The following is a 215,357-nucleotide window of genomic DNA, read 5'->3' on the forward strand; positions in this document are numbered from 1 at the left end:
CCCACTTCATATTTGACCCCCACAAGGTAAACTGTTAAGCTTCAGGGATAGCACTCATAGTTATGATTAGGCATGTTATGTTTAAGTTTAGTCTGGAGGAACTGAAGCGTCAGTGCATTAACCTCCTAAGTGACAAAACTGCTCTGCTTGTGTGACTGTACTACTTTAAGAGAGAGAGGTGAGGTAAAGTACTTTAATCGCACAAGAAAATAGAACCGCACACTCTTAAAAACATTCAGTTTTCCAGAATAGTTTGGGCTTTCAGTTTGAAAGTAGCTGTAGGACACAGTGTCTGTTGAGCTGACGGCGGTGTGGACTTCAGACTTCTACAAACAAACAAAAATGTGTTGATGCAGCAGGTTTTCCATATACAAAATCATACCTGCGGTAACACGCCAAGCCGGACGTCAAACCGCACCTTTTAATGAGACACTAAATGTGCAGAGTCGAGCGGAGTGTAACTTTAATGATGTGCATTATTCAGAGTTTTCCCGTATCTGCCTTCCATCAGCAGCCTGGACTCAGGACACTCTGCTCACTTGTTGTACTGTACCCTTTATTTTGTACTCTTTGCACAAGTGTCATCTTTTCACTACCTAGAAATAGACTGGCATTCAATTGTGTTATCAATGTTTTTTTTAAAGAATTGGAATTCACACGTAATGTAAACGCATGCTGTACATTGTCAGAAGAATAAACTCCTTTGAACAGTATGGATTAGTGGGCAGAATGGGGAAAGGAACATAATGATTTTGGCCGTCTAATTTGATAAAATAAAGTGTCTGGTCTCCTGCAGTATAGCACCCTTTAAAACGCCCTGATCATGGTCCTCATTTGTGTCATGCACCTGATATTGTCGCATAACTAGCTACCGCCACGGTTTTTTAGATTTTGTAGCGCCGTGTGGTATTTAATGGCTCTTATTATGACCCTGCAGGATTCATTAAAATTAAGATGCATCTCTGATTATGTTTAACATCTGCTTCATATTAAAAGATGCGCTCCCAGGTCACAAACCCCTGGGGGTATTCTCTCCCTTGATGCGAAGAAGACATATGACCATTAGAAATGGATTAATTAAGGTCCTTGCTCCAAAACATTCAGGCTTAAGTAAAACCTAATTTTCATAATTGAAGATTTTAATATCCTGTCTACAGGTTAGTGCTGACAGGTGATACATGCTTGCTCAGATTCAGGGTCTCTAGACTCCCCTAGACTCACCCCCTAGAGTTGTCCTTTATCTCCTCTGTGATTTCCCTTACACCTGGAGCCCATTACCAAAGCAATATGTATTTGTGGCCACCAGCCAATCACCATTTATGTTACATCCCATTCTGCTGATGGCATCTTGATTTTCATCCCTAAAAACATATTGTGTAATTTCCACCAGGAGATATACCGCGAATAGTGTCATTGTTCAGAAGATCGCACATTAATCTACTCAGTATGCTTTGACACAGGTATGAGGGGGCTGATTGACAGAACCAGCCATTTAGTATTTTATCTGAGATCTTCTGAGGAGAATTTCCCTCCCCAATAGGTTCCCTCTTGTGGTGGATGTCTCAGCTTGGCCATTAATCAAGTCATATCAGCGAAATGTCTCAAAAGTTTGCTGAAGCTAAATGCAACTCATCCATCACATTACTGAAAGGCTTCATATGTAAGCGATGTAGACATTTTTCTTCTCTATCCCTTGTCAACCAGGGATATGATCTATATGCAAAGTCAGGTTCTCCCCACACTTGATTAGTTTGTGAGGTCCTCCAGAAAAAGAGCAGGGAGTGAAAGACAGAGGGAAGAGAAACAGTACAAGGTACACGTGGAATAAAGAGGGGTGGGGGTAGGGGGAAACAGAGAAAGGGAAAGGTGGAGAGGGGGGGGACATAGAAGGAAAGACAGATGGAGGGGTAAGAGGGAGATTGGGTTACTTGCAGATAACATCGCTGTGTGATAGATTCTTGTGGAGACTAAATTGGGCTCGTGGGCTGAGAGAGAATCAGTCTAAGGCCTGAGTGACAGGCAAGGAGAGTGCTTATCAATGACCAGTGAGGGGAAATTGGACACCTCCTGAATGGCCTCATGATAAAACTGCTCATTTGTGTGTGTGTTTCTTGAATGTTACACAGTGAGGTAATCGATACTTCTTTGACATCATTTCAAAACGCACCATTTCATTCTTTGTCTAATCTGTTGTTAGCCTGACATAGATATTAGTCTGACCATTATGGCTGCACTTAAAAAAATGAAAAGCAGCCCCCTTCAGGCACGTGGAGCCTCAAAGTACAATACCTTCATCTTGTGTGGGGTTGAGTACAAGATATTTAGTCCAACATCTGTAACGGAGACTTACCAAACCTTGACAACACCAAAGGCAAAGTGGTCAAGATAAAGGAATAGTTCAACATTTTGCGAATTAAACTTATTGGGAATTGCTCTAATTAGATTGAAAGAAGATCGAAACCACTCTTGTGTGCACAGTGAGCTGCTGCTGGAGGCTGGTTATCTTAGCCTAACATTGGCAAAAAGAGTTAAAAAAAACACCACTTTGTGGTTTTATAGGGGATTATGAGCCAGACTATTTCTTACATGGACACAATAATATCTTGTTATCACAATGAGGTTGCCAAGCAACCAGAGGAGCCTCCAGGAGATTATTGCATTAATCAGCTGAGATATAACGGGTTCATTTTATGACCTTTATAAGCACTAGTAGGCAAATTTTGCTAGGCTAGCAGTTCCCCTGGCGTTCAGTCTTTGTGCTAAGCGAACTAACTTCTGGCTCTGGCCATATACTATATTTCCCGTCATGAGACTGATATTGATTTCCCGGTAACGCTTTAGATTACAGCCCACAACATACAGCTTAATTACTCCAGAGTTACAGTATAATCTTTTGCTAAAGTAGGCTACGGTACATACCAATACATATAATGTATATAGGTACTAGCGAACAAGATGTGAAGTCATGGAATAAAGGGATTATAATTCAGGATCTTTGAAAGAATTTATACTGCACTTATTTTTTCACAAGCTACCTATTCTGTTATTACAGGGTGTGTATGACAACTGAGCAATAATTCACTTGAACTTCTACTGCATACTGTTATCACATATGAACATAAAACATTTAGGGGAAATGGAGTGATGACTTCTGCATCACTTAATAAATCTGACATGATTTTATTTCAAAATTACCATCTAATGTACCAACAAACAGGCAAACTGAGGGGCACCAGGAGCAATTGTGACATCTTAAATTTCACCAATCAGAAATCAGACAGATCCATTAAACTCATTATGCACATGGTCTGTCATCATCCATCTCTGCCTACAAAGAACAAACTCAGACTAGTCAAAGTTTTTCTGCTAAGACAAATCTTTGAGGTATGAAAGTATTTTTTTATCTACAGTATTTTCCTCATACTGCCTTAACCTTTAATGTCTATGGAATTAAATCTGTCTCCTTTTTTTTTTTTTTACAACTATCCTGCTGTATAACATCTGATATCTTTGTCAAATGTTAGCTCCATTGTTTCTAGCCACAGGGTCTGTTCACATGATGGGTGGTATGGTTGGCAGCAGTGCTCTGTAACAATTGATCCCAACACCATCAAAATGGTGGCTAGCTGAGAAAGGACATCAAAATAGATGATTATTTTTCTCATAATTAAAAAAGTGTTTAATATTCAATTAAATGTGCATGTGTACTCTATATATCATATAGTGTAGTGGCATATGGCATAGTCTAGTGGTAAGGTTTTTACATCTCAATCTGGCGTTCAATTCCAGCTGAAGTCAATTTCTCCATAAACAGAGAACTAACAGTGCTTTAGGTTACAGCCCACACACCCCATAGTTACCCTGTTACTGAATGTAACGAGGGGGGAACTACCACCTACTGTGCATTTACATTACTCTGTAGGCTATGACACAGAACAATGAGAACAGTTTGTTTCGATTTTACTTATCTCAAAACAGGAAGGAACAAACAAAGTTAACTGTGCAGTTTGCTGTCATCAGAGTATCTTCACAATATATATGCATCATCATCCATACCCTGTGTTTTATCTTGCTGTATTTGTGTTTCCTTCCTGGGATGAAAGGAGGTCGTCCACAGAGCTGAGAAAAGGCTGGCTTGCCCATTGAGGAGCTGTAATGTTGGTCTATCACGACTGCCAGGGAAGAGCCACTCTGCCAGAAACGAGCATTCAGAAAAGTGGTGAATGACAGCTGAGACAGCTGTCAGAGACAGACAGTATCCATGGAGTGGACCTCTGGTTCAAAAGAAACGCACAGATATATCCTGTAGTCATCTCAAGTACCTCAAAATGAAACACTGAAACAGTGTAGTTTGTTTATGATAAAATCATTTTGAGGTAAAATCAGATTTATTTAGTGATACAGAAATCATCACTCTATTTTCTCTGAAATGTCCAGATTTGTGTGGTTTCATATATAGATATATATCCATCCATCCATCCATCCATCCATTGTCTATACCGCTTATCCGTCAGGGTCGCGGGGAATAGAATAGAGATCCAGTAGTTGAATAATATCTACAGTAGAAGTTCCTTGTTAGCTACCAAATTGTTACCTCCTTATTCCATAACTTCTTGGTACAACCTGTAGTCTACACCTTTAACACAAAAGATTACTCCAGTAATTACACAGAATTATTATATTTTGGACAGTAATCTAAAGTGTTAGCTATTTTCTCACCTAATTCTGTGTAGGAAAGTGAGTAAGAGCATTTCCCTAAATACAGAACTACCCCTTCAATAAGGTGTGCTGATGATAATGACAAGGTGACCAGAAAGTCAGTATGGTTCGTCTTTGTCTCCGTTGAGTTAATGCACTTGTCCCCATTTTCACCTTGCTCCCCCTCTCTGTCTCTTTCTGTCTGTGCTCACTGTCCCACTAAACTGGCTTTTAAAGCTGTGACCAGATGGTTCAAGAAAATGAGTGGCTGTGCCTGTGCATGTGAACGTGTGTGTATATGTGTGCGTGTGTGAGCGCGTGCGCAGTGACACATTCAGGGTTAAGAGGGACATTAGTGAAAAGTGATTTTGACAACCCATCAGGGAAAGAAATTTCTTAGTCCTTCACCTCGTTCATTCATCTCCATTTCTGTATCTCTCCTCCACTTATTCAATCTTGCCTTCGCGCTCTAGATTTTTGCATGAACATCTATTTAGTTCTCAAACAGGGTTATTTTAAAGTGCTGTCTGGCACGTCTTAGCGCTGTGAAGTAAAATCAGTGCTGGGAAGAACATAAAGGGCCTAAACACCTTCTTTTATGGACTGAAAGGAGGAAAAATATACCACTTTCATTTGGAGTGAATAAGGGTTGTGTGAAGTCTTTATTTCTGTTAACTGAAAAAAACTGACACTGAAAACATTTTTAATTTACAATTTACTTTCTTTTAAGGTCATAGTTTTACAAATGCTGCGCACATGTTTCAAAAGGTAACATCAGTTTTGTAAAATGGATTCTGCTTCAACTCCATGTGATGTGAAGCACACACGTCAGGCAGACAGGTTACTGTGTCTTTCTATTTAATCATTTCCTAAAGATGACGGGGAAAAAAAGCAAAGAAGTTGTTATTACATAGATCCGTTCTCTCTGTAAATCATCAGAATCTGCTCATCATCGTCATTCTCCATTCGAGTGATAGGTCAAAGATGCGTTTCAGCCAATTCTCCAAAGGAACTTAGATATTGTTTTGACTGGGGGGAAAACATGCAAATTGAAATTGTTTAATCTCATTGAGTTTCCTCTGCAAATGTTGGTTAACAGAGGAGGCGACACATCTCCTATCAAACTGATTTTGAGTCACACTTGCAACCACCTTTGGTAATTGCGCATTGAAACTTTAATGATTATATGCGTGTTGCTATACCTGTTTGTGGAAAGCCATGCATAGTATACAAAGTAGAGCTTGGTGTGACTGGAAATATAATGGAAATTGATTTATCATGCTAGACAAATATACTGCATAGATAAATGATAAGAAGGATTCATAGTGCATATTTTTCCCGAGGGAATTCACTTCTCTTCTATGTCACGGACATATTAATCACCTCCGGGAGGGAGAGTGACAGCATGATAGTTTCATGAATTAATAAAGCTCTTGCTATACAACAAAGCCTTCCGGTTAATCCAAATAAGGTCATAACTCAGTTGCATTTGTTTGGTCACACATGTACTACATGCTACACACACAAAGTCACACACACACACACACACACACACACACACACACACATACACAGACACACAGAAATCTGATACCACTGCTCTATTGCAGCATTTTTCATTGAGAAGATAGCACAGTGTTAATACTTATTATTCAGAAACAGTGGGGAGATGTCGAGCTCAGCAGTCTGCCCATTTTTTAATAAACAGCACACTGCTGAGCTAAATCATATCATAGCAACTGTGTGTGTCTATCAATGCGTGTGTTTGCATGAAAGAAGTGCACAAAGGAAAACTGAGCAAAGTGAGAACAAAAGAATTTTTGTTTTTTTCTTACTATTTAAAGTGAAACAATTAATATGCATAATTGCATTCACATCCTATCTTAGTGGATTAAAACATATGAATGTATCTTTAATTTTAGATTGTGAATGCTGTGAACTTTGAGAGCCGAGTTTCTGGCGAGTGCTGGGAGGGAACAGCAAGAGCAAAATGATGAAACACTTCATTTGCAGTTGTTCCCACAGACACAGAGGCATTGAGCAGCATGAAATCGTGAACCAATTCAGCCCAGACTAGAAAGTGTACTTTTAAAGAACAGGTAGAATTTGGTGAACTATGATGAATTGACTAATGGTAAGTCAGTGCACTGGATTTGTGAGCATTGTAATAGTCAACTCAGTCATCATTCATAATCAAATAAGTGGCTAATTAAACAATTCCAGCACTAACGGCACATTTTGGTGTATTTTTATTTTACTTTATTTGTTTCATCATAGGTTTCCCGATATGTTGCATTACATACATACATCAGATCAAGTTATTTTTTCAAATTTTGAATTCATGTTTGAGTCAATCACAAATCGTACAAGCCGCTTTGATACAGTACATGTCTGCATTAGAAACAAACAAACCGCACAAAGCCAAGTTTATAGTCGCTTCCTATGCAGTGTTATAAAATGATTAATTCAGTCAGAGGAGACAGACGCGTCTTGTTTATTTAAGCCTCCATCATTGTCAAGCAGATAAGAAAACCTGCACATCTGGACCAAAACTGTGTGAGGATCTCTGGGAATTCAGGGCACATGATCCCATTGTGAAAGGCATTCTGAAGTCACTAACAAACTGTAGGGTCTTAAGTCACGGATTAAAAGTTGAAATGTTATGAGATGTTTATAGTTTTTCTCTGCTTTTCCATCTCTTCGTCAGATCTGCTTCCACACAGGCCAAACATGCTGTTCTGTCTCTTACTTCGGCAGTAAGAGACAAACATTTATGTTGCCAAACCATTGTGCTTTTGGTAAGCATACTTAATAATTGCTTTAAAAAAAAAAAAAGAAATCAATATCTTTCTGGCTGCTAAATAATCTTGTTTAGGATTTCGTCTTTTCTGGATTGCAACGGGAAGTTAGTGATGAGCTAAATTGTATGCATGTCATCTACATTCAATATCTGAAGTACTAATGTGAATTAATTCATTTAATAGTCTCTGAACTGTACGGGGAATATGTATTGTTCAGCATTAAATGTGTGCAGCACGCCATTTAAGTGGCATACTGCTGTGCTGTTTTACTGGAAACACTCAGCATCAATTTAATTAGTCGCCATTGCCCCTATTTCATCAAGATTACAGTGATCAGAAAGACATTTCAAAAATCTTATCTGGCAGAAAATTGCAGTCATGGAGATCTCCAAATAGATCCATAAATTATATTTATGAAAGGGATGAATCTGAATGGGATTCAGCTCTAACTACACTTTGTTATTACTGTACGTTCATAGCTATAACTTGTTTTTCTAAGCGTCATATTTAATGTTTTTGAGTTAAAAAGAAAATCAATGGTAATCACAGAGGAATATTAGAGGTCCCATATTCTGCTCATTTTCAAGTTCATACTTGTATGTGGAGGTCCCATTTGAACAGGTTTACTTGGTTTAATGGTGGCTGCTGCAGTTGCTTTCAGCATCTGTCTGGCTGCTCTGTTTCTGTTCTCGCCTTTGACATCTTGATGTTATCAGGAGCTGGTTTGGGTGAGAAAAACAATGGCAGACAGTGAAGTGACTTCAGGAGTTTTTCCAGTGGTCTGGGACAGTCGGCCCGCTGAAGGGCTGGAGGAGGTCACATGATCACTAGTTCCCTTTATGACGTCATAAAGGGAGCCAAATCTAAACCGTGCATTTTCATGGTTTCATTTTACGGTCTGTAGGCACACTCAGGACATACATTTATGCTGAAAAGACATTAAAGAGTGCCATTGCATAATATGGGTCCTTTTGCTAAGAACAAATTGGTTAGCAGCGGCATGACAGCAGTGTCGGTCCTTTCAGGGTTGGACAGAGCTTTCTCACAATATGTAACATTAGCAATGATTTATTATTTCTCAGCAACACCATGGCAACGGCAAAAAAAGCTGGACTCCTGCTATCTCACTCACAAGCAGGGGGTCTCTTGACAAAAACAGCAGCATTTAGTCAGCTCAAAGAGGATGTGACATGCTAATCCCTCCTGGTCTGCAGCATCTGCTTAATACTGACCCATGTCACGATGCATTGGCAGCAGCCTCTGCCATAACATCTGTTTAAAGGTGACCCCGACCCCTGTGTGGTACCTTGGTGTAACTTCGTACCTTTCTCCCGACATAGATCATTACCTCTGGCCAAACCACAGGGGGCAGCGTACGTGAATTGAGAAGCATGTGGAGTCAGAGCTCAGTGAAAAACATCTGGTTCATCGTGACCCTTTTACCCCCGACCTCCAATGGAGCTTGCAGCTTCTTCAACCCTTTTTCATTCTTACAGTTGGGTGCGGTCTGTCTGCTAGGTCTCCATGCAAGGTGACATTACTATCATAATATAATTCTTCTTCTTTGTACTTCTGGCGTCAGAATTTTAAAATCTTTTTAGATGAGGTCACATATCTGTATGTCCATGACACCAAAATGGGCTCCCTATAGCTCCAGTTGTATCAGCACTGTGTAAACTTTTCCTTTGTTTCAATTAAGGACAGAAATCTTATCACAATACAACCCAACACACAGCCAGTGTTAAACATATGATAGAAAAGTAGGTAAAGTCATGATGAACTGTTTTTTATTTACTTATCGTATTTTTTTTTCCTGTTGTACAATGATGTTTCAAGGTAAGAATGTGGGCATCTGTGTGAAACATGGTTTTGATCAGACCACAGTGATATGGTCTTGTCTCTAATGGGGTGATTGATAAAAACAAATCATTCATTGTAAAGCAGCAACACCCTTTTTAGAAGAATCTATTGTGAAATAAAATTCAAAATACAAGGTTCAGTGAGATTGGCTTTTGTTTGTCCATCTTACACAAAGAAGAAGAAAGGAAAGGGACAGCGAGAGGGAATGATTACTCCTGCCAAACCAAATAGACACAATACTATTTAGTTTGTACATGCAGCATTTACTCAACATAAGCTGTCAGCTCTGATAGGAAGTGGTGTGTGTGTGTCTTTGTGTGTTTTCTGTCTTGTAAATGTGTGCATTAAACAAATACAAACATGCGAAGACAGTGTTATCGGCTCTCAAGAACTCTCAGAACTCTTCAGCTATTTAATGAGGCGCCACTATTCAGACCACCCGAGCACACGCACACCCTGACTGCCACAAAACTCTCATTTAAAACTGTGCATTCTCATCATTTGGAGCTGTGCCCTAAAATGCTCAGTCTGGAATGGACAACCGTCGGGCCTTTTATATCCTCCATTAGCTGTGCAGCAGATATAAATTAGCAGTATCACTGCAGCCGCGGCAGCTTCCAGCCAAAGGCCCACTAATGCTTTGCAATCGGCCATAAAGCTCACATAGTACCATGATATACTCGGGTGTCTCACATAAAATGAGCTTCGTAGGCATTTGGACAGTGATGTTTTGCCTCTATGCTGTCATTACTTTAGATGTGAAACAGCACAGCTGCTATTAGTTTCATGTCCAGACTGTCAGCTTTAATGGATATATTCTCCCACATGAAATGAGCAGTTCAAACTTCTGCCACATTTTTCAACTTCACCCAGTGCGAGAGCACCAAAAGCTGTGCAGATTATTATGATGAAATGATCACATGATGAAATAATGACAAGAATGTTAGCCCTTTTTTAGATGCAACTTGTTAGCAGCAAATTATTCATGATATGACTGTATACAGTAGAGGAAGACAGGAAACACAAAGAGACAGAGAGAGGGTGATGACATGCAACAAAACTTTGGCTGTCGGACTGGGAACATCACAGGAATGTCATCAAAGAACGTTCTGGTTGCTAGCTGTTGTCGTGAACAACTAACAACCAGATCGTCCTTTTAACTGAGATCTTTTTTATTGATATGTGAAACAAAAAAAAAAAAATATAAAAATTGAACTGGCACTGTCTTTGGGCAGTCATAGGGCTTCTCTTTGAGCAGATGAAAATTAGCCTCAGGCTAACAATGCTAAACTAACATTTATATTTGATATTGTACATGATCCCTTACTGACTAACTAACTAACTGAATAAATAAATAAATAATGTGCAGACACATCGTTGTTCATTGCAGTAGGATTTTATCTCATGAAAATCTCAGTTTTTTGTTCTAAGATTTGCAAGACTCATATGTTACACTGAGTCACACTCAGACTGTTACTCACATCCAGTCAACAAGCTGCCCTTAACTACTACAATTTTATCTATTGGCCACTAAGAAACCCAGAAAGTACTCACTGACATACAGTACAGTGCAAACGTTTTAGGCAGATGTGAAGAAATGCTGTAGAGTAAAAATGCTTTCAATGATATAAAATGGAATTGTTTATGTTTATTGTTAAGTGAACGAACAGAAGAAAAATCAAAACCAAAATCAATGTTTGGTGTGACCACCCTTTGCCTTCAAAACAGCATAAATCAATCAATCAATCAATCTTTATTTATATAGCGCCAATTCATAACAGCGTTATCTCAAGACACTTTACATAAAGAGCAGGTCTAGACCAAACTCTTTAATAAGAGAGAGACCCAATGATTCAGGAATTCAAATTTAAGGATTCAAGAATCCCCACATGAGCCACTGTGGTCAGGTCTTCTAGATACACTTGCACACAGCTTTTGAAGGAACTCAGCAGGAAGGTTGTTCCAGTCATCTTGGAGAACTAGCCACAGATCTTCTGTGGATGTCAGCTGCCTCAGATCCTTCTGTCTCTTCATGTGATACCAGACAGACTCGATGATGTTGAGATCAGGACTCTGTGGGGGGGCCACACCATCACTTCCAGGACTCCTTGTTCTTCTTTACGCTAAAGATAGTTTCTAATGACATTGGCTGTATGTTTGGGGTCGTTGTCCTGCTGCAGAATAAATTTGGGGCCAATCAGACGCCTCCCTGATGGTGTTGCATGACAGACTAGTATCTGTTTTTCTCAGCATTGAGGACACCATTAATCCAGATCAAATTCCCAACTCCATTTGCAGAAATGCAGCCCAAAACTTGCAAGGAACCTTCACCAGCTTCACTGTTGCCTGCAGACACTCATTGTACCGCTCTGCAGCCCTTCAGAGAACAAACTACCTTCTGCTACAGACAAATATTTTTTGACTCATCAGTCCAGAGCACCTGCTGCCAATTTTCTGCGCCCTAGTTCCTCTATTTTTGTGAATAGTTGAGTCACTTGGCCATGTTTCCACGTCACAGGTTTACTTCCATGAAGATCACTTCTGGACATTGACAGTTCTGATTTCGGGAAGGGAAGTAAGCATATTGTGTCGTCTCCTTGGCCGATCTCTGTGTCTACGGTCCTCAACATCGCCCGTTTCTTTGTGCTTCTTCAAACGAGCTTGAACAGCACATCTTGAAACCCCAGTCTGCTTCTAAATCTTTATCTGGGAGAGACCTCGCTGATGCAGTATAACCAGCTTGTGTCTTGTTGCTGTGCTCAGTCTTGCTGATGACCTGAGACATGAAACTGTCTTCCACAGCCTCACCTTGGTAGCAGAGTTTGGCTATTCATCACCCAGTTTTAAGCCTCCTACAGCTGTTTCTGTTTCAGTTAATGACTGTTTCAACCTACATATGAAACTGATGATCATCAGCACCTGCTTGGTATAATTGGTTAATCATACACCTATGTGTATGAGTATGAGTATGAACCTACAAAATCCCTGAATTGTGCAAGTGTACCTAGAAGAATTGACGGTGTTTCGAAGACAAAGGGTGGTCACACCAAATATTGATTTGATTTAATTGATTTCGTTCTGTTTGCTCACTTTGCATTTTGTAAATCGATAAAAAAAAACAATTAAATTCTACATTTTTGAAAGCATTCTTACTTTACAGCATTTCTTTACACCTGCCTAAAACTTTTGCACAGTACTGAACATTAACATTAACAGGTAATATCACAAACTCTGCAAAGTTCAACCAGTTTTGTAATGGCTTCGGTAATGCACTTCAGCCTTTACCTCATTGTTCAGTCTGCATAACTACTTATATTCAGAAGGTCATAACCCAAATTGTTCAAAGTGTACACCACACACTGTCCATTGTGTTGTGTCCAGGCTTAATGTTCTGACTCTCTGACAAGTTAAATGCCCCAAAATTGTACATATTCCCTAAAGCCAAACCACTTGAGGCACAAAGACAGGTGTCATCACACCTGCTCACACTGCTGAGACTCTTAACCTTTAAACTACTGGATCTGTGGATTTTGTTCTATTTTGTTTTCACAGCATATGAAAGATGTCTGTATTCTCTGCTTGTCTCCCTGACATGGCGTGACTGGGCCTGTAAAACATCTTAAGTGGAGGTCACCTGCCTGGTCACCTTTGGTCTTTGGCCTGAACTTCAGAAAAGTCAAATAGGTGTTGCTTGAGAATCTCAGCGTGTTCATGGGTTCATGTGGGGAAAATTCCCTCAAAGTAAAGCTTGTAGACATCAAAGACTTCTTCTGAACAAATTCTCTCTGATGGCATCTTGAAGCACAACAAACACGCCATAGTGTGTGTGTGTGTGTGTGTGTGTCGGGACTGTGGTTGTGGCTACATGTGGTCAGCAGCACAATTACTGAACATCAAAGGCTACTAACATCTCTGCTGTCATCCCTGGTCGATCCCTCCAAAGTGAGTCATCCTGCAAACTAAATGGAGATCTGGCTACACAGGACACTGCAGAAGAGGAAGGAGAGGAGAGATGAAGAGGGAAATGAAGAGGAGTTATGGGCCTGTGTTGAGGGCAGGTGATATAATGGAAGAAGTCGATTAGGGGGAAGATGAAGAGTGATAGAGGGATGGAACGAAGTGGCTCTGACTGAAGGACTGAAAGAAGGCGACCAGAGATGTGGGCAAGTGAATCCACATCATAAAGAGGAGGAATGTATTTGCATATGGAGTGGCTGATACCTTCCAGACAGCTCCAGCTCTCACAGCTGGCAGACTGACAGCAATGGGCAGGTGTGAGGCTCGGCACGGTGGCACATTCAGAAAGTGACACTTAACGAGACTTGTGTGTGTGTGTGTGTGTGTGTCCAAGTGTGTGGAGGGGGTGCCATTCATCTTAAACAGCCCTTTGTGCAGCAGCCTTCAAAAATAGCAACACACTGTATCAGTTTTTTCTCTTTTCCCCGGCACATCCATCTGTGTCCTTCTTTCTAATTGCCGATCCCTTCTCTACAATTTTCTCCTCTTCCCCTCCCAAAGTTGAACCAAGGGGCAGAAAGGTGCTTTATGGACTGAACAACATTCACATTATCATTTTATTAAAAAAACGCGAGGTTTGCGTCTGTACTGATGTACTGATTTTAGAACCTATCTCATTATCTTTGGATCTCGGCTTGTATCAAAATGTCCTACATAAACATGTTTAACTTGTCATGTTGCTGCTTGGCCAAGAGGTGGGCTATTCTTCATTCTGAGGCAGTCTTGCACTGACAAACCTAAATGAATACATCAATCAATATTCCCCCTTGCTTCCCATTCTGCTTTATTCCCTTGTCATTTCACTTGTGGCGACAAAGCAAGAAATTTAAAACAGGCAGCACAAATTTGCAAGTTAAGGGCCTTACATTGTGTCATCTCTCTTCAATTTAATAAAACATTTCTGTACCCGATTTTGCTCCGGAGCGTTTGGAACGAGGGTCAGATTTGAGGTATCAGTGAATCACTTCGTGACTAGACAAATTCGAGGTCATTCATTCATCATTTGAATGTTGAGCCAAAATCACCTGCTGTTTCCTTTCGTGAAAAGAATACAGAATAATGGCTTTTACAAACTCAGGCTTTCACTGAAACCACGTTGTCATTTTTTCACTGAGAAACTTATTGAGAAATCCAATATTTATCACAGACAGTGAAATAAGTGAGAACAAGTCAGAGTAGAGCAGAGGCACTCTAAATTTTAGCTGTAAGGCTTTTGGGGTTCTCAATCATGAGTTTGTTGTGTTCATCATGTGTTTAAATAAATAATGTTCTTTTATGCGATATAACTGTAACACTCACTTTAACATTACATTTAGGGTGTGATTGACCATGAAGCGTGATGTTGACAAGCTGTTGAATGTAAGCATACAAAACTACAGTGTTGGGTTGGGTTTTTTTTTGACAGCTCAGTGGACTATGTTGCATGCTATTCATTCATTGCATGGCTTCAAATCCACTGTTGCCTGTCATCCCACCTGTCTACTCCATCTGTCCTGGTATTCTTCCACGCCATCTAACAAACACTAGAAACAAAAAAAAAACTTTCAGCAAATTTGGTAAAGTTTGAATATATTTTTACCTGCAGGCAGCAAACACAAAATCTGCTCGCAGAGAAGGAAGGATGACAAAAAAAAAACACATTCATGCAAAACAACGTTTCCCATGAAAAGCAATTTCTGTCTGGTCCTCCTCGACCTTCCCCGTCCCAGTTCACGCAACTGCTCTGATTGATTGAGTGGTAATTGAGTTTTTCACTGACCCCTCACTTTTCATCAGGAGAAGAATCACACCTCAGCTGCAGAAATGCAACCCTCTAAAGGCAGTATTTATTCCTGACAGGTTTCTTCAGTCTAACATGACGTGTTATTGCCGTTTCTTAATTCCCCCTTCAGTCATCTTGTGACTCACTTTAGAAGGTGGATGCCCATCCCTCCTGTCTATTAGGCTCAGTTGCATCCACAACTTTTCTCCCTTTTTATATTCTTAAATTATTAACACATACATTACTTTATATGCGCTTCATCTTTCCTTACATTTATGCACATTCCTCACTCTCCTGAGGCTGCTGGGACAGAGCTTAACCACCATCAGACACATCCATATCCAGATAATACCCTGAATCTGAATCTAAAGGCTTTTACAGTTAAATATGTATAGATTTTATTATTACACTATAATACAATGCATGCTCAAGTGTTTCGGTTTTAGGTATTTACTATGGGAAGGAAAGAGTGATACTTATTATAGCACTATATTATTGTGGAGTACATTTTCCTACACGTTCTCATCGGAACTGATTTGAGTCGATCATTGTGGTTATGAATGAGGATTCAATCATGAAGTAACCTTGACAGCAACTTTAAGAAGTTGTCTCCTCCAAGTTTCGTATCCCCTCTTACGTGTTTTAATATCGAAGTAAATCACAGTTTTCGTCATTTTTTCAATTTCCTCATAGAGCAGTTTTTGCTGGAACATTACAACTTTGTATAGACCGTTGATTAATATGGAAAAATACCGCTCAGACAGCTGAAAGACTCCACATGACAAATTGAATGGCATCACAACACACACATAGGGGAGCTGAAACGCAGCATGCACTCTTCTTCTTAATAAAAATTCATGAACATGTGTCTGTGCATGTGTTTTCTTGTGCTTCGGTGAGTGTATGAGTGTATGAGTGTGTGTGTGTGTGTGTGCATGGATCCTTGTGAGACCAAATTCAGATGTTTCCAAAGCAGCAGTATTTATAGTGTATTATCAGTGCTTATCTCTCAGTTCAGAAATACTGAGGCTTCCAGAAGGAAAATGATGATTACAAAAAATAGAATCAGGCTTATACAGATGTTTTGGCAACTATTTATTCAACAATTTTATTTCATACATGAGAACGAACCTCTAAATTAAATATAATAAATCCCACAGACAATGGGAGAAAAACACCTCCATTATGGTGCTATATATCGAATCAAGCCCTCTCAGTACAGCTTGATATGAAACCCCTTATTTCACCAAGGTACATCAGAAGCTGAACTAACGTGTCTAGCTCTAATTCTGATCTTTACTGAGCTTTACTGTGGATATTTTGTGGGTGATGTGTGTGTTGCTACAATGAAAACAATATGATAGAGGACAAAAGCATTGAACTGCTTACACACCATGAACTAAAATTAGACACTGGGTATAAACACAACTTCTATCATTCTTAAAACTCATGATTATTTGCAGCATATTTCTAAATATCAGTATTTCAAGTCAGCGATCATATCAAAAACTGCTTCTTAAGTCTGTAATAACAGCAAGATGACAGAATTACTGAAGAATCACTGAATAATTTTATTAACATTGTGATAATCTTAAACTCAACAAAATACATGGTGTCAGCATTTGGGGACTAGTAAAGTGAGAGGTGCTCACAAGTCCCCATTTTAAGACAGAAAACCAACAAACCAACAAAATCTCTAAATGAAATATTTTCCTGAGATGCAAAACAAAAGAAACAGATATAATCAAAAGAAAAAAAAAGAAAGAAAAAACATCACTACGTGCGATTGTGTCACATGTCGCTATCATCATTGTGACAATATGGAGATTGGGCTGATTGATTCTAGTGTCAATATTGCAGAGGAACAGAGAAGTGCACTGAAGCCAAACTGTACAGCAAAGACGTATGAAGGGTCAGAGGAGAAGAGAGAAGAGATGGGACTGGGCTATGTCGTGTTGTCATCATCAACAGCTGTAGAGAACAGAACCATTAAAACCACGAGTTAAAACAAAATGTGAAGCCATACAGTTTAATAAAGTGGCCCTTACTTTCTTATTCACCCCCTTTTTTTAATCAGAGATTTTAAGCTTTTAGTTTAAATGGGCCTCTAATTTCCAAAAAATGGGGACAATAGGTGGCACAAACTTGGGGCCAAATAAACGTGCGTGTGCTCGACTGAGTGTAACATTGCATAAACTGAAATCTTGTGATATGGTTTTACTTTATAAGATGCTGACAGTATCAGTAGCCACGTGTAGTAGAATACAATGTTTTTCTATTATTACTGTCCCAATAGAGGTAAAACACACACGTATGATTCCTGTTGCTGATGGCTGCAGGTTTTATCAACTGAAAGGGAATGACCCTAAAATCTAGAAGCAGCTGAAGATGACAGATCTGCCAAAAATCCCATATTGATTGAACCCATTACAAACAACTTTAATCATATGAAAAGATGTATTTTATGTGCATTCACGTCTGTGCTAGATAAAAAAAACAGGGTATTTTACAGTGAAAGATGCCAAACTCCTTCATACATGAACATTTTTCTTTTGATTTTGTAAAGGTCTGTATGTGCTGCAGCCAACATGAAAATTGCTCCTAAAATTGTGCCCAATTACATTCCAAAATGACTGCCAGTGTTGCACCGCCTGATCTGCATGAACACATAACCTCAGCTGCACCACTCACACCTTCAGCCAGAGAAAGTGGGCTCGTTTGGACCCAACAGAGATTACAAGGACGGTCGAAAAATAGACTTGTATCCAATGAAAATGGCACAGTGTCTACACTTGCACTACGACTGTCGTGCAACCAGGATGAAATTAGAGGCCCATCATGTGGTGGATATTAACCGAACCGATAAATGTTGGAGTGCAAGGAGGCAACAAGTTTAAAGCTTAGTTTCAATCAACAACAAAATAGAAATACGACTAACAACTGACCCCAAGCTGTAACAGAGCTACAGTCTAACCTATCATGATAAAATAGTGCATGATGGGTATGTGCCAGGCTGTTAGAAGAACAAATTAAAAAAAAAGATTCGGGTTTGGTCTAACTATCATAAAAAGCCATTTGCAACAAATTAGCTCATTGCTGTCATGGCAAAACAAATATTTACATGTGATTTTCAGAAAGAAAAACAAAACACATTTCACCATTTACTAAGAAATATCCATCAAATTAGTCAGAGTGCATAATTCAGTAAATGGCACCTCTTTCATTTCTAACGCAAACAACTCATAACTGCAGACCTGATTACTTGTGAGTGTCAGTAAAATAGTCTTACTACTATAGTTTAGTAGTAATACAGAACAGCCTGTTTCTCTGAATTTAGAATTAACAAATCGATTCGACCACTCATTTCGACGTGGATAAATGGACGTAAAGCAACAGAAAATGTGATTGACATCGTCATTGTTTTCAGACGCAAAGAAAAGAACTTGATAGAAAAGTTCAAACAAAGACAGAAGAAGACATTACATGATTGTGACAAATGCATCTACACACACACACGTGACATAGGTTTCTAAAAACCACAGCGAGTTTTGAAAGCTTTAGTCTGGGTCTACTGAAGGTTCATGGTGAGGCTGGAGTTAAACCTGCAAATAGTGGTCCACTGATTGAAGTGCTCTAGCACGGTAAAATATGGAAACTGTGGCAAAGCTTCTGCATTTTTAAAGCAAATAATCGGTATATCTAAAATGTAATATGCACCCTAAAGTCTACATCAAAGGCGACAGAGAAAAACAAAGGTGATCAATCTAATGGTTCCCAACTTATGATTCACCCCAGCAGTGCTTGAGTTATAACACACAGAGAAAGACCTTACTTGTTGACCTTATTTGCATAATGTTGTAAATTGGCCACCGAATTGGAGACAGCTGGGCCCACTATTTTATTGCCCTTGGTAATAATTTTGTCCCTCTTAGTAGATTAGTGCCTTGCCTTTAAGTCTTTAGTTCCAGAGGCCACAGTGTTTATCGCTCTTTCACAGGAGAGTAAATCAGCCGAATTCCTGCAAACTGATGAAAGACAAACAGCAGCGAGATATGAAAAGAAGAACAGAAGTTGTTTGCTAGGATATGTTACGTTTGTCTTAGTGTGTGTGAAACTTTCACTGCATCCAACATGAAGGTAATGCTTCTTTTAATGCATTTCAATTCCAATTTGTATTTTAAGGATTTGGTGAAGACAGATGCACATTTTCTTCTATTTCTGTGGACAAAAGGCCACTTTACAGGGCACAATGTTTTCCCCCAGATTTGTTTCACTGGGTTTCTGTAAGCACGCCACAAATACAAGAAACCACTGTTCTCCAAAATGAAGCAACAAACATACTTTCATTGTGTATCTCTCCGAGATTACTTCGGTTCAAATAAATTAACATGAAAAAGAACCAAACAAAAACATGCTAATGTGTATTACCAAAGTTTAGTTTTCACACATTATATACATGCCTTGTGCCAAAACAAAATACATTTGTTTCAAAGTTTTCTAATAAGGATTATGCAATGAAAAAATTAAAAAAGTAAATAGGTAATGTGGCTCATATACAAATTTGAAAGAATATGGGAATCCAGAATTTAACAGCAATTTTCACAATCAACCACATTTTAGCAGACACAATATACAGCAGGGAGCTTCGAACCATTTAAAACAAAAATATTAGAAACATTTTTTATATAAAAAACATGATTTTGCTTACATTTTCAAAAAGATGCAGTGTATTTTTTTTTTTCCAGAATTGAATCAAAGACAGCCTCATCATTTTCCACTACCCATTTGAATAGAAGAACCATTCCCAAGGCAATCTAGTTGTTGGCAAAGGAACACAGTTACTCATTCAGACATTTTTGTGCTTCTCTATTTGTCTTCAGCTTTTAGTTTTGGAAAGGAGGCCCCTGCGGATCTATAACCCAGCGCTCACACACTATTTTCCACTATTACATTTTTTTTCTTTTTTTCTTTTTTTTTTTGCTTGAAGACCCCATGAAATGGAAATCAAAGTTCAGTTCATGGAGAGTATGCCTGACAAAACGGAAATAAGAAGAGCAGCTATGCAGTTTGACAGTGTACAACATTTTGGTGATATCTACCGTTTAGCTAAACTGTTAGAAGCTGACTGAATAGACATTTGGAGGCAGCAAAACTAATATTTGATTGGATGCCTATGAGCATGTAAATTAAGATACATGTGTATACAAACCACTGTGGGAAAACTGCCTGGGCGTCAAGCTTAGGAGATGCATCAATGAAACTTTTCAAAGAGTGAGAATTAATCTATCACTACATTTCCTGTACATATTGGAACTTTGTACTTGTTTTTGTCCCATATTAACTTCTAATGGCTAATTTTGCATTTCACAGGGTCCTTAAGCCTTAAAACGATCCCAATGTGACGCATGATCAAAATAATTCAAAGTGAAAAGCTAGACTCATTTCAGTACAATTTATACAACTTTTAGAGAGAGGAGATCGACACTTTCTGTACACCTGAACCCTTTATGTGAACCACAAACTACTGTAAGCTGTCAAGAGGACACTGAATGTGTTGGTGTTTTGCTAAACTGCAGCCTGGACAGTGCAGGAATATACAGACAAAAGTACATAGGGACAGCAGATTTAGCAAATGGTTTTATATACTTGACTGAGTTTATTGGATGGAATGCTTCATCTAGCATCTCTGTGTATTCTCTGCTCTAAACAATACCACACTACCCTTTATTACCCCTACCCTAATAATGAAAATCATATTATACACTTATCTGACAAACCTTGCTACAGTGTTACACAAAACCTTCTTCTTATCTTACAAGGGTCAACGGTCTAATTACAAGTCTATTTAGAGGGGACGGGGTTGGGAGGGTGGATCGTCTAAAAGTACCATATTCAGTGTGATAGACATGTATAAGGCGTAAACAGCAAAGATCTTCATTCAAATAAAAAAAAAAGACGCAATGCATAATTAAAAGCTGTGAGCTAAGCAATGAAAGGATGGTCCAGTTAACCATCTACGAAGCATTTACATTGCTACTGACAGACGATACATGAAGGCATTGACAGAAGTTCAATGGCGTCTGTATTTTTAGGCACCGTGTTGATGTGAGATATGATATGTGTTTGTGGATGTGTGTGAACAAAGGGGATATTGTATGTGTCTGGGTGTCTGCTTGGAGCGAAACAGGAGAGGGGATGAACAAGGGCTCATGTAAGAAGCAGTCATGGTAGATAGACAGACTTCCAGGCATTCATGTCAACGATGAGGAAAACGTATGAGAAAGGGGACAACTTCAAGCTGCCTGTGAAAACTGGCTGCCAAAAAGAAAAAAGAAAGAAAAGAAATAAAGGACAAGATGTAAATGATAGAAACAGGCTCAACAGAAGGCAATTATAGGAAAAAACACTTGGGGAACCTCTCTGTCTGTGGACTGCCTGCAGGTTCCTCATCGACGCGATGGGGCAGTGGTCAGAGGTGGAGAAGAAACGGGGGACACAGAGACAGAGAGCAAAAAGAGATATAGAGATCGAAAGGGGAGGGAGAGAGCTGCACAGCTCCCTCTGCAGTCTAAATGAAGTATTCTTTCTTTTCCTCTGCGTGTGCATGGTTGCCCTCAGCATTGATGATAGCTGTGTCGGCGTCGGGCGCATCGTCTGCTCCTTTGGCCTCGTTTGTCAAGTATGTTCCTGAGGAAACGAAAAAACAAACCTATATCAAGGAAAACAAATACCGAGCAGCCCGGCATGGTGTTTTTACTGCCTGAGGCGAAACACACACTCACAACAACACTAACATCTGAAGACAACATCAGTAATGCTACATAATTCATACACAGAAGGATGAGAAGCTAGGATAGCACAGGATATGCAAAATACAGCAGAGAGTAGATGTGTGAAACCCTGCATCACCAAACACCTTTATTGTTCTCAATGGTGGCAGTCAAAGCTTAAAGTTGCACGTCCAAACAATGTTATCCCGCTCTCTAGCTTTAAATAAGAACTCCATTTTTTAGTGTCACTGTTGGAAACTGAACATTAGATTCGAACCCTAGGCTTTTTTTTTTTAAAAACTGTTTTTTCTCTCTCTACTACTGTTTGGTGGGCTTTGTGTTTTGGAACTACAGTTCCCATTATGCTTTGGGGGATGTAAACATGATGCGTCATGGATTAAGTGAGACACGCTGTGGGCTCCAACTTGCCAACTGTTTTTTTGGCCTTGATATGCCTTGATTACTTTTTTTGCAAAGCAGCACCTTTAAAAGTATGCTGAACTAGCTATTAGCAGTTTGTGTTCTGCCTCTCAACATGGACAACATGGATTACATTGATAAAAATGTGATGATTGTCTGGCAAGAACTGGAGCTATAAGGAGCAAGATTTTTAAGAGGACTTAGGGATATCTATTTGTGATGGTCATCGGATATAATAGTGTTCTGTAAGTCACGCTGAATCTAAAAACAAGTTTCTCATGAGCGCTATCATACTGCGTGTGGGAAGATTTGAACCTCCATCCTTTTTTCTCCCCTGCAGGAATGTCGTACACTTGTAGCTTGGGAACTGGGGAAGGACTCTGAGGTCTAATGGGACGAGTAGGACATGCTCCACTAGCTCCAAGAGCCGTGAGAGACTCAGGTCTGGTCCACTGTGGTTTTACCTTTATGCCTGGCCAGGTATCTTCCTAGGACGATGATTAAACACAAGGTGACGAAGACCACTACAGCCACCACTCCTCCGATCAAGGCATGGTCAGTGCCGTGCTGCCCCAAAGCGTTGGGATCTGAGGAGAGACAAAGGGAAACAAAGAGAGCAGATGAAGGCGTCGGTTGGTGAGGTGAGGGAGTGAGGGCGGAGGAACAGCAAAAGACCGACAATACAAAACAGAGCGAGGAGGAAAAAGAAGATTATTTCCAGCTTGTTCCTGGTCTAATGAGCTGCTGTCATTCCTCTCTCCCTTCACATCATGCAGTCAGTGCAGAGCTGCGAATCTCTCTGAGAATAATAAAATAGAGGAAGAGAGATGGACAACACATTGACACAAAGAGCAGCTACAGGCAGACAAACATTCACCCTGCAAAATGAAGGAAAAAGAGAATGAAAGAGGGACTCAGAAAAAAGAACTGAATAATTCAGGATCAACCCCACGGTGCCGCAGGAGTCCCCAACATGCAAACCAGGGCAGCAGTGGAAGAGCAGTACACAGTAAATAAATCATCACATCGAAAATAAAAAGGAAGGATCAATCTTTTTCAGTTTCTTGGCGAGGAAGGATTGTTGTTAGGAAAATGAATTGGGTGTTCTAGAGTTGCTCTGGGTTCCCAGCTGTTGGTAAAGCAGTAGAAATGTAGAGTAGTGGAGTCGTGACAGAGTGAGGAATTTGCATGATGAGGCTGTTCATGCCTCATGCAAAGACCCATCTAAGGTTTCCCTTGAAGTTAACAATAGCTTATTTCCCGTATTCACCTCAACTTCCCTTTTTTTTCACAAAGCCTGACTTGCAGGCTATTCAAGGTAAGAGTAAGGATGTGACACTAATGATGTCCACTGTAGGTGAATCAAGAAAAAAGCTGACAGTGACAGTGGTGCTGGAGATGGGTAATGGAATAGCCTGTATTATTCATAACAGTCCGTGACACCTGAGAAATTAGCACTCATCTCATTATCCTTCAGGGCATGCTATATACAACCCTGTCACTTTGTGTGTGTGTGTGTGTGTATGTGGGCTCATGCTAGCCAAAATAAGGCAATCACAGAGCAGGGTAAGCAATGACAGAAGGGAGTTTTAGACATACAGCACACGTCGTATATTGACGCTGTTTCCCTTCAGTATTCTCCTTTTCTTTTTGTGTCCGCCCATGTGGCCAAATTGAACAGCTGGCTTGCTCTCGCTCCATAACTCTCCATGGTCTGAGTGACCAGGCCGTCACACTTCACTGCCTCCCAGTGGACAAACACACACTCATACCGACACACATGCTCACACACACACACACACGGCCGCGTGTAGTGCGGTTTCACTGTGCGGCAGTTCTGCTTGGTCAGTGGAGCAGAGAGTAGAGGAATGTTCCCCTGGCACGGCCCAGCAGGGCGAGGACTCAGGCGTTTAGTTACACACATGGCTGTGTCTCTTCACCTCTATCTGTCAGGACAGTGAATTTTCTTTTTACCATCATACACAGTCACCGTCCTACTGCTGCGCTTTAATTCAGCTTTTACAACCCAGTGCAGGCACAAGCAAGCCATGACCATACAGTTGTACTGTCTGTCTGTGCAATACTACACACTTACACATATGCCGGTGTCATGTCCAAGAGGTTGGGCTGTAAGTAAAACCCTGTGACACTTCCAGAACATGTTGTCTGATCCTGCTGCTACTGTGTCACTTCCTGAAAGGAAAACTCCCCCGCAAAATGCGCCTGAGTAGAATTGAAAGGTTGCTCTGAAAACACTGTAGTGTGGAGGACAGCCGCTCAAACCAGTTTGTATAGATATATAAAATGGTGAACTCAAGCCATGGCAAAACATGTGTCAAAGGTATTATTACACCCTGTAGGATAATCCATTTCTTTTACGCAGTTTATTTATAGATTCAGTGCAAATACACCCACACTCTCTCCACAAGTTTGTTAAATACACTACTTACGACATGCTATTGCGCCATCTGGGAGATACAAAGTTCCACCATAAGTAGTTTATTTAGTGATTTACTGCAAAAGTGGCAACTCTCACATACTGAGCATACTGACGAATGGCTGGGAAGCTGATTATGCTGCAGTAGTTGTTTTTTGTAGTTACTGTGAATCCAGGTGGTCCACAGCAGCCATCTTGGGAAGCGCTAGCTATGCAGTTTAAAGGGAAATGGCACCAATTTTACTCATCTAAGTGTGTCTGGGGAGTGCTATATGTGAAATAAAAGAAGTGGCTCAGAGAGAGAGAGAGAGAGATGCATGAAGTCTGATAGATTGCCTCTAGTGATGTCACTCATTTGGGCAGTTAATTGGGGCTAAGGATTAAACATGTAAAAAATGAAAAAAAGAGGAAAAGAAGTGAGTTCATCAGACCTCTGTAGCCCGCTCCTCGTCTTTACTTGAGACTAGTGGCTCAAGGCTACATTAGCATACCAACGACCAATCTCTGACTGAACTATTTGCGGTTGAGCTGCATTGTGGGTGATGTAGGCGTGATGCAGCAGATGTACTGCAGCAATTTTGATCTTGTTTTTAAAACTTTCTTTTGTGAGTCCAGCAATGTTACAGGAGTGCAATGCTAAATTGGTCAAGTTCCCTTTTAAGGCATCCTTCAAGTCAACATGTGGTGAACATGTGACATAAATTCATCATGACTTGTTGAGTGTGTGTTGTATAATGTTCTGATTTGTACGTTCTGCACTAATTCTTTATATAATTGCACAAACACCTGTTGATGGGAATTTGGGAATGATTGTATTTTTACAATCATAACTTGTTGTTACTATTATGTAAAGCACATTGTGCTGCGATGTGTATGAAATGTGCTATACAAAAAAAACTTGACTTGACTTGAGTGCCCTCCAGACATGGTTCATCTATTGTGTTCTTATTTACTCTGCAGTAGCCAACTGCTACTCTCAGAGAAAAGAAAAATACAGCAAAGGCATATGAAGACGCAGAGAAAGGAAATGAAAAAATAGAGATTCATGGACAGGAAAAGGCTGAAATTTCAGTTGGAGCAAGAAGAAAAGTAAAGGCGACAAGGAGAAGAGGGATCTGGAGAAGAGGGTTATACATTTTTATGGGTCCAAAACACATTATCTTTTAATAAGGGCACATACATTCTTCTCTGTGTGATTTAATTTGAGAGCATGGCAGAGCAAACTCCTCTTTTAATATTTATAACACTCTCCTTGTCGCCTGGCCTTGTGAGTTGGGCCTGTTTAATAAATTAAAGGGGTTCAGGGCTTCCGTGAGGCACTGCTTGGCTGGACTGAAAAAGTATTACTGTTAAACTGTCCCACTAACTTCTCATCTGATCCGTCTCCATGACGCTGGCTCCATACGGGGTCTGTAAAAGGATATGTGATTGTGATACTGTGGGTTTTCAAGAGGGTGCGTAACAAGAAAGGCCTTTCATATCAGAGAGTCGTATTGTCTGGTCAGATGAAATGGCATTAATCATATAATAACATTTCTGGATGGAATTTGAATCATATCAAAATAAAAGCATGTATGATGACTACTTTATGCTTTAGGCCAAACTTCCACTGTTCGCTGTTCATGCCTGAAATGAGACAAAATAATTGCTCCTTAATTGGTTCCAAAATGATGGTATACAGATTTGAAAAAGTGCAAAGAAACATTATCAGTTCAAAGCACAAATATTCAATCAAGGGCTCAACTGGACAGAAATCATGAACCTAAAAGAAAAGTCAGACCGTGAGCGCTAGTTTTTTTTATTCTTGCATAAAAATGTGAACTGTATTAAACACATGAGAAAGGAAAATCTGGAAGAGCAAAGAGGTTCTTCTTCTAGGATGGAATTGAATATCTGCTGTAAATCCACAGGACACAGTGATGACTTGATAACCATAATACTGACATTAGCCTGAATATGTGTCCTTACAATTTACACCACATGCGTTAGATTATCTGATGCTGTAATAAGAATATATCAGTAAAGTTGTCTATATTTTTCTTCCTTCGCAAGATATAAACAGTTTACGTGGTCAGAATTGCAAGACTGTAAACTGACAGCATGAAACATATATATTACAGATTTAAGGTTGAGTAGAGAATACAGAACCATAACTTTACACTCAGTGCACTCAGCTGGCGACCATGTACCTAATTTTAACAGCTAACCAACAGGCAAAAGCTTTTTATATTAGCAGCCTGTGGTGCAGCAGTTTTTCAAAGAACGTTTGTTAGATGGTCAACTTACTTTGAAGAATGAGATAAGGGCACGCATTACATAAACACTATTTCGCTTTGAATGTCTTCAGAAGTTCACAGGAGGTGTTTGCCATTCTGTAAGTTTTATTACAGCATCTCTTGGGACTGACTCTGTAGCATCCTCTGCACTGCCTTTCATCTAATGTCATATTCAAAATTAACAATTGCAAATGAACCCATCATATCAATATGCAACTCAAAAGGTCTCTATATACTGTTGCTTAACATACATCTCCCTGCGTCTTTCTCCCTTGGTATTAAATTCATTAATATTAAAATTCATCCCCTACAGGCGTCTTTTTCTTCTTTTGGATTATTCTTTTTCCTGTCTCTATCTTAGATATAGCTCTTTGACGCAATGGTTTCAGTTGCTCAGATCAATAAAGTAGCGGCAAGCTTAAGCATGGGCTTATAGAGCTGCAGTGTCCTTGTGTGTGTGGTGTGGGTCAGGGAATCTTTAAGTGTGTGTGTGTTTGAGAGAGAGAGAGAGAGCACATTATTGTACTAAAATAACACAATAGATTGTGTTAACAGGAGCTCAGACTCATGTAAGTCCTGAGAGGTAAGGTGGGACTTTTAGTTTTTGTTGTTGTTAATATAACATTTCTTACTTGTATATGAGAGAAAGCCTGAAATAAACCGTGAACAAAAGGAATGGAAACCAAATGTATAAAACTTTTATGCCTCTAATGGTTTCCATAATATCTGAAAGCATCCCACATAACATCATTAAATGTGTAACATAAAGAGACACATATAGCTCTGCATTAATTCCGCTGCAGTGAAAGTTAGAGACACAAAAGACAGAGCGCCTGCAAACAGAGAGAAAGTAAAGAAGGGAAAGTGGTGAAAAGTGCCTGCAGACTTCACTTGTTCAATGAGTCAATTATGGCCAACTTTTTGGCTGAGACTGAAAATTCACCATCCATCCATGCATTTTCTATACCGCTTATCTGTCAGGGTCACGGGGGGAGCTGGAGCCTATCCCAGCTGACTTCGGGCGAGAGGCGGGGTACACCCTGGACTGGTCGCCAGCCAATCGCAGGGCCACATACAGAGACAGACAACCTTTCACTCTCACACTCACACCTATGGGCAATTTAGAGTTACCAATTAACCTAATATGCATGTCTTTGGATTGTGGGAGGAAGCCGGAGTACCCGGAGAGAACCCACGCTAGCATGGGGAGAACATGCAAACTCCACACAGAAACACCCCGGGTTCAAACCGGGATTCGAACCCGGGACCTTCTTGCTGTGAGGCAACAGTGCTAACCACAGCATTACCATGCTGCCCGAAAATTCACCAATCTGCATCAAATGCCGGCTCTACTGCCAAGATGAAAGAGTCCCTGGAGGAGGTAGCATAGGGCCAAAAGACACATGTACATACACTTTTAAATGCATGCACCCATGCATGTGAGAGAGTTGGAGAGAGAGGAAAGGGGAGACGTTGCAGAGACGCCCATGTGTGTTTGTGTGTGTCCTTGCACATTATTGCTTGCCGGGTCAGAGTGGATTAATTAGATTCTCAAAACAAATTACTTCTGCTAATCATTCAATAAAGCCCACACGTGGATTTGGACACTATCTTGAATATTCAACAACTTCCTTCTCTCTTCTCAGAATGAAAAGAAATTGTGGTCAGCAGGGTAACAGCATGAAGTTATAAGTAATGCAAGATAATTAATCATATGAATTCGTTAAGTCACATGCAGGAATCAATCTATCAAAGCAGCGCGGTGTTAAGCAAAATCCATAACTTCTTCAAAACAGCAATAATAATACTATAATAATACTATCAAAGAAGGGCCAGAGAGATAGCATCAATGTTGCACATCTGGTAACTTAATCACGACTGTATTGCTGCTGCTTCTCTGTCGTAAACTGCATTATGCTGCTGGTTAGTTTGGAAGAATTGCATTGTGTGAGCCAACTGCAGAACAAGAGCAGAAGCAGAGATGAATGATCTTGGAGGAAGTAAGTTGACATTACATGCCCAATAATCCATGGAGGAAGACAAGTACCGAAAAATTAATAAAGGACCAAATAAGATTTAATATCAACAAATGGAAAATTAGACCGGCTCAGCTGTTTGTGTGTACATGTATGTGTGTACATGTGAGTGCGTCTTCAAGATTGCTGAAAGTGTCCCCTGCCATTGAGATTTAATGAATAGAAGGGCTATTACATGTAATTCATAACAGTAGCCCCAGGATCTAATGATTTCTCTTTTCCTGTTCTACACTTATTCCAAATTGTTGCTATAATTCTTCTCCAAAGCGAGTTAATGTGACAGGTCATCAATAATAATTGCCCAGCAATATGTGGAAAGACCTTTGCATTATGTTTTAATTCCTCCTGTGATCCTCAGCTTTATGGTGGAGAGTGGAAGAGAAAATGGAGGGAAGATGGTCGGTGCTGTTCAATATTTAACCCAACCTCCCCTCCCCCCCGAGGGTATGATGCAACCTGAACCTATCCTTTCTGGTTTAAACACAGAAACCAACCAGTTGCCCTACGCGTTTGCCCTCAAGAAAATATGTCTTTTGCTCATCAAATGGCCTAACCTGTGCCGTCCATTTAAAACAAGATCAATAGCAATGGAATAAAGCTGTTACGCATCTCTCCAAGGAATGAAAAATGTCCCTTCCCTTATTGAGTTTTCACAAAAGGTTTGTCCTCAGTCTAAAGCAGCTTTAATAGGTGAGCATGGGGTTAAAGACATGCAATATTACCTGTGCGGTGCAACCTGTCCTGCTAATTCCTAAATAATTTGTTAACAGCGATAAAACAGGAGTCATTGAAATGTCAACACCCTACTACATATGAAAAGCATATTATTAAGGAGTTTGAGTAAACTGTCTAGTTTTAACATCAACTTTAGCTCATTTATTCTTTGCAGCAAGTTTTCTTATTAATTCCAGCTTTTTTCCCAGCTTTTCCACTGTTCTCTAAGACATGAAGGATGTGCAATTTGGTGAAGGCAGATTTTGAAATTCAAAGCCAGGGTATTAGATGTTTTATCCTATAGTGTAATCCCACACCTTGTTGATTCTTAATGAGGGGGTTTATCACAGGTATATAACAATCTAGTATTTTAGATCACAAAGACTGAACACCGGATGAAATACACGTTCATCCACCTGGATGGCAGCATTTAGACAGCACCTCTGACTGCGACAAATGAACAGCTTAAGGCTATATTCACTTTGCTAATGGATGTGCTGCCGTGTACCTGTTGTGATCGTACAGTAACAAGATCACATAACACAAAGGATGTGCGTTCCCCTACTACTACTTTCAACTCTCAGACATCTTGTGTGTTGCTGTTTATGGCAGAAGTTTTTCTGACCCTGAGAAGACAAACTCAGCTAGTTTAAGATTAGTGGGTTGACGTTTGTGAGGCTGGTTAGCAGTCTCAGCATAGACCAGCTGGTTCAAACCTCAGGAAGCTGCACGGGGTAAGAGTGATCCTGTTTTAATGTCAAATTTTTCATTTGCAAGTTTTTGGCCGGCACTCACTTGAAACGGTAGAAAGCTCAGACTAATCCCAACTTTTGAACCCTGACCAATACCTTCCATCCGCTCTTGAATTCTCCTCGAGTGTAGTCACTGCTTTCAACTTCAAGAGGAGAGGAAAGATCCTTTGTGTCTTACTTTAGAGTGCTAACCATAAAAACCATGACGATATGGATTACCATGGTAACCTCTTCTGATCCCCACTCTAAAACCTCAGGTAGCAACCAGCCCTCTGGTATCAATTCAAGACAATTCACGGATATCTTCTTCGTCATTATATACACTTTGATTAAGAGTCTCAGGATTGTTGGTGCATTTCCTGACTTACATCCACGGTTCCTCTGGCTAATAGACAAAAAAAAGAGAACTTTAACTCTGCGAGGCAGTAGATGGGTATTATTTTAGTTTTCTGTCTTCTCCACAGGCAGAGACACTAGACATGAATAATTGCTGTCTTCTCGGCAGTGGGCCCTTTTTCTGCGGCAATATCAGGCTACAGGGGCTGGGGATGGCCACACGAATGCTGATTATGGGAAGTGAATAGTAAATATTTTAAACACCAAAGAAACCCTTGTGCATGATTCAACCTTTCAGCTTCGCAAGGTCAAAGCTAATTTGCAAGCCATGGAAAAGCATTTGGCAAATTTTTAGAGAGCTCAGTGGTGGTGGGGGGAGAAAATAAGTGAATGTGTGTGTGTGTGTGTGTGTGTGTTCGTGGAAGGGGGGTCTGATGACATTGCATGGACCTCTGATACTTAGCGAAAGAGTTATTATAGCCATTAAGGCTGGCTGGGCAACTGAAGCAGCGTGTGTGTATTGGGCATACCTGCCAGCACTTCATTAATAAAGTGAATCACAGACTGCAGTTATGCATCAGTCTGGACATTGTACAGTATGGATGGAAAACAGAGGAATCTTGTGCATACCTGTACACTAGCTACACTCCAAAGGACATCAACAGTTAGAATGAAAGGTATTTCCCATTAGAACAACTGCACCATATTATGAAATATCTATCCATTAATATTCCTGCAAAGATGAATAAATGCTTCCATTAAACGGTAGATTATTGTATGGACCACTAATACTTACTGTCACAACTATCAGTGTAAAACCATACTGTAAAACATGTCACATTTCATATCTCACAAAGAGAAGATCATTGCTGTGTACAGAGAGAAAAAGTGCAGGCAGTTGTTTGCAGCACTGTGGCCAATTTACGCTTGTCATGCAAATATTGTTTGTCTCTCAGTGTCGGATTGTGCTGTATGATATCTTGTTGGAGAATATTTTCAGCACATCTGAAAGTAAGTGAAAAGCACAAACAAACCACATTTACTACATATGGAACTCAGTATTCTCTGAAATCATCCAGGTTTCTTTCTGTCACAAAACTAGTAACATGTTAGTATTACATGTTAAGTAATTAAGTAATATTATATGAAACTGTCATATATCATGTGGTATTAAAAAAAAAAAATTGAATTAATTCCAATTCATATCAAGGTTATATTGAAATGAATAAATACAACATCTAGCTTGTTGAAATTCGCCTCCAAGTCTAACTAGTTGTTCAGCCTTATATTTCATTTTATATTTTGTATTTCTATTGTAGAGAGAGCAATATGCAGTCCAGCAGGATCACCTGCGGTTGTCATGGTAGCCAAAAGGGCCTCACTTTTGACTTTGAAAGTGCGCTAATATCTCACTGAGAATGCATGAAATCTCTGTCAAAGCAATCTGACAGACCTAGCGCAGTTACTGCACTTAATGTTTTTTTTTATCAAAACACTCTTTGGATTGTTTCAGCAGGTGAAACTAGCACAACTGAAATGATACATGATTTACTATATTTCTGGTTTAACATGACTGATTTTGTGTAATGAAAATAATTATTATTGAAATTCACTGTGATTTCTTCATTATTCTAATACATCAAATGAAGCTTCCAGTTACAACATGCTTAAGCTATAGTGGTGGAGAGCAATTAGTGAGGCGGCTACTTCCACACAGAAATATATGTACACGCGTATTGCGAATTCATTACTCCACTAGAATAATTCATTTTACTTTGTTTATACATATTTATACGTGACATAGTGTATTTGTCAATTCTAATCAGCCATTGGGCTGCCATAAGCCTTTTGATTGCTATGGACACTCAAAGCAACACTTATGATGTGACTTTTGCTAAATTTTACAGATCCTCTATTTATAGTTCATCAGGTCTATAATATGCTGCTATTTTGCATAAAGGCGCCGATGCTGAACCTACAATGTGTATTTCCTCTGCACAGGAGGACAACTTTATTAAAAAGACAAAACGTTGTGGGGCTGCTACAGCTCCACACTTGTTTGCTTTCATCCAGAGCCTGTGAAAAGACCCTGGTAATAAATCAAGTAGACACATGAAAGCAGATAGTGTAGTATCCTATGACTGGGGACGCAGTGAAGGAGTCTGATATTTAGATTCCCTGAAGATACACTGAGAGGCTCAGCTCCTCTTGTGTCTCTGCACTACACAAACAGACATCAGAGAAGAATTGAGACACGCTGATGAGGAATATCCAACAACGTGTGGAAGCCTGTTATCTAATGGGGTCTTCAGAGAGATGTGAGGGTAGAAGAGAAGGAGCGGGTGAGGGAAAATTGAAACAAAAGCTTTGATAGAAAGCAAAGCAGCAGAGGAAAGGTAGAGAGTGAGTCAAGACTGCTGAAGGACTTTAAAGATGGTAATTTAGAGAAAGCAGCGGTGATGAGAGGAAATTATTCTGAGTGAATGGGACTGTGGAGCACCATGAAGTTGAGAGGAATGACGAGTGGGAGCAAAACAGCAGACAAGGCAAAAGGTAAACTTTGCTACATCTATATGGCAAGAGAATGGACACATAAATGAAGATAAATGGAGCCCCAGAGAAATGCAGAGGATTTATCTTGAGTATTTGAAGCTAAATTGAATGCTCATGTTTTGCACTACATTTTGTGAGAAAATATAGCGTTAAACATGCTATCAAATGGACAAAAAAAATCATTTCATGTGCCATTATATAATTGACAGTTTACACAATCAACTTTAAAAAGTTGTCACATACTTATAACAACTTTAGGAAACTATGATCGAGATGATGTATGAGCGAGCAAGCTCCTTTGCATACAGGCTATCACAGCACGTTAGTTTTAAATTGACATGTCACTCAAAACCTTTGATTGACATATCACTCAACTGTGGCAGACATGGCGCCATGTCAGCATTATTGTTGTATTGCCGCAGCATGCAAAGAGACAGAATCACTAGACAAACTGCAAAGCAACCTAATAATGGTTTCAATTCTATAGTATGATTTAGCCCAACTGTATGAGCCTGAGTGTGATTAAGTGTGCCACTTAGTCACGCAACGTAACTGGGATATTTCACTTCGCAAAAGCGCAAAATCTCAAAAATGCAGTAAGAAAGTTTTATGGTTTACATAATAGAAAAGGGCTATGACAAACCTATTTGCATGGACCAATAAATAATTAATTACAGTATTTATTTTCCATATCTATCTTCTAATCAATATGCTGCTATATGTCCTTTCATAAATATGTTAATTATACTGGCATGGCGATAAGTCTCAAACATGAGTAAGCAGCGCATTTTCTTCCCTGCTTATCTGCCTGTGAACATCTCTTAATACTGCCTGCGCAGAAGATTTGAATTTGAATGAAAAGTATCATAAATATGTGATGGTACGTATCTCTCCTCAGGGCTGACCTGTTATGTGGCTTTGAAAACAAATATGGCAACTGTATAAATGGCTAAACATCTTACTGTAAATGTTGTTCTTACTAAGTTTGGAATGCTTTGATGATCTTCATGGAGTATATACAAAAAAATGTGTAAGATGAGTAGAAATAAAGAAATGCAGTTAGTATATAAATTATATAGTATGTAGAAGTTAGTTTTGAGATGGGACTTTACCTTGGCCTTACCTACTATTTAAATTTTCCTCAGCACACACTTCTAAGCACTTCTAGCTGACGATCAAGTTGTAAGCCATTAAATACCTTTAATTTAGAAGATGACATTATAGTTATGTGACATTTATAGTCCTATTTTGATACATGGATCTATTAAAGCACTCGACTGCCGTCATTCCTGTTAGGACATGGCTAAAGTCGAGACAGTGTCTTGTTGGAGAAATAAAAAAAAAAACCCTGTGTGCATTATTTCTGTGTTGTAATCAAAGGGCCACTCTGGCAAGCATACAAACTTTCCACCTTATGGTTCGTTGACAGAACACATGGCTCTGTTAAAGCTTATATTATACCTTCCACCTCCACCATAATATTTATGACTCCACTGACAAACGTTGTGAACATGTATATGTATGTTTTATGTATGGACTGTATTTGCCCCACTGAGTCTCTGCATACACAGACGTGTTTACACATATATGTTGGTGCGTATGGTCCTTTTGTGCGGGTATGCAATGTCATAGGGACCCTTGATGCTATGCAGTTGCGGAAAGTATACATTGGGAATGTGGTGTGTCTAGATTCATTAAATGTAATGACTTACTGTATTGTGATACATGAAATAAATTATATACACAGTCATTAAAAAATCAAAAGTAACTTCATGGTTGTCCTCCCCCAGCGTGCAATTTATTATACTGCTTACCATTTGTGGCATTTAAATGCTTTCACATTTCTTCCTCATGATGTTGTTGTGGCCTTGGCTACAACCAGGAGAAAGCACTTCATGAGCTATTGATATTAACCCTTGGATGCATCCGTGACTGGCTCCACATCTGGATTTTTCCTGTACCCCCATGAAGGTCAGTCAAGAACATACTAGAAATCACTCTTGCTCAGGCGAAGCATAGCTATCGGCGCCTGAGAGGTTTATTCTCTCATGTTTTTCACGAGATTAGGTCTGCTTTTTAATAGGAGAGCAAATGAAACACCCCCTAGGTGCATGTAATAATAATAATGTAATATTTTATTGATCCACTTAGGGAAATTTTCTTTTGCCTCCGGTCATATGGTCTCTCTGGCCAAAAACGACCTGTCTTTTTTGTTCCTCATCAGACGCTGCCTAAGTTCCTAAAAGTGGGAGTGGAAAGAGATCTGTCACTGCTCTGCTTTTTTTTTTTTTTTAAAGCATTATTACTTAATGCCAAAAGACAAATGGCAGTGGAGAAGCGGAAGAGTTATCTGTTTTCCCTCACACCGAGCCCCTTTATCCTCCACCTCCTCTGGCGTTACTGGGAATTACTTATCCTTCCTGGTGATATTCCTGACAACGCAGCACTAAATTCTGCCTCCCTCACACATTTCCCTCCTGGTGTGCGCGCATGTGTGTGTGTATTTGCATGTATGTGTGTGTGTGTGTGTGTTTGTGTGGTGGATCTGGGGTGCAGGTTTATTTAAGGAAAGGCGTTGGTGGTATTTGTGTCACCTGAGGCCCTTATTCTCCCTGTGAGAGATGGTACCACTAATCACTCTTAGCACTGATACAGTATGCAGATCAGGAAGTATTATAATCCTGGTTTTTGCTATGGAGTTTGGTGCTTGTGTCTGTGAGGTTTATACTTGCCACTATTTCTATGTAGCATTAATGTAGCCCAATGCATCCTCTTGCAGCCTTTCAATAATAATAAAGATAATAATTATGCATTTTATTTATAGAGCACTTTTCTATGAACTCACTTTACAGACACTTTACACTTCCCCTTTCGCTGTATGTGGTGTCACATGAGTGACCGGTAAGGATTTCTCTCTGTTCCTTTACCTTTGGACGTGATCAAAAGAAACATGATTACCCACATAGCAGCCTTTCCTCTGAACTCACCATAGACGTAGAGTACATATTCAGCACTGCTGGTCCCTAGGTGGTTGCTGGCTTCGCAGCGGTAGGTGCCATTGTCTGTCTTGTTGAGTGAAGTAAAGGTGAGCTCCCTCCCCTCTACAATCATCCTGTCCAGGTCAGGAAGATCACCCCCGTCCTTTGTCCACATAACAGGATCTGGCCTGGTAGGTTAGAAAATATGAAAGACAAAACAAGCATGCTTCATGTATCTGTCTGAAGCATTATATAAAAGGCTGACATCAACTGATACAGAATTTGAGTGACTTACGAAGGGTTTCCTTTGGACACACACTCCAGCTTTAAGTACTGACCCTCCTGAGGGACCGCAAGGGAGTGGATGATCTCCACACGAGGAGCATCTGGGACAGGCAGAGACGGCTCCAAGTCAGAGTTGTCGATATGGAATACATTTACACTAAACTGTCCAATGATTATCTTGATATTGTCTTACGATGTAACAATTTACTAAAGTATAAAGCACAAAGGCACTAGAAAATCATCCTATTGAGTTTTCCTAGAATAAAATCCTATCATTCTTAAAATATAATTGAAATATAATTATCAAAGATATCACCATGTGACAGATTTTGATGAAATATAACATAAAAAAACTTAAACTTAAAAATATTATCATGATTCAAACAGATGTAAACACGTAAATAATGGAAACACACGTGAAAAATGTTTAACTGAAATAATGGAATCATAAACATCACTTCAAATGTGGGTTTTATAATGCTGCATACCAGCCAACAGGATTCTGAAGCTGTAAAAGATGAGTTAGTTACGTCCACATTATTCTTGTCCACATGCACACTCCATGTGCATGTCTGAGCGTGTGCATGTCTTTCTGTATACTCACAGTGGACCTCCAGCACTTCGGTGGCCTGCTGTGGTGTCTGTGTGAGTGCCACATGGTCCACTTTGCAGGTGTAGGCCACTCCATCATCATTTCTGTCCACATGCAGCTGCAGAGAGCTCCGTACTGTAAATGTCTTCCCACTTGCATTCACCTCTTTGGCACCTTTGGAGAGAGTTGCATACTGTCACAGATGCAGCACATTTATCTTGCAAGGTGTGATGGCCACACACCAATGTGACTACACCACAGTCTTCATACCAGGGTATCCATAGAGACAAGGGCCTATCATACAATGCAACGAGCAACTAAATGGAAATTATATTTGGATTCATGATGGTTATATCTTCATCATAGTTTTTGGGCATTTTGGGGGAATCATGCACACATCATCCTGAGGACAGTTGTGCACTAAAAAAGGCTTTACACAAAAGAATCAACAATCAAACCACACATAATCACATGAGCAAAAGAGTTTAGCTCACATTACATGTCTCCCTGGATGCTACTTTGGCATGATTAGGGCTCTATCAAAACCCACCTGCTTCACCTCTAGGTTGGGACTCTTTGAAAGCAATGTGTATATTAACACAACAGGCCGCTGTTGGCCTCACCTACCATCTCTGCCTGTGCTGGGCTTCACATGCTCCCACACAATGTCCAACTCTCACTTTCATGCTGTTTGCAGTTGTACTTCTACCTCTCCCTCCACTCCCCCTGCATGAAAACCATTTCCAGCCTCAATGGGACAAAAACATTACCAGGGCCAATCAGACGTTTGGCAATAACTTCGATCAACCTTGTTGCAAAGTATCATTATGCACGGCCCTCACCATCTGTACAACCTGCTCTCCGAGCTATCCCTGCAACACCTGCCTTGTAATCCCAACCAAACAGCTGATCCACCTCTCTATGCCCATCAATACCCCAATCTGTGCCAAGGCATCCTTCCACCCAGCTCCCTCAAAATAACTACATGATGTCCTGAAATTTGGCTTGCTCCTTGATCACATTATTCCACTTTTTGCTTCATTTGCCTCCCCAGTGATATAGGCCTTAGATAAGCCAAATGCGTTTGATTAAACTTTCACGATCGGCCCTCATGACACCAATCTTTGACCACTGCATTAGTGCCCTTGAAATCTTATTGCCTCGTAATAAATCATCATCCCCGAAAGCAGCAACGCCTAGTAGGTAGAGAGGCCATTCTAACTACAAGGTCACAAAGTTGACTCCCACACTAGTGATTTCCTCCGCCCCTGTCAAACTGTCCTTGAGCTCGACACTCTGTGCGTGGTCGCGGTGCCCTGCGTACTGTCCAGGTCGCCAGAGTTTCAACTCAATACGGAATGACAGAATGAGTCCGAGACTGAGATCCTGTCTCCTCCATAGTGATCCTGCACAAATTCACACCTAAACAGTTAAAGAACTGTGGTTGTGTTCAGGTTTTGACGAAGCCTCAGCTTAAACATCTGACTGTGAATGCTGTCCTACATTTGGAAAGCATGTGTTCTGCACTACAAATGACCACACACTCAAACCAACAATCAAAACTAACCGCTGCTACATTTGCTTTTACCTATAAGCTGCGTCCAATCTTAATTGCTTATACATATCCGCCTCCAAGCAGGTATTTTTAACATAGTCTTCTTTCACATCACATCTGTTCAACCAGTCTTTGGGGGTGGTTGGTCTGCTATCACATCACAGCAGTATTTTAAATCATATCAAACCTGTTCATCCACACTCCTACAAGGTTTTTTTTTTTTTTGAAAAGAGGAGCAAAAAAAAAAACACTATTATACTGTATTCAGCTGTCCAGGCTTATCTCTGCATTCAGGTGTTGCCCTGCTTTGCAAAATCGTGTCCCTTTTTCTTTCCTCATCATAGCAACTGCAAGAAAGCATTAGTGTATGTACAGTCTCTCTCTCATGCTGGCCGCCTTTGTTTGTATCTCCTAAAGGGACTGTTTACGCTCCATATCCTTCTCTCTTCTGCGCTCATCTGCTCCACTTTCTAAGTATTCCACCCCACTGTCTCCTCTCCCTCTCGATTCTGCCAATCAACTATTCCGCTCAGTCACTTCCCCCAAGTGAGGCAATGAGCCCGCCTCCCCTAGAGATGAATGACTGACAGGTCTGCAGTGTTGGCAACATCCATCCACACAACAAGAGAGAGAGAAAACGCTTGGATTTTTCTTAACAAAGAAGAAATTGCAGGAGACAAAGGAGAGTGAAAAGAGGATGGAGGGCTGGAGAGAAAGAACAATGAATATCTAATGTCATGGTGCGCTTTAGCAGTTGCAAACATTCTTACTATTTCTATTAGTTATTCCACGTCCTCATAGACTGCTTCTCCCTGTCTCTTTGTCTCCTCTTGTCTGCAGCTGTAGAAGGTTCCTTCCACAGATATATTGTTTTTAAAATCACTCGATCCTTCTTTTTGTCAGTTTCCTCTATATCCCTTTTAAAATTTGTATGTTGAGTTTAGTATTGGACCTAATCATTGCTTTAATCAAACACTAATGATTCAATTCAGCTGACACAATGAAATTAGCTGAGACATGTCACAGTAGGTTTAATGACGTGCCCTTAACAGCTAATGGCAAAATTAGTCTGGTTGCTAAATTTTACTAAATTGCACCAAAGAATAGTTCAATTATAAACGGACTTATCTGGAAAATACAATCATTCCATTTCCAACGTTTTGGTGTTACATGATTTACCTGACATAATTTTACTGTATTCTTGTCTTAGTGCACATTTCAGGATTATAACAGGAACTTTACAATGCTTTCATCTATTTTTTAACATGCCAATTTAAACAATTTTAATGGCTTTTTCCTCAATTAACTGAATGATTCATCAAGCACTTAAATCATTGTGATATGCAGTGATACCCCAGTAGCAAGAAATACGTATGCTCTGTTTGGACTTAAACTGCTTTAATTACTAGTTAAGGTTGGAAACCACAAGATTTCTTCTCAAAGTGAGTTAAAAATATTTCTATCTGATTGTAAAGATTGGATGGCGAATGGACTCTGACTGTAACTCTGATTGCCTCATACAGAGGCAATCAGAGGTAAGTTTTTCAGTTCTTAAATACCATTATTTGATCCAAAGGCTTCTAAGATCCACTTTGAGAACATAATAACAGTTGTCTAACAGCAAGTAATACCTGGTCCTTGAAGTGTGTCAATCTGCATCCACTCTGCTGGCTTCTACACTGTTGTGTGTGTGTGTGTGTGTGTGTGTGTGTGTGTGTGTGCGTGTATGTGTGTGCAAAAAGTGTGTGTGCATGTGTGTGGGTGAGAGTAGGTATAATTGCTCTATAAATATCTTATCACATTTTAAGCACAGCTGAAAGGAGCAGCCGACATCGAGCTGCCATTAAAGCTCAGGCTTGTCAATCAAAAAACTAATCTGGCTAGTCTCATACCACGCATGCTATTTTTTGGGGTTATTGTTGGAACCAATTAAGAATGTTGGATAAACAATATGTTAGGCTATAAATTCTCTTTATGATAGTTTCATTTTAACTGGCAAGTAAACTAAAAATGCATCTACTTTAAGATCTTGGAGCTATCATATATATAAGCTAAGATCCTGTGGGACATCCAGATTCAGGCTGACAAGCTAGTGATGGCTAACCAACCTGACACCGTGCTGATTGACAAACAACAGAAGAAGGCAGTGGTGATAGATGTAGTAATCCGGAGTGAGAGCAACATGAAGAAGAAGGGACACGAGAAGCTCAAAAAATACCGAGAGCTGAAAGAGGAGCTGGAAAAGATGTGGGGAGTAAAGACGACAGTGGTGCCAGTGGTGATCGGAGCACTCGGGGCTGAGACCCACAAACTGGGAGAGTGGCTACAGCAGATTACAGGTACGACATCTGAGGTCTCTGTCCAGCTAAGATACTGCACAGAGCCCTCCCAGACAATATATATACACATATATGTATATATATATATGTTTTTCATGATTTGGATTTGGTTGGAAACCTAGCTACTGTATCAAATGAATGAGCATAGTCATTGATTTTCTGTGTTGCACGTGTGAGTCGGATGTTAGCACAGACAGGGAAGGACAAATAGAAACTTTTGCTAGATAATAGTTAAATATCTTATTTAAGACTGTCAGACATCTATAAACTGAAACCTGTACAGATTTACAAAGGTATGAATCTGCACATGTATACACAAGCTATAATAATTTGGTTAAAAATTGTAAGGCAATTCGACATGCACAAAAAACAGCCTGTCACCGTCTGCATTTGAAGCTGTGTATGCTTTTTTAAATAGGAAAAATGAACACTATCCTATCGTATTTACCTGCGGTACCTCTCCATAACAAAAAGCCTGGCAGTATTTGGCAGTGACTGCGGCACACTGTTCTGTGGGTGTGCATCATTGGTGTGAGCCAAGACAGAGCCTTGGAGGATTAGAAATGGAAATGACAAGCGTAAAAATGTAAGAATCTGACCCTTTTTATGCCATTTCACAGGAGAGAGGGACAATACAAAAAAAGGAAGATGAAGGGACAGACAAGAAAGGCAGGGGAGGACGGCTGGGGTGGGGGAGGAATCATCAAGAACAACGACAGAGCTGATTAATCCTGGCAGCAGGGGTCCGAGGGCTGACTCAACATACCCTGAACTGCATCCCATTTGAGATTTAAAACAATTTGCTTCAGCAAGAACAATGTAAAATAGTCTGTGGGTGAGGGTGAGGATAATTTATCTCATTTAAATACAATAAATTTCACAATGCAAACAAAAAACAATATGTTGCCAGGTAAGTACCTGATCCTCATGCTTTCCTTGGCCTGGCTGCACAGAAGAGGTATGACTAAACTTTAAAATAGGGGCACTAATACACAGCAGGCCCCAGCTCCAGTGAGGTGTGGAGATGATATATTGTGCCCTCCGCCATCTTCTCACTTATTCTGGCTACTGTGCAGTGTTCAGGGAGCTGGGCCTGTTGGCAGCCTGTAAGCACCCCCCCCCCCCCCTCCCCTCCCCCGTCTGACCTGTACTACCTGCTCGACTCTGCGCTTAACTGACGGGTGACTACGACCAGGGTGCACTGTTAAATGTTAGGAGAGTTTCTATCAGTGCCTGCCAGACCCGTATCATGACGTCCTTTCTGACATGAAACTCCCTGAGCATTTACAGCTAAGGAGTGCCTACTGTGGATCCGTTTTTTTCACTGGCCCTCAAAAGGAGAGGTCTGGCTGGTCTCTGTGCCTTGGCATTTAAAACTGGACAGGTGCTCCACCTCCAGGATGTTGCTCTTAATGGGCACAGACAGAGGGTGTAGCAATCTGATCTCCTCTTCTTTTGCCACAGTGCTCAAGTCTGTTAACCTGATCTCACACTCTTATGATGCCAGAGAAAGAGGAGAAGTGAGATAATCCTCCACATGGGCATATACTACATATACTGCAAGTACTTTTGTGCTTTGTGCCTGTACATGAATATAAGATAAAGAGGGTGAATGTAAGTTTTTGTGTGTGTGACTTTGGCATCTTTTATTCATGCCGCTGTGACTCGCAGGAGCCATCTTGAAATTACATCTTTAATGGTCATTGATCCACTCCACCCCAGGGAGCTGGATAGTATAAATGTAGTCCCAACACAGCCTTTTTAAGTAGTGTGCAAGGTTGTCGAACACTGGCGAAATGACTGAAATTGTATTTTCTTGCAACGAGAAAACTTCTTTTAATTCCTGAACTTAATGCTTATGATATCGTTCACAATGTCACTAGCAGTCTCATCAGGTCCAATATCATCCTCTTTGACATAAGCCTGAGGAATATTGCCTATTCACTTTCTTCAATAGCTCTTTCCAGAACAAACCTTAGAATAATGATGGCCACCTTATTCAGTTCTCACTCACAGTATTCAAGGACAATTACCTATAAATGAAGAAATAGCCAGTACTTTCTGAAAAGGTTGCTCAGTTGCTGTTCAGCTCTTCAGCAAATGGACAGATTTAAGAGGCAGCATATGAAAAGTCAGCAGACAGTGACCTAAAATAGTAAAAGGTATCTCTGCAGTAATAGTTCCATGTCCTTGACTAACAAGTTTGACAACAGAATAGGGATGTGACCGCAAACGAATTTGAATCAAATCTTTGTGTTTTTTTCCTTAAGCCCCCTTGGAATAGAGTTATCGCGTAACATGATGAAGCAATAACCTCTACAGTTTAGGTCAGAGAGTATGATAATACGAGTCCGATAGCGAACATCCCCACCCTTATTTGAAATAAATATTCATTTCATCCCTGCCTTGCTTGGTCTCCCCACAGCTCCCTCTGATTCAGTGGTGTGTAAACAAGTGCTACATGTGGTGATATTGGCAGAGGTCTCTCTGGGTTACGGTGTGTAACTGAGATAGAAATATATCATTACTGGGTGGGGACTGAGGGGATCTGAGGGACAAAGAGACTGAGAAATAAGAATATTGGATTCCGTTCCACACACACAAGCTTATGTCCTTACATGCAGGCTGTCTGCTCCATCTGTCTGTTTTGCTCACGCAGACACACACACATAAGCAGACACACACACACACGCACTTAGCATAGGGTGTCCGTTAACTGCATACGAATGGGTGATGGACTGCTCCAGTGGCTCTGCCGGTAATATAATCTTCTCCATTCCCCCAGATCCCACACCAATATGTCACAATTGTCATTTATTCCCAGCATGGTCACCCACAATCAGATGGCTTTTCGCACTGAACACACCCTGATCCTGTCAGGATGATGAACACTTCAAGTGCACTCACACACACCTACGCATGCATACATACATTGTGTATTAACATGTGTCGCCCTTTGTGTTTGCTTGTGTTCATGTTTATTTATCTTGTCAGTTTTAAATGTGGAAAGAATGTCAGACTGCACGAGAGGGGGTTGCTGGGTTAGTTTCATTTTTTCCCTTACGCAACACACAAGTGCGCCTACATTTACACACAAATAAACTGTTGGTGTGATATGTAACAAGTCAGACCGACCGTGTTCAGATAATAATTCACAACTTCTTATTACTACAGGAAAGTGGACCAATTAGTGGCAGGAATGCATTTACAGCGTGGCATGAGAGAAGGTAAACGTGTGAATGTGTACGTGTCATTCAAAATCACTGAAACAGACTTTTCTCCTGAACTAAACATGTCCTGAATACGTCTGGCTAAATGTGTCACACTGCGCCATGAACTGCTAATTAAAAACAGACACCTATTTGTCAGGGAAGACAGTAAAGGGATGATTCCTTCACCTTTGAAACCAACAAGCGCCTCAGCATTTATACACACCTTTCTAAGTTTATACTGTATATTATTTCTATGGGGATAATAAAACAACTGATCTCATGGACTGTGTATAAATATCACAGCTTTGTAAGGACATTTCATGTGCATGCTTTTGGTGTCCTCATTCTGCGGTCAAGTTATCAGTAATAAATATGCAACGTCCGGCTACACTTTAGCAAAGTGAGACGTGAAACATAATGTCCTAACACTTTTAATGCTTGCCGATAAACATTTCAGTTGACACTTGCACCGAAAGTAACGTTACATGGTTTGATTTAGGGCACAGAAATAGACACATAGGTAAATATGCACCTTAGGTACATAATTCAAGTTTTGCACTCAGTATCCTGTGTGAAAGTCCTGTGTTCGATCCATCATCTTCAGCCTCCTCCATCCCACATTGGACCTACGCGCACTTTGTATGTATTGTTTACTCTATGATGTATGTGTGTGACAAATAGTCTTAGTAGTGACTAAACAGCGTATATATGACATGCAAAAAGCAAAAATGAGTACACATGAGATGCAAATGTCCTTAAAAAGCCACGCTGGTCATATGCAATTTTTATACGAGCCCAGTAACAGATACTGGTTATAAGGGTAGCCACTGAGGGGAAATGTATATAAAAGTACATGGACTTTGATTTGATGAAGGATTACTTTCTGTGGTGTTAAAAATCAGATCGGAAACGTGTCCTCACTCTGTCCTGGGTCAGTTTGTGAGGTTAACATGTGTTTTTGCGTGTAGAGGATGTACCGAGGAAGTGGAAATAAGCCTAATGACAAAGATTCAATATCATCTCCCAACAAGAGTTAATTAAATGAAGAGATACCATGATATCTGCTTAAAACTGTGTGGAAAACTAGCATTGATTTGGGCTTATCTTCTTGCTTATCTGGACCCTGGGAAACCCTAATACGAGATAGCAGGTCGAGCTGTCTGGGCTTAAGCTTGGGCAGAAAGGGTGTAATGACAGACACTGAGAGAGCTTTTCAGTGAATTCAGTGAGGTCCGAAAACATCACCTCCGATCGAAATTCTTGACGAGTCGAAAAGCAAATCTGACAAGAGTCTTCTAATCTGACATTTGTATAAAGTCTCAAGGTTCTGCTTTCTCTTTTGGAACAATGTTACCAAGATTTCTCTTACAAAGAGAAAACTGAATACAACATGATGCTGTTACATGAATCACTTTATAGTATAAAAACTGACTCTAATAGTTTGAGTTTCAACAATTTTAAGTGCTGTCAGGCAAATGCAGAATATATTTACATAGAAGGCCGAACCTGACGACACTTATGATGTCCTTTCTGGATAAAGAACCACAACCTTGCCACAGTGAATAATACACTGATATAAAATTGCACAAGGCCTAAATAAAAGATCGTCGTGTGCCAAGTTGAGGAGAGAATTATAGATCTGACCTTAATGAGAAGGCAAATCCTCTTGAGGCTACCTTCACTTTAAACCACTAAGGATATCTCTGACTACCTTTTAACTTTCTGTGGTAAATTAAAAGAACATTATGTCCTGGCTATGTTTCCATTTGCCTTACAGGGCGCTCTACTCTCAGTAGTGGACCACTGGGAGAAGCAATAACCACCCGCAGAGAAACAATAAGCCTGTAAGGAAAAATACTCACTCTGCTAATTAGTGTATCTATAAGAATCACATTCCTCAGAGGGGCAACAAGAGGAAATATGAAGTGGAGTGACAAAATACTATAATACGTTAAAAAAAAACATGATGCGAAGCGTGATTAAAACAAGTGTAAAAAAAAAAAAGCAATATGCAACTTGTGGCTCCACTTATAAACAAAGCATTTAATAAGTGTAAGACTGATAAGATTAATGTTTAAAGGACATAACAGTGTGATAGAAGAAAGAGCAACTATTCTGTTCCATACTAATTAATCATGCACAAGCAAAAAAGCGGTCACTGTCAATGATCATAAGGACAGGAGAGCTATTAGCAGTTAGGATGCTGGTTCAGTGCTGTGTCCCTGGTGATTGTTTAAGGTGTGTTCATTGTAGCAGAAACAGGCATTGCTAAAGTTTTTCTTAAATATTGTGCATGAAAGATATTGTAAAACACACGGTACATTAATTTATGAACAGGAATAAATGTGCTCCACATAGAGGAGAGACCTAGTCAGCGTTGTCACCGTAGAAGCCAAAAGAACTGATAGCGGAAAAGAGAGAGAGCATTAATATGCAAAGTTAATGAGCAAAAATCATGCATGCTTTGGCAAAAATGATTCTTGTGGTTTATTAATGCTTTGTGTAAGCAGGGAAATGATCTCTGTGAAGTGTCGGTGTGTTTCGCATTCCAAATACAATTTTACTTTCATTTTTGCTACATTTAATAGAGCATTTAGGATGTGCAACACCTGGCTGATTGTTATTCTCAGTGATCTGTAGGGTTACACAAAGATCTTGAAAGTTTCTATCCAAACCTGCATTGTATTTTTGGTTTTCAAAAAAGAAAAACATGCAATCTTCAAACCTATCTCTTTGTTTAGACTTGCAGTTATTTGAATAAGAAAAGGTTGATTTATATTTACCTTTAATCTGCTTTGTGAAACAGTAAGGAAACCTTCGTAAGAGTTGTGCGACTGTGCTGTTGATCTGTGACAGTCTGTCCCACTGGGTTCTGCATTTTATTTGATACAGAAACACATCTGTTTCTCTCTTTCTCAAAAGCCCCATTGCGTCATTTCATGTCCCTGACTCTTTTTTCTTTATATATTTTCTGTCTCAGTCTCTCTCTCGCTCTCCCATTCAAACAATTACAAAGCGGATGGTTCATCAAGTAGAACCGAGCGGGAACAGGGTGGAAATGAGGTGTGTAGTCCAGTCAGTGTGATTTAGAACAGCCCTCTGATAACAAGGGAGGTTAATGTATCGGTCTCAGGCCAGAGGACACATGCTGAATCTGCTCTATTAGAAACAACTTGTTCGGAACAAAAATACACTGATGAGACATCCACTGCAGCAGTTTCATGGTTCCCATTTTATAGAAATTCTGCCCATTTCCAAAGTATTTTAAAAAACAAATTTGTGTTTTCTGGCACATTTCTGGCCCTGTTTTTTTACAAAGCACAGTTTGACTCTAACTCTACTGAAATATGATCAATTTTTTTTTTTCTGACACCACACCGGAGATGGAGATGGCTTTAAAAAGAGAACATTTAAAACGGTGGGCCTAACCGAGTAGTCTATTCCAAAGGGGAACTTCGATTTAGAAATATCAGTAGATAATTATTACTATTACAACATAACTAAAAGCACAGACTACATTACAATTTAAAACAAAAATGACAATCAGTATGTGTCTTGTAAATGAAAAAGCAAGCATTTCCATGCCTGTTTTAGTAAAGGATATCCAATCTTATTGTAATTTACCCTAAAAAATGTGTCATCCACCAACTCTCATTCTGTATTCATTGATATACTGTCTATATGACTCAGTTTCCTGAGTTTCACAGTCTGTTGCAGCAAACAAAAGCAGTGTAGTAGTGTAGTAAACACATGTTACATACCTTTGATCTCCTTTTCATTCCTGAACCAGCGCAGGTCGGCAGCGGGCTTGCTGCCCTGAGTGATGCAGGTCAGAGTGATGTGGTCTCCCTCCATGGCAGGCTTCGTCAGGCCATCGATCTCTGGCTTCTCTGGCACACCTGAAGGATGGAGCGGAAACCACAGCGATGGAACCAATTCTCACACAGCTGTATATCATTATGCAACAATGCCATTATAAATGCCTTATTGGAAATTCTCCTCTGGCTCACCCTCCTACAGGGAGATTAGAGCGACATCCCTGCGCACTGTCCTGCTCGAGTACACATCAGGGAGGACTCTTGCTGACACATTGGTGGATAGTCTCTCTAACCACTGAGCCATTCCCTTCTTTGAGGGTCAGTTCAACCAAATTACAAAGAAACTTTTTTTTTTTCTCAGAAATTTAGTGGTGTCTAGCCATGCAGACAGTTTGGATTTTCTTTGCCCACGCTGTGAGATAGTTGTCTCCTCCTCAACTCAAATACAATAAAGGTTAATAGAGTTTTGTGCATGATGCTCACAGAAAAAATGACATTTAAAAAATTTAATTGCCATGTGTCTTCCCAGAACCAATGTCTAGGTTTTTTCTGGGTGTGCTACAGAACTCAATGTGCACAGTTTTTACTATTTCTGCTAAAGAAATACCATCTACGATGACAAAAAACTGAAAATATCTTCATGGCTACCTAACACACAGTGCAACTATGCTTTTATTTGTGTGTGTGTGTGTGTGTGTGTGTGTGTGTACATGTGAGTATGTAAAGGCGTGTGACCACAAAGGAGGCCATGAGGTTGAGCAGAAAATGTTCATTACTGGCCTTTCCTTTAATGAATGTTTTAAGTAGGAAGCGTCTGGCCTTCTAATGTCAATGGACAATAAGTCTGTCTCAGGCTGAGTGACTGAAAGGTCTGTCAGTCAATGCCATTGACTGGCTCAGGACTTGTCTGTCTCACCGCCTCCTGTAAGGTTTATTAACAGACTTAAAGGTCCTTTTCCATTTACCATACGTTTTCATACACAACCCTAACACTTGCTGCTGCTTGGTAGACACAGTGTGCAGTCAGATTTATCCCTCCTCATCTAACCACATACTATACATGTAATGTTCGATGTGTGTGTTTTTCTATGCAAATTGATTCAATGCATGATTTTCAAGTGGGTACAAGTGTCACTATGTCTAACTAAGTACTGTGGTGCGTGTATAAGTATGTGAATGAGCAAGTGTGGATAGACTCAGAAAAGTGTTAGATGGTTTTTCTCCCAGACTGAACGAGAGCAGATCAAATACAATGTTCGTCTTATACAGTCACGTTCCCCTTGGGTGGCTAGAGGCTGCAAAGCTTTAATCTCTCCCTCTGTTTGTGTGTGTGTGTGTGTGTGTGTGTGTGTGTGAGAGAGTGGAGCATTGTGGGTGCGTGCGTTTCTCTTCTCATTTGTGCATCATGGATTTGTATGCGCTGTGGTGTATTTGTGTGTGCGCATGACAGTTTAAACATTACCAACAGCACTTTCAAGACATGAAAAAGAAATGAGGGCCTGGTTTCTGGTGTGTGGTGTAAAAGAGAAAGAAAACTGGATTTCAAAGACAATTCATGTGGCCATTGTGATCACACTGACCAATCGCTAACCTACACATTTTACAAGTACAAAGTCACTTGAAATGAACTTTTTTTCACATGTCTGGATTGAATGCTGTCACGTTGCGCACTTTTAACTAAGCTAGTGGCACGGCTCTCTCAGTCTGTTGGTCGATTCTGATGATTGTGGCGATGCTCTGACTTTTCCTGTAGCACCGCAAATTTGCTCAATACTTTGTGAACAAAACCCTGCAAAACTAACTACATTCCCATCAGCCTCGAATGTACTTTGTGTTTAGTGTTAATTAGCAAATGCTGGAATGCTAACATGCTAATCTAAGATATATATATCTGCTAAACATCACCATGTTAGCATAGTCACTGTGAGCATGTCAGCATCCTGATGTTAGCCTTTAACTCAAAGCACTGCTGTGGCAGCGTACATTTTAGCAATTATTTATAATTGTATTCATGATTTTTTAAACAGTGCGTTTGTGGTAATAGATAAGCACATGGACGGACGTATTTATCAACATATTTTAAGAGGAATTGAATGCAAAGGTCATTTCATTGCACATTTATTTAACAGTTTAGTATTTCGTCCAAATTATTTTCAGTGTGTGCTTGTGTTTGTTGCCTGCACTTACGGTCCTGAAACAATGGCAGATAAACCAGGTCATTCCAAGACCATTTTGTATGTTTATTAAATCTCCCTCTTTCTTTCCTGGCTTGCACCATTAACTATTGTTCAGTATTGCAAAATAATTTTCTCCATATCCTTATTGAGCCGTAGCCTTTAATGTCTCTAATTCTCAGAATGCTTGTTAACACAGAGAGCCAGCTAATGGTCCTGGAGTGCACTAGCACATCTATTAACATTAGCGAAAACTAATTGGCGAGATAATAAGCCAGTGGCAGGAAATGAGACAATGTTTGTGTGGGACAATGATCATAACACAAACATTATTAGAGGGCCTAACAGTATGTTTTTATTTGTCTGCAGATGCACGTATAACCAACAGTATGTTTATAACTTCACTCCACAAAAAACAAAAAAAAAAAGGCAGAAATGCTCGCACTATTGGCAAACCCTTGAAATATTGTGGGATCTGGACAGTAAGTGACTCACTTTTTCTATACTATACTACACTACACTACACTACACTACACTACACTGCACTGCACTGCACATCTAAAACTTTCATATTAAATAGGTTTTAATATTAGGAAGCTCCTGTGAATCAAATAACAGGAGCTTCTCTCTGGAAAATTCTGTATGTTCAACAATCCTTTGGGAAGAAATTAGTATAGACGATGCAGTGGAACATTATTTTCCACAAACACCAGCCTACGTAGACCATAAGGCACTGCTGCCACAAGAAATGTCTGAGTGAGGGATGAAGCCTTTTCTTTGCTCTCCTCTTCCCTCTAACTTCCCACTTTTGGTTGCTCTACAAACATGTGCTCAATGGCTAAAAGCAATGACGTTTTTTTTTAAACAACCAGACGGGTTGAAGAAAGGTGTGTACACAAATTGTGTTATTGTATATCCAGCGTATCCGCAAATAAAAATTTTCTTTAAGAGGGAATAACATGTTTGTTTGGAACCTGTACTCACCTAGAACAGTTAGGTAGGCTTTGGCTGTTCTGACAGGCATAGTGAAGAGGGAACAGGTGTACATGCCTTCATCAGACAGCGTGACATCACTGATACTGATGGTCAGCTCAGACCACGATGCACGGACCAACTCGATCCTGTTGTCCCTTAAAGCTGGTCAGAGAGACACACGGAGACAGGCAGGAGAGTTAGTATTAACAAACAATGGTTTATCCAACAATTTAGCATTGCAATAATAATGCATTACAGTAAAGCAGAGGCTATGTAGAGCTTGATGTCCATTTTTCACATTTTATGACAACCTGGGTGTACTAAGCACAAAGTCAAAGAGACCAAGAGAAAAAAGGGAGACTGAGTAGAACACACACACACTGAGAGGCATTAATGAATGTGACTTGGCAGCAGCAGGAAAAATAGGAAAGAGAGATCAGTGGTATGTTAATATTTTGCTGTGCCTGAATGTGTTGATCATGTGCATATTATATAGCACATATCTTAACCACACACACACACATGAATCTTACCATGTCACACAGTACACAGCCCCCCCCCCCCAAAAAAAAAAACAAAAAAAAACAAACAAACCCAGACAATTCAGCTTTTGGCATTAATTACAAATGCGCTAACTGTTCTATAACTATAGCTGGATATGTAATTTTGCCCATTCATTTGCATTGTTTACTACTTTGAAATAATATCACTTGTGCAAGCCACACCAACCTGTGTAATCTAAGTAAAGTCTGCATGAATAGATTTAAATGCATAAACACTTGAAAACTAACTTTCTGCGGATTGAATGAATGCATCACTACATCACTACAGTAAACCACACTCATGTGCTCATGCAGTCTTCTGTGCGGGAAACCCCTTGCAGACATTTTACTTATATGAAAATGTAATCTTCCAAAAGACATAACGGGAATGGAAATCAATACTGCAATAAAAGGCAGAGAAAAAGGCCTAATGAGAATTTGGCAAGATGTGAGAGTTGAAATGGATCTGCTGAAATTGAATGGCTTGTAGAAAGCTACTCCATGGTCTTCAATGTAGACTTTGTACTTCATATCTGTGGTACGGTGGGAGCATGCGCAACGAGGATGACACCTTGAAAGTGACGTGATTCATGCCTGTTGTGTCCCGGGGATGCATTGTGATTTGCTAAACAGAACAACACAAAGACTAGCGCGTCAAGAAAAGGCCAGTGTTGAGTCTGCAAAAATCTCATTTGGCTACGGTGGCCTTAGCTGTTCGAGAGATTCATTCAAACCTTCCTTTTGCAGGTACATTTTAAAAAAAAAAAAAACCTCATTTAATATGAGCAGCCAAGGCTACTTTGCTTCACTCTCCATCAAAGTGACTTAGAGCACACCTTGCTCAAGTGCAGGGTGTGCTCGCGTGTGTTCGTGTGTGACTGTGCATGTTTGGGTTCAGCATAAAAGAGTCATGATTATTGTGTACAGGTGTTTATATTTTCTTTCATGTGAGGCCACATGAAAGAATATTCTTATCTTATGGTAATTTGTGAGAAATCATATAAAAAGTAGAGCACTCTGGTTTTGGAACCTCTCTAAAAAAGATCTGAAGAGTAAAGGCCATTAGACAGTCTGTTTGTAGAGCACTTTAAAGAGTGGCTGGCTGAACGGTGAGAAACGATACCTAACCTGAGGTATCTAAAGTACTGACACTGTGTTTCAACATCCGAAAGCTTTAAGCCAGCATTAGAAAAGTCATTTTTCTTTCCCAAACACCTTAACCTTCCCTAAGCCACACAAATCATGGAACTTCTCCTCAAACTACAATCCAAACATTAATCAGTTTATAAGGCACATCAGACACTCCATCAATTGCAAACCCATCAAAAGTATGACATTAATATAAAATCTGTTACTCATTAAGTACAGTGACAGTCAACTAACTTTTTGTTAGGACAGACATTGTCAAAACGTGTGGTAATTAGTCATTTGATTGATTGAATCAGTGCTAGCCGCTACTATCAGCTGTGTTTGACTCACCATTTATCTAGCTCTCCAAGTGTCTCTAAAGAGAGGTGTTGGACACATGAGCTGCATTCTTTTGAAAGTTTCTGTGTATTCATTGCTGCACTGATGACAGAACTGTCACATGTAGAGAAATGTCAGCGAGCACACTATCTCATATCATTTCGTCTGCCGAGGGACGGATAGCTTTGCTTTGCCGGTTCCAGGCCAAACACCTACAGTAAATGGCAGTAGAGTTGTAATCAGTTTGGCTAAACGACAGCTGCTCCCTCTCATTTATTACTGCATTTGTTCTGTACCTTCCCTTCCCTCACAACAGCAGTTATCTCTACACGCTGTGTACTGAGCCTGAGCAGGCATGACACGTTGATATGAGCACATGACATATCTCCAGGCTTGGCACTGGTGACAGTATATTCCTGTTTCTATGTGTGTGTGTGTGCACATGGCCAGCAATGCAAGACCACCGAATTAGATTTAGTCGAACGCACTGCCAGTTCAGTTAATGGTGAGACTTGTCCTGAAAAGATAGTTGTTATTGCTCATGCAGCATTTATACACACAAATGTATACACCTTGTCTCATCAAAGAATAAACTAAAGCAATGAATAGATTATTTGGACTGATTCTAGACAAAAAAAATACTCTCTCTTTTCCTCTGTATATCTTAGTGTCAGCCTTTCACTTTCTCCCCTCTCCTCCTACCCCCACAGACCTCATTCTGTCGACTCAGGCAACTCCACTAACCTGTGAATGTGTACAAGTTAAACAATGCTTCCTTTCAAGTGTTGTCTTATTTGCTTTGGGCAAGGAAGTATGAGCTGGCAAATGTCAGAAAATACATTAACTGTTGCTTGCTTGCTAGCTGTCGCAGTGCTTTCTTCCTCCCCTCTCCTCTCCGTTCTGGGGGAGTTGTTTATGTGAGATTGAGGGAAATAGACAGATGCATTATTCTTCGAAAGGTGTGTGGAATATCCTGAATTGTTGGTCGATTTAAGTGAGGTAATGACAACAGTGACTTGAAAGAGTGTGTTGACATAATATACACGTTTATCATGACAGATCCTATTTGTGGCGTACCGGTAATCAAAACTTCCTGTCAATCCTTATTGACAAGAGGAAATAAGAAATAAAACACATATTAATATAGGATTTAAATACTCCATTTATTGAATCGGAGGATTCTGAGCATTCAGATTAGAATCTGGATTTAATAGTCCAATCAGGTTTAAAATGTCAATTCTGCATTTTGTCAGTAGTTAAAGGCGTAGATTGGGATAGTTTAGATGCCAGAAAGCAGGATCATCCTGATCCTGCTGGAAGGATGGATTCAGGCTGGATTTACAAACATGAAAGGTGTTGTATATAACAGTGAAATCACAATATAACTGGTAAGGATATTATAATACAGTCCAAAAAAATGTAAAAAGTAGGAAATGAACAAAACATTAAAAGTCCCACATCAATAGCCCGACCAGTTGGATGGCAAATAACAAGTTATCCTGTTGCCAAAAATTTCGTCTTTGATCATTTTCTCCAGACTCTTTTGACTTTTGTCTTTAATGCTGTTAGTTTTAACAGCCTATTTGTCTCATTTCCATATAAACACATAGATTTAAATACAGCAGATCAGTTTTTAAGATGAATACCATGATTTTGCCATGTACAGCATTAAGAAAGAAGTGAACACACACACACACACACAAAATATGACAACTCCAAATTTTTCTATTAAATGTAACACCAAATCTTTTTTTTTTTACTTCTTACTTGTCCTCCCTTTAGCCATGTAACCTGTGGTCTCTCACTCTATGCCTAGTGAAAGGTTGGACATCAGCAGAGAGAGTAGAGGAGAGGAATGTATGCTTTGCAAAGGTGCTGCAGCTGCCTGCCATCCATTAGTGACCATTAGTGCTGACAGTCCTGAATGTGTTCGTCTAGGATTGCAGCATTGATGACAACATCAAAGAGTGTCAGAGTTTTATTCCACAATAACTATTTCCTGAATGTACAACCATATTTTTCCCGATTTATCTTTACTCCGTGCCTCTCTGTGTATATAGGAGGAGAGACAGGAAGCAAAGCTGCACTTGTCAGCGTCAAATTTTGATTTGTTTCTGCAACAAATGGTCAATACAGCTCTCTCTATCTTGCTGCTTGTGAAGTGCAGCTAGCGTTGGGTTTATGTGTGTGAGAGAGGGAGAAAGAGATTGTATTTTATTCATCTGATTGCCTTAATATCAGCAGAACTAACACAGAATACCTTGAGACGTGACAGTTACAGTATGTTTTGCCAAAGCAGATGCACTTTGATACTCAGAAACCCAGTGGGGGCGGAAAGACTTCTCATTTTATTACAAGTACTGATGACCGTTGGCTCAGAGGAGCCGTCCGTGTTGAGGTTCCCCTGAATGCAGCCATGACTGATCAGATAACAAAGAGTAAACAGCCATAACTCCAAAGCCACAAGGCTCTCCGTTCCCAAACAGTATATTCAGAGAGAGAAGAGTGGGGAAGTGTCAGCTCTCTCATTTTAAAGAAATCTGTAGAGGATGAGAAGAAAGGCACATTGTTGTAAAGGAAAACTGAGCCAGAGAGAAGCCACACAGACAGAAGGTCAAAGATGTCTTGTTTCTTTGAAATTAAAAGTGACATTTTTATTCCTAGGGAAGACGTTCTGGTGAAACAGTCTGAAAGTGACTATAAATGGGCACAAACACATTTTATATGGTGTTATATTCAGTCAAGATCTGTGAGTCATTCAACAGGTTAAGTGTGTGTTTAAAACTAAGCGTGTAGGGAAGTTTCCAACTCCTTTGATTTTTCGGCCAACATTTCACCTTTCCCGGTGGCCATTTTAAGACAGCACATACTGTGATGTATCATGTGACTTGAAGGTTATCTGACAACCCCTGAATGCACCACAAGCACAGTAACAATGACATAGCACAACAACCTTTTGTCCCAACATAATTACTAGTCATGAGACTTTTGATTGACTATGACACAGTCAGATGTTGTGGAAAACACTGTTCACGCCTTTGTTACATTTTGATCATTATTACATCACAGGATGCATCTGAGCAATAAATGATTAACCTTCATTTGTAAACACGAACCCAACAACTACTTAAATCATTTCCCTTTGTCCTCCCCTTTGTTTCAGACCAAGTCAACCAAAGTACAGGTGTGAAAGCTTTTTTCTAGCTCAACATGAGAAAACCTAAGTCTATTATCACACACAGCTGACGGTTTAATGATTCATCAGTATGTTGCCAGAGCCTCGCTAGAAATTGCAAGACGTCACTGTGCAGATGGCCGCGGCACACCGTGTGTTTGTATGCAATACATGTACAATACAATTCATGGCTACATATCTAGTAATTTTCCGCAGCTACTCTCCCTCCATCATTAAAAGCAGAGGGTGAGAAAACATTGTGTGTGTGTGGGCATGAAAAGTAATCACATTTGTACAGTAAGGATGCCTTTATTGTATTGGCATACAGAGTGCACGCATAAGCAAATGGTCCTGGCTCTAAAGTCGCTCACTTTAAGCCTATCATGTTTGCACATTTCACTTCATCCCTTTATTTCCCTTTCCTCTCTCCCCCCCTGCCCTTTCCTCTCCCCTCCTTTCCATTGGCCTCCCCTCTTCCCCCACCCTGCCCCTTCATCTATCCACAGACAGTATGTATTAGTATAGAACCTTGGCAGGTGTTTGCTCATTCAAGTGACACAGTTTTATAATGAGAAAAGTGCAAATTTCAGAATATACATTCAGCTGCCTGTGCCTGGATGTGACTGTTCTCTTTTCCTTGTCAACAACCCATCTGGGGACTTGAGTCTGTGTGTGTGTGTGTGTGTGAGTGTGAGGGAGCGAGAGAGAGAGAGAGAGAGAGAGAGAGAGAGAGAAGCAACAGAATGTGCAATGTTTATTGAATTGCTTAATGTATATTCTGTATCTCAGCCATTCCTCAACCTCCATTACGTGTTATACCTTTTCCAGGCATACCGGCTTTTAAAATGTAAAATGTGCCATACTCCATACAGTAATTGGCTTGTGGAGATTTTTCCTGTGACAGAAATGATTTTCTTTCATCAGTTCCTACCTGCCATGCTGAGTTCAGTGGGACACCTCCACCAGCCCTACTTCATTAAGTCTTTGTGAGAGGCGGGTCAGTGAGGAGACAGCTCTTGCCTGTAGACCCTATTGTATTTTGCATAAGGATACAGCTTCCCCCTCCAGCTCAAGAATAGAAGAACAGGTACTGTGGTCTACACGGAGTTTCATATTTTTTCTAGGGTACCTGCCAAAAATATCCTTTAAAGTGACTTTGAAAAGCTTCTAAAGGAAAGTGGACAACGTGTTTAGAATCAGATCTTCATAGCGCTCATTTCTTGATGATGCTAAAAAAAAAAAAAAAATCTTTGCAAACAATCCTTGATTTTCAACTCTATTATAACATTTCTTAAAAAGTTTCTTTTCTTATAACTCTGTGCTCCAGAACTTTCTCCCGGAAGACAGAAAGAATAAGCCTGCCACTAAGTGTGTGCTAATTATTCCCATTTGCCTCAGGTATTTTTCTCTACACTCCATATGATAAGTGGTTCTACTAATAATGGCAGCAATAAGTGGATCTATTGCTTCATTTGACAACGGAGTCTCTCTCCCAGCCTAACCTGCTTTACATCTGTACAGCAGAAGAAACAAAGCAGACATTTGCCTGACATCACCTTCTCTGATCCACAGGCAACACACACAGACAATGACAACTATACATATCTCAGCTTTTAATTATGATACCTCTCTGCGCCTCTAAATATAATGAAAACACAAGTAGAGAAAGCTTTTTTTTTTTTAATCAAAAGCTGAATGTCAGACACAGAGATAGACGTGTGCAAAGAGAGGTGACAAAGGAAAAAACGACGCAGAATGCTCAAGGTCAGAGAAAAGTTTCCTTGTGTCTTTCAGAGGTGATAACTACATCTGAAAGCTCTCATAAAATGCCTCCTTAATTCCTCTCCTTTATCCCACCAAGGCCTACATTCCGTCTCCTTTTTCCTCTTTTTCTTCTTCTCATGTTTTATGGTCCTTGTCTTGGAGAGAGGGGACTTGTTAGGGATCTTTGGAGATTTACAGTCAAGGTTTTTTCTATCAGACAGAACACCGTAGCAATCTTCAGGCCGATATGAAAGGATGTTTCATAGAGGCGCTCTTCCAGGAAATAAAAAAAAAAGAAGACAGCTGTCTCAAAAGTTTAACTTTCCTGCTAGGATTAAGTTTTGAGAGAAAGTTCTGCTATCTGTTAAATAAAAAGTCTGTCAGGCATTTCTTATTTTGTTATTTACTTTGGAAAACTTTTAAAAGCCTATCCCCTAAATTGCTCAGGCACAGATACTCTGAATGCATCAAAGCTTTCATGGTTGCATACTGGGGAGGTGGGATGCTTGACATTCCACATGCACACACGTATATTACTTATATACACACACACTCACACAACCACAAACAGCCTGCAAATTGATTCAGACAGTTGAATATTTGACATCTGAGGACCCAAATAGCTTCATGTTCAGCAGCTCAGGGGCCTAAAAATGAGCAATTGGCCCTTAGTTGTTCACCCATAACGCTAATATTAATGTTTAAACAGATTCGATCAATCTACAGATGGCACGATGGCAGAGATGTCCACCACAGGTACAGTGGACTCTTTGGTAATTCTGCTAATAACATTAACAGATCACTCAAGAAGCTGCAGATACTGTTATTATATACATGTAGAAATACTGTATTGCATTAATGCAACAATCAACGTTTCATGGAGAGTGTGTCTTTTCCAAACTTAATAATGTGGCAACAACTTTTGCATGTATCTGGCAACATTTTAAGCATTAATACATTTTTTTATTTTCTTAGAATGATGCCAAACGCTGTATAACTTACATCACTATTCATTATGTTTAGATTTAATCTTCACTTTCAATAGATTCAATCGCCAAATTGCTATATTAGATAAACAAATACTCACTCAGTATAATAGCCTGCATGGAAGAATATTGGTGTAAATGACCTGAATAATGCTCAGGGTTCCTGTAGTAGTTAAGCAGAAGAAATTATAATTAAATAAAATCATATTTTTTGATGGCCACTCCTCCAAATCATTTAACATTTTGATTCCTTCATAAAAGAGACGTTTAGATCCAGTTAGAAAAGACAACAAGACAAAAGAAGAAATCCCATTGGAACAAAGAGAGGAGTTACCATTATGTGTGCTTGCTGGATGAAAGAAAGCTAGTCAGCTCTGAATAAAAATGTAATTAATTGCAAAATAAACCCAAGACTTTTGGAAAAACAACCTTAAAAAAAACAACTAGCCCACTATTATGAAGCAAGCAATATCTGTTTTATCCAGCAGAGCACCCAGCTACTCTCTACTGTGACAAAATGAGCCGCGAACCAAAAACCGACACACTACGTTAGAAACATGTACACCATCTTTTGTGCCTGCTGCCACTACCGTCAGATTTTGGACAAAGCTATGATGCACTCAGGTCTACCAAATGTGTGCTGTAGTATATTTCATATTGCTCATAAGAAAAGGTAAACCAAGATCGTGCCAGACTCCAGAGGCAGGGGTGGACAGACAATCAAAAAGAAGAGAGAGGGATCAAGGAAATTCTGTAGGGTGAAAAAAAAGAACATACAGATGTGGGTGTTGGAAAAGAAATCAAATGAAAAAGGGTTAGCAAATTACAGTAACCGTATTGAATAAATGATTTAAATGTCATACCTTAGCCATTGCTCATCCACGATGAGTCCACTAAATCTGCCTGCAAATTTAGCCTGGAAAGTAATTACACATAGGTTCTTTCTAGTAGGGGAATAACGAATAAATTGTAATTATGCCTCATTGCAAAATTTCTCCATCCAGGAAATAAAGCTATTATCAAGTCTTGAATTACATGAAACCAAAAGAGCAATTTGTAAAAAGATATTAGCCTCTTTTGAATCTCATAAAAGAGAGAATCCCTCTTGCCCAGCGCTCATCTCTCTCTCTCGTTGTCGAAGCACAGCTTAACTCCCTCCGTGATAAGTGATGGAAAGGACAAAATTGGCTGCTTTCGGGACAATGACTTATTCGTAATTCAAACAACTCTTCATATCCATCGGAGCACCTTTGAGGGAACGCGACACAAGAGGAGTCTCTTTCATCCGACTAAACGTCTTAGAGGTGTGCCTCAGCCCTGACATTAAACAACAACAGCCGCGAAACCGGCACCACTCAAAGGACTGTAATGGAGGCAGTTGCTGCATTTGTCTTTGAAAAACCAATATGTTTATGCTAATGCTCTGTGGCCGACTCTAATAGAGGATGTAAGTGACACTGTTTGAGATGTGACACATACACATGCAGGTGCATTTGCACAGACAATAATCTGTTGAGCAAACATTACAGATTCAGCAATATTCATCCCGTAATGTTAATCGATTCTGTATGATATAAGTGGAAAATTTACAGTGTTTATGTTGCATCCTTTAAAATTAGACTTCGATGAAAAAGTCACATAGGCGAGAAGTAATTAGAAAACAAGGAGAGTCCATATCTTGATTATGGCTCATTTTCCAGTGAAATTTCTGCACTGGCTTCCCAACAAAATTTATAGAGGAAAAACATTTACTTTTTAATGAGTTACGAACTCATGTTGTGTTTGCAATTATTCATGCAGAATCATTGCAGAAAATAATTTCTACTATGTTGGCAAGAACAAAAATTTTTCGACTAGACGTACCAGAGCAAAGTATGCAAAAAGTTGGCGAGTTGGGGTTGTATTTTTTAGCAACTGTGTGCTCGCCTTAATCCCTATCTTCTTCTTCCCAACAGGCAGCAAGGAAAATTAATCTGAAACCTACTGTGCTCAAAGGTGTTTGCAGCTGAGACATCTTTCCTTTCTCGTGCTGCCAGTGGCACTTTGGAAACACTCACCATCTCAGCGCTCCCATCAGCATGTGCATCTGAATTTGCCACGTTCAGCAAGACAACTCCCAAAGCAAACACACAAACATACACACACACACACACACACACACACCAACCCAAAACGACAACACAATTCTGAGGCCTCAGTAGTATCCCTTTGCTTTTCTGATAATAGGCAAGTCCTTGGCTGCTTTTTCATTTCCAATCGCAGAGCTCTGCACTGGAAATGTCATGAAACGGATCCCCAAGCCTGACCCCTGGTGTGATATGGAATAACCTGCAGAGAACATCTACTGTTGAATTCAATGTTGCTCAATGCAGCTTTTTTACTGCTGCTCCGTCTGAAAGAAGGAAGGTCAGAGGAACTATGAATGGGTGAAAATTGGCATGGTTTACATATGCATCGGCTCGTTTACTATATGCAAAAATAAATACAAATACAGACACACACACACACACACACACACACACACACTCTCACAGTGCATGAAGACTCAAATGCACAACGCAGCCCAGTGGGCAGAAGGATAATGGAGGAAGACTGTGTAAATCCCATATGCGCTTAATCCAGACACTTACAAGAGAATGTGATTCATACTCTATTACACTTGACTAATACAGCTGAGGGACGCACGGGGCACAATCATTTCAGCAGGCATGAACCAACAAAATAACACCCATGAATCCTCTTTATGGGGACTTTACTGAAGAGGATGTGAAAGGTCAGGAATAAACACTTTGTACTTATTAGCCATTAAAACATTGGTGGCATTGGCGTGTGTGTGTATTTGTTCGTGTGTGTCTCTGTGTGTGCATTACAGTGCCTGTAAATGTGTGAAGCGATAACAAGGGTTTGCATCTGTTTAAAGGGGGAAAAAAAAAAACTCTCTGCGGGACCGAGCAGGTGTCCTGTATATAAATTGTTTATAATACAGAGCTTGGAGTCTTTTCTCAGGCTGTTTTCTCTCAGGAGGTGAGGCTTTTCTTTCTTCATATATTTGTATATTAATCAATTTAATATAGAGCATAATGAAATTACAGTAATTTGAACATTACACAATTTATATGTTTGAACTATTTGTTTGAGTAAACTCATTTCCTTTTCACTGGGCTGGTTTACAGTATTGAACTGGAAAATCTACGCTTCTATCTACGTGTTTTGTATAATTTTGAGCGCAGTCTATATTGTTAGCCTTCCACTATTGTGGCTATTGTTCTAAAAAAAGAATTACCCTTCATAATTGATATTTTTCCACTGCACTGCAGTTGTGCTGAAATATTATGTTGTTTTCATTTTGGTCTGTCATCCACTTACATTTTTTTTTAATACCCTGAAAAAAACACACCAGCAAATAGCTGACTGGGTGCAAAGCAAGGTGCAGTCCATCGCCAGTACTGTTTCATGTTGTTTCACTAAATGTGACAGTTAGTCTTAGACTATTTGTAGCGAGTTTCATGCTTTCACTCCATCAGTTCTTACACAAGGTCATAATGCTGTGTCATCTAAGGCTCAGGTGATTGGGTTTATTCTTTGAGCTGAAATTTAAATTCATACAGTACAGTATGTGCTGGAGGCAGTGCCAGCTAAGTACAACAGGATTACAATGAAGGTCACTTGCACAGCAGGGCGAATGGCAGACTTTGAGAGTGTGTGGGCTGTTTCTGATGCTCTAACTTAATTTGAACAACAATATCGAAATATTTTGAGTAGAAAATAACTGATTTGATCCACCGCTTCCTTTCCATGGGATGAAGGCAACCTGCTCCACAGTTTGCACTGATAATGTTGAGATGAATATGAATCAGTGACAGCCATCACCAAAGCTACAGCAGCTGTCTAGAGCATCCTGCTCCTTGTACCTTGGCTGTTATCGAATCCATTTTTACTTTCCGACTATCAAGTACACACAGTAAATAAGTCTGACACTGAAGTAGAAGGACTGCACATACACCATCACACAGACAAAAGGAAAACGTAAAGCCCCCAAATTGATCCATGGTAGGTGATGCTCACCACTGACTATCCTGTTCCAGGCAAACCAACTCAGAAAGAGAGCTGGACATATTTATTCTCACCACAAGTGCTCTTCTCAGCAGAAGGGTTTGTGTGTGTGTGTGTGTGTGTGTGTGTTTGTGTGTCTGTTTGTCTGTGAGTGTGTTTGTGTGTAAGGTTCAGCGGGGAAAAAAAGTAGGGAAGGTAGAAAGAAAACAATAATAGCCGCATACTATACATTCCCAGAGGAAAGGTTTTAAAGTATCTTTTTTAAATGTACTGCGAATGCACTTGCTGTGAAAACAGAGCAGCAACAGGAAAACACAGACACACGGAATGTGGGACAGATGCTATGACACAACAAAGACAGCAGCTTATTCAAGTGACAAACACACAGGAATACAGAGGGGGTTTTCAGGTTGCTCTCCAACCTAAACAAAAAAAAAAAAAAAAAAATGTTTTTGCGCATTTCTCAACTACCACAAAGCTAACACAGGGATTACTTTGTAAGACTGCATCTGTCCTGTGGCTGCTGCTGTCTGTCAATCTTTAACTCACCTTTCTTGTCCCCGAAAAAGAGGGTCTGCTGTGCTGGGTTTGACCACTGGAGGGAGGTGTTGTCATTATACTCCACACGGCAGGTCAGGTTTGCCGTCCCACCCTCTGTCACCGTCATATTCTGAACCAGAGGGTACTGACCGCTGACGCCTGCAGCATGACACGAGAGAGAAACATGTAAGAAGAGATGAGGATGCATCAGGAGAGACACAGAGGTAGGCAGAGTGAGACAGGTGGTACGTTCATTGCTTGATTTTTAATGTTGCTTTGTTAAACAAGTTTCATTTAAGCTTAATACGCTTAAATTCACAAAAAGGATGATGATATAAAATTCAAACTGTGAACGAAGACTGTGCCGTGATGTCATTTTTATTCCGTTGGCTCATAAAGGATGTACATTAAACAATGTCACTAAGGGGAGCAAATCAGCTCCTCACCACTCGACAGGACAAAGAGAGGAAATCTGGTTTACGTCTGAGAAAAGCTCAACATGCTAATTAAAAAGCAAATGTTCAGGCAGGATGGCCAGTCACTACTGTGTGCTAAATTGGACCCAACCATAGAACACACGCGGGGCATTTAGCCTGCGGTATCAACCCTGAAACCCCCGCTACACAGGGAGGACCAATTAAAAACCGTTCTCCGTGGACTTGTGTGCATGTGTGGATGTAGGTGTGTGTGTGTGTGTGTAATGCCTGCATCCGGAGAGAGACACAGAAAGATAAACAGAGTTATATAATTCTGAAGCCCAGTAGAGCTACTTTTCAGCACCACGGATAGGTCGCTTTTGCAACTGGTGCGTCAAAAAGCTGCCTGCCAGTTTTTCAGAACTCAGGACAGCTCACACTGATGTGCATGTGTGTGTGTGCTTGTACGCTTTAGCGTGTGAATGTGTGTGTGTGAAAGAGAGGCTGTAAGCAAGTAAATAATAATAACCATAAATCTATCCCTGTCCCCATCCCCAGAGGAGAGGTTTTAAAGACTGTGTGAATAAAGGCTTAGGTGAGAAAGATTATTCATCCCTAGCTAACTCTCACGTCTTAAACCACCATGCCCCCCCCCAGGAAAGGATCATAAAACTGAATAGAAGAAAAAAAAAAAAACATATATAAGGAAAGAAAGAAAGAAATATTTAGATATGAGGAGTTTTTAAATTCCCTTCCTGCGTGATTCTGTTTGATACCTTTCCATTCAAACACTGGCCGAGTGACAGATCGCATCCAGCAGGTAAGTCTTCCTTACTCCTGTTAACGACTGCACAGGTAAAATAAACAAACCCTCAAATCGCGTGTCTACCGGGTTAGCAGGTGAGGCCAACTGTATCGCCGACAGACCCGTGATGAAGGACGAGTTGAGGGGAGAGAGGATGAGGTGAAGGATGGAAGGAGAGGTGGATAGAGGTAAGTCAAGGAGCACGGGTCATTTCCAGTGTTGATTAAGGCCTCCCGAGGTTAATCATGCGTGTGAGAGATAGAGAGGGAAGAGGAGGGAAACAGAGGAAAAATGGATCTGAGCTATGGGAGGCTAGGAATATGTTTTATTCATGAAAGTTTTGCATGAGGCATGATCTGCCAACGATTTACCGTTCTCCTGCGCCTGCCCCCGCTCTCTTTATTACTTCCTCTCTTTAAATCACTTACTTTTTCTCAATTTTCTCACTCGTTCGGTTGGACTACATGCAGCCCAGTGTGATGCATTTTATTTCTATTGTGCTGGCCACAAAGTGAAGGCAATGATTAACTGCCACACTGAATGGCAGAAGGGATGATTTTGGAGTGAGGTTATGCACAAAATAACGCAGTATGTATTTTTAGTTCGTTACAGCATGCGGACGAGTCGCTGCAAAATGGAGAGGGAAAAAAAAAGGAGACATGCTTGGGATCTGCTCACTTGTTGTACTGTCAACTCTGAAAGTATAATCTGCTCGTTTTTTCCTCCAAACAGGAAAACATGAGAGTTGAGGGATATAATGTTATGTGCTAAACACATCCCTTGGAAATATATGAGTGCTTACAAAATGTTGTATCTGTCCAGATTTTCATTGAGGACTGTGAAACGTGAACACGTCCTCTCCTCTCCTCTCCTCTCCTCTCCTCTCCTCTCCTCTCCGGTACTAGCACCTTCACAAAATTACAATAGTCCGGGGATCCCTCTGCCATAGCCCTGCGTCAGTGTCTGGTGCTACATGTCCAGTGGGACTGTGAGGGCCGAAGGGGCCACAATGATGGTTATATTAGAACAGTGCAGTGCTCTGTGCGCCTAATTGGCCAGTGGAGTAGGTTCTCCGATTCTCCCCTCTGGCCACCCAGACCTGATTTTAATGTATCTCCTGAGAGAAGGAGGCAGCTGTTCTCTCCTGATTTCCATGTCTAAATTTAGGTCCTTTCCTCACTTCAACTCCACGCTTTCTCCTACTTTCAGTTTCTTGCTCTACGTTTTCCAGTTCACATCCATTCTACTCAATTCCCTTCTCTCTCTCTCTGTTTCTCTCTCTCGCTGTCACGTTTCTTCCTCTGGTTGATCCCTGAAGGGTGGCATTTCCACTTTTTTAGTCTCTCATTTTCATATTCTCTCTGTCTCCCGGTGCTCCCCAGTCTTTCATATTTATCTTGATCCTACCTCCTTTCTTGTGCTCAATTGTGCTCTATCTCTCATGGAGAGTGGGGTCAGTTTAATTGCCCTCCACTTTGACTGACATGCCAAGGCTAAGCCAGGTCAACAACGTCCTCATCTGCATGGCATTATGTAGTAATGACATAATAAAATTAGCTTTGGCTTCTTTAGCTTGAATGGATGACATAGAGTATGTGACCATGTACTATAGAGCAATGCCAGACTTTAATCATTTGGGATGGTGGCTACTGCAATGTGGGTTACAGCTGCCTCTAAACAAATAGCAAATCATTATTTCCTCTAGAGACACTAAAACAGACCATTCTCACACTTTACCATCCACACAGCTGTCTCCCGAGATGAGCTGAATCTTAAGTTTAAATGGGCCCACTCAACACCCTCCCTCCACCACTGTATGCACTGGCTAATAATCAAGACTGGCAAAGCTTCTGCACAATCATTTGGACTCCCGCCACACAAAGTACTGCAGCCAGTATTCCTCAAAACACCTAACTATTACTTATCCCAAAAATATATGCCTGCGCGGCCAGAGACATTCACAAGACACGAAGGCCTATTCAGACACACACTACCTGTTGCTAAAGCAAACTATCGGACAAATAATACTGATAAGAGTGTCCTGGATGCTTCCTGTCTGCTTTCCGACATGACCTTTCAAGCACGAGCAGCTGAGTTTACTAACCTTTCTTATTTAGGCATTCAAGAAGCAGAGAAAAAGAGATGCAGGCAGACAGACGGACAGCCTGGAGCTACTGACCTTTATACCAGGACTGGAGCTCAACTGAGCTGTAGAGCTATGATGAATGGCTGGGAATACAGGATTACAAAATGGATAGAGGCAGTCCACAGTTTTGATTAGCTGATTCACCTTTTAAGCCAGGCGAACATCCCTCATAAATGCAGACTTGGGATTTCATCACAGTAAATTCAAATTTAAAGGATAATTGCAGGGTCTTGTTTTCACGGCGCCATAATTTTTTACTAGTTATGAAAACAAGTAAAAAGGCGTTTTTGATTACATGCTGTTGTTTTTTTAACACAATAATTGTTTTTAAATACATTTCAAACCACGTACAGTATAGGCGCCACAGCATTGTCATGAATGCAAACTGACGCCGACACAAAATGCATCCCGCTTCGATGATCACGAATGAGATTCAGAAGATTACATAGGACATGGCAGCTTTGCCATGACCAGTTAGTGTCTATAAGGTTACACAGGTGGCTACACAGCTGGATACACAAGCTTCTCAGACTGAATGATACTCAGGCAGCAGGGTGGCCTAGTGATTGCAGAGACCGTACAAGGTCAAGAGTTTGATCGTCTCAAGAACTGGTGTGAATTCATCAACCAGCAATGTATCCTGTCACAGCGTCCTTGAGCCAGAGAACATATTCACAACCTCCTCACTGGTTTAGAGCATCAGCAAAAACTTTGAAAATACAAACAGAAGAAATACAGATGTACTGTAACATCCAGGCAAAGACATTTTTCATCTGGGCAAGAACCAGTTTTTATCTGATAAAATATGGAGCACAAAATGTTGTTAGTAACTTTCTGGAACAGAAGCGAACACATCAGTGCATCATCACTCCCCTGCCCTCGCTGTGGGACTCTTCCTCCCACTGTGACAGTTTTTACACAAACACCTTCCTTTTTCTTAGGAACCTGTCAAATATACAGTATCTGTCTTGGACTGAAGGAATCAAATCAAAATTAAAAGCATTAAGAGCTTTTTTTCCCCCAGTTGGAATGTGAAAATACTCCCAATTTATCTTCCAAATATCTACGGATAGATGCATTTGCCCATGAAGAAGTCAAATAAGCTTTGTATAGATAATACCCACGTATTTGTTCATATTGTGGTCCTATTGTTCCTGTCTTCATTTTCATTTTTCTCCTAAAAAATATCTATTGTCTACTTTTGCAAGAACTATTTTCTGGGATGTTTTGAGGGTAACGCTTCTCTAATGTACAATGCATGCCGCAACTAACTGAAAAATCAATAATCGCATACGCACAATGCATAAATGTATGTGTAATATTTTCCATTCATAGACACCATGCTGCTTATTATTATTATTGCTATTGTTATCATTATTAGTAGTAGTATTATGCAAATACTGATGAAACCCTCTATTTTTCTGCTTTGTTGTATTTGTGTTTCTGAGAACTGTATGTTAATTTTCGCACGCGGGCATGTGTATGTGTATGCGTGCATGCACATTTCCAATCTAAACTTTCTCTTCTGAGAGTGATAAGATTCCTGCTGTGAGCAAATTGAATGCAACCCCTGCAGAGGGTGGAGTTACCTTTGTATTCAGTGCTGGCATACAACCACCTCAGGACAGACATTTCTGATCTGGAGATATGAAATTAATTATCCAGCAGCAGTGAGGCTGGCTATGGCAGTGCTGTTGTCATTTACATACAGTAATTAGACTGGGCAGCTGTTAGTGCTGCCATCACAAACTTGACGTCCAACTCAACCCCTGGAGTCAGATCAACAAAATATTACCTTCTTCTCTACGGTGCTATTAGGTTGTTTAAGTGTGGCATGGAGCGACAGAGAGAGGACAGTTTGGTAAGAATCATGAGCTGTCAGAGGGGAGAGTGATGTATTTTTGGCTTGTTTTTGAGATGGGAGGATGGTGTTTCCAGTAGCATCTGGGATGTGAAAGGTGTTAACAGACGTTGTCAAGGTAGTGACAAAAAATCCAGGAAGAATTTGTCTGAAATAGCACCTTCTTGTGTGTACAAAGCACTACAAGAAGCACACATGCCAGAGCACACAGCAGTTAATCTTTTTTTGTTGCTGAGAAAAAAACTGCCACAGCTGAACTTTTGTGGAAACTTATATATCATCATTTATATAAGCCCACACACTAATTTCAAATTGGTGACCAGACACCAATACCATTTGCCCAATAGTTCTGCCCTTGATTTGTCCACATCAATTTCAAAGGGCAGAGATATAAACCTCTGCCTATTCTCTGTGTGTAAGCTGCCTGAGTTCAAGCTCAGTCAGTCCAGAATGGCTACAGATCTCAGTATCCTTTCTGAGCGGAGGCCAAGCATCTCATGGTTTTATGACAGAGGTAAACCTGGCCTTCATAAATACTTCATGCACTGCTTTCTTTCAGCTGGCAAAAGCAAGCAAAAGAAGCTGAGAGCAAAGAGGAGTTAGGTAAGGACAGAAGTGCACGGTTTTTACAGATAAGTGAAAGCAAGGAGCATACGCAGTAAACAACCAAAGTGCAAAAAGCAAAAGTACAATATTCTAAAACCTCTTCTAGTTAAAAAGGACCTGCTTCTCACATTGCAATCTGTGATGTGTTCAGCGAACATGCGAGAAACGGGCATTTAAATTATGCGGCCGTGATTTATGCATAAAATGTAAGAAGCCATAAGTGCATTTCTCTGTGTGCTTGTGTTTGCCTCTTTGTGCATAATCACTTGTATATGCTGAGTGTAAGGGTGGATAGTGCGTGTTACCAGTGAGAAGTGCTGGCTGAAAGCGAGCAGCGCAATATACACTAAATGTTATTTTCAGTTCATCCTTTTTAGAATTAGCAAAATCCCAGTGTCATCTGTTCTATTTTCAGCGCTACAAGGACACAGAAGGAAAAGCTTTGGCTACACGCAGTACATCTAGCCTCAAATACTCCACTCTATTCCTGCTTCAAATATAAGGCGAGCAATGGCAAAGCAATATTAGCATTCATCCACGTACTTGCTGGCTTAGTAGGTTTTGTAAATTAAATGTCATAAAAGCATAAGGTCAGGGAAGTCAGATTGATTGTAGCTATTGAAATACTCAAATTTTGGCACTGATGAGGAGGAGAAATGCGCTTGACTTCTTCTTTTTATCACAGGAAGCGATTCATTTCTTATGCTTTCATATGGAGTGAGAGCAGGATGATTGCAGACTAGGGTGGCATTCATGAGGGAAATCAGTCTAATCATTGCTGCCACCAAAAACTCCCAAATTCCCCAAATCAACATGCCACAGTGTGATTTTCTAATGTGTAGTGATGTGCTGACAGATACTGTTCATTTAAGAGTGATCTAGGGAAATGCTTCTCGCCCCAGGGGAGAGCTGCAAGATTCAGTGAGCAAAAAGTGCTACTTTTAAAAACTAGCTCTCATCGTTCGGCTTGCGTGTCAGACTTACTTTGCAGCAATCCTCTTTTTCCACAACTTCCAGTTAGTTTGCCACTGTGGCGGGGTTGATGCCGAAGATCTCGTCTCAAAGCTAAGCTCAGACTGGTCTGACCCACTGTGAGAGCATTTGAGTGCATTATTTGCGGAAACTCTTATAACTGTCTAAATAGCACTAACTTCCAGTTAATTTAACAGAAATTTAGTAATACCTACAATATACTTCCTGTTTACATCCCCCAAAGCATTATGGGAGTTCCAGAAGCTTGGACATAAAAATCCTCCAAATAACAGGTAGACATGAATAATGATAACAGTGAAAAAAGACATTTATATTAACTCTTTGTGTTGTTCTAGTAATATCTATACATGGTATGACATTACTAAGGCTCAGAATGTCCCATCAACATTGCTCTTATCCTCTTGGAGCGGTGGGTGCGGGGGGGTTGTTGTCACAGGTGAGCAGTTGTCTCAATTTTGTCCGTCACAGTGTCAGACTTTGTAAATCCCTGACTGGAAGCATTATTTCTAATATACAACCTTCAATTGGTACCAGGAACTTTATCTTTGACACACACTGTGCAACATGACACTGACTACACATGACTATAATTAACAAGCACACATCTGAATTTAGAGCAATTTCAAAGGCACAGGTTAACCCTTCGGAGTCTAGGACCGCCACACGGCGTCAAAGTCACATGTCGCACGTTTGAAAACGTAAAGCTGTGACACAAGCACGCAGGTGCTCAATTCAAAGACTGTTGGAAAGCGGACACTTCAAACTTTTTACAAGTGTTTGAATTTTGTCGATCGGCCTATTAAGACTAAATTTATGAAGAGCCGAAGTCGCACACTACAGCAGCTCTTCTACGAGTTAGAAGATGCTGAATCTGATTCTGAGGAAGACTCCTTTCAGAGGATGAAGTGGATGCTGCATGTGAAGACGAACGAGAGGAGGTGTCAGCGCAGACCCCCCCTCCTCCAAAGATCCAACTAGTTCCTACTCGGATTTTGTGTTTCTTTTGCACTTTTACATACAGTGTGTCCATATATTATGTCAAAATAAATAAATACTTGTAGAATCACATAGGTGAGGTTGTGCTGAAAAGAAAGACACAAAGAAAGGCAAGCTAAGCAGTTTTAATGGGAAACACAAAGGTAAAATGAAAAGTAGTAAAAAACGCCGTTTTACCCCAGACTCTGAAGGGTTAAAGGTACCTAGAAACTGTGCTGCCCATACACATACACACCCGGTGCCATATACCTATGTGTTGTGTTTAATGAGGTCCTTTTTCAAGCTCATTTGCATCCCCAATAGTGATGTCATTATGTTGTCGCGTTTTCTTCCACCAGTAAAAAAGAAAAAATGTGACAGTGACAGGAAATTTGTCTCTGCTGCTTTATACAGTAATTGGCTGTACTATATATGTACACTTGAATATGGATATATATACAAAAGGAGCCCTTAACCAGTCACTCAGTCCTTCAGTCACATACGTCTATCTCTCAAACACACATACGCACTGGTTAACTTTGAGGTGAACCGAGCCTTTATCTGCCCACTGATCAGCATGAATCTTGACCGCCTTGTTATGTTTTCTTACCAATAGCCTTACTATAACGGCGAGAGAGGCAGGAGGGAAACATGTGCTTGACTCTGATCTACACATCCTCTGTTGCCCTATTAAGAGAGCAATGGATTTTCTATACTGTCACGGTAAGATAGAAAAGGATGATAGCCAGGCCAGGGTGGCCTTTACAGAGAGGAGGGGGTCAACAGTGAGTGAGATGGAGATCTTACAGTCAAACACATGCAGAGAGAGAAGAGAGATGGTTCAAATTGATCACGCTTTCAGACACAGCGGGAAAATGAAAAAAAAAAAAAAACCCTGGATAGTGAAGTAATTGGAGAGAGCATTTACACATTTTTTTTTATCTGTCATCTCGATTAGATTTTTTTTTTTCTTCACTTGATCCGGATCCAGGTGCTTATGTAAAATATTCGTACCCACATTATTCTGTGTGTTCACAAAACACGACGAAGTGAATTACACATTTACATTTGTAAGTATTTGTTTGTTTGATTTGCACATATGCCATGTCTGTTATGTATGCCTCTCTGAGCTGATGTCTATCCTTTCATTTGACTTATTATCAAATCCCTCCTCAGTGTGCGATTGTATTCAAGACCTGTGCTTCTACAAACATTACTCTAAGATGGTAACTAAACAGAATGAGAAACAGAGCACTCGTGGTTGACTAAATTCTTAGTTTTGAGAGGCATATTTACTGAAGCACACAGCTGAATGAAATCAGGTTATCTCCTCTCAAATAAACACTCTGCCTCCTCTCTCTGACTCTCTCTGATCTATAATCCGCTCTCACTGCCATCCTGCAGACACGGGGAATGATGGAGAAGATTTTGATCGTAATTTACTTTGATTGTAATTTACTGCCACCTTTCTAGAGTCTGCCAATGGTAAAGGGCAGTATCGCACAATTAAATACTCGATGATTAATCTTATGACCTCGGACTGTTCTCTTCAGTGTTTATCGGGTTGAATAATTTACTAAAAAATACTTGAAAGAATTATACAAATATTGACAGCAAAATGAGTTTCATGTTGTAGGGATGCTACCTTTTAAAAAACAGAGAACACAGAACATATTCTGATCCCAAACAAAATCCTTCTGCCCAGGTCACGTTTTCCACTGTTTAGGTAGCGACGCATTACGAGTGCAAAGTATAGTTTAGTGTTTGAAATCTAAAATGAAATTTGAAATTGCTCTGTGACAAAAACCTTAAAAAAAAACACCCTGACCCTTTAAAAATTGGCCTTACTGCCTTACAGATTGCAATATCAATATGACTGCTCGGGAAATAATAAGCAAACAACAGAAAAATCAGGGAATAAAAGCAACCAAACTAAAACATCCCTGATTGATTTGTTGGAATAATGAACAAAAAAAATAACAGTTTCCCTTCGCTGCTGTTAGTTTTATCAGGCTCAGTTTGGAGCGCAGCAAGGAAACGCAGCCACAACTCACCTCGAACTTTGCCTTTTGAAGCCATCACTGAAGTCCCCAAGTAGAGGAGAGGGGTTGGATGGACAGCAAGAGAGGCAACAGTGAGGCAGCGAGGAAAAAGAACAAAGACAGAAGACAGAGCAACTGATTAGATAACTGCAGGAGGAACAGTGTGCCTGTATCTGTCGAGTAAATGCAGAAACAGCATTGTCTTTATCTTGAATGTCAATCATGAATGCTGAAACCCTCCGATCGTTCAACCCTGAAAGAGAATGTCCTGATTTAGCTCATCAGCAAATTGAGACCTTACTCTGTGGCACCTTTTAATTAGTCCTGTCACATCATCTGGATCATGCAAGGAAGCTTGTTGCTTTCTAATGAGCTTGCAGGACCCTTAAGGATATACTGTAGGATATCGTGCTGTTGATCAGTGAATGCTTCATTTGATTTCTATGGAAATTACAGACTTTATGAGGGTTTTACAGTCGCTTACCTTGTTTTTAGCTGATGCCTTTATGGTTTTACATGTAAGAGGATATACAGAAAGTAATTATTTGACTAAGCGTGTGTGTGTGTGTGTGCTCAGGACCGACTACAGTCATGCATGCACACACTGGTTCCTGGTCATATTAGGTTGTGACTGACAGCACTGTAATCAGTGAAGAGAAGCAAAGACAGGACTGTCGGCTGGAAGAGAATATGCCATGATAGGAGAGGGTTCACTGAGCAGCGTGGTGAAAACCATATGGGCCAATATAGAGCTATGTATAAAAACAAAGGAACCCACAACACACAGGACCTAAATAACAGCAAGAGCATCACCTCTGAGACATCCTGCCGGTAAAAACACAGACGAGAGCCAAATAAACAACATAGATTGTCTATTAGTGCGCGTGTGTGTCTGTGTATATGTGCGTGTATCCCGAGGGAATGACTCTTATGCTTCACACACACTGCTTTGCCAAATTGATGGATCTATTGGAATGCCTCCAGTGAGCCTGAAAACCTGTACAGCTCTAAGAGACAGCGCCTGAGAAAGAATGAGGCAGGAAGAACAAAGAGAATATAACCGCAGGTGCCAAGTCTGCAGGTTATAAAGATTATTGTGCTTTCTTTTTGATTACAGATTGATAAATCACTCTCCCTCTGCACAACAAATATGAATTTTCCATTTTGTCTGATCAACATACTGTGAATAGGTTTAAATTCATCGAAAGCACGTCTAGAGATGCAAGCCAGCTGCTGAACAGTCCGACCACTTTTTTCGACTCTCACATACATATTGTTTTGTTTATATTTGAGAGCCATCAAATCATGATAGCTAATTTTTGGTGGCTGATGGAGATGATTATGTTTTGTTAGTACTATTTCACAGCTTGCCAAGGTGCGAGATAGATAGAGCGAGGAAGTGAGGAAGTGAAATAGAGAAACTGATAATTTTCTGTCATGTTTTAGTGCATTTTCAAACTTAATTTTCACATATTCTCAGTGCATAGCACTCTCTATCACAGCGCATTCAGTGGCCAATAAAAGGGGCAAATAAAGGAGAGGAGCAATATGCAACAGCAATCATTTAAAAGAAAAAATCTTGATGGACTATTCCTATCTCACAGATACACACACACACGCAGCTGGTGGAAGTTTCACACCTTGCTGCTGTGTCACTGGTCAAGAGGGAGAGAGACGAACAGAGGAGCAGGGCAGCGAATGTCACATTTCTACCAACACTGCTTTCTACTGTACATGAGACTGATGGCTTTGTGAAGTATTCCCTCAGCACAGCCTGACCTCGCTCCATTCCTGCCTTTCATCCTTGCTGTCAAGGTACGAGTTCCCTGTCACAACTGTGGCTCTGTGATCTCTCCCAGTCAATCCCCTTAAAAAAAAAAAAAAAAAAAAGAAGAAGAAGAAGAACGGCGGATCCTGGAGACGAAAGATGGGGGAAAACAATTTTATATTTTTTCGCAGCTATGCACTCACAACAACAGTTGAATATATATATATATATATATATATGTATATATGAGGCAGAGTTTGTGAGAGAAACAAAGAGAACAAGAGAACACAAGTGGCAAAGAAAAGAGAAAAATGGGGGGAGTCTTATTCACTCTCCGCACTTGTATCTCCGAGCATTACAGTTACCAGGCAACCAACACAACAGTTCGGTAAGTCCTGGCAAGCTGAAATTGAATAAAACACTTTTCATTCCACTCACTCATTCCCCCATTTTACCATGCCATGAGCAGAGTATTCCCAATCGATTACACAATGGCCACCTCTCACGTGTTCTCAATAGTCCTGATTGGAAAGAATACAGTAAAAATACCTAAAAAAAACTGGCACCTGAATGGGATCAAATTTGGCCATATTTCTGTACAGGCCGTTATATTAATCTAAGGCGCTTTCTTGAGATTCCTCCATTCCCATTATCTCACGCCCAGTAGAGAATTCATTCTAAACTTTACAAGAATAACTAAAGTATTCAGTATTGCAATTATTACAGTGCTGCGTCCACAATTTTTCTTTCTACAAGCAAGCAATGTTTTTTGAAATCAGTATTCAAGGCAATAATGTCTGGGATGTTTGAATTCATTTAAAGCTCGATGAAGTACATTTTTTTTTCTATTAATAATTAAAAACAACTGAACTATTTTGTTAAGGAATAAGTAATACCCTACAAAGAATCACCACACAACTGCATTTTTCTCAACCTCTGTGTTCATTCATTTATTGATGAACCTGTGGTTGGAAGGCCAAACTGAGGCCTCGACAGCAGGAACATTGCACTTGCTGTACATTTACCTGGTGGTGCACATTGCTCCGTTGCTTGTTTGCTAACATGACAGCCATGAGAAATGATAATTGGATTGTATAGGGTCTTAGTTGCTTAGTTTTCTACCCCCTCGTGGTTCAACTTCATTTCATGGTATCTTGAGTGTGGCGACTTTGAAAATCTGTGATCTGAAGGTGAAAGCCTGCTGACACTTGGATGAAGTTTGATCTGGCCTTTAAGTTGAAAATAGTCCAAATCTGCAGTACAGAAATGTAAGTCCACACTTGCCTATACACTTGCATAGATTTATATAATGGATCGTCACAAATTTTTTTTTTTTTTTTTTTTTTTATACAGAGGAATCATTGTGATCTGACCATCAAGATGCATGCAAATCAAGTATTTACCTAAATCATGCTTGAGGCTATTGGACTAAGAACTGTGTATATGTAAACACACACACACACACGTCATCTAAGAGAATGAAATTTGAGTGACTGTATGGCAGTGGAAAAGAAAGAGTTGTAAGCAAGTTGTTCTCTGTGTCTGTGACTGTCAGCGGGGAGCCGTCATAAATAAACTGTACGATAGTTCATACAGACACCACCCTCTGTGACACACACACACACACACACACACATACTGTAGCAGTGATCATGGTATTGCCTTAGGGTATAAGTCTCGTGGGAAGACGTGTTCAATTGCAACATCCTTCCTGTTTTCGTCTTGTTTTCCTCCTCTGTTCTTCTTCCGTCAACTTATGCTCAATCAGGAGTTTGTCTCACCTGTCTTTTCATATTCACCCTACATTCCCATTAACCCTTTCCTTACCCGAATTTCTCTCTCCCCATCTGTATTTCCTTCCCCCCTCGGGCTACCGTTTTCACATTGGCAGATATATTCAGAGTCTGACATGCAGTGAAAGGCCTATGGAGATCGATGTGTGCAGCGTGGCTCTCTGTGCTGTCACCTAGCATGATGGAGAGTTTAGCTTATCTTTCGTACAGCAGCAGCTGTTTTGCCATATGTCTGATGTTCTCCGGGCCCTTGGAATCTAACCAATATTCCATCGGTGAACAGATTGCTGTAAAACCTTAACACAATCTTTGTCACCTTGTGACTTGGCTGTACACGGAGCCATCGATTCACGCATGCACAAGAGCAAGAAAATATTGAGGAAAATATACATTGAGACACATATTCATTGCAGGTTCTACATTCAAGAGAATCATCGGCATAGAAATGGCTCAGAATGAACACAAGCGAATGCATTTGAATCTTATTTTATTTAGCAGCAAATGTATTTAAATTATATTTGATTTAGCACAGCTTTTGCTAAGGGCCGCAATTCATCTCAGGGTAATAAAGGAGATGGTAAACAGTGTTAATAGATGGAATCAAGCTTAACTCAGCTTATTGCCACCATACTGCCTGCTTTATCTGTCTACCTCATCCTTGTTTTCCCACATTACATTGACAGACGCATCTGTTTGTTTTGTCATTTAATCTAGTATATTTGATTTGCACTCCTTAACACAATTACACATAGACATGTCCATAGTTGAATCATACGCCAAACACCTTTAAAAACACACAAAGATGCACACACACACACAGGCACACACACACACACACATTTAATTTGTTTCGACCTTACTATTCTCTACAGCACTGTTTGTGGTTTTAGAGTGAACATCTTAATTTTTTTCCCCTCCATTCTGGAAATAACCAAATCTGGTGAATCACCATCACGAGACCATGTGTGCATGACACCAGCCAATCTGGACCCCAGATCCTTATTTTAATTTTTAATTTTCTCTTAACAACAGAGTAATCAACTCTTGTATGAACAGTATGCCAGTAATTATAGAAAATTGCCATATTGTTAACAAGATATCAGCATTGTAAGACAGTTGCCGGGCTTAGAAAAATATTATATAATAGTAACCTTTTTTTTTTTTTTTAATCAAGGTCGAGAAAGAATGAAATCAATCAATAAAACTCAAGTCTATTCAATATTTTACCTCTTTGTAACACCTGTGTTGTGTTGTGGTGACAGTGCAGGCATGGCCTGGAGGCAATACGCAAACATAATGACTCAAGGGATTCGCAGTTCATTGCGGATTGTCAGTGACCTGCAGGTAAAAACACAGTGAACACATAGGGCCACACCACACCTGATGTATTGCTACCTCTTAGGACTTTATGTTGGTGTAGATTAAGTACAATAAAACCGATCTTGCAAAATGGCTGCTTATTTGCAGGTCTTTTTTTTTTCCTGTCTGTGCCTTTGGATATTCAGCTGTATTTCATGACATAATTAGAATCATAATGGGAATGGATTTAAAGGAACGTGCGACTACAAGTTCAGTAGAGCAAACACAATGTTAGTGTCCTATAATATACTGACATCGCCACATAATCAAACCACTTTTTACCTTTTGCGATTTTCCTGGCTTTAGTTGGTAAATATACTTTAGGACACAGACAAAAAGTAGTAGATAGAATTTGAGAAAGCAAAGACAGAAAGACAAATGGACAGAAAGAATAGATATCAAACATATCAAACAGCCAAAACTGAAATATCTTTTTACTATCACATCTGGTCTGTGTCCTCTGGCAATCAAAGATGCCTCCCGACTATAACAGGTATATATTTAAGTCAGTGCCACACCGTGTTATACACTAGAGGGGTTGAGAGATGTGGTGGTGGTTTTTTTTTTTGCTTTGCTTTTGTACACAGGGTAATTGAGACATACGGCATTTTTAATTCTCTTCTCTAGGCATCTGATTAATAATTATTTTCTTATATTTCATAAATAAATAATGATATTAAACCACCTGAAAAGTTTTACCAGTGATGTAGCGTTAACTTAACTGTTACGGTTAATTTGCAATCTACCATATGCTGACCAGAGTATTTATTTATAGCGGTAATTAAATTGTTGGCCAAAACTATGTTTCAGCTGTGGTAAAGATCTTGTATGGAGATTTGCCACACAATTAAAAACAAGTTTGTTCTGTGCCACGGGAAGACAGATGTTCTTATTAATTAGCAAACCAACACTAATTCATAGCAAATTTTAGCAGAGAAAATAAAACACCTGGAATTTGCAGATTAATGAGAAAAGTAATTTGTATTCACCTTGAATTCTTATGTTAGCCTCCCAGTTGAGAGTAACACAGCTATTGCAAAACTGCCTTCGGTTCTAAAAAAGTACATGTCCTGCAGTGTTGACAGTATCCACAGTTAGTGTGTTAGGATGGGGGCTCAGTGACAGTAGCCTGGTGGTTTTAATGTCAGGACATTTTGGTTTACAGCTCCTCTGTCACTTGGCTTCACAGCTGTTCTATAAGAAAGGTCACAGTGGGCACAGCTACACAAAAACACACATGTGTACACTACTAACTTTAACTAGACTCTGTGTTGGACATTCGTGTGCACACACTACATAACAAAACACGTAATTCTACCAAATGCGTACTTGACTTGACTTATATTCACAGAATGAACCCCCACGCTGCCATATATCACATCCTCCCACGCACACAGCAGACCTCATCAGAAACAAGTGACACTATGCAGTATGTACGGCACAGAATCCTACACTGATCTTATGCTCATGGTAGCTAGAGTAGTTTCATATATCATGTTAATTAACTGGGACTCTGCTAGACAAATGGTGAGCCTGGAACTATCAGGTTTTATCTGGTTTCAACAGTTCTGAGATATTGAACATCAAAGATTTGACGTCCCAGATGTAAAAAGAAGAAAGAATATTTTCTTTCATTTTTAACCCAGAAAGGGCACTACGCTTTTACACATTTTAAACCGTAAGGGTTTGAAGCACAGTTAAAACCACAAGCTGTATTTTTCGTCAGTTATAGCTGTCAGTCAATAATAGACGTAATAATGGATTATTACAGCTGTGACTTTGAAACTATTGTGATGTATCAATGATTTCCCCTCTATTTCTCTCTTCCCTCAGGTATGTAAATTGTCTCAAAAGACAAACTTTTATCCAAAAGATTTCCTGTATAGCTTCTGTCTATTTGAAGTGACATCAAATACCAAGACAAAGTCATTGTATGTGAAAACTTAATTGGCAATTAACACAATCCTGATTCCAACTCTGATTTCGCATTTCATAAGATCTAAGTCCGTGGTGTACCTACAGCAACAAAGAGCGTCTGCCTCACTCACATTTGGACTTAAATTAAAACCACACTTTGCAGTCAGCCACCTGATTGCCCGCAGTACATGTTAATTGTTTATAAAGTAATTATTCTTGTGACTGAAAGTAACAATCTGATGACTGCTGCACATGATCTAATTTTTCAAGGGTGAGGAGATTTTTTTTTTTACTTGTATGTTGTCTGTTTGTAAAGTAGCGCATTTTTCGCATTTACTAACTAACAATATTTATTTAAATAGCTATTTCCTTACTTAAATAATCCCCATACTGACGAAAATTATCTTGTAAAATTCACATAATCCTCCTCACCACCATCACCATGATGTTAATGTCCATATGATTATTAAGCAGGCTACAGTTAACAGTGTAACTTTTTTCAGGTCAAAGCTGTGGTCATTGCGGACAGAGAGGATTCTGCTTTTTCACTCTGCAAGGTCCTGTGAGGTGCGTGGCCACTTTCCATGCTTGCACAGAGTAGAGCAGTAGTAGAAGACAGTCCACAACATTACCACACATGAAGGATACACACACCAAACTTCAATAAGTTAAAGAGTCGAGCAACAACAGTGTAGCGACAAATGTGTCCAAGCCGTATTCACCTGTAGTGAAACAGTTCCGTTGTTTTTGCAGCGCGTTTCTGAATTGTGTTCTGTTCATAGACTGTTTATGAAGTGAATGTGGTTTGTAGACTGCTGTTCTGAGGCCTTGAGTTTTCCATCTTGGCCACTGCAATCTTGGTTTTGGAGCCAGAGTTGAGTTCCATTCTGTGAGGACCACACCTCTGATTGGTTAGGTATAGGTATAACCTGCCCCTGATTAGTTAGTCATAAGGTAGTCCCATCCTAAATCATGCCCTGCTTTATCATCTATTTTACTCTAAACGGGACCTACATTAACACAATGAGCATCATGCTGTATTGAAGAAGACTTAAAGCTATTGATTGAGACCATAAACTAATTAGGATAAATAGTAATAAATTACATTTTTGCAATCAGTGGAGTTGCCCCTGCTGGCCGTTGGAAAGAATGCAGGTTTAAGGCACTTGAACGGCTTTGCATTGGCTTCACTTTCACTTTGCAGAGTGTTTTCAAAATGCTGCACGTGTTGTCAAATTGATAAATATCTCGTCTTAATTTGCTTGTGTTTTCTCTATTTGCATGTCTGTTTTTAAGCTGCAGTGTGTTGACCTGTATCATATTGGCTGTTAAATCTTATATACCTACTGCAGCTACCTCTGTCTACTAGTAGGTGTATGAACAGTGGCAGCCATTTTTACTAGGTCTTCTAGAAAAACAGGGAGCCATAAGCTTACGTCAACCAAACCCCTCTCACACAAATTAAATTAAAAAAAAAAAAAAAAAAAAGAGTAAACATGACTTATGACACTTGGCACTATTTTGAATTCTGCAGTTTTGCATGAGTCCAAACTTATCAGCTAATATTTTTGGCACTTCTTGATCAATTCTTGATGAGAACGTTCTTAAAAACTGACAAGACAGAGGCACCAAACACATCTCATTAATCCTGCTGAGACACCCTCTGGACTGTAACTATGGCAGCGCCCTATCACAGAAATCTTCGGTCCACTCTTATCATGTTGCTGTGGGTAATATAGTATGCAATGTTTTTATTCATCATAGTGTAGTGCATGGTGTAAAAGAGAGAGGCGAAGACGAACCAGGATCAGACCAGAGGAGAGAAAATAAAAATAAAAACAAGTGTGGGTTTGACTCTGGTCATCTCATAAAAACTGCCCTTTGACCGCAAAAAACAAATACGGGCATGTGAATGCGCATACACCCGCACACGCACACACCATAAAATTCTACCATTTAAAGCCTTGAAGAAAGTCCCCTGGGCCCGAGAAGCACATTTCAATTTCTACAAAACACCCGAGGGATATCGAAATCATGAATCTCCCCAACAAGAAAAGTCAAACAGGAATTGCTATAGGATGATGGACATACCTGAATGCATACACCTGCACACATGTACACACACACACACACACACACACACACACAATGCACACTGTCAAACAGGTACTGCTATTGGGTGATGGACAGTCCAGGTACAGCCTATAACTCAGCAGATGCTTTTTGTTTCCACTGCTTCTTCAAATGAATAGTTTAGAAGGTGAAGTTATATTGTGATAGATGCCTTGGGGGTAACAAATGGCTTCTTCCAGACAAAGCTTTGAAGTGGATGTGTATGCCTGGTCACCAACCTGTAATCTCCAGCCATTCGTCACAGGGTGAAGGGACAAGAGATTTCCAAGGGACACTTCCAGATAATACGAGCTTAATTTTTTTTTTTCTTTTTACCCTGTGCAGGGGTCAAATCCTTACAGGATAAGGAGTTATAGTGCTTCATTCAACATCAGGTGCTGTTTAATTCAAACATAAGGACTGTCATATATTTTTGAGGGATTTTCTATTTTGTGGCTTTATCCTTGCTGTTAGTCAGAGATCGTGTTGAGGAGGGAAGCTTTTATCCTCAGTGGAGAGGAACACATAGCGTCTGGAAAATGCCTCCTCCCCTTGATAGCGAGACTTTGATCAAAAATGTGTCATAGCATTTTGCTCTAGCTGAATTATTCAAAGGTCAGTGAACAAAGGCATGTTTTTGCTGTGTTGCATTACAAAGGCTAGAATGATGGTAAATTGGCAAAGTGCCTCTGTAGGGAGCTGACCGGTGAGCCTCACCCTCAAGGGACCATTTGGCATCAAACAGCGCAAGCTCACTGTGATTGTTAACTGCTTCAGTCATCGCCAGGCTGTTACCTCACATTTTCAAACCATCACCTTTATATCCTATTCTATTTAGGGCATTGTGTTTCTTGCCTCTCCAGCACGTCGAGAAGAAAATAGACTTCCAACAGAACAGACTGAAAGCTTGGGACCTGTGGGACTGTGCACCCCTAATGAATGTTGCATGTATGTGTATGTGTGTTTTAAGATCTCGTGAGTGCGTTAAGAAGCAAAACACTGTGTGCCATCATGCACATTTAGATGCACGTGCATGTGTGTGTGTATGTGTGTGTATGAAGTGCTGCAGTGCAAGGAGTCTTTTGTAATGATGGCAATAGGCAATCTCTAGGGCATCAAGACCGCAACCTGTCTCAGTGGGAAGCAGCTCACTGGAGGCCGCTGCTATAAAAGGATAAAGGGAAGAAGAAAGGGCTCTAAAGATACATGTGGATTCATCCTCCTTTCAAGTCCATGACTATACCTTTCTTTCTTTTGTCTTGCATCCTTCTCCCTTTTATCCCTACACCCACAGCTTTCTACTTTAATGGCGTTTTTAGTGGTTTTTTTTTTTTTTTCCAAAAACAATCAACATGTGCTGTTCTATCCTTGGGCAGCCCAATGGAGAAGATGAGAGCGAGAAGAAGAGTGGAGGAAAGGGGAGGAGAGCAGAGGTAGAATAAAATGGCTAGCCTCACATGTTTGTGTGTGGTCTGTGTACGTGTTACAGCCTCATTCTATTTCAATAGCTTGCATTATTCATGCAAGTAAGAGTGTGTGGGTGTGCGGATTCACAGAAATAAAACACATAAGAAAAGTACACAAAATATACCAACACACACAAAGAGAGACAGGGAAGTAGAGTAGAGTCTCTAATGAAGCTACTGTAGTGAGGTGAGCTGTGCTGTGCTGCAACACACAGGTTTCCCATGGGAGTTAAGCTCCAGCTAACCAGGTCAGCCAGGCCTCCTGCAAGGATCCTCTGCTCTGACGTCTCCAGCTCACAACTTTTCCAGTGCATACAATTTCTACATAAAAACTTAACATAAAAACTCTCATAATCTTCTCTTCATCTTATGTTATGTTCATCCTTCCGGATATTCTCATGTCAAACTATTGTGCTATTCTAAGTGTTAATCGGCAGGGAACACTGTTATGCTACTTGCAGTAATTCAGTGATTCAGTTGATGCATAGGAGACCAGCTGTGAGACTAAAATGTGGCTGTTCACTTCCCCTCCGTGGGGGAGATGGAGCTGCAATGTACATGACAGTGCTGCAAGAGTTATTTTGGTATGGAGCTGTACTGCCTGCTGAATAGACATATAGTAAGCACACCAAAATCACACAAATTTCTGTACAACCACAGCATTAAGTGTAAGTTATGATTCATTCGAAGTCTGAGGGGCAAATCCTTCCCCCACATAAGTGAATTTCTATGATTCATTATACTTTCTGCATATTTGCTCGTTCTATTGCTTCTATTCTATTGCTTTAACCTGTTCATTGATATTACATTACTGATGTTAGTGCTTTGTAATGTTTTCTTTTCCTCCCCTCCTCCCACTCCATCTGCTTTATCTTTTATATTTTGTGTGATCGTGTGGGTGTGCTTGCCTCCTGCTGGACTGGCCTGGCAGAAGTAGTGCCAGGTACTCCTTGTAATAACAATTTGTTTGTAAGTGACATGGCTGGTTAAATCTTGTGTTTGTTTTTAACCATCCAACCAATCAGACATACGAATGTTTAAATACATAACAAAGGCATTTTGTGTTAAGCCCCTTTCTATCCTGTGCCCTTATCCTCTGACCCGGTCATTCACTAGATATATTAGTTTCTGTATGCAGATGGTTCTGATGAGAAGCCTGTTTGATTTATTGAACACAACACAAATTTACAGAAGTGAAGACACTGCAAGTCTTGAATGGAAATATGCTGAAACAGGTCAAATATAGTAAATGTAACAAAATTGTGATGCAAACAAATATTACGTGTATTTTTAGGCAGATTAAAGAACAATATACTTTTGGTGTCAAAACAGATAAAAAAAAAAATAAAAAGTCTAAGTACTAACACACCTTGCCTGACCCATTACCTTTCAACCAAGGGCTGGAAGACATGAATAAATTCCATTTCATGCCTCTGCTTATATTTACACATGAACAAAAGGAAAACTGTGTTCAATTACCAAAGACAAATTTGAACTCATCTGGGTCATTCTGAACAAATTGAACTGGAACTAATTCCTTCCGAGTGTTACAATTGAACTAAATAAATAAATAAAATGGTGACTTGTTTGCTCCCCCCCGCCCCCCCATCAAATTAAAGTTGACCTCGGCATGCTCCTGTTATAGCTATCCGCAAGCATGAGCCCATGGGAGCTGTGTAAGGACAGGGGGAAGGGGAAGGGGAAGGGGGGTTGGGGGGGGCATGGACATAGTGGTGCTAAATTGTGATGCAGCCGATGGGGGGGAGCATATACTGAACTGAACTTCTTATTCTAAAAAATAAAAAACAATCACTGTCATTGTTACACCCTCGATCATGTTTCCTGTCCATCTTGCTTTCATTTAAGCCAACTCTCCCTCTCTCACTTTCCTCTCTCCCTGTCTTTCTCACCCATTACAAAGGTGTAAATTGGACACAGATAATTGAACATTACTATCCTGGGATGTAGCTGGCGCCATCTGTTAAATGTCCGCCCCCAACATCACAGTGCACCGCACGATGCGCCCAAACATCCCAATGCACCATGCTGCACATTTGTGTGAGCACGCACGCGCCGCTGTACGTTTGGGTAGAGACTCCACTTTTCCTCCAGTTCATCGATACCTGAATATATTGAGCACAGGAGCTGCATTCAGCTCCACAGATGTATTCTGGGAGGTTGTCTGCTGTGTTGGCAGAACTTAATCTGTAAAACAGGAGGTCCAGTAACATTAGATGTAGCTGATAGAGTATACTGCCACTGACTTAGTTCATAAAAAGCTATTTTCATCTGCTTAAGTTTTACTATAAACTAAGCTTCATCTAAGTTTAGCACCAAATGATACAATAATAATAATAATAGTCCACCCACTGCTATCCTACAGGGTTCGAAACGAAAAATACAATGTTGAAAGCATAAAAACTTTGGTCATACAAACCAAATTTCTTTGTAGTAAAACCTTTGGCTGTAACTGGCTGTCACCAGCTAACCACTAATTGTGCTCCACTTCCTGCCTAATGGCCGGTATTGTTCATTCCTCAGGGAAGGTTTACATAAATACTGAGCATCCACTGCATTCCATAAGATTCCCAACAAAAACCCAATTATTGGCTGGAGTTGGATTATGGTAGGTTATCCACACAAATAATGAGGGAGATTGTCTATGTGAATTTATGAAAAGCCTTAATGGTCCTCTCTCTCTCTCTCTCTCTCTCTCTCTGCCTCTCCATTTCTTTCTCTCTTGGTTTCTCTCTCTCTCACTCAGTAACACACATGGCTGATTAGCAGTTGGCATTTTGTCTTGGCTATGTGCTAAATGAGAGCAGCAACATTACCATCTCAAAGATGCTCTCCTCGCCCAGTTAATAGTCAGGACACAATGGCTGCTCAAACAGTTGATGGATCATTGAGGGATTATGCCATTTGGCTTCATGCCTTTATGCTCACTTCAGGCGTGTGTGTGTGTGTGTGTGTGTGTGTGTGTGTGTGTGTGTGTGTGTGTGTGTGTGTGTGTGTGTGTGTGTGTGTGTGTGTGTGAAACAGAAAGACAGAGACATCCTGCATCCTGTAGGTGTGGACTCCTACGGACCTCTCAATGGGAGCAATAATGTCAAAGAGCTGCAATGTCATCCGTCAGAGCTGACTTTCTGTCAGGGCCAGACAAAGGTGTTGACACCTAAACACCACACAGTGAGTGAGGAGGCCATTCAAATGTCAGTTAACTGACACATAGCCATGCTCACAGAGATGGGTGGTAACCAGTGATTGTCAGTTGGTAACTCAGGAAAAAGGCCACTGCATATATAAAGCTCAAGAGGGCCAGTCCACTGAGAGTTAATGAATGAATATGTTTTCATCCTCTGAGGAAAGTATTCAGTTGGTACAATCACACCTGTCAACTCTGGCAAATCAGCACTTATGGAAATGAGGCAGCTATCGCTAAAGCATCACAGTCATCAAGAGACACATTTAGATTGCTCAGTCAGGTGTGAGACTGTCAAACCTCACCACAGTTTGCAGTATCTAATAAAAGTTATACTACAGATAAATCACCACAAATGGATCAGGGGATTGAATAGAACTTGCACTTATTAATTAATTATAGAAAATCAAGATTAGAAACAACCAGTAGCAAATGGACAAAAGCACAACCTAATGCTGGATCTGACTCACACTTTGAGTTGCATGTATTGACAGTCAAATTACTATTTAACACTTTAACAGTAAATGAAACCTGTGAATGGCTACGTGCATACATTTATGAAAAAGACAGAGAGAGAGGGAGAGAAATGAAAATAATGTCAAGGGGGTTTATGCTTATTTTTCCAACAGTAGGAGTTTGGTATCTGGAAACATCTTTGGAACTTTTCAATTACCTAAAGACAAATAAACTGAGTTGGTCTGGCCAAGCTGGCAGGAAAACAAGAGACCACAGACAAGATGACCTCTGAAACTCACTTATCTTTGAAAAAGAAAAGGTCACTTAAAACAGAAGTGCTCTTTGTTTGACAAACTTCAAGTTTTTGTGTGACAGAGTACAGTTTGAGTAATTATTGCTGCATCAGACTGCATCATGCATTCACTGTTGTCTTTATGTTTTTAGGGTCGGCCCTAAAAACAGACTAGGTGGTCACCTAATACATGGGGAAAAATTAAGAGAGGCTGGTTTATGTGTCCACAGAAAAACAATAGCCTTTAATGCTTTTAGGTCTTGGCTCTTCTCCTTTTGACACACTGAGTGCTTGTTACGTTGAAGTCTTTGTTGGTTTGGTTTTGATTTTTATTGTAATTAGTTATTAGTAAAAAGTCATTTAAGAAACACATGTTTTATTTCATTTCTTCATTTGTTTCATTGCCTTGTACTAGGTTGTTGTTGATTTGAAGTACAGGGCCATTAACACATCATTGGTTGGTTTGATTATTGATTTGTAGCTTGCAGCTGTTTCCGTCTGAGCAAGTACTGCCTATCTTTACAGTTTCTTTAGTTTTTTGTCCACAACAATATTTTATTCGGGTTATTTAAGAAATATACAATTTAATCACATTTCAAAGTAATAAAGGATTATGTATGTTCTTCAGCAAGGTGTTTTAGTACCATTTTCAAATCACAATGCATTACCGTGTGTGCGTGGGAGGGAAGGGGCTGCAGGGTTGATATATTCCTGTTAAGTGAGAGGTATGAGTCTGAGGTAAGCAGTGTACATCCTGAACAGATTTTCGCCTAAGGCTCCTAAATGCTAGGGCAGGCCCTGAGTAAATCACTGAGCCAATTACTGAAACAATTCACTTCTGTCAGACAGTCTGAAAGAATGACATTTCACTTTAAAGTATGAGTCTCCATGTACATATGAGCTGGACAACAGCTCTCCTAAAAAATGACCCACAGCCTACCTGATGTCAAGCAACAGTTTGGCGTCTCATTCCTTCCAAAACCTGTTAATCTGACATCCCGGCAAAAATTTTACACATCTCTCTCAGTTGTGAATTAAAGGTTCAGGAAAATGAAAATTGTGTGTTTGTTTAACACGTTTCATTTATGTATGTTCATCATCAATAGCTATAAATTGTTCCAATGCTGTTGATTTGCCTAGATTTTATTATCTTTATTTCCTGGGTCAGATGCAGGCTGCCATTAAAACTATAAATGAGCACTGGCCCTCACTGGCCTGGATATCCCTGGGACTCTCTGATGACTCCTCTACCTGTATAGAGGGGGGAAGAACTACCCGAACGGCAAAAAAACATTGAGGAATGTCAGCCTCTCTTGACTGTGGTTCCTCAGGCCTCTGTCCTGGTTCCCATCCCATTTTGCGTCCACAAGAAACTGATTGGCTGTGTCATGTCTCCTTAAAAACTTTTCCAAACTGCTATTCCAACAGCACTACATTCTCAGTTTTCTGACACTCGGGTTGAGGTTTTGGCTCGTCTAGCAGACATCTACTGCATCTGACATTTCTGGCCAGCACCTCAACGGAGAGTAAGCTTCACTTTTTCACTGGCTGACACAAGCCAGTCAAAGTTGACACCACAATAACTCGAAACCAAACTACCGCGAAACCTGTGGACTCAACTTTTGGTGTGCTCTCCATGACTTCCACAGACACACTCTCACAATAGGGACGCTGACTGCCCAGGTCTCGTTATTTGTCTTCCATCTAATATTGCAGCTACCTTCATTTTAGGCTCCTGAAGTAATGTCTTCAGCTCCAACAATGCCTCCAAGGCAATTCCTGTCTTTCATCGTAAAATAAAATGAATGTCTCCAAGAAATATATTTTCCTGCCCCCACTTGAATCAAGTTCTCCAATATGTTATTTCTCTGGTTCCTCATATTCCTTGATTTACTTCAGCCTGCAAAGTTTCTTCATGTATTCATGTCTCCATTACTGAGTCTTTTTTTATGTGATCCTTGCACATTAAGAGGTTCAACACATTTATTTTGATATTTTAAGATAAGCTTATTTTCCCATGCAGTTGCTTGAAGTGTCTCTTGATAGGGAATATTGATGTATTTTCAGGTGCAGATACATTTAGATAGTCATGAAGGCACAATATAACAATTCATGTGGGCTACTAAAATTTTCCTGCAAATAAAAAAAAAAAAAGTTTGTTTGGATATCTGTAGCATGGCCACTGCAATCATTTACAGATCTCTCATTGTCTTCATTCTTCGGCAGTTTTCGGCATTGTGTGACTTTTTTGTTAACACTGCACAAGTACACAAACACGGTTTTTCATTTTGCTTCCACTTTGATTTATTTTTTAAACATGCTATTTTTAGTTTCTACCATTTCAAGTCAATAACAATGATTACTCCTTGCAAGCTTTTCTCCTAACTGTCTGGAACCTTCCTTCCTCGGAGCCTGCCTGTGTATCCTAACATTATCAGAAAGTAAAGCTCCTCTTTCCAAAGGGAAGAAATCAGCCATCCTTCCGGTTTTATGAACTGAGAATGTATAAAACAGTTGGAATGCTTAATTGAGATAGAAATAATTGAGATTGTGGTCAGTCTCAGACTAGATGAGCTGTAACAAACATTTTTCTCCATGGTGCAAAGAAAAGCAGGAAACAAATACAAGTGTATTCTGTAGGAAAAGCATTATATTTTCCTAAATGTGTGAGTAGATGTATGATGCAAAGTGTCCCTTTTTTAAAGATAATGAAATCTGTGTCATCATGTTTTTAAAACCAACTATGAAATTCAGTATGATAAAATGTTTAAATATTTCATTATTTTCAAGTATATGTAGATATAATAACATCTGTTAGCACAGTGGAGGCAGCTATTTCGATGTTGTTGACATTGCAAAATCTTTCATTTCATGTAAAGTAAAGAAGTAAAATAAAGACTTAATTCAGTTTGAAGTGAGGGAAGATTAAATGACATTTCAAGGGTTTTTTTTTTAACAATGTTTGCATTTGTCACACTGTGAAACTATAACTAGCACGGCAATTCAAAGAGAACAAACTATTAGTGTTAGTATTTAAACTTGTGTAATCACTAAGACATGTTGACGTGTTAAGACTGAGACATGAAACCTCCAGTTTACTTCTGGCTTCTGTTTTGGTTTTCCTCCATGCTGGTAACAATCTGTTACTGAATTGTTATTGAACATTTAATAGAATATTTGATTTAACTCTTAAATGATAGGGTAATATATCTCCTCTAAGAGCATCAACTTGGCGACGTCAACTTCAAGGAAATCAATTAATCAGTTAATGTCTTTTATTTGCCTCTCTTCTCCCACCATCTTCTTCACTTAGCCTACACACTATGAGTTGAATCAATTTTAACAGATTGGCAGTTGAAATGTCCGGACAAGTAGCTGAGCACAGCTCACCTTTGCTTTGCTTTGCTTATTCAACTGAAGGTCTAAACAAAGGTGAATATTAAAAGCTACCAACAGTCATCATTCATTCAAATTACTGCTTGGATTCACAGACAGTGTACATACTCAGCTCCCTAGAAAGAAGTAACATCTAAAATTCATACACTATTATGTAATGAACCACAGGTGAGAGGAACAATGCACACACATGCACACTAACCTCACTTTTATTTGTTTTCTTTTTATTCACTTAAATTTCTTCATGTTCCTCTGTGGGCTAAGATATTTCTCTTGAGCTAGCACATCCTACAAAACCCACTAGGGTACTTTCTAATGTGTATCTTACCTAGAAACTTAGAAACAATATAATGAATCATCACTGCTCATCATAATCTATTTTCAGAGTTTGTAGCTATCACACATTTCAGGCACAACAGAATCATCGCAACTCCTGTGGCTCTACACCACTGAACAAACAAACAGGCTACATGTGGTGAGACAAGCACTGACTTTAAGCACTGACATTTATAGTGCTGTTGTCCTGAAAGAAGGACAACTGGAGGCCATGATCAAATATCTTTCCTGTTTTAATGGGATGTAGTAACCTCCTACATCAGCACACTTCCACTTAGACCCGCCTGTTAGTCTCAGTTGGCTGCTCCTTCCTCCCCTAGGAGAAACTCCGTAAAAGACAAGACATTTATTTAGAAGAACACACATATGTATGCGTGTGCATCCATGCATGCCAAATGCACACACATGCACAAGGTAGACAGACACTTACACATAGAGAGACCGAGTCTTATGATCCCCGGGGCTTAGCTCCAACCACCAGTTAGAAAGAAACCTCAAACAGCCTCAAACGCCGCAGTCTTTTTTTTGAATCTGTTGCACAAACTGTTCAGTACAGTGTGTGAGCGTGCACTGTAAATGCTGAGGAAAATCCTGCCACTGAGTTGTATTGATTCCAGTGCCCCGGCCCACTGTGTATATGTGAATGCACCAGTGTGTGTTAGTGTGGAAATGTGATTGTTTATATTGCTGTGCATTTGTGTGTGTGTGTGTATGTGTGAGCGCTCTGCATCGATCCCCTACTTTGTTCAAATTATCAGTAAGGGTATGGGCCCTAATACTGCTATTCACACAGCATTAGAGCAACAGCAGCAACCTCGTCTGAGAACGGAGGCTTAGGGGAACAGGAGGAAGAGAGAGAAGGGAGAGGCAGAGGATCGGGGGGGGACAAAGAACATGATATGATGCAATAAATAAATATTGCAGGTTATTGTTATGCACCTATTTTGAGACTGGAGGACAGATCCCAAGGCAGCCTCCATACTGTGTATCTCCCCACCTTTCCTTTTTGGGTTAGTCACTCAAGACGAAACAGGACCACATTGTCTGTCTGTAGTCAAAGCATTTGTCTACAGTAACTGTTGTGTTCAGATCTGGTGGAAACCCTGTCACTTGAAGAGTATTATCTTTTTTTCTATCAGCCATTATGTAAGGGAGAGGTTTTACAAATAGGTGAATACATGCAAATTCTACCAATTTATTTGGGACAAAGAGCAAAGATGGAAATGTCTCCAATCATTTATAAATAAAGTTGAGTGATCACTAAGCTTTATTATCTTTAGGTCACTGGCTACAGTCACATGACATGACATTAATGAAAGGTTAGGTTGCGTAATGACTTCATTTGTTATCACAATTCTTTTTTTCAAAAGCCTGTCTTTTGAGGTTACAGTGCTCACAGCTATTAGCTGAGAGAGAATTTCCAGGGAAAAACTGCTCACTCTGTCTGTACTAGAGGAACACCAAGTAGGTCTGAAGTTATTTATAAAGTGACACAAGTGAGATTTTCTTAAAGCCACTTAGACTGTATATTCTAACCACAAGACACTAGTTATTAATGCTTCTATGCAAGTACACGCGCTGACGGTCCTTTTCTCTGAGTGTCCAATGGACACCCACAGTGTAGATTAAAAGATCTGTTGTCAGTACAGATTGATTTTCTTATTCTCCCTCTACACACAGTCCTGTCTTTATGTTTGTGTGTGTGTGGGAGTGTGTTGACTGTACAGAAGTGTCATGCAGCTCCTTAGTAATCAGCTATAACCCATAAACCTGGGTTGGAGGTCATCATCACTGACACATAGAACAGTTATCGATCGCCTTTCCAGTTCGCTTAACAGTCTGCACCAACATGCAGGGATATGGAGACTCGGTGAGAATCCTAAATTGAACCATTATTGAAGACTATCATTTGGTGGCCAATATCAAGCATTGTTAAACCTATAAAAGAAGGTTTATGGGAGAAAATGAAGAACAGGGAGAAACCTAATGCTAGGGAAAGAGAAAATTAAATGCATTTGTGTCAATTTGTGTGTGTGCCTGTGTGTGTGTGTTTGCTGGTGTGAATGAAAATCTCTCTAGTGGTTTGAGCCGCATTGTTTGATTCCACTGATTCCACAGTAAGAGCCGCCGGGGGCTTGTTGCCAAGGTTCAGCCAATTGAATTAGGGATTTGCCGTTCCCTCCTCAGTCCAACCCTCCTGACCATTTCCTGTTTCTAGGGATCCCCGAGGATCCTTCCTCTCCATTCAGCTGTGGACTGTAATTGTATTTAGGATGCCTGTGCAGAGCCCAATGGAATACACTGCTAGGAGAGAGAAACAAAGAGAGATAGAAAGAGAGTTGAAAGGATGACTAAACATGACGGGGGAAAATGAAGAAAACAAATGAAGAAAGGAGGACATTCTTAAAGATGGATGTCTGTAGAGGGTTGGGGTAGTGTTGGCAGGTGGTGAGGGGGAGTGTGTGTGTGTGTGTGTGTGTGCGTGTGTGTGTGTGTGTGTGGGGGGGGGATGCAGAGATAGACAGACTATCCAACCATCGAAATGGAACACAAGGTCATTGTTCTCATTAGGTTTCCAAGCCTGAATAACCTAGGCGGGTTGGAGACAGTTTGGTGTAGGCACTGCAGTACCCGTGCTATAAAGCAGGAATCTAATAAGCTATTATATCCAAAGACATTAGGGTGGGAGCAAAATGATTTTCCTTCACCTTCCACCCAATTTAGAAGCTGCAGCGGTATTATGTCTCATAGTAACTATTATATTTCAAGTCTACAGCATTAAAAATAGCCCTGAGTATGCCATTAGGACACATGCATTTTTAGTATTACATTACAATCAAAACAGCCCTTTTAACATCAATAGACTGAATTAGCTTAGTTCATAGACAATCTGTCTCCTTCTTGGAGAATATGAATAATGTGACAGTGTTAGCAAATGCAAGTATGAATTAATTCACAACACGGGAGCAATTGTCAATAAACATTTAAATGACAATGTGTTCCTAATTTTAGCAAAACAGCAGGTGGAACACATTCTTGGCCCTGTGACAAAAGGGCTGCTTTACATTGACGTATCCTGTTTAGTGAAATATCACGTCACCTGCCTGAAGACCTTTAGCTTAGGACCCCCTGAAGGTTTTTCTCCCATAACAATCCACTGGTGGCACCTCTACAGACAGAAGCCGGGCACAATATCCTGAACACCTGTGCAATTTCATGCCATGCATTTCAATAGATCTCAATAGATAGAAAGGCTCGTTAGTTGCATGGTCTTGTAAGGTGTTCACAGGTGTTCCCTATTTTCAACACACGACACCACATCTGGCTTAGAACCGAGGCACGATAAACATCTGTAATCAACAACAGTAACCAGGGGCATCCTGTATCTCACAAAGTCAGTTCAACATCGTCAACTTATATTCGTGTACTGCTTTACAATCTTGTGGTCCAAGATGACCTGTTTCCCCAAAATAGCTAATTATTATGAGCAAAGATTTGATCCTCGCTTACAATATGAACAGAGTAATCAAATACATTAAAAGGAATAGACTTCACACAATTGTGGAATTATTATTATTACAGGTCTAAAGGCCTCATGACAGACACTTCTTCCCACAGTGGCCTATCGCATACAATTTCTTTTTAGTTGTATCCTATTGTGGTCTGGAAATGCTCGATAGGCTTTTGTTTGAGAAAGACATCATTTTAAGTTGGCTGGTCAACAGATGATTGACACTGTTCGGCTTCAAAATATAAACCCTTCCCTCACCCAATTAGGAAAAACACACCACAGTCAAACCCAAGATTTCTCCCTGACCAATTACTAAAATTAGTTTTTAAATATAATTAAAGCAGTAGTTTTCAAGGTCTGGAAGGTGCCAGGTCATGCTCCTCCTGATTCCCGACTGATCCACATCTGGCCAGGCTCAATTAACTTTTTCTGAATTAAAATGTGTGTGGCTTTGTGAAACACAGACAGTACACACGGGAGAGTGATAGTGTAAATGAAAGTCATACTGTCAACCTTTGATCCCAGATAATGACAAACTATTTAGAGAGGCAATGAATTTACCATGCACATATATAGACATATATATATATATATATATATATATATATATATATATATTTTCTGCAGCTACCAAATAAAAAAGGTGAGAAAGCTACTGACACAGAGTTCGAGCATCAATAATCATGTTATCTATGTCGTTGTACATCAGATAAATCCAAGCGCTTAGCATCTGAATGCTTCTGTGTGCTCCTGGTTGAGTGACATATCTGCCAGACAACGAGGCTGAGTGCATTTTGATTGGAACACATTGTTCTGCTCTGACTCAGACTGTCACCTTCCAGGTTCAGCTGGAGAGGAGATCCAGCTCAACAGGCTACGAGACAAAAGTTCACACTTGCAGATATGAATTATTCAAAACTTGGTTTGCAATTAGCTTTCAAAACAATGATGTTTGCATCACTATCACACATTTTACCACACACCTTTGCTTTCACCACGGAATATGTGAGTCTTCAAATTCAATAATTCCAGCTTTCGGTCTATGGCCCCATTTATGGGGGGTGTGTGTGTGTGTGTGTCCTGCTCCCTCTATGGTTTCACCCCCTGGACCACATCCAATGGGACCATAAAGCTATCTTTGGTGGTGCCCAACAGTTTTGTCTGACATGTGTTGGTCAGGGTCTGTCCTTCTGTTGCACCACTTGGATCAAAGGGGGAAGCTACTCCACCCATCTGTGTCACATTTAATTTATCGCAGGCACGACAGGCCTCGTCTGCCTTGATGGTGAGGGCGTGACACAGATACACATGTCTGCCCACACGCGAAAACACACACACACACACACACACACACAGAGCAGAGAGAAAGAAGGAGATGTAATATGGCAGGAGATGATAGAAAGCTGATTCAGGTAAATTGATGGTTAACGAAGAGAAGAATCGGGCATCAACATAAAGCAAGAACCAAAGGTGCAAGCATATGGCATGAGTGCCCTTCCACTTCTTCCTCCATTGCTCTAATGCTTTCTCTCTCCACTAAAGATGAGAGCTCTCCTTGGTCTTGCTTTGATGACCAGGTGCTGGGCAGGTGGTGTGGAGTGACAGGAGGTAGCGCTGCGTGTGTGTGCGTGTGTGTGTGCTTGTTTGTGCGATTGCATGTGTGTGTGCGTTGGTGCGATAGAGGAAAATCCATCCCCACAGTAATGAGAGAGGTGCCAACTGCTCTTCCATCTGGCATTGAGAAAACTTTCTCTTTCTCTCTTCCCTCCTCCCTTTCTCACCCCCTACACTTCTCATCATCTGTTCATTTGCTTCGACTTCAGCATCATCCGTTTTGACATTTTCAGATGATGTAAACACTCAACTTCCCACACACACTTCATCCTAGCCCAACACATTAGACCTGAGAAATTCAAGCTACACCTCCCACTGAATTTGAAATCGGTACACCGGCTACTTACAAATGGAGCCAATTGGCAAAAACATCTGGTTACGAAATATCTGTTGCTTAAATGTACTGTACCGTTGTTGTGCTTGAGAATTTGCTTTTCATGCCTCTGTAAAATATCTAGAACAAACATGAATTTCTACCTGGCTTTTTTCAGAGCAATCTTTCTTACCCATACAAAGTTCTGTGAGGCAAACGTACTCACTTGATAACCTGACAGCTCTATCGCTAGAATAATGCTAGTGGTAAAACCTAATCTATTTTGCATTTTCAGAAATATACAGATTTAAGAAATGCAAGGTGATCTGATTATAGAAAGAATGACAACAAATAATGGTAAATAAAGGTTAATGGATTATTGATTATTCCCAGGACTTAAACCAAAACTACTTCTAACAGAATGAAGACTTTCCCTCTCAGAAAACTGACTCCCTACAGCCAGCTGACGCCTGGCTTATCTGCAGCAACAAATCTGACAAAAGCACTGCACTAAAGCAAAGCATCATTATGCACACTGATGCACTGGGCTTACAGTGCATTTGTTGATTTCCTGTGCAAACAAAACCGGGCGACTACAAAATAAATGCGCAAACTCTAGGCTGAGTCTAGATCAGCCTTAATGGCTGGAATGAGAGTTCCACCAGTTTTTACACCATAAACAGTCTAAGAGTCACTATACCGACACGGATAACACAGTTCTATGAATGAACGTCTTAGAACGACGACCATAAGGATAATGATTGTATTCCTCTTCAGCCTAGCTTTACCTCAGTGTGGGCTATTGTGCATGAAAGGCGATAACAAGTGTGCTTGAATATCGTTGTTGTTGTCTATGTGCGCATGAACCAGCACTTTGCACCCACACTATTTACTCTCCACATATCTGCCCTCTTGCTGTGTCTCTTTCTCACACACACACACACACAGGCAGAAAGACAGACAGACATGCTTGCATACAACATACATTAATTGACTTTCCAGCTTCTTCCCAGGCATTTTGAATGACAGGGGCCGCCAGGGGAGATGTGTAATGATGAGGCAGCTGGCAAATGGGCTGATGGGTAATGAGGGACCCGGTGTTGGCAGCCGATGGTTAGATGCTGAATTAAACAGCGCCTATGTGTGCTAACCATGCTATATACATTCAATATGCTACTCTCCAAATATGACAATGCCAATTTAGCTGAACCTGGAACACCAAACTAACTTGTCACATTGTTGTATTAAGTCGAATGGTTGATGAATGGTATGTGACCCAATATGAATGGTTAATTCTGCAGCTCATGTCTTTGCAATGTATTCTGCATCACCTCACTCAAATCTGGATCCTAAATAAGGTCCAAAATGTATGATGGTGCGAATGACTTCGAAAACTGCTGCAGTTGTTTTCACTAACGCCATGTGAAGGCTATGGACACTATTCTGAATTGACATAGATACATGAAACTCAATTCTTTTACATTCACAACTGAAACACTCACACAAACAACTGAAAAACTATACTCTCACATATACAACTAAAATGCTCTCATGAGGATTATTATAAAGCTTTCAGACAGACTACCTAAGTGTGCTCACACAGTTAAAATGCTCTCAGAGTATTGTGAAAATCTTTCGTATAAAATGATTGAAATGTGCTCACAGTTACTATTGGAAAGAAAATAATGAAAATATTTCAGTATGTTTTATGAGAGGTTTTTAACAATATTTTACAATATATCAGCCTCAACAGAGAACATCAGAACCTTGTCAAATGCAGCAACAATTGGGCAGCAACTGATTGCAACAACTCCAAGTGTGGACATGCTAGACAACGGGTTAGCGTCACTCTTTCAAGCCGACCAGCATATCTGTGTGCCACTGCCAGATGTAGCTCATCAGGAGAGAATGTGCATCACATTATCAACCACCACGGTGCTTTAGCACATGGACACCAGGCACAAGGAGAAAAAGATTTAATGTAAATAGTTAGAGTAAGACATTGCAAGCCCATGTAAGACAACATTATGCTTAACACTGTCTGAATACTTGTCCAAATACAAACCTGAAAAAGGGTGATCTGAATATTCTAATATTCTGGGTCAGGCCTAATATACTCAGCTTAGCTTTCTATATTCATAGCATGGCAATAGTTTCCAATGTTATGCATTAAAAGACCTTCGGCCATTATCTGGCAAGAACTGTGAAATGACCCCTCCTGCTGCCTAAAGTTACATATTTCCTCTCATTGGCTGCCAAGATGTGAAAGAGCAATGGTGAAAAAAGTAGCATTAGCTTCCTAATGGGCGCTCTTTAAAATCTTTGCAGGCAAACAAGGGGAAAAAATATGAGTTAGGAAGTGGGAGGATTGGTTCATAGTCAGAGGCACAATAAGAGGCGACAGCTAATATTTTGCTCCTGTCAAACTTTCCACACTATTTATATGTGGCAATTTTAATATTTATGATATATATGTGATCTGATGCTTGTACAGGTTTACATGATGTGCTACAACTGTGGTCTCAGTATTGGATTACCTATGGCAGCATGACCTAACTTGCACTGGCTGTTTTTATGTAGTCTACTAGGGCACAGCAACATGACCATATTTACATGACCAAGCATGTAATACTACTCCCCAAACCATCACGGGGAGTGGTTTGGGGAGTAGCAACAACATACGGTTACACAAACATAGACGCGTCCTCAGTGCCTTTGAATTCCGGAGAGCCTGGGACCACCAGACTGTTATGAAACGCATCAGGGATGGCATTGATGAGCATTTCGGAGGATGTCAGGTAAAGGCTTATTTCTTATATATGTATAGAGCACTTTAAAAAACAAACAGATTTACACATTGCAGCCATCATTATCATTATTTTAAACATATATAACAATGGCTTTTATTTTAAAGGAGCAAGAAACCAAGGAGACAGACACACACTTATACACACACACACACACACACACAAAGAGGAATGAAACATATTGTTAAGCTACATAGCCTAAAAGCATTTTTGGTTGTTGTAATATCCCTGTCTTCTCTGTAGCCTCCAGCTTTTAATGGCTTGTGGCAAAAAGCTGGTGTCCCCTAAGCTGCAGGAGGGTTAGGAGCTGAATGGGATGCTAATTGATAAGATAAAAGTCCTGTATGTGAGACCATTAGGAACCCTTTTAAGTTTCTTTTTGTGTTTTTTACCATTTCGTAAATTCCGATAAATATAATCTTATATAACATCTTTTGAAAATGAAATGTATACTAAGCAATACACATTAAATACCAAATTAAAGAAAATCATTGAGAGCAATCAAAATGGGGAAAAGAGCAAACAAAGGTTTCTTATTTTAATCCGTTAAACAATTACTTGTTTTCAATATGGTTTTTTAATTCTTGCTTTCCATATATTTTTTTCCCGTCCTCTTTCTTTCTCTGTTTAAGGCTGGCTCAGAAGAAGAAAATAAATGTGCCCACATCATTACCGGATCAATGTTGAGCATGCGTAGGACAGAGATGATGATGAAGACACAGGCATGAGCAGCCAGGGCTACAACAAGTTTTAGAGTAATGAGAAGCAATGACTACTGCACCCTGCACTAGCAGTCATGATGGTGGTGGCCTCCCTGGCACTAGCAGTGATAATGAAGATGGCTAAGGCACCAACCATGCAGCCAGCAGTGCTGCTAAAAGGCACAGAGTAATGCAAGGAAGTGATGAAGACTACTCTTCACATTTAACACTCATGGCTACGCCTCCTGATGACTCTTCAGATGCTGAGGGATTAAACCCGGCTAATTGCCAGTATGGACAGTCAAATGCGAGTAACGCACACTACATAGCATATAAGCTTGAGAGATCAGGATAACTAATGTTGATGATGTGATCTAATAATTGATATGACCCGTTTCATCTTTAGATTATTATGACATACACATTTTGGATTAATTAGTTGCTCGTGACCAGCGACTTCACAAAATACTGGCTGCCAAAAATTATGTCACATCACTGTGCTTCTGATCATTCATTTTTGATGTTGTCTTTATAGCGCAGAAAAGGTCCCACTTCAAGAGATACTGCTGGAGCTGTCAAGCAAAATTAGGATAAAAGAGCAGTGCAAATTTCATATGAATTGCTCAGCTGTCTGGGAGAGAGCCAAGCAGGGCCTCCGAACGGGATCCGATGACCCCAACTTGATGATCTGTGTAAAACTCTTAGATGACATGGGGAGAAATGAGGAAGGGGTTGATTTGTGAGAGCCGAGGAGGGAATTCTTGAGGCTGAACACTGCCAGGTCACCCGTGTTTGAGGGGAAAGAAAACAGCAAGACCGTGGCTCTTGCTGACAGTACTGGTAATGACTTGCTTTTGTAAAATTAATAATGTGAGCCATTTCAATTTATGATGAGTTTTACATGCAACTTTTAGCTTTGGAAATGATTTACAGTTTATTTAATAGCACAATGAAAGCCATGATTTTATTTAGTAGTAGTGAAGCCTTTATGTAGTTATCAATATTACATTTCCTTTTATTCCATTGTTTTGCAGCTCTAAGAGAGGACTGCACAGCTACTACTTGCACGGCAGCACTACGAAGTTGGCAGCCAACCACCAAATATCCCGCCACCAACAGCGTTTTCTCTTCCGGTTGACGGTTCGGCAAATCCAGTCCAATAAGACATAGCTGACACGGAACAACATCACAAATGTCATTTATCACTGTATGGATTCCTGCGCTGTTTATGGACTCCTGTATGCCACAGCTGAAGAGGTTTTTGCCCCCTTTGCATGAGACATTGTTGTTGTATACTTATTACTGCCCTTTCAACTCTTCTTTCTTCTTTCAAAATAGATTTAGTCCATTCAATGAATCCAGTATACGCTATTCCTCTGTGATGTTAAAAATGGTTATAAAGTCTTCCTGTTTCCTTCCTTTAGGTATGCCTACATGTTTTTAACTGTAATCCACATATTCACGACTGAACTGTTATATTTCAAGTAATTATACGAGAGCATTTCAACTGTACATCAGCACATTTTACTAGTGTGTGTGAAAGCTTTTTAATAGTCTGTGTAAAAGGTTTCACTCGTTTTTATGAGCTCTTCAGTTGTGTATGTCAATGCATGTCACTTGTAGGCGTGTGAGGTTTTCAGCTGTAATGTACAAATAATGTTGGTTTCATATGTGTGTGAGAGAGACGACAATTTTCAGCTGTTCCGAGCACATTTTACAAGTGTAAAAGCCTTTCATCAGCTCTGCATCCTGTATACACTGTCAGCTGTACTTCAGTTTCAATTCAGCACATGTTCAACATAGTTGTTGCACATGATCATATGCACACAAATTATAATCTAACTGTAAAATAAGGAATCTGTGTGTGTGTGTGTGTGTGTGTGTGTATGTTTTTCAATTTTCTCTAGAACTGGTCATACAGTCGACTACACACTTGGCGGTTGAATGGCTGAGGACCCAAGGAAGTGCAGTGTCGAGTGCGAAGTTGTGAGTTGAATTAACTTCAGGCCTGTAGCTAATTAGAAAAAATATTTGCTAACCGTGATGCTAATTTTCGCTACGTTACACTCCATTGATTTATGATAAAAATATTAGCGATCTAAAAGTCTGCTAGCTGCAACACTAATTAGTACCATGTAAAGTCCCATTTGATTATCCTTAAAGGTTTAAGAAATGCTGCTGATAAGCATACATCTCCTGCCATATTGGATTATTAAAGAGATTATACTAAATACTTTGTCTTTCTTTGAACAACAAAATACAGAAAAAAAGAAGACAGCTCTGGATTATTTCAAATAGCTGCCTTTAAAACCATTACACGTCTACATAATCATGGCACATTTACAGCACCTTTTTCACCTATATAGACTTTCAGTGGTGGTGCAGCTGTTGCAGAACAGCCTTAAACAAAGCCATTTACGCTTAAACATCTCTCTTGGGTATGGAGTATTATCTTTTAGCGGACTGCTAGAATGGCTGTTCAGTATTCTCCATGGGACACTGGGATCCAGAGAGGTCAAGTACAAAGAACATTACCATTTGGATTTTGGATCTACATGTGTGCAGGACATACCATATATGAGAAAATAAGCTCTATAGTATGATAGATGGCTCTCTATGATTCATGCTATGTGAACATGCCTGTGTATGAGTTCACACTGTATGTGTGTGTGTGAATGTACAGTATGTACGCCCTAATTTGTGTGCATGCATTATTCGTGCTATAATTACAGTTTAATGGGTTATGTTATTCAAAATGCACTTTTTAATGTCTTTTTAACATGAATAGGTGTCCCCAATGTCACTAGAGACTCTCAAACGATGGGAAAAGGCCATCCTTTTTTTCCTGCCCCTATCTTTCAGTAAATGTGGGTGAAAATTCTCTGTTTGGATTTGGTCCTGCTTGTGACGTCACACACAGAGGATCTGTTGATTATATGACCTCCTCCAGACCATCAGCTGGCAGACTGACCCACCGACTGAAAACATGAATTCTGTCTGCCATTGTTGTTATCTTGCGGATAAATCTGGTAAAACGATCTCAACGGTATAAGCAAAGCTCACAAATTGTGCTGATGTTTGCTCCAAAAGCCCGCACAACCGTCTTCATGTCCTCCCACCGTCTAAAGAAGTGAAGACCAGTGGATTACATCGTTTTGGATGAACCTGTGATGGAAATATCCTCGCAGCAACTGCAAAACTCGACTTTTGAGTGTGTTTGTGTGGCGTTATTTTAGTGGGGACTGCTTCCTTAATGAGGACTGTTAACGGCACAAGCTCAAGGATGGATCGATAGTGACTATCCATGACCTGACTTCAGCCTTGGAAGCTGTAATTTTTGCCATGTTTTATGTGGTCTGGCTGTTTATTTGGCAGGTCAGTCTGTTGAAGTTGGCATTAGCATGCTGCTCGGCTAATGTGTTTCCCCTTAAGAGAAGGCAGAGCTGATTAGGGAGTTGGTGTGTGGTGACTGCTCAGGCTTGTGGGATCTGACCAATCTGAGCAGACTAGGCTTCTCAGGAAGGGTGGGGGGGCTTAAAGAGACAGGAGCTAAAACAGCACTCAGAAAGAGGGTGGAAAGAGCTGTATGCAGTATATGTTTTTAACACATTTTAGGAGGAACCCCAAACACAAGTATGAAGCTGGAAATGAGCCTAATATGTCTCCTATAATTTATATGAAAATTATTCTTATGAATGTATGCATGTGTGACAGGACTCAAATATGGCACAGAAGGTTATCTAGAACCCCAATTGAACACATATTGATTTGAACCCATAGCCTATATCGATGAGATAAATGCAGGTGGATATCAGCTCCAGAGCACAATGAAAATTTACTGCTTCGTTCTTCACACACCCGTCCCATCCAATACTAAAGCAAGACAGTTAAACTGGCAGCACAGCACTAATATTAGACTTTTTCAAGGGGCTGCATTTTATAGATGTGGATGGTAAGATCTTATGAGGTACCACAAAGTGTGTTTCTGCAGGCCTTGGGTAGTTAAAGAGATAAAGGGCTGGTGGCTATTCTTACCTTGGGTGCTTAGAGACAGTGGCAGACATTGTCCATTTGGGATGCTATTAGAATGATGTAGCACCAAGCTTTCTGCTGACAAAAGCTGGGACCTTATATGTTCTCTGTTTATTATTGGCCATTACAGATATTTACTGCAGGCACCATCAGTGGCTTGACCCCTGAAAGCTTCCCACTAACCTCTAACTCTAACTAACTAAGGCTGTGTCTCCACAGAACACCTCTTTTTAAAATACCACTGTTAAACAGATGCTCGAGCCGCTGCTGCTCACAGCTTCTGCTTTTCTTTTGACACTAGTCTCACAGCAATGGAAGAATGACACTTTTTGCTTAAAGGTCTACAGCTTTAATTGCTTGTGTTTGACACTCTGAGCATACCCACAGGCTTAGTTTTCAGAACTATAAGGAACATTCAACAATGATATGTTTCCTTGCTTATTTTCACGCCTGTGGTTGCAAGCTCCCGGCACTTGTACACGTCTTAAATAGCTTAAAGGGGCTTGATATGATTAGCAAGCATAATTGTGTTTATTTATATCTAGAACTACTGGGTTAAAGGGAAATAAGTCCTATGTCTCTGTTATGTGTTGGAAAAAAATAAAAACCTAAAAAAGATGGCATATTTAATAAAATAGTATGTCTCTCGAGATGTACCAGCAATGGATTTACTATGACAGACGATACATTTAAGCCACAAGTCGATCAATTCCACAGGAATATCAACAAAATCTTTCTCATCTCCAAAGCCTAACTTCCAAATGTTCGTGTCTGAATTTTACATTTGTCACTGCAAATTGATCAGTGATCCATTGTTGTTCATTATTTCAACTCTTACGGAGAAGGGGATTAAAGGGACTCTTAAAAATTAAAGACACTCTCTGCTAATACGCATTCACAATATTCTAGGTAAAGTCAGGTAAATAATCATGATGTATAGCTTGGTGTGTCCAAGGCTCTGTCCATAACGGGGTCAACAGGCAGTGACAAAGTTTGGCAGCTCATTATTTTGCTCCTAAAATAAGATTTTGTATATGTTGAATGTCAGTATTTCAGCATTTAGTAATGTGTCGCTCGGCTCTGGAGTATTGGACTGTATTGCAGTCCGGCTAAGGAGAAATGGGGGATTAACGGCAATAGAAAATTAGCTTTTGGAGTAAAGTAGTAAAAATAGGTGCAGTTCTTAGCAATTGTATAGGGAGGGTGCTAGGTGCCAATGACAACCCATTTACATCCTGTTGATTATTCTTACAACTGTAGAAGAAGGTGGGACTGCAAAAAATGACTGACCCACATCACCTCTCAGCAGAAGAAAAATCTTGTAAGAAAAGAGAGTGATAAGGCATCTATCTACATAAAAATGTCACAATGGATGCCAAAAACTTGCCTGAATCGTAAATGAAAGAGAATTTCTCCATCACAAATCCAATTTCTTTGTTATTCAGCGAGAGAAAAATATAATTTTAGGGCCTGTATGTAATATCGGCAGCATCACTAATGTCTGCCTACCTGTCGGGCAAAAATGCTTTGATCAAGTGGGGGGTGGGGGACTTGTGTCAGAGTACAGGAAATTGTGCGCTTACCTGTTGATGAAACAAAAGCAGTCAGGTAACAGTCAGGCCAGCAGGGAGAGGAAATGAAAGATAAAATAAGAAAAAGAGGAAACATTAGCGTGTTTTTCACAAAACATGTTGCTAAATTAAAAGACGACTGGAACATGGCAACGATGTTTGCCATTCGTTTCTGTTATGATGCTACTGTTAATGAAGACAAGGCTATATCTGCTTTTATGGGGCAATGCTGGGTTAAGGTGCGTGTGTGTGTGTGTGTGTGTGTGAATCGTGTGTGTCTGTTTCTTGGCTCTGCAACAAATTAGTCATCAAGGTAACAGCGGATATGCCTATGCCTGCACTCAGTGAGGGACCTGGCTCTTCAGAGGTAAGCCTGTGTGTGTAGAAGAAACACCGATATATACAAAAGAAGTACATACAGTGTTTAAATCCTTCCAGTCTCTCATTAGAATGGGATTAAGTGAAGCTAAGGACTGGAGCCCAGTGAGAAGAAAGAAAGACGACGAGAAAAACACACACCACACTTCTCAGGGCACCAAAGGTAAAAGATTATATGCTGGGACTCCAAACTGCAGTGACACCCCTGCCTTGATTGGTTGCTTTAACCGACTAGAGTGCGTCATAAGCTGGCAACAGCTGTTGTGTTTAAGTCCATTAGTTTTTGGGGAATATTACATTTTAAATGAATTATGTTGTGTAAATGACTCGCTGATCTCCTCCGGATTCAAGAGGAGAGGGAAGATAATCCACTCCGCCTCTCCCTTTCTTCGCTCCCTCTCCCTTTGTTTACACTAAGCTGTGCCTCCAGAGGAAGGGATAAGAGGGTTTAGTGAGGGGTTGCTGTGTGTGATGTCATATACACATGCATGGGCACAGTGCATGCGTGGATACACACATGCACACACATTTATAGAAGAGAATGAATGATTATGTTGGTATAATTAAAGAATAAATAAAAAAAAAAAAAAGGTTTCGGAAAAATACGGTATGGTTTTACTACAGGTGATGTCAATTAGCAGACAAATCTTTATGCATACAACTTGTTAGCGACAAAAATAAATCCTACTACAAAGTAATTCTATTTGTGCTGATTACTCTAAAGGACTGCCATCAACAGCCTTCTTGGCAGTGCACCTCAACTCTATTTCCTCTAGTGAAAAATAGTCCCACTTAACAGATAATGTCATTTCCTTGCGTCTCACAGGACAATTGAAAGGCTGAGCGGTCACAGCCAATTTCAAGATGGGATCACAATGTTCCTCGTTACAGTAAGAGCACAATGTGTGGCTTTTAAACCAGCATTACTCACAACTGGTGTCGAGGTGTAAGGTAGCATGTATGTGTGCGTTTAAGAAAGAGCGTAAAATCAGTCAATGCACATGTTGTCAGGAGTAGCTGACGGGAAAGAAGACCGATTGACTATTGACAGGGTGGAACTAATCAAAGGACAACCCGGACATTGCTTCTAAAACAACAGAAGCTAACACAGACAACTGGATAGAAAGACCTTTGATTGGAACCTAGCAGTGAGTACTGACACTGTCATGAATCTCTACTTCCTTACTAGAGAAGGGCAGCTGACACAATTTTTTTTTTTTTTTCCTCCATTGGGCGTTGTGCCCAATGGAGGAAAAAAAAAAAAGGAAAAAAAAGCATCTCTCATTAGGAACCATCTGTAGGGCAAACTGCAGGGGCAGGGACGTGACTGAAGCACCCTTGGCTGAAACATGACTTTGAACCTGAGGCATGCTTAATAGCTGTCAAAACTTGTGAATCAACATTCAACATCAAAAACAGTCTCTTGCACAAGATCTTGGTTCACCCCAGAACAGAGTCTCCTGCTAATTTTGCTCAATTGGAAATTTGCTTTTTGTGCTCAGCAAGTGAACTGATCTTTTACATTTTAACGAAGTCTATTATAAACTAAGGAAGCTACTTTACAAGAAACTGGGGCAGCGGCTAACAATTAGTATCATTATCGATGAATCTACAAATTATTTTTTGACTAATCAATTAATTGTTTAGTTTATTAACTCGGAATATAATCGGAAAATAGTAAAACTGAAATGCTAATTGAATATCCCAGAGCCAAAGACGGCATCTTCAAATAGCTTTCGTCCACCCAACAGTTAAAAAATTATAGTAATTCAAAATGGTATAAAGAGAAGTAGAAAATTATCACATTTGAAATGCTAGAATCATCAAATGTTCAGCATTTTCACTTAATTAATCACTTTGCAAATTACTGACTATCAATTTTCTGTTGATTGACTCGTTAATTAATTGACTAACCATTTCAGGACCACAAGCAACTACAACATTAGCTGGTGATTTTACTCCCATTGGATTATACAGCATATTTTGTACAAAAAGCACAATATTTAGCCAGTTGAGGGTAAAATTGGCTAGATTGCAGCTTTTTCTACTTAGTTGCTGTAGAAAATCAAATCCTGAAACTGTTGGTTTAAAACTTAAACATTTGTCTCATAATGTGGTGGCGCCTGCAGCTCATTAATATTGAAAAGTGCTGGTACTTATGTTTTGAAATAGGGTTGTAAAACTAAGTGAAAATATGGCATTCATTAAATAATGACTCCCGTATCGATGTTTTGAAACATCTGTTGTGTTTGCTCATCAGGCCTAAAGTGGAAGTTTGCTATTGAGTGTAATCAATAGCTTCCTAATTAGAAATCAACCAGGGGACAGCTGTTAGTCACTTAAAAGGCAAATACAATATAACCACCAGATGCTTTACTGTGTGTGTATCCATATGAGCATCTGTGTCTGCGTTACAGGCTATGCAATTTTTCTGTTTTGTTGTTGGTGGGTTGTTTTGATTTACCAAAAGTAATTTTGCTATTGCCTAAACTACAGGCTGAAGTTACCACTGGTAGTAAACAGGTTGCACATTCCAGAGGCAAACACTGTCACAGGTTCATTGCTTTTGAAGTTTTGTTGTTTAGCAGGTGAGAAAATAAAAATGTTGGACCGAAGGTCAATATAGCAAGAAATTGTTTTTTTGTTCACGATCACTGCAGGCTCAGTGAAGTTAGACAGTAATGCACAAAACATTCTCTACATAATTGCATGTGCTTTTAATTGATCAGAATCAATGATTCATTTCCAAGCAATGAATCGTACGCAAGAACGTTGCCTCCTTTCAAAGAAAAAAGAATTGAGCAATCCAATGCTAGGTTGACAATGAATACAACAGAGATACAAATGGTAATTCAATTCTTGATTATGTGACTCTTTTGGAACTTTCTTTGCGTGTTTCCGAATCTAACTGCTTCTCTGCACACAACTGGTAAACAATATATTTGCCAAATTTTAGAAATGGACTTCCTCATCTGGTATCCCTCAAAAAACAAAAAAAGAAACAGTTTGCCTAATGCCTGCTTTAGGTGTTGTTTTTTAGTGTAACACCGAGGCAATGACAGCTAAGGAAATTAACAAACAAATTAAAAACTATTATGTCCAGATGCTTCTACTCTGCCATTTTACTGAAATGTGTTTGCTTTTGCACAAACACAAATGCACACAAATGTAGAAAAAACAGCCCAGCAAGCACATGAATACACCCAGTTACAGGCACCCACTCACATGCAGTATGCACATTTATATAAGCACACACAGAGTGGTAAACACTGGCGCCTAACCATGTTGATGCGTTTTTGTAGTTTTCCAAAACGATCCAAAAACAAAAAGGTGTAATGTGCAAGAGTAGCAATTATCGAATAGTTAATTGCTAGTAATAATAATAATAATGATAAATAACAATGCATGTTTCTGAAATCATCGCAAAGGTAGACTGGCAGGAGCTGTTTATTACATGATCTAAAAAAATCTAACCAATCATTCTTCTGTCTTTTTATAACAAGAGCGCGGCAAGTCATGACAGTGTGACGAAGCCTCATTTCTTATATCTGAATAACAAGCTACGTCAATGTGTGGGATGCTGCATGGGTAGACAAAATGTTTACCAACAAAGATTTCCTGAGCACTTTTTCATTATTGGACTTGAGTTTGGTGTACAGATGGCCTGTCTGTTGGATTCCTCATTCATACTTGCAGTGACTTTCAAGAGAGTCATCTGCCAAAATCTAAGCCGAGATAAAGAGAGTCAATTAAATTGAAGATTTGTTGTTCTACATTTAGAATGTGGTGAATCAAATGGCACGTTTTATATCCAGTTATCTCAAAAGGATGTCTGTGCCGAATACCAAGTTGTGCAACACTCAAACTGACAAATACACAATGCAGTTTATGAGATCTTAAAAATGACTAAATCAGTTCCAACCTTAACAATGCTTTCCTTTTGTTCGGGCCTACTGCTGTATCTGTTAATTCACCTCCGTTAACTACTCCTAATGGTTGATGGCTTGAATGAGTCCATTAATTGTCTGATTCATGTCCTTCTGTGTGGCGGCATCAAATCTAGCATCATTATCTCCCATTACAGCCCATGCTTACATTAGTAGCTAGTATACAGCAGCTATCTAATCACATTAAGAGTTTATGTAATTACAATCCTAAAAAGACTTGATCTGATGGAGCTTGGGGGAAACATGATTTGCAGTGATGAGGAATGCAAACTGTAACTTTCAGAGTCATTCAGGGAATACACAGAACAAGTGAAAAATTTAAAGGCTGCTGCTTTGGGCGCATGCAGGACACAGACTTAGTGAGTCTAGACCACTTACGAGATCTATTTAAGCTAAGTAGTTTAACATTGTTTTACTTGATTAAAAGGTTCCTCATTATTAATTTTATTCAATTTCAGTCATTTAAGTCACTATTTTCCAGTATTGTCATTTATGTTGTTCTGCTGTGTTGATTGTCGATCAGTCCGAGTGGTATTGACCAATCATATTCGAGCAACAGTTGATGTGGAGAGCTGAAGAGGCAGAACGCATAGGCTGAAATGCAATCTTAGAGTCCCATCTTTAAAAGATATCTGCATTCATATGCAGACTATCTGTTTATAAAGATTAGCCAAAATGTCAAAGAGACGAGAGAGAAAGTGTTGGCCTGAATATCCGCTGACCAAAATCACTGATATCATGACCCCCTCAGTGGTACATTACATGCACATGAGCGCACACAGTAGGCTGGACGGTGTTCTGCTGTGGTGTTTTACAGTCTATGACCATTATTTATCTGAGCAGGTACAGAGCGTTCAGGTGTACTTTCTCTCGAGGAGATGAGGGATGGGGGAATTAACATTCTCCTTCACAAACACACACACACACACACAAGCCCATTTACTTTGTCTTGTTTTCTTCCCTTCACATTCACTCTGTCTGCATAAAATCCTGACTGACAACTTAAAAGTACCTCAAACATAGAGTGAGGAAATGTTTTATCATACCCATTTGTGCCATACAAATGCCAATCAAAATAATGAAGACGCTTGATTTAAGGTTTGTTATAGGTGCTAGTTTCCTTTGTGATTCCACGCTGCAAAGTAGTAATTAGTGTCTGTGGGACCGTTGTGGTGTGCAGGAACGGGTTGGCAAGATTATATATTTAGACACGGCGGGGAATCCCATCGCACTGCTCTTTTTTCTTAAACTAAATAACATTTTTTGACTTTGTTGGTGTTAATGTGCGTGGAACATGCATGTTTTTCATTTCAGAGTTGCACTGCTGATGTACTGCAACATAGCACTGCACCGCTGCACAATGCTGGGTTGCAATATTTGAGAAGTTTCTGAATAGTCTTAAATAGCAATGAAAGGCCACATTATAGAGTCCCACACTGAAGCACAAAGAACCTTGGGAATAAATTGCATGTTATCACTTAACACTTTATGTAAACATGCAAATGAGAAATACATTACCGCACTGGAAAGCAACGAGAAGCGCCCTGTGTTTACAGCATGAAAAACAGCTTTCTCCCCTTTTTCTCTTTTGCACATGTCAAAGAGAGAAAGAGAGCTGTGTGCCTCCCTCCCAGGCATGTGGTATTGTTGATGTGACAATGGGTTTGAGATAGTGTGAGGCTGTGCAGAGCCTCTGGAGAGTGACTCAGCTAGAGCTTAATGAAGAAACAAAGAAGCGAACAATACGCATCACAAACAGAAAAGCCACCGTGACCTGCATTCACCTCTGTTTTTGTCCACAGTTTATGTATAAATTGTGTACAAGTGTGAAAGAAAACTAGAATTACCACCTTGCAGCTGTATGCCTCCACCAACCAGTCAAGTTGCAGTTTACATCCATGTCTGTCCAGACTTTTGGAGTACATGTAGTGCAGAGTTTAATAGGAACTGAATAAAAGGTGTATTCAGTGGCGTAATGGAAGTTATCACTAACACTATCACTAGTTATCACTCGTCACATGGTGCAGTGACAATCACCTGAAGCTCAATATAAGCCAATGAGGTTGTAGTAGAAGAACCAGGAGCCCCCCTAATCTCTCTAAACTGATGTCTTCATATAAATGCAGAATCAGTAGGGAAAATGGAAAAGATCTTCGTATTGGAATTGTTGTGTTTGTAGTCCGTTTGTCGTCCGAGTAGTACTGACCGATCACGTTTGAGCAACAGTCAAAGAGAGGAGGGAGCAAGTCTCTCCTCCGACCGTTATTTGGTGAGATCCAAGTGGACGTTTGTGCAAAATTTGAAGTAAATTCCGTCACTGCGCTCCTGAAATATCAACTTGAAGAGAATGGGACGGACAAACCAAACACATAATGCCACAGCTTTTGCTAGCTCGGAGGCATAAAATAGTCATCAGGAGGCCCTAACTGCGGTCCATTATCAGTTTCCATTTCCTTTCCATCAATCTTGTCTTTTAGTACCATTTCTTCCAACTGGGATATTTGTGGTGATATGCCTTCACCCACTTCTTCACTCAGTCTCACCCTAACCATAGTGCTTTTTCCTCTCCATTTTCTGCATCCGCAGCCCCTCTGGCCCTCTACCCCCCTGCCTCAGACATGACAAGCATCTCAGTGCCTTGTCTGCTCAATATTTCACCACTGGTGGGGGGATGTTTTATTTACTGTGCCACCTGCAGTGACTCACTCTAAGAGAGGCACTGCACAACACAGTAGCTGGAGAGCAGGAGTCATGGGGTTACAGTTGGGAGATCCCCAGTAGGGAAACCACTGGAGTACCAGGGGCGTTGTCTGTACAATATCTGTGGGTGCGAATGTGCCACAGTGGTCGCACGGAGAGGTCAAAGCGAAACAACACTGCAATTAGCTGAACAGGAAAGGTTTTTACAATCACATGGGAACACGGGATATGTAAGTTGATACTCTTGATGCTTGTGTGCAAGTTTAGGAATACAACCCCACCCCCTGCAGATATTATCAATAGTCTTACATCTCCCATATATAAAAGAGGTGTCCAGCGTGGAGGAATAGCAGTTCATTATGTCGACACAAATCTGGAGCTGCACCGTCTGCTTGTTGGAAATTATCAGTTGACGCATTTAGGGTCAGTCAGACACAGACATTTCCAGTAATTGGCAGCATTTAGAGTAAATGGCACCTTTCTGACAAAGGAAGAATGACTTCAGTTTATTCCATGAAACCACCATGTTTGTTACTATAGTTACGCCAGCGTTCTAAACACTAACCCTAGAGCCTGTGAAAAGTGGCTGATTTGCACTTTGCAGAGACTGCCAGAGACACCAAAGTTTGTCTAAACAATACAAGAGGCAGCAAATCAAATGCGATAGATGACATTTATTTTCATTCTGTGCATGAAGGTTAAAATAGCATTTGGAGCATTTGGACAAAAAGCAGGTAAGAAAATACACAGCAGGAGAGACAGATAGTGAATGGAGGACTCTCGCATTTAGGAGAAAAGTCATTTCATTCAGACACCTCATAATATCTTTGTTGTTTTCGGGATGTTCCCCAACATCCCTAAGTTAATGGTCAGGGTCATCATTAAAAGGGAAATTACACCATCTTCAATATGGATGTCATGATCACAATCAGCTGTTTTTCTAGCATCTGCTTTGACATTTGATGTGTACAGTGCCATAGTTGGTGGCCAGGAAGAATGACAGGCCATTTCAGCTTCCTTGTTCTCTTGTGTTGTAAACTACCTGCGTTTTCAAGAGTGAAAATGGCATCCTAAAAATACGAGCGCAAGGTATGTTATGGATGAGAATACACTTTGCAGTGTTTTGGCTGACTCAGATATTCAGCCGCATTTACTTGAGCCGGAGCGTACGGCTGCATGGAGAAATGCAGCAGAGAGAGCTGCCGAGAGCAAACAGCAACTGGTGGTGTCTTTGCTCAAATTTCCCTCCGACGCCAACAGAAACAGAATCATTCTGCTGCAATTAATTTCAGCGAGTGCAGCTTTTTGTTCGATGCTGTCAAAAATGCTAACCCTGAGAGAGTATTGTGTACTGTGTAATGTTGTCTGTATTGTGTTGTGTTGTCTGTAATATGCTGTGTGTTGTATTTATTTTTGTAACTTTATACCTGTCTCATTCCATTTTGTCTGCCTTTCTTTGTATTTAACTGTCTTTTTATAGTCTGTGTCTTGTGCACTTTGTCACAATACTTTTAATGTTTTATGTAAAGCACTTGCCTTGGTTGCTGTTGAAATGTGCAATATAAATAAACTTGCTTTGCCTTTTGTTGTCTGTAATGTGTTGTGTTTTATTATATTTATACCTGTCCAAGATATGATGATTTTATCCTTTGGCATGGACAATAAAGGCATATTTGGTAAGTTAATTTTAGCTAACTTCATAGCCATTTGTTACTTATATCGCCATAATGTTATTCAAATTTGTTTCCAACATTTTGCATTCTGTGAATAATTAAATAACTAAACAAGCTTTTTGAAAAAGGAAAATTGATGCGGCAAAGTTGACTTCAATTTATGAAACTGCTGCTGAGTAGCCACAAACTATTACCTGTGGTGACCAAGTGTAAGTACGCATCTGTGAGGAGGCTACGAAAACGGGGCCAGAATGCTACTCATTCTGCCTTTAATGGTCCCACAATATGCTAAATGCTCTTTTTAATGTATTTTCAACATAAATATGTGGCCTCTGTGCGCCTAGAAGGAGCCAAATTATGAGAAAAAGGACCATATTTCTCCTTTTCTCCTGCTCCATCTTTGAGTAAATGCGTGTGAGAACATATGTATAGAAACCGCATAAAGCTAACCGGTACACATGCTGCTTACAATGACAGTTTTCACAACTGTTGGCATCGGGAGACTCTCTTACCTCTCCTTCAGACTGAAGATGCACTGAGGAATTATGAGAGAAAAAAGCTTTATAATGGGTCCATCAGGGCAAGGCCCCTCAGATCAGGATGTGGCAGGTCACCTGGCCCGCACGGTGAGAAGACATCATTTAATGTTTAGAGTCTGACAAGAAAATACTTTTCATGGTCACATCTGGGTATCAGGGCCTCTGCACTCTTCTCCTGCCCAGACACACTCAAGCTAATTACAAAACCTATTGACTTGAACGAGAGGGAAGAACAAAATCTGTCTCGTCTGCTTGAAGACATTTATAAGCCAACCATGCTCAACGCACTGACAATAATGTGTGTTCCAAAATTACGTTGCAAGCACACAGTCAAGCGCTGATTAGAAAAGTTTGCAAAGTGCAGAGTACCATCCACTAACCACTATGTTTTTCACTTCAGTTGTAGAGTCACTGAAGTGATCCATTAACCAAGGAATCAACTAATGCTACTCAAATGAAGTATGTTTGCACTTTGTCAGGATCTTGGGATGGCGGTGGGGGTTGCATATAAATGGAGTGAGTGAAACAAAAAGTCCACTAGTTGATACTAACATGCTATAGCGGTGCATTGGTGTATAATTCAAAACAGGGCTCTGTCATTGCTGTTATTCAGGCACTGAGTTTGCATTCGGAAATGAAGCAAGCTACAGTATTTGCTGCTTGTGTCCTTTATATTACTAATTGGCATAAAAGTGTCCGCTGTTCCAGACATACTGTGTGCAGCTGCTGTTACTGAATCACATGCTTCCTGCAGATACTTCACATTAAAAGCCCTCCATGCAAGGGAAAGACCTATGGCTTCTAAACGTTTTTTAATGTTACGTCGCTAGATGAAGTGTTGATGTGTTGCATCAAAAGCACATTGTAAATAGTGTCCCTGTATCATGGTTAAGGTAAATAAGGGTCACGACCGCTGCGCAGGAATTTAAATTATTGTGAATGTGTACACAAGCAGAGAACGATCAGTGGCTTCGCATCCTCTCCTCTTCAATGACCTCTTTTATAGAGCTGATAAACAGTGAGTCCAGCTCCGACGTAAAGTGGAACAAAAGCTGCTAATGAGATCAAAGTGGAGAGCTTTTTCCTCCCAGCTTGATTCATTCATGACACCCAACAGCCTATGTGTGATATCATTTCAAAGAGCTAGCCACATGTCACAAATTAGCTAGTGACATGCCTCAAATTAGCCTTTGTTCTGCATTGAACCACACTGACTCTGAGTAATTGGGAGACTATGATGCAGGACGAGGGAAGTGATGAGCGTGAGGCTAATACTGTATGTGTGAGTCAGAGACAAAGACAGAGAGGGAATTCACATCCTTGGTCTTAATTACCATGTAAAAAATCATTCAAAGTTCCACAGAGACAAGTTCAGTTTAAAAACACACATTAAAAACCAATTAAGCCAATAATTGAAGAAAAAATAACTAAAGATTTAGTAGAATTCACGTGAAAAATATGCATTTACTTCTTCCTTCACCATACGTGTTCAATAAAATAGAGAAAAGGGCAGAGGTGGAAAAGATGTGTGAGACAATGGGTAATTACGGCATTGTGCTTGCAGATGTGAACTCATATGAACTGAGGGATCACGCAGCATAAAGTGTGACTAAAAGCTATTACCAAATGCAGTTAGTAATATGGACATTTAGTGTATTGCACAATCTATATTGTAAATATGCGACATGAGTGAGATAAAAAAAGAGGAGAATAGCTAAATGTAAGTAATGTATGTCCCAATCAATTAGTTTTTATCCCCAATGCTGATCAGAGTCCTTCAGTACTGGGTATCTGCCGATACTGAGCAGTGTCTTTATCATATCTATGTTGTCTTTTGTTTGTATATTTTCCCACTTGCATTCTCTTCAGGAAGTCTGCTCTGCTCCTCTGTTGTGTTCCTACTGCCAAGACAACATTGGAAATCAAACCACAAACCTTGAGGTAAGCTACTGTCTGTTCACCATTACATACAAACACAGCACAGGCAACCTCTGCATAAGCTTCCCCTGGGAAAACAGAGATCAGTCTAAAATTACCACAACACACACATGTGCACTCACGTATGCAAGCAGGATGCCAAGGATATAGCTAAAATGTATTCATAGTTTTTTTTTTCTACAAGCACAATACATTTATGGGTATGTCAGATTGAACCACCTTTAAATTACCTATTTTATGCTAAATGCACCTTTCGATGTTTTTTCAACATAAATGCGTGTCCCTGGTTTACCTAGAGACCGTCAAACTAGGAGGAAAGACCGTCCTCTTTTTCTCCTGCTACATCTTTCAGTAAAATTGTGTTTCACCGTTTAGATTTTGCTCCTTTTATGATATCATGAAGGGATTTCTTGAACATGTGACCTCCTCTAGTTCTTTTTCAGGCTGATGGTCCCCACCCACTAAAAAACCTCCTGGGCCCACCTCGCCGTCCTCTATTGTTACTACCTCCCTAACGCCAGCTCCCACCAACACATAGATATCAAAGGCAAAAGCAAAGCATGCAGGAATAGTTTTGTTCTTCTAAAACAGAGCATGTAGAAAGAGGCTGGAAACAGCTGCAGCAGCCACATCTGGCAAGAGACCAATAATGTGTTTTTGAGAAAGAGCAGAACATTTAAATATACACAACCACAACAAGATTCACTGGACTCCTGGTCGGAGTAAAAAATGTAACTCAATTTGACTGGCACCAGTTCTACTGAGAAGTGGGGAATTTCCAGCCTTGACATCTGTTGGTGAGGTTGTTGACCATGTCATGACCTCCATGTTGTGAGTGGCACTAAGCTGAGAGGTGTTTGTCGACAGGGGATGTGGCAGTCCCCCTCCCCTGCCTGTTTAGCTAGGGTTGGTCCAGCGTGCTGCATGCGGCGTCTTCAGTGTTTCTTTCTTAACTCTGATGTGGACATAACAATGGTCAAAACTGTTTGTGGTCCTGCGGGTGTGTAAACTACTGAGTCTTGACCTGAGGGGGTTTGCTCTCCTTTACTGCATCATTCACTGAGATGCTGTTTACTGACACAGAAGCGGAAGCCGGTGCACTCCTCGCCACACTTAATAAAACAGACAGTGTTAGTCCAGTTATGCTTGGAGTTTCAGGTTATTTGGCTAAACCAGGTATCATCTCAGCGTGCCCTTATATCACATCAAAAAGAGAAGAGATGTGGAACAGAAAACTGACCTTTTTGAACTCTGCAGTTGCTCTAAAAGAACAAGATAAAGCTGACATCAAGCTGTACAGGAAACCTACAAACGGTGCAACCTTTTTTGCTTGCACCATCCACTGAGAGTAATCCAGACCTTACACCTACGGGTGGACAACTTGTCTACAAAAAGGGTCTGACGACAGGGAGCACAGTCACATCAAACAGGCTTTGGAACCCTGCTGTTACCCTGACTGGGCTTTTATCAAAACAACAACAATACCAAAAATGAACAGAAGACCAACAGGGAAAATGGATCACAACATGAGACGGGGCTTTTTTTTTTTCCAGCCAGTATAACAGGGAAGTTACGTTTGACAATTGACATCCGTGGTACCCCACTGTAGAAAACATTAATGGATAAATGTGTTATGCTATTTACTGCTTCCTGCAGTGATGTAAATAAAAGGTAATTTATAGCTGTGGGGTTTAATGTACAAAACATCCGGATATATCGTAGCATATTTAGAGGACATTTTGGTTTATCAGCGATACTTAGCAGCCCCTTAAATGCATGTACGGCACAGTACAGGTCAACACTCAGCAGGATGTGCAGCCCGAAAAACACTTTTGAAGATCATGATGTACATGTTGGAGCGAATTGGTAAATGGTTTGAAATACCAGGCGTCAAACTCAGAGCACTTACCAAAGAAAGCGGGGGAATGTATGCATCCATTTAATACAACACATTCAACATTTTGACCGCTGCAACGGTGCTTTGTGATTGTGAGCCCAGGACATAAGAAATGGCAATCTACACAATTGAAAACACAGTAAACATGAGGTATTAATGTCAGTGTAACTGCAAAGGTACCTGCAGCTCTAAAGTCTCGACACTGTGGTCAGATTTAACATTTATGCAGGAGTACATTTTCCATAGAGGCAGTGGAAGAGAAGTACATTTCTCTACTGAAAGTCTTTGTAGGCGATCATGCAATAATTCAGCACTGCCATAAGATCTCTGGATAACTGGAGAGATGTGGTCTCCTGCTTTTACTGTAACAGTCACCTTGATCGTTGCTCTGTCTATCCAAATATCGTACATGAAATCTCTCTGGCCCGGACATCAAAGGCAGCGAAACCTGCTCTAAAACTGACAGGGTCAGGTTCAATCCAACTCAAGATTTTAATGTGCTCTGCAAGACTTTTGGAGAAGGAAATAACACAGTCTTCCTCTTACAAATACAAAAGCGGAACTCCTAAACAAAAAAAGGAGCCCTTGGTCAGTTCAATACAGTAAGGGTGTTATTGCTACAGTGAATTAGTGTTTTTGGCACTACATTTTAGCATTTATCATTGGCCTGTCACTGCGCATGCTCACTGCCTTTTCAGTGGCTTGATGCGAATGTGTTTTTGAATTGTAGTATTAGAAATAACTAAAATTACCACATCCCCCAGTCTTTTTATCATTTGTTCAAGGAAAAATAACAAACCATCAGCAGCACATGCTCACTCCCCCCATTCAATGGTTGGATGTCAAATGCGTTTGTCAGTTTACAATATCAGTTCAAATGAACCAGAACATTTATTCGCTTCTGTGATTTCTATCATTCAACTGAATTCCTAAAGTTATTTTAAATGCAATTCAAAACAAAAACAAGATTGTCTGCCAATTCCTCTGTTCACTGTCAGCAACATATTGGCTCACTTGTGCTGCATTTGCTAACTTGAACTGAGCTATTGAGAGGAAATTTCCAACTAAATGCGTACTCATTCATTCGTGACTACATTCCATTGCTGTGACAGAGGTAGAGTGAGCTGGGGTCGCTGGTTTTGAAAGGGATTTCAGCAGGGCTGCAGGCAGGAGAGGGATGCTGTGAGAGGACTGATGGGGGCACAGAGCCCCTAATGCACTTCCTTTTAAATATGAAGCTGCACATTAAGCTTTCATAGGCTTCCCACTGCTCCTCTTATCTGGCCAACAAGCGACACACCCGACTACACACGCACACAAACACAATGGATAACGGTACAAGTGAACGGGCTCGACGGAGCAGGGTACAGCATTAACTAAGGTAAGTGCACTTGCAGTTAGATCTAAAGGATTGTTTGTTTTCTTCAAAATCAAAAACAAATGGATACTAAAAAAAAAAAAAAAGCAGCAATTGATTTTGGAATTGCATGATCTGGCCTCTGATTCCCCGAAGCACTGTAAGGCTACAATCATTGTAAAAGTCATCTTTCAAATCTTCATAAGCTTAAATTATTGTTACAAGACACTAGAAATAATTATAAATTATCTACTGCCTCCTACTGACACTCGGGAGGTTTGATTCTTAAGCTAGATCGTCTTAAGTTCCACTGCATTGGGGAAACCCTTCTTAAGCTTAAGAAGGTTTGTTGGATGGACTTTACAATAAGCCTTACAATGCTGTTGGGAAACTGAGCTCTAATGTGGAGTTAACTGTGTAGAGAAATCTCTTGTCATCAGAAAATAGATTAACGCTCACTCGTGTCTGCAGGGTAAATTTCTAAAATAATTTAGTTTCGTTTCTCAGCATCTCAAGAATGAGCCAGAGGACTTAAACCACCTACAATTCTTTAAAAAATCTGACAGTTTATTTTTTTTTTACCAGTTGCCATCAGTCATGCTTTCAGAATAGGTGTCACTTTTCCTTCCAAATTGTGGACATCTCATTTTGGAACGAGACTCTTCTTTCAGACCTTCTGAGAATTGAGGTCGTTCAGGAGAATCAAATATTAAAAGCACTGAAAGGCACTGAGTTTTTTCACGTTCCACATTCCATTTGTTTACAGAGACTGAAATAACATAGTGGCTGCATTCATTTCTATTCAGTGGGAGATTTTCAGGGTCAGAGGTTCAGTCAGCTGAGTCTTCAGAATTCATAACTGCTTCACTAGCAGGGCAAAGAAACCCTGGAGATTTTGAAGTATTGATTTGGAGACCTACGAAGAGAGCAAGTAGATAGACAAACACGCAAATGCGCGCGCACACACACACACACACACACACACACACACACACACACACACACACACACACACACACACACACACACACACACACACACACACACACACACACACACACACACACACACGCATGGTTTCAGTCTAGTATTGAAGTCAATATTGTTAAAGGGGAATGACACAAAATTGAGCTTTTGATATATCTACCAAATCTGTTGCTATTTACAGATAATGGAAATCTCTGTTTTAAATGAGTACCTATGATGTATAATATTATTATAGATTATGGCCACTGGATTTTGAATGAGAATGTTACAAACACCACTGTCTTTTTATCATCTCATTGAAGAAAAATAACAAACCATTACTACTGCACAGTATATAAAATGCTTTAATAAACTAGTATTTTTTGCAGTTTGGAAGTGTATTGTGTGCAAGGAATTGTGTGGTGTGCAGCATGGGTGTCTATATTTGTGTGTGTGTGTGTGTGTGTGTGTGTGTGTGTGTGTGCACGCGCAAGTGCGTGTGTGTTTATGTTTATACAGACAGGTTAGCTAAAAAAGTGTGTATTCTCAGAGCAGGCAGCGTCCAAGCAACTGTAATCCTGTAAGTCCAGACACAGAGATTGTGGCACGAACACACTGCTCCTGCTGAAGAGAGATCTGCCAGCACACCCCATGTCTCTCACTGCTTCTCACTAAGTCTCTGCACTCCTGTTTTATTCATGCCCCTTCTGGAGAGGAGAAACACAAGATCAGGTGTCTGTGTGTGCACGTGTATATTTGTGAGTCTATGTGCACATTTGGTATGTGAATGTTCATGCTCATGTGTGTTTTGGAAAAAAAAAAACCTCACCAGAGGAATACATCCTGCTTTTGAAAATGTAATGAATAATCAATAAATCAAAATCTTTGAAGGAAAAATAACATGGATTCTGCAATATGTTTACCTGTCTTACGCCCTACTACATGCAACCCCGTCACACATCTCCATCGCCTTCGCACACCACAACCCAACTAATCTGCGACAAATTACATTGTTGTAAGTAACACTTGCTTTAAGGCAGCCACCACACCCTGTTTTAAGTCCCCCAGCACTGCAGTTTCGCACGGTGCTGGGTGATTGCTCTAATGTTGAAGTAAAGTGTTGCTACAACAGTTTGAAGGAGAAAAACAGAAAGACCGTGGAACAATGGAATGACACTAAGTCAGGGAGACAGAAAGACAGGGAAAGAAACAGAAATGAACCAACAGGAAAAGATGCGGAGAAAGAATAGAGGAGTCAGAGGGAGGTAGAACGAGAGGCGGAGAGAGAATGAGCAAGCGAACGAAGAAGGGAGAGAGAGGTCCCTACTGAGCAGTGGCTGTTGAGTGAATTTATTTGAGCTGTGGCCTCTCAAGTGAATCCCCTGAATGGGAGTAAATAGACAGCAGGCACTACAAGGTGGCCTTGCCTCACATCAGCTGGTGAATGTGAGAGAAGAGGAGGATGGCAACAATACAAGGGAGCTAACAGGTTCACAAGCGGCGGAGACTTAACACAAAACAAAAACAATATGGCAGCACACAGGACTAAAAAAAAAAAAACAAAACACAAGTTACTTTGTCATGATTCATGCAGAACAAGGACAACAAGAGGATTGTTAAATAGCACATTCACAGAGTGGATAACTGCAGATACGCAGGGTAGTCTGTTTTTAGATATCCTGTCTTTACTTCCATCTGACAACCGAATGGTAAGCATACTGAGCTCATGGGCCATATGGGATAAGGGTCTAGTTAATAAGCCTGTTGTGCATCTTCAACAGCACCAAACATGGCTCTTTCTTTATTTTCTTTGTCCGTGCAACATTATGCTGTTGTTTTATAGAGTTCTTATTGATCTAATTTGCAAGCGTATCACTTTTCTCAAGCCACATTTTCAGTATTTAACTGCTCTCACAGTTTTGTAATCAATACATATGACACATGAGACACATTATATATATATATATATATAAATAGAAATGGCAGCGATGTGTCGTACATTTTTCTCAAATTTTCCGGTACGGCACATTTCCCCTGAACACAAACTGAAAAAAATAATAGAAAAGCTGAACGCAGGCTTGGACACTTTAACAGTCCAGTAGCCTATAGGATGATTATCACTGTGGTTTTAAAGTTAAAAAGTTAAGTCAGGTCAAGTCAGTTTCATTTATAAAGTACTAAGTCATAACAAATGTTATCTCAAGACACTTTTCATATAGAGCGGGTCAAGACAACACTCTTTAATAACGACAGAAACAAGAAGAGGGTGTACCAGTGTTTTGATTTGGCTTCACATATTATTCCATTAAATTGGTGCACTAACAGTGAAGTAATGCTTCCTATAAATAGGCTCTGGTAAGAAGTTTCTGACACACCAGCCAGCCGGATGAGCAGCTCAAATATTGGCCATGGTCCCAAAGCAATAAAGATATGCAATGGTTATTATGTCTCTCAATCAGGGAAGACCAACTGACTTTATCATATAAAATGCAACGGGAAGCTGTTATTATCTACAGTAATGAACCTGAGAGCTGGACGGTAAACACAATCCGAGGAGAAGCAACGAGTATATACGTTGTAAATGGTGTTCAGAAGCAAACCCTGTGTTTAAAAGCCAGACACATTCCACATCAGACAGTGGAGGTGTTTATCAATATATCATTTTTTCACGTTTTTCTAATCCTTGAAGGGTATGCTACAGAGATGTGTGTAACCACTTGTGATGCTGGACCACTACTCTGGCATCATACAGTAAGTGATGAAAAAAACAGAGTGTACAACAGGAGAAGAACATCAGGAAAAGCCCAGGGTTTTGAGACGCCATCCTATTGATCAATAATCTTGTTTCTTCTGTTATGTTTTCAAGTTTTCATGCCAGGGTGTTTGTTTCTGTGAATAAATAATACAATATAATACATTTTTATTCCTGCCATGTGTTTTGCTTTCTAACTCACCATCTCTCTGGCCCTTCCACCCTTGCTATGCCTCTCCGTCCTCGTCTTCTCTCTGTATATAAACGCACTCTGTACAAGGTGGCTGTCCACGCCTCTGTGACTAAGGGACTGGCAGTGACAAGCGACAGCTCCTCTTACTTTCTGTGTGTGTGTGTGTGTGTGTGTGTGTGTGTGTGTATGAGTGAGCGTTACTGAGAGGGGCTATGTGTGTGAGTACTCCTGGCCTTAGTCTCTCCTTTGCTCTATCTGTCTCTATTTCTGCCTCCCTTTATGTGTCTACCTGTCCAGCAACATTTCAACATCCCTGCCAAAAAATAAAACCCTGAAGCTGAAACGTTGGGGACAAATATGATACGCCCAGAAGTCCTCATTCTTTCACTCTTCATAACTGCATCTTTCAACAAATAAAATGTAAAATAAAACTGAGATATTTTGGTATTAGCTAGTATGTCACTGGTAAATCTATGTGATCTGTGTCCTTACACGTGTGTGTGTGTGTGTGTGTGTGTGTGTGTGTGTGTGTATTTTGTAACTGGACTGTTTAAATGATGACCGCTGGATGACACCATAGTTGACAAAGAAAAGAAGAGAAATCCAAAGAATATGTTATCAGCATGTGCTGTAGGATAGCTCAGTGTGTGTGTGTGTGTGTGTGTGTGTGTGTGTATCTGTGTGTTTGTTTGTGTAAACACCCTGCGTTTATGTCAGCGAGAGTCTGGTCCTGTGTCAGCTGGCACAGACAAGCATGGCATTAGGATTTTCAGATTTAGCTAATCTCAGAGCAGCCATTCATTCTAGTTGCCAGTTCAGCAATACAGTAACACGGTGGAGCTTCAGAGCTACCCTCTGATGTGCACTGCATTTTTGGTGAATGTAAAAGAGTGTTATACTGTATATGACACAGGAGAAAGGAGTGTAATAATGAGTAATACATGTATGTGTGTGTGTGTGTGTGTTTGTATTTTCTTGCTTTAGGGCAGTATGTACCCTGGCTAGTGGACAGCGCCTTCTGTAGCCATCTCATCCATCTTCGTCAGAGTCATCGTCTCAGACAGCTGCTTCACAGCCCAACACTCACAGAAGACTCCACTCACCCACCTGCTCTCTGAACACATGCACACACACAGGACACACAGGACACACAGGACACAAACACACAGGCATGGAACAGCTATTTGCTCTACAGTACCAATGCAACAGACCCGCTGAGCCGACAGTCCTCTTAACCTTGTCCTGGCTCTCCCAATGTGTGAGCATTAGCATGCTGCAGCATGTTGATCCTAAAGCCCCCTTACTTATCACTGCATCACTTTAAAAACTTAGGCATGGCTGTTGGTAAAAAAATTAGGATTTTATCCTTTTGTTTCATAAAGAAATATATCCAGGACTCCTCATTTAAAGTTGTCTTCCACTCCCACACATCTATATCCCTAGTCCTAAACAAATACAGTAATAAAGTCTCTGGATAGAACTTGGAGGCTCCACCGTTTCTGCAATATCTTGTACATGCTTAATTGCGATCTATGTTGTGCTGACACTACGAAAACAGGGTAATCTTGACTATTAGGCCATGCAATATGAGCAAATTACTGTAAGAAAAATCAATTTGGAGAGAACAAAAAGAGGCAAATGTTTGCATGTGTGCCTGTGTCTTCGGAGAGAGTGAGAGAGTGGGCATGGTGTGTAACATTCGTGGGATAAAGATTAGTGTGGGTCTCTAAGTGTTGAATAAAGAGATTGAATAAAGAATAAAGAGAGTCAGTGGATTAAGGCCCAGCAGCCAGACGGGCAAACTGAGATTAGCCCACTCTTAAAGGTCGCACAGCTTTACAGGAAAGAAGGACAATTCCAAGGAGGGAAGAATAACTTGACACTGGCAACATAGACCATGCCATTTTTCTCTCGTCGGTAGTTCGGCATGTGAATGTGATTATGAAAACATATTTAAAAACCATTAAGCATTCCATATTTAACCCAAGTGACGCTGATCTGTTGGGACATGTTTTGATTTTGAATAAAAACAGTGTTATGGTAGCTGAGCTAAGATAGAGGTGAGTGACAGCTCTCGCTTTCTTACGCTTTCTCCGTCCCCATCATATATTCCAATTAGGTAGTGGTGCACTAATGTCTCTTTCTCGGGGCTATGGCTATCTTTAGTCAGATTATGCAATTTGTGATTGCAGAAATGCATGCACACACAAGTGCTTCTCACTTATGGAATACAGATTTAACTTTTCCCTTGCGAAGGAAGAAGATCTGGCTTGCTCAAACATCTAATGACTGCTCCGCCAGATAGACTGCTTGAGTTGGTTATACGGACAGCTTAGTCTGTCATTTTGTAATGCCGGTCATTTATTTATTTTTAAAAAAAAATCTCTACGGCAAGGGAATTCAGTTTGGTAATTATCTAGGATTTTCCTCCATGTGCTGTTTTTTTAAATAACTGCATCTTTAACCATCCCTGACAGCTGCCGACACATTTCTTCCCATGCCTAGCTGCTCATATTACTATTTCTTTCTTGCCATCATTCCAATTTGGGAACTTTTTTTCCCCCATCAACATAATAATTTGCATGATCAAGACGTGCAAGCTCATTCTGATAATGTTCAGATGTGGAATTTGCCTCAGGGCAGCAAATTGTTTTTTGAGAATTTGAACTTTGGGTGAGATTGGGTGAGACACAACAATGCTTTAACTGAACTTATAAATACAGATCATATTTGCATCACAGTTTAACTGGTGTCACCAGAAACCATCATCAAATTGTCACCTTGCTCTAACTATGAAATTTCCTTAAATCTGATTTAAGTATAAAATATGAAAAATCCCGACCAATTCAGTCATTCCTCATTGATAGCTTCAGACATTTCCCCATTGCGCTTCCTTGGCGAAATTCTCTTTTAATGACGTGTACATTGAATAATTTAAAGAATCCATTGAAAATGTGCAGTGTTTTTGACTAGAAACATTTAGCCACACACATTGCTTAGTGGAACACTTAGAGATTTAACTCATATTGCAGTACTTGGGAAAATCACCTGGCTGCATGTGTGCGAGTAGAATATTTCATCAAGATCACTTGTATATTTAAGTGTCACTTTCCTGAAAGTGCTGCCTCATGGAGAGTTGATGTGAGACTTACCTCATGCACCATAAGCAACCACTTTGTGTTTATTTTTCACCAAAGTAAATCAATCCAGTAGCACAAAAGGATTTTTTTTTTTTTAACCACATGAATGCTTGAAAAATACAAATACATCTTTCTGTCTTTTTTGTGGAAAAATACTGAATGTAAGAACATCAGAGACAAAGACAGGGACATCTAATGGGTCAAGAATAATAATCACAAATGCATCTGTTCATGGGTGTTTCAGCACTGACAACATGTTTTAGATAGATGTCTAAATGACAGCCTGTCACAGAAAAAAAAAAAACTGAGATGATGAGTGGGACTTTCGTATTCATATTTAGAAGCAAGTAGTTTGTCCTTTCCATGGGACTGTGTCCTTCACTGAGAAACCTATCTGTGACTGCTAGCGTAATCTGTGTTGTCGATTAGTGCATGTACGTATATGGTGTGTGTGTGTGTTTGTTGTGGCTGGACTCATCATCTGTACTCTGACTATTAGTATGTATCACAGTCAAAGGCCCGAGACAGCTATGTATGGAAGAAAACCATCAGATTATACCCAATGATTAATTATCTCATTATTAAGGTGCAGCACCTTTAGACGGGTGGTGGTGGGTGTCTTCAAACAATTTAGCTTGATATCGCAAATGACATGCAAAAAAGGACAGTGAAAAGTGAAATAAAAACAAAGTAATGATTTAATGATGATTACTGATGTGCATAAATCATCCTTCAGTGGATTCCACGTCTTCTTATATATCTAGAGTAACAAAGTTTAATTTTACTGTTTCACACAGGCACAATTGACTATGGCTCAATGGGGCTAGCAAGAAATTTTATACCACCTTCCCTGAAATCAGCTGTGGCATCAGGACAAACACCCATATTACAGAAAATACTGTTGAGTTGAAAAAAGTTTACATTTTTCACATTGTAAGTGTCTACGCTTTTATGTTCTGAAGTTCAGCTCTTCTACGGAACCAGTTATATGGTGATTTAAAGGCATTTGTTTAATACACATCACAGCAGTGGGTGTTGCAAGAAAAAGGGTGCAAGGGGGGGGAGACAGAGTGGGAGATAGAAAGACAGAGGGCAAGAGAGACAGAAGCCTGCCTCATGAGAGATGAGAGGAACACATTTTGTACCCCAAGGACAGATGGGAATGATGATAGAGGAGGGTGAGACTGAAAATCGGTTGAAGTACAGCACTTTGAGGAGTGCTGTGCATAGATAATTATACATTATGTATGCTAACGTAAAGAGCATTGAGTATGTACTTAGATGGCTATTGAAGAGTGTGAGAAAAGGACATTAAAAGCTTACATATTGGATAGAGAGGGAGAGTCATTCATATGAGGAGCATATTTTCCACACACCATAACATGAATTCTTTGCTCGCATTGTGCTCTCTAATTCCTCACAATTAGTGGATGCTACATGTTGCCACGATGGACAGCCCATGCCTGTGACAAAACAAGAACTGACTGTCACACACATATACACACATATATATACTGACACGTACACATGAACACACACACACAAGCATGCAAACAGACACACACAATGGGAAGCCCCCTGGTGGATCTAATTGAGGAGATTAGATGTTATCCTGTTATATCCCAGCCAATTTCAGCCCATATCCAAAGTAATGCCCAAGAATTCAGGGGTTACAGCAACCTCCACACGCAGCATGGCTGTTCCCTTGGAAACAACAGCAAGACAGTCTATAACAACCTGCCTAATAAACTGTCTGATTCTAACTCTCTCTCATTTCTTTAACCCTTTTCTCGACCAATTTCGTTTGCCTTTCTAATCGTTTTCAATTACACATTTCATTTTGTTACTCCTTTATCTTTCTGCCGTCATAAAATAAAGTTCTTTGCTCAAAACTTTAACATAAAAGGATCCGTAGCTTAAGACGAGAAGAGCAAACACCATTTGAGTTGCGGCTTGATTCCCAGTGGACTCACTCACACAAAACATTGAATTTTTTGACACTTCAGAAATTCTGATATGAAAAAAAACTGCAGTTATGTGTCTGTAGAATATCAGGTTAAACAGAAAAAAAGAAGCAGAGAGATAAGTAAGAGCACTGGAGGCACATATCTCACTCATTGAGTGGTGTGTGACATGCTGTGCCCTCTCGGCAGGACCAGTGTTTAATTACAGTCTATAAATATGTCCACTACTAATGATTATCTCATGTTTATCACTAATGACTCCACTGAGGCAATCACAGTGTAGGTGTGCATTTGTGCCAGTCGGTTTTTGTGTGCTGTGCATAAGAAGTAGAGCATGGTACTGCACATGAAGTGACCTGTGCACAGAGAGCGCAAAGTATATATAGAAGGGAACAAGGACTGAAAGCTCTGGCGGACAAAATGAGGGTTCATAATAAAGGTGCATGTGGGTTTCTGCTGTATTGGTAATATACTTACAACAAAAGTGTTTACAAATGTATAAGCCCCATATGTGTACCATAGGCACATGCACTCCCACTCAGCAAGGGATGAGCTAAGCATGGGCCTTTGTGCCTCAAAACAGGTTCAATTTAATCTGTGCACATAACCTGGGAAAAAGGAACCAAATGACCAATTAGGGTAATGTTTCCAACCTAATGCTCTTATTTGCGTGCTGCATTAACAAAGGTTACAATACCCTTGATATCACACACACATGCGCACGCGCACACCAGCACTCATACAGCCTGGCCGCGCTGCAGGGTTGTGTTTGTTTACCCAACAGTTTAGCTTAACCTTCAGATATCCTCTCCACTCTTCCGTGACCCGGTAAAGGTCTCACTGCACCTTCCCTCCTCCCTTCCCCGACATTCTCCCATGCCCCCGGTCATCTCACTGCTTGTCACCACTAATTCCTGTAATAATCTCAGAATAAAGAGCCAATTAATTGAAGGAAAATAAAGACACGTTTAAAATGCCCTATCAGTGTATTCGGTGAAATACATTCAATATTCTATTGTTGAATAGAACTGCGCATGCATTTATATCAACTGAGTTGCCTAAGAGTGACAGTATTTTTATCAGTTGCATATTCGTTTTTTTGCATGTGCAAAAAGAAAATTAAATTGGCAGCTTTTTTATTCTGATAAGTAAAAAGACTGTCATGCTTCAAAAGAAAAATGACCTTTCTTCCCTTACTACTTCACAGGCGGGCTTGTAAGGTTTCATTGGCATTCATTGGAGGAAGGTAATCAAGTTATTTTACTGTCAGTCAGAAATAAAACTAACCACTAGCCTGTATTTTTGGAGTTAAAGACATTTCAGCATTCACCCAAATGGCTTATTTAGGTCTAATGGCAGGCAGGAACTCCCCGGCATTTATCATATACGGATGTTTATTTTACAGTAGCCCATATAAATGCCAAATCAAACTGATCTGAAAAAAAGACCTGGCAAGTTTTACTTCAGGCAGATTTTCAACCCCTTATGAGCACTGTAGGAGTGTTGGATTTAGATATGTTTTGCCAATAGAGGCTTCAGAGCAAACGTGGATTGAAAAACAGAGCCTGTTGACAGTCAAACAGCTCACTCCGTTCGCTCTATTCTTTATTTGTAGCTGAGGGGGGAATTAACAAGTTAGGAAACAAGTAAGGAAACACAAATCACAAACACCCAGATAGTAACAGGATATACAGGGAGAAATACCAACAAAAAAAAAAAAAAACACCCACTACAGACAAAAAGCCAAGTAACTGGAATTACAGCAAATACCCTGTTTTCAGTAATCGTCATTCAGTCATTGTGGGAGAACATGAAACTTTATGACCTTAATGGAGCCACAAGTCAATGTTGCCACTAAGTAAAATGACGAGTTACAGTAAAAAAAAACACTGAATGAGAATAAGTTCTGTAAAATAGGAAAACAAATTCAGAAGAATTACACTTCAGAATAACTGCCAGTAAATACACTGATGTTACAATTTGTAGGTTTAGCCAAGTAAATTTGAGTTTAGCTAAGCTATCACACTGGCCTGTAATGAGGGCAAAAAGGCATAAAAATCCATCACCGTCATGGCAAATTCTATGATTACTATTGATGCTGCTCATCAGGGTTCTCATTGCTTCGCCGCGAATGATTGGTTCTGTCTGGCAGGGAGTTCCATGTATGTAGCTGAACCCCTCTGTTAAATAGTGAGTGTGTGTGTGTGTGTACAGGGGTGGGGGGTGGTATGATGGGAGTGGGGAGTGTTGGTGAGGTTGTCTTGTGATTAATACTCCTATTTGCTACTGCTTCTCCCTCCTCAGCCCTTTCTCAGCCCAAGGTTAGTTGGAAATATCTTGCGTGATTCCATAAGAATATTAGACCCATAATACACCATGGCAAAATACTTAAAAATCCATGAGCTTATAGCTGTATTTCTAAGTGCCCACACACTAGATTTTAGAGTGTTTTGCAAGGTTAAGTGATGGCAGTCTTTCTAAAGAAATGAAAATAAAAATAACTGATAGAGGACTTGTCGTAGCTAAATTTACACACTCCACAGAACATTAATGGCCATTGTTAGGATGCATTATTGTCAATTAACCATATTATCTGTTATGATTTTCAAAGAGGATCAGCTAGGAGATTGGATCTTAAATAAGAAAAGATAACATTTATTTATCCCTCAGTGGGGAAAGTTTGCTGTTACTGCAGCTCAAGGGGACAGACATAGTTCAAGAAATAGAAAATTAAATAAACAAAATATATACAGAAGAATTATGTAGATTTATTGCACAGTTACCCAAGATTGGGTAGTAATAATAAAGTGCATTAGGTAGTGGTTGTGCTAGTGATTGGTGCAGCAGGCTATAATGCAGTAAATGCAATCAGTTTTTGATTCTTTCTTCTTTCTGACCTGAAACATCTGACATGGCAAAAGGCAAAATTGCATTCATACCTTTATAGTTCCCATACAGTAAGCGGACACACCGCATGCAAAATCGTTCACACACCGTTCAATGATTTAATAGGCTATAAGCCATTTGACTTATGCTGTCGTGTACAAAAGTCTCAAGGTTAATTGCTATAGCATGTGTCAGTTCCAGACCCGTAAGCTGAGGCTAATGAACACTTGGGAAGCAGAGATAATATCCTATAAATGATTATGGACCAGGTGTATGACAAACGTTGGGATTTAGTTTGACATTGTTCTTAACACATTTGTTTTCATAATAAGTATATGTGGTACTTGTTCAATTCCCACAATCTTAGGCAATGACCTGCAGGTCTCAGGGCACCAGCCTCTTCAGTGTCTGTAAACTCAATCGGACTTGGTCAGAAGGTACTTTGTCCCACAAAGTTAATTATTGAAACAGCACAAAGTTGTCTCAAAAAATATGGCAGCATCAAATCAGCTCTTTCTTGCCCACTGTTGCCTTGTTTAATTTAAGACTTGCTGTTGTTAATTTATTAATGTCTAGCACTTGAAAATACAGTTCTTTGTTGAGTCTGATTTCCAGAATAAAATCTATTATTTTCAGGTCAATACAGCATTTTTCATGGAAAGCCATTCGTTATTGATAATAAAAAACTCTTTAAAATGTGTTTTGTTTTTAGCGCCTGTAAGTCCTGTTTTATTGTACCAGACTGTTGACATGTTCAGAGGGATCTGTGTATGTTACTGTTTTACATAATACACCTTCAGCGTTCAGAATGAAATAAGCTTCATAATGATAAGTGAGAAACTGTTAATGACAGCCATTAACAGAGCATTGAAATACTGTGCCCACTTACAAGGCTGTCGCTACAGTTCATGTCAAGAGTTCAAATGAGCCTGAACAAACCCTTAAAAATCATATTAGCCAAGGCACAAATTACCGTCCAAAAACATAATCTGGAATTTATTCTTGGTAAAAGAAGTACAAATCTAACTGCAATACCCCACAAAATGCTGCCACTTGCATTAATTCCCCGGCAATTAAGTTGCCTATCATCATCCGTCATCTGTCACACGGGGTTGTGTTTTTTTCCGCCACATTATCATGTAAATTAACGACTCTTCAATCAATTAACACACTGATCCTTCTCAGTCAGTGCTTTAGATAATCAGAGATAATAAGAATAATTAAAAAGCACAATACACAACTGTCGTCTTTGACAGCAGGGACTTTTAAATGTTCTCTCCCGGCTGGATTTTAAGCTTTTCTCAATATTATCAAATAGAAATGCCTCCTTAAACTATCCATCTGACTATAATGATTATGTACACACATCCTTAAAACTTATTGTTGGCCAGTCTTAATGGCTGCTTCCCCTGCACACACTCACTCGGCACAAATACTTTTCAAACTCCAGACGGACTCCGCGGAGTGTCGCGCTCAGTTATTGCACGGCGCAAATGAAGAGAAATACATTTTCCCCGAGGTTTCAACTATGTTTATCTCTCTTCCCTTTCTACCCTCCTACCCCACATCCAGCCTACTTCTACATTTCTGCATGATGACAACTTGATTATGCAGAAACTGTAGGAAAAGACAAGAGGTTGGAAATAAATTGATATTAATAACTGTGATTTGGCTGGCAGCATCTTGCCCAGCTATTTTCACATTTTGTTTAGATTTGTGACATTCAGAAAAATGAACGCTGGCTGACTTGAAGAAAAAGAGGGATTCGAGGATGAAATTGCAGTTGTGCGTGATAATCAGGGCTAATTTCCACAGCGAATCACGTCTGACCAGTGATTTAAATGAATACATACCACCAGGGGATTGACTTAGAATGAATTCAGTGATATGCCGCACATTAAAACAGGCGTACAGATTAGCCAATTGTAGGAGGTGTGACTTTGGATCCCTATTAAAATGGCAGTGTCCTTCAACTGGACCGTACTTTACTGGAATTTGACCCAGATGAGTGATGCAGCTGGCTGATGTGGCTGATGTGTGGATCAGAGTGGCAGAGAATAGGAAATCAAAACATAAATATTATATTGAGTGAGAAGGAGACGATAGCGACAGACAGACTCTCCCGACCTTATACTTCATATGTCGTGTTGATTTTGATGGTTTCTGTCTTTAACATGGTGACTGAAAATCTGCTGTAGTTTCAGCTGCTACACTGTGAATCTTCTAATGTGATGCATCTTTATTTGTAGCTAAGCTTTAGTACCAATAATTAACCCTGTAAACTATTCTCAATGATGCGCACAAAGACGGCTTCAAATATGCACATACTGTCACACAATGGGTGACTAGTGGCATCAACAAAGTGACAAATTTCACACATTAAGACACACGGCAAGCTGCACAAAGACTACATGGAATCATGCTAACAAAGGCTCAACAGGCAGGGTCTCAACACTGAGGCAAACAGGAGCTTTATGCACGGCAGGTAATTAGGAAAACAAATGACTTTAACAGCATGCTCCATTTTCAAGGCATCTGACTTCTTCTTGGTAAGAACACAAACAGTTTTAAGTGCGGATCACAAAAATCACAGATTATAAACATATCACTATTGCTGCTGCAGACACGTACACATTAACAAACACCAGCACACACACATACAGTATATGCACAGCAGAATGTAAATGAGCAGATTAGATGATAAATACTGGGAGAACAGAGGCATCATTAATCTTTGAGAAGATGAGGTGTAGTAATTAAGGTTGCTGACACATGGCAGACTCCCATGGGGAGGCTGTGACAGAGTTAGACAGGGGAACAGCGAGCCTCTCTACCCGTGCCCAAAACCCTCTTAGTGGGGTGCTGAGGTGAACCTTCGCTGTCTGGCAAGCGTGGCTGAAGCATCGCCTTTGGTCGGCTCTCCTCAACCTCCCATCCTCTTAATGAGTATTTGAATTTCTGCATCCCCTTTCCATAACCTATTTTGCCAGCCTGCCCCTCTGCTCCTGTGAACTTTTCAGCTCTTCAGAAACAGCAACAGCTTAACAAAAAGACGGGACATCTTTAAATGTGCAGCACAGAACTACTACTGCAGTAATAAAAGCAATAAAACAACCTGAGACCTGACATATAACATAATGAGGATATACATAAGCTGCTTCCATATACAAACCCTCGCAGACATATGTAGTAGGGGTATATTGTACATGTTTTCATTTCTTTTACAGTTGACTACTGAAAAACTGAAAAAACCTTTTAATTGTTATGTAATTGTAGTTTATGGATTAGAAAGTCTAAAGAATTGTATTACAGCTTAAATGAGGACAAATTGAGTTTGGCTGAAAAAAAAATGACATTCTGTGGCACGATCCTTACTGTGGCTTAATATATGAATTTCATATGAATCATATATGAATTTTCATGATAAGAATGAAGTAACAAATGAATAGCCAATGAAATACGTTGTCAGTGAACATTTTACTCACGTAATTAACATTTCCTCATTATTTTCATAAAAAAATGTAATTCAGTCAGCATTACGTTTCCCTCAAAACGTATTTGCTGTTGGAAATAACTTGTATATAAACGTTATTTCTAGGAGATAAGGCTGTGAAAAACATTTATATTATCTCTCTAATATCCTATGATAAAAGCAAAAACATACACAAATACAAATACTGGGCTTTCTGGGTTGCATCCCACCTCAGGCCTGCGTTATGGAGTCATTACAACACCTGGCTAAAAAGATAACTTAACATGGAGCACAGGCATCCAGACTCCCTGCTCAATGTTCTCGGGGACTTTAACAGAGCAAACGTCAGCCAAGAACTGCCAAAATACAGAAAGCACATCAACTGTCCCACCAGGGACGAAAACACACTGAATCACTGCTACACAGTAATAAAAGACGCCTATTGCTCTGTCTCCTATGCAGCTTTGGGACTCTTAGATCACTGTCTGGTTCATCTTCTCTCGACTTACAGGCAGAAACTAAAATCTGCTAATCCTGTGGTTAGTGCTGTGAAGAGATGAACCCTCAAGGCAAAGCTGGAATTCCAGGTCTGGTTTGACTGCACTGATTTGAGCATTTTTGAGGCTGCTGCTGTAGACCTGGATGAACTCTCGGACACTTTTTGCAAAGACGTGTGTGTTTGCACATACAGAAACAATAAACCTTGGTTAACTGCAAACCTCAGGCAGCTTCTTCCGGGTCAAGGAGGAGGCCTATAGATGTGGGTACAGGATCCTGTGCAACCGGGCCAGGAACACACTGACAACGGAGATCAGGGTAGCAAAGAGCCTGAACATGCAGAGTAGCAAAATGGCCTGAAAGACCTCACCAACTAGCCCACTTTCACACCCCTCACCTGCGCCGACATCAACCAGCGCAGCATCCCTTGCCATTACCCCTCACCCCTCCCATCTGCCGCCCACCTGCACTCAGTATCTGTGAGGAGGATGTGTGTTAGCTCCTTCACAGACACAAGATCAGGAAGGCACCAGACCCAGACGGTGTGTCACCCTCCTGCAAGAAAGCATGTGCTGACCAGTTGGGCCCCTATCGTCACACAGATCTTCAACAGATCACTGGAGCTGTGTGAATTTCCTTCCTGCTTCAAAAGCTCCACAATCATCCGGGTCCCCAAGAAATCCTCTATCGCAGGATTAAATGACTACAGGCCCAGGGCCCTGACGTCTGTGATCATGAAATCTTTTGAGAGTCTGGTGTTGACCACCTGACGGACATCACAGACCCCCTTTTGGACCCTATGCAGTTTGCCTATTGCACAAACAGATGGGTGGATAGTGCACTCTACACGGGACTGCACCACCAGTGTGCCCCTCTCAGTGTCAGAGGTTATCAGTTTGAGTGTTGGAGCCATCAGTATTTTGGTGGGTCATTATTTACCTAATGTTTCATGAGTTTTCAAAGTGCATTTTGTTTGATTTGTATATTAATTATTTTTTTGAATGCAAGTTACGCAAGAATTATGACACATTGTGGAGCTTCTAACGCATGTGTGATTAAGCTTAGAAACAGAATGGCATGAGTAAGTTAGCTAAACTGTGATTATGCTCTAATGAAATAAACATACATTAGTTAACCTTGTGAACTGTAGTCTACAGTTTTTGATATGGTGTCCAGGCATTGGGTAGATGAGCCACAGCAGGGCACCATGCATGTGGGATTACAGCCCAGGTGCTTAATCATTTATCATGTTTTATCATTTTATCATAGTGATTTTTCTGACAGTTTCTGACAGTCATCATGTTACGCCTTTGTTATTTTATAGCTATATATATAACAAATCATAATTAATAATCAGGATGTTTGTAAGCATTTCATTTGAAGACATGACGTCCCCATAACTATATTATTAACCCTGTCATATATATGTATACACACACACACACATACCTACAAGGAATTTGACAAACAACATATTTACAGATATTTACACAGACTTTATATATATATATATATATATATATATATATATATACATACATACATATGTCATGTGTATGTGTAAATATGTTGAGAGCACAGTGGAAACACTGGAGTCAAATTTCTTGTGCATATAAATTGCCAATAAAGCTGTTGTTGAAATTAAATAATAACAATATCAAAATCATAATAATTATTTGGACCTCCTGCAACTGAAAGGGCTAAGTAATGACGACTTTGGGCTACCACTGACTGTAATAATTCACACACTGGCAGTGCAACTTAACATAGTTTGTAAAATAGATTTGAGCAGTGAACATTGCTTTCACTGGGTGCATCTGACTGACATATGAAATTTGATTTGCACTTCTTATAAACTAAACAAGTGTGACTTGCTTGTTATTCACTGGATAAATGCACTCAGTGCCAATACAGCATCAAAAGTGCCTGCTGGAGTCCACTCAAACAGAGGAAATAATCTGCATGTTTTTACTGGCGCTACTGTGTGTTGATTGGCAAATGCTTTGCTTGAGTTATTCAGTGATGTTTGCTTGTCAGCATAGGAAATGTTGCATTTTTTGTTGTATCATCAAACTCGACACAACAAAAACAGTCTGGCTTTGTGGATGTGCACTGCCGCAGAAAAATTTTAAATTCCCCACAGCTACATACACTCGTATCAAGGTGTATGAATTCATTGTAATGGTACATTTACGTCCTAAATATGATTAAGTATTCATTCTGGTTATATTCAACCTGGGCCTGATTTTCTAGGTTTTTGCTATAAGAATGATTCATTATGTTCATTACTGCCTCATGAGCTGGAGAAAGTTATTAACACCAATATTTCCTCTCACCTAGACTACTTTAACGCCCTATATGTTGATATTAGTCAGTTTTGTGCATGACATCTGCAGCATACTCTAAATGCTGCTGCTGATTTTCCCACTGGGACCCCCATCACCTACATCACAACTGAACATATGCACGCTTTCTCCAGCATGAGTTTATACTGATGTCATATACCAAGTTCTCTAATATCCTCAAGCTGTTGATGTTTCACATATCAACATAAGGTAATAACGCTGGTTTGGATTGTTCATAGTATTTCTGCATTCAAGGACATTTCCTTGATGTTTGTGAATATTCTAGTATGTTTTTGTCCCAAGAGGTCACGATACCTTAATTCCAATTCCACCCTGAAGTAAACACTGACAACACCACCAACGATATGCCATAGGTCCGATCATTATAAAATATCCAACTAACTTCCTGAGGCAAAATATGACTATGATATGATTTAGCAGAGGCTGCTGAATGAATTGAATGAATACAAGCAAACCACTCACAGATTTCTGAACATGTGTGCTTTCAAAACCACAATGGAAGCTGTTATTTTTTTCTTTGGGGGGGGGGGTGTCTCACAACTTCACGCTCTCATCCGAGATCTGAACAACTTGATCTGACATTCAGTGTTCGGTCAGAAAGGGGAAACTTTCAGTGCAGAGTAGCCGATGATAAAGTGAGATTTATCTGTGTTGTTGTTAGCATAAAATTACAGACAGGTCCAATTAATGATTGCAGCCCCCCTCATTAAATTGCAGTAATTCAAATAGACACTTATACATTATATACAACATCTATCTCAACTCTCTGTTGTCTGACATGAACATCTATTTAAAGGTTTCTCTAAACCCAAAGGGACACGTGCATGTGCTAAATTCTTTTCACTTGCTTATTTATTTGACAATTTCTCTCATTTTTATGTGATTGAAATTTGCAAAACAAGTATCTGTAGAAACCATAGTGGCTGAAGTACAACATTATTCCTGTTTTCCTTCAATCCCTCAACCCATTGGAGGAACAAAGCACGCCTTTTCTAGCAAGCACTGAGTATATTCATCTCAATAAAGGATGCAATTCTATGCAGGAATAAGTCATGCAAGAATGCATGGACCAAAGATCTGAATGACGCACACACACACACACACACACACACACACACACACACACACACACACACACACACACACACACACACACACACACACACACACACACACACACACACACACACACACACACACACACACACACACACACACACACACACACACACACACACACACACAGAGCCTGGGATGTATGACATATGATAGAGGGAAAAACGTCAAGAGAAGACCCAGTGAATGCTGAATACCTTGCTAACTTTGCTGCTACCCCAAACTGAAAAAAGAACGTTCCTTTCCAAAGGCATGGAGTGAACGCATAAAACATTAAATAATTTATAGTATATAGTAGAGTCGAATTTTTCATGACTTCCATGAGTCATCACGTCACTTATGGGTCTTTTTTTTTTTTTGTCCAGCTTGGCCAATATGGATGATCTGAACATGAGATGTAGGAAAGCATGCTGAACTGCAGACATTCTGGAAAAAAGAAAGAAGTGAAACACTGTCTAATGAGAACAGTCCTACCCTCCTGCTAAACATGTCACAGTCCCCCTGCTCCACGTCACTAGTTTCATGCTCAGAGAGAAATCCAATCTATCATAATTACATGGATGTCTGCCTATATTGATCACATGTTAGTCAGGCAAGACTGACAGTGAGCAGTGAAATTAAAATAGATGTGTGAGTACTAGGCACGAGCTAAGGGACTTCTACTCCACTTTGGCTGAGCAGCACAAGAGTTTACGAACCTTTAACTGTCATTTTGATAGATCTCTTCCTCCCCCCCGCTTTGGCTCTCACGCACACACATACCGTTTCAATGGCACATGTAACCTGGCATACATTAAAGATGTAGCGCATAATAGATATCGTAGATATCTCTTGAAATATTTTGTACATGCAACTCCAGTGTAGTTCAACAGCACTGCGGCTGCATGCATGAAATTGGAAGCAGGAGGAGCCAGAAACAAATAAAATAGTTGAGCAGCCAAGTGTTTTAAAGTCATGAATTATATGCAATTACATGCAATTACAACATAACCACGAAGATTGCATACACTGTAGGGAATGATGGATACTCTACCCAGGCTACTCCTCTGTGTGTGTGTGTGTGTGTGATGGAGTAGAGATCACTTATGTTGCCTGGTCCTTTACTAAGATTAACAATAACACAAGCATGTGCATCATCATCATCATCATCATCATCATCACCATAATTCCTCACGTTGTCACATTGTTTTCATCCTTTTCTTAATCACCCAATTCATCATCATCATCATCATCAATCTGAAACCATGTCTGCTCTTTTGCCATGCTCTCATGCATCACATGCGTCTTTCTGGTTAGTCTTGACATTAGCTAGAACAGATTCTGATATATTTTTAATATTTTAATTCACTTGCTCTCTTCATTTTCATCTCATATTTGCTCCCTTCCATTATACCTCCCACCTAATTTGTCCACTGAAGGTGTCAGAGTGACTCCATCATTCTCTGTGGAACAGCTGAAACCGTAATGGTCCCTAATGATAGGCTCAAAAAGAGTGAGGGGATGGTTGTGTGGTGACGGCAGAGAGGTGAGTGAGGAGAGGAGGAAAACTGATAGATGGGGCTGTGAAGAAGAGGTGAGAGAACACATGGGAGAGAATGAACGGCTGGAAAGAACGTGTTGATGGGATTAAAGTGAATGTGAAGGAGAGATGAGATAGAGGTAAGGACGGGCATTGTGGCAATAGGGAATTGGTATAAGCTTGGGTGAGACATACTGTAATTGGCACAGCAAAGACAAATAGAAAGACAGTGTGATTGAGAGAGGGTGATAAAGAGATACTGTAGATACCAAGAAACAAGACACTTACAATGTGTGTGAGTGACCCATAAAAAGATCCAATGGCTGTAAAAATTGAGCTTTTTACAGTTATGATACAACCATGTATTTTGTGTTTGGCTACACTGCCCCTATACAATTGCAGGCAGGATAGAGGGACCCGGGGTGTCTATGTTGTTCCCCAAGTGTTAATGTGTTACCATCCAAACAAGCAGATCAGCAACAGCCAGCTGGCAAGCCATGGCAGGATCATCACACCCAGCTCTCACCTCAGAAGCATATGATGGCTGAGAGAGACAAACAAAGTGTAAATGCACCAGGTGTACGCGTGATCACACATTGTGCGCTGGCCAAAGCACGCACACCGGTGCATTCCGTGTTTATCCGCACGTGCACACATACAGATGAGGAGAAACACAGTCAAAATTAACAAATGTGCGTGTTCGACATCTGTCAGATTACAGCTCAGTGGGGAAGACAGCGTGAGAGAGATAGAAGAACAGAAAGGGAGACAAGAGAAGGAGGGAAGGCAGTAAACAAGTGGGGTATGACTTGTTTCTGTCCATCTTTCATCTTTCAGCTAGCAGTGGACAGCAGCTCATTTAGTATGGGAGTCACACACAGACGTAGTCAGGGAGGGTACAGGGAGAAAGAATAAGGGCCTATTTTTTGAAATTGCTACTTGGTAGGGGTAAGTGCTCTGCAGCAGTGTAGTAAAACCACATAAGATTTTGGAACTAGATATCATGAAAAAATAGAAGGGGGTTGAAAATGAGAAAAATAAAGAGAATGGGATCAGGGACTTGACAAAGTTAAAGAATGAGAAGTGGATAGGAAAAGAAAAGGCTGTGGATTCAGTGCTCAGTCTTTTCTCTCTAGATAAAGCTGACACGATCTGGGTCGATACAAGGTCATTTGAATACAGAATGGTTTGTTCAAAAGGTCCACATATATACCCGCATGCTCAGACAGCAGGAGAATAACGAAAATGTTTTTAGATGATGTAAAAACTAGCCAGCTTAGTCACACACCCTTAGACACAAAGTGAAAAGGGTGAGAGAGTGAATAAAAAAGTGCAGGTGGGAAAAAAAAAAAGGCCTCTGACAAATTCAATTTGCAAGGGCTAGAGCCACTGCATGCAGACGGGCCTATATTAGTATTACTCATATGATAGAACAGCCCATCCATCACACACACATACAAGAGAATGTAGAGGAGAGGAGAGGACATGGGAGGGAGGAGGGGAAGGTAGACGGGAATGAATCTGAGAACAATGCATCTAAATAGCAACTGCCAATGACTGAATGTTAACTTCATGTGTGTTAGTTCTGCTTTGAAGCCACTTTTGTTTAATCTCTGGTCTCATCAAAGCGTCTGTGTATGTGTATGTGTCATAAAGACAGCAAATCTGTGTCTGTGTGACGGAGTGTGTTCATTACCACTGACCTCTGGGGGGAAAGCAAGATTATTAGAGCTATTGTTTTGTGAAGGACAAAGCCGAAGGTTGCGGTCCAGTTTGTCTCCACCTTCCCATGCCTTCTGGGTAAGACAGTGACGTAACAATCAGCGGCGGATGCAGACTGAAATACATTTTAATGCATATTGCCCTTTAGGTCTCTATTCCCCAGACAAGCTCCCCTGTCTATTTCTCCGTCTCTCTTTCACAGAATGTGTCTCTCACGTGAGCCATGTTACAAAGGAGGAAACGTGTGGGAAATGTGCCTCACTTTAACACTAAAACCTGTCCACTCAGATGCTGAAAGTTGGGGAATTGTAAAGGCCATTACACACTGTAGCTGATATGGCTGAAATATATTTCTTGGGCGGGAACGAGGCGAGATACTTATTTGAACTTTGACTCTGGTTCTGGATGACCTTTCAAATCACTGCTAGTCAGCTGAGGGCTGTATGCGTTGATTTGCAAACATAGAGAAACTCATCAGTGAGCAGTACAATAAGATGAGAGCAGTTACAAAAGGCGAAGATTATTCTATGTTGAACTAAGTACATTATCACATACAGGCCAGTATTTTTAAACTGATTCTACTTTGCTGTCCTGTCACAGATCTTCCACTTTTAAAGGACAGGTTCACAATTTTTCAAGTCTGTTTTAACCCTAGAACACTAACCTAACAGTTAGTAACACCATCACTAACGTCGGGTAGATTTTACCCGATATAATATACCCGATCAAAAAAATACTTCTCATCTAAATATATTAAAGTACAAGAATGCATGGCAAATTGAAGTACTCTTCTTTTATTGTCCCTTATACAACGTCTCATAAAACGAAAAAAGGATATCATGGGGGGACCCTATAAAAAGGCCCTGAAATTAGTGAAAGATTAGGGAATTGTTAACAAAAAATACCTTAAAAAATATAATGACACACAATGAAAATCACGTGACCACAATCGCATGGGTGAAAATCACCCGACATTAGTGTTCTAGGGTTAAAACAATAATCAGATGTCAATATGAACACTGAAACAGGTTTTGTATGTACCTGAGTATTGTGAGGTACATATAAAACTATTGTCAGGTACATTTAAGCCCTTACTGCCTGAATTTATTTACAATTATATAAAAAAATTAATTATTTGTGTTTTTGCATTCAAGCAGATGCTAAATTAAGTGGAGATTGTTAATTTGAATATAGCATAGCATAGAATAGTACAATATAATAATAGTATAATAAAATATATATGTATATACGCATAGAATATATATATTTATTTATTTATTTATGTATGTATGCATCTATGTAGATATAATGTATACATAGAATATGCATCAACCGGCATTAGTGGGATACAGAGGCCACCTCAGCTGCATCAAGACCGGAAGAGGTTTGAGGTGAATTCGCGACAATAGGCAACAAGGGGTTAAGATAGGAATAAAAATATGTGAACCTATCCTTTAAAGCCTCCCAGGAGAGATTATGTCCCATAGCATTAATGCTATGCAAGTTCATTATCCTCAATTTTTCAATACAACAGTCAAAGTTTAACTATTGTATTGATACATTCAGGATAATGAACCAATTCAAAAATGAGCAGATCAGAAAATGGAGTGATGAACATAAAACAGGTCAAAAATAGGAGTAAAGGAATATCTCTTTTAAATAAAAGCCTGATTCTCTGCAGTTGATGTGAATAAATGTTGTAATCTTTGTGTGTTTTGTTTCTTCTTTTCTTTCGCATGCTTTGCTGGTTCACCTCCACTCCCATGATGATGCATGCTATAGTCATGGCTACCTACGCTCTACTTCACAGTCTGCACGGCGCAAAGCACTTATGGTGTGTGTGCCCCAAGGGGTGCGCATGTGTACATTTGCGTGTGTAAGTGCATTCATGTGTGTCTCTGAGTGAATATTTTCTTATCCCTTGTCCTACTTTTTGATCTGTTTTTTCCCCTCATGTGTTCTTAAACTTCCCCTCTCATCCATCTCTCCTCAGTCTGGATATTTTTGTAATCTGTTTGTGAGATAATATCTTTAAAAAAAAAAAAAAAAAAACATTTCCTATCTATTGCAGCATTCAAACTTGCTTTTGCACATAATTAATGAATGAATATTGCAATCAGGGAGAGGGATCAAGAAGCGCAAACAAAGCTTTATCCTTACTGTATGCTCTTGTGAATCCACTGCAGGCAGCACACACACACACACATGCAGACGCACACATCCCAAAGGGTAAGATTGCTTGGACACCCAAATGTCAAGGTCACCCTCACAGTTCAAAAACCATCACTTTGTTTCTAAACCAGACTTCAAATGAATCCTGATAGAAGTCACTAATGCAATCAACCTTTTAGCCTCAATCCCAAACCTCCATTCTCCATGTGGTGCGATATGGACTTTGATGGGGCAAAGGACAGTAACATAACGATTCATGAGACTGCACAAAGACAAAAATCAATAGAAAAACCGTGTACGAGCCCGTGCCTCCTTGTGCTGTTATAGTTTAGGACAATTCTTTGACTTTCGATCATTTTTCCACCCGTAACACTTTTCTTAACCTTGACCATTATTTTACATCAAAGTCTAGTAAATGGTGCTCACAAGTGCCAATTTCCTGGGTTCTCTGATCTTGAAGTGTCACAGGATACTTTGGACCCAGCCAGATGGAGCACTTGCAGTGCAGGGCTGAACACACATGCAAGCACATACACGAATATATGCCTTTTCGGTGTCATTGCTCTGTTCGAATGGAGAGTTTATTGGCTCTTGCTTGGTCCACAGTAAATCCTCCCAAGAGAGTCCCTGTTCCCTTCAGGTCAAACTCATATCAGAGCTCTGTTTGATCTTAGGTCAGTACAAAAGAAACTGGGAAGCAGCACTGCTTGTGGGGTGAAACTTCAAGCGTATGTTTGCAATGTTTAAAACAAAAAGTTCTCCAGAGCTGGGGCAGAGGAGGTCATTGAAGCCAAATTCGGATAAACACTGAAACTAAATTAGGAATCAAACACCACATAAAAACATTAAGTGAAGCCAGATGACACTACACCGTAAATATATTGCTACAAAGCAAGGCTCAGTCTTGAGTTTAATGTATTGTATGTATTATAGGATCCAATCTTCCAAGGCCTTTGAAGGCTCTACTAAATGTATGTGTGTGTTAGAAAGATTGAGAGAAAAGAAAACAATCTTCTGTGTTGTGTACATGTGTGTCCACGTGCACATGTGTTTGTCTGTGTGCACATGACTGGGTGTTTCTCATTAATGTATTTTTTTGTGCCAGTGGGCCCCAGAACGATCTAATATAAAGGCTGGGCTCTCAATTTGTGGTGTTTCTCGAGCCTATATTTAACAGCAACAAAGCCAAGACCCCAGACCACAGTTCCCTCCCACTCAATCTAACTCCATTTTACATCCACCAAAAGGCTCTACTTTTATCTCCAGCAGTTCATCTGGGACACATGTGAGGACCTTTCTGGAAAATAAACAAGTGGAGAAACAGGCTTTATACCCCTCCTCCTCTGGTCTAGTATACAATGGTTTTATATCCAAAGATATAAAAATGTTACGTCCAAAAATAATAAAACCACAATGATTCTATAACCAAAGAAATGAAGCAGCCAAGCTCTTTTTCTTATCAACCTTCACAATGAAAGTAGAGGCTAAACCAAACTCAAACCACACAGCCCTTTGATTCAATTTAAGATTTACTGAATCTCACTGCAGCTCAACAGAAACAATCTTACTGGACAGCTTTAATGTACAACACAGCTTGTTTGCTCTGCTCTTTTTTCCACATCCAACGAAAATTATTTGTGTTGAATTAAGGCTGTATGAAATGCAATGCATTCCACCTGATGCTCTAAAATTGTTTTTTTCCACTACTGTTTGTGCTCCTGAAAGCTTTCCTGTTTTCATTTCATCTATTTGTACCACATCAAGCCTTGAATTCTTTAAAAATCCTTGTACTTTTAAATCTTTACAACGGACATGTAAAGAAAATGCTATACATCAATGCTGTGCTACTGGAATACTTTGATGTCATCGTTTACAGCAATACATCTCAGGTAAGCTGAATCAAACTGAAATAGTTGGCAGGTGCAGGATCTGGTGAGTGGACAGGGTACCGCAGTGTGTGACTGACTGCTGTGGGGTTCAAATGTGTGACCTTTCAGAAACCGGACAGTGGTTCTAAACTGCTATGACACCCTGCCACGTGTCATGACTCGAATGTGTGCCCTGCGGTGCTCCCAGACATCAGTAATGTCCAGGTTTGTGTTGGCTATTTGAGCAGCAAACACTGCACTGTGGCTTTCTGAGCTCTGTTATTGCTGGCTCCTTCCCGTAGCTTGAGGTTAACCTCAGAGATACAATGACAAGAAACACTGCTACATTCAAACACACGGCGCACTCACTTTTCTTCTCCTCTCTGTTTGCCTTTCAGTCTCTCTTCTTTAGCTCCCTTAGTTAGCCACATGGAAACGCAAAAACACACCATGCGTGGCCTCCCTATTCCCCGAACACATCTCGCACTATACCCTGCAGTGAACATGCTAACGTCTGCTACATCTGTACCCAAGGAAACTGGGATTCAATCACAATCTGTGTACATACCCACACAAGCATGAACAAGGAAGAATGAGTGCTGTGAGTGTTCATAAAATGTGTGGAAGTATCACAGTTCCTCTTGATTTACATACTGATTTCAGCATAGCCCACTACACTTAATGAGCTGATTTTAATTTGCACATTGACATATGAGCTTACTCAACTATTAAGTAAAATTTACATTTCATTAAAACTGAGTGAATTTGAGTATGTTAGTCACTTTTGAGTTTGGACTACATATGATTTGAATTTATTGCTTTTTCCCCCAACAGCTCTCAAACAGTAAAGGCCAAATTACGAGGGGTTATTTAAAGCTGACAACTGGCACCGTGATGTTCGCCAATCTAGTCACAGACTTGGGTCTATTTTTTTTTGGTAGAGCCTAGATGAGCCAACTGCCAACTCCATGGGCTTAGGTCTTTCCAATAACCTGAGGGTTGTGTGTTTTTTGTGAAGTGTTTGCCTGCATGTGTGCATTGCGTGCCCGGTATAATGTGGCATCTAAAGGGATGCAACAGCTCCTGGTGTCTGCAAAGGGAGGCTAGTCGAGTCCTGAGCCACTGTGGAGGTTGTTTACACCCACGAAATGTGATACATTGCACAAGAAAGAAAGGGAGGAAGGGGATCTGGCACAGAGGGTGATGAGATTTGACAGCTTTCAAGTGTGTTCTTTGTTTGTGTGATTATATCTTCTGCTCATAAAAAACCACAGAAATGTGCTACTCTGTTCAAGAGACTTTCATTGACTTTTGAGCACAGTATTTGTTCACTGGCCTGTTTAAATCAGGACAGCCTAGGTTATCTATAAATGCAACGACGCAATATAGAAGTTGCTCCGCCATTGGTCAGAAACTATGGGCTGAGGAGGAAGAAGCCCTACAGGCACAAAGGACTTCCCTCACATACATATGAGTATTACATATTATTAAAACATTTAAATCAAATCACACAACGATTAAGCAAAAGCACTGGGCTATAAAAAGCATACCATAAAAGCTCTTTGAAAAAAGCCTAGAAAATAAAAATGTTGCTTTAGGACAAGTTTAATTTGCATGTGTTCTGTTAATTCATAGCTGATCATTTTCTCATCCTTTTTTCTTTTATGATGAGCCAAACCAGTAGTTGAAGACTCCAGTAACCACTTAAATAAAAAGAAAACAGAAGGGCAGACATGTATCCCTGATGAGTAATGCTGTGCTAATGCAGAGCAGATGTTTGGGTGGTGGGTCTGCTTGCTGTAGGATCCAATGAAAGCACAGCGAGATGGGACAAGAGTTTCACTTTTGCTGAGGGTCCTTACTATTTCTGTAGTCAGGCTTACTCTGCAAGATCAAAAGTCTGAGTGCTTAATGTTTTACCAGAGACAGCTGGGAGGGTGTCTGTGCATGTGTCTGCCCAACTCTTTGTGTGTGTGTGTGTGTGTGTTTGTATGCATGAGTGTGAGTGGTGGAGTCAGTCAGGGCAAATGCCAATAAGTGAAGGGTCTGATTAAGTTTATCTTGATCTCATTCCCATTACCTCAATCTCACAAAGACATTGGAGTGAAAACAATCACCTGCCTTTTGCTCCCCTCTCTGCTCTCTATTTCAACCTCTGAATTGTTTGTTGACCTTTTCCTTTTAACTTTTTTTACTCGTTATATGTTAATACTGTGTTTTTATATTTTAGAATTCTTAATTTTTTCATACGGATTTAGATCAATTTAGGAAAAAAAGGCTTTAAGATGTGCTTTAGCATTAGCATGAGCTCCTCAACAAGCAGAATACGGCTATGAAAAATTTCATAGCCAAAGTTACCGACTGTAAGATATATTCAAGCTTTCGGGATGCCAGGAACCTGAGTGTTATTTATGTAATGTTGTTACAAACATCCACAGGAAGTGAATAAAGAAGAGCTACTGTGAGCTCAGAGGGAGACTGAGTCCTTGCAGGTGGGTGAAGAGGACAGCCAAGTAGAGATTTAGATTTGCTCACTTCACAATCCAATAACAGACAACAGGCAGTGGCAACCGCTTCCTTATTCTATCCCACTGACCAAAGCAGAAATTCCCTAATGCAGTTAATGTAAAGCGAGCCAAAAATCAACAACAAAACAGAGTTCAGCTGCTGGCATTATTAAAAAAATTAGCCGATGGTTGGAGAGAAGAGATGTGAACGATGGAACCCGAGTTTAAGTGAAATTGTAAGCCAAAAAACAAATAGTAAGAATTTATTTTCATAGTACACAGCTGAAACTCGAATGCCTATCAAGCAATCGTAATGTGTCAGTGAAAATATATTCACTGCCTGGGTGAGGGTTTATCTGAGGCAGTTGTTAACACTGAGTTAGAGTTAGAAATAGGGTCAGTGTGGGTTGAGGATTGGAGGATTGCACTGTCTACACGAGATAAGTGGTCTGAGATGCACGCACGTTTGGGTTGAGTGGAAGGTCAGCTGGGAGCGTTCATTTCAGTGCTCAATGTCATCATATAATTGCTGCTGTTACACTCATAATGAAAAAGCCAATAAACACTTATTTTTAAATTAGACTAACCTTACATATCTCGAAAATCAGAGGCATTTCTTCTGCGTTGAACTGTCTTGGACACTCGTAATCAGACTGGATACAACTTGAAAAGTCAGTGGCAAATGTTTTGGGAATTGCTGCTTGGCGCAGAAACCAAGCAAGGTGGCACTCGATTCAGCCAAGGCACAATTTGGATTGGGATCAATCTACAAAAAGGGTTACAGAGTTACAGCCAATAGCAAATACAGAACTTATTTATCTAACGTCATTGGACTATGCAAATACAATGTTATAGGTTATATTTGAGAGATATTTTTTTCTACATGATGTTTTGTTTTTGCTTCCACTGTTTTGCTCTTGAGATCGCTGTGAATGTGTTTTTTTTTTTCCCAACATAAAAGACAAGGAAAGTACTCGTACTTGCATGGCTACTAATGACCATATTCAAAACAACTGCATATTTCTTAGTGTGAGCTCTCAGTAAGCCATCTACCAGTAACAGCTAGTTTCATCTACAAGTGGTGATACTGGAGCACAAACCATTTTGATATTACTGCAGGCAGAGAAAAATGAGGAGGGATGCTGCTCAGTATTTCAGAGGAGAAAGTGAAGTCGACTAAAGAGGTCTGGTGGAATACACTCGGTTCTTTTTTGCAGGTGCAAGTAAGAAAGCCTTATAGAAAGCATAACAAAGAACCAGATGTCCAACAGAAAAAGGAGAAATAGATTTGTTTGGAACAGTGATGCATAAACTCTCCCTAGTAATGAAAAATGATGCCAGGGACAGTAGAGCTGACAAATCCCCAGAGTGAGGAAGACATGGCTCCATGTGGGGTTTTAAGATGCGGGGCCTTATTTACTAAGAGACGCAATAATTACTTCTGTTTGCAAAGACTTAATAGGTGGAAATTTATGTAGTTTAGCACCTAATTTAGTACATTTATGCAAATCAAGCGAGATGCAATTTTCCAATTTAAATACCTGAGGCACAACCGTAGTTAACAGTCTCAAAGCAACAGACAGCAAAAGGGGAGAGGGTAGACTGTGATTCCCAGCTGCACCAGCCACCACCCAAGAAGCCACCAGAGGCCATATGAGAATAACTGATAATTAACATTCATTATTAAAATAAATACGCATTAAAATGGTTTACATATCATCAAAATTATTTCCAGCCATCTTTCTTACTGTGCCCTACTTTTGCCTAAAAAGTGCACGCTAAAAGTAATTCCCGTGTGCTCCGGTTAGCAGGTGACACTCTTTACAAATGTACCTGCATTACTGCTGCCATGAGTTTGTGTCTCTGAACACATCATTGTCCTGATTCAAAGTTTAATGAGTTTTTACATGATGCCTCCAGCTAAAACAAAAAAAAAAAAGGAGCAAAACTGAATAGTACTGAAATGATTATTAAAAAAAAAGAAGTTCTGATATCAGAAACAGATGGCAGAGACTTGTAATGGCGTAGAGCAAGTATTTGAGAATTAAATCATGAACAGTAAACATCCTTGTAGTTCATGTGTGACAATCAAGTGCCAGCTACACTAGGTAATCACCTTTTAAGCTGATATTAGTCATCCAGCAAGGAAATGTTATAGTCTGTACACAAAATTCTCTGTTAAGCCAGGACCATGATAAGTACTTAATTTCACTACATAAAATCTTTTGAAACAAAATGTTTGCGATGTTTTTTGGAAGAAATAGTCAATGCATTTTCGAGAGCTGTTTAGAATGACATGCCTGAAATAGAAAGTACTGCTCAGGAGCTCAACATTGTAGCGGCCACCCCATGTCTAGTACTGAAATAGTAATTTAATTACATTCTAACCATGTGAGTGAGTAAAAATCCATGGACATCTTTTTGCTTGTGCATCTTGAACTGAATGTTTTTGATTTACAGCATCCATAGCAAGAGCGTATACAATAGAGAGTTTGTTCCAGGAGCAGGCCAATGGACTCCGGGAAACACAAGAAAAAAGAAGGAAACTGTGTACACCTTATTCCATGCTTTCAGACGGATAACATTGGCAGTGAGAGGAATGCAGGAAGGGCCTCGTAGGGTTTACAAGGGTTTACTTGCTGCAGAGATGTCAAACTGTGTGCTGTAAAATATTGCCTGGTGATCTCCCCTGGTTAACCCATGTTCAAAGAACTGAAATGGACTCTCCCATTTCTAGTGAAAATGGATCTGTGATGGCTCTCGACTAGAAAACCTGCCAGTGCAACTAGACCTGTACACTTCCTGGCAACGATTGGACAGAACTGGTTTGAAATTTTTCACGGTAGCTGAGAGAAAGTTGAACTACTACCTGGCTTTACATTTCTGCCTGGGAGAATTAATTTGAGGTGCTCAAAAAAAGTTGAGATTTAATGGTACGCTCCATAAAAGTTAATGTGAACTTGTCATTGCTGCACGAATAAACAGTGTTCCCATTACTCACAAATCCAGCGCTTCAGAGTATTCAGCTTCACCACAAATTATTGACTCACCTACAGAGACAGAGATAGAAAGAGAGGAAGAGAGGAAGAAAGGGGAAAAAATAGAAAAACAACAGTTATAACCTTAATGCATCAAAGTCCAGATAATTCCATTCAATGAATTTTCTACGCAAATATTTTACAAAAGTGGATTGCACGACTGCAGCACAAGACGAAACTGCATTCGTAACATTGCGAATAACTGTATGTGCTTCACTGAATACTGTATACAATAATGCACATGCATAGAAAAAGCATTCGCATTCACAAATGGCAGAAAGGTCTTCTCTCCTTCATAATGGAGAGTAAACAGTGAAGGAGGATCAGAGGAGCGACTATCCTGCTGAATGGCTGATAGAGATTATGGAGGGGGTGGAGAGTGTGTTTATTAGTAAGAAAACGATGCATGCATGTATATTTCTGTACAGTGTATGCGTTTCAAAGGATGTGTGCGAAAGTGCAAGTGGGCGGATGAGATCCTGGCATCTTGTGAAATGTGGTTCAGTGTCAGCCATCATTGGCAGCCCCGAATTATGAAGGAGGATCCGTTTTCTGCTCTTTTTTTTTTTTTTTTTTCAGATTGTGCAACATATAAATGACAAGTCTAGTAAATCCATTAATGGCATTTCTTGAAGCTAGGCTCCACTTGATATTTGAGTTGCTCATATGTGTGCATTTGAGGGAGAGAGAGACGGGACAAAAGCTAAGCATAGACAGAAAGTGAGAGTGGATGGGTAATGAGCCTTGGTCTGAAGTCAAAAGCAAAGTGGAGGCTCATCTCCTCCAATCAGATGATAGCAAAACTAATGAGGCACAAAGATGGAGCTTTAAAAAACCTCATTGTAGCTTTTGTGCCAACCGGGAGCTTGCACATTAGCTCGGGTCATTGACATAAAACCTAACATTAGATAGTCAAACTCACCTCAATGAACAAAGTGATCTTTAGCAGGTGGAAAATAGTTGCTTTTCTTCAGTAAACACATTAATGCCTCTGTGAATCGACTTTACATCATCATGAGCAAACACCCAGCCACAGCTCGCCCTGCTGGTGTTGCTGCTGTGCAACAAGCTCAGCTCTACCTGCTGCAGGAAGCTGAGCAGTGTGTATGGAGGAGCCCATCCTGAGGTGTGCAGCTGCACTGACATGGATTAAGTCGTACTAATGTGTTAATGGATGCTTTACCCATCAAGACACATCTGGAGTAAGTGCTGACAAGGTGAAAGTGTGTGTGTGTGTGTGTGTGTCTGTGTGTTTGCGTGTGTGTGTGGGTGGATGCGTGCGGTGAAGTGTGCCCAGCTGTAATGTTTCACCACATGTGCTTATCATGTGTGATTCTCCACTGCAAGGAGAGCAGGCGGCAGCGAGTGTGAATCTCCGTTAGTGGAGCAGCATGAAATGTGCAGATTAGGTTAGAGATCCATAAGTCGGATCAATACCATATAGGTTTTATGCTCCTCGTCCATTCAGGCAAAATAAATGACTGAATATGCTGAATATTCTTCACAGAATATTTAAACACACACACGCAAAAGAATAAATAAATAAAAAAAAGACTCTATGTCCTTGTCCATGTTTGCCTCACGGTACTCCATTACTGCTGGTGTATATTAACACTATGAGGCTACTGTTGATCCTCATTATACAGCCCATATCTTCTTCTGTTAATGTTTTTGTGGAAGCTGACAATGAATCTTTGGACAGGACAAGCAACCGCGACAACTAAGTACAACGTCGTTGTCAAACACACTCACAGCCTCAAGAGAGACCAAAATATCTGGTCATGTTTTTGTCTGGGTACAACCTCAGCTCAGTCTTGTGACTGCTTGTAAATCCCCTAGATGATTATGGCGCAAAGTATAGAGGCAGAAGGAGGGGAAAAAAAGGTGTGTGTGTGTGTGTGATAAATGAGAGGCAGAAAGAAAAACTGCAACCAAATTCTTTTTTTTCATTGTTAGTATAACAGCTCATGCATTATTACAAGGACTGCACCTTCCCAAGACTTTGCACCTGTTTTCTTATTTGTTCTGTTCTGTTAGAAACCCTGAAACACCTGGAAGTGGGATACTGGTGTGAGAGGAAGTAATAGGATGTGCATTAGAGTTTGGTTTAAATACTAAATAATTAAGCGATCCTTTTGTGTTGGCCTCTGAAAACCTACAACAGAAGAAGTGAAGAACTGAGGCGTGATGTGATTCAAGCACAACGAATACTGTTGAATACAGTAGAAAACACAAATATGTACATCAGTTCGAAACACTTACAAATTACAAGACGATACTGTCAAACCATTACACAAATGTTCTGGGCAGCCGCAGTGGTCGTTATTGTATCCTGAATTGTATTTTAATGGATATCCGCAGTGCATTTGCTTTTCACTTAAGGGTGAATACTCCATTAGTCTCATGTTGTAGAAAAAAATTGCTTCTGGTATTTGTTCACGGTATTTTATTCAGCAAAAAGCTAAACTGAAGGTTTACAGAGGTGGCCTCAGGTACTCATCCAATTACATTTATTATTAAGCAATTTCCTCGATCCGTTTCTGTTTCGTTTCTTTATTCTACATTTAAAGAAACAATTACTTTTCAGGGGAAACGTTGGCGTTCAGATTGTTCTTACGTCAAATGACAAGTTTGGAAAAAAAAAAAAACATTAATAACTCCAAATGACAAAATTATTTAATGAGTAAACACCAGGGTAATAAGCAATGTGTTACTGCCCTCCCTGTTTGAAAGTTAAAAGCCAGTCGTACCTCTGAACAAACCACAACACTGATGGATGAAGGGATGAAGTAAGAGGTGCGATCTGTTGCACCTGTAACCACACCCAGCAGTGGGGTCACTGGATCCTGGAGTAATCCTGTATATCACTGTAGCAAGCCGAGGCTACAAAGAGTGTGTCGAGTTCACCGGCTCTGCAAAAACTTACTTTTCTCAGAAAAACTGACACAAAACTGTGCTTTGCGTATTGTGTTCTGTCAAGGCTCAGGAAGCATTTTCTTGGTTCTGGTGCCACGTGAAGTAGGCGGTGAAATGGATTAATTTAAATGCCTGTTAAATGCTTGTTCATAAGGTTTTGAGAGTTTCCAAAGGTGGAGAATCATGCCAGAAACATTCCTGCTGCCAGACTTAATTGATTCTCAGTGGATGTTTTTTCAGAGAAAAATAAACCTTGTTTGGCTGGCTGCATGTGAAACTGAGAGCTGACTGAAGGCCACATTTGATCCAATGAGGACCCATCAATAGTTATTGATTGAATAACCCGATACAGGACATCATATTATGTACTCATAGGCTCATATTGAAAAGCAGCACCGAAGACTCATTGAGTAATCTGTAATTTATGCTTGTGTTGACCAATTGTTTGCAACTTTGGCTGTGACTACATCCTGTAACTAATTGACATAAATGACAAAAGCACAATTTTAGAGCAGAGACTGAGTTACAATTAAGAAGTGCATAAGCCATATGAGATGTGTCATAAAAACATTTTGGTCATTTTCCAATGGCATCACAAATTCAGCACAAAGAAATAATCGCTACCAACCCTGATACATCAACAGATGTGCTGAATTTTGATGGCAATCTCAATAATAGGACATCTCACTTATTACACTTTTAAGGTAATTAGCAGCTTTCTAAAAGATCTACAAATGCACGACTGTGTTTGGTAGTAATCTAAATCTTGACTTGGTACGACAAATTCGTGGCAAATTCACAACATCTAATTACAGGACAGAACTTAGTTAAAGATTTTCCGACCATTAGAGTTTGTTAGAATGATCGATATCGGAAGAAGTCAATACATCGCCCACACATTTTTAATGTTATAACAAACCACTGGAGAGATCCAGCATCCCATTACGTTAAATGTCATATTGTTTCATTGACCACATTTACTTGTTTGTGAGCAAGCTGATTAAGTGTTACATACAGTGGTAAAATTCACTTTCAAATGACTGCAATTGATTCCAAATGATACATGCACATTGGCTAAGCAATGCTCAAAAGAAACTTCAGCATTATCAGTCATTATCTCGGAGACACTATAATATGCTTTTTTTTTTAATGTGTTTTCTCAGCATGCATCTCGAGCCGAACAAACCTGGTTGTGATCGTTTACAATTGACTTTCTTCTTTATGGAAATTCAATTTCCACTGTTAAATAGTCATTTTTCCATCAGCATGTGTGCGCTAACACCCACAAACTGTATGTTTACCCATGTGCGCATTTTTTTTTCAGGGCCGAGCAATATGTTGCACTGTGTCTGAAAGTCTCGGTTAATTTAGATCTCACTGTCTGTGGAAGCAGCATGAAAACCTCGGCTCTACTCCAATTAACTCTGTCAGCAGCCAAAGACTAAACTCTGTCAATTTCCACACTTTGTAGTTCACTGAGTGTTTCTCTGCCCCTCACCACAAAAGCCTCATCCCTTTTGCCCTGACACACAAACACTGCAAAAGTACTGAAACTTAGTTTGAAGTCAAAAGAAAAACAGGACATCAAAGAAAATGTTTTGGTCTCTTTCAATTCTTTTTTTTCTCATGTTCTTCTAATAATGACAAGGAGAAAATTGTGTTTTTCAACTTATAATGTGTATAAATACCACATAGTGAAGAGAGAGAGAGAGTTTTGAACTATAGGAAGACATTTTGGAGACTTTTCCCAACCTATTTTCTTGTTGCTTTGTCACACTAAAAATGTGTGTATTTATATTTCTTTCCATCATATTCTATCAGACTTGAGAGGATGGGCAAAATCAAAGTAGAAGGGAAAATAATGTTAAAAATAGTAAACATGTTCATACTGCAATACATTTCATTTCCCCATGTGGGCTGAATTTATTTATTTGGGTTGTAGTTAGAGGTCTTAAACTGTTTTTCTTTTTTTCTTTTAGTGCCTTTGGGATTTGTATCTTATTATCACAGTATGCGAGTGCGCTGTGCAAAGAAAAACAGGAAGTTACACACAGATAAATCGTGAGAATTCTGGAGTCATGCTGAGCGGAGGGGACCTCAAATGTCACATGCATGGGTTGGATTAAGGCTAAAAGCCTCCAAAGAGTGCACAGCACTTACTCTTCCATGCATCTTCACACGCCTTTTGACATTCTCATTTAGGGAATTGTTGTTTGCTTTGTTTAGTTAAGAGCACGCCGCACAAAATCCAAACTCTTCAATAACAAGCTGGAAGGCATTGTTAGAATTTGAAATTAGCAGGGCATTAATCAGTTCAAGAGAAGAAGTGGTGATGTGAAAGCACCAAACGGTTCTCAACAAAGCACACGTGACTGAATCAGTTTCCATTTACACAACATGTATGGGGATGGTGAAGTCAAACAACCACGGAGGAGGATCACAGAATCTCCTCTGAGTCAGAATATCTTCTCCAAGTTAGAATTTCGCTTTACTCCCAAAGAGATGACTTATTTTTCAGCAAGACGACTCTGTGAGACTATTTTCTTCTATGACCTCTCTAAAAATACTCTGCATGGCTTCAGCCTCAGAATGAGCTCATCTAGTCTCCCTTGAGAGAAACATTTCTGACATCGTCAGTCCATGCATAGCCACATACAAACACACACACACACACACACACACTCGCGCGCACACACAGACACGCACAATGCAGATAATCTCCCTTCAGTGTGTGATCTGCTTCTGCCCACTGCTATCTGGATATCCTGAGGCTGCTATCAACATATTGTGAAAAAGGAATTTACTTTTTCCTCAGTATCAGTAGATGAGTTCAGTGACTTTTACTGTTCCTGCTGAAGTGTATAAGATGTTCATGTTCAAGTGTTTTACAATTTATCATAAAAGCAGTTTGGAAGTCATAAAAAAACCCAAAACAAAACGATGTAATTCATATTTGAGTTATTATTACACATAAGAAATATTATGCTTCACTGACTGACACTGAAACTCAACTCACACACACACACTGCTGCCTGAAAGGCACTTCATACCAAAAATAAATCAGAGGTCTGAAAATCAACGCATTTAGTTTCTGTTTTAAATCACTGCGCTGAATTAAGTCAGCTCCAATTAAACCACAACCACACATGAAATACCTCTCTCTTTCTCTCTCTCTCTCTCTCTCTCACACACACTCACACACACACACACACACACACACGCACTCAACTGCAGACTTCTAAACAGGGAGTGTTTGGTTACTGATAACAGCTCTAATATATTTCTAATGAGGCACCTGCCAGGCTGTAGAGCTGCTAATTCACTGGTAGATTCAGCTGAACAGCTAGACTCTCTTCAGCTCAGCGGGAGACATGGACACATACAGAGAAAGAGAGGGGGAGAGAAATGTTTCGGAATTTTTTACCTGTCTGATAGTTATACCGATAATAAAACAATAATTAGGTTAAATAAAAAAAAAGAAAATGTCATTTGTACCCAGGTGTTCTTCAACAACAAAAACAGCATCGACTGCCACAGAGGGTACAGCACTACACAAACACCTCTGAGCCACATTGTCATCCTATATTAAAATATGATCTGAATGCAGACACTCTACTCAGATAATAAAAAATTCCATCACACCTTCGTTTACACACAGCTTTTATAAGTATCCTCTTTATGATGCCGTGTAATTTTTCATGTCAACTAGGCAAAGCAGTGGAGCAGGTGGGGAGGTAGTAGCACAGTCAATAAAAACATATAGCAGGTGCAGCCTGTATTTACTTTTCAGCTGAAATGAGAGAAAAAAAAAAACATCATCTTTATTGGCTGTTTCTTAGGATGCATCAGATACCGCAACAGGTTGAGCTTTCTGCGAGTGAACCAACCTTTACAGCTGCAGCGCCTCACAATGAATGAGTGGAAAGAGCAACGACAGTTCAAATGGAATTTGCTCTGTGTAAGGTTATGTGTGTGTAATAATGTTTCAACACTGTGAGCTCTTTTCATGACTGTGAACACACTGTGCAGGCTGTGTTTGCACCCGGATGACTCTGGCTGACATCCAAACGCAATTTAAGCCAGACTGCATCCGGAGGTGATCTAGCAAAGGCGCTGGAGGTGATCACATTCACATTACAGAGCATGTTGTGGGCAGTCTTCGCCCAGGTATCTAAAGATATCCAAATACAGATCATATTACCAGGAGTACACCAATCATTTCAGGCTGCTGAGCCTTCCTGATCTCTTATAATTACACACAAAAAAAACTTTTCAACCTTGAGTCATACTGTTGATCCTGCGAAGTTGATATCACTCCAACATTTGTCACTGGTTTGAATAGTTAATAATTTAACATCTGTCAGTAGAAAGCTGAAATCTGCACCATCCTACTCCAGTTGCAATAATGGCAGGTTTTGTGTTTGCAAAGTCCTTATATTGCATTTTTTGTTGGCAGCAGCATATATATCTGTAAATCCCCTTTCCTGTGTTCTTTTTTTGAGGAAAAATCTGAAACCAAAAACATTCAAATATTGCATAAAGCAATGAAATCAGCATTCTATCCTAGGCGGAGCAGACGGTCACACTGAGTCAGACAGCAGCCTGCTATACCACCCAGGAGCCGCAGACTTTAAACAACAACTAAATTAGCTTCACTGCTAAAGTCTCCTTCTTATGTAACTTACAAACATTCACTTAATGCATTGCCAACATCAGTTTGCAGGCGAGATAGTGAATTAGCTACGCAGCTGTGCAGCACATAAGCTGCATGTAAACATACCTGCATATTTCGCTTCAGTCCAGTTAGATGCTGTTATGGTCTATGGTATCTTTTTCCTTAATACCAGTAACAATGCTGTCTGCACATAAATTGTAGAATACAATGCAAGTTTCTTTACTTTGTCTCTCACCCCCCCCCCTAAACTGACTAAATCAGGTTTCAGTTGGACTTCAATTTTGCATACACTTCCTCAGCTATACATAATCACACTTAGTCATTGTTCCTCTAACTTATTCTGATCCCTCTTGTCCTCTCAAAACTCGGATGATTATGTATGGCGTCTCCAATAACATCACCAGAGGCACAGGTGTGAATGAAGATTTTTGTCTAGAAGTCACCCCACTATGTGTGTGTGTGTGTGTGTGTGTGTGTGTGTGTGGGTGTGAGTGAGCGAGTGAGTGAGTGAGTGAGTGAAGGGGAGAGACTGAGAGAGCAAACGCAAAAAGAGCAAGGGTAGGAGAAATGCTGCTGTATCCAGAAGAGTGAAGTGACAGCAGGTTGCTAAAGAATTGATGAGGAGAGAGGAGACATGTTTCACCTAAGACATTTCCTGCTGTTATACATGTCCTCCATGATGACTTCCTGTCATCAATATCATTACGTCCTGCTGAGGTAAGTTGACAAAGGTACCTGGTCTGTATCCGTATTACACTGCACTGTGCCAAGACTCACTGTTCATGGATCTGAAAGAGGGGAATGTGTGTTTGTGTGTCTGTGAAGGGCATGAGAGGATTTTACGAGGACGGTACAGTGAATTATTCATTTCAAAATGCGCTTCTCCTTGCTCATAATCCAATTCTAAATGCCTTTCTTGTATCTCAGCTTGACTCTCCTGTTGTTATTCCATTAACTGAGAGTCTATAAGTCCATTTGTTGTTTAAAAACGTGCCCAATGAACAAGATTGACTTGACTTTATAAGTCAGTCTACCATGACTTTCCACTTTCCAGACTGTTCTAAACTATTATTATAAAAAGAGACAAAACAAAGAAATACCAATGTGCATTTTAAAGCAGGCACCAGGGCTGGAATAAACGTTCATAGAAAAGAAATAATATGAGTCATAAAATCACACTCGATTCAATTTACGGGTAAAAAAAATGCCTTCCAAAAACAAACAAGTGGTTAAAGCTTTAAAATAAACCAGCACTAATTCTTCATGGTATTAATAGTTACAGTATTTCACAAATGGTATTACTAAAATCAATTATGTTTTTCCAAGATTACCATCAAAAATAAATGCGGACAGTAACCACTGTAAAGTTTTTACCTGGTTTTAGGACTTAGTTGTTTTTGTAGCTGTTAACGGATGTTAATGTATCAACAGTAAAGTACAGCATGGAACATTTAGTGTTAACACAGAAAAGGCTACATAAAACAATGCAAAGCAAAACCACTTTTAGGTGGTACACTTCTTGGCCACCTCTCAGGTAAAAGTGTTGTACAAACCTCCCTACAATCTGTCAAAACATCATATCAGCAAGTGCTCTGTGATGTAGCAAATCATATTTCAGTGGCTGAGTGAAGGAGAGCTATTCCAATACCGTACTGCTGTCCTGTCAAATCACAGGCTACTCGCCAATAACAAGGACCCTCTGGCTGAAAACCAATGAATCAAATTCAAATCTAATAGTTCAGACACAAACTTAATCACAGCAAAAGAAAAAGAGCCTATTGAGGATCCTCAGTGGCTAGCATGTGTAAAGAATTGATATTTCTGCCAGTGGTTCACATACAAAGTCTCACCTCAGATCATAACAACAGCTGAGGGAGAAGTGATAGACATAAGAATACCGATCTCAACACTGTGTCCACTATAAGTCCCACAGATTCAGAAGCTTTTCATTAAAGCATACAGGCTTAAATACAGATTAAGAGCAGTGTGACACCTGATGGAAATATAGGCAACATTAGGCTTGATTTATGATGACCACCCCACTAAGAAATTTAAGAATAAAAATAATAATAGATGATATATGGTCATAATCAAATTATGGAATTCAGTTAGTGTATGATTTTTTTTTTTAATGCATTCACTTTAAAATTTGAATTTTTCCACTGCAATAATTCTCACTGAATTGGGTCAGGTATGCACTTATCTCATAGCAGAAAACCTTGAATAATAAAATAAAGAAAAAAAAACTCAGAAACTCTAGCTTTTGATCTAGCTACAATAGTAGCCTGCACTTTCATGCAAATCATGTCAACTGTTTGCAGTAGTTGTTGTGCTGTCAGCCTGTGAATGCCCAGTAAACACAAATAATAATCTGATATATTTCGGCAGTACTTGTACATTACCACACACAAAACAACTAGGCTGAACAAAAGCAGGACAAAGAGACGGTTACAGGGAAACTTGTGTTCTTGTCATGTCAATGAAAATGCATTAGACACGTGCGCCCCTACTAGGACCCTTTAAGATGATTTAAATGGAGGACAATGTAGTTAAGGATATCAAGTCTGGTATTCCTAACTGGTGAGTCCACATAGTAGAGAGACTCAAAGTGTATATTCAACTTCTACCTGCCTCTTACAGTCTTCAGTAACCATGGAAACAGAGAGATTTGAAAGACGAAGGGGTCGGCGAGCGAAAAAGAATAAAACTCTTGTACAGTGCAGATGGATCGACAGACAGACAGTTCAAATAATTATAATACAAAATTCACAGTGTATGTATTTAACAATACTAACACTTCCCTTGTATCATAAGGAAGCCTTGGAGCCCTCACTCAGGAAATATCCATGAGTGAAATGTTCGATAAGCTAAGAGGGTGTTACAGCTACAGTAGGAACTCTAAAATGTCAACTACTGATAGTGCTTCACTTCTGTGTTAATTCAGGGCAGATAAGCGGCGTATACGATAAAATAATAATACACTGTTTTGACAGCAGATAGCTTATGGTTTGGCCTTTAAAATGCCATCTCTCAAAGCATTACCTGTATTTTCTATTTAGAAGAAAGTCACCAGTTATTGTTATGTCAAAGTGAAAGAAAAACAGACCCATGAAGTCAGATTTTGGACATGAAACTTTATATACGGTGGTATATTGTGAGTAAGATGTAAGTTAAATCAGCATTTGTTCTGGGAACTGCCTAACAACACGGACCATGTGGACAGATGGGCAGAGAAGATGCGGTACAGTGTATCAATCTCGGTTTATGCCTTTATTATCACCATCTAAAAACTGTCTTCGGTGTGGCTTTGTTTTTCTTACTTTTTGGCCTGGTAGGTGAGGAAGTCATTTCACCCTGTCAGCAACACCTAAGTGGTGTTTTTGTTTGTCAGAGGTAAGAATGCCTTCATTTACATTTTAGTAATTTTGGTGGTGTTCTTATCCAAAGCAATTAAACTGAGTGCAATGGTATCTACCAGTAAACCGGGTGTAATGTAATGTAATCTTTTGTGCCATAATCTGTGGTGAGCTTCAAATCAGGAAAACCTCATTTGGATGTTGAAAACAATGATGCACCATCTTACAAATGATTACCAATGAGAACACGAGGCTACACATCAACAGGTACGTCGGCAACCAGCTACCTGAAATAAAGTGCCAGTGTATGTGACAAGAAAAGATAGGGTTGAAACGTCTTACTCACGGAGAGTTTTATGATTCTCTGATCTCCCAGAGAGAGAAAATGATTTCAATCCAGCCTGCCGCCCCAACTGCCTGGAATCAACATTGATTTGCTTACAAGCGCCAAATGATCGAATACAGTGGTTTTCAATCTTTTTCGAGACGTGAACGTGATAATGCCGGCTCATCAAGCGTGCATAAGAAAGGTGAACAATTTGACGAAGAAAAAAAGATCTGCCGATACAGATTCATCAAATTGTGAGCTGGAACCGTGTTTTGTAACCTCAAAAATTATCTCACCACCAGCCATCCTGTCATGCCTGAACCACGCGTTATTAATCCCATCGCTTCCAGTTGAGGCATTTAAGCTGGTATTGATACAGGTATTGATTGAATAGACATATCCTCCTCTGCAGTCGACAGGCAGCATCAATTATCTCCCCTCAGTTATTTCCACTGATCCCCTGCAAACACCCTGTAAATAATGAAAGGCTTACAATTGGCCCATTAACGCAGGACACAAACAAAGGTAGTAGCTGTAAATGTTCACATCTCAAGGTTAGCTGGGCAGTGTTTGCTTCTGTTAATTATCCATTACTGTTTGTACTACTGGATGAGGAACAGTTGATTTGCAAGTGGTGTTTACTTTCCCACAGGACCATACAGCTAAGTGCTGTTTATTGCAAAAAACCCTAATGTCTTCATTCTTTAAATGCATACGATGACCCGGCGGCTTCATTGGCAATAATTGGATTTAGGATTTAAATATTCTTGTGCTTGTAAAACACATCCTGTGCAGTGCAACAACAGAGTAAACAGCGAATCTGTATTACTGAAGACAGGAACGACGAGGATTCAACCATGTTTTCAAACTTTAGGTCCTCTTGGGGATGGAGATAATACATAAGCTGGTTCACCAAATGGCACCTGACATGATCCTCCACTCATAGTTCACAGTGTGACAACAGCAATCTCACATCCATCATATTCCTATTCGCTAACATGCTGTCAACAACTGCAACTGTGGCGCGTCTATATTCCCACCATAGCTGCGCAAGGTCATTCGTCGGTGAAAGACATTTAAAAAACACACTGTGACATTAGAGAAGGTCAGTAGTTTGGGGGAAGTAATGTCAAGGCTTGAATCCTCAAGGGTTCAAGTACTTTATAACATTGTTAAGAGTTTCAAAAGCATCTCCTCTTCTGTATCCTCTCTTTAAGTGTGTAATGATAACACAAAGGATCCGGCTTTTAAAGGGACATATCTGCTCGATATGATGATGATATAATGGGCTATCACATGTATGATAACTCAAACAAATAATCTGAAGACTAAAGAGGCTAAAAAAAAGGAGTTGAAGGAGTCCACTGAATTTGGTTTCTCAGTGGGGAAGCTTATGTAGCACAAAACTGCTCTTGAATCGGAAACTGAAAAGACAATTGACCTGGAAAACAGATAGGGACATATCAGCTCTGTACTTCAACCGTGCAACCTACTTCTCTATAATAGGAATGTACTGTAAGCAGTGTATATGTGGGTATGTGCGCGCCTGTGTGTGAGTGAGTGTGAAGAGGCCAAATTCCATTTCAGAGTTGTGTCTTCCAACCGCTTTGCTGATTAAGGCATTTAAAGAAAATTAGCCCCACAGCCACCATAAATCTCTCTGCTTTTCTTTAATGAATGCTGCAAATCTCACGTTTAATTTTCTCGTTTGCATATGAAAAGCATCACCTTCACTTTTCGCTGTCTCTGTGTGGCACAAACTGAGTTACAATCCCGTAAACGAGGACGAGAAAACATTCAAGTAGTGATATGTAGCGCAGTTTGTGTCAACATGCGCATAATAATTTGTACCCAAAACTCGACTGGGTGTCTGAAGTGAAGCGGCGCTCTCGAAGCTTGGCGAACCTTCCCTCTGATTACAAAGTTATTATGCATCGGGAGACAAAAGACAGTTATAACGCCCTATCATCTTGGATGATCCCTAAGAACTTAGCACTATCGTTCATCACTTCAGTGGCTAACAAAATATGATGCTAAGTGAGCGTAGGAAAGCATTATCAACTGAAGACACCACAGCCGGTGTTTGAGTTTGATGAATATTTGGCTTTTTGGGAGTAAACAATCATGCCTCAGATGGCTGCTGAGGCAAAGGGGAGGAATAGAGCAACTTCTGTATGGCATTCACAAAGGCCCCAACTTAATGGAAGTTTGAATTACCATTTAAATAGGATTTCTTTTGGGGGGAAGGGGAGGCATCATAGAGAAAGATAAATTACATTGTAAACAATGTCAAAACAGTTTAATGACACATATGAAATGAAAGCACACACCCCGTGCTTTCTTAGCCACTGAGTGATATAAAGAGTGAATTGAATAAATAACGAGGCAGCCCGAGGAAAAAAGGCGACTATGCAGACTTGTTTTGTCTCTAGCTAAGGCCTGCACTTTTAATTGACTTGAATAAAAAACTCAATTACAGCATTCTGGCCACCGGAGGGAGAGAGAGCAAGCGACACAGAGAGAGTGAGAGGGGGATAAGAGGGAGGGAAGGAAGCCGAAAGAGGAGTGAATGAACCATGAGAGAGGAATGAAGGAGTTATTGGGTCAGAATGGCACCTCTGGGGGAATCAGGACAGCAGACAAGCTTTTATACAGGCCAGTCTGTCTATGGGAATTACACCACACTGAGAGGTGGAAGAAAAGAGACTAAAAAAGAAAGGGGAAGAAGGTAAAGTGCTTTGTCAGTATCTTCTAAGGCTTTTTATGCATTTATTGTCATCTATCCTGTGTTATTCCACTGAGGCCGACTGAGATACTGATTGAAGTTGAGGAGCATTGAATCAAGTGAAATCAGTAAGCAGTCCCACTCAGCTTTGGCGCTGATTTAGCTTCCACAGAAGTCGACAGGCCTCGTACTAGGAGAGTATTAAAGTGAAGAACATGAATAGATAAGAAGGCAACAGAACAAATGGCGAGTGTGATGCAAGGAGAAAGAAACTGAAGATTCTTTGTAAAAAGAAACATCCTCAGCACCACACAGTGATACTGTCAAGCTGATAAAGCATGACTGATTGTGGGACTATTGGCTGATTGGTGCGTGTGTGTGTGTGTGTGTGTGAGCCCAAGCATTTTTACATTTTTCATGTGAAGGTGTGGTGTAGCTGTGGGTGGGGTGATAGTGGTATGGGGTGTTGTGGAAGTGTTAGTGTTCCAGATATCCTGAAATAAGAAAACAACAGATTTTTTGTCAGCCTACAGCAGTCAATGCAATGTTTGCGGACATTGAGCCAATATTTCCGTCGTGTGTGTGCGTGCATGTGTGTGTGTGTTTGTGAGTGTGTGTGGATAGCAAGCTGTTGTTCCCATGGTTGTGTGTTATTGATTAGTCATCTCTGTGGGCAATAGGAGCTGTTATCAGGCCTGACATGGAGACAGACGGGGGTGGATGATGCATGGGACGGGAAAACTGTTCAGACGCAAAGATAATGGAGCTACACACACACACACGCCAACACATACACACACATGCTGCAAAGATGGACGGGTACACACTGGCACATGCTCCCACAGATTCTTGCACACACAATAGACCTGTTACACAACTGAACGCAAACCTATTGGCAGCGATAGATTTGTTTTCAGCACCAAGGACAGCACTCTAAATCTTGAGCAATAGCAGCACGCAGTGCATATGGCTAATGATTATCTATTGTAGCGCCCACATCTATAATCAGCCATTACTCATGGAAGTTAAGTATAGATGCCCTAAAGAATCACAGTAAATCTACCAAGTGCAGCAAGGAGGTAGAGAGAAAACTGAATGTAAAATGAGTGCATACTGTGACGACAAACCCAGTGCTTCTCACAACCACGACACATGAACCCAGGGCTCTGGAACTCACCTATGAGAAGAGAAAAGAAGAGAAAAAGACAGAGAGGTCTGAGTCAAAGAAATACACTCTACATAATTCAAAAATGCAAAAGCACACTTAAGCACATAATAGTGTGATTTATTGTTTAAATGCAGTGCTGCTTCCTCTGAACACAATGAATTTCAACAATTCGTGTGAACAGACAGTACTGCAAAAACCACACACACACACACACACACACACACACACACTTATTAACACATTTATATTTCCAGATTGTTGCACGTAATACATGCAAACACAAATCAGAACATTATCCACAAATAGAAACTCCACAAGTTAATTCTCAACTCCTTACAGCTTCACCAAACTAGGCGGGAAAAAGAACAGAAACTGTAATGAAATGAAAATCGGTTAATCGGCACGTATTTGATAATTAATGGAACAACAAAGCCTGAAAAAAATGAATGTTGCTGGGTCTGTTATGTATCCCTGTTCATAATCATGTGACATCAACAATACATCCCACAATCACACCGAGGGGCAGATTTCCCAAATGGAAACTTCGTACATGCTGCTATTTGAGCAAAAGACTTTTACTTGAACTTCAGATGTCAGCTGACGTGAGTCACCCTTTTCAGTCTTTCCTCTTTTTGAGAGCTCTGTGAGTTATGCGTAAATGTCAGCTGTGGAACTGGCTGTCCACGAGAGGCCAACCATGAGCACACAGGGAATAGATTGTCACGGCCCGCACACTACAATCCTCTCCTTCTCCGCAGGGACAGGTAGACTCAGGTTCTTTCCAGTCAACCATGAAAATACACCGAGGTCAAGCTTCCCACCATGTCCTCGACTCTCTCTGATGAGATGGACAGGGATAGGTAAGGCCACAGACCAGATACAGACAAAGTGATCCATGAAAAGGAATTTCCATAGGAACTTTCAGTACGAGGCGGTGTAAACATACCAAGGACTGGGTGTTGACATTTTGTGAAGGCTCAGCAATTCACCAGTGTTAAGTGGTGTTAAGTAAACCTCTACAATATGTCTTCCAAAAATGTGAGATGGTAAACAGTAATGACAGAAGCACATATGTTAAAATGTTGCTCAAAAAGAAGAGATTGTGAATGAAGATTGTTAACAAAAGACACAAAAACACATAATGAAAGATTTTACTTTACTCTACAGTAATTGCGCAAAAAATTACAGATGGATATTAATTACCTGGAGAAAATGATAATCATCTTTACTTCGCCTTGTGCACTTGTTATTCACAGCATTTTGTACAGTAACAGCTCAGGAAGACAGAACGGTGTTCAATATACAACTAATAAAGCATGTTCAAACTACCAATTAAACCACGAAGCCATGGCAGTTTATTGTAGCAAAACAAAAACTGTCTGCTGTCTATTGTCTAGTTTAAAGGTGAGTGAATTGTGAACTTGGTGAATCCCCATTAAAATAAGCAGGAGAGCTTCAGTACATTCTTTTGGCCAGCACCACTCTCTTGATGAGGGAGCCTCTGCAGTGATCGATGCACCCTCACAGAAAAGGCTGCTAATACAACAAGGTTGAGTTGAGGTAAGGCTTAGCTCATTAGCAAAACAAAACCAAAACAAACTGCATATCATGCCCTATGGTAAAAATGGGTTTCATTCCAACTTCCTTTCCGTTTTTAGAACATCCTTATAGACAAGTAGCGATAACACAGCCACCAGAATGCAAAGCTTATTATAGAATATTACTTTTATTAGTTATTAGTACAGCTATGTTTGCTTGCAAAAACTGGTTTGAGGACATTATTTGAATACCGTAAAAATGTATTTCAGCTGGCACCTGCTGAACCTCATGCTGCATATATGATTGTAGGAGCCACTGGATCTCCAATTTGTCCATCATTTGCCTTAACCTGAAACTCTGACTACGAAACTTAGCTTGACTCATTACATAACCAGTCGTACTTCTCCTTCGATCACTTCCTGCAAATGCAGACTGATACCACCTGATCACACCCCCTGTGAGATCAACAAAACCCCAGATCCCCTTTTGCTCTCTCTCACAGAGTCTCTAGAGGCCACAGGAGTGATCGATCTTCCTCTCACCTGTGATCAGATCACACCGTACAGTAAAGACTGCATTCGACATCGGAACCACGACTCATCTCATCTCATGGCTCATCAAACAGAATTGCCAGCTAGAAAAGCAGCTCAGCAGAGAGGCTCAGCACAGGACTGCTTATCTATCTTTCGTCAGTGTACATGTATTGATTTAGTTTAAAGATTATCTTTACGACATTCAGAACATTAATATACACACTGAGAGTAAACCCAACGCTACCGCTTCGCATGCTTTGTTTCTAACCGAACGCGAATGTTCATGCTCGAGCAAACGAAACCTATGGAGACAGAACAACGAAACACACACGCATTCTTTGTGGTGTGCATCCATCATGCACACACACATACACATCTGTATACATTACATCTTTTAGTAAGTTGGCCTATGGTGTGTTTTTAACACTGTACATGTATGTGTAGTGCCCTCTTCTACTCTGCAAGAGCCCTCTGCAAGCGTTGATTATTAATCAAGTTCATATATTTGATATTATATATATGATATATAATATATATCAATGATATATCAGTACATATGATCCCATGAATGGGCTAGTTTTTCCCCTCTTTAAGGTTGGAGCCCCGCGGTGGATTCAATGTAAATTAAGTCCTATTAATATAATTACTAATGATTTCTTTTAATCTAAATACTCCACAAAAAAAAAATTTGTTTTAATTTTCTAATGCAAGAACACGTAGAGTTAAGAACAGCTTGGATCCCCTTGAATTATTATGAAGGAACAAAATTCATTTAGGAAGCTATATCTACGGGTCAAGCTGTCAGCCTGCTGGTCAGTTTCTGTGATGACTACAACCAAGGAGCTCTTCATTTTCCTCCAGCTGGCATACTGAATACATATGGCCGGCTTCCTGAAATGACACTATAGAGAGGCTTATCTTCAGCAAAAAGAACTGTCCTTATTGGAATGTGGACGTGGTACCTGTACAAGTAACCAAGACAAAAAGCACACATGCTGATTATCTTCCCTCTGTATACATTCCCTCTAGTCTCAGTACTACTGAGATGTTGTGAGATTGTTTCTGTGCCTAAATCTGATACCTCAGTATGCTGTCTCTCACCTCTTTTTCCTGTCACTGGGATCTAGCCTGCAGTCAAAACATCCCCTCTCCCATGTCTTAAAAGAAAAGAAAAAAAAACTCATTTTCTCTGTTGTCTCTCCTTATGTAAAGAAGGATTCATGACTCTCTGATTTGGAGCAGACTGAATGCAGGATGGATCATCAGCACACAGAAAGCTTCTTTCACTTCTCAGCCAATTTGCATCACATTATCTTTCCGACAATACAGTGGAAATTACATTAAGGTCATTAAAGAGTTGAGAAAACAAGAGGGGCACAAAGAAATTACACTTTTTTTTTTTTTTTTTTTTTAAACGACCAAAATACTAAAGTGAACTGTAGTATTTCAGGGAAAATTGTTCTCTTTTGACCCACAGGTCAGAGGGGTGGCCAAATATCTGCTCTGACAATCAGCTTGTTTCTAAAAAAAATAAATTTTTACATCACTGAATATCATTTCTGCTAGTCCAATATGTAATCAATAAAACAGCAGAGGACCTGAAGTGACCTGCTTATTGAACTCCAAACACAAACTCATTTTGCTCATTTATTTATCTGTGTCTCTCTACAAATGCCAATTAGGGAAGGAGGCTGGAAAGTGCCAGTGCTCTAACCTTTCTGTTTTTAGCAGGCTAGACAGTCGTGCAAAGGGACACAAAGACGGAGTGTGTACACATGCACACACACAAAGAGAGAGACGGACAGATAGCAGAAAGGACAGGAAAACAAAGAGGAAGAGCCTAACCTGGCTGTTTCTGTTAGGGCATGGACTTACATGGTTACTGCTTAAAAATGCATCATGGGCTGACACTGACTTGACCCCACTGTCTCCTCTTATTATAGAAGAGAACAAACAAAGGCACCAAAAAAAGATGAGGACAAAATGAGGACCACAGCAAAAAGCATTATTGTTAGAAGACAATGAGACAGAGATTGGGACTGTTATCTATTTCAATAATGTTTCCATTGAGCAAAAAAAAAAAAAAAAGAGAGAATTAGGTGGTTACATAATTCTCTACCTCTCTAATAATAAATATATCTGGCAGTGCATGAATCCATCTGATTACATAAGCACTTTCATGCGCATGCACAAATACCAAATTTTGTTGACGGCTAAATTAAGAGAATAATTAGTTATAATGGCCAGGAGGATGGAACGAGATATTGCATAACCTTGTTTTGAACCAAGCGGACAAATCAATAGGAAGTCTGTTCTCTCTGCTTAGTTTGTGCCAACCTCTCTAGAAAATGTTGACTCACTCATCTTTTTGACCAGGAAATGGTGCTGCTCCCTGGGAGCTCTTCACTGCAGGAATATGCATATACGTGTCTGTCTATGATGGAACGAGGGAAAGTGCTGAAATGAACTGACTGACATGAAAAGCCTGGCCATTGTATTCATCTGTTTTTTACCATCTTTCATCCTTTGTTTATTCTCACTACTCATCCCTAACGAGACATGAAGCACGCCAGTGAGAGGTGATGAAAGGAACTGAATGACAGCAGAGGTCGGATGCAGGAAACATAGCATGGGGGGGGGGGGGACCTAGATGCAGCAGACCAGCAGGTTGTGAGCCAAGTCACCTCCATGGACAATCAACACGATGCCTAAGCTGCCCGCGTTACAATAACCCTGAACCCTGCCCGTTACACCATACGGTGGGTGACCTGGTGGCTGCCAACAGCATGGATGCTAATGGGACAGACTGTGTTAGTCAAAACACATTAGGCAGGTCATCAAGGTCAAAAAGTCACTTGGTGAAAGAAGTTGTTTTGTGTCTCTTCTTTCCTTTCACAGGTAGTGACACCCACGTGTTTAAGGAGAGCTCAGAGTGAAGTGCTGCTGTTATTGTATAGAGGTAAATGGCTCCTTTGTAAGTAGGCCCCATCCATAAACCTAACACCTTATTGTGCAAGTGTTTGTGTGTGTGCACACATACATGCACATGAGTGTATTGATTTTCCTTTCCACCTCTTTTCTCATCTTTACTTCACTGGCATACCAGTATTTTTCTATTTGTTTGTGGACATTTTCTCAGAGTTCACTCTGATGGAAAATGCCATCTTGTCCCATCCCCTTACTTTCTTGCTTTTTCCATTCTTTTTTTTTTCTGACTAATAGAAATTCTGTTAGTATGTTTGTATGGGATGAAAGATGAAAATGATTTTGTGGATAGGAAGAAAGATGGCAATGGAAGGGAGGGAGTGGGCGATAAAAAAAAAAGGCAAAGGATAGAAAATCGATGAGAGATGAAATATATCAGAACTCCTGGAGCAAGGTCAAGAGGATATGATCTCTCACGACACATAGTTGTGCCTCACTGAGCCGGAGGGAGCAAACGAGATGGAGAGAGAGGAGGGAGACAAAGAGGGGGAGGATGCGGGTAAGAAGGAGTCGCTAAGAAAGACAAAGGAGGGCGGGGGCGAAGACGGACATAAAACTTTTCTTGAGAAAAGCCACTGTCCATTTATCAAAAACAGCATCCTACTCAAAGCCTGCGTTGGTCCATGAGGGCAAAAGTACAGCTAACCACAAGCAGTGGACACGCAGTGTGCTGATGTTGGCACAATATGGTCTGGTACAAAATGTGGAAATTAATCTTCCTTCAGTCAGCTTTCTTCCCACACTAACTAATTCAGGAGCTAAGTAGCTAAAGGGGCCACATCAGCAGACTGTGTCTCCACCCCGGGTCCAAGTCCGGGTTCCATGTGCACAGACCATTAGAGCCCCACTCTCACCTCCTACAGAGAGCAGGGCCAGATAACATCTGTCTACAGCTACCTCCCCGCAAACACTCAACCAATTAAAGAGCCATTAGCGCTCAGGCATGGTGGGTGGCGTGTGGGTCAGTATGCCTGTTTTTGTTTGTGCTTATTCTCCAGGTTAATGCCATCTTTTTTTTTTCTTTTTTTAAACGGTACACAAACTGTGATGTGTCATTTGCAAATTTATTCACGTACACACAGCACACTCACAAAAAGATAAGTACACATTTATTTCGACGTAACCTTTGTTTTCCCTCTCCCCCGACCTAACCCCACCCCCACCATGTATCATTCATTAGTCGCCCCAGTCTTCGTCATACAATTTTAATTCATAATAGGGACAGAAGTAGGTCATTTGACAAACATGTCACATCTGCTCCAATCAGGGCTGCATCTCCTTTTAGCATCAATGTTTCATCCCTGCTTAACACGAGAACATGGGCTTGAGGTAGCAATGGGTTGAAACCACACCTGAGATAAAGAGAGCTGTTGTTTGTGATGACGTGCCGTTGGCATTTCACAGATTCAACCCTGCTGAGAATGCTATTGTTACAGACAGAATTGTCTAATACTTGGGGGCTATTTTATGAAGTGAGACACGTCGTTCAAGCAGATGTAATCTCAATTATCCCAGGATGTATACAGTTCTGTTCCATCACAAAGCGTCAGGGATCATAGCCACCTACGCCAGTACCATCATAACAACTAAAAGTCCGAAAGTGTCAAATACAATAAAGGAGATTAGACCCTTCATGGACTGTTGCCTGAGATTGGCTATTAAACTACTTGAATGCTTAGCTTGCTGACAGTACATTGTACAGTGGCACTTACTTCCCTAAACTTGCCAAAACTTCAATGAAATTTTCTGCATTTGGATATTTCTGGCTGATTTCTTCGGCATTTGCAATTATTTGCATTCATTATCCGGCTAGGACCTAAAAGCAGTTTTCCAATTATGCATGTAAATGTGCAAACATGGAAATTGTAAATGTTCAAGACACAGCAAGTATACCAAGTATGCAGAAACGGCATTTACAAAATGTCTAAAAAAGACATTGGGAGTGGGGAGGTGAAACAAAAAGGCCAGATGAGGTGCAGACTCTCAGAATGACCCAGGTGTCAGCTGGCCCCCCTGTGGTGTCCTCTGTCCCTCATCACTGACCCAGGGGAGGCGAAGTGTCTGCTGTCCCCAGAGTGCTCTGCACGCCAGTCTGCTGTCTTACACAGCAGTCAGTCTGTCCACCAACTGGCAGAGCAATTGCCCAACACAGTCATGATGCACACATGCACAATAGTCCCTTCAGTGTCATATTACACAATATCTAACAGTGTAACAGTGGATCAAAGGTGCTCATTGTAGGTGTGGCTTCGTATTTATACTCCCCTTGTGATGTGAGCATGTAAACCGAAGAAGGTCTGGATAGTCTCCAATGGATAATCATTAAGATAGCTGTAATTTAATACAGCAGAGTGAATTGTGTGTATCATACGGTATAATATATGTGTGTTCAAGGGTATTTAGTAAGTGTATTTCTGTGTGTTTTTCCTCCCTAAAATTCCCTGTGGAGGGATAAAGCCTGTAGCCACTGAGCTTTGAACGCATCCACCACTGGAGACAACATGCTGACTTTCAAATCCCCATGTCCAACATGAGTGACTCGCTCTGTTTCCACATGCTCACAGCCATTAATTTGCAGCTATAGCCTAACACACTACAGTGACTTCAGCATGGCTATGCGCTGAGCTTTAAATTGTCAAAAGAATTATCAATGCCCATGTGTTTGTGCCACAACATGGAACTTGAGAAATCAGCAATGAAACTGTCATCAACACTGCACTGGCTGGGGAAACTGACAACCGGCAGAGAAGCTATTGCTGCAATTGAATATTCTAGTCTGAGTGTGCAGTGGGGGGGGATGGGACCAGTTGTGAGTCATAGCTCAGGGCTAATAGTCTCACATATAGACACTAGGTTTAATAATGACCATATCAGCTAACAAAAGGAAGAGACACTATAAAGAGCACATTATTGTAAAGGTAAGCAAGTGCCAACTGCATTAAATGTTCACTCGAAACTAGACATTAAAGCAAAAATACAACGGCTCTCCAGTCCAATTATGGCGTTTCTGCTATGAATACTCATTCCGTGCTGCTAGTTTGTGAACTGACAGTTATGTCCAAAACAACAGAAAATAGCTATTTCCCTGCAGACTCTAAACATCACCTCTGCAAAATACAGTGGGTTCTGATCCCAGACGGAGAGAGGAGGAGAGGAAAAGAGATGGCAAGAAGAGAAGAGAGGAGAGGAAGTGCGCTCAGACAACCTCTGTCTCTTCCGCTTATTGTTACAAGTAGAATATTTATCCATGCCTCAGTGCCCAACAAGAAAACACTGGAAGTCATTCTCTCTACTTCCCTTTCTCCCTCGCTCACTCCAACGTGTGCACGCTTGTGAGCTAGTTATGTAAAAAAAAAAAGAGGGCCGTCCACTTGAGCAAAACAAAGTAAACAAGATACTGCCCCCCCCCCATTTCATTTCACATATTCCTCTTTGAGGGAATGCATGCCTGTGTTAATTGAGAGGTAAGCACTTTTGAAAGTGGCACGATTACGTTTCCAGTCTTCCTTATCAACAGCCTCAAATGCTGAAAAAAACAAAACAAAAAAAAAACCCCAGAAACAATTACCGCTTCACTTGATGACAGCAACCAGGATTATGAGTGCTAATGAGCACAATCAACAACACTTGAAGCGTCCGCATGTGTTTGCACACGTGACCCCCTTCTGTGCGTGTGCATGTTTGCAATTCTTTTCCGTTTCTGCACCAACAGTTTGCAGTGCAACGCAAGATAGCATATACTGTGGGGCTGCAAGTCATTATTTTCAGGCAAATTATTTTCAACATTGATTAATCAGTTCATTATTCCCATGAATCAATTTTGTAAAATGTCAGGAAATGCTGAAAATAATCACCACTGCAATTTCCCAGAACCCAAAGTAAGCTGTCCAAAAATATTTATTTTACATAGATATCCTCACATTTAAACCAGCAAATTTGGGATAATAAATGACTTCAATAATTGATTGATTATTAAAATCTGGATTAATTTACTGCCAATCAAGTTATTCATTAATCCACAAATCATCATTAGCATGTATGGTTATATTATTAACACCATAATGAGCTATGTGGACCTGCAGCTTTGGAAAATTATTGATGTTTACTGCAGTCATTTGCCATTTGTGTATATGAGGTGCACAGTGGTCCATCACATTATGTTATGGTCATGTCGGCTGCACTCTCACTGTGTTGTCAAACACCACTGGAGATGTCAGATCCATTTGAGAGAGACAAAGTGTTGATGCACTTGCGTCTGTGCCTGAATTAGCAGCCATGCCTGTCTGCTTTAAGGGACACAGAACTGGCCGTCACTGAGACAGCATATTTCTAATTCACATTAGCAACACAGAATATTCAGCAGCTGATTATCTGGAGGCAAAAAAGGGAAAGTGTACATTTTGATGAGCAAGCCAACTTTCGTGCACACCTGTAACATAACCCCGTGTTCAGGATGTTACAGAACAACCTGTTCAAAATGCTAGCAACATACTAACAACACATTTCTCCTCCAAACAAGAACAATCAAATCCCTTAGCTGCTCTCGCCTTTGTTCCCCTTTTAGTAGTGACAAGCCCAGACGGCGGAGGGAGGTGGATAGAGGAAGGGGAGCTGCCTGCCTGTGTCCTATTTGTAGCGGTTGCCAGACTCTATAAAATCCCCCTCTAGTTGTGGAGAATATGTCGCCCACCCACTGACAGCCTCCTCAGCTTGACATACTCTGCATTGCCAGTGGGAGATAGTGGGAAGAGATATGCAACCCAGCTGGGTTAATCCTGTTACACAGTTATGCACAGACCACAATCTCACCTAGAGAACACATACATGCATAAATCAAACAGCAACACCTTAAATAGTGGAGTGGGTTTCCATGTTTTAAAACCCAAAATAAGTTTATTTTAGCAGGTTACTGTGCAGGTCTTAAAATTATATGCATATATAAGATCAGTTGCAATGTTATGTAGTTACCTAAAACATAAACAGAGGATGTTGAGTGTGAACCCACATTACTAATCCACATTTATCACTGAGAATGACTGATTCTGACGCAAATGCATCAATCTCTTTACAATTATGTCTCCTTGACTACTAAAAATGCCAATTAAATTTCAGGAACAGCTTTTCTCTAAACCTGTGATGTATTCAACCTCTTAAAATTGGCTGCAAGTTAGACATTAATATTCTTCAAGCACATGTTTTTATATTGAAAGAGAATTAAGTCTATTTAGAAAAGCAAGTGAGTTGGAAACAAAAATTAATGGGGAGAAAGTGACCATACGCATACAATGAATTTCAATTACCCTCCTTTGCTGTCTAAGCTCAGACGGCCGTACAGCAACGAACACATGCAGACTGGGAAAACTGAGAAAAAGAACAATTCCGCTAAAAATGGAGCTAAAAATATATATATAAGTAAGAGCGTGATGAAAGGTTTAATGTGATTCAAATGCTCTCATTATAAACCCACAACTACATTCCATTCTAAACTCACAATTGATGATTAAGACGTCTGTTGTCATCAGTACTCCAACATACTTAATCCTTTCCACTTTGTTTTAACACTATAAAATGCACATCAGGCACAGACCTACAGACTTTTCACCCCATGCATGTTCTGTTCTTGTTCAGTGATACACTGTTGCTCCATATGGCCCAACACAAAGAACTTCTCCTTGTTTACAACAGAAACAACGCACTGGTGCTGCACATTCCCAGCAGCACTGAGAGCTTAGCGTGTGATTAGGGCTCACAGTGCTGGGAGTTGAAAAACAGTCAAAGTTTTTGCTAGCAAAAGGGAAGTGCACTTCAAACGCATTTCCATTAGTCACATAGCAACAGCAGCCACCATCGCCAGCAGTTCCCAAAAGCATTTCTTAAAAAAGGGGGTTATTGTAGTGAAAAAGGACAAAACCTGCCTTTGACTAGTACAGTTGCTATGTTTTGCTTTCACTTGACATTTCTCCATGATTCTGCAACAATTCTGGCCTAAAACCCTTTAAGATCCTTTACGATTTTAGGGATTCAGTGGATGCTCTTATCAAGTCCAACGTGTGTCCAATAATTCAATCGTTACATCAGTTAATTCGGCTGAACACGTGCAACTCCACAAGTAGAAAACGACCGAAAACCAGAGCTTCCTTGATATCTTATCTTAGCCCTTTAACCAGCAGTGGAGGTGCACAGTGTCAGCTCCTTGTCACTCTGTCAGCTACCCTAGTGTCCCACTCCATGTTAACATGCAAGTCCCTATCCAGTAGGCATTAACATGCAGGGCCAGCAGCCGCTAGGTGGGCCTGAGCAGAGCCCAAGGCAGGTGGCAGATAGTCAATGTGCATGCTCCTAAATCATTCATGTAGCTGGATGGAGGGGATTGTGTGTGTGTGTGTGTGTGCGTGCGTGCGTGTGTGTTTGTGTGTGTATGCGTGAGAAGAGGAAGGAGAGGCTTCTATTGATGTTACAATATAAGAACAGAACAAGGGAGAAGGAGCATTGGATGACATAGTGTTCAATTGCCTTTGTTGGATTCCACGAGTGGATATAATTCATTTGTATATTCCCTACATTACCATATGGGTCCCTTGGATGGAGCAAGAAAATGATAAAGAAACGTGGGTGAAGAAAAGGAGGAGCGGAAGCCTGGCGTGGAGGGGTGGGGCGAGCAGGGAGTGAGGGTTGATGGGATTTGAAAGATGAGAGGAAAGAGGGAAGGTGAAACTGACATTCTTGAGAAGGGGCAGGCCATGCCGGCAAGGTTTTGTTAATGAATTAGTATGCATGGCTGGTACCACACAATGACCTCAAGCAAGGAGCTGACACGCCATAGACACTAGACTGAAACTAACTCTAACACCACAAATTATTACCTTTTCATTATGGAAATTAGCCCTTCCTTCTCATTCCTCCCACTCTGTCTCTGTCTCGCTTGCTCTTTTTCTATTCCTCACATCTCCCCACATGCTCTGGTATATTGGAGGAAGAATGGTGTTGACTCTGAAAAGCAATTACCTGTCATTTACCTGTCTCTCTCTCCCTCTGATAATGAATTTAAAGTGAAAGGTGAAATAATTATCTTTTCTCGAACAAAATCAAAGCTGTGGGTGGGTACAGCCACTGTCACAATATGTGGCATGCCATATGGGATTAAAGGATTCTCTGTAACACATGCGCCCACGAGCGACACACACACTAACACACACGGTACAGTACAAAGTTGCTCTTTGAAGTGCATTTGCATGAAGAATACCTCAGCCTTCGCCGAGGCAGCGACGGCAAGTAATCTTTGCGCTGCCTGATGACCTGTATGATCTTAAAGTTTAGCTTTAGATCCGGCAGCAAAACTCATGTGGAAGTAGACGTACGGTAGCTGTTATAAAGTAATGGCCTGTGCTTTGCAACAATATGACAGTTAAATGACAATTTTTACTTGTAGTCACAGCACTGGATCAGTTTATACGTTGTGAAAATCACAGATATTTGGAGTCTTGATTGTCAGGCAAGTCCAAGGATAATTAAAACGACAACAAAGGGGGCTTTAAAATGAATAGACTCCCCTGTAGGCAGACAAGATTTAGAAACTATGCTAGAGTCAACTGCTGATTGAACTATGGCATTCGTTTAAATACAGGACACAACAAAATAAAGGGTAAGTTCCATTATAATAAGCCACTAATGAATATTTCAAACATGGATTGATTTGAAAAAAATAAAACCCAAAAGTGGAACGAAAAGAGAGGAAAAACGTGTGACACCTTAAAGTTTAAACAACTAGCGTTCACTGCAGGTGCAAAGAGAGGTTTTAAGGGAAATCAATAGGGATGATTTAAGTTTCTATCAGGGAAATCAGAGTAAGCCAGAATAAACAAACATCTCTTGGGCGACACAAGGAGAACATAAAACATGCAGATACTGCATAGTGTGGGTATAAGTTTCTTGAACGTGTTGATTTATAAACAGACACTAGATTGGAAGAATGACAGCTATTAAACCACATGTAAAGAATTGGCTTTTTCCAACTTAATCTTTCACAACTTTACATAGTCTTTTATTGCCCAGGTTTGTTTTATAGACTAACTTTACTGATTAAAAACTTCAACTTGCACCCCAAAGAAACTTGCTCCAGAGAGGACATGCCAGTTTCAGACTTGTGACCAAAAAATATACATATAAATATAGATAATACAAAAAAAAAAACGTATACTGTATGTATTGTGACTGTATGTATTTCCATTTGCTGAAGCACCTCTATTAAATCTTATTTAAGTTTGGAGACAATCAAGGGAGAGCTCAAAACTAAACAGAGTTACATGGAGGCAGAGTAAATAAACAGTTTCTCAGAAGAAATTGCCCGATTTCCTCAACAACCTGATCGTTTGTCTCCAGCTAATCAAATATGTGGCCCGTTGTCAAGTTATGCCACAGAGCAATGAAAAACCACACATAAACCACACACCAGATGTATCACAGAGAACAACTGCTCACTGAATTTTGTTTCATTGCTCTGATGCTGGCTCGAAACGCAATTATGGTTTTTGTGTGAGTCAAAGAAAAAAAAATTCTCATTCCTTCTTCTTTGTGTCTGTGTGCTCTCCTTCGTTCCTTTCTTCGCCAGTCAGTTTGTGTACTGTAGAGGCTGTGCGCAAGTGTGTATGCATGGGTGTGTGCGCAGTGTGTACGCATGTGTGTGTGTGTGTGTGCAGTACGGCATGTTGCATAAGCTTTCACAGCAGGCAGTTGCTCAACATGAAAATAAAATAGGGAGATAGAGTAGAGAACGGTAAAAGATGAGGAGGGGACGGATGAGGAGAAACAGAAGAAGCAGCAGGAAGACAATGAAATGGGAGGCGAGAAGTGGGTGAGTGGAGTGAAAAGATGATTGTTGCTCGTTGCAGGTTCCTTCCTGTGGCACCTTCCGGGGGAACGGCCTTAGCAGCAGGCAACGAAAAAAAAGGCTTTAAAATGATAGCTGCATAGCATATGGACGTGAAGTTTGCAAAATGGTCGGTGAAGAAAGAAAGAAACAACGGAAGAAGGCAGAGGAGAAGGAAATGAGAAAATAAGGATGATATCAACAGATGACAGATGACTGGAATTTCTTTCAGGACTTTTAGCACATTTGGCAAATTTATTTTTCAAAGTCTAACCTTATCCATCCTTTTCTGGACAGCTTTGGATATCTGGTGATCTTTAAATATCCTTGCATCCATACCTTCTCTATTTTCTGCGTGTATGTGCATATGTGCGTGTGTGCGTGTGTGTGTGTGTGTGTGTGTGTGTGTGTGAATTTGTGTATGGTCTACTTATGGCCCAGAGCATGATGCCTCTGTCGATATCCAATCACTGTGAAAAACTACACTCTGTGAACTAAAAGCGAACTCCAGGGAGCATCAGACATTTATCTGTGCCTAACAGGAGTTGGCTGGTACACGCACACACACACACACACACACACACACACACACACAAACAAACACACAAACAAACACACTATATTGCGTATAGTGTTTGTATTTCACAATATAAATAGATGCACATTTCAAATTCACAATTATGCAAAAACATAATTTCCATCCATCTCTCTCTCCCTCGTTCCTTCTATTCATTCTTCTACTATTTCTGTATTGTAGTATCCTGTATATGGCTCTATAAAATTAGATTCGCTTGGTCTTTTCTTAGTCCAGCCCGGTTTTGCAAAGAACCTGGCACTATGCCACAATGAATGTTGTTTCTACCAAAAAAAAAATCAATTTAGAGGAAGCTCAGTCTTAAACAAAGCTTTTATTTTTTGTTGACAACAACTCATCAAATCTGCAAACTCACAAATGCACAAGTAGCAAGGAACTAGTGACCAGAAGCAATAAATATCTCACCTTCTCTTTTGCTTTCAGCTGACTGTCCATTGCAACATAAAAGGAGAGGAACTGAGAGAACAACAGAGACAGGGCACAATCGGCAGCTAAAGATCAAGGTGCATGCTGGGATCTCAACACCTCCAAAAGCAAGCTAGTTAGAGGTAGGCTCTTTGATCTCGGAGGAATGACTTGGTTTGAGAAAAGCTGATTGGAGACAAATCCGTGTTAGACAAAACACAATCGCACAAGGACATATTGCATGATTATATTCATCTTTTAACAATACTGTCTGTGCGCTTCACATTGAAAACGTGAATTGCTTTTCTCCTTATTGCACATCATGTCAATCACTACATAGTTAGCATGCATCAGCCTTGAACACACACGGCGCTCACATCCCCGCTCGAGACCACATAGATTTCTGTTGTATGAGTTATGGTTTATCTGATAAAGACGCAACGGTTGACTTTTACTCCCTATTTTTTGTTAAAGAGTTTGGGTTTGAAAACAGAATGAAATTCTTTGTTTCCGCTCTCTCTCTCTCTCTCCTGCCCTACTTTTCCATCGGCAAAAAGTTGATATTATGCAAATGCACACTAATGCTAATGTTTGAAGGCTGGCACAGGCCTCATTTGCATATGGCAGCACACTCAGCCAGTGAAACAGATCGACATGCTGACCCTGGTCAGGTTGCCAGGGGAACACCCCCCCCACCCCCCAACACCACCACCACCACCCCGCCCCACTCCCACACACAAAGACACACAAACTGACAACCGCCACTGCTCACACTTTCACCCTGTCTGCAACAATGCCGGTCAGTTGTGATGTGCTGAGCTAATCCCAAATTAAGGGTTCACAACTTTATCTAGCATGCCATGTGAAGTTTGTCCCTTGAGCACACGGACATCCCACAGCGAACATGGTCCTGTGATCCAGTGGGCACAAAATGACAGTGGTAATGGGCTGCTTTTGTGTCCATCACAGCCACTTAGCTCTGCTTTTGAAATGGAAATAGTTAGATTACTGACAACAATAGGCTCAGTCCTCTTTTGGTTAATTTTACAATAGAGTGACGAGGAACTATGTTAAGCTTTTCTTCCTCTTGCCACCGTCTAAATAAAGGCATATTTCCGCGTTTCAAAGCGCTGCTATTATTTTCCTAGTGACATGCAGACACACACACACACACACACACAAACACACATTTGCAGCACAGTCAGATAGAGGATTGTGCGACAAACAAAGATACATGAAAGCATGGACGGGTAGGCAGCCTCGTTTATATGTATGTGCCATGCTTTCAGGCAAACACACACACACACACACACACACACCCGCTAACACACTATCCGTTTTCCTGAACAGAACAATGGCTGACAGGGATGGATGTTCTGGATTCTAGCTGCTTAAGGATTATGTGAATGGGTCTTCTCAGCACACGATAAGCCAATAAGACCTTTTCTTGGACAGCACATTTGGGCTGCCGGGATGCGACTTTCAGGAATCCTCTTCCAGTCAGAGCATCTATGCATATATCAAAAATGACACTTTGCAAGAGAGAGAGAGAGGAAGGGAGGAGTGGAATGGGGTGGATTTGATTTACAGTCAGGCTGGTCATATGTATGTGACTGCTTGGATTCAAAAAGGCACAACAGCAGGTCCTACAGCTTCTATCCGTTTATCTGTTTATGTAAGCCAACACAAACGGGAACAGCCCGACATCTCTCTAAGGTACAATATTCTCTCCCCTACATTATCTGAACCCATGTCAGGCATTCATACAATCTTTCCCCATCTTTTCACTCTCAGATCCTTTCTGGTTCTCTCACATTACCTGACACAATCTCTCCCCATTATGCTTCTCTTATAGCGATTTAATTGTCATGTTTTCCTTGAGACAAATTTGACCCGCCTTGACACTCTATCAACAATGAGGTTTAACTAATGATTAAGTCTTCTTTCATATCTCAATTTTTTCATATAAAAGAATTGTATTAGCACAAAGTCTATTTGATGACATTTTGGTATAAAAACATTTTTGTTACATTTAAAAAATGAAGAATTATTGAGAGTTATTCTGAACCAGGTTTACAGCATAATATTCTTTTAATCTATCAAAGTTTGATATTTACACAGTGTGTAAATAGACGGGGTTGTCAGACACATTAGGCATTGTTCTATCATTTCACTACTCATGAGAACCAATCTACAAAAACCAAGCCTTGCATTTCAGTCATGACGATTTGTTTCTGTTTTGGATCATAAAGGCAGGGATACCTGATTACGACAAGGATTAAGGATTTCCTCCACAATGTTTTGGTGGTTCTGTCCAGTTTCTCTAAACTCCTCTGTACTGTTCCAGGGGAGCGCAGTCTCCCAAGAAAACAGTTTACCAAAATAGCAGAGCAAGTGTATGCAGTGTTTTTTTGTTTTTTTTTAACCAAACGGCAACTCTGCAACCCCAAATGCACCACTGGGACTCAAAATGCAAAAAACAGGGATGCAATACAAGGCCAGATGGGCCGGTAGTGACAATGGTAGATACAATGTCCTTTCCCAGTATCAAGTTTTGTTTTTTCTCTCAAAGAGTTGTTAAAACTCCACAAAGGAGAGAAAATTGTTCATGGTTTCAAAGAAAAATAGACAGAAATGCTAATGTTGAGTGTAATGTAAGATTATGTAATGAATCTCTATCCCTGGGATATTAGCCTACTACATTAGAAATGAGTAGCTGTATAGAGGAACTTGTAAATGTAACAATTTGAGTCCAATTATGCAAACAACATGGATGACCTTACTCAAACATAATGCACAAAAGGTGACCTGAACTGGGGCTCTAATGCTTTTAAGTGTTGGTAAAATGCTTTAAACTGTGATAGGCATTGGATGGGCCAATCCTTAGGTCATTAAATCAGTAATTAATCACGGATTAAAAATTCTGTTCAGAACGTCCATACTCCAGAGCAACTTACAAAGAGCAAGACAGCAGGAGAGGCTTTAAATTCTATGAGTGACCAGTAATAAAGGGGCAGATGCTAAGCGACACAGTGACACAGTGTTTCTGGAGGAGAAGTGAAGAGGAACAAAGTGCTACAATAAGAGCTAATGAGAGAGACTGCAGGAAAAATAAATGAAGCTCAACGCATTTTTGCAAACGGCAGGCTGTATTAGCCCCACATGTGGTGCAATGTTATCCCGTTGTATTGGCTCTCAATGAATATTCTCCACATGAGCATACTAAGGGATGCAAAGGCGTGTGTGTGTCAAGGTACTTCACATTATTAGACTATATACTGTACAGTTCTAGTTTATATTTTTAAAAATCTGTGGAATAACCATTGAAAATCTCCTTGGATATAAAGCTTAAGTCTGCAGGTATGTTCTTCCAAGATGTCTGCTATCTAAAAGCTTCACATCTTCTCTATTGCTCAAACTCTTGATGGTGACCTTACTGTATGTGCCAGCTACTATTTGATCACCTGTTACTTAACAAGACTGATATTCTCTTCAATCACTTTTTAAGCTTTTCAGCTTAACTGTGATTAAGCTTAACATATTTTTTTGTTTTCTAAATACCAAATCATGCAAAGTACCACAAAGCTTGGAACGGACGTGTCTCCTTTAAGATGTGTGTTACAGGTACAAGCAGGGAATCACTCAGCCAGCTGTATTGGTATTCTACATGCACACACACACACACACACACATCTTTTTTTTTTTTTTAAACTGGGTGACTGACGTTTACCCCTAGGCAGTCTTTTTTCATTCCCCTCTTGTAACACTTGTTCACATCATTTCTAGTTGACTAGACTGAAGCTCTGTAGTTATACATTTGATTGTATATATTAAGGTATGAATGAATAAAAAAGATGCGCAAAACTATATATATATATAGAAAATTGAGGTGAAGGGCCTAAATTTAAGAGCTGCAGTGGCCCGGTTCACCCCATGGGCATTACTTACCCTTCATCATTGTGAATGCCCGTAAGTCCTCCTCCTACGCCCCATGTAAATGAATTTCACAGATTCATTAGACCTGGTGACCAAGGTTAATCAGCTCATCATTCGGTAAAGCAAAATCTTAGACAGAATCCCAATGATGAGGGAATTCAGCTTCAGCTCATCCTTAGATGCTTGAGAAAGCAGAGAAAATATTGCATGGTTTTAAACTTTTGGAAAGACATTAAAAACCATTTGGAAACACTTTCTAAGCCCCTTAATCTAGACTGCAAGATGTTGATGGCAGCATTAATTTAGTTATCTGATTAGGCTCTGGGGAACGCACTAAGTTACGATTATAATGGGTATGGCTGAAGGGATTGAGAATGACTTTGTTTTGCCACACACTCAGTGTTACTGTGCTGGATAGAGCATCCATTTGTTTGTCGCATGTCTAATTCAAGACTGCCGCATATGCACTTTTTCCATTCTTTCACCCCTATTTCTTGTTTATGAGTTTTCTTTCATTAGAGTGGCTTTTTAATTACTGTTCCCACTGCCTTTATGGCCTTGTTTTTTTCCTTCTCTTTTTTATCAAAGTACTTCTTTGATAGTTTTATAAGTTGCACCAGTGGCTGTGTGGTAAGCAGATTAATAGGAGAGTAATGTCATTAAAATGGTAATGTGTAGACTTGGGCGAGATGCTGAAAACAATAATACTCCACTTGATTAATGACTCTCTAAAGCATGAGCGTGCACAATATATGTACACGTAAACACCTTCACACAAATGTCCAGACACACATAAACTGATATAGTGGTTTTACTTTCATAAAACAAGCATTTTCAATTCAAACTTTCGATTTCAATTTCTCACTATGTTTTCAATAAATTTGATGTTGAATAGACTGCAATTATATAGTCCTTTATCCAAAGCACTTTACATTTTGCCTCTCATTTACAAACACGCACACGCACTCACTGATGGCAGGGAACTACCGTACAAAGCATTTGCCTAACCATCAGGAGTAATTTGGGGTTCAGTATCGTGCCCAAGGACGCGTTGACATGTGAACAGAAGGCATCAGGGATCAAACCACCAACCATGCGATTAATTGATGACCCGCTCTACCTCCTGAGCTACATGGGGGTAGAAGAAAACATGTTGTCAATTAACATGCAACAAGCATTCTCAATATCATTAAAAATCCAGTGTTACTTTAGAAAGTGAGTAAATACATTATTAAGAATATTTAATCAATGCATGGAGACAGAGTGAGAGGGACAGAATGCGTGCGCACACACATACAATGACACAAACCAACACAATGGGACTGGAGATGGCATTTTGCTGTGTTGTTGTGGATGGTTTTTTAATGAAATCTGGAGCTGTCTGTCTGCCATATGCAACTCATGGTTTCCAACCACAAAGACACTGAGTGGGTGAAAAGAAAAACAAAACAAAGACAGAAAGGGAGTAGAAAATAGGGAGTTGGGAGAGGTTTTGATGTATAAATAAAGGAAAATTACTGACTTCTTTGCCTCTTTTGGTTTTCTACACTATGATACCATCATAGAAACTACACTTTGAAACAACAAATCTGGCAGGGTAGCCATAATTGAGTAAAAGTCTCACAATAGATCCCTGGTAGCAAACCTGAAAGCTTTAGGAAGCTTGATAAATAGGTGAGGGGATGGGATAGATGTGCTGTTCATAAAAGTTCTTGTGGGGTTCCTAAACCATAACAAATCACCTTCTGTGATGTTTACAGGTGTAAAGATATCCTTGTTTGATCAATCAGGATCCTCAGCACTCCTGGTTACATCTCAAGGTTCCCAGAAATCAGGTTAGTATCTCTCTCTGAGCACAACCAAGCAGGGTTGCATCAGTTGTATCCAGAACCATGTTGTCAACAATAGAAACCCACTGAGAACCTGCAGAGTTGGTCTAGTTTGAGCTCTATCAGTAATAATAGCTAACGATAAAGAAGGAACCGTATGAGGTCAACAGCTAACATGCTGCTCCCTGCCACATAAGGCAACCTGTGTATTTGTTTGCCTTTAGGATTCCCTGTGCCTGTGTATCTACTCCTTCATAGTTGCTGATGGGAAACAATTGGCAAATGGTCAAATAATGACCAGCAGTGACATAAACAGAGTATTTGAGGGTCTGAATTCATTTTTTCTCTCAGCCTCCCAGCACGCAAACAAATTCACACAACCATGTCTGCTTGAAATGGCTCTGTAGGAATAAATCTAGCTCCTGGGCTACTGCACTAGATACAGCACAACACCCTTTGGGCTAGGCCCACACACACTCGCATGTGTCTGCCACTCTATGACAAACATTCAGGAAGAGTATGCATGGATGATGGCGCTTTGCATCATGTAATTCACTGAATTACCGATCTCTGTTGGGGTCTTTTTTTTACAATACAATCACTTTAAAAAGCAACTGAAAAATGAAGTCAAACATACATTTTTCATGCATGAGTGCACACAAACACACACCTCTGGGCCAGCCTCCAGGAGGGAGTTGAGGCCTCTCAGCCAGAGCGGCGTCAGGGGAACGTAGTCTCTGATCATTTAATAGGCCTGGCCCCTGACAGACAGCGCTCGCTTCGTCAGCCTGTCAGGGGGCCAAAGCTGACCCTGCAGAGCCATTCTGGCTCTGGCTGGCTGCGTGCTGAGAGGCGGAGAAAAACAGCAAATCCAGAGCCTCAAAGCTTCTGTCCCTGTCACTACTGTTCATTATTTAATCATTCACTAGCAGTTTTCGCATCATGAAGACACATAAGAAAACACTCAGGCGCACACAAATACACTCAGAGACAGACAGAGGTACATAGATAAACCCATTAGATTTCTGCAGGCGCTGAATCATTCATTTACACATCTTGTGCAACAGTGGGTTTCCACTGATTGGAGACATAGACACATAAACAAACATAAACAAAAACATAACACAAATCCTGTACGCTGGCATTCTGTTACTTTGCACTATATTGTGCCGCGGGCTAGAAGTCATGCTGCATTTGAGGCACAACAAAAATAGAATGTGACTAAAAGAAAGCCAAACAATGCCAGCCTCCAAACCACAACTGTGCCTGCAGCAAGGGAAAATGACAGCATGTCTGGGCACTTACACACATGCATGTGTGCAATACCCTCACACGTAAAAGAAACCGTGGGTACAGGGTGAGGGGGGACGGAAAGAGTGCGACGCAACATCGGCAAACACACCTCAGCATGCTGAATGAGGTACACATGACCTTGGTTAAAGACATGTGCCTGCGTGTGTGAGAGAGCCATACTGATTACATCTGACCTGCATGTGACTGAGATCGGAGAGACACCAGTAGCTGACAGAGCATGTGGGACTGTAGGTGTGTGTGTTTGTGTGTCTGGTGGATGCTATGGGTTGAATTACATATGTAAAGCAGGATGCTCGGTGATTGGTTACTCTATTATTCAGGCAAGCTAATGTCTAGTCTCTAGACTCAAATGATTCTAAAACATGGAACTGCAATGATCTACTTCCATGTAAGCACCTAATATGTGACAGGCTACTGCCAGCACCAGTAAGCAACAAGCACAAGGCTAAAGCCAGGTCACCTTAGAATCAAAATGTAACATGTGTCCTCTTATTGGACAGCCCGAAATTCTGCCAGCGTAATCGCTTATGATGTTAATGCATGTCTGCAGCTTGTCATTGGCAGTGATGAGAAGTTTAGTAGGAGAGACGACATGTACGGAGCAGAATCAGCTTTGAAAAAAAAAAAAAAAGAATAGACTAGAATGGAACGCTGAGAGTGGATAGGGAAACTATTCTTTATGCAGTGCAAAGTTTGTAAGTAAAGACTACATCTAAAACCCCTCAAATGCCCATCCTGCAGCTATGGCTTGACACATTTCTCAAACTGATGATCTGATACAAGGTTTGACAATGTGTAACTATAGAAGACAAGCCTGTTTTCTGAAATATCCCTGCAGCAACACTGAAGTAAGATCTATTTTCATTTCAGTCGGTTCCTGAGCTGTAAGAATGGTTACCATTTCCACATAGTGGAGAGCGCATATGAATATGCCAATAAACTAAATGGACACATTAGTTCAGAGTTATGAAATATATCTCTACGACTGAATCAGGTATTGGCAGTGCATGCCTCTCACACTTGTCAGCGCTGGCGTGAGCGATATATTGAAAACCAGCAGCTTTCGAAAGCTTCGCCAAGACACACTGGACCAAAGCAGACGTGATAAAAACCCAAACCAATCCAAATGACAATCTGACATACGGGCTGTTCATCTCCTGCTTTGCTAGATCAACACAGATTGGACTAATGTATCACCATAATCCTCACAACACTGAATCCGAACTGCTGCCTCGTCCAACAGTAAAATGATCTCTTGCTGGCGTGTGGAAAATTGTCACACGTTAATTTCCACTAACAGAGTCAGGTTTGTCTTGGCATGGCTCCGTTTGTCCACAGTGAGAGAAGCTCACGACAACCTGTTCCCATATGAAATCATACTCAAAGAGTTTTACTGTTAATGCCTAGCTGCTACAGATGGATTATGTGTGGAATTGCAGGAGGGGGGGTGGGGGGGTGGGTGTGGAACAAGGTGCTGTAGGATGGTGTGGGTATATTCATTGCAGTGATCTGCAGAAGCAAGTTTCTAATAAATGCCAAGATGTGTGTTTTTGTGTGCGTACGCTGGTGTGTAGGTGTGAGTGTGCAATAACAGGGGAGCAGAGGGCCACTTGGGGCCACTGCATAATAACTAGGTTTCTATAGGGCAGAAAAGTAGAGGAAACACAGACACACACAGAGATTCAGAGGGGCCCCTCGTTACTCATGCATGACCAGTCCATAATGCACTTCTGCGGTTTCACTCAGCGTTGGCAGGACAACAGAAGTACTGAGAAAAGGATTTGGTAAGGCAGGATTTGCCAAGACTGTGAAAACAGCCAGATTCCTTCTTACACCACAATAGGTGGTGGAGGAGCAGCTCAACTCTCTCATTTTCTAATACATACATGCAGAGCAGCGAAAAGTATTATCCTTGATTGTATCACCTTCTTTCTCTGAGCCTGATGCAGCAGTGAAAGTATTTTTCCACTTGGATTGCATACAAAACATTTGCACATAAAAAGGGTTGGTTGAAATGAAAACACAAGGGTAAAATAAAGTTGTATTTTCAGTATGGAACACAGAAAAGCAGTGTAGAAATGTATGTGTGTGTGTGTGTGCGTGCGTGCGCGCATGTGTGTGCGTGTGTGTGTGTGTGTGTGTGTGTGTGTAAGAGTGTGCGTGTGCATGCACCCAAATATCCAACTCTGGCTGAGCATTGATCGGTCTGGCTCCCTACAAAGCAGATGTGAGCAGACAACTAATGGAAGAGCTAGCCTCAATTAGCCCACTGACTGATGGGAAATGTGATTTCATTTAGTTGTCGGCACAGACACTGTAAACAAGTCATGTTTTCCCTCCAGGAGACGGGGCAAAATTCAAAACAGACACACACACACACACACACACACACACACACAGAGAAAGAGAGAGGCAAAGTCAGAAGGACGTGAGATTCCTTGCAGCTGTTCAGTAGCCTACAATATGCACATCATTGTCCGTCGTGAAAGTTTTATGCAGTCTCATTATGTTAAATGCGTCTGTGTCACCTGTGGCATGGAGTCCAATGAGGCACACAATAGCACGCTAAATGCCACTGTGTTAAATTAATGGCGTCATTTTCACCCTTAAACAATTGAAAGTAGAGAATAGTGCGACCTCCACCTCCAAGTTTTGTTCTTGCTAGCACATTCTGCAGACTTAATTAACACCAGCGGGAAAACAAAACAAACAAAACTCCACAGACCTGCGAACAAATCTTGTTAAAATTTCAACAAACATAGGTGTTAAGAGTTGGATCATTCTGTGTCCTGTATGATGCTTTAAATCAGCTTTAAAACATTGCACTGTAAAGCTGTCTATGATGGTCAAAAGCCAAAACAGATACCTGAGGTTCTGTACCAATACCAAACAATACTTATTATAATACACATTTTTAGACCCTTTGTAACATTTTGGAAAATGAGGTTATCAATCGTGTTGTGTCGTAACACAAACCAGATGTATGAGAACCTCATCAATATAAAACAGACAAAATGATGATTTAAAATATCTAAACTTATCTGATCGAAGAGTTCTGAGTTCTGAGAATCTAACTGAGCAGAAACGTACTCAAGTGAAGTATGTAAGTAGTAAAAGTATTTCCATTTTCTACTACTTTTTACTTCATTTTTTAAAGGTAATTAGTAACTAAAGTTATCAAATAAATGTAGTTCAGATTAATAATACAAAATGTAATCGACAAATAAATGATTATGTAATATTAGAGGTGAAGATAAAAGTTTACTGATATCTGGACAGTATGCAGTAGTATGTCATATATACATTATTCTGAAATGGACCATTCTGCATAATGAGTACTTTTACTTTTGGTACTTCAAGTATATTATAATGCCAGTACTTTGTACCACACTTGAGTTGAACTTGACTTTTACATGTAATAGTAAATAGAGTAATTCTGCACTGTGATATTGCTACTTTTACTCAACTCCAATATCTGAGTACCTCTGCAGGGTGACACAGTCACATTTCTGTTAGTACTTAACAAGCTGTGAAATTCAACATCCAGCCCTAGGTTTGAACATTTTTGACTGACTACACAGCTTTTTCTGTCTTTCAAACTAAATTTGGACAAAGAAAATGTAAAATGGCACTTTATTTTAATTTGTTACGAGCAGAAGTGATTATGGGACAACTGGAGGTTAGCTAAAGTGAAATCACAAAGACTATTGAAGTATTTTCCTACATTTACAGCTGCCTTTTGGTGTTCCAACTTATTATCAGCCAATTAGATTTCTCCACACTTGCTCTTAAACAATCGTCTTGCTGTAACCAGATGTCAGGATTGTGTCGCATCAATAGACAGCGAGCAGATTGGGATACAACTCCATGTCGCACTAAACAAGCTCCTCAGGAAATCCCATTCTAAATCAAATCCATTAACCCTTCAGATGAAGATCAACTACAGGAAGATGTTGCATCCAAAAGTGACACCCACTTTTCTTTTCCACCACCATTAGGGGAATTTATATGCTGTACACTAAATGCTGTACACTACAAGACGCAGACATGCTTAGGTCAGAAATGATCTAAGCCCTCCGACAGACGCTGCACATTAACTGTCATTTGGATGCACATAACCTTTATGCAGCTGAATTGCCCTAACACTGATATAAAGGTGAAGTCTCACTTCATTCGGAAATAGACACAGAGAGAGAGAGAGAGAGAACGATAGTGTAAAGGACACAGAGAATGAAACTAAAAGAATGAAGCCTGCTAGTGTAACAGTTTCATCAGCACAGCCTGGGCGCATTCTGATGGAAACAGAGCACTGTACGCATCGTTCTGAAGAGAGGAAATTATATGTCACGGTCTATTAAGCAGGCACTTTATATATTTTCAGACAGTATCCTTGTGGCTTGGATCACTGTACAGAAGGTGTAGAACACTCAGTTATGATGACATCACCTCCTTTTAAGCCATTTAGTTTCTCCGCTGTAGCTGACTGCAGAGGATCAAGCTACTTTAAGGACAGAGTTTCCAAAATTCCAGTCACATATTCTGAACAAGGCAGAGAGCCAAAATAGAACTGAAGCAACATAACTATATGGCAGACATTTCCACTCGTCAAGTGCCCATTTTGTCTCACTCATGCACATTTGATATTTTGAAGACTTGCTGAACATGACAGGTCCAAAAAGGGGGAAGAGGCGCAATAAAGGCTGGTCAATAATGATCCGTTCATGCTGGTATAAGAACTCACAAGGGTTTAGAAGGGCCAGTATGCACAAATGGAGAGGGATTATTTGCTTGAAAAATCTGTCACACAGTACTGTATATAGGTATGTGTTATAGGTCAAAGGCAGATATATTCATGTGGGGGAGTAGGTTATCAAATTTAAAAGGGCTGCCTGGATCCTCAGGGGTTCTTTGGGCTGAATAATTGTTGTAGTCAGAGTGAAAAATACTCAGGATCAGGAACAAAAGGTACATTATCAGGATGTGTAACAACAAAATGAAAACGACTGGGTGGAAAATAGAAGTAATCAATTTGACTGGGAGAGAAATTTCACCACTATGTCACCCCCCAGTCTGCTGGTTTCGCATAACTTACAAAGAAAATCTTGCTAAGTAGGTGAATTTGTATTTTTTTGACACAGCAATCCATCCTGCTTTTTTTGTTTTTTAGTATTTTCTCTTTCTCCCAGGCCTAAAACCACTTTCATCACTTTTTTATTCTAATCCCAACAGTGACAGAACCATCTCTAAGCTTTGCAGAAGCCATGTATCAGCCGTAAAACACTGTTAACGTGACCTGTTTACATGTGTCACATCTAGCATAAGGCATTCATCTGATGGATAAATGGCTTCTGTGTCTCACTCTCTTGCTCTGGCCAATATAGTTTCAAGAGTTTATGTAGGTTTCATAGGAGAAAGAAAACCTGAATATATAGTCATTAAGTATTAATATACTTAATTCTGAATATCAAATGGCGGTTATTGTTTTGACAGCCTAGATTAAATGGAAGTACATTTTACTACATTTTATGCAAGAAATCAAAATCAGAAAGTACGATGAAGTATCCGCTTCGGTTAGCTTCACTGTGGCATTTTCAAGTTCAAATCCTCCACAGATATCAGCGAAGCAAAGCAAACTTTACTCAGTACCTTGTGGCTGCTGCAGTGAAACTTTTAATGTCTGACAAGGACTCAGCATAACTGTCTCCAAACTTCTCTGCCTCTTTAATTTGGTCACAGGATCTGCATTGCCATTGGTATGCAGTTTCCACTGCACCACAAAAACTCAGTGGTGCTTGTTAAAACACTTTTCATATCTATGCAAGTGCAATGAATGGTGTCTGACAAGGACGCCTGTCTACCAATTGGAGTATTCTTATAAAGGAAGCACCCTGCCAAGATGAAAGCCCCGGGTGACGCTGGAGAGTGAGGTGTCGACGGTACAAGTGAAATAAAACATCCAGAAGGGGAGAAAAGTGGAGGAGTGGAAGGAGAGACAGATACCGAGAGAGGAAAGGAGAAAGCACGTGAACCAACCGTTTTTATTGCCTTCACTGAGATGGATCTCAAAGAACAAAATGAAACTGACCTCATAACCTCTTCATTGTTAATGCTTATCACTGCGATTGTGTCTACATACATAATAAAAGGTTTAAACTTGTGCTTGCATATACTATTTGCATTTCTGAGGTAGTGTGTGTGTGAGTTTAGGTGTTTGAGCGTAAGACTGAAGCTGTGTCAAGGCTCATTTCCTGAGTATCTCACGCATGGCAGCTGTTCTTTTTTTGGCTCCGTTTTTTTTTTTTTTTTCCTGCTGAACTGTCTTTCATTTGTTATTTTTTTTTCAAATTCTCTGGGTTAATCTGTCTCTGCTCCAAATTTGTGTCTGTATATTGTGGGGGAGCAGATGTGATATAGGAATTCCTCTGTTCTCCTCATCCGCCCTGTCACTCCCACATCCTTCTAATTCTCTGCATCCCCCTCACCCTCCATTTATGACACACACACACACACACACACACACACACACATACACACACAATGTTTTGCTGTTACCCTCATCCCTGTCCCATCTCATCTTATCACAGTGAGGCTTTAAGAGAGCATTGGCACTGCTCTGGCCAGTAAAATGTCACTCAGGATCACAGCCGAGCCAAAGGCACAACATATACTCGCATAACATCTCAAAACAACCCATCACCTTCCCCTGGTTCACTTTTTATGCTGCTGCTTTCCCTTTTTTCTCTTTGCCGTTATCTTTTCTATCAAAGGTGGTCCCCTTTGAATGACAAGTACCCACTGTATATCAGCAGAACCGCTGAGACTTCAGGGATTATGCTATTAATTTTCTAATCAAGCTGGAAAAGGATGACAGCAGTGCAAAGCAGTTCAAGCAATATTTCTGTTTGGTATAGCGTCATACTTAACAGGGCCTAATTTTATACAAAATTAGCCAGTAAATGTCTACTTAGTTGCCTCTCAAGAACGTTCAGCTGTAGTCTCTGATGTTTCTTGCTTTACTCTTAAAATAATGATATTTCTATTTCAAACAGCAGCTCACTGTGCATCACTGCACACAGATGTAATGTAGCGTAATGTCAGTGATTTCAGCGTATCGCTTCATTTAAAGTGGAAAACTGTCACTGATTTAAATGTCACGTTTTCTGTCTATGGAAGGGACAGACCTATACATGCAGTAGTATCTCTTTGTAGACATAATGAGCCCAAAAGTGTGAGAAATAAGCACCAAAATCAGCACATTCCAGCGTGACAGAACCATGTGAAAAGGGCAAGAGTGCCATTAATCTATTTCCTGATTATCTTTTACTGATACAATTACACTTTTACCTACAAGTAGAGACGCATTAAGTGGAGTATGAGAGGACATCACAACTAGCAGAGGCACTGATGTCAGGAACATATATTAGAACTACGGATTTTCATTAAAGATATCAGATAAGAAAAAAAAATATCACTGCATCATCACTATACATTTGCCATGTGGACATGAGCTGTGAACGCACCGCTGACAGAAAATTTCTTATGGCCAAATAATTTCCTCTTGCTCTTCTTCTTATTGCTGCCATGTGCAACACTGCCATGTGATCACTCCTCTCTGTGCTGCAGAGTATTGCATTGCACTGCAATACTGATTGAATATGGAAATGGAAATCCATGTGTCTTGGATATGGATCCACAACTCTGAAGTGACCTCAGCCCCGTGATCATAATGCCTATGGGGGTAAAAGGTGGCTAAGGGATTATGTCACGTGAAGGTCACCTCCACTCACACAGGCTGAACTAGGACCAGCTGCATCGAGGAACTACTAGTCTTAAGATATTGGCTCCTTTTTGGTTAGAGGCTCATTTTTAATAAGGTCAGGATTAGGGTGACCAGTGCATTACGACAAGGGCTTAGGATCAGCGCTTAGTCCTGGAGAGTTGGCTACCATTTACCAGCTCAGTGCAACTGTGGTTAACACCATCTCATTATTACTGCCGTGCTGGGAGATTTTGGGCCTATCTCTTCAATAATAGTGCTTGTCTGCAGCTCTGTCTTTGCATGTCTAAGTGTGTGTCTGTGTCAGAGTCTGTGTGTGTGTGTGTGTGTGTGTGTGGACAACCGGGCATTGGAAGGTGACCACTGGTGTGAGGATTTGTGCGTGTCAGCTGTTATGATTAAATATTTGCTGTGCTGATATCTCCATTCACCATTTTGTTGTCCCCTCTCCTCCACTATCCATCTCAACTGCAGAGTAGCATGATAATGTTGCTCTGAGGGTGCTTCTCAGAGGATTAGCACAGATTAGCATTAGCTGGTCCATTTGAACTGGATACACATGCAGCAGCATTAACATGTTGGCAAACTAGTCTGGGATTGCAGCCATCGCATGAATTTTCAGTGGGGGACCGGGAAGCAGTGATAAAGAGGAATATACATATGCACAGTTTCAAAATTAGAATGCCACACAACACTAATCACTCTCGGTGTTTTGTAAATCAAGAGGCCATTTAATTCAGCTGCAAAAACTGGTTTAAAAGCAATAAAAAGAAAAGCTTGTTTCAGAAACTTCTAAAGTCTTTTACTTATGATTCAGAATTTTAACTTTCTGACTTTTCATGTAGGACCGTCACTCCTATTTGGATATAAAATAGCCAGATCATCTGGGATGTTACATGAATGCTACCAAGAGTAGTAACCACTTTCTTAAAACTAAACCTCTGTTGATTGTCAAGAGAAAAAAAAATGCTGTTATCATTAGAATATCATACAATCCAAAAATAAGTGACTGCTGCTTGAATGCCAGAACATAAAACCAAGCTTAATTTTGAAATCCAATTCATCAAAACTAATCCAGCTGTGTGTAAATTCCCTTCCCAGGTGGGCCATAGATTAACATTTAAAATGATAAAAGGCTCTGACTATCTGTGTGAAATGCGACTAGCCTGCCAATTGATATGACTATATTCAAACAAGGCTATATACAGTATATAGCCTGTGAAACTCCACATCACGGATGGAAACTGTTTATGTTGAGCACATGATTGCACATTTTTAACATCACTCACTAATGAGTCTTACTGGATTCTACCCACATAAGAATTTTGACTCACTTCAGCCAGTGGAGGCCTTGGACTTGTGGGTATAGGATAGTGATAGACTGAGTAATTGAGTGCACTGTGAGACAAACACTAATGAGGAAGATAAAGGAGGAATTGAGTTGACAGTGTTTCCCAATTCTAATGATAAGAGATGAGGGGAAACAGAGCAGTGCAAAGAAAGGCAGACCACTCTGTTTTCCAAGAGAATGCATCTGCTGTATGTCTAACTTGTCTATCTTGTTGTTTTTTGCTAAGCATAATGCCTGCTCTGCCCAACTGGAGCAAAATGAGAGAAAAGCAAATAGCTTTAAGATAGGCAGTGAAATTACCCGTAATTGGAGACCATTTAAAAACATAATAACTTCTTTGTTTCCCCAGCAGGAGGTTCAGGGCTGGGGAAGCTTTTTGATTAGAACTGGAGATGAGTTAGCTATAAAACCACTGATCCAAACCTTAGCCAGATTCATGCACTGTGCATGTGTTAAGTCTGTCTACCAAACTGCAAGAAATTAATAATTCTGGAGGAGGTAGGATTACTAAAGTCCAGCGTCAGTTCACCAAAGACCAGTTGAAAATATCACACAAATTTCCACTGAAGCAGCAGGAACAAGCAAACAGGCTTGTAAAATCTCAGAGCATCAATGCTAAACACCAACTTACAAAAAATGCAAATGGTGCATGAAAATATGTATTAAAATCCAGCTGGAAACATGCCACCGCATCTTTAACAAAGATGTGTATGCGGTAGCAAATTGTCACCGTTCCACTGAGTAGGATAGTGGAAGTAAGCTCAGGGGTGTGTGCCACTTAGGATGGGGGGAATAATGTTGTGTAGCATATAATGGATTTGCAATGTGGCAAACTGAGACAGATGGTGGAGGGGGCTGTGTGTCTCTGTGCTATGTGTTTGCTAGCTTGGACACACACACACACACACACACTGTGCAGAGCACAATCTGTGTGGAGAAGAAATCCCTAAGGCGCATTATGTATGCTGCCGCTCGCTCACCCAAGCCAAGGGTCTCAGTTCATTTGGTTTTTAACTGTTATAAATTGTCTCACTTGACTCCATCTTCCCTCCCCACTACAACAGGCCTGGAGCGATCTCGACATAGAAAGCGGCCAGACTCCAAACTTAGAAGCAATATAGGATTTTGGAACGCTCCTTAGAAACAGGATCCATACTGGTATAAAGAGTAAAGACAACACAAAGCACAAGTGAATACGGACGACATCATACGGCATGAGAGCAGAGCCGCAGAGAGGAGAACAGGAGCATTTGGAGGCAAGGCCACCATCATGTGTATAAATATGTAAATTGAATGTATTTCAATACCTGTATTTACCCAAACCAAGAAAGAACTACACAAAGCACAGCAGAGGAAACCTCTTCACGTGGTTCGGCCCAAATGTCTTAACATGTTTAACGACAATGGTCATATTCTCCGTGTGTTCGTGTATGCGTGTCTTCGTGGTGTGAAAACTTTTCAACTGTATGAAATTTCACACCTGAGAATCAGTTAATTATAGGCTTTGAACATAATGAGTGTTCTCTCTCGTTTCACATGTAAATGCACACAGAAACCGGCGCGCACACATATACAAAGTCTTGCAAAGATCCTGCGTTCGCTCTCATCTAAGACCCCATTGTTCTGCACATTACCACTTTCCTGAGATATAAAAGCTTAAACAACGCAGCGGTGAAAAGCTTTGATTCATGGTGTGTACCAACCACCATGGACGGACCAGTTCAATTTGACTTTAAGATAACGTCAGTGGATTCTAACTGCACTATTTTACTACATTAGATGTGTATGGGAATGGTGCTCATGCAAAAGAGTGTCTAATAGCTTTCAAACACCAAATTAAGATGTGGGGGGACCCTCAAGCTGATGATTAGACAAGGGACTAGAAAGTGACTTCTGGCGATAATATGAATACAAACACATACACACATACACACTCAAGTGTGCGCACACACACACACACACACACACACACACACTCACTCACTCACACACCCACCCACACATTCTCGCACACAAACACAGGCACACACAGAAAGTCAATTAACATGAACATGTGTCTTCGGGGAATTATATTTCAATTAGCTTTAGCTACTTCTAAGCTTCTTTGAGATTGTGATGCTAAAACAAGTGCAGAGATGTGTATTTGTGGATGCTTTTCAATTAGTATCATGACATAACTCCATATTGTTACTGTATAAGTACAAGATACGCAATTAAACACTAAATCTATGTTTTTGCATAATGTTAAAGAACCACAACATGGAAACGAGGCACACACACGAAACTACTTAGCTACCACGGCTTAAGTACATTTAAAATAAAATTATTGCATTGAGAAATGAGCAAGTACATGTATCCATTATAATATCCATTAATGTGTGATGGCCATCAGGAGGAAATGAACGCTGCCATTAAAAAAGGATGCAACTCATTTTAGGGATTTCTTTGTGGGATAGCAGCGGTGATTTGGAAAAATATGAATAGTGACTAAAAGAGCACCTGTGGGATCTTCATTGAATGTGGGTTCATTTCCTGTTTGGACTGGATTTTTTCCCTTTCATGGGCCTCTGGTTATATAGAAAATAATGGTATTAACAGAATGGGAAAAGAAGAGAAGAAGACATTTTAAGGCCTGAGCATAGCTGTAGTGTCTTCCTGTCCCCTCTCCATTCTGTTTTTCCATCATATTCCCTGTGAATTTACTCTGTCAGCCTTGATTTTACTGAAAGATACGTGTATGTAGACAGAGAAAGCTTTCTCTGAATCTGGGTCATAAAAACAGCAGCAATGAAGTCAAAAAACTGCCACAGTTTCTCAGCTTCATCCCATGTTTAGTCCAGCAGATGTGGTTCCTGAAAACAAAGCACTTGTCTGCTGTTTTTTCACTTCTATACCTCTGGGCTGCACACGTGTGCATGTGTATTTGTGCCAGTGTGTATCTTTTTGGTGTACACATATGGCAATATGGTTCTGTGTGTCAGAGTGTTTCTGTACACAATATGGGGCTTACTTTGCTTTGGCTGAATTCATTTTTGTCAAGAACAGGCACAGAGTCCCCAAACAATATCGGAGTTGGGGCAGGAGAGCAGAGGGAGTAGGCAGAGTCACGGCTGTCCATATCTTTATCTCTGTTGAAGAAAATGATTACTGTAACATGTACTACCAAGTCTCCAGACTCTGGCCCTCGGGGAATTGTATGAAAAGGAGCTGTCAGATGAAAGGGCACGTAACATAAAAAGAACATTATCTTGGCTAAGAGTTGTTAAGAGGGGGGACGCTACATGAACTTGTAGAGCGCATCAGGTTCAACTGAGAGTGCATGTTAAATCAACCCACTTCCTTTGTTTGTTATTTACAAGTGTGTCTATGCGTGTGTGTGAGAGAGAGAGAGACAGAGAAGGAGGGAGAGAGAGAGAGAAAGACAGAAAATACTGTCATTATCTTGGATTTTTTTTTCTCCTTTTATTCAGTTTGAACCGTTTTTTTACCTTTTCCTGGTTGGAGTGAAAGATTACAACACCCTCCACCCTCTGCATGGAGAGTTTTAATCCAAAAGGTGATTGTTTGATTGTGTTTGTGTCTCTTTATTCCAGAGTGTTTGAGATTAGTGACACATGGCTTGTCAAAGACTGGAGCTTCAGATTAGCCACTCGCTAATCCTTTGGAATTCAATGCTAATACAGACATCACATATGCATGCGCATGTACACACAGAGCGAAGCACTCACACCCAATAACACAGCCTATGTCTTTCGCAATATACGTGCTTGTGTTTAATTTGAACGGGTAGATTATATCTAATGGCTGAAGTTCGACTCGAACAAAAGAAGCCAAACATCCCTGAAGTTTGCTTGTCAATCAGCACATACCAGATAAGATGGCCAACATCCAAAGAATCCCTACGTTTCTATATGTAAAAATGAACACCTTGTGCAATCTCCAGCACCCTTTTCTCAGCATTAGGACGTGTTATTTGTTTCAGCGTTTGAGCATTTGACAAGTTAATCTTCAACGGCAGCTTAACGTTTATTATTACATACGTCTCACGTCGATAAATGCACGTCAGTTCATATTCTGACTTAAATAGCTACACGATCGCTTTGAAAAGAAAAAAAAAAGCCCCATCAGCTGATCTGTTAGCTGAGCTTGCACACTTCTTTCACCTACTGGGAGGTCTACTTAGGGTGCAAACCCGCTGTCTGCTGCCGCTGATGTTGGAGCCAAATCCACCTGTGGGCTCGTATTCTCATCGCTCTCCATGGGAGGCTGCATTTGATCTCTCCCATATTCTCCTGCTTTAAGCTGGCTTAAATTTCACTCCGCCTAAGAAATATGAAACACAGCCTTGATGCCAAAATGAAAAAAAAAAAAATCTACATTTATGCCACATTAATTCTCTACAAAACTGTTTATTTGTGGATTGTAAATGTGGTTGACTCATGTTCTGTATTCGTAACCAGGAAGCCATTAGTTTATAGCATCACCAACATATGACTCTATTAGATAATACCAATGACTTTGGCTAAAATAATATACTATTTAGTAGAATTAAACTAGCTCATAAATGTGGCATGTTCTTGAATTTAACCCTGACAACATAATTATAGATGGTTTGATTTGTATGCTTGAAATGTGCGATGATTAATACAACCACCCAAGATGGTGCGTCATTGCTATCACACAGCCAATTACTCTGCAGCATTTATTCTATTTTCAGGAGATTCTCGCCAGGAATCAGAAAAGCCTTGTACTGCAGAATTCAGTAAACTGAATGACACTCAGGGGGATGTGTGTGTGTGTGTGTGTGTGTGGTCAGCTGCAAACCTGCAAGTTATGCATGCTATTCTAATTCACCATTTGAGCTTATACTTATTAAAAGCAATGCACTATAATTGGTATTGGTATGACATTCCTTTTATTCACAGTTGAAAATGCAACATGTTGAGATATCTTTGGAATGAAATTGTGTTATGTGCATTTTATTTTCACAATTTTCGTTCAGTGAATGCATATGGTCCTTACCATGCATACGTGGCTTGCATGTTGTTTGAATCATATCTTCTCAACACAAACAAGTTCGATTACTGTTTTGGCCTGACATAAACCAACATTTTTATTTTTTCTTAACATAGATCAACAGAATCTACATAATAACTAGCAAACTAAAAACCATATACACTCAACGAATGAATAATGTGAAAATAAAATGCCCATTTCTTGCTAGAAATTATATCAAAAACCCATTTCAATGCCACAACTATCTTGAGATACAGCATTTTCTATTGGGAATAAAAGGACTGTCCATGATTTTGCTTGAGGTCTTTACTGCACGGGCTGATCTCTTGTGTTGCTGGACATTCGTAGAACAGTGAATGAAAAATTGTTTCGCTTTTCACAAGATATTGCGGGAGATGAGATGTTCAATGAGAATACGTAGAGCTGTGTACGACACCTCAGCAGCTGACATATTGCAAGGCCATATTCTCAAAGGGCACAGTCTTCATGTCAGTGTGATCAGACACAAAGGCACGCTGAATGCTGCCTCTTACTGAATCTGTAGCTTTTGGGTATATTTAGCAATGAGCACATGCATCAATTTAAATGCATTGCTCAGATTTGGCAGATGTTTTCTGAAGGTCTGAGGTTGCCATTCTGACAAAGAAAGAGTCTGCCTATAATTTTAGATGACTGGTGCTTGGCAAATCAGTTTATTTACTGCTGTTGTTACGCTTTGAGGGGAATATTTGCTTGGTAAAGTCTTCTCTCATCTTTCTACGTATATATCTAATATTACTGGAGTGGTGTAGACAAACAGTGATGCCTGATCTGTCATTGCAGTCTGTGCCGTGTCATCTGGCATGGACGCATCCGATTTTGCAGACATATACTGTGATAGGAGATTAATTCACAGTCTGGTTTAGGAACTGAGCTATTGGCTAGCTCTCTGTGCATTGGAGGATATATTAGCATGAAGCTCAAAAGTTTGTAACTCCTCCACACTATCTTGCTCGACTCCGTTTTTGCCACCTGTGAATCTCTGCCATCTGTGGCTACATGTGTACTAAACTTAAAAAACGACTGGCCTCCTGCCTCTTCCTGTCTCCGTTTATCCCTATGTCTAAACACACGGTGAGAGCATCTGTATTTAACTTGTCATGGTTGTACATTCCCTTGCAAAACCTGCCCCAAATGCACAACTTTACTGATATGAAAAAGAGCTGGAACAGGCGGCAGGTTCACTGTATGTGTGTCTGGAGCAGTTCTGGCGAGGCATATTTCTGCTCTGCCATGAAGAACTTGTAAGCTCCAAATCCTACCACGTTCCCCTCCAGCCTCCTCCTCCTTTCTGTTTTAACTTTTTTAACACCTGGACTAACAAAAGACTGGCTTTGATCATGGGAAATCCCTTGGCAGAGCAGCAATGAATCCACAGTGGAGCTGCGTGTGTGTATAAGTGTGTGTATGAGTGTCTGTGTGATGCACATTGAGCCAGTGCTGCTCTGCTGAAGATTCTCGCCATTGAAGTTTCATGGCATCGGTATAAGGTGCAGAGAACCTCACATGTTCTCCCTGTTAAAGCATGACCATGAAAATGAGCACACTCGCAAAACACACAGAAGTAGGAGGAAGAGTGCAAGCGAGCAAGAAAGAGAGAACATCTTGTTTCTGCCGTGTAATCAGTGGCTCTACTAACACACACACACACACACACACACACACACACACAAGGCCGCTTGTTATCAGAAGCTTTCCCACGCTGCTGTGGTACAAAGCTCCACACCAGAATGGGAGGATGAAGTGAGGGAGGAATGGACAGAAGTACAGAGGGATGGAGGGTCAGCCTTCAGCAGCTTAGAGTCACTGCGGGGATAAACACATCCCTCAGCGGGAGTTTGTATTTAGGCTAGCAAGATCAGAGTTCAAAACAGACAGACTACCAGGCGGGGAGAGCGACAGCAAACAGACAGAGCAGCAGAGATAAACAGGCGTCCAAACAGCAAACTAACAACCAGCACACATATCACACTCTTTAGCTGAGGAGATTGCACATTCCTCCTCCACACCTCTCCTCCCACATCACTCTTACATCGGCTCCTCTATTCTAGAACATCTCCCTCTTTCTCTGTCGCACTCTGCCTCTGTCTCCCCTCGCCTGCCGCTCAGCCCCGAGCTCTTACGTAAGAGGGCCATTTGCATAACAGGCTGTTTTCCCTGGCTCCGGCATGGGCACATGAGACACACTGGATAATATGTTAACAACTCGGGCTGTTGGTAAACAACAACCTCCATCACAACACTTCACGTTCACACTATATACCATGCAGGTCTAGCCTATGACAGAGATTCAGTGTCTCTAGATCTCTTCATGCCAGCTGGCAGGGGGCCAGAGGGGATGAAACAGCTGTCATTTACAGAGCGCATGGATACGGCTTCTGCGAAATAGACTTCATTCAGGAGGAGGCTGACCTGCCTGCTGTGTGGAACCTATACAATAATAGGTCTTGCACTGAGAGATGACTGTTCAAATCAAGCAGCCTAGCATTATCCTCTTCAGGGTTAGAGAGAGAGAGAGAGAGAGAGAGAGAGAGAGAGAGAGAGAGAGAGAGAGAGAGACTGATATGTATGTGTGTGTGTGTGTGTGTGTGTGTGTGTGTGTGTACAGAAAGCCCCACATAAAAGAAGCCCGACGTGTGCTCCGCTGTTATCGGCATGGTTATGTCTTTGCTTAGGCCTCTTCACACATAAGTTATACAAACACGGCACACATTTGCAGGGATATGTGCAAGCACACACACACACTCATACACACACACACTCATAATGAGCGTTCTGCCCTCAGGAGAATAAAGGGGAAAAGAAAGGCTCTGGAACGTCAATAAATGCTGTCAGATAGACCAGATATCCTAAGATACCTCATTACATACCAATTCATTAAGTCAAGAATGGCCTTAATCATGTCTGGTTATTAAGGAAGGACTGCTCTCACTCTCTCTCCCTCTCATGTGCACACACACACACATACACTTCAAAGAGACAACAACAAATGATCAAGGGAATCAAGCATAAACGGTCTCTCATTTGGGATTTCTCATTTACTCGCACAGAAAACAGCAGTTAACAAAGTCAGGACTTTCTTGTTAATAAATTTGTCATCCAATGCTTTAAATACATCTCGATATAATTTGAGGGGGGAAAAAAGTGGTGTTTCACAAAGCTGAAGCTCAGTGTGGCATACGAGGCCCTGCTGTTAGACTGACAGTTGTTTCGGAGTAAATCCATCACCCTCCTGCCACTGTTAAAAACAGCGTGACTTTAACTCAGGTCCAGAAACTCAAGAATATGTGTTCCCTCTTGTTCCCTTCTTGTTTAAATTGGACATTTTGCATAGTTCCTTTGATGCCTTAAGACTTGAATCCCATCCAGTGCTTTGTTTTCACATTGTTTTCTACACTGTATTTTAGTCTAATGAGAAACTGACACATGAAATACCACTGGGTTGTGCTCATGCAACTTTTTTTTTTTTTTTTTTTTTTTTTAAAATCAGATTTGTTAAAGGTGGAACTATTCTGAAATAAAAAATAATAGCACACAGTTAAAAACAGCACTGAGGAATCTTCCTCAAATCAGACTCTGATATTAACACAAATCTTTCTTAACCAACAAACAATTGCAGCCTCAGAAGTCTTTCCTATGTACTGCATTGGCCCAGATCTTCTGCTTTATGTATTAAAGACAAGAGATGTAAGCATGAAAGAAACCTACAACGTTGCATGTTGTGGCGCTATTACAGTAAAAGCTTTCTAGTTTTATTTAATGTTATTCATACAGTCTATGTCTACTTCAGTGCAGGCCAATGCAACACACTGAATCGTCTTACAAACAGACAGGCGCAATCCACTGTGACCTTGACCCCCAATGTCACCTCATTCTCTTGTTTACATTTGGCTGCTTGAATACCACAGCAGTTTGTCCTATAATCATCACACATGTTCTCCAGGTCAGAATAACACACACATTTAGTCGAGATCAGTCGTCGCCAAATTTGATTTCCATCTTGTGAAGATAAACACAGAAACAGTGTCAAATATCTGCTGCATGAGGCTTAACGTGAGAGCAGAACTAACCTTAATATTATCAGCTGCCATAACGGAAAATAAACTTTTGATGTTTTAATGGAGAACCCTGTCATTCCAATCAGGCCTGCACAACTCTCCCTACAAGTCGCTCGAGGTTACTGACAATAGCCTCCTTTAAAACCTGCATGCAGGCACACGACACGCCAGAGTTGGCTGTGCGCACACAAGCCACAGACATCACACCTGTACAGAACAAACAGAAGTCAAAATCATAAAAAAAAAAGGGAGAGAAAAAAGAAAATCCTGGAATCGAGTGCCCTGAGTGCCTGTGAGCATCTAGAGCTGCCGTAATCAGCAGCATCAAACAGTTCGGTGCGTAAAAACGCTGCCAGTGTCTCCGTGACTCATCCAAGTGCTGCAAGTCAAAAAACAACCGCGGGGTTGGTTACTTCATGGTGAGGTGTGTCTTCCTAGCAGGCTCATTTTTTTAAATGTATTATTTATTATTATTACCACTCAGGCACAGAGCATAACACGCTCCAGTCTGCATGTTTCTACAGCGGTGCCCAGGTTGTGTCCTGCGCACAGTTCTGGGGCGAAAAAAAGAAAAAAGGACCCTCATTCCTGAACATTAACCTCCAAGAGATCCCGCATGTAGCAGGACAACGGCAGAGTCTCTCCACTGGCTGCTTCACATCACGCACGTTTGCACACGCGCGTACATTCAACGCACGTACGCACACGCACGCACGCGCGCGCGCAGGCACAGACGCGCATGTACATGTGAATGAGGAGCCTTTCTGCCAGGACCCGCGTGTGACCGCGCCGCTCCTGCCCTGCTGCGTGCCTGTAACATGCGCGCGTAAAACACACACTCTACACACACACATGCACACATGCACACAACACATAAGCGCACGTACGCACCACTCGTCCCGGGCTCACCTTTCCAAAGAATCCCATAAATAGTGTAGAGGGTGAAAATCAAATGACTCTTGAGATTCATCCTGTCTCCTGTCTTCCTTGCTCTTGCCTTCCGCGCTAACTTCTCCTCGCCGTCTCTCCCCTCTGGACCTCGAACCGGACCGGACGGCTTTGTCAGCTATCCAGGTGGACTTGGGAGTGCGTCTTTTGTGCGTCTCTGGGAAACGGGGTTCACACAATCGACTTCGCGACCCGTAGACTGTGTTGCTTTGGCAAACGGAGATTCTCGCTCCTCAAATTAAATTGTCTGGATATTTTTTCAGTGATGCACCAGCAGAGAGGTACAGGCTGAGTTATCAGGACTCTGCACAACAGCAGGAAACCTTTCAGGGACTGAGAACAGCCGTCCTCCGGTAACAGGGTAGATGCTGCTGCTCTACTGTCTGCCCCGGTCTTGGTCTGCTGTGGCGCACAATCCACAGCGCAAGGAACACGAGTGGATTGTTTGAGTCCCGCCCACACAGTTTTGACGGACATGAGAGGTGAACCAATCACGAACACCCGAGGCTAAGTGAAGTGAGGGAAAGGCAAAGAGAGAGGGGGTGGGGGGGGGGTCAGTGTGTGAGACACACTGCAAAAAATATCACTGAGTGTTGAAACGCTGGCAATAGTTTGAACAGTGAAAAGGCTAATGGGATGAGTTGTTGCCCCTTTTTCATGCAAATAAGCCAAAGCTTGTTCAATATAATGGCCAAAAGAGAACTGTTTTGAGGAAATTTTGATTATTTCCTCTCAGTGGGACTTGTTTTGTTCATTTATTCTATTAAAATAAAGTAAAGCAATGTAAAACACATACATTTAAATCCTCGTGCATATAAACAAACACACTCACACTTACTTATACACACATCTACACAAAAATAAGACCCTTGGAGGTGTGGGAGGATGAAAAGAATTGCTCAAAAACCACTCCTAAGTAAAATCAATAAGCTATATTCATTGTAGATAACATACTTGGATTATTAAAGCTGAAATCTCTGCAGCGGCAAGAAGTACAAAATAGAATCCGGAAGTGCATCTTGATCTCAGCGTGTGAAAATAGGAGTAGGACTTTATTATTGTCAGCCAGAGCAGAGTTCAAGTCTTAAAGCCGAGCCGGTCACTTCTTGCAGTGTGGCCGTACAATGCGCTCAGAATTCAAAACAGAGAAGGAGCATGCAAACATGCTTCTGGGTGTGAGCTGTCCCTGCACATGAAATGGGTAACTTACACGTTTCATCGCTTGCTGCTCTGTTGATAGTGATGATCCAGGTTAGAGGGCTGTGAAGTATTGAGGTTGACAACTGCCGGAGCTTTAAAGATTGAGGGGGGGGGGACAATCAGAGGGGTGGAGAGGTGAGGTGAAATGTGATGGGGCAAAATGGTGTATAGGTCTAGTGGACAGGGAGGGTGGGGGGGTGGAAGTGGGCTAAAGCGCCCTCAAGAAAGCTGTTAAGACTGAAATAGAGAGAGAAAGAGCGGGTCGCACAATGCAAGGTGTTGATGAGGCCGAAGTGTAGGCAGGAAAGGGTACCGAGTGCGCGGCAGAGTGAGGTACACAGTGCTTGTCTTGGTTATTTGGATGTCTGTTCCGTCCGCAGCTGCTCTGTATGTTGAGAAACTGAGTGGGCTGAGGGACAGAATTTGTATCGTCTGTATGGAAATCATTTGCTCCTGTTCAGTCACTTGAGGAATCGCGGTCTGTAAAATCTGCAATGGCGACGGACAGCATTTTGTGACCACTTGGCTTCATGGCCTTTGTGAAATTACCAAAAAGAATGTAACAGAATAGCATGGAGGAGCCCAGGAGGCTGCTTTGAACTCTGTAATTACTGTACGTATACGTGAAGGTCAAACATCATAAGACTAATCTCAGGAGGGTCATCAGAAGCTCTGCAACCAGGGGCATTATGAATTAATAAGATGTTGTTTAGAAAATTGTAGAAAAGTGCGAGTAGTGTGATTGAAAAGCAAAATTATTTATGGATCTAGCAACTGCTTTATGTAATACTGTAGCACAGTACGTCTAATCTCTCATGTCACATGTCTGTGCCAAAGACACGGGGTCCCTCCCTTAGATTGCATATTTATCTTGATTATAAAATGGCCTCTCAAAGCACCCTATGCATTATTTATAAAATTAACTTTGCATATTTGCCTAGTTGCCTACCTATGCTAGTAACAACCTGACATCATTTCAATCACACAGCTGAAGCTGCTCAGCAGATAATGCCCCCAACAAAGATAACATAAACTGCAATTACTTGTGTGTATGTATGTGTGTGTGTACACATATATATATATATATATATATATATATATATATATATATATATATATATACATACATACACACACACACACACACATATTGTAATTTCCTCTTTACTTTATTTCATTTAAGTAGTGTGAATTATTTGAAAATGATGACATGGTATAAAATTCAGAACCAGTTCATTTTATTCAGTAATACTTATAACCTGCCTTAACTCTCAGCTGTAGGCTGTCCATTTTTTTTCTATAGATACTTTCAGACACACACTTCCTGTTTTGTCCTTTCGGATATAATAATAGTGCCCTACACACACACATATATGTGTGTTTGTGTATATATATATATATATATATATGTATGTATTTATAATTTATGTGGAAGAAGTACTATAAATACAAGTTTATTTATAGACTTGACTTGGCCTGCTGATCTCATTTTGGGTCAGTCCACTTTAAGAGGTGCTGCTGCACACCTTGTAATGGCTCATTTCACACTCTCAAAATTGGTGTGTGCCATCACTAGAGGCATAGCAAGGAACCACGGGGTCTTCTCCAAAAAGCGTTTGGATCCAGGAGAGAGGCTAGTCAGTGAACTGATAGAAACAGCACATTCAAGTTTCCGCCTCACCTGGGATTGTGTCCGGTGCTCCAGATGGCAGATAGACCTGTCTCTCTCTCTCTCTCTCTCTTTTCCTCCCGCTCTCACTCTCTCTGTCACACACACATGTACACAGACAGCCACTAATGCACACCCTCCTCTCAGAGTTTCAAGTAACCACCACCTGCTCCTGGCTGAGGCCATTGTTCACTGGTCCACCTAATGTAGGCTGACACATGTTGCCAGGCTGAGGGCCGAGCATATTGGCTTGGATGGAACAAGGCGGGGCACAGCATAAATCACCTCACCTTTTATATTGAAATTTTCTTTCAATCATGTCTCTGTGTCTCTGTGTCTTGTGTGTGTGTGTGTGTGTGTGTGTGTGTGTGTGTGTGTGTGTGTGTGTGTGTGTGTGTTCAATTGAATTCCCTACTTTGTCAATTCTGGACAAAGCCATTCACGATAGCAAATGTGAAATAGATAAATAAATAATTACATTTTTAAAAAAAGAAATGACAATCAAAGAAGGGATTATGGAGGTCTGCCATGAATGTTGTTTTTTTTTTAACCTAATATTTCATATTTGTGTGAGGAAAGGAGAATTATGTTCATTATTTGTATTTTGGAAGGGATATTGCAAACACAAAAAAAAAAGAAAGAGTATCTGTATCTGTTTGCAAAACGTATTCTAATTCAGTTTTCTCAAATGTACAGATTCAGTCATGTGTGCTGCAGATTAATCATGAAATCAGATTCACAGTTTAATCACAGCAGCCAATCCTCACCACAGCAAAAGGACGATGTGGTACAAAACAACTGTTTTGAATATTACACATTATGTCTCCTTCACACTATTCTTGGACTGATGGCATCTGTTAATAACTTGCAGTTTAGAAGTTACTAGTGTGACATCTGGAAGTGTGTGGGTGTTGTTGCCAGGGTTCTGGGAGTTTGGAGTGCTCTCTCATTTCTGCAGCACTCTCCTCCCATCCATTTTCCATTTTCATGTAGCTTGCTCTTGACCATCCCTTTCAAGCAAAAGGCATCACCCGGCAGATGAGTTAACAGTGATCTGGAACAGCTTACAAGCATGAAATGACCAACTGATTTCAAATCACAGCTATTTAAGGACTGCTGGAGCTCATCTCATTAGTGAGAAGTTATCCATGTAGATCCATTTTGGCAAAGAATGCCTGACCAGTCACTATGTACGCCAAAACTGGAGAATAAGTTACGTTCATTCCAGACAAAGAAGAAAAAAGCACATTGATTAGTTGTGCTCCTGCACAGATGGCAACAAGTAAGGGAGGAAATGGTATGTAGCGAATACAACACGCCAGTAACTGGACAGGATTCACAGCCCAATAGCTGCTATCCAGAATGGATGTATAACTCCAGTATGACACGTGGCTTCTTTTGCAGACACTGGAGTGTTTTTCTCCCACTGTGTCTGCAGTATAAATGACCTTTCTCTCAGATTTTGGCAACCATGAAGTGCCACAGAGACCAGAGCCATTGCAGGCTGCCACACCACAAGGGGAGACTGTCCGCCAAATACAACCAGATCCAAAGCTCAGCAGCAGTGCTGAGATTAGAGTGGCACACCAATTGTTTCAGTACCACTCACTCGGAAAGTGCTCCTAGACCAAACTCTGAATACAAAGACGGTAGGGACTTGTTAATGAGAATGGCAGCATTCCACATTCATTCAGAAGTGTAAAAGACTGTGTAGATGCACCTTTTGGGTGATTCTCATTTTCACACATGGTCCCTTAAAAAAAATGATGTGCCAGTACTTTTTTAGTACATGTTTTGGTGAGCATTACTGTTTGTTTTGTAGGAGATAACAGGCATTAGGACAGGAAATTTAAAAAAAAAAGTGTTGGTTGTGTTGCTTGGTAACTAAGGTCAGGTTCATATCCGGGCATATTCAAGAACAGAACATTTAGTGTTGATGGTTCCAAAGCTGTGTGCTATTTGGCTGTAAGCTTTGAAAGACCATCCTGGTGGTTGTGTATGTTTGAGCCCATTAACTAGGGACTGTGAATACCTTGGGTTGTGCTCGCATTTAACTCAGCTTGTGCTACTTTCTAACTGAAAAAGATGTGGTTGTAGGTAAAAAAAAACCAGCCTTGTGTTCTAATGGTTGTGATAATGGTCTATGTGCGTGCTGCTTACACATACACAATCATAATATTACATACGGTACATACCCTCCGACACGCACTCCTACGCCCTCATACATACACAATTATGCTCTCTTATATTCCACATCACTCTCACACTACTGTTCTAATTCACACAACTATAGTCATCCTCATATAATGCTCTCCAATGAGAAAAGTGTTTGTGGTTAAGAGCAGAAGTGTGTCGACATGTAAAAGGAAATGATTAATATGATATATTATGAAATTAATTTTGCAATTTCATTTCGCCATTGGCTATAAGCCTCAAACGTCTGGATACAGTGGTCCAATGAAAGCTGCTGACTGGGTGTATACATTGGATTTTGGCAACCATGAATACTGTATGTCTTCTGTACAGGAAGATTATTTTTGATAAGCATGTACGTTGACCTGAAATTACAGCGATGGTCACTAAACCATGCAGCATTGCGTTGATCTTGGGCCCTTCCCTTGTGGCTTGATTTACAGTAAAGACTCCATGTAGTCCAAAAATAGCCGGTGTGCCCCTGAGCAGGCATAGATTTCTATAAAAACGATCTATGGCTTGTGGTCTAAAGCAGTGGTTCTCAACTGGTCTGGCTTCGGGACCCACCATCGCCCTTTAATGACAAGCCGCGACCCAAATCGAGGAAAATTTTCTCAAATGTATTTAATGAAAAGATGGAGCAGCCTGAACCTGAGATAGTACAGGATACCACAGTTTATCATTAAGTTTAATGATAAACCAAAACGACCAGCTAGAGAGACACTTTAATTTAAACCAAAAGGTGCATCTTAGGGACAAGACACAAGGTTTCAAGGATGTTACTGTAACTGTAGCTGTGATAACACTGCATCAGTGGATCCACATTGAACAGCTCATATTAATAATATTCAATCAGTAGCACGTCATAAGCCATTGATCCGGAGGCTGTGACAACTTCAGAACACTTCCGTAACTTCAGCCTGTTTTTAACAGACTCAACTGTGCTTTCAG

General features: G+C 40.3%; 1 protein-coding gene across 1 annotated transcript; it reads right to left on the minus strand.

Moving 5' to 3' along the window:
- Window positions 1-21,125: 21,125 nt before the first annotated feature.
- cadm2a (cell adhesion molecule 2a) lies at window positions 21,126-209,718 on the minus strand. The gene is made up of 9 exons (XM_070843680.1): window positions 209,306-209,718; window positions 63,897-64,046; window positions 51,370-51,522; window positions 48,155-48,292; window positions 37,300-37,461; window positions 36,706-36,796; window positions 36,420-36,598; window positions 22,793-22,915; window positions 21,126-21,825 (listed from the first exon to the last, which is right to left on the minus strand). The coding sequence occupies exons 1-9, from the start codon at window positions 209,364-209,366 to the stop codon at window positions 21,707-21,709; spliced, it is 1,176 nt and encodes a 391-aa protein (XP_070699781.1). The 5' UTR covers window positions 209,367-209,718; the 3' UTR covers window positions 21,126-21,706.
- Between the last annotated feature and the right edge of the window lie 5,639 nt (window positions 209,719-215,357).

This window comes from Pempheris klunzingeri, chromosome 14, assembly GCF_042242105.1.
Source record: "Pempheris klunzingeri isolate RE-2024b chromosome 14, fPemKlu1.hap1, whole genome shotgun sequence".
Taxonomy (NCBI): domain Eukaryota; kingdom Metazoa; phylum Chordata; class Actinopteri; order Acropomatiformes; family Pempheridae; genus Pempheris; species Pempheris klunzingeri.

Bases quoted from the DNA above. Each gene is read 5' to 3' on its own strand.
- cadm2a (XM_070843680.1), bottom strand. From the start codon at position 209,366: ATGAATCTCAAGAGTCATTTGATTTTCACCCTCTACACTATTTATGGG. The intron at 64,047-209,305 runs GTGAGCCCGGGA...GTCATGCTGCAG, and splicing joins TTATGGGATTCTTTGGAAAG to GCGTCAGCGGTCAGTACCCT. The intron at 48,293-51,369 runs GTGAGTACAGGT...TCCATCCTTCAG, and splicing joins AGCCTACCTAACTGTTCTAG to GTGTGCCAGAGAAGCCAGAG.